General features: G+C 41.0%; 8 protein-coding genes across 8 annotated transcripts; 4 read left to right on the top strand and 4 right to left on the bottom strand.

Annotated features, from left to right (window-relative positions):
* Nucleotides 1-14,374: 14,374 nt before the first annotated feature.
* On the top strand, nt 14,375-127,429 carry LOC133024357 (alpha-1,6-mannosylglycoprotein 6-beta-N-acetylglucosaminyltransferase B-like). The gene is made up of 17 exons (XM_061091431.1): nt 14,375-14,442; nt 21,542-21,654; nt 59,366-59,516; nt 68,209-68,318; nt 71,266-71,342; nt 71,528-71,707; nt 73,903-74,067; nt 80,248-80,417; nt 102,743-102,874; nt 113,346-113,479; nt 114,497-114,627; nt 117,853-118,008; nt 118,230-118,376; nt 118,948-119,064; nt 122,273-122,347; nt 124,440-124,723; nt 126,362-127,429. The coding sequence occupies exons 1-17, from the start codon at nt 14,375-14,377 to the stop codon at nt 126,558-126,560; spliced, it is 2,409 nt and encodes an 802-aa protein (XP_060947414.1). The 3' UTR covers nt 126,561-127,429.
* Nucleotides 127,430-211,067: 83,638 nt separating this feature from the next.
* Nucleotides 211,068-217,562, top strand: LOC133017662 (CCN family member 1-like). The gene is made up of 6 exons (XM_061083806.1): nt 211,068-211,251; nt 212,137-212,350; nt 213,175-213,422; nt 214,508-214,619; nt 214,869-215,050; nt 216,015-217,562. Exons 1-6 carry the CDS (start codon nt 211,198-211,200, stop codon nt 216,318-216,320), a joined length of 1,116 nt encoding a protein of 371 aa, XP_060939789.1. The 5' UTR covers nt 211,068-211,197; the 3' UTR covers nt 216,321-217,562.
* Nucleotides 217,563-217,564: 2 nt separating this feature from the next.
* LOC133017651 (ATP-dependent RNA helicase DDX39A-like) lies at nt 217,565-222,860 on the bottom strand. The gene is made up of 10 exons (XM_061083795.1): nt 222,792-222,860; nt 221,568-221,775; nt 221,261-221,388; nt 220,739-221,015; nt 220,307-220,425; nt 219,409-219,540; nt 219,099-219,208; nt 218,598-218,742; nt 218,122-218,269; nt 217,565-217,822 (listed from the first exon to the last, which is right to left on the bottom strand). Exons 2-10 carry the CDS (start codon nt 221,773-221,775, stop codon nt 217,806-217,808), a joined length of 1,284 nt encoding a protein of 427 aa, XP_060939778.1. The 5' UTR covers nt 222,792-222,860; the 3' UTR covers nt 217,565-217,805.
* Nucleotides 222,861-235,066: 12,206 nt separating this feature from the next.
* On the top strand, nt 235,067-248,234 carry evi5l (ecotropic viral integration site 5 like). Its single transcript, XM_061093534.1, has 19 exons — nt 235,067-235,308; nt 237,204-237,393; nt 238,015-238,239; nt 238,754-238,828; nt 239,056-239,181; nt 239,350-239,493; nt 239,609-239,698; nt 240,144-240,241; nt 240,698-240,758; nt 240,889-240,942; nt 241,423-241,455; nt 242,507-242,647; nt 244,210-244,326; nt 244,494-244,634; nt 244,719-244,895; nt 245,390-245,536; nt 245,746-245,841; nt 245,931-246,026; nt 247,917-248,234. Exons 1-19 carry the CDS (start codon nt 235,067-235,069, stop codon nt 248,232-248,234), a joined length of 2,571 nt encoding a protein of 856 aa, XP_060949517.1.
* Nucleotides 248,235-255,547: 7,313 nt separating this feature from the next.
* Nucleotides 255,548-260,725, top strand: LOC133018575 (zinc finger protein Gfi-1b-like). The gene is made up of 5 exons (XM_061084974.1): nt 255,548-255,806; nt 256,608-256,840; nt 258,692-258,817; nt 259,234-259,399; nt 260,547-260,725. The coding sequence occupies exons 1-5, from the start codon at nt 255,548-255,550 to the stop codon at nt 260,723-260,725; spliced, it is 963 nt and encodes a 320-aa protein (XP_060940957.1).
* An 896-nt stretch (nt 260,726-261,621) lies between these two features.
* LOC133024375 (lysozyme g-like) lies at nt 261,622-265,112 on the bottom strand. The gene is made up of 6 exons (XM_061091455.1): nt 265,042-265,112; nt 262,877-262,962; nt 262,472-262,549; nt 262,157-262,353; nt 261,927-262,077; nt 261,622-261,850 (listed from the first exon to the last, which is right to left on the bottom strand). The coding sequence occupies exons 2-6, from the start codon at nt 262,878-262,880 to the stop codon at nt 261,720-261,722; spliced, it is 561 nt and encodes a 186-aa protein (XP_060947438.1). The 5' UTR covers nt 262,881-262,962; nt 265,042-265,112; the 3' UTR covers nt 261,622-261,719.
* Nucleotides 265,113-265,719: 607 nt separating this feature from the next.
* Nucleotides 265,720-266,886, bottom strand: LOC133018586 (N-acetylmuramoyl-L-alanine amidase-like). Its single transcript, XM_061084985.1, has 3 exons — nt 266,880-266,886; nt 266,610-266,820; nt 265,720-266,065 (listed from the first exon to the last, which is right to left on the bottom strand). The coding sequence occupies exons 1-3, from the start codon at nt 266,884-266,886 to the stop codon at nt 265,765-265,767; spliced, it is 519 nt and encodes a 172-aa protein (XP_060940968.1). The 3' UTR covers nt 265,720-265,764.
* An 816-nt stretch (nt 266,887-267,702) lies between these two features.
* LOC133024384 (lysozyme g-like) lies at nt 267,703-269,069 on the bottom strand. Its single transcript, XM_061091466.1, has 5 exons — nt 269,005-269,069; nt 268,600-268,677; nt 268,247-268,443; nt 268,017-268,167; nt 267,703-267,934 (listed from the first exon to the last, which is right to left on the bottom strand). Exons 1-5 carry the CDS (start codon nt 269,006-269,008, stop codon nt 267,801-267,803), a joined length of 564 nt encoding a protein of 187 aa, XP_060947449.1. The 5' UTR covers nt 269,009-269,069; the 3' UTR covers nt 267,703-267,800.
* Nucleotides 269,070-271,758: the final 2,689 nt, after the last annotated feature.

Here is a 271,758-nt window from a genome sequence, read left to right on the forward strand (position 1 = left end):
TCTCTCTCTCTCTCTCTCTCTCTCTCCTTCTAAACCGACCTATACACACTTCTGACCTGTATTTATAATACAGGTCATGTCACATAGTTAAATCTATGTTTAGAGAGGCTGAACACATCTGGAAACCATTCGGCCCCAAAGCCAAGCAGAGATAAGAATTCTCTTTGTCTAAAATTTCCTTTGTGTAATTCATGTGACGACCACCAGTGTGCGCTCCGGCCACATGGTGTCATTAACATAGACTCCATCTTGAATAACGCAAGTTAACCCACCATTTTGAGTCTATTATTGCCACGCCTCCGCTCTCTCTCTCCTCCCATCCTGGCTCTAAATTCATAACGGCTCCGCCATCTTGCTTTGTAGTCAATCCGCCATTTTGAGAGTTTTTAGGCCTTGATTCCACGAATCATGATCGGCCTCCATCTTAGATGTGATGTCACTACGCGTCATCGCCACCCCCCTTCTTTTTCTCTCTCTCGCACACACACACACACACACACACACACACACACACACACACACACACACACACACATTGATAGACACAGACACACACACACACAGAGACACATAGATGGACCAGAGGTTACATGCGTGTTCTAAATTGTGATAAGCTGCTGTTGTTATCTTTGAAATATGGGAGTTTGTTAAGATGATGAATCATTAAATAACACTAACTTTATTTCACACACACACACATAGACACACACACACAGAGAGACACTTTGACACAGACACACACACACACATAGAGACAGACATACATAGGTAGACCGCAGGTTGTCCATGTATTTTCTGAATTGTGATAAGTGCTGCTGCTGTGTTTACCTTTGAAATATTGGAGCTTGTTAAAATGATAAATCATTGAATAACATTATAACTTTATTTCCCCTTTTTAATAAATACTTTTGTAATTAAAGTATCTGTAGTCTGTGATTATTTGTGCATATGTATGTGATTGCAGCTGGATTATGATCGCCTGTGCTCGAACTTAGAAGCCTTCACTGTTTATTAAGTAATCGTTAATATTAAAATATTGACATTATTAATTTGACATTTATCATTATGAGACTGATAATTATAGCTTGACATCGTTGGTCCCTGGTAACCAGGGTGGTGCCCCCCCCTTTCTCAATTATTAATATAGATAGTATTATTCTTAAATTGATAATTTTATTGTTTTAGACTAATTATTTTCATTATTCTTGGTTGATAACCTTATCATTGTTAATTGACAGCTTGTACTTTCTAATTGATAATTCCTATTTTCTCATTAGTGGTTTTATTGTTATTTGATTACTGATCATCTTCAATTAATAATTTAATTATTTTTGATAGATAATTTTTATTATTTTAATAATCCTATTTCATGATTATTAATAATTAGCCAACGTCAAGTCTACTCCTATTGCACAACAGTACCAATGTGTCTACAAACAACCTCACAGAGCTGTTAGCTTTGGACTCTCAGGGTCTGTTCTGACACTTGGCACAAAGTGGCACCAAATGCAATTGCAATCCAAATGTGTGTACACTCTGCCTGTCGCACACAAATGTTCTACTCGCATGCTTTCAATTTCACAAGTGCACAGTTTCCTCTTCAGAGACGTGTTCTCTCCCACTACCTGTCAAATCCACCTTTTATAAAAGCAATCCACCAAGGTTTAAGTGCACCTGGCTTTAAAAGGGAACACCTCTGTCATTCACTCACTCAGTGCTCTGCTTCCAAGCTACACTCTGTCACCCAGTACTCAGGTGAGTCTGTAACACTTCTAACACTGTAATGCTTTTACTACTACGGCTTGCATGTAGTTTGGTACAATAGAAAAGCTGAGTAAGCAGAAAACTTTACTCTGTGTCTGATTGTTAAGTTCGTATATGGAAACTTCCTGGCTTAGAGTACCAGTAATAAAAAATCGTGTCCTTTATTTTTGGCCTGCACAAACAACATTTAGGTCACAACGTCTATAACTGGTGGTCTGTAAGATAAAAATATGTTTTAATGTGAAGTTATATAGCTGCGATATCTATGAATCTCAAATTTAATGATTCCTCCAAACAAATTGTTTTTAAATAAGCTGCATAGTTGTTGTGGATGCACCACATTATGCCAATGTACAAGACAACTATGTCGTGTGGTAATTATCTTAAATTAGGTTAAACTTTCAAGACATTAATTTGTTATACTTTACTCTTAATAAACAAAAAAACATTTACATTATAATTTACAATGATTTAATTTACTATTTGCTTTAGGTTCTGCAAAATTAAATAATTCTTTGTTGTCTTTCTGTCTTAAACACAGCGCAGAGACTCTCTCCAGATCACAGCCCACCTGCAGGTAACACCTGCTCTTATTTGCTTGGTGTTACAAAGTGGCCGTGTCCCTCCGCTCACATCTACTATCTAGATTTATGGGTCTTGTTTCAGGCCGGCGAAGAATGAGAATGAAATTGGACGCATTTATTCAGCGTTGTATAAACAACAGAGTGAAAAACAACGTGTCTATGCTGAAACATCTTGCTCTCTCTCTCTCGCTCTCTATCACACAGGCACACACGCACACACACACACACACACACACACACACACACACACACACACACACACACACACACACACACACACACACACACACACACACACACACACACACACACACACACCTTGTTCTCTAGTATTGGTGAAGAATTGTTGTCTGCGCCCTGAATTGCCATCTTGCGTGTTCGATGACGCCAGCAGCTGAGACCTCCCCACAAGTGATTCATTGCTTTAATCACTCTGGCTCTCCAACCTGTTACCCGCCTTGGCAGGCTTTGACACATCACTGCCTTCATGGAGCCTTTGTGCCATTCGTCCTATTTAGGAAACTGTCTCTACTCTTGACAATTAGATATTGGAGGTACAGTGTTGTGTAGAGCCTGTTAAACACAGCACAGGAGCATTTTCGTTTCGCTGAGAGACGTGGTATGTTGTCGTCCACTATTAAACTGAGGCAATGGTGGGTTTTCTTGCACATCCCTGAAGTCATGGATGCCATTTGACCTCATCGATGGAAAACTGCAGAACATGGTTAAAGAATATTTATCCCATATACTGACCAGAATTTTTGTTCTGATTATCTTGATTTCAATTCCACCTCATTGTGTTTAACTCGCAGTGGTCTTATACCCACAGTGCAGCAGCAACCTTTATAAACGTCCATTGATTTTGCCCTGGTGTGTCTTTTTATTGCTGCATAAGGTAGAAAGTGGATGGAATCAATCACTCCTCTTTTCTCCTTTCAACATCCAAAAGATACAGACCTGAGTAGCTCTGTAGACACCAGCGGATCAAGAAGTCCCATCATATCCCCAGTACGTTGCTTCTTCACTCTGAGGAGATTGATGAAGAGTTGTGAAAATCCTCTTTTGTTCTCTAAGGATTTTATATCACAAAGAAGCTATAGTTTAGTGTAGCAACGCCAGCTGCTGGGCCACTACAAAGGAAACTGTAAGAAACTAAAGGGAAAGAAGCCTTGCAGATGGCAGTGAGTTATTTTCAGAGTACATGAGGACACTGACACTGGCAAGTGGGATGGTTGTTGGCTGAGTCGGTCATCTTGCGACTCAACTCTCATGCAGGGATAAGAGGTTTAACAGAAGTCAGCTTCAAACGCTCCTGCTCCTGCACTGTCTCCTCCAACAAAATAATGTGAAGATGGGTTGTGGGAGGTTAAAGGTGAGAACAGGAACAAGCAGGGCGTGCAGCGGAGCTTTGGAGTTAGCATACTGTGGGAAACGACTATTGCAATCCCCGTGTATGAGAGAGGGAGACGAGGATTCTGCTCCAGTGAAGGAAAGCCAGGAGCTTCAGTCAGAGGTGTTTGAAGCTGGAGTTCACGCCTCATCTTTTTTCTTTAGACGCCAGACTTGTCACAGAGGGATGACTGTTTAAACTTTCTGCATCCAATTTAGCATTTCACACATCGTCTGTTTAATGAGTTTCTACCTAATTAATCCTGTCATTTGATATTAAACATGGTCACAAGTGGACAGCTGAACATAATGCATGAGCCCTCATATCCGAGGGCTTTGATATGTTGCTCTGACAGCATTCAATTCTGTTTTGAAATCCTACTGCTGGAGTTTAGACTCGCAGTGAGTTTTACAGTTAATTTCAGTGCTGGAGGGGGTTAAAGTAAGGTCTCTGTTAAGGCCACTTCCACATTATCATTGGAAGACATTAACTTAATAGACCTCACTTTGTTGTGAGAGTGAGGAGTTCTTAAAAACTGTGGCCTCCCTATTGGAAATGTGATTGTATGCTCTAGCAATAAGGTTTTTGCGCCTGTCTGTTGGTTGGTTGGTTGGTTGGTTGGGATGTCAACCGGATTATGCAAAAAACACAGATTTCCTTAAATGCCGCTGGAAGGACGGGACATGCAGCAAGAAAGTAACCATTCATTTTTGGCATAAATCTGGACCAAAGAGCATTTTTTATATTTTTCCAGATTTTCCAGGAATCATTCATGGATCTTGATAGAAAAAAATTGGCATATTTCCCACATAGCTAAATGGTTTGGGCCCAGATTTTGCCTCCATCTTACACCACCCACATCCCACAAGCCACAGCAATACAGCTGGTGGTGTAGCTTGATTGGATTTAAGGGGACTGTTGGGCCTTGGTGGAGGTATGTGCTCTACTGAGCTAGATGACATACAAATGAGAGGATCTACCTTGCATGTATGTCAACATATATGCAGTACTTGGAATGATATTTCAACATGTCATGTATTACCAACAGTTTCCTCTGTCAGGGGTGTTATTGCTCTTGCTGGCTGCCCAGGGTGTTAGACAGTCAGACAGAATAATTCAGTTTGGATCAAAATGTAGGGATCAGCTCGTTTCTGTCTCCCGGAGATTGCTGTGAGAAACTCGTCACCCCTGTGTACTCCATCCTTGCCCCGCTGCCACAGAATGGGATGGTATGTCTGTCAGTCACATTGTCAGCATTTGGGCTCTCAGCGGCCCCCGCAGGCCTTTCCCCTTTGGCGTTGCTCAGTGATGTCCCACTCTGACGACTGCTCCTTTCATTCCAAAGGCGGCTGTCAAAACAGGCTGCCTGACAAAAGTGTTCGTCTGAAGAAACTCTGTGTGTGTGTGTTTGTAAGTGTGTGTGTTTATAAATACCTTCATCACACTGCACAACTTTTCCAAGATTATAAATGCAGTCACATTAAACAATCAATATTGTATTTAAAGTGAGACGTCTGTGCATGCAGACAACCAGAAGCTTTGAGATGATGTAACAGCTGTCACAAGTGTTCACAATCCATACTACTCATGTCTCACATTTCCAATTCAATCAGCTCAACTAAAGATATGACATAAACGGTATATCTAGGTACAAGGTGAAAGTAATTAGAGACTAATTAAATGTGTGTTGACATACCAAGGGCTCCAGGGTGTTCCCAGTAAACTGTCATTATCTATTATAATATTAAATCAACTCTATCTAGAACTTTTTGTTTCAATTGCTATAAGCACAGTTTAATCATTTGTATTGCTCTCCCTACACACGTAGTACTGCTCATTACTACTCTTGCTGCTGTCGAGCTTCTGTAGATGCACATCTCGGTTTAAAAAATATTTTGTATATATTCTTGACCCTGTGTACTCAAAACTTAATCACCTCCTCAAGTTCTAATGGCTTCTGCATGGCGAATTCATGAGAACATTATTTTCCTCACTTTACCACAAAGCTTGACACATTATCTAATGTTGAAATAACACTTTCTTGTCAACATTAGGGTTCGTTCAGGGCAAATAATTTGGGCTCAGTTGCTCTATTTTGAGAGCAGTTCTTTTGGTTCTATTTCCAAATCCCACACAGACTCACAGGGAGCCACAGTGTGGCTGTCACTCACGCACTGCGGAGATACCGAGGCTCTGCACTGAGACGGCACCTTGATGTCTGCATGTTCATATGGCTGTGTGCGTGTGTGTGTGTGTGTGTGTGTGGTGGGTAAGTGCGTGTGAAACCACAAAGGCACAGCGAAGTCAATCTCAGATGCAATGAAAATGCAAATTGTCTTTCTCATGTCGACCTGCGCTGTCAATCAGCATCACGATACTCCATCGCCTTTCAACCGCCTCACAAAACGGCCACAATCAACCCGGACGTGACCGGGACAAATCACTCCTCCGAGCCATTTTCCTCATTCATTACAGATAAATCAATCTCCCTTATTGTTATGTTCTCTCCTCATGTCCATTCTCTATTCCTCCATCGATTTCTGTCATCCCTCCATTTGTCTGCTTTGTCTTCATCCCTGCTTTCAACAGTTTCCCATCCATCTGATCCAGAGGGAGGTTTGTAATTGGTATAAACAAAAGTCGTTGTGAAAAAACGATCAAGCCTACAGGTAGCTGGAGGTGAATGGGATGATTAACGATAAGTAATTAACTCTCGGCTCTGTTTTCAATTACAGTTCAGAGGTAATGGATTGTTTTTTGTTTGCTTTTTGTGACCGAGTCTAGACACCCAATTAGCCTGTCTTTGTTTGGGGGACCAGGGAGAGCAGGACGAAGGGACTGAGCATATGAGACAAAAAAAACTGGGAGTTCTAAATTAACGATAGAGGCTTATTTCATTGCCTCGGGAGCTTTTCTCTCTTTTGTTTCATCGATTGTAAATCTTTGTGCAGCAGAATCACAGAATCAGGCTCAAATCAATCCTGCAGCTGAAATGTAACTGTCAGTCAACAGCAGTTTTCAGTTGTGATTGAACAGCACCACAGGAGTTTATTCCTCTGAGATGTGATGGATTTGTGTTGTAGACCAGATGACCGACAAGAGAAGACTGTGCTGCTGCTACATAATAAATAACAGCAATATACACAAGTCCAGTGTAGTGTTGTTTCATCAACTGGTGAGAACTGGTCCATGTAGAAAACCTGGAATATCAAAAGCCAACACTTGCCCATTATTATCCAGTATCCATCCATCCATCCATCCATCCATCCATCCATCCATCCATCCATCCATCCATCCATCCATCCATCCATCCATCCATCCATCCATCCACCCATCCATCCATCTATCCATCCATCCGGCCATCATCTAGAGCTGGAGCCAAACCCGGCTGACACGCTGCATATAAATTGCTTTATTAAAAGGTAATAAAAAACCTATTGATTATTGCTGCCTTCATTTATATGCATACATCGTTTTAAAGGACCAGTTGGGTGTTTTTATGTCATTCTGTTCTAGGAGTGTGTGGTTCAAATGAAGTTTCAGCAGTCCGAGGTCCAAGCCAAATTGAATTGAGCTAAATTGAACTGTTCATCCTGCTAATTGTGTTGGTCTGTTGCCAGTGTTTTGTCCCAGCAACAAACCTACGGCCCAAACAGATACCAGGGTGTGTCCCTCCACCAAAGCCGTACAAGGAAACACACAGAGGGAATGTCCCACTGAGAGGACGAACTTTGGAGTGTAACCTTTCAGACTGCTGAAGCTGCAAATTATCTTTGGCTGCACTTTGGAATACGTTCTGCACCAAGAAAGGACTTGATTTTGTTAATGAAGGTATCACATCACTACCACTTGTAAAATCTGATCATATCCTTTAATTTGAACGGTAGGGATGGATAAATACAATATAATTTAAGTATACCATAAGAATAAAGCGTAAAGTGAATCACTGAGGGCTGATAACAGTGCTGCTTTTTAGGTATAAGGCTTGTTCTGCTTTACTGCAGTAAGATAGATAAAAACACCAAATATGAAATAGTTGATCTGGTTCTGCTCTGTAGTGCAATATAATTAGAAAAATGAACTCGGATTTTTATTTTAGTCAATACAGCAGATCTACTGTAGTTGTTCAGACACGGGGACAGGATTATATATCTGTTTGCTGAAATGCTTACAATGTTTACTTGTCTAATTCTTACTGAGGCCAGGGGGTGTTGTCTCGTTTTTGCCATCTGTTTCTTTTGGTCACATCTTGCGTATTGCGACAGTAACACAGGTTTTCCTCCTCTGCAGTTTCTCCTCTCTGCCAGAGAAAATTAAATTAGACCGGCTGCCACGGGTGCGTGACACTGATATGTCATTTGCGTACGTGATCAGAGTTTGGAGTTTGATCTCAGTCTGTTGTCCTCATCTCGACTCCTCCTGTGAGAGCGACGTACCCTCATCATGCATAAATCACTTGATTGGAATCACACTTTGTTTGGCTGACTCGTCCACGTCGTCCCAACAAGATGGATTTAGAAATGAGGAAGTGACTTTGACCTTTACCGGCTCCAGAAGGAGAAAATCAATTAATGCTGCTGTCCAGATAAACAACTTCTCCATCGACTCACAATGTTCGACCATTAGCCTTATCCATATGATGTCTGTTACACCACTATTAGAGGAAACCTATTGAGTAAAAGATACTTTTAGTTAGAGACTCTATTATTGGGACAATTTCAAACTCATCATTTAACAAGAAGGTAAAACAAGCAGAAGTGTAGTTTAACATCATATAGTCCCAGGTTTCTTGTAGATCTCTGTATATATAAATCCATAGGCTTATATGTATTTTGGTATCACCATTTATATAATTTTAATCTGAATAAAAAAAAGATATATTCTTCATGTTTCAATTTACATTTTTGTGTAAATTGTTGCAAGTGAGGCTGCAATAAATTTGGAAATATTTTATCATTAATAAGACTCTTGAGTATTGATTAGTTTTGTAATCTTGCATCACTTTTTTTGCTTCCCCTGTGAAATTTGCTTTAGATTATGTAACATGTAAAGATCAACATGCTGGAGTTAATCCCGTGTGCTGTTCATTGACATTTGGAAGGAAGACAAGTTACTTAACCCTCACACAGCCCAAGATTATCAGTACCAATCATCCACGTCTGCTCAGTCTTCAGTCCAGAGGAATCAGACTTCCAGCTGCTTAGTCCGCCTGTTGCATGAATCAGTCCATATGTGCATGGAAACAAAATCCTATAAGGAACACCACCTTGAATGCAATCAAAACATTTATTTTTATATTCAAATTATTATAATAGCTGCAACATTTTATTAAAAACTTTTCCTTGTGATAAATACACATATATGTATATATGTATTTTAGTTTAAATTTTATTTATATATTTTTTTTGTATTGTATGGATTTACCTTATGTTTCACATGCCATTGAACTGCACAGTCCAGACCACACATCACTCTAATCTTAGTCATTTTTGTACCATTTTAATAACTTATTTGTTTACATTTGTATTGTCCTTATCCCTGTAACTGTATGTCTATTTCTATCTAAATGTAGTTTGTGTACTTGCTGTACAGACTCAAATTCCTGACATGTGGACTCTTGGCCAGAAAATCTGATTGTTACTATACTCACACTACTTTGTCCATTCATTTGCTTCATCTTTCCCCTCACTTTCAACTTTTGATGTTTAGTGTTATGCAACAAAATTGTTTTCTTTATGAAAATCTACTCTAGCAATAAACTTGTTTTGATTCTAACATTTTATAGCTTTTATCTTCGTAATAAGATTGTGATGTACTTTTCCTTTGTATTACATAAGCTTGATTGCAGTTCTGCACATGACCAATGACTAACTCCCACCATGCATCTGTCTGAGGCTTGTTTGTGTTCCAGCGCTGTTATTCTCAAAGTAATTTCTCCCTGTTGGTGAGAGAGTTTGTTGCGACTGAAATCTGATAACAACTTTTGGGACCAGATAAAAGAAGCTCTCGTGAAACACTTAAAACAAACGTGCCTGTATGCTCTACTCTCTTTGTCCCTGTCCTTTGAAAGACAGATTGTTCCAGACTTCCTCTTGATCCATATTTCACTTGCTCAGTGTCTCTTTGTGTGTGTGTTTGTCTTAGTGTGTGATGGTGTTCAGGCTTTTTTTATACCACAGTGATGTCCTAGTGGTATACTGGCCAATGTTGAAAGTGGTTTATCTTTCAAAAAATAATATTCCTTCATTTAATTCCTTCATTTAATTTATCATATTTAAAAAAAATATTTTGTTGCCAATATTTCTTTCCTTGTGGATATCATGGAAACATGGTCACACATGCAGGGCAATATCAGAGGGGAAATACATTTATCATATTATTAACGGGTTTCCACCATCTTGTAAGGAGACAGTGGTCTTTTATGTTGGATTATCTCAGAAACCGTGTATTGATGCATTTTGGGCAGGAAAAGATATTGACCAGATATTGGTTAGCTCACAGATGAAAAAAAAAATCCACCTATATTTGATTAGTTTAGTTACAGTGATTCAACAAAGCTTAAGGTCCTGCAGGAAACTGTTAGTTTTGGTGCTTATCTGAAACAGCTTCTGTACCTACTGCTGTATTCTAATGTAAAGCTATATTATGCAAAGTATTATACTAAATAACAATATAACAATAAATAAATAGATAATTGTTTTCATGCTCTAACCCCCTTGCCCTGCAACTGCCTTTAAATCATCAAAGCAATAGGGTATCTATCATTTGCTCAGGCCACCAATAAGCCAGATGGGAGAGTTACTTATAAAGAAGAAGAAGACAAAGAATAAAGTAGCACAAAAAGAAAGTCAAACGGCACCAAATGTGCTGAAGATGATGTCATAATCGCAGTGAACATCAGGTCTGCCTTTTGTTTTTTATTACACATCGCCTCCTTCGTCTGTGCCTGTGGGTGGTTTTACAGATTGTGTTTAGCTCAGCCTCGGGCGAGATGCTGATTGAAGGTAGACAGCTCATTAGGAATAGTGACAAGCACTGCAGAGAGAACTACACCAGCTGAGGGGAAAGAAGACTAGACCAGCAAAACAAAAAGCCACATATAATATCTGTGACAGGACCTGGGACACTTCCTACGCTCTAGAGCTGCAGAACTGGACTTAATACCTCTTCCACTGAAATAATAGGCTACACTCCACTGCTGCAGTGGGTAGCTCTTGTCGTTTATGAAAATGCATCTATCCTGCAGACAGTATAACATTTTTTAAATGAGTCCATAGAATTTGGAGCTGAGTAATAACATCTATATTTGCTTTGTAAGAGTCTGAAGAGAGGTAAAGTATCCTGCCTGTGGGTATTCTCAGCCTCTGACAGAATGCTTTTCAGACTTCGCTGATTTCTACCACTGTGCAGAACTGTTCACACAGCCCATGGAGAGGGACAGCAGTCATGGACGTCGGGGCTGTCAGTCATATCCACATGTACCAGGGGTAAGTGATGCATGAAGGCAGTTTGAGATTTCACTGTCATCTTCGTTCTGGTTCCCTGTGGAACTCCCCCTTCTGCCTCCAGTTCTGCCCTAACGCTCTGCTGGCCACAAATATTGTATAATCTGTGCCACAACTTAAACTGACTGCTGATCATTAAACTCAACAAATAAGGTTGACTAGAGCTGTAGCTCAGTTTTATGGTGTCATTAATTGTATGTAATGGCTAAATAGAATTTTAGCCATAAAAGTGTATTTGTGTTTAAGCCCAATGTTGACACATAATAATCAGTGCTGCAATCTTCCCTGTATTCTTTTAAGGTTGTATACGACACAGTGTTAGTACTACTAATGATTTCTACCATGACCACTGCTGTTTCTGTGATTCTAGTACTCTAGTGGCTGCAGTAACATTGCCGACCGCTGGGAACCGCTGTTGCATCTTGTTCACATTCGCTGTCCGTGGTGCTGAAGTGCTCTGCTGCGATGCTCAACACCGTGACCATCACATAGACACACAATCCCAGTATAGATCCTCATGAGCAAAAAGAAGCATAGATAATCTCAAAAATAACCGCATGGGTTTATTATATTCAGGTGGAACTCTGTGGATTGAGAAATCTACTCTGTGTACAGAACAGTGTTCCACACCCATGTCAATCTGCAAAGTGAGATTAAACCAATCAAATCATTTTCTAGTTTTCTAATGACTGGGTAGCCCACCACCAATGTTCCTATATTTCAGGGCACGATAAATCAATGTTCCTTTTAAAGGCTGCGTAGAGGAAAAAGTAGGTCATAGTAAACTGGTCATTGTTTTATTCATAGTTCTGAGGCTGAACAATGAGGGTTGAGGTCCTGAGTGCTTTGGTGTCACAACAGTGAACTTAAAAAGCCGCAGATGGCGCCGTGCAGAGGCGACAGTCTGCAGAGGCTTCACACCATCACATCTCTTTATTATTGTACAGACCACAGTCAAGTCCGCCAGAGGAAGATGCAGCTGTGTAGGAAATGATGGGAATCTGCCTCCCAAGTAAAAGAACACAATGCTCCCACTCAGTAGTGGATAAAGTGCTCTAGTCTATAGGCTCTGTGGTTAATATCGATGACAAAACCTTTTCTTATTAAACCAATCGACTCATTTAGACACGCTTTGTACATTTTCCTCCCATGGTAAAGACAAAAGAGAAAACCCATGACATGTCACTACACCAGCTAATTGTGGACTTCAATTTTACGCTACTCAACAACAATAAAAAAAACATTATCTATCTCTATAATAACTTTAAAATGAAAATTAAAAACATTGGAGGCAAAATAGGAAATGATTTGAAATAATAAAAGGGGCAAACAATAGAACAAAACAAAAAACAATTTGACGATTTAACAGTATTATACGTCAAATACAAAAACACAAAAGATACAAATTATAAAAGAGGAAAGCCAAAATGAAATAAATCATAATAAAATGATTACAATAGTCGGTAAGATCAGAACTACATGAAAAATAAATACACATAATGAAAATAATAATCATTTGTATAGTATCTTTTATAAACAAAGACAATGATAAAAACTGAAACCTGGTTAAATGTTCCACAGTTTGTCACTTGCGACTTAAGTGTGACACTAAAAACGATGTTTGTCATGGGAGACAATAAACATATGTTTCATCAGAAGGACATTTATATTTATTTTCAGTCAAATGTCAATCCATCCATTTTTTTGGGACGTTTTTAATTGATTCAATTATTCCATCTCGATGATGGTGATGATAATAATAACTTGAATTTATATAGCGTCTTTCAAGAGACCCAAGGACGATTGAGATGTGTCGGTAGGAACAAAAAGGAAAAAGAAAGATGACGAGGATGATTATTAGGGCCCGAGCACTGACAGGCACTGACAGGTGAGGCCCTGTTGAAATTGTAAGGATTATTATTATTATTATTATTATTCAGGCAAATGAATTAGCTTTTGAGGGCTTTACCATGCTCAAATTCTTACAAAAATTTGCAGAAAGTTAGAAAGTGGTGAAAATGTACGTATTCTGGCGGAATTTTCAATGGGCATTGCAAAATGGCTAAACGGTGCCCCCCGAGACCCCCGGAACGTGTTCACATTGAGCGATCTGTACAAAAATCGATGCACAGGTGTATCATGACCAGACAAACAAAAAATTCTTAGGTGCAATTTGAAAAATGCCACAGGAAGCCTTCTATTTTGCATTTAGTGGCCATTTTGGCCATAGTCCACATTTTTACTTTGAGGTACTTGTCCATGGGCTTACATCGGATCAAATTCAAATTGAGATGAGTGTCATCACAACAAGACGGAGATTATATAGAAGTTATCCAAAAATTGATTTTTCGTCACACAGTATAACCGTGGCGTGACGTCAAAGTTTGATTACACGACATTAAAACACGATGTTCTGTATCGCGGACATACATGCATATGTCTTGCAAAGGTGACGTCTCTCTCTCTCTCTCAGAATTGGTACATTTCTCATTATTGTTGTTGTTGCTGTTGATGTTATTATTACACATATATGGGGAATTAAATACAGCCTACACGGTTTGACATGATTGCTGCCATTACTGTGAAGGGGTAGACAGGAAGTGGAAGACCCGACTGTTTCCACTTTCCCTCCGGAGAAGTGACGGGAACCCGCGGCTGAGTGGACTCACTCTCGCTGGCTTCACCGTGAAGTTGACGTGTCCGTGGATCCGGCTCCTGGCGCTCCGCTCCGCGCACACACAGGACGGACGAGGACTTTCCAACGACTCACACTTTCATCCACATCTTGACGCCATCTTTCAGTAAGCACCCCCCCCCGCGGGATGTGACTCCGTGACTCCAGGTACGAGCTGCTGCTGCGAGGCGTTCTCCCGGAACCAGGGGAATTACGCAGTAAAGGGACATTTCCACACGGAGCAGAGGAGACTTGCTGAATTAAACTTCCCTCCATTTGTCCCGGAGGCGTGAAGGAGCACCGGAGGGAGCCGGTTTGGTGTCGAACAGCCGCCTCACGCCGCCGCTGTGCACCGCTGGATGGGACGCGGGTAGAGGAGGAACAGGACAATGTTCGGACACCTGAAGTTGCAGGTCGGGAGGTCAACAGCCATGCCACGGGTCCGAGGTTTTGGGAAATGATTCCTGGCTGCACCGACGGCAAGATAATGGTCAGAAGATGCCTCGTGACGTTCAAGCCGTTCAGGTGAGAGACGAACACATTCCCCACCACGCGCTTCTCTCAGCATCCGGCTCTGTAAGCTGCATTTAAATACAGAGACATTCGAGCTGGGAATCACCGGTACGCAATGCATGGTCCACGATAAGGATAATATCACGATACATTGATTTTGCCATAATCCATATCGGGCAACACCGTCGTAAACCACATGGTGCCTCAATACAAAATGCCCCCTGAAGAGGTGAAGTGCAGGATTCGCGTATCTATCACTTGGTGTCACAATTTGGTGTCAGTTTCACAGAGTTTGACACAGACTTCAATGAAACAATGTACACATTTTTTTTTAAATCTTAGTGCCTCTGTATATTTAAACAAACACACAGTAACTTGTCACTGTCCCAATGTGCTGTCGTTTCAATGTAAAATATACATAAACTGGCAAAAGTCCTTACTATATATATATAAATAAACTAATGTCTAAATGACTAAATATCAATATTTGGTGGCAGCATATCAATAAGCGTGTCTCATGAGTCCGATCATTTGCCATATTAATATATATATATATATATATATATATATATATATATAATAAATGACTAAATATCTATATTTGGTGCCAGCATATCAATAAGCGTGTCTCATGGGTCATATCGTTTGCCACATATATTATATCACAAAGACGTTCCAAAGCTGAACAGAAACATGAGTTAAGAAATGACACTGTGTGGAGCCTTTGTGTGTGTGCGTGTGTGTGTGTCTGAGTGTGTACTTGTTTTTGTGCAGGGTCTGATATCGTCTGGGTTTTTCCCAATACCGTTGCCAAATAGATACTTTTAAAACCATACCGGTGCTTAAAAGGATTCAGAACTGAGGCTTTTTTCCCTATAAAACTCTTACAAAATGCACTTCACCAAATCACATAATAAACTAAACCTAACTCAACTACAATAATTTAACACAAAATAACAGTTTCAGTGCTTAAAACATGTCATCAAGTGTTAGAGACAGCCACAGTGTCGGCTGGTGAGCTTAGCATGGGATCACGTAAGAAGTCAAACACGGAGCATCCGTCTGCTTTTAAATACATGTCTCTGTCGCCGAGTGCTTCATGATGTCACGCCCCTCCCTTAAAACATAGTTGTTTTCAAGCATTTGCTACAGGTTCCAGTGTTGGAATCCTTTCTCTTGGAATAAAGCCACAATTTGACTTAGCTTAAGGGTACAGTCACACTTACATGAATGCAAAGCGAATATTACCAGCAAAGTGGAACTCTCTGTCCTACAGGAAGCAAATGTTTCACTCGCCTCCTGACTCCACAGATTGGAAGTGAACCGGAAGCCAAAGGTCCGGCGCTGATGTATTTGCATGTGTGACCAGGCCCTTGGGCATATGTTGTCATGTTGCCCAGAGTTTGAGCTCGCGATGAGCTAAATGTGGGCTAAATTTACGTGTTCCGAGAGCCATGCAGACAGTTTGTCGCCACCAGAGTTAAAAAACGTTAACTACACGTATGTGGTAATGTTCGTGTTGCCTGTAAGCAGGGAAACTATTGCATTACATTGCCCAGGCACCGAAAGGAGGCACATAAATCTTTGTTGTGATTTGGCCCAGTAGTTCCCATCAGTGGAGGATTTTGATTTCCAACCCTGCTTTGATGTTTTCCTTAGGGCCTTTTCTAGTACTGTAGAAACGCCGACCTTGTCAGGACCAGTCGAGCATATAGGGAGCAAAGCCCACATCCCGGTGAAGGGTAGGGGTAAGATGTGAATTGTGGTTAGGTTAATGTAACGGTTAGTCATGTACTGGTAATGTTGAAGTTATTGCAGTGCAGTGCCCTAGAGCTGCACAAACGTGTGTGTGTGTGTGTGTGTCAGCACTCACCCAAACACATGTCAGATGTTGAGCTCCAGCAGATGACTTAGATTTAGATTCACACATTAAAAGATAAAGGGACAACCCACAGTGATAAATCATGAAGGAGCACTTGTAAATATAAATAATGCTGTGGCCCCAGTCAGCCGAGCTCTAACTTAGGTCCTCACTGCATGGATAGCTCCATTATCACTGGGTGTGGCTTTGTTTGTGATGGTGTAGAGAGGGGACACACATATTAACCACTTAAACTGCTGATACTGTCACAGTCCATTGGGCCACGCTGTTCCGTTGAGAAATAATGGCGTCATTTTAAATCATTAAACAAATCATTTTTTTCTGAACAACTGGAGTTGGAGAGTAACAACTCATACAAATTCCAACTGCTAACACTGTTTTGGATTTTCAAAACTATTTCCTCTCTGTGCTGGAGTAACGGTGCAGCAGTTGTGCAGCTGCCGTCCTCAATGACATTTGAAAAACTATGATATTAGTAAAATGTGTGTCAGTGATGTTGCATTCATGCTGTAATGAATTGCTTTAACTCGGCAGCTCAAGCATTTATACATTTCCATTTAATTGAGCAGCTCTGTGACGAAACCACACTAGCCTTGTCAGGGCAGACAGACATGGAGAGCTCACTACAACAAATTTTTATTTAGAATGAAACTAGATCTGTAGCCCAGAGCTTAGATCTCCATCATTTTACTGTGAAAGGCAGGTGTGCTGTCATGTTAGCTGTGTTACGGAAAATGAATAAAACCTGGGGTGAAAATACATTTCCTGGCATGGGTTGAACAAATTGTAACTGGGAGATATAGTGAAAAATAATTTCTTTGAAGATTAAACACTGATTGTTGCTCCTCCTTGTGGAAGACACCAGTCAATTGTGGTTTTATACACATAATGGATGGAACATAACTTAATAATGTATTGTTATATCTCTCACTATGGTTCCACAATACATTAGCAGAGATAGATATTTATTGAACGTGTGTTTTATTTCTATTAAAGTAAATTATATAACAACAATTATTGAGACTGGTTTGCTGCACAGGACTGTTGTGAATATGAATTTCATATCACTGAAGCACCAGAACAGTAATTGGAGGCTTTTTCCGCCTGGCAACACAGACAGATCATTTTGGGCAACAGGATATTAACTGACAACTCTGATCTTTTGACAAGACCTGGAGCAGTAAGTGTTGCAGAAATATAAAAATCATCATCGACCCAAAATGAAGGCTGTGTGCAGTCACTTTAAATTGCCAAATATCTCCAAGACTTTTTAAGGATCCCAAGAAAAGTTTCTTCGAAAACACCACAAGTAACACCTACACCGCGACTCCTCCATGCCTGGTAGAACTCCTCGCTTTAAAATCATCTACCTAGAGGCATGTGCGAGGAAGCCAATTAGCTGATAGCAGATCTCTCCTTCTGATCCAATTATAGGGAGCAGAGCATTTATTTTAAGCCTGTTAATTAAAGACTCGTCAGGCAGGACCGGGGCCTAATCCTCTCATATCGCCCACCTAACGCCACTTTGTAAAATGGCTAAATGATAAGAGGGGAAACGATCGCCTTAGGACGGCATCAGACCAGTTTCTGCTCACTCGCATGAGCTGACACTCACTTTCACTTTCTTTTCCCCTGTCTTTCCATCAGTGTTGTGGCTGACAAGCACCACTGTTATTCCCCTGTCCTGCAAACCTACTTGCATCACAGAGACTGTTGATTAGTTAAATCAGCCCTTTTTGCTGCATGCCCTTTTTGCAACCCCTTTATCAAACTTGTCACTGGGACTCTTCAGTTTTCCTTTTCGTGAGATAACACAATGCACCGAGTGTGAGAGTGAAAAACAAATACTGGGTCTTTTGAAATGTGTTGTTCTAAATCAGTTCACTGGTTTTGTTTGTCGGCTTGCGCTCTCTTGGCTTGCTGACCAGATGGTTGTATAGGAAGTGCATAATCCATGCAGGTATAAGTATCTCACCCATGGCCTTATATTTATGACTAATAATCCTTTGAGCGTAATGATTGTATGGGATTGGATTCACATCAGTTACTGTTTGTGCTGCTCTGTGGTGCTTTGACAATGATTGAGCTATTCCAATTCATTCCTCAATATGCCTTGAACAGATGGGGGTAATATTTCATTATTTCATAATGCGGCAGCGTCTTAGGAGGGACAGTGTTCTGCTATATGAGAAAACAGAGTGAGGCTTAAACTTTTGTGAACAGTCCCCTTAATTTCGATCAAGACGCACCAAATGGCAGACACTCGTGGGCATCAGTTTCCTAAATATGCAATTTTTTCAAGATCCATGCATTAATCCCTGGGGAATCATTCAGATCACAAAAAAACTACTTCCCATCTGGTAATGTTAAAGAAAGAGATACAAACCCCACCCTGGATCAGTTCCTTTGTTCGTATCTGTGTCAACATTAAATGGGTTATTTCTTGGTGCATGGTTCCACCTTCCAACCAAGTTTTGTGGAAATCCATTAGGTAGATTTTGTGTAACCCTGCTGTAAAGGAAACAAACCAGCTGACAGAAGTGAGAATATGCCGTCTTTCATGGAGGTACATATTGATAAAGAAATGCTCCATGCAGGAGGAGCTGTTGACTTGCTGACTCTTTGCTTTGAAGCCTCTTGCTGTAATCCTGATGATCGCAGTGATCATCACATTAAAGTCTCCAATAATCAGCTTTCACCAGCACCGAATCGAGACGATAATCATAATTGAGAACTCTCTTTGTCTTGTTGCCAGTGTAATCAGCACTGTAATTCATCCGATCCAACTCCAGCTCAGAGTGGAGTCTGATTACTTTGCTTACAGAAGGTACGGAAGATGAAGATAAATGACCGGTTTAACTGTAATGACTGTACAACTGCTTTACCTTTAGGAATGATCAGATAGCTGTTATCACGCTTGCTGCAACCCATTAGACAAGAGCCTTGATGATGATGATACTTCGTTACCAATATTTCTTTTATGTTGTGCAGGGGAATAAAAGAAAGTTTCCTCTCCGAGAAGCTGCATCCCTCTGTCTGTCCTTGAAGTCATTTGAGTGCATTATAACCCAGGGCAAGACACATCAGCTCTGCCTTGGAATATAAAGTCACCCTGGGAGCTTGCCAAAACACAGAGCTCTATACTTAACAGATTATTCAACATCATCTTGATCCCGTTGGGTCAATCAGATCAATCTGGCAAATGTTCTTATAAGTGGTTATTCATGCGTTGGTGTTGATAGGAACTCATTTCTGACGGCCTTATCAATATTAAGAGGTTTTGCTCTGAACTTTGCGTGACTGGAGCTACTCAACATTCCAGGAAGTGCTGCCAGATTTCACACTGGGCCGCACATTCAAGCAAACAAGCCCTCGCTTGGCTTTGAAGAGAAAGCAATAGTTATGAATAATGCATTCATTTGTTAAGTTAAGATCACATTTTTCAACCTCGACTGCACAAGTTAAAAGTTTAAAGGTTTCCCTTGACAGGGTTGGCCTTAATCTATGAAGTGATTTGGGATATTTATATAACGTATAGCAGTGTTATTTTTTCTTCCTGCTGTTTTATTACAATCCAACCACTGCCTTAGATACCAAACAAATGATTAATGAAACCATAGACTTAATATAAAGATGGTCGACATGATGGATTAATCGTCCCCTGGTGGCTGGCTGCAGTAAAGGTCATAAACCCCATTGCTCCATTTTAGTGGATTAGAGTGTGGACAACTGACCCGAGAGCCTCTGGTCTGGGTTCAGTTGTAAATTCAAACATTTTTTAAAATTATATCTGTGGTTTGGTCGGTCACGTTGGCTGGCCGGATTTTTTTTGACATAGCACATGTCTCGAATCGGGGAAAACAAGCAATAACAATACGTTTGGACACAGGAAACAGAATGCAAAGTGGAGACGCATAGTCCATCTTTGTATAGAGTCTATGAATCAATCTTGGGGAAATTGCTTTAGCTTCTAAAAAATGTGGAGTAAGTGGCGGACTGTCAGCCATTCTCTGTTACATAAGAATCTTCTCTTGTGGGGTATTGGACTTATTAGTCACGGAGGCTGAGAGGTATTTTGTCCAGTGGTTACGAATCACCGACTGCTCTGCCTCTCTGGCTCCCTAAAGAGTCTCGGCGTAATAAGATAACCTTTGATCCATATACACTGAAGGGAGTAGCTTAACAAAGGCAGGATTTACGGATACAAAAGACCTGATTTTCAACTCTTTCAAGTCAACGATCTGATTCTCTCATGGCTCGCTAACAAGGGAGAACCCACACAAGTCTCTTTTTGTTTTCTCCCTCTGAGGAACGGTAGCTTTTCAAATATACGATCTCCGACACAGTGGAGTAAAGCAGAAGTTTATATGCTACAAAGCCAGGTCTGTAGTGTAGATGTGAGTCTCCACTCCTGAAGGATCTTTACAATTTGATGCTTCAGCACCCAGCAGGACACTTTATTAACAGCACAGTGAACTGTCCTCTGTATATATTTGATATCTCTAGATGCCAGTAGCTCGCACAGTGAAGGAACAATTGCATTGTATGTTGTTGCTGACCTACTTTTGTGTTGTACAGAGAAGTGAGACCATGTATTAAGAGACTTAACTTGGCATTTTCGCTATCTTTAGACTCATTATTCACCTTAAACGCCCTGATGTTTTGGGCTATCTTCGTGCGGCTCCTGATATTTCAGAAATATCATTCATTTTGCCTGTACTTTGGGACAATCTGCTTTTCCCTTCCTTTATCCCTTGTCCTAGCTTTAAGGCCAAGCCAAGCAAAGGCCAATGTAACATCAAAATGTTTCAAGTGCCTTTAAGCTTCAAGTTTTTACTTTTCTTCATGGTCTTCAGTTTTGCCTGCTGTCTCTTTATTTCTATCCTCCCCTCATTTTTTGCTTACTGCAACATTCTCCCTCATCTTTGCATCTCTATTTTCAGTTCCTCTTTTCTTTTTTTTTCTCGCCGTTGATCATTCTGTTCTGTAAAACATGTTTTCCATCATTGTCGGACAGCCTCAATTATTCCTTTTATTTTTCAACTCTCTCACCCTCAATCCACTCCTTTGTCTGCCACCAAATATCTCACCTTCCATATCTCTCCTCTTCTTCATATTTAAAAAAAATCTATTAACCTGCTCACTACATGAATATATATAACATTAATATGTTGGTTTATATGAACTCCCCTTTAATCCATCCCCCTCTGTCCTCCCCTTGTGTTGCAGGATATTCGTGGTGGGTATAGGCTTCTTCAGCCTGTGCTTTCTAATGACCTCTCTGGGGGGGCAGTTCTCAGCCAAGAGACTGGGGGACTCCCCCTTCACCATCCGCACAGAAGGTAATGACATGTGCTGTGTGTGTGTGTTTTCCTTTACGAATGAGCTGAAATGTTGTAATGTCACTGCACATTGAGAGGCTATAATTCTGTGAGGTGCTGCTGGTTTTTTCACTGCCAAGTGCCACCTGGTCGAAGCCCCTGTCACCGGACACCACTAATGAAATATTCTGGAATATCAAGATGTAGCAAAGAATTGATAAAGTAAACACAAATGCCTTTGGACAACCGGTGAATTTGTTAAACATTGCATTCATGTAACCTTCAGCAGAAAAGCAGTTTTTTTCCGGAGTTGCTGTGGAGTGGGAAGAGATAAATCAACGTGCTTATAAAATAAGATTTACTGTGTATGGCAAGTGGGACATAAACTAGAGAGGCCAGCCAGAAGCTCAGAAATTACAGTTCCAATTCCCCGCAGTGACGGCAGGGTGGGTGGCTAATATTATATCTGGGTTTCACCCTCCTTTCTCCAAGGATTCTGCACTGACGGCAGCCCTGGTCTCTCTTTCACACGGTGTGTGGGACTGAACTATTTGAAAAGGCATGTGAATATACTGTATATGTTTGGTGAGCAGCTCTTTACTCAGCTGACATCACTTCACACCCAGACCAAACACTAGAAACTATTTATTATTCACAACAGAATTATTTTACTTAATGGTCAAAACTCACTCCACTTTTATCTTGCTCTATCTTTGATGAGCTGTCCAGTCTAAAATACATTTTACAGATCCCATCACTCAGGATTTTCTTTGAGACTTGGCGTCACATGGGAGTCCATTAAATTGAGCCTATTAAGCCTTTGCTCTAGCCACAAGTGGAAATTATGGTATGACGACATTGGATTTCCCAGCATTTCCTGAGTGCCTGAGTTGAATACAGAAAAGTAATAGTTGCCTCTAGTTGAGCCTGATCTAATAAGGCTGTAGTAACCATTAGAATAAATAATGTGATATGAGCAAGCACAAACTTTGGCACTAATCATGTTACTAGTGTAAATATGGGAACATGCAGATTTGTAAAAGCAGGGACAGCTGTGGTCAGATGTCTGAATTTGCTCAGTTAAAGAAAACTGAGCGCATTGCAAAATACATTAGAAATGACCTGGGAGTAAAGCTCACCCTGTTAGAGACTCTAACACACTCTAAAGGCACTTTCACATCCACCTTGTTCGGTCTGGACCGTCTGACTTCTCAGCTCAGCCAGAACCAAAATAACAGGTGTGAAAAGTGCCTCTAGGACCTTGCTCCAGACCCATGGACCAATATTTAGTCTGACTAAAAAGAGATGGTCTCGGTTCAGATTAAACTAAACAATGGTTTGGTTTGTTCACAGTGTGAAAATACTTTTTGGGGAAAGTTTGGACTTTCTACTACTTGCAGGAAGACAGCTTCGAACAATTGAAGAAAAGAAACATATGCAGTGCACAGGATTGCTTACAGCCTCCAACAATATACATTTTGAACAATAATGACGTTCATTTGCCGCTTTAGAAGTAGAGTTGAAAACAGCACCGGAAGTCGGCGATGCTTGTAATTATACCATAAATATATATAACAGTGGCAATGAAATTCAAGAAATGACCTGGTTCATTGATTTTCCCACTGCACTAACAACACAGCAACATCAGGCGACGCCCCTTTACAATTTCATCTATGTGAAGTTTAGGTAGCAGCAGCCCACGTAGGTGATGAAGACAGGACGTAGGTATGTCAAACACAATCCCTCCGCCTAAACGGGAAACCAAAGCTAACAGGATCAAATGTAACAAAGAGATGAACCTTGGTTTGGACATACAGATGTGACAAGTAATCGTGACAGACACAGACCCAACTGTCAGATAAGTACAACCCTAATAACCATGGATCTTTCTATATAACTGCCCACGGCACAGTGGGTGTTGTGCTCATGTCGCGTGGACATTGAAGCCTGCTTCTGGCAAAGCCATATCTCACCAGTGAAACATCATTAACACATCGGCCAGCCAGCGATATCACATAACCTAGAGGGGAAGGCTGACTGTCACTGGCAAGACGGGGGGGGGACAAATGAGGCGCCATCGTAATCTCCTGCTGTACAAGGTGCAAAGACAGAAAGCCAGAGGTCGTTTTGTGGAGCCGACCAATTCTACTGAGTTAAAACTAGAAATCCTGTGTTCTGTGTGTAGCACGTGTGAAAGCTTTTTGTGGTCGAGGCATCTAACGCATCAGTTTGCATGCATGTGAGTGCGAGTACAAAAATAAAAGGAACGGAGCAAATGTTACTATGTGTGTGACTCAGTCAGGTGTTGGTGTGTGTGAGCATGTGGTGTGTGTTGCAATCAGTCACAGTGAAAGATGAGTCACTGGAAATGGAAACAGAACATAGCAGATGCAAAAACATCTTAAAAACCAGGTGCTTTGTGTGTGTGTGAGAGAGAGAGAGAAAGAAAGAGAGGGGGATAATGGCACAGAAGGGAGGGGGCATTTGGGATTACTCTGTTTGTGATAAATTGAGATTACTGTGTTGGTCTGATAAATTAGGATTAGTTTGTGTGTTGTGTCAGTGTTTCTTAGTCAAATGTACTTGATTAATCAACTACTCATGCGATGTAGCCTGGGAAGACATCTGGAGCAAGCTCATTAAAACTGTGTAGTGTCCAACTGTGCATCCCCCGAGGAGCTTAGTTGTGTGTGTGTGTGTGTGGGTGTGTGTCACTCTGCATGCGTTTGTGTGTCTCCATTTATGTATTTAAACACTTTTCTGCTTGTCTGCACACAAAAGATCTCCAGTATCCCTATCATCCACAGCGTGTGTGTGTGTGTGTGCTGTTTGTGTTTGTCACCCTCTTTCCTCCCTTTTATGCAGTGTCTCTGTGGTCTTCTACCACTCACTGTTGTCGCAGCTTCCTCCTTTAGTTTGTGTTTTTATGTATGTTTGTGATGAGGCGGCAGGAAATTGGCTGTTCAATGGGGCGACAGCAGCAATGTGGGACAAGATTGAGACCAGAGAGACTGAGAGACCGATCCATCTGCTCTCTGAAAATCAGACCCAAAAAAAACAACTGGCCCTTTCATTAAGCCTCCACTTGCCACCTGCAGACACACACACGCAAACACACGCAAACGCACACACACACACGCACACACGCACACATACACACACACACCGTTTTCCACCGTGTTTTATTAAGTACATGTAGCTTCTGGCAAATTTCTCATTGGGAAACATTCACCATCTTGCATTGCACAGTTTTCTATGAATCTTACAAAGCTGAGCAATTTAGTAATTTAGTGGTGAATTTATCAAGGGGGTAGTTTTCATTTGAACTGATTTCACTTTGCTATTCAACCTTTTTAGACATAATCGCGTTTGTGACCACCTGACAGATGCCAAGAGAAACCTGGTACCGAAAATAATAGTTCAAGTCAGCAAATTCTTTCACTTGCTGGAGTTTCCACTCTGCGTCCTTTTTGTTGTTTCTTTTTGGTGTTGTTAGACCAAAAGAAGATCAAAGTATTGGTTTCCCACCACTTTCAAAGCTGTAGCTATCACACGTATCATTTTATCCCAGTTCAACTTTTCAGCAAATCATTATCGTTTCTATCTTGTGATCTTAGAAACAAGATTGAATTCAGGCCTCCAACGTTGAGAGTTGTGAATCCGTCTAAACTGTGACGCTAACATTTCCATCGGCTCAGCAGCAGCCGTGCAGAGCTGTCAACACAACCATCAGTTGACCTGATGAAAATACTGACTTACTGTTGTGATCATTGTCATCATAATGCCACTTTTGAGTGTCATGAATTGTTTCCTAATCTAATTTTAGTATGAATGTCTGACAAATATACCACTAATGCATTAACCAGTCCAACTTTTACTTTAGATTTAGATTTTCAGTCATGTGCTTATTTCTAGAGCAAAAGTTTTCTTTTCCATCGAAAGGTTATTTTATCACGACACAACATTGAAGGCTGCTTTCTTTTGTACTCTGCCTTAGGCTCTCTCTCTCTCTCCCTCCCTCTTTCTCCCTCTCTCTCTCAAACATGACCTCTAAATGGAAACACTTCATTGCGACAATGGGGCGGGTGTGCTTCTTATAAAGGTCAGTGTTTCCTCAATGATGATGACGGAATTTGGGAACTTTTAGTCTTTTTATGCACAGAAGACATTGTGAACTCAAAAAGTCAACTACCTTGGTCTGCATCAGTTTGTTCCCTAAAAGCCATCAGCAATATTTTAATCATAAATGTCCATTTCTATAATTCCAAAAAATGACTGATTTCAAATGTCATTTTAAAAGAGTGGTTGTGCTTATGCTGCTCATCATCATCCGTGATGTGTTGACAATCAAGCCGTCAAGAACACAGTAATACACGAGTGCTGTGATGGAAATCTGGAGATACAAGAGGCTAAAAACAACAAAGTTATCTACGTGTATTTAATAAGGGGCTTTCTGCAGAAAGGATCAACACAGGGAGTCCCAAAGAACTCAGAGTGAAGATCCAGAACAGTCAGATACACAGATCTTATATACCAGGGGATAGGGCTGTCTCTCTGAGCCAATCCAGACAGGTTCCCATAGGTGGGGGAAGGACAGGAAACTAAACATAACAGCTGATTCACATGTGTTCCCTGAGGTGATAAGAATAGATACACTCCTTCCTTTGATGGGTAATTAAGTCGCACAAGGTCTTACTATATTGACGTCATAAACAGTTCCGACCATAAAACAGCTCAAGTCATCAATAATCTGTTGTATGTAAATACAAGTCATAAAAGTCTCTTGAGAAGTCTTTAAACACTTATACAAAATACTTTTTCAACCTTGCTGAGTTAATTTTCTACTACATTTCCCTCCTTTTTGTCATTTATTGACAACATAAGAGAGTTTACAACTACAGTAAAACATCAAATACATCAATTCACCAGGATTTCAAAATGCATCATCATCATCACTGTAGTGTAAAACAAACTGCCTTTGTTGTGGACGGTATGCGTCTTTAAATGGGAGAAAGCACTGATAAAAGTAGATTAAACAGACAACACAACAATATTACATTCTTCATCGATATTAAAGGGTACTGGGGAGGAAACCAGTCAGGGAGGGGAAACACATCTTACATTATCGTCACTGTAAATCTAATTGGCGCGTCATCTGGCGGAGCAAACCATCGGGACACAGCTGGCATCCCCCATAAACCCCAACAGTAACCAAACTGGGAATATAAAGGTGCAGTGTGGGGGAGACATACGTGCGAAAACAGGATGCTTGGAACCCAACAAATCAAACTGGCATGGGAGATTGGATTGAATGTTTCAAAAACGAAATTCGTATCAAGAGTTATCAGTCAGCGGGGGATTGATGTCATCAATATTGAGAGAACAGTTCCTCTACTGCCACTCCGACCCAGCTGACTGAAGTGATGCCACGGAGGTCGGTGTTTCATCGTCGCCTTCTCTGCTGTGTGTGTATTATGTGATTCTCCGAAGCAACGATTACCAACAGCTGTGCTGGTCAGCACTGCCCTCTCTTCACCGATCCTTTGTTATAATTATTAAGTGTGGGTGCAGCAGGTGGATGGTCAGGTTCTGGGACTCTCTTGCAGTGACTGGCATGAATCCACGTTGTCCTCTCAGCGACCTTCACAGCCGTGTAGGTCGTTAATAGGATCTGGTACGGTCCTGTCCAGCGTCTGTGTCGCCAACTTTTCCGCCTTAGGTCTTTCACTACCACCCATTCGCCGGGCTTCAGGTTATGAAGTGGTCCAGTCGCCGGGGTAGGGAGTGCGTCTTTAACCTGTTTGTGAATGGCAGATAAAGCAGAAGAGAGATTTGTACAATAAGACAACATTTCATTATCACAGAGAGTTGTTGAGGGCAATTGTCTTTTAACAGGTCCAATGCCCGTGTTTGCTGGACGTCCGAACAGAATCTCAAATGGGCTCAATCCATGTTTTGGTCTAATTCTCATTCTCATCTGCATGAGAACAAGTGGGAGAGCCTTAGTCCACGACAATCCAGTTTCCTCACAGCATTTAGCCAATTTGTTTTTCAGCGTGCCATTTTCTCTTTCCACCGCTCCCGCACTTGCTGGGTGATAGGCACAATGTTTTCTCAGATCAATGCCCAAATATTTACTCATTTGTTTTAGTGCCGCACTAACAAATGGAGTTCCGTTGTCACTGCTGATTTTGCTTGGGATTCCCCATCTGGGAATAAGTTCAGTAATCAACGCTTTAGCTACGGCACCTGTGTCTTGCTTTGATGTGGGGAAAACTTCGACCCATTTAGAAAACATATCAACTATAACCAAGCAATATTTTTTTCCCTCACTTGGTGTTAGCTCAATAAAATCCATCTGTAGATGGTCAAATGGTTTGTCAGGTGGAGGATGTGCAGCTTGTGGGGCCTGCATTCCTCTACCAATATTGTTAGTGGCACAAATTATGCATGCCTGACAAAACTTCTGAGCGTAGCTAGAAAACCCCTTTGTGAACCAATGTTGTGAAATAGCAGCCATCATCGGTCCTTTTGAAACATGATCCTTCCCATGCGTTAACTTTGCATAATGGGGAAACAGATATTTTGGCAAACAAGGTTTCTCATCAGGGCCCACCCACACCCCATGTGTGTGTGTGCAACCACTTCTCTTCCAAAGTCCACGCTCTTCCACTGTTGCTCTAAGTTGAAGTTCTTGTAGGTCAGCCGTGGGGGTGGTGGGGTCGACCTGTAACAGAATGTGTGAAGCAGATAGGGGCTGACGAGCAGCTGCTTTCGCTGCTGCATCTGCCCTGGCATTTCCTTGTGATACTGGGTCATTATTAGAAGTGTGAGCATCACATTTACATACAGCAACCTGTTTGGGGAGGAGGACAGCATCAAGCATCTGAGACACTAGAGCATGATGTGCAATTGGTTTGCCTGATGATGTAAGGAATTCTCTGTGCTTCCAAATCGTGCCAAAATCATGTACTACACCAAATGCATATCTACTGTCAGTGTAGATATTCACCCTTTTCCCCTTAGCCAATTTGCATGCTTCAATGAGAGCAGTGAGCTCTGCTGCCTGTGCTGACAGGGAAGCAGGGAGAGGTCGTGCAATCAATGTATCATGTGCTGTAACCACAGAGAAACCAACTTGATTCGCTCCTGTGTCTGAATTGCGAGACGCTGATCCATCCACAAACAGTTCATAGTCTGGATTCTGCAGTGGTGTTTCCTGTAAATCTGGTCTGGGGGAACAAACTTCAGTTATTGTTACTACACAGTTATGTTGTTCACCATCTCCTTCTGTTGGAAGAAGAGTTGCTGGGTTAAGAACATTACATCTTTTCACAGTGATGTTAGGCATTTCCAACAGAATAGCATGATAACGAAGCCAGCGTGCAGCAGACAAATGAGATGTCTTTTGTTCCAACAAAATCATAGACACAGCATGTGGAACCAACAGGGTGAGTGGGGAGTATCCTACTAAATCCCTGGATGCCAGTACAGCCTTCTCTGCAGCTGCTACAGCTCTGAGACAAGTAGGCAGGCCTGCAGCAACTGGATCAAGTTTTGCTGAGAAAAATGCAACAGGTCTCTGTTTACCCCCATGTTCTTGGAGCAGCACTGAAGTCATGTAGCCACCCTTCTCGTCAACTGCTTGTGTGAAAGGTCGGTCAGGGTTCGGTAGTCCTAAAGTCGGGGTCGTTTGTAAGGTCAGTTTCAAGTCAGTGAAAGCTTTCTCCGCGTCATCAGTCCATGTCACTTTGCTATATGCTTGCAAGCCTTGCCCGTGTGCGATTGCGCTAAGGGGCGCCTCGAGGACAGCATAGTTAGGAATAAATGATCTACAATAAGAGCACATTCCCAGGAATGACATCACTTGTTTCTTTGTGACAGGTTTTGGAATATTTTGAATTGCTAATGCTCTCTTAGGGGAGAGGGATTTGCCCTCTGCTGTGATCACATGCCCTAAAAATGAAACTCGTTCTTTTACAAACTGCAATTTTTTCAGGCTTGCTTTGTGGCCTTCTGCATCTAAATGTTTTAAGAGAGCCACAGTATCATTTTCACACTGTTCTTTAGTTGGAGCACAAATCATTAAATCGTCAACGTATTGTAACAGTGCACTTCCTGGTGTGATCTCTAATGAGCTCAAGCTGTCTTTTAATGCCTGGTTGTAAATGGTAGGTGATTCACAGCAGCCCTGACATAGGCGTGTGAAGGTGTAACTTTCTCTGTTGAACTCAAATGCAAACCAGTATTGGCTGTCTTTATCGATTTGAACGCTGAAAAATGCATTTGCCAGATCAACAACAGAGAACCATTTACTATCCGGCGGAACTTGGGAAAGGATTGTATAAGGATTTGGAACCAACGGAGCGCGCTGCTGTACTGCAGCATTGACAGCTTTCAAATCTTGAACAAATCGCCAATCGTCAGGTTGTAATTCATCGCGAACTTTCTTGACCGGAAAAATCGGAGTGCGCACCGGTGAATCCTTGCAAGGAACAATTACACCCGCCTTCAATAGAGAGTTGAAAACTGGCGTAATACCATCGATGGCTTCCTGTCTTAGTGGATATTGAGATTGATGTGGTCTATAGTCAGATTTTGGTTTGATGACTACAGGTTTCATGTTTCGAATTAAACCCACATCATGATTGCCTTGAGCCCAAAGTGTCTTAGGGACATCTTTTAGAGCTGGGTGTGTTTCTGAAATGATGTTTGTGTCATTTAAATATGCATGTGCATATTGGGTGTCTGTGTGTGTGTCTGGTACCAGTTGAACAGTTCTGAATGTGTGAACAACAGACGTAAATCGTTTTCTATACACTTTCAAAAATGGATTATACTGAACCACAGGATCTGATGTTTTTTCCCAAACGTCAGCATTGATACATGTTTTTATCCACGGTCCCAAGTCTTGCCATTCATCATTTTTGTGCTTCGACAGTGAGACATGTGGATAGGAATCAGGAACGTCAAAAAGGGAAGCAACCTCTGAATATCTGTGAAGGAACTTAGAGGGTGACTTATATTCTGCGTTAGGCAAAATTACAGAAACAGCACATCTATGTTCATTCCAGAACATGCAACTTAGCGTTAACTTCTCTCTCAAACAACTTTCTCGAAACCATCTTTTCTCAAATCCTGGATCTTTCCCTTCGTGTATGTGTGCCATGCAGTGTAAATCTTCTGGAAACATATATGTGGTGTCTGTTCCTAGTGTGACTGAATGTGCCTTATCCACTAGATCAGTGTTGATTGAGGTGACAACAGATGAGCAGAGCTTCCATTCATACGCATATAGCAGTGAATCAGCATTATACTTAATGCATGTGTAAATCTGTGGGGGATCCAGATCAGTCGTTCGGATCACTACTACTCCTGATGGGGTGGAAATTAGAGAAATGCCCATAAGACACATTACGTCTCTTCCCATCAAATTAATTGGACAACATGAGGATAGCAAAAATGAACACTTAAATTTTCCTGTGCTGCTATCACTACATATTAAGGGAGCAGTGAATTTTTCAACCACGGTGCTTCCTGAAGCGCCCACAGATCTAACAAATCGTCCACTCATTTTAGGAGGTGTTTCAAACATATTGCTCTTGATGACGGAATGTGTTGCTCCTGAATCTACAAGGAATGTAATGTCTTTCCCTAGCACTGTGAGTGTGTGCATTGGCATATGAGCATAAGCATCTGATTGATACTTAACATATGTTTCTATAAGTAATTTGTCTTTCTTTTCTAAAAAATCTTTTACTTCTGTGTTTAGTGTTTGTGTTGGTGTGGTGCATTCACCCTCTTGATGTGTGATGTGTTCCTCACGGCCTCGTTCTGTGTCCAAAGATGCTGGTTCCTCCCTCTCCTCCGTCCCCGCCTCGGTTCAATCAGCCTTGTAAGGTTGCTGTCTGTCTGGACAATCTTTTGCCCAATGTCCCTTCTCTCCACAGTAAAAACAAATGTCCGGATCATAATTCCACATTTGGTCTCCCCTCCTTCCTTGAAATCCTCCTCTTTTCCGTCCGCGCCCTCGGCCTCTGGAGTACCCGCGAGGTGTACCTGCGAACATGGTCAATGTGGCGTGATGCAGATCAGCCTCTTTTGTCCTTCTTCCTCTTGTCTCCATCTCTGATTAGCTTCTCAGCATGCACTGCATGTGATTCAATCAAGCTGAGTTTTCCAGAGTCCCACTGGATGCATGTGCGTTTTAACAGGCTGGCAACATCAAGTCTTAGGCCGTTGATGAAACTATTTCTCAGGTGGGCTTCCCATGGTGTTATTTCTGCTGCGTTTACATCAGGAGGTGGAGTCAACCCACTGTGAGTGTTGTGAGCTTCGGTTAAGCGAGTCAAGTAGTTGTGAACTGTCTCATCTTCTTCTTGCTTACACGCTGAAATCTTTGTCATGTCCATTCGCACTGGGAATGCGGCTTCAATTCGCCCATTCAGATTATTAATGGCATTCATATACACAGCATTTGCGGCATTATTCCAGTCTGGATGTGTCATCCTAAGGTCTTGTTGTGGGTACCCTGCTGCTATTTTTGCCCATCCATTACCCATTTTAGCCATGAGCAATCGTCTCAGTTCAAAGCTTGTGGGGCGGAATTCTCTGCAGAAGACAAGCAGCTCCTGTGCAAACTTCACTCCCCCTGCATTTGATGGGGAAGGGAGGTGACTCATTGCTGCTTGGATATCGCTGGTTGTCCATGGCCTGTGCACAAGTATGGCATTCCCATTTGCTCCTGCCACTTCAACCATCGGGAGGCACAAAACATTGTGGGCCGGATCCTGTCCCGGTCCGTATCGTCCGCCTCGTCGGGTGTGAGGTGGAGAAGGGGGTTGAGGGTCTGGAATGTTGTATGGTGGAGGAGATGGTGGAAGAGGTGGTAGAGGAGGTGGTGGAAGAGGTGGAAGAGGTGGTGGAGCTTGGGCTCCTGCTTGTGGAGCACCCGCTTGCGGTGCAGCTTGGAGCTGTGCAGGTTGTTGTCTTCTTGGCGGGGCAGAGTCGAGGTCGGAATCCTGCATTTTGAAACACTGAGACACTTGTGAGGGTTTATCTGTCTTTACAAATGTTTGTTTTTTGTCCCTACGTTGTGCTTCTTCTAACCACATTCCATATCCCTTCCATTCTGCCTGAAATGTACGTTTTACTCTTTCTTTCTCCTCTAGCTTTAGTTTCAGCTGTTTCAGCTGTCTCATGCTAAAACTCCCCCCCTCTGGAAACCCACATTCATTCATCCAAACTTTCACCTGGCTAAGTGCTGTGTCACCATAGTTCCTTCGCATGAAATTCATATTAGGACTACTCAGATCAGTTCCATCAAATTTTTCTTTACTGTTACTTTTACCCATATTTAAAAAAAAATTATTTTAAGTTTTAGTTATCTTCAATCAATCTCCAAAACACTTTCGTAAGGAGCAAAATAGGAAACGTAGTAATATTAATATCCTCAAAATACTGTCGTATCCCCTATATAATAATCAATAGTAATTTCCTTATAATTACTTGGTCAATGGTAATTTCTCAATTCGTCTCTTTTTTTTTTTTTTTTGCGGTTTAATACACTTTTAAAAATCCTGCCTAACCAACATAAAGCATAGTGCCCTAAAGAAGTTCTCTACATAGCGCGCTTTTTTTTGAGTTGCCTGACACAATGCAAATACACTCAGTATTATGTCCTCTCTGTGGTTGCAGTCGAAACAACTCCTTAAGGTACCTCGTCAGTCTACCTTCCAGGTTTCTTCTAAACCTTGGTTAAAAATTTACGGGGCTTTCACCCGTCTTGAGGATCCCGTTCCTCTTAGACCAACTTCTCTATAACACTATGTTCTGCTGGGATAAATTACACTTGAAATCTCAGATTCTCACCAGATAGATCGCAGCGCTGAGACGATCCGGCTCGGGTCTAGGTCCCTGCGTCTCACCCGTGGGGAGGTTAAGGTTGGAAACTTTTTTCCAAGATGATCAGTCAACCGTAGACACCGAGTCCAGATGCGTCCAGACGTGCGATCCCACTTCTGACACCAAATTTGTGATGGAAATCTGGAGATACAAGAGGCTAAAAACAACAAAGTTATCTACGTGTATTTAATAAGGGGCTTTCTGCAGAAAGGATCAACACAGGGAGTCCCAAAGAACTCAGAGTGAAGATCCAGAACAGTCAGATACACAGATCTTATATACCAGGGGATAGGGCTGTCTCTCTGAGCCAATCCAGACAGGTTCCCATAGGTGGGGGAAGGACAGGAAACTAAACATAACAGCTGATTCACATGTGTTCCCTGAGGTGATAAGAATAGATACACTCCTTCCTTTGATGGGTAATTAAGTCGCACAAGGTCTTACTATATTGACGTCATAAACAGTTCCGACCATAAAACAGCTCAAGTCATCAATAATCTGTTGTATGTAAATACAAGTCATAAAAGTCTCTTGAGAAGTCTTTAAACACTTATACAAAATACTTTTTCAACCTTGCTGAGTTAATTTTCTACTACAGTGCCTCTTCTGTAAATTAACAGCATTTCATCTCACATTATGCCACAGTCACTTTATCCAGATAAGAGCTTGTTGTTTGTAAACGGCAACAACCAAAAGTGTGTAGGGCTTTGTCACCTTAGCGGGAGTTGCACGGATAGCGATTGTTGTATGAGCTGAATTTCGCCTCCACCTCTCGCTTCTGTGGATTATCGGCTTCCACCGGCGGTCCAGAGTGCTGGGTTTCTCACTCAAATCCCCGTCTCTCCCCAGTCACTGAGAAACTCATCAACAGCTGCGAGCGGGAGACGGAGAGAGGGAGAGGCTCAATTGTGAAAATGAAGAAAAATGGACTAGGGAGAAGGAGGTGGACGCAGAACGTAGACTGTTTGTGTGTGTCTGTGATTTAACAAGAGATTTCTATATGAGACAGATGGAAAATATGGATGAAAGGTATAATGACTAGGATTTATTTCCCTAGATTAAAATAAATCAGACATAAGAGAGATGCTAACTTGATCGGGGACCTTCCCTGTGGAGCTTGTTCATACTGTGCAATTCATTACTTTAACAAGGACCCCTGACGGTCCCTTCACCCTAAGCATGTTACTCACTACACAGTTTGTTGAATCTGAAAGACTCTGAGCTTCCTGGGTGGGTCCCTGATGGGAGAGAGAATATAAATTTATATTTCTGGGTCAGTAATAAATTTTTCATTCCTCTCATCTGTGTGTTTATTGGCCAAATGCCTATGGAAACCCTCATCCACACTCTGTAATTTATAAGATGGAAGATTTATAATTGCCCCAAGGAGAGCACTGTTTACATCCAAGCGGGAGCCGAGACAAATCGTTGTTTGACTTGCATTAAACTCGGTTCGGTGATGTCCGTCTGAAGGTTTCCACGCCACCAGTCAGAAAAATACTGACTCCAATGTGTCACACTCCCAAACGACATTTCACTGGTGTCCTAAGAGGACCTCAGCTGAGTTTACGCTGACTAGGGTAAACGCAGCTTACGGGCAGATACATACGCATCATGCATATACATTAACACGTATGTACATCAGTATGTAGTAACTGTTCAGGTTGAGCACGGCATACAGCCCCTCCCTATGGTCCCCTTACATGTTTTTTTCACGCTGGATGTTCATCTCTATCACACATTCCCTGCAGTAATGTTTCCTTCCCATCACTTCATGTCGAAAAATCTGGCATGACAATCATTCGCGTGTGTGTGGCGCTAGGTGCAGAAGTGGAGCCACTTGGGGGGGGGGGGTACACTGTATAAGTGCACTCGTAGCCTTGGGAGTTTGAATGGACAGTGCATGTCTTCATGTTAACATCTGGGTTCATGAGTGTGTGATTGTCTCCTGGTAACATCATCAACTAAGTGCTAGAAATATAATCTGGCTTGGCAGTGAGTGACTGAATGCGTATGTGTGTCTGTCTGTTTCAGTAGGTGTGTATTCCTGACAAGTACAAATATCTAGAAGACAAGTTAAAATGTTATAATCCATATAACAAGAAATATTTCTACTAGATTCAACTTGATAAGATACCTTGATATGGTTTTACTTGTAAAATGAATGGGGTTTAAGATCAAGTTCAGATAAAAGACTCAGTGTGTAGGATTTGGTGACGTCTAGTTTTGAGGTTGTAGATCGCAACCAACTAAATACCCCTCCCCTCATCCCTGCCCATGCAAATGTCCTAGAGAACCTGTAGTGGACTTCAGGTAACATAAAAATGGGCTTCTCTCAAGCCAGTCTTTGGTTGTCCAAAAACAGCAGCCTAAACCTATTACCAAGGAAGAGGTTGGAGTGAAGGTAGCTCTAAAAGAAAAGCTGTTGATATGATTGTACTGTTCCAGCAGAATAAGAAATATCGTGGGCGTTGGAAGGCCCTAATTGCCACATGTGATTGAATACGATTGGACATGGTCAGCTGGTAAGCCGAGCAGCTGTTGAACGAGCCACTGATGGCAAAGCAAATGAAAAAAACTGCTGAACCAGCGTTAACAAGCAGAACTGCAGTGCTCCGACTGACCTAAGGCTACGCTATAGCTCCTCATTAGTGAGGGTAACACCAACAGTCCCTGTGCAGCTTGGACTAACAATCCCCAGCATCAGAGTTCAAGTCCTGCATCCTGACACAATGACACAATGACACAATCACATGTTATATGTATTGGTCGCTGCGTGTGTTGTTGAGATTTTGACAATCGGTGCAAACATTCTGTGTGACCTACACCATTACTGACATGTTCTGTCCAATGGAGGATGATTTATGGTTACACATTAGAACAAAGGTCATAGTCGGTGGACATTTACGTTCTCCATCATCTCCAAGGAATAACTCTGACCATCCAGAGTCCATTAAAAACCAGCAGCACACACATTATATCCACTACCCACAAGTGCTAGATTTTGGAATATGGGCTGCGACTGTTGAACACGCCTGGACTATTACACACTACAACTTTCCTTCCCCTCTTTGCAAACTTCAGGACATTCACCATCTTATTCCATCCTAAGGCAATTCCTAACACCAATACATATTAATGAAAAAGCCTATCCAATTTCCAAGTGGAGAGGGCCATTGTTCTGACCTGAGTGCTATTACCCGGCCGTGAATGAGAAATTTCTCCACAGCACATTATATGATGGTTATGTCTGTGGGAGGGATACTCTACGGCAATATGCTGTCTCAATTACCCAGCCAGCATCAAGTTGTGTCTACAGGTCGCTAGCTCATCATTTCCTGGGCCATAAGCTGGTTATTTTCCTCGGTCCTGATGGGTCATACTGAAGCGTGCATGTGCTTCCTCTCTGCAGATCTACTCTAATGGTGTTTACGAAGCCATGGCCTGTGTTGCCTAACTGTTTTGGGAAGCTAAGGCTACTGATTGTATTATGTCTCTGTTGACAATAAAGGCAGCTGTGTTTTTCTGGGTTCTTTCCTGGTTCGGCTGATAAAGTCGTAAAACACACCGAGCGTGACTTGAGATTATTCCTTTCCCTCAAGCGACCTCTTTTTCCCCCCGCCACTTTCTCCTTCCCTCCAGCTCCTCATTCGCACTCATTTCTTTCCCTCGGAGATGAATATATTCAGAATAATTGCCGGCTGTGGCTTTTTTCTGTGTTTCCTCTGGTCCTTTCTCTTTCTTGCTCTGTGTGTCGAATTCAGTTGGACAGTTCCTCCACAGTTGAAACAGACACTTCTGCTTTTGTCTGATACGTCTGACAGTGCTGATTACTGCAATGCAGGGTGATTGATTTATCAGATTCAAAGTGTGAAGCGGAACTGGGCGAGGAAACATTTTATTTGGAGACATTTAAGTGTCTTCTAAGTGACAGATTTGACTCAAATAAATCATGAAGCCGGGTTTCAGATGGTTACCAGACAACCATCAGCCAAATATAGAAAGCCAGCCTTCAGCCTTTTTGTTCATGTGCAGTTGATCCTGTGTCTTGTGTGGACTTTTCGTCTGTTGAGAAACATTATTGGTCTCGTGTTTAGAATATTATAAGGTAATGAGACCATCGTCATGATGCTGAAAAGCTTTTATGGCCTCTATATGCCAAACATACAGTCAGGAACGGCTGTGGCTCAGATAGAGTGGCTCATTGACGAATTACCCAGTAAGCGGTTTGATCCCAGTTTCCTCCCAGTTTCCTTCATTCCCTGTACTGAAGGGTACATGATCAAGATGCTGTACCCTGATGCCGCTGATGAGTGATGTTTGATAGAGGAAGTGCTGCTCATAGATGCACTGTATGAATGCTTGTGTGAATAGGTTGATGGTAAAACTGTACTGTAAGGTGGTTGTAGAGGTCCTCAAGGCTAGAAAAATTAGTCTTTTAACAGCGTTGCCCTGATGCAAAGAACGAGAAGATGCCAAGCTGCTCTTTCACCAATGAAGGCCTCCATAACAAAACTGTGGTGAAATTAATGGATTCAAAAACCTTTTTTTTACTATCTGAAGTATATTCACAATGAAAACTAAGCTGGAAAAATAGTGGGAACATTCAGTTTATCACATAAAATAGGGCAATTTAATTTTGCAGTTGCATTATTTATATATACCATTAACCACAGTTTAAGTCTCATGGCAATTTGCTCAAACAATTCAGTAATATCGGGCGATTTAAATACAAAAAAATATTTTTGAAATTAACTGGTGGGCTCATCACAAGGGGACATGAAAACAGTCTGACTGGGGATTTGTTAGCAGTAGCTATAAAATTGGCATACGAAATACTGCACTCCAATAATGTATGCAATCCAAAGATGACCCCTGATAGAAATGAATAAAAGTAGAACTAAGCCGACGTGAGAAAGGCATGCTTACGCTTCCGTAAATAGACTGGGTTCCTAGAGCTGATTTTAGATTAGGGGCACAGCATATCTTATATACTTTATGCACTGTATCTGAGCTGCTTTGTTAGATATGGTGCTTATGTAGCGGTACATCGCCTGTGAGGGCACTGGTGCTATTTCAGGAAACGCTGCGAGGAGGAAGTGACACGTCTCTAAGGGCAGTGGAGATGCAGTAGAGATGGATGAGGAGAAAACAACAGATGAGAGAGATAGCACTAATAAGACTCAACTCTACTCTGCCTGGCCTGTTTGTTGTGTTTGATTTACATTGTTTGCTGCGGCTCTCTTCTCATCTTTCTTTCTCTCCCTCTCTCTCTCTCTCTCCCTCTCTCTTGTCTAGTATTTTGCCTTGGCCTCTAGTTGGAGGGCAGTAAATATGATTGTTTGTCAGCAGGGCAAGTTGGTTGGGAAGTTTGATGTACAGGGGCATTAAAGGACTGAGATGTTGCTGTTAATTAAGAATGAGTAGCAGGATGGATCGTTGTTATTTAATATGATGCCACTAATGGTCTGATGGGTTATCTAAAGTAATGTATTGGGATTTCGCAACGTGCACACATTAATAATGAATACATCAAATCTAAAGTAATGCACACCCTCCCTCTATCTTTCTCTGAGTGAAACTTTCCATCCAACAGTACTTCGCCTTCTCCGTCGCTGCAGGATGAACACAGAAGAGAGATCATTTTGTCAGGTAGAGGCACAGATCGAGAGAAGCACCACAAAAATAAAGACCTGAAGGAGGCGAGATTTGAGCAGGAGCACTCTGAGTTTAAGAGCTAGATGGATTTAACCTGAGGTGTGTGTGGGTGTGGGTGTGTATATTGGGGTGGTGGTGTGGGGGTTATATTTTATATCCTGGTGTGGACTTCACTGGAATGCAATTATAATATGTCTATCATATTGATAAGGATGTTTATACGAGCTGCTAGAATATTCCATTCATATTCCTGTTGCAGAGCCTAATCTGATAGGCTCATGTCAACATCGTGTCCACTACGTCCTAGGTCTACTCCATTTGTCTTTATGCTTGTTCTGAGTAGAGATGAAATGGTGTTAAAATGATGTATCACGATAACATCAACCACAATTATCATGCTGACTGTTCAAAAATGATGGTACACAAACTATAGTAATTTATATAATCATTAAAAAAATACAAATATTTTCCTTATCTATCGAAAATCCGCAACTTGTTACCTGAAGTGCAGACGTCGACCCCAAATGTCAGAGTCGGGACAAAATATCAGTGTTGATTAGGTGCTCGAAATTTTGCGAAAGTGGAGGTTAGCATTTGTTAGCGATGGCCAGAGATTCCTGTCAGTTCTCCTGCTGTCACAGCCCCCACCTACCTGCCAATCCTTCCATTATGTTTCTAACACACACAACAAATGCTGCACTTGCTGTACCTGTACCTGCATCTTGGAGACTTGCTGACTTTGGTTGATGCTGGACAGTATCAACCAAATCATCATGGTTATAACGTTAATTAAAGATTAAACTCCTGCGTGCGTGCATGCGTGTGTGTTCTGTAAAGCTGACTGAAAGGAATGTATAGGGAAAGCTGGAAGCAACAGGAGAGAAGACAAAGTGTCAGGACACACATGGGCACAAAGCTAAATTAAGACGCCTGCCTGCTGAAAACATTACAACAGTGACTTTCGCACACTCATCGCACACAGTCAGTTGAATTTGCTCAACCAGTCTGGGCCTCTCCTATCTTATTCTCTTTCTCTCTTTAGCCTCCGTAGACCTCAAAGCACAAAAACTTGCACTTACATACGTGTCAAGTAATATTTTTTTCCTCGCCAGTAGCAGACACTTCTTAATCCACCATTATCCTGAGTGTGTGTGACACTTTAAAAACAACATTTTCATTTCTTAATTTTTACATTTGCAAAAAGCAGCATAAATAAATAGATGATGTGGATTCATCCATCATCACTCTCCTGCAGCTGCTGTGAATGGAGTAAAACAATAAAACAGACCAACATGTCTACACCTTGTTTACCATTAGTTACCTCTAGCAGCCTGCATAGTCTCATTTGTCTCGTCACCACAGTTTCATTATGGGAAGACATTTTTTTCCACCTCTATAACAATATCAAGTTGGATTTTAATAACTTCACTGCATTGTAAAGCTGTGTGTAAAACTCTTTGCTTGGCTGTCTTTTTCTCACACACAGACACACACAGACACACACAGACACACACAGACACACACACACACACACACACACACACACACACACACACACACACACACTGATCAATCAACCCCATACACAGGCCAGGTCCACCTCAGTTCTCAGCGCAGCAGACAGCTTATCTTCAGTTTTCTATCCACATGTCCACACTCTGGAGGTAAACTGGTGACAGTCTATTAACTGTGCGACCCGCGGTGAAGAATTCCCTCTCAGCTGGTCCCAGGATTTATTTTGAATGTTTTACTTGGAGTCATCATTTGTCAAACATTGTTGTCAGTTAATGGTTTAACAGTCAATGATGAACATCCCTGCGTTTGGAACCATGTGGCAGTAATAATCACACCTGCAGCATTGACATTAGACATTGATACACACATGCTGTGCCTGATAATATCATAAAGCTGTTAGCCGTCAGTCTTGTTACGCACACACTCACAGAAGCTCTCCCTAATGACCACCTTATCAGGATCAGTGTCCTTTAACTGATTTATCTATACCCCTGTGACATGTACTCAGACAATGATAAATGATGCAAACTGAAGAAGGAGAGAAGGTGAACAGATTGCATTTAAATTCTTAATTAAAACCTTTATACTCTTTTTGAAAATCTTACAGATATAGGAATATGATTAAATGTACCTGGCTCAAACTTATACTCAGTCGTTTAAATTATTTGCAGCACGTCTTCATAGTTGATAGTGTTGCTCATCTTGTGAACTCATGCATGATAAAGAAAGCATCACGCAGGATCTTACCATTTCTCAGTTAATGAATATTTCATGGACTGTTTTAATCTAATGGATGCTCAGTCTGAAAGACATATTATGGCTAATATGTGTATTAGCCTCCTGATAATAAGGCGCTGGTGTTAATTAATGCTTGTGTTTACTGTAATAATATTCTAAAACATGACAGGCCGCATGCTGATTGAAAACAAGCACTCTATTGTTCTACCTAGACGTGCATGCTGCCTGCTGACGCCTCTCCTCCACTCAAGCATCTATTCGGCAGCTTACTATGATCCGGTAGCCTGTGTGCTGCTGTACTGACGAGCCTTTGGCCCTTCTTCTCCCTGGGAAATTTTAAATGGCATTACCTGTCATCCCAGATGATAGGTCCCATCCGTTTTACAGTGAATAAAAAACACACAGAGGCCCAACAGAAAAAAACAATTTATGAAAGGTTTTCCCAAATCTCTCATTCACTGTTTTCTGTCGTGTAACATTCAGGTTCGTCTGCTGAGAAATGGATCACGTTTGAATGAGAACGGCTTTAACAAGCGCAACCATTTTTCCTTGTCAGTAATACTCCCCTTACAATACCTGTGGCAGCGAACAGTCACTTTCCTGGGATTTTCAACTGCGCGACTTGAATCATGTTCACTTGAAGCACAAGTTGAGCTGCTGTGACTCAAGCAAAGCATGAAACACCAGACTCTTATTATAGCTGTTGGCTCATAGCAAGTAACCGGAAAATAAATAAATCTTGGGCTATAAGTGCACTGTGCTTTTTGTATTTTTCTAAATGTATGTGGGGGGGTGTGCTTATGAGAGCATTCATGTCAAGGTATTGTGTCTCCTCCTGCGTGCATGTGATTTCATTGGTTTATTTTCTTCTAAATTTTGATGTAATTTGTTTTAATGCCCTCAGGTGATCAAGTTGGATTAATGCACTTTGACTGATCACGCTCATTTCCTTAATGGGTTCGCTCAAGGCGGCGTCAGTCTCCATGGATCACACCATAGGCCATCAGTCTGTGAAGAAATGCCTCCGACTCAGCATCTTGAGGACGAAGAATCTTGAAATATACACATGAACATGCAGTTCAGGCTGGAGATTATTTACACGTACACACCAGTGGTCTCATTGTTTCCAGACACACAGTATGTAGGACATCATATATACACATGCACCAACTCCAGCTCTCTCTCTCACACACACACGCACACACACACACACACACACACACACACACACAGAGCTAACTATACCCACAAGCTTTCGAAACAGCTGAGCTCACACAGTTTAGCAAGTCGATGGATAAAATTGCCTCAAGCCCCTCAGCACTGCTTTGTGCAAATAAAATCCATGCTACATTCATATCCAGTGAGCATTTTCTCAGCAATTAAATGTACATCACACTTAACACAATTAAATGTGCATAGTTGTTAGTGTATCTTTTTTTTTAATGCTCTGAGATGTTTTTTTTAACCTAAGAATATTATAGATCTGTTTCAGTGTGAAGGGTGGCCTTGTGGTGTGGTGGTTTGGTGAGGTAATTAAATATAGAATAAAATGTATCTAAGGAAAATATTGCTTCACAATGTATTTAAAGATTCGTTAAAATCAGACAGATCAGTCGTGTTTTACTTACCGGTCAGGACAAAGATTTCAAGTGTGTTCTCCCTTTTTACCAATCTCCGAGCCCATTGTCTATAGTCTGACAATAAATTAGCATCTGGGACCATGGCCAGTATTTTTGTGCTTCCGGTGAAGACAGTGAATATAAGGGCAAGATGTTTTCAATTTGCTGTAAACCATCAACTGACTGACGAGTTCACACAAATCAAGTGCTTCTCTTACTTTTAATGGGTGCTCCAGGGCTAGACGACATGTTGGCTACACTCTGTTAACAGCTATCTGCAAATGAATGCAGATGTATTAAAAACCTGAAAGCTGATGAGTTTCGGTGAAAAGTGTTCCTCCTCTTTTGCTCTTCACATGGACTGTTAACCTGCGGGCAAACAAGGCCTGTTTATCAAAAAGCAGAACGCTTTCAGCCCCACGCCGGTTTTGTTTAAATAGAAAAAGGTAAAAATATATTGCTATAGAAATGAAAATGTCCTTGAGCAGCCAGGTAATGGTTTTAATAATTTGCTATGATAACATTTTGATAATGATCTCTAAAAAAAAAAAAGAAAAAAGAGATTTTATGATATTACAGATAATAGTAATGTCACACTAACTTAACATTTATATTACTTAAAATAATACAATGACTGAGGTTGAGTTTTACAGTGTAATAACACTCAAGCTAACTGATGACCAAAAATAAGTTGTGTGTTTCAGGGCTAAGAGAAACACACCTTGCATTGGATACAACAGTTTCTCCTAATTTCTCTTATGGAGACGAAAAATGCACATAAGCGCACACACAGTCTCATTTAATATGCCACACATTAAGAGCTGGTAATGCAATTATATATTTATCGGCCCTGGTATTCACATACAAATGAACAACACAAACACACTTGGCAATGTCTAGTCGCCGTCGTCAATATTTCAAAAGAACATCCTCCTCAGCATAGGGGAATTAATGAATAATTGATTAGCCATCCTGTGGGATTTAATGTGTGTGTTCTTTGCATGCATGGTGTTGTGGTTTCTGTGCTGTTCCTCTGTGTGCATGTCAGAGAGTGGTGTGCGCATGTTTCTGCTGTGCCAGCTACAGTATAATCAAAGCGCACTTTCAACTTTAAGTGACCAGCACTGCTATCAGCACTCACTTAGTAGCAAATCCCCAGTAACCAACAACTCACTCAGCAAGGATACATACAGCTAAATCTTATTTGTGAGAATAAAGGGTCGGCATCAGCACAATAAAACACAGTAGTGTCTCAGGTAGCTGTAAAATAATCCAATCAGGCAGCGACCACAGAGTGCAGCTGCAGACGGAGGCTTAGTGAAGTCGACGTGTCTGTCAGATTCAGCTGAGACGGAGACAGATCAGAGGCGAAGCTGTAGAGTGTGTTCGGGTTGATTTAGGGAAATGTAGCGTTAATGAGAATTATCATGCGGAACCAGTTTAATTATTCGACCAGCGATAAGACCTCAGAGTCAGTGCGATAAAAGTAATAACCATTTCTCTTGGTGATCAGTCAAGAGTGTCTCTAAAGCACAAATTAAATTAAAGAAATAATTAACTTGAGCTTAATAAGGAAAACATAACTACATACACATATATAATGATGCAACACTGAAGGAATGGATGGAGGTTGTAAAAGAGTTTGGCTGTAACAGGTAAATAAACAAAAAGGGCTTTCACTGGAAGAGGCTGGTGGAAGTGGTTGTTATTTTAGACTCTGGATTGGTTTAAGCAGCCAATCTTTTCAATTTATAATTTACCTGGCCTTCCGGAAACATGTTAAGCCTCTGTGCTCTTGATGTTGGATTCACAATGTGTAGTGATTTGTATGATTTTTAAGTGGGTCACCTGTTCATACACATTAGAGGGCTCTTATTTTTGATCATAACCCTCACCAAGTAGCTCGGTTTTTTTTGCCCCTGGTTTGTTTGTTTGTGTGTTGGTTGCTTTCTCAGCAGGATTGCCAGTACCTACTGAATGTTCTAAAAAGTGGGATTTTTCTCACTGTCTTCGACACTGTATTTGTGTTATCTGTCCTTCTAGTTTTGTATTTGCTTTCACATGATCAAGATAAAAGCTTTAAAATAATTTGTGTTCCACAGCCAACTGCTTTTGAAAACAGTAAAGAACATACTGTATAAAACAAACCCCAATTTCCACTTTAAATTTATTCAATCAAAGTCAAGTCAGCAAAGACAAGCTTCCTAACCTTGAGTGGATGTAATGTTTTCTGTTGTACCGAGGTGGAAAACACAGATATGGTTTGTATGAGACATACATAAAATCATAATAGGTGTTTCATTATTTAATGCATGTTTGAGAGTAGCTACCTGCTGCGAGTTGTGCTCACTGAAAATGGTGGCCTCTGTTTTCTGCTTTACTATTATGTGAAAAAAGCCCTCAACAGTTGCTGCTTAAATATTCCATTAGCGAGATAAAGTTTGGGGGTAATTTCAACTTTAAAAAAAAACACTTATGGCTGTTACAGCAAAATGCTGGAGCATATATTTATCCCAAATTAGTGGAGCTTTGTAGAATATGCTTGCACCTTAACAAGATGTATGCTTGTAACAAAACATTTATTGGGCTTGAGTGAAATCTGTTTTTTGCAGTGTGTGAATAAATGGAACTTTATATAAATAGCAGGAAATTAATTGAAATGTGTGCAATAAACCAGTGTTTTCCAGATTAGTGGCAACAACTGTGTTGTATAAAGTGTGCCATTCATTTTCTATTCTGGCTCTGTAGCTATTGGCTAAAAGCCGTCAGATAAACACCTTTTCCACTTTACGCCTGAACTTCCCCAAACCCAGCTGTTCATTTCAACTGTAAACATTTGTATAGCCCCAGTTTGCAACACAGCCTCCCAGTATCACAGGGCCAGATGTCCATTCTGGCTCCAACAGTGGTATGTCTTTCCTCTCTTACACATGGTTTCACCAGTTGTCTGCTTCATTACCTGTGAGTCAGAGTAAATAACGGGATGAGTGAAGGTGCCAGGGCGCTGAAGTGTGCCATCGAGAAATGGCTCCTGCCAAAGCTCTCTGCACAGAGCGAAGCTTTGACAGATGCTAATTTATCTGCTGAGGGCTGAATTATAGAGAGAAACACTTACAGCTCCAGAGAGAGGGAGAGGTACAGACAGTTAGATGATATTTAAGGAGAATTGGGAGTAAGGGATGCCAGGAAGGAAAGTTTGAAGATGTTAGGAATAGCGGGGATAAAGAATTTGTGAGCACATGGAATTGAAGGAGGAAGAGAGAGAGAGATAATGGAGGAAACATAGAGAAAAATAAAGAGAGCACGGAACAGATTGATTTCAGGGGAACAAATCTATTCATAGTGAAAATATAAAGTATCCCTACAGGAGGAGAGCGGTACAGAGTGTTAGGAAAATTATTTTATTCCACATCGCATATAAACTACCCTTCTGGCATATAATGGCTTTTTATATAACTGTTTCCAAAACATGTTGTCTCAAATGGTTGCACAGAAGACACAAGATTATTTCAGAAAAAAAGGTCCGTCCTCTTAGGGCGTTTTCACACTGAGTGCGGTTGGGGTTTGTTTCCCGCTCATGGTGTGATTCATTAAGGCAGATGTGATCACAGTAATCACACCGGGCTGCAGACCAGAACAACTGCGCCGCTACGCTTTAGAGGAGGTGGTCTCAGTCCAGATCACAGCCTAACTAGTATAGGTATAACAACGCCATGTGTTATCACAAAGCCTTTCAGCTCCAACACAAATGAAAGGAAAATGAAGGATGGGTGAAAATGAAAGTTTTGTATCAGGAAAGTTTATTTTACATCTAATTTTACATTCCTGATGTTCAGTATCTACCAGTGCTCCCTCTGTATGACAGGAGTAAGTGAATTGTGAGCCTGGCCTCTGGCATGAATCTTGTTATTTCTGAAGAGCCGTGGGATGACCGCTGAAATCCACTTGTCTTGAACCAGCTTTACTGCCCCCCCTCTCTCCCTCTGTCTTATCCTTCCCTAAGGATTCTGATATAACCATGTTTCATCGTGATGTTGATTGATTGGAGGCTTTCAGGGGATGTGGTGGAGAGGCAGGGGAGATGCAGTGCATGCGATTTCTGCCTAAGGGGTGGACGTCATATGCCCGACAATCTAACCAAACTAATAATGAAACAGATTTTCAGAAACTTACGATAACAACTTCGCCAATGTGACTCTGGGTCGTGCTGACTTTATGCTTTAAGTATTTGTTGTAGAGATTAGGGCCGAGGTGATAATTATATATTAATACATAATTTGGAATGAATCAGAAAGTAGCCCCCTAAAAAGCCTGCTGAATGCACATGTTGATTAACTGACCTGGTGCCACATTCTTGTCATATCACAGATAGTTAATCTGAATTACAAATTCCCGGCTTGTAAATAATGTTCATGCCAATGTCCAAGTTCTTACTAGGATTGTGCCTGACGTGTTTTAGTAATAATGAAGTGCCTGAAAACCAACCTCATGTCATCAAATAAAATTCCTGACAATTACCAGGATAGTGTTAGTTATTAACATGGTAATTTTTTCCATCTCTGCCATACATGTGATATGAATGTAAACACATCCACCAGGAGGTGCAGGTACATCCTTCAGTTTTTTTTGTGTTTTTCTCCCACAGGTTTCCTGGATGTTTCTTTATGAGAATAATAATGTCTGTATTTACACCACACATGCACACCCATCACAGAACACTGTGAAGGTCATGTCATGTCATGCATGTATTTCCCCTCTAAATGCTTGTACACCCTCATCTGACAGGGGCAGATACACACTCGCACACTTTAAACCTCTACACATCACCAGTGTCAGAGTACAACACGACGCTCCATCACACTAACACACACTGACGCGGTCGTGGCAGAACAAGCCCAGCAGTTGTGCGTCTGTCTGCTATGAATAGTCATGTTGTGTTGAACTAGTAAAAGTCAGCAGAGAAATGATTTCTGAGATACAGCGACTTTTGCAGGTGGAGGAAATCAAAATGAGGGTCACTGCTTCCTTCCCACAAGGTTGTTAGAATGAGGCTACATCCCAACTAATATGTTTTAGTTTTAAAATCTGTTTTATTTTGTTAATGTCTGGCGTTACTCCTTAAACACTATTCCTTTTGAGCCCATAAGACTGAGACTTTTCTAAAGTCAAAAGTCCAGGGGTTGCATTTGAGTCTTGGTCACAAACAGAGAAATTTGGAAATGATGACTATGACGTTTACATCCACGTTCTAACATCATTTCCTGGAAGGCTACCCCAACAGACTACATTTGCTCAATGCAACATGGACAACGATACAATAATGACTCGCATACTTTACTGACCTTGTTTTCTTTGTTAGCCGCTATTTAATTCTCCATTTTATGAAGCTTCATGTGCCTATATTTTACAGTTAAGCTATTATTCCAGCATCTGTGACCATTCTCATGGGTAGATGCACGTCCAGTGTACGATAATGGTCGTTTGATATTTATTATTAAGTGTGGGCATAGTGTAACAGGAAGGCCACACTGGACCCGTGAGCGGCACATGTGCTTTTCATTTCGGCTCCCATGTGTGGTCTGTATTTATATAGACTGCACTCGTTTTCACACATTCATACAGTGAATCTATGAGGGGAAATCCGAGGTTCAGTATCTTGCCCAAGGAAAACCTTGGCACGCAGATGGAAAGACTGGGATCACTGAACTTCTGCTTAGAGGATGACCGCTCTACCCCCTGAGCCACAGCCATTCCAACCTGACAACATGGTTATCTTTTAGAATCTGTGTTTCGCCTTTTTCCTCTGAGTGCTATTTCGCTGTCAATCACAGTTGACAGCGAAATAGGTAAAAAGATTGATTTCACCTCAATTTAAATATCTTTATCTGTCAGGTGGCCACCACACGCTGCACTCACACCTGTTCTGGCCGGAGTGTGCTTGCTTCTATGTTCTCATGCGTATGGTGTGTGTTTGCAATCAAAACCCGACAAATAAACAATGCAACACTGGCATGTATTTCCGAGGAGCATAATCCTATCTGATGAAGAATTGGGTTGTTTTAGATTGTGTGGTTCAAGACAGCAATCGCTATCCCCCCATTTCATCACGGTTTCATCAAGACGCAAATACACCCACAGACGCCAGACACACTCTGCTTGTCAACAGATTAACCTTTCATGCTGCATATGTGTATGCAATTTAGTTTCTGTTCAAATATTGTTTTTCTATTTGTCCCTCTCAAGTGCTTTGTGTGGGTCTGTGTGTGTGTGCACGCTGAGTGATGCCGGCGTTTCATCCTCTGTCATCATCATGAGATAAAGCATGATGAATCAAGCCGACAGTGGAGTGAAGGAGTGAAAATTAAAGAGAGAGCAAGTGAAAGACAAGTGGAATTAGAAAAGAAGCAGATGGAAGAAGAGTGGAAATACGATGTGAGAAGGATCCTGTCCACTTGGAATGTGACACCTACAAAGCAAAAAAGTACAATTCAAATAAAATCCTGAGAACCGTGGGCAAAACACATCATGATGGAGGGAGAGGAGGAAGATAAGGAGGAAGAGGAGGGTTTGATTTGTTGAGAGACAAAGTGCTATATTACAGCGCTAACAGTCTTTCTTCATCCTTTTCTCTATCACTTCGAAACTGAGAAGCTCAGAGAAGAGAAGTGACAGAAGCCGTCAGCATTAATAGACATTGTTGCGGTCCCTTCTTTCTTTAAGTCTTTTAATATCCTCCCATCTCTCCTTATCTCTTCTCATCTCCCATCAGGAAATCTAATTTGCCTTGACGGCGCTGAATGAATTATGAGAAAATGTCAAAACCAAATGAACAATAAATATTTCAAAAGCCAAACCAAGAGGGGAAAATTAAGATGGAGACGAGTGTTTACATTTTACATCGTTGCCAGCTGGGCCTATTCTCTTCTTTAACGTGGGGTACAAATGAGCGTATTGATCATCCCATCATTTCTGGCTTTACATCTTACTAGATTGTCTTTTAGATCATTGGCATTCATTGTGTTTACTTTATTGCCAGCGCGATGTTTCTCTTCCTTCATGCTTCATTTGCTGCATTCTCATTTGCCTTCACACTGCTTTCACAGAATACTTTCATTCCCAGCGTGCGGCTAAAATAAACCCACCTCCATCCCTCTCTTCTCCGTCTGCACTCGGTCCTGCCGTTCCTCAGCTAATGAACAGTGGAGCTCCGACGCCATAATAATTAAACGGCATGTAATTTGTACTAATTGAACGTAGGTGTAGAAATGAGCAGAGAAGATGTACTGGAGAAGGGAGAGGTATAGAGCGGCATATAACCTCCACTCTGTCTGTCTGTCTGCTCCCCTGAGAGTGGAGTTTTACCGTTGATTGTGTTGTTCCCTTCACTGCAACGGAGAGGGAGGGTGGGAAGAGAATGACGAATCAGGTGAAAGTGTGAGAACAGGGCACGAGGGGGATGAGGATGAGAGAAAGAAGAGGGTAAGGGGAAAAGAAGGGAAAGGTTTAGGGAGCAGTAAAGAGGGAGGATGAAGAGGAAGTGGTTGGAGTGCACAGGTAAACATGCAACGTGTCTGAAGGATCCGTGTACGTGTGGATTGTGTAGAGCTCCGTTCTAGTTCACTGTATCAAACAAGTGCCTCCTTAACCTGAGGAGCCGGGGGGGGACATACTGCGGTGATGATGTCATCTCCAGACAAATCCCTGAGCCGATCGTGAACAATGAGAAACAACAGGCAGGAGGCCATGACAGCAGCCGCGGTGATTTTCCTGCTATGCTGCATTTTCTGGCTCACAGCTTGAAGCCCTGCATTCAATTTATGCTCGCCCGAGATTGGAATATCTCAATAAAGCAAAAACATTTATGAGCCCACAGAGTTATGACGCACTGGTGTACCATCCAATAATTGCTATATGTGTTCAGAGCATAATTTCCGGTCGCAACTGATTTTTAAAATTAGTTTTTGTTGAGACAGGTGTCTAGTTTTTAGGTGTGAATTAATATCACAGTTTTGTTTTAGGGTGGCGGTTGTTACCTGTTTAAGTAGCTGTGTGTGTGTGTGTGTGTGTGTGTGTGTGTGTGTGTGTGTGTGTGTGTGTGTGTGTGTGTGTGTGTGTGTGTGTGTGTGTGTGTGTGTGTGTGTGTGTGTGTGTGTGTGTGTGTGTGTGTGTGTGTGTGTGTGTGTGTGTGTGTGTGTGTGTGTGTTCCTGTGACAAAGTGACATCTGCCTTCAGTTCTGCAGTTAATTTAGCTGTGTCATCCTGTATCCAGCAGGCCCTTCTGTCAGCTTTCATCAGACCACAAATGGTTTTCTTCTCATAAATATTCAAATACCTCCTTCCCCTTCCCGCGACCCCCCCCAAACCAATCAAAACACCATCCTGTTCTGGCACAAATAATAACCTCATGCACGTAGACGTATGTGTGTGTTTCTGTGCAGTCACATAAGTCAGCCCTCATGTTCGTTTGGAGCAACTGCAAACAAATTCAGAGAGCCGATCATACAGACCCAATCGCAAAGAGTGCGCACACACAGACACACACACACACACTCACGCACAAGTGGCTGATTGAAGGTTTACAGTTCAGAGCTGTCTCAGAACCTCGGCACATATCAAATGATAGAGTTTGCTTTAAGATAGTTTGATTTGAAAACGGCTCTCGATTGCACTTTAGATGTAGAAATAACTGTTTGTATTAATATTTCACTAGACTTGGGTTTTTACTAATCTACATCTAAACACCTCTGTGAAATACCAATTTAAGAGAAAATCCTTGTTTATGATTCCTTTTTGTTTTGCTTTTAGAATTTGTGAAGTTCAATTTCAATGCGATTGAATCCACCTTTTTCACCCTGCTGCCTTGATGTCTTTCCTATTACACACACACAGACCAAACATGTGCATTCAGGCTGCTGAAGCACCTAAATCATGCACTTTTATTAGAAGAAACCCCACTGCTTTAAACCCTTCTTTTTCTGCTAAGCTTTCAACGGTAATAGGAATCCATTCTATTTCACCCCGCACACATTACATACTGCAGTCATAGAGATACTTGCATACTATTCAAACACACCCCTGCCCTCCCTATGTTCTTTTATGTGACACCCCGCTGTGCTGAGATATGAAAAGTCCTTCTCTTTTGATGGTGCCATTGACGCAGACAAATGTTGTTCCCAGCCTCGGTAAAATGTGAATTTTTGAACTCTGTGACATGAAAAGGATTTGATGGAGGGAAGTCGTAGCTGCTTTATATTGTGTAACCCCTTCTGCCATTTCCATTAGCACAAAGTCAAGCAGACGGTCACACTATTTAATGAACTCTTTTAACAAGTGCACACACACACACACACACACACTTTGGTAAATTTAATTTCGAGTCAGTAATGCTAATTGTTCCTACTGTCAAGATTTGGAGGCTCAGTAGCTCAAAATGGTCAATGGAAAACAGTCAATGAGTTGTGTAGGCTACAGCACACACACATACACACACACACACACACACACACACACACACACACACACACACACACACACACACACACACACACACACAGTGCACAAGCGCTGACATCAAATATTCAGTCCAGTATGGTGGCCAAAGCAGGCCATTGTCTGCTAATGTGTATTTGTGCTGATTTTATTCCACTTCATTACAGTGGGGGAAGACAAACCCAGCATGATAGATTAACAGCAGCTCGTTCCTATTAACTTTTACTCTCTTAGAGTCTTAAGACCGCTTTAATTGCAGTGAAAAACAAACAGGCAGCTAAACAACTCTGCTAAAATAATTACTGTAGGGCTGAAAATGACTTGTTTGATCTCTTGAGATAAGTTATTGAATCATGCATATCAATTAGTTGCAATGCATATCTAATTAAAGTAAATGATGTGGTTATTTGATGTCAGTTTAGGAGTCTACACATTTCTCAATCTTTTTTTTTACTTATTACCTCTACCAAGGCGGATTTGTTTTTTATCAGTGTTTGTTTGCCTGTTAGCAGTATTAAGCAAAACCTACTTGATAGATTACCTTGAAACCTGGTGGAAGGATGGATCAGGAGATATTTGTATTTTGGTGCAGACAGGGATGTGCGGTTGAATGCCGGATTTATTTTAATTTTTTCTTTAAAATTGCGAGATTTTTTAAAATGTCCTTGATTTCTCAGAGATTATTTCATGGCTATTGATAATATAATGAAATCTCTTTCTGGGTGTGTGCAATTTGTTGGAGATTTGAAATGAAAATCTGAATCTAGTGAATTTAATGTGTTTTCATAAGGGGCCTTGGAGGAGGTGTGTGCTCTGAGTGACCTTCTAGTCTAAATCATCGACCTTTAAGATGCCTTTCCAGTAAAATTAGAACTGCAAATTAACCAAATAAATGCATGCATTGATCGAGATTAACAAAGTAATCGACACACAATGCGTTATTATGAGAACAACTCAACAATACCATTGACTTCCTACAGCACACTGTGTCTTCCATCCTCGTGTTCCATGATGCATCTTGTTAAAAGTTTCTTACGTGGGTGTTCTTGTCCTTGAGCTAACCATCACTAATATAAGCTGCTCTGACTTCGAGTTTGAATAGCTGCTTCCCACAGGGACCTTAATATAATGCAGGTCTCAGTGTGTCACAGTGCAAGTGAAAGACCAACCAGCAATGGAAATGATTTCATTTGTGTGTATGATGGCAATAGATTCATAAGACGGAGTGGGACTTTTTTCAAACTGAATAAAAAAGAAAAAGCAATGAAAACACTGTCAGCTCACAATAGGTTTATCTAACATGTATAAGTCAAGCCATGAGAATTAAGAGTGATGGGAAACAGACTTTTTGTCATCAAAAATCTCTTTTATGGTCGGTTTTAACAAATGTGGTGTCAGTCATGGTCTCTTTTTTCATTAAAGTAAAATTACTCTAATACCACTTACGGCCTTTTTTCAACATTACAATAAGAACTGAAAGGCTTTTCACTCTTAAGTGATAAGTAGACCGTGCCGTGAAATCTGTGCATAAGCTCTACATCACAAATGCATTGAGACTAGTGCCTGTTTGGAATGGGCTATTTGCTTTACCTATGGTCATACTGGTTGCAGCTTTGTTTAGCAAAGCTGCAACCAGCCCCCCCCTACTGAACAAAGAGCTGTTTGCCCATTTGTTAAAAATTCTGTGACGCATGACTCAGTACCACATCTCTGGACTGGATAAACTGTTGTTGACGCCATTGTCAAGAATGCACCATTGTCGTCACTGATGACTTCTCTTACATTGCAGAGTCTCAACACCCCCTGCGACAGAACATGTTAATACAAATAATGAGCTTAGTTCTTCAACAGTGAGGGCTCTTCTGGAGCCCTTTTAATAATTCTTATTTAATATGTGATCAGTGATTGACATTGACAACAACTTATACAAACAATATCCTGAGGCTCAAGACAGATACCCGGAGGGGGATATCTAATGCTTTTTGGCTTTTTACATTTCTGCAAAGTGCTGTTGTGCTGTCAAAGTCACACACACACACACACACACACACACACACACACACACACACACACACACACACACACACACACACACACAAACACACACACAAACACACACACAACCATTTTTGACTCAATTGCCTTTTAGCTTGAGCAAGTTTATCTCTCTTCATCTCTGCAGTAATGTTATTGCTGCTGTTCATCATCTATCTATTCCATTTTGCACTACAGTGTCCTTACATTCTGAATGAGGTTTCATATGATGGGGGCCGTCATTTTCTATATCATTTAAGCAAGCATTTTGAATTTTAATGCTTCAGTTTCCTTATTATTATAAAGATTTCATAAAAGGTGAGGCTGAGGACCCACTCTTCAAAGGGAGACCTCATCTGTTACAGCCGGTCATTTGCCATCCAGGGGAGAGCAGCTTCTCTGACTAAGTTTTGACACAGAGATTCGTCAAGAGACAAAGACTCACAGAGAACAATTAGCCTCCTGACCCGAAATGATATTTGATACATGAGAACAAGTTGAAGATCTGTTCTCTTTTACCTGCAGTTTGTTCTGGTGCTGCACTGCTGATAGTCACAGATGTTATCTTGGCGAGTACTGATTTATTATACTGTGTTTACCAATCTTATATAGTCTCATCTGGTACTTTATTAACAGTCACCCAGACAGGGAGTCACACATTTTAACACTAATTCAAAGCAGCACAATTCTTTGTAAAAACAAACAAACTCTAAAACTACGTGTGGGTGAGGTCATTTGGATGCTTTGTCAGAGACTTTGCCAGGGAATTAAATCCTTGGGAAAAGCACTGAAGCTTAGACGAGCCTTTATTTGTTCAACGCTTAACATAAGCTATAATTTTCCCAGCTTGGCTGCTCCTTTTAATTTGCTTGACCAGTGACAGGGATGCTATCCATTATCAGCGCGTCACAAAGATCATCACGGGGCCCGTTGGCACGCCCCGACACAGCCATCCATCACACCAAAGGATATGACACTCTCAGACCCACACAAATGCATCTGTCGCAGTGGTGATAACTCACTGAACTTAGGTTTCCATCTGCCGCTGGAGGCGATGGAGGCAGACAATGACCTTGCATCAGCGCTGCTAGGCATGGAGCCCATTGGCTGTTATTGCCTGTCAAGCAGCAGACATGGGCTTTGATAGAGCGGTCGGACAGTGTAATCCAGGTGTTTGCTGTGTCAATGTGGGCTCTACCAAGAGCTCTGATGGGGGCTGGAAGGGTACACTCTGACCTTTGTGCCCCATCTGTCCAGAGCTGTATCATGTTAAGCTGTTTACTGTGTGTGTGGTTACTGAGGATTTAATGGCGGCCTCATATTCAAGTGGACAGATCTCCCTTGGCTCTCCTCACTCTGCTTTATCGTATGGGACAGTGAAGGTGTTTGGATTTTGATCACTTTAGGTAATAATTGCACCTGAAATTAAAATGCATCTCTAGCATACACAGTGAAATCAGTTTGTCGTTATTGAAAAGTAAAATCTACTAAAAAAAAATGCCATTTTTTTATGGACACCCCATTTGTCTTGATCATCATGTGCCAGCATCCTGACAGTCCATTTTTGACAAGTGTTGTGCTTTACACTTTTTTTGCCATCTGTCTTCTCTGTGTTTGTCTTATTGGATTTTTACACACAATGATAAATCTACTGATGGCAGTGATGACACCGATGTCTCCTGCTCCCAACCACAAAACAGATCAAGCGCATAACCTCCTTTAAAACACTCTGTAGGAATGAGTATAAGCAATATACATTTCCTCAAGTTCAATATAGCAAAACTATAAATCATATATAAATTGCTAATGCATTGTACAAGCATGGAGAGACGGTATATACAATAATAATACATAGTTGATCTATCGCCAATTTGTAAACGGTTCTCTGCCCATGAAGAGTAGTTTAAAACCATTATCATTGTCTTTAATATGAAAATATTAATAATGATGATGATAATAATAATACCATTGCAAGTTAGGAAGGAAATATTATAGGTAAACAATAGCCAACAATTAAAAGCAGTTTGAAGATCAGACATTAGGGCTGAAATATATAAATAAAAATGTTAAAGTTGAGAAGAGAGTAAAAACCAAATTAATTAATTCTTAATTAATTAGAGTAGTCTGCAAGATCAAACAAACCAAGATTTTTCTTTTTAATTTCTCTAAACCTGAAAGATATCAACTTTTCACCCAGTCCTATTATAGTGTGTTCATTAATTAGCCTAAGCTTGTTGAACTCTTCATTCAAGTTAAGTTGTTTCTTTTGATTTAGAATAATATATGTTATACCATCTGAAAAAATGAAGCGATGAAGAAGCTTTAAAAAAGTTAACATCTCTTCCAACCTCTGCTTCATCTCCTTAAAGGTACTAAATGTCTCCTGCTCTTCCTCATCTGTCAATATTCACCTATGACAGTTAATTTAAACCGGAAAATATATAGTTAACTGCATTTCTTTTATTACTTTCATGAGTCACTGTTCTTCTCTTGCTGATTCTCTTAAATGTGATGAGTTCAATAAGGAACCTTTCCATATGCGTCTCCACCTCTTTATGACCTTCCTCCTCGTTTTCGACCATTATGGCTGAACTCACAGACGCTGTGAACCTGTGAACCTGGCTGTGTCTGTAATCATTCTAATGAGGTCGGGTACATCTTTTATGCAGTTAAAGTATATTCTACCTTTCTCCATTACTGCATCTATGTGTGTGTATGCTCCTTTGTGCTGAGAATCTCTTTTCAGCCATGATGGCCACCTCAACTTATACACACACAAAGCAACACACACAGAACTCCTCCTCTCTGTTCTCAGAGAGATCACCCTGTTTTGTTAGGTGTAAGAAATAAATTGGCCACCACACAGACGGAGACATAGAAAGGAGCAAACAGCCTCTACGTAATTAGTTCCTGGCTTTTCATAACTCAGAGTTCTGGGGAACGTCTCATATGAAAAGGTTTCAGAGAATATAAAGTTAAGCCGATATTCAGACATCAGACTCTGGAGTGTCTGGCCTGAACAAAACCCTATTTATGATGAGAGATTAAAATAGAGCACTTGGTAACATACTGTGCTGAATGCTGAGGAAACAAGAATTAAAGCTGTACACATACCAAGACGTGGGATTACCAAAAGTGTTGGCTTTTAGACTTTAAGGATTTACACGCATGCTCAAGTTAAGAGAAGATACTCTTATTTGGTCCCACTGTAAAAGTGGGCTTTCTGTGGAATGACTCTCTGTGTCAGCATCCTGGCTGCTGCAAAAAATGACAATTGACAACTCAACTAAAAGCTGTGATTGAAATCTTGTGAGCTGATGGAAGAGGGTTGGGGAGGGGAGCCAAGATGGCTTAAGCAGAGGCATGTGTGTGGCAATAGGATCACAAGAGCCTTTTTCGGACATGAACTCCAGAGCATTTTCTGGAGTTTGCCTTTCACATATGAAGAACACAGCAGGAGATTGTCCAGGGCAGACGCAGCGTGGGCCAGGACATGACGCAACGCAACGCATACATAGCTCTCAAATCTTGTTGTCTTTCCAAGTTGACCTCTCTGTCGGCATCTTTCACATGTATGGCTCCCAATTTTGTTGTATATCTACGAATATATTTCACATCAGTTGCATGTAAGGAACATCATTAACACGCCTATCTGTGAATAGATTTTCCTGATATATTCTCACATGAGCTCACTCACTCTCCATCGATTGTAATCGAGGTAAAAGTTTGAAATATTTGTGATATTGATTTGAGGTCATATGGCCCAGCCCTAGGTTTCACTCAATCATGTTGTATCTCTGACTCGTGTAACTACTTGACCACTTCCACTTTGTTTGTGAAGGCTATCGTTTCCCTCAGCCAGAGACTTATCATATCTTCATCACAAGTGTAGGGACCTTGGTTGCCTTGGCAACCACCACTGGGGATTGTGTTACAGACCGCGTGTCACACGTTTATAGAAGGTGACCTGTTGGTGATTTGTGGACAAACTGCTGGATACTTTGAAAAGATCCCAAGGGCAGAAAGAAATCCTTCACAAAAGCAAACCTTGAAGGAAACATGGGAAGAGAGGAAAGAAAAAAGGTTTACACATCAATGGCGAAAAAAAGCTTGAGGAAGAATTTTGCAATGTCCAAACATTTATTGCATGACCGTTTGTGAGGGTTCATAAGGCTTCAGCTCGTAAAACAGTCATCTCTTTTCAGTCCGTTTAACATGTAGATTTAGGGTTCATTACATGTCAGCTGCCTCAAACAGTATTCATATTAACTGTACGTAAATTATTTTCTTCAGTAAAGTATACCGTATTCCAACAAACAGATGAGGGACAGAGGTAAAGGATCAAACTATGACAAAGTTTGGATTTCTGATTTCTGATGCTCCCTTCTGGAGCTTTGGCCTTGACATATGCCTTTATTTGAATGGATAAATAGGGTTAATCTATAGGTAATACTCTCCTATTGCAACATTGCTCTGGCCATTGATGTATTGGCAGCGACCTGTGAACTGGATTTAGGTCACAGTGACCTCACAAAACATGTGAATCTTATTGCACAGTACAGTTTTTTCCTTTTATCCTTTTTCCTTCAGTCTTCACTACTTATGAGTCTAAACAAACATGGGTTTAAATTAACTGGCTGCAGCATTCTGAGCCTGAAGAGCTTCAGGCTCTGTGGTTATTATACACGCTGTTCCACAAGGTTGTCATGCACTCCACTCTCCAGCTTTTCATTCACCTCTTGCCTCTTTCCTTCCATGTCTGTTTCTCCGCTCAGTGCTGGGGGGTGTGGAGTCACGTGGTGTGCTGAGGAAGATCAGTGACATGCTGGAGGTGATTCTGAAAAGAATGGACAGCCTGTCCAAACTCGACAACACCTCCACCACCGATGCACGGCGTCTGGATGAGCTCAGCTCTGCTATCAACAGGTAAGGCGAATATTCCTTTCATATTAGAGCTTACAATTGTAACAAGAAATCATCAACACTCCCCAGAGTTATGTTACAGTGCCTCCAGTCAAGAATAGACACATACTCCAATACAATAGTGCTAATTAGAAAAAATACAAAACAGTTTGTAAGAAAATAAATATCTGCAGTATGATAATGTGTGCAAAAACTTGTCAATAAGAATGTTGAAGACAGTTTAAACCATTATACTGTGTCCACAAACGTTAAAAGGATATCCTTTCCGAATAAAGTTCTAAATATTTTATACTAGTAGTGAAGATCCATCTTTATTCAGCTACCAATTAAAACAGGGGAAAACAAAATTCATTACAGAACAATTTAATTTAATGAGGAGTATTTTTGCTATCTAATCGACAACAGTGTTACGTCAGGATTCCTATTTTAAGATTTATTCCTCATTGTGATTCCTACTGAACATCCACTCTCTATCTCTACACCTCGATTGCTCCTGTACTTCGCTCTCATCTTGACTCTCGTTTTTTCTCCTCCTCATACTTGTGGAAATTGCTGCCTATTACCTAAGAATTGCTGCTGCAAACAGACAAGTCTTGTATGACCTTGCTGCTACTGCTTTTATCAACCTACTCCTCTCTTTGCCCCCTGAGCGCCAAAACATCCAATTTGTCTTTTCTGCCTGACATTCTCCTCATTCCGACTCCTTTCATTTTCACGCAGCCCCACTGAACTCGCTGCAGCGGGGGTGATGTGATTCGCCCTGACAGAAATCCCCTCACTTCCTCGAACTTTGCTAAATGATCCCGGATAAACGCTCAGGTTCAGATCTGCGTCGAGGCACCAGAGCAGAAGGATGGAACGATTAATATGCTCTGGCATCGGTGTTAACTGTAATCAATGTCTAGTAATGGGCTGTTTAATGTGGAGGAAGCGGCTCTACTCTTAGGCGCGAGGTGCAGTACTCTGCCTATTGTCAGGGACTCTAACAAGGATGGTACAAGGACGTGTAACTGTAACAGAAATCAATTTGCAGTTATCGCCTTGAAGGGGGCAGTTTGGCTGCATGGAGGGTTACGGTCAGGATGTAATTAGGGTCAAATACAAGTGCTGAAATCAATGGTGTGTGAACGTCCAGTTCTAAATAGGTTTGTGAACAGTTTGCCCGTTACCTCAAGACTTGTTGTCAGCCTGGGATTCAACAGATAAATTATACTTAGATGTATTGTGCGCCTCTCAGAATTTGTCAAAAATGATAGGATTGTATAGTGTGTGGCATATTTCAGATTTTCTTAAACCATGTTGGTGATTAGTATCTTTACATGACCACCAACTTTCCATGTTTAGGACTTTTAAGTGTAATGATGTCGGCTGACACAATAATTGAATACCCTTTCATGTTTCATTCATAGATGTGCTATTGTTTGGGTGAAATATAGTGAACTGGATCAGAGTAGCATCATGACCAGGTTTTGGTTGGGATGTCTGAGTGGCACAAGGGGAAAAGAGCTATCAGCCGCCACTGCAGAGAGCCAGGCTTAATCCCCAGTCACAGTGCCGTTGGCATGGCTAGACATCCAATTACACACAACTGGCATTACACCAATGAGCCGCATTTATAGTAGAGAACACAATTTATGATTTGCTGGTTTTCCCCCCACCCAAAATGAAACAATAAATGACTAGTTGATAATGAGAAACAAAGATTTGTGATATTTTATTACATTACATTATGTGATCATGGTGCTTAATGTAATCAGCTGCAGAAATGGGTTCTTCTGGGTCAGTGTCAGTGAGTAGAGAGAGTAGTAGTACATCACACCAACCAAACAAGTCGAGAATCCATATAAATGACAACAGCTCCATTTTACTTGTCTATTTTTTTAAAAAGTCTCAAATTCAATCAACTAAATTTTAGTCCCCAAAAGTCTTTAAATAGTATGTTCTAGGTCTTGATTCTATTTTTGTTTTGTTATTAAGAAAAACATTTTTTGCAGCATACAAAGTTTATGTGTCGTTCTTTCTCAACGATAGATAGATTAAGATACATTTATTTGTCCCAAACACATGCACAGACATGCACAAGCACACTCATGCAAGGAGGGAAATTTAACCTCTGCTTTTAACTAGGGCTGGGCAACGATTAAAAGTTTTAATCGAGTTAATCGCATGATTTCCCTGATTAATCACGATTAATCGCATATGTATACGCAAAATCCAATAATGAATTAAAAAGTAGTGTATAGCATACTTTTATTTTTAATGTTCTGCCATATGAACGAAAGTGCCATAACATTTGTTGTGCAAACACTTTTAACATCAGCATTTAATACAGTAGCAGTTAAATCAAATATTCAGTGTAAATCTCAACTTAACAATGTTATCAAAGCAAATACAAAGTTAAAGCTCAATGCCACTGCCAGGGCATTAATGTTATCCTCTTCGTTATGAAAAATGTATACTCCTCCCTGCGTCTAACGTAGTCTGCCGAAGCCTCGCTCCACTCGCTGTTTCGTTGAGTGATTTGCTGATATCAACTGTGTGTTTTGCATTCAGGTGATATTTTAGACTGGAAGTACTCCGGTGATAAGAAAATTCACTTTGGCAGTGGCTACAAATAACTTTGGTTCTGTCGACTCCGCCGTCTGGAAGGACTTTAAAATGAAAATGGCCATGTAAAAGCTCCGTAGCCTTATCCATGGTTGTTTATCCGCCAATTATTTTCTTTTTTCCGGTTCCGCAGCAGTCAGCAACAGACTTTCACAAAATAAAAGCCTGACTTTCACAATAAAACCATTAATAATCAAACCTGAGTTAATGCGAGATAAAATAATTAGTTGAGTTAAATAAGTGATGAGTTAACTCGTAATTAACTAGTTAACTTGCCCAGCCCTACTTTTAACCCATCTGGTGCAGGACACACAGAGCAGTGAGCAGCCATGTACAGCACCCGGGGAGCAGATGTTAGGGAAGTAAGGTGCCTTGGTCAGGGGCACTAGACAGGGTAGAGAGAATCCTCTTGGATTTTTGGACAGATCAATCCAGGTTCGTCTTTTTGTTGTTTCTCCGTGGAGTCGAACCAGAGACCTTTTCTGCCCATAGTCCAAGTTTCTGCCACTAGTCCAGATATAAGCAGGCTGTGATAAAACTGCAAACACGACCATCAAGGAACTGATAACTGAGTCTGCAAACACCCTGGTCAGAATTTATCTTTGTAAACTTGGCCGTAGGAAAGACTATCGATTCTCATTGTCTCTGCCTGTAGTTTGTGAGATAACGTGGGCTTTCGAAGGTTATTCTCTACTCTGCTACTTTGCCTTATCTTTAAAGATGGGGAAGTGTAAGTAATTCTGGGACTCTGATGATCCCTCATATTTACTTGTCATAGGTCTTCATTTTGTTTTTATCTTAAAACTCTTAGGTTTACCTCGTTGAAACCCACAGAAGCCCTGAGGATTATTTGAGCACTACATTGTAAAATAATATGTTATGAGCAGTAAACCTCAAACTCAGAAAAAGAAAACCAAGTTCAGTCATTGACATACAAACTTCTGCAACATGCTGCAAGTCTAACTTTCTTCTGAGAGGAAAAGTACTTTGTGAACAATATGTAATCATAACCAGGACTTGCTGTGTAAAAATCCATTTCATGTTTTTTTGAGTACAGAGTTGTTTTGTATGGGCTAAATGGATCCTTGGAATTCAGGAGCTATAATAGCCGGAGTGAAATTTCCAATGCAGAGAGCAAAATGAAAAAGATATTGACCAAGGAAATTGTAGTGGACACGTAGCATACACACACACATACACACACACACACATACACACACACAGACACACACACACATACACACACACACACATACACACACACAGACACACACACACACACACACACACACACACACACAGACAGACACTGAAAGTCACTGAAGTCTCTCTTCAGTCCAATGATTTTCATTTCTTTGTTCATCTCTCCTTTCTTCAAATGTTCTGTATTTTTTCTACCTCTCCTCTCTTTGCTCTCCTTTTATTGCTTTGTGTGTGTTTTTCCCACTATAGTCTTGATACTTTATACTCTACTTCATGCACTCACACTCCATCACAACAGTGGGAAAATGTGCTTGAAAGGTAGTTGGTTGGTGTGAGTGATGTGGTAAAATGTTTTTGGCCAGTGGGGAGAGGAGCAAATAGGAAGAGTGAGTTTAATAAAAATACATCTCAAATCCAGGCCAGTCAGGCACGCATTTGCAGAAAGACACACACACACACACACACTGGGCAGGAGTCTCATCATCGTGTGAGCTTCATTGGTGCTGACACACTCCCGTGTATTGGCAAACGGGACTTGATGTCTGAGGCCCCAGTCTGCGATTTGCCCATGGGGTAGCCGCTCGTTAGGGCAGAAAATGGAGAGAGACCAACAAGGGAGGGAGGGGGGAGAGAGAGAGAGAGAGCGAGAGAGCCGAACAATGCAGAGCCTGTAGAAAACAAGAGAAGGTAAGATAAAGAAGGATGGGAAAGGATGCAGAGTATATTCACGCAGCAGATGAGAGGAGAGATGGCTAAGTAAGTCTCCCCTTAGGCGTGCGCTCTCTGAAGATCACTGCTCTGGCTCGACTTTATCTCTTTCTCCCCCTTAAGTGGCCATCAAAGCTCCGTCAGCAACAACCTCTATCCCAGGAGGCCTCAAGCACTCAAGTCAGTGTCAAAGTGAAGATGTCCTGGCAGGAAATAAGCCACCCATATCCTTCTTTAATTTCTTGTATCCATGTTTCCCCTTCTGAGTTGCTCTGTGCATAGATGTGCAGGAAATAAACCATGGTGCAAATTCCGTTCTTTGTAACAGTGTTAGAAAAAATCTAGTTCATGCCCATTCATGCTTGTGTGTGTGGAATAAGGGCTGCGGAGTGATTCAGCATCATGACGTCAAGTGAAAAAAGTCACCCTGCACGCGAAAAAATGGACATCAGCCGAACACCAGAGCACACACGGCAGCACCTTGTCACACGGATCTGTGGGCCTGGACGCCGCTGGTTGATGGGACTCTGTCAGAGCCGTCCACTTGCCGTGAGAGGATGAGCTCATTCGATAAAGAGGGAGGCAAAGACAAATAAGGAGAACATGAGAGCACCTTATCTTATCCTGATAAAACCTCTCTGTAGTTCTCATTGATTTTCTCCCACCCCCTTTCTCTCCATGTTTCTCCTCCTGCTCGGCACACGCTGGTGGATTTCCTCCCGTTGTTTCTTCTCCCCCTTCTCTTTCCTCCCGTTTTGTCTCCTCTCTGCTCTCCCTCAACTCAGTTTTGTTTCCCCTCGTTTGTAAACGAGCCAACTGTCTACGATCATCAAAAGGGAGGAAGCTTCATTGCGAGTAGCGTGCAACAGCGGGCCATCAAATATGTATATCCTCGTAATCTTTGAACGCGATTATTGTTTAATGTTTCAGCCAAGCTGTTTTGTTGGCTTCCACATGAAGGCGCACAGGATACTTTTATTTTATCTCATTCTGTCTTGACAGAAGACTCCCCCCGGTACTCTCGGTCCGTTTGCAGTTGATGGTTGATTCCCTCTTTATTATCTGCCTGCTTTCATTTCAGTTTCTCCGCAGCTCTCCCACTGTATGTTTCTATATCTGCTGCTTTTTCTTCCTGCGCTCTTTGGATCTCCTTGTGCAAACCTCTCCAGTCTTCAGTCTTTCATCCACTTCTCTGCCTGAGTCTCTTTGACTCGCTCCCTTTCTCCTTTCCCTGTGTGTTCTTCTCTAGGGGATAGGTTCACATTGTAGCAGACGTTTGAGGTGAGATTAGAAGGTCCCATCTTTTGGAGGCCAACTTGAACAGTCACTGTCAAGCCCTTTCCAAAGAGAGAGAGAGGGCTTTATGGTAACACCGGTTTCTCGGATAATCAAGCAAAGGTGTTTTGTCTTTCAGGCCAAATACATTACAAACGATACATACATGCACGCACTGGCAGCTTTTGTAAGATGTAATAATATTATTGTCTTAAGATACATTTATAGCCTAAACTTATACTGGTTCTCATAAGATAATACAAAAGTCATAACTCTTACTAACACGTGCTGTATTTGCTTCACTTGCACTGAGTTGAGGAGTGAAATTATAATTACGTCTCTCGTATTGCTTTGAGATAATTTAAAAGCATGTTGGCTTTTTGTTAGCAGGTTACCAAAAAGTAATTTGCAGCTTCATAACCACACTGAATATATAGAAAATGAAGGTCTGTCGTCCAATAACCTATGTGGTGCAAGAATTGTCCGTAAAAAGATATGAAACTAAAATAAGAGGGGATACTTTCAACAAAGCCCAACAGTCCTTAGTTAATTTAAATCTTGATGCACCCAAATTCACACACTCAGAAATATGTCAAATTTTTCATCCAGATACATGTATTATTTGTTCAGAAATTGTAGAAAACATCAAAATCATCTTATCTTGCAATGTTTGAGAAAGTAAAACAAATAAATAGCTGTAAGGACTCCCTGATTTAGATCCACACCTACATGTATTGGTTTCTTCCCTGTTCAAATTCAAACAAATTCAGATGATAACATAACCTCCTCTACAGAGGTTATGATGCCACAACAAAAGTTTACAGATATTTCTGCTGTTTTAATGTCTGTTGCAGAAAACTCCAGGTGCAGTCTGGTTTAAAGAGACAGGTGTAAGTGTCAGTATCTCACAGTCTGAGACTTTGGCGCTCTGCCAGAAAATGGTGGATTGCTCGCTTCAGGCTGGGAGAGAGAGTCAAGTGGAGGAGTTTAAGTATCTTGGGGTCTTGTTCTCGACGCTGCTGGCTTCGCAGCAGCACTGAAGGAGACATTGTTGCAGAGAATGCTCAGCCTGATTGTGAGGTTCTCCCTGTAACATCTATTAACATCCCATTGTTTTCTGCCTGCACAGATGTCTTGTGCATTCATTCGTGCCTACTTGCTGGTTTAAACCGCCACTTACCGAGCTACTTGTCGCCATACGGGATTCTTTAAAGGTCATAGTCTTGTGGGAACAGAAATGATTTATTTGTGAAGTTTAAAAAGCAGCAGGAGAGATGCATAAAAAGTTAACTCAACCAACAAAGAGACATGCTGAAATATTATAATAACAGCATGATGATCATTAAAAAAACAATAAATATAAGTCTCAACCTGTTTTAAAAGCCAGGGAGTAAAAAATGTGTTTGGAGGCAAGTTTTAAGTGTCAAGTGTCCGGAGTTGGGGCCCGGTCTCCTTTATCTCCAGAAGCCTCTGATCAGTTTCAGTTGCGGTTTTGGTATTTGCAAAGGTAAAATATCAGAGAGGAGGCGCTTAACTCTTAAGACCTTTAGAAGCAAACACTAAATCTAGAAATCATTCCTAAAATGTACTGGGAGCCAAAGTGAGGAATCCAGAGCAGGTTAAATATGGTCCTTCTTGCAACTGCCCATTTAAAAACTGAGCCGCAGCATTTTGTACTCGCTGCGGTTGAGACATCAAAAACTGTCTGACACCGGAGCACCAACACAACACTGCAAATGCTCCATATTATCTTGATGAGTTGAAATTCACTTGAGGATTGAAACCCCCATACGTGCGGTCCGCTAAGGAACGCAAACAGCAGCCGTACTCGACTTAAAAGCAACAAAAGCACTCTACATGACTTCTTAATTTCACGTCAGCACAGTTTTACTTTTTGCAGACAGCTGTTGCCCCCGAACTACACTTGCACTGGGGAATAACATCTTGTCTGTTGCAGCAAATATATTAAAGAGCAGGCGGACACACTCTCAGCGATGCTTACGTGTGACACTTACAAAGCTGCTAATGGAGCATGGAGACTGCCTGTGACTGTGATGGCTGTCTCGCTTTTTGTTTACACTTTGTTAAGCAACAAATGCACTTTCATCGCATATTCCCTCGGTTCCATGATTTTTTTAGTGTGTTCGTTTTCCTGCAGCTGCTGTTGTTGGTTAGGTTAGTTAAACAGCCGTGCATTTCAGCCTGTAAACAGACACACACACACACACTTTGGACTCATTCAATAGACTTATGGGCTTACAGGCCTGGTTTTGCATGATGTGCAGCCATGCAGTCCATTGCTCACAAACCAGATGCAATCAAACACACAACATACACATTTCCCACACATCTTATTAAGTGAGTGGGAAGTCTCTCGCCCTACGAAGGCAAGTGGTATTAACAGCGCAGGTCTTTTTCTATTTCACGCTCCAACCAAGTGTCTTCCAATTTGCATCCTCGCCTAACACTTCTACATCTGTTGGGATGTAAAAAAAAAAATCAAGGGAGTGAGGAGACGCAGAGGAGAAATGCCAGGGGAGAAGAGAGAATAGAGTTAGGCAGAAACAACAATGAGACGGTCCTGAAAGGGTGGAATAAATGGAGAGGAGGGAGACTGGTCCTTGACTGAAGTGAGCAAGGGAAAATGTAAATTAAGGAAGGGACTGAAGGAGGAAATTAAACAACGGAGGTGATACCAGTGGGAGAGGAGAGAGGTTTCAAGTATCAGCTGTGTGTGTGAGAGAGTGTGTGATAGAGATGCTTAACTTCAAAGCAGAGCTGTCTGCTTCTTCTCCTCGCCCCTCTGTTTTGAGTTGGGCTCACATTGTGTCAGTAGTGTAAGTTTACCAGTCATTGTCACATGCCTTTATCTCTTCTTCATTGTGTTTGTGTGTGTGTACAGGTTTCAACCAGCCGGCCTGGTGGAGAGGATCCAAGCTATAGCCCAGAACGTCTCCAACATGGCCATCAGGGTGGAGCAAATACTGCAAAACAGCATGGTGCAAGGAAGAGGTACATTGTCATTATCATCACTGTGAAATACCCTCATATTTGACCCTCTTATTTTCGACACTCGGTATAAGAATAGAAAAAAATCAGGGCTCCCTTCACACAGGCTTGAGACCTCCTGCAGCGGCTGCGGGTTCAGTTCAAGCTCGGCCAAATGTCTTCCCTACTCTTTCCCCCCATGTCAGGCTTACACTCTCCTATCAATACAGGCAAAATGCCTAAAAGAGGTCAGGGATAAAATGAGTCTATGGCTCAGGATTAACTTACACATCATCTCTCATACTTTATTAAACCTGGGGGAAATAATCTAGGACTCCATGGTACTGCATGCAGACCCAAATAACAAAAAGCTAAATAAATAAATATAAACCACCACTATATTAAAAGAACTATAAATAAGCATATACGCCATATCTAACGCACACATCCAGAATTATTCAACCCACTTAGATACATTGTAAAAACCTTTAAAGCCAGCCATGGCACCAGCCAGTTGCAGTGAGTGCATGTGTGGCAGAATACAGGCAGACCACACAAGTAATAAGTACACAAAGAAAATTGATCTGACAGTTCATGGAGGGTTGAAAAAAATCACTTGGTCGAACTGATGTACAGAATGACTGCTGAAGATCATTCAAGTAAATCATAAATGTGTTGGAGTTCCAGTTTTCTAATTTGACATTTAAACTAAGAAATAGAAAAAGAAATGAATCATCCTACTCTCCTATGATGTTCTGCTTGAGTCGCAGCTTGGCTGGAGCAAAATTACATTACATTACATTTCATTTAGCTGACGCTTTTATCCAAAGCGTCTTACAATAAGTGCATTCAACCCCGAGGGTACAAACCAAGATCAACAGGAATCAAGAAAATACAATTTCTTCAAAAATAAAGCAAAACTACAAAATGCTATAAGTAAGTGCTACTTAAGTGCTACTAAATTGTTAGTTTAGAAAATGGTTAGTAATTTTTTGAAAAAAAAAAAGAATGGAAGACAAAACAAAATTGCAGATAGACAGATACACAGTAAGAGAAAGAGGCACTTGTTTCTTGCAGATTTTCCTATTTGCACAAAAATACACAACTACATTCTTTTACACAAAATCTAAATTGTATTGACACAATGCCTGATTATCCCACTGAAACATCAGTGCAAATCATAAAACTCTGTTTGCTGAAGTTTTACCATTATTAACTTGTATGAAAACCAGCCCAGGAAGAGTTGATAGTGAAATTGTTGGCTCTGTTGTGTGCTGATGTCTTTCTCTTAATCGTTTTTAATCAAATCAGTAATAATTTTAAGCTTGTGACACTTCTGTTCTCAAACGCACACACACACCATTCTTATCATTCTTTCTTTTCTATTTCCCTCTCTGTTTTTTCTTCTCTTAAGGGTAATTGCCCAACTCTTAACATGATAATAAATCAGCATAACATCTCCTTTTGTTTTCCCCGGCTGCATCTGCGGGGATGATGGCACACGCCAAAATGAAAGGGCTGCTGCTTTCTCTAATCACAGATGAATTGAAACAGCGCCGGAGGACTTTATTATCATACGGCTCAGTAGCGGTTTATTTATCTCATGGTCAGACGTGTGCGAGAGTCGGCGACAGCGGAAAAACGAGGCGCAGAGGACATGATTAGAATTTCCTGCCCCCTCAAGCACCGACAAGGCTTTTATGTTCCGTCTTGCAAGGACAGGAGTCAAGTTTTTATCTCGTTAGCTGACCGCATTTCCAATTGTCTCTGCAGTGGTTCCTATTGTAATCATATTTGTATGCTGTGTGTAAGTGTGTGCGCCTTTCCAGTCAATGGAGAGAAGCCCCAGGGAAGACTTATGTGGAGAAATGTGTCTTTTTCATTAGGCAAATGGAGACAGACGGAATCTGGAGAGAAGGCAAATTTGTTGCTCCAGAGAGAGGAGGAGGGAGTGAGGGAGGGGCTTGAAAGACACAATGAGAAAATGAAGCTGCATAGGTCCTTTCACGGACGATATATTTTCTGTTCTCTCTCTCTCTCTCTCTCTCTCTCTCTCTCTCTCTCTCTCTCTCTCTCTCTCTCTCTCTCTCTCTCTCTCTCTCTCTCTCTCTCTCTCTCTCTCTCTCTCTCTCTCTCTCTCTCTCTCTCTCTCTCTCTCTCTCTCTCTCTCTCTCTCTCTCAGTCTCTCTGTCACTCTGGCCCCTTCTTTACCTCACATCAGCAGCAGAGACAGTTAACTAAGTCAGTGAAGCAATTAATGCAGTTCAGTGCAGCCTAAGTGAGTAGACATATTTGCTAACGTAACCTTAGGACACTCGGCAGCGGTGGAAGACGAATGGCTGTGCTGCCTCGTCCATCCCTGTGAATAGCATGCACTGCAGTAGAGCAGATGTAGTGCAACACACAGTGATGTATGGGCACTGGCTAACACTGGAAATGATGACGTTAACCGAGAAGGTTAATCTCACAATAAAATTCCCACAAACGAGTAGAGAAGAGTTGTTAATGTGAGTGATTCCGTCCCGAAGGGGTGAGCCTGTTGGTCAAACGTTTGACGATGGTCATTATGTGAAAGTTAATTGATTCAAACTTCCACTTTAAAGGGGATTTGAAACGCACCATATGTTGGTCAATGAGCTGATTGATAATGTTACACTGGCTCATTGCTGTTGGAATCATTAGTCTCACTGGAGAATAAATATTCACATTAGAAGAGATTTCAGTGAGCTAAGCTTGTGAGCCTGTAGACTAATGAAGCAGCAGTAACTGTGGGTGGAGCAAACTGCGTTTTGTATTTCAATCACAAAAATATGCAAATATCGACTGATCCTTTCTAGTTGGATTTAATAAAAAGTGGATGTTGATCCTGGTGTTTTGCAAGCTGTCTTCTAGTAGATCTCCAGCTGACAAAAAAATAAATGAATGGTTTATAACTGAAGATTAAACAAAATCCCTCCCTGTGTATTTTCAGCAATCAGAGATGGGACGTCAAGCCAGTGTGACGTGCCAAGAGACCCACGCTTCCCAGAGTGTCCTGGGAAAGTAGATGTAAGTGTCAATCCATGTATTTTCATTCAAGTAAAGTTGGGCTGTGGATTCAAAAGTGTTTTGCACTGGAGCTTAAATGACCATTTTTGTCCATGAACTGGTAGCAAATGTGCCGGAACCACATTGATGGAGAACATCTGCTTGTTTGTTTTTTCATGTGTGTGTGGATGTGTATTTGTGAACAGTGGATGCGTGCCCGTTGGACGTCAGACCCTTGCTACGCCTTCTATGGCGTTGACGGTTCAGACTGCTCCTTCCTCATCTACCTGAGCGAGGTAGAGTGGTTCTGCCCCCCACTGGCCTGGAGGAACAACAGCAGCCCCCCAACACAACATGCACAGCTGCCAAAGGCTCCCAAGAGACAGGTGAGGAGACTACATACAAACATGCATCTACATGTCAATATCACCAGACAGCAAAAGACAACAGCTATGGACATGTGAGAACGCATGTAGATCTATTTAGAATCCCACCACGTGAGTGAAAGGTGTAAGATAGAGTAGAAAACTGTCTTCTGAGCAGTCAATCAATATCATTTTAATTCTCAATGTTAGTTACGGATATGGGACCTTCTGTACGTACTCTATATTCATTTGGTCAGTATTTGTGCACGTCTTCTGGAAGCTTATGGATACGACAAAAACAGACACAAGTGAGAAGTACCACCGGAAATTGTAGGGGGCAGTGGGATTTCAACGGTACCAATACAAACACATATGCAGTGTATGAGAGTATTTCTCTTTGTGTCTCAATTAAAGTAAAAAAAAAAAACAGTTTTCAGGCTTTCAAATTTGTTTTAGCTGTAAATCTCGAACTAGAACTCCGCCGAGTCTACAGCAAGAATTAAATCTGGGTTTGATCCCATCATTGCCAATCACTGAGCATATTTCTCTACAGCTGTGAGGATGTGCAGGATTGGGCCTGACAGTTGTCTTTGATTCACTCCAGACGGAGATTTGATGCTGCGCTGCCGTATGAAAACAGAACCTGTATTCAGTGGTAGCAGTTTCGGAAGGAGATATGACAGAGAATATTTGGCCCTGTTTAAATGTTAGTATCTTGCACCAGGACAGCTGGAGGCCAGATTGAGAGTATATTGATCTGTTATTGGCCTTTACTTCACCTAACCTGGATACAGATTTTACCAAGTTAATACTCATGAGAGCAAGTTCAATTTTCTTATGCGATACTTCACTCTTAAATTATTGTGAAGGTAGAAATTAGGGCAAACTAATTTATTTAAAAATTTCTAGAAACAATTACTGTGTTTTGTCCTGTTCTCATCTTTTTTCCATTTAGCTGTTGTATATTCAAGAAAGTCTGTAACTACTCTCTCTTTCTCTCTCTCTCCTATTTTTTTAAGCCCAATAAACTACATATAAGATCATCAATGTCTTTTCACTCTAGTATTTTACCTGAATTGTTGCATTTCTACCTTCCTCTTTAGACAGCCTTAAATGCTAGAACAAATTAATAAATAGTAGTCATCAAAATTTCAAAAGCGGGGGGACTTGGGTTGTTTTGCTCAGGAAATGCTGTTAAGTAATAGGAGTGTAAGCAGTTGGCCCTCGCGGCTTTAATAGTTAACCTTCATCTGACCTTGTTCGCTCTCAACCAATTAAAACAGGCCTGATCCCTCTCCTCATTATCTTCTACCCATGGAGGTCATGGATCAGTGCAAACCCTTAATTCCTTATACACAAACCAATACACACCAACGCAGTGTCTGTTGATAGTCTGTTTATAATTTAATAGAGTTAAGAAGCATATAAGTGTATTCTGAAGTTGTTGCCTCGATGTGGATACATTTAAAGTTCCTGCTGTGACTTTTCCCCAGTTGTCCATGCCTGGAACAAAAAACTTAAAGTCATCATACTTACTTTAACAGTCAATCACAGGAGAATTGTATGGCCTATTTTTTGATATTACCTTCTTTGTTCCTCACTGGATGACAGAGTACAACCAAAGCTGCACTCTGGGGCAGAGTCTTTGCATAATGAAGTGTTTTGAATTTGGATGGACGGAATAAGAAATGTCTCACACACAAACACACACACTCACTCACTCACTCACTCACTCACTCACTCACTCACTCACACACACACACACACACACACACATACACACACACAGAGTTTTAAATGGTTTGTATAATAGATTTCACAATACCAGAAATTTGAGATTTAAAGATGGACAACATGACTGCTCCACAAAAGTGGAGCCAAAACATCATGATTGTCCCCTGGTGGCTGGTTGCAGTACCGCCTCCTACATGTTAGTGGATGGGGCATGGACCAAACTAAACAGGGAAAATACTATACACGTCATATGAATATTCCTGTAAGGTTGTTTTGTAAAGCAAACCCAAAAGTAAGATAGATAAACTGAACCACAATACAACATGAGGACAATTTCATGGCAATCTGTTCAACCGCTGTTGACACACCTATTACAACCTTGTGCTGGCGTTAAGAGAAAAGTGAATGGATCAACAAAGTCAGGCCACTCCTCTTCTGGAAACCATAATAATCTGTTAAAATATCCTCCTTCTCCCAACCAGGCTGCTTTCCGTACAGACCTCTCTGTACTTCTGGACCAGGTTGGGACAGGAAAGGAGTCTCTCAGCTTCATGAGGCGCCGAATCCGCCGCCTCGCACAGCAGTGGGCGACGGCCGCCAACCGCCTGGATGCTAAGCTGGAGCAAAGATGGAGGGACCAGAAGAAGGTGAGAGAAACTGCAGAGAGATAAAGACTAAGCACTGATGGATAGATGATAGCGAATGCATGTTTTAGTCAGGGATCATAAGAACTTTTATGTCATGGCTAAATGCAAAGGGCAGCTTAGAAAAGCTGCAACTTGGAAAGAAAAAATAAATAATGGGACTCAAAATGATCTACAAATGTCTCACAGTGAAATGGGTGATTCCACGTTAGCAGAGAGCTTTTCCTTTCAAAGATAATAGTTATGGCAAAAACAGTTTTTCACCGAAGTAGTTAGGCACAAAAGCTTTACTCAAATGCTTCTTAAAGGTTTCAAACTTGAATGATAAGATCTATTAGGAGAAAAAAGATAGAAGAGGTAATGATAGGTTGTCATCCATCGCTGCAGTCTGAATTCTTCTGCTGTATATAATGTGCCTTTCAATCTGTCTAAAAATGCTTTCCAAAGCTGTGTACGGTAAATTCAAAATTGAATTCAACATCAACCATTTAGTAGACCTCATTTTAGTTGCCGTAAAAGCTGTGTGGCATTGTGGTTGTTACCACGTAAGTAAGGAAGGTAGGAAAGAAAGAAAGAAAGAAAGAAAGACAGGAGGACAAAAACAGATACATGAAAAAGCGGAAGAGGATGCCAAGCATGTGCCAGTGCCAGAGGGAGAAGAACAAGAGAAGTGGGGAAGGATACTGTAGAATATGGATTAGGAAAGGATTGATGGAGGGAGATAGGGGAGGCGTGGGGCACAGTGCAGATGAGTAAGCAACAAAGACCAGACTGGGCCAGTTTTCCTGTGGATATTTCTTTGGAATTTGGTTAAAAACAAAGCAAATTGTAAGGCTGTAATTTGAAGGCTTACTTTTCCAAATGCCAGCGAAAGCACGATGTGATTAAAACTTCTTAGAGTCTTACAAACTTTTTGCCTTACCTGTGAAATGTCGTTTCTGCAATGAGTAGACTCATAATCTTTTAGTTAAGAAACAATGATCAATACACCAGGTAATGCAAGAAGGCAGAGCAAGCACACATGCTGCCTCGTCGCTCTAAAATGTTTTCCTCTGCCTCCATCTATCTTTAAAATAAGTTAACAAGGGTGGAAATAGTCCTCCGTCACTATGATTGATGTTCTCCTTTCTTGCTGTGCACGGAGGGGATTTGTTATCCTCCATCACGGTTTGTGTGGCTGCTTGAACAGAATATATGCCACACATCAGACTGCTGCTATCTCAACAACAGATGTTCCTGGTGTTAGTAGGAGATGGCCTCGCCTGTCAAAAGCTGTTTATCGCAATAATTAGCAACGGAAGTAAAAATGTGTTCCTATGTCTGTCTTTTGGATTTTTTTCTGTGTGTGTGCTAATGCTGCTGCTACTAGGATATCACTGCAACAAAAGCTAAGGGCAGAGCCCCATTTTTTATTTCATTTGAAACTATTTCTGAGTTGAAAATTAAATCTCTGTCTCTTCCAGTCAAATTTACCTTCGTCCCTCAGAGGAGGATTTAATTTTAACTTTAAAATAAGCGCTGTTTGAATTTAATTTACTCTGACCTCCTGAGAAACAACGAAGCCGTCTGATGTGAATTGACTGTGGCCCTGTGCTTGTCTAACCGATGTCTTTGACCACATCCCGGCTTTCGATAGCAACTTCAGCATTCTGCCTCAGTGTGCAGTCTTTACAGTTCCAATAAGGCTCTGTTGATTCGGTTCTGTGTCCTTGTTTATCTTTTACTTTGATTGTAAGCAGAGTTAGATGTTTACTCACAGAACAAATAAATCATTCGAGCAGAGGCGTGAGTATGAAGAGAGAATAGATCGACAAGGAGAGGAAAATGAGAGAAATAGCAAGAGGATTCTTTTCAGCTGTCAGCGGCAGACTCAAGGACAGGCAACTCTGAAGCTTGAGTCGAAGCCGAAGATATTTTCTACCAATATATTCGAGACGTTTGACGGACGTCTGAGAGATTTCGCGTACTGAAGATGAACCCTATGTTAAATTGTGGAAATTCAGAGAGAACACAATCAACCCTTTGTGCACTTGACTTCAAAGCAGTTTCTGAAAACTCTTTTTTGCTCTTAATCAAAGAGCGTGGGTAAACCCGTTCAATTACTTTAACTTACCTATTGCTACTGTTCGCTCCTTTCCCCTTTATCAAGCAGACATATTCACCTAAGCTGTGGCATAATGAAAAGCTCTTTGAGAGACAGCAGTGCAGACTCAAAGACAGCGACCTTCACCCCCTGTTACATTACATTTCATTTAGCTGACGCTGGCAACCTGTGGCTGTGCCTGTGTGTACGTCTGTGCCTGCTTAGTGTGCACTGAGCTGTCAGTGTGTTTGTCAGCATGGGAGAGTTCACTGACCTCTGACTGATGAGATGCAGATAGCGGAGAAGACGAATGGAATCGAAGGTGAAGTGAGGAAGCGCGTGTGTGACAGAGAGAGAGAGAGAGAGAGTTTTTAGCTGTGTTCAGACGTGGACTTTACTCTTCATAATCTCCGGGCTTTCTCCGAAGGGGCTTTATGTAAGAATGAAAATGTCAGAGTGAGAGGTTGTGGATATTATCTGGAGTTTCTCCCGCCGGCCCCCTGGTAAAAGCTCCTGATAATGCCCTCTCACTGGAGAATTCACCACGGAGGAATGGACATCTTGATGGCGTTTCTAACACGCAAGGTAGAAGACACTGATGAAGATGTCAACAGAGAATTTGGTGATAAGGGCAGATGCGTGATCTCCACAGCAGTTATTAATAAGCCTCGTCCTTCATGCTGCGCCACCCCTCACCTGAACAGTCCAGAGATCTCTGTTATTTTGAAAGTGTCTGACCTGGAGCAACTCCTGTGTTGTGCATATGTAAAGGACAAACTTCAGAGAAAGTCAGAGCCCTACTGTGCGGATATCCTCCAGAGTTCATGTGAAAGTGACAAGGAAAGCGGTTGGAGGAATATGGCAATAAGGGTAGAAGGAAAGACCTGAGGGGAAAGAAAGAAGGGAGAGGACTCTGTAGAGGGGGATAAGAGAGAAGGTGAAATTAAGGGTAGAGTATTGATGGCTGGCAGTGCCAGCTTGTGTTACCACCCGTGGACTTCCATCAAACAGCTGCGACCTTCACAAGGGCCACAGTGCATGAGTAAACTGGGTCACGCACACACACACACATACACCCAAGCACATTCAAATCGCTTATGTGCTGGATGCTGAGACAGGCATTAGCATTCTTGTGTGGTTAGCCAGTTAGTGATGAGTGGAGCAGAGCATAAGTGGTACCACATCCTTAAGAGCCACTTCAACTCCACTGCTCTCGTATGTAAGGACTTTCCAAGGATTTTTTAGCTAAGACACACATCTGTGTTACAGTACATACTACATTTACATCATCAGCAGATGAAAGAGATGAAACCAGATTTACTTTTCGACAGCCTACAAATGTAATCAGGAAACATGTTTCAGAGCAGCGAGGGAAAAGACCTTGATTTGATTAAAGTTGAACACACAAGCAGGCAGATGGGACGTTGTGAAGGCGAGCGAGAGGTTTGAACGTGAGTGTGTTGTCGTCGTACTTCCCGGTCTGTCTCCATGGGTTTGGCAGGTCGTTCGATTCCCACGGGACATCGACAGTGGCGAGCAGCTCCAGATCCTGTTGAGAATCTCCCCCGAGCTCAGGGCGAGTGTGTGGGCATCCACGCTGAACACACGCAAACATCCCCAAACACACACAGGGGTCTGAATGGAGCTCACTGATGTGTGTCTGTGTTGCTCTGAAACAAATACAAATGAACAAAAAATTGAATCGGCACACGCGCACAAACACCATCTGGGAGTGGCATAAGTCCACGGCCTAAAGAGCTCCACTCTTGTGTGTGTGATCGGTTTCCTGGGGGAGGCAGCTGGCCGTCATACAGGAGTTCATGAGGAAGTACAGCTTAAGCTTCAGAGTTAGTCTCTCTGTTGCTCTCTTCCCTTTGTGTGGCTTTCGCAGGCGATTGTGTTCAAGGGAAAGCAAAGGCAAATATGTGAGATTGAGTTGGCGTTGAGAGTGTGTACCAGTGGCCTGCACGGGCAAACGCAGTGCGATCAGCCCACGCCACTCTCTCTCCCCTCTTCACACAAGCTATCGATCTCTACCCTGTGATATAAATGTTACTTCTCCAGCGTTGGACTGATGTGTTTTAAGTGAACTCCATTCTAATTGTATTACCAAATACAACAGATTTTAAATGAGCTAATTGAGATAAACACTCACTGCTGTAGAGAAAGTGAAATCTCTCCTTAGCCGTTTAGCTTATGGGTGCAAGTTACCACATTTTGCAAAGCGTTCATACCTCCCTGCCTTTAACTTTGCATTTGTGTGTGTGAATGCCAGTTTTATAGAATTAAGTCCACAGTTATTCAGCTCTGCTGTCATAATATAACATGAAATGTCTCATATCCATGTGTCGTTGTTGGCTCCCTCTGTCTCGACTTTTGCATGTGGGCCAGTGTTTATGCGATACACCCTCACCACTGCCATCACAGCTAAGTCAAGAGCGTCAGTAGTATTGGTTTCATGAATTCTCACTCTTGCCATCTGCCACCCAAACTGTAATTAAATTTCACTTATCTTTTTCATGAAGCAGAAGTTCATAGAGCAGGCTCATTAAATCAGTTTTTCTTTTTACGCCAGCTGGAGTCTCACTGGAGTTTCACTCTGCTTCACACACACCATTGTCCCACGTTTTACACACATATTAACCGTGGGACATCGGTGGAATGAGCATTTGTTACTGCATGTATAGGGCAGTATACACAACCTCTTAAAACAGTTGCAGCAAATGTAACAATATAAAACCCTGTTCCAGAGGGGCTACCGCTGTTCTGTCTCTGTTTCCCTCTGACTGGATTTCAGGATCATCAAATATGTGATATGTGGGGGCGCTGTTTGTTTTGTGTCCTGTGAGGGCTCATAAGAGGAGCACATTGCAGTAAAAGCTCTCGGAAGCTTCTCATCATTACCTCAGTTGTGCAGGTACAGACTCAGGAGACACATACACCGACCTACTCACAGATATAGAGAGAGAGAGGGAGAGAGAGAGAGAGAGAGCTACAAGGCGAGAAGCCGCCATCAAACCTTTATGGCCAATTCCACAGAGTTGACCCCAAGCTCATTAGGCATGTTGCATGATGGGAGTTGCGGGCTCCGGTTGCCAGCCAAAGCTGCGGGAGGTGTTCATGCTGCGTTAGCTAATCAGGATTACTCAGCAGAGCAAGGTTTGGACATGGCTCTGTCTAATCCGCTGTGAAAAGCAACGTGTTGCTCATTTCTCGGTGGGTTGCTCTAATTATGCAGTTGCCAGGCGCACGTGTGACAGGACTGTTTATCCTGTAAAATGCAGATTTGTAAAATAACGCAACACATTAACTGCGATCAATTCCTTCACATAATTAATATTTTTCTAGAACAGAAGGGATTTTCCCTTTGGTTGTCAGGGAACTACTAGCAGTTATCTTTATAGACATATGGTTCATAGGAGATGAGTTTTACAGTGCAGTCCATTATGATGGATTTCTACATGTGCATGCTATTCCATTGGGACACGGGGGGATGAGTCATTGAGGATTTCAAAGAATTAGTTTTCAGTTTTCATAATTTCTTTTTGGAAGAGTCTGAAATTCTAATGATTTTAATCCTCAAACTCATTAAAACAGTTTGAACGGCGGAAGCTTAACTTTCAAGGGGCTTAACTTTGCTCACACACACACACACCGGATATAAATAACATAACATGAATCAGATTGAATTAAACAGACTTACAAAAAAAGATGACGAGTATCAGCCAGACATGCCGATTGTAAATTGTGTAAATTTAATGGGAAAGACTATGGAAATCTACTGTCTTCTCTATAGTTTGCTTATCATCAATTATGGGGGAGTGCGAGTAATTACCAGACTCTGATATTCATGTGTCTTGGAATCTGTCTACATATCTGTTGAGACAAAACGTTTGTTTAAGTAAGCACAAGAAATCATCAACTAAAGGAAGAAGACAAAAGGATAACTACTATCTTTAAAGTATATTTAAGCTTTTTAAGGAGTAGATTATTTAGTTCACAGGAATGTTTTGTGCAGTCTGTATAGCTCTCATCTAGAGAATCCATAGACTTTTCATCTGCAACAGCCCACAGTACATTATGTCCCTGTCTTTCTCTAGATCCTGGTCCATGTCGGCTTCCTGACGGAGGAGTCTGGAGATGTTTTCAGCCCCAAGGTGCTGAAGGGCGGTCCGCTGGGAGAGATGGTCCAGTGGGCTGACATCCTCACAGCTCTCCACGTCCTGGGACATAACCTGAAGATCTCCATGTCTGTCAAGGAACTGCAGGGGTGAGTCTCTGTCTACTAAATGCACCTAACAGGTTTGACTGTTAGGTTATGGATGGATTCAATGATGTGAACGTTTAGCTGCTGATTTGACTTGTTTGTGTTAATGGGCTTTAATTAAGTGATATGAGATATGGTGTCTTTTTGCAGTCATCAAATTAACCCTTTACAACGAACCAGTCTTTGTTTTTCTGTCGAAAAGAGGAACTAATGAATGTCACTTGTTGTTGTAAAAGCTTTAAATACCAGGGCTGTGATAGTAACAGTTTCAAATTGTTGATGATAAAGGATTAACTGCTGAAAACCAGAATAAACCTCCATCAGAAATGAGCTTAAGATGAACCTTATCCCAATATGCGACAAAATTGTATGGGTGCTTCTTAGGGACATGCTCCACCCTTCTTTCAAAATGTCATGGTAATCGGTTGAGTAGCTTTTGCATAATCCTTCTAAATTTCAAAGAAATTCAGGCAAAATCTGATATATTCAGTTAAAGAAACCTGTTTGCCTTGAATAGTGTGTTTTATTGATTCACAGGACCAAGGCTACAAGTGTGGTTCCTTTCTAGCATCACCCTGTGTTATTTAAAGCCCCTGATGACAGCTTTGTCAACAAACCTGTGACCATTTGCAATCCTCCCATTATCACTGTGCTCTTGTGCTCCCACAGATTTCAGAATGTGTAAGAGAGCATTGTGATCTAATTTCACTTCATCCCCACTTACTGCAGAGATTAGGCAGGAGGCCCCGAGGTCCCGTTGATATATTTGTCGCCATATTGATCCCATATCGATGCACTCCACAGCATCTGTCAGTGTGTTGGTGTGTCTTTTCATCCCCTGCGTCAGCACCCGTACATGTTTCTGCTGACGGATACAGCTGTAGAGCCAACACACACACATGCACACCTCTCACACACACACACACACACACACACACACAGACACACACACATACTGAGGGGGGTGGATGGATGTAAATCTATCCTGTTGGGAAAGATCCCTCAGGCTTGTTCTGTCCAGGCTACGCAATATCTACTTCATGGCTTAGACTGAATAAATCACAGAGGCCGTCAGGCTAAAGATGGATGGCTCATGTTGAACAGAATTATGAATAGGTATGAGTGCGAGGGAATCATACGGTAGATATGCTACGTCTTTGTTCAGTCTTGATTGTGCCAATAGTCTTTGTCTTCCTGCCATCACTGATCACTGCCATGACACCACCATAGCGTATAGATCAATATAATGATGTCTGCAGAGACCCCACACTGTACGCTGCATTTTACGTCGAGCATTTCCTGAGACAACTCTCACAAATCATAGCAGCAGTACTGTATTGACTCGCAGCCTCTGGCAGTCATTTTGTAGACATATAACATGTCTGCAGAGACCAGGAGAGAGCGAGAAAATCTAGGGGAATTTTATACTTAAAGAATGAGTTTAGAGATGGCAGGGACTCGCACAAAGGCTTGAGTTCATGTGTCAGATTTGAAATGGATGGCAGGATCATTTTCACTGCGTTCTTGTCACCGTAGTATCTTGGGGCCCACATTTTAAAACCGGTCTCTCTCACAAACCCCGGCTGAGATGTTTTTTCCGGCGACTGTGCAGCAAAATCTAATGTACAATCATGAAGAATTATTTTTCTTCCCCTCACCAACATGGAATGGCTTCGAAAGTGTAAAAAGAGTGGAAAATGGCCTTGAGCTTTGGATTACTTGGTGAAGCAGTGCAATTTTCTTCAAAGTGCATTTGAATCATGACTCAGTCCTTTTAAAAACACTTGTGTGCCAAATAGCACAACAGCCTTTCCTCCTGATGTCATTCTTTCCCCATGGTTTCCTGCGGGAAATAGGAACAAAGACGGTTTATGCAGTGTGTCCAATCATTTCTGTTGATGTGTCACTTATATTCTTCTCACACATTTAATTTATTCTTGTTTCTATTATCAATAAGACAAAAAAGGCTCGAACTAGGTTTTCCTGTTACAAAGATGTACTAACCCTAACAAAAAATGGTGCGGGCTTCTTTCTCAACAAAACTGTATATGTGTTTATGATAAATAATATTAAAAACAACGTAAAGCTACGGTTAGGCTAGAACTGATGTTGAAAATGTAGCATGAACTCCTACAAAGGATCCATTCAGTTAAATCATCAATGGTAAAATCATTAGGCAAACATATTCCACTTACAGGTAGATACTTTCTTTGTAGTGCTCTCATGCTACAGAGTTTCATCCACATTTGGTGGTAATGATAATATAAAATTATTATTATTATTATTATTATTATTATTATTATTATTTCAATTTTATTGTGCTCCTGCTCCAGTAAAAATCGAAGCAACATTTATTCAAGGTCAAAGTTCAAAGTTATTGTGACTTCATCACTTCACTACACATATCACATGAGTCTGGACAGACAGGGATATAAAGTGTATCTATACTGGTTGGCTGATGACACTGCACGGTGGTAATTGTAGTTTATTGAGACTTCTCAAGCAAAAAGATCAAAATGCTTTCCAAAGGTGAGAACTTTGAAAATATAACCATCATTATAGGACAAAAAGAGAAAAATTATCAATAAAAGAAAAAGAGGTGATATAGGAGGCTTGAAAGCAAAACAAGCACAAATGCTTTCCAAGGGTGAGAACATTGAAAACACGATCAACAGAACTCACAATGAAAGAAAATAAAAGAGAAAAAGCTTGATAAAAATAAGAAGAAAGCCCAAGGCCACAGATCTCTGATAGCTGTTGAGAAAAGCCCTTTTATAAAAGTAAGTTTTGAGACAAGTTGCAAAGGCAGCAACAGAGTCAACACTTTGAATGTCTCACAATTATTTCTCACAAAGTCTCCCTCAAATCAATCACATTGTAGCTGCTGATGCTGGTGTATTGTGCATTGAGGTCAAGGTATTGTCTTTCGGTGTGATGGAAGTAAACAGGCGAAAATATGTTAAAGATCTTAAAGCTCATAATTGCTGTGAAATACATCAATTATTTGTACTTTTACACTGATGCTTTTATTTGTTTATCAGGCTCCATAGTTTATTTCTCTTCTTACTTTCTCTTGTGAAATTGTTCTTAATCTTATCCAACTCTCTAGACATAATGCTATTCATCCTTTGTTCCCATCCTTAAGAATGTGCAACAAGACAAGGACAGAGGAGATATGAATTATGTTTTACCCTAAAGACAGACAGGTGGAGAGACGGATAAAACAAGTCAGCTTCACAGTCCTCAGGGCAACATAAGAACACAACTGAACAAGAAGTGCAGAGAGTCCATCCACCCCCGCAACTCCTCAACTCCTCCACAGTGGTGTGTGTGTGTCTATGTGTGTGGGCGGAGGGGGTCATGTGTGTGTTGCAGACCACAATACAACACTCAGTTCATGGCCACAACTGAGAGTTGTGATTGGCCAGGGAGCTGATGGTAGCTGTAATTGGCCACTGAGGGTCTGATTCTTTGTGTGTGTAACGTACACCTCGGTTTCCATGGTTTCCAGTCAGCTGTGGTCAGGTGGTTGGACACTATTCAGTAGAGAAGCATAAACAGAGCACACAGAGACTCATTCATTTTCTGTTCATATAACTGTAACTTGGGATGCAACATAATGAAGTATAAAACAAAATTATCTGAATTCTACTGTTGGCGATAAAAATATATTTTTGTATAGAGATTTTATTTTTTGTGCATTTTCTAAACGAATGTGATGAATTGCTGCCTCGTGGTCTGCAGGACACTGGGAATCATGCACTTATATTCACCATTTTTCTGTGACAGCGTAGACATGTCTCACTCTCAGTGCCGTCACTGCGCAGGTGAAAGCGTGTGTGGTGAAGCCGACTGGGAAGAAAAGGGGAGAACAGGAAAGTGCTGAGTTGGCATATGTGTAGTTGGGGCAGGAGTCGTGTTATTCAAATATGCAAATAATGGCTCTATGCAGTGGATTCTTTTTTTGTGAAGGCTCATCTCTTTTTTCAAATTTTGGACTCATTCATTCCTTCATTTATTCACAAAGCGGAAATTTTACTCGCACCACTTACTTGCCCACACACACACACACACACACACACACACAGGCACACATACACACACACCAGTTAATTAAATCCGGATTTTTGCATCTCCCTGTCTTTGCTGAGTGTGCACTCCGCACAATGTGGGCTATCCGAGCGAGCTCGACGAGCTGAGTTCAGTGCCAATTAGATTGAAAAGGGCTCTGAGATTTATTAGTGTGAGAGGGAGAACAGACAGAGCTGAGGGGGCCATACGTCACAGGCTGCAGGGTCCAGATGACCGAGAGCTGCACCAGTCATTGTGAAGGTGGATGAGCAGCAGCTTTTTTTGTCCGATCCTGTTCAGACTGTAAGGAGACGTATAGAAAATTAAATTGAACAGTGACAGATCCTGGCACAGGATAAAAAATACTGCAGTGTATGGACCGGAGCAAACACAGCAATCACCATGAGGTCTGAAGAAGTAATTATCATACCCTAAATTGAACCTGGATCTAAAGATGCAGCCTATAAATGTGATCAATTGCTGCCTTGCTGCAGAAACGTGTGTTGTCGGCCTTCATAGAAAACTATAAGTGCAGATGTTGGATGTGCATCTTAAAACCTCAGTTGTTACTTTATAACCAAAGGCAGTAAATGAGACATAATGGGTCAGTAAACAGAAAAGCTATAAAACAAATCAGATACTGGACAAAATTACATCACAGTCTCTGTTGAAAACAATGTGAAATTAATCTGATTTATATCTAATCAGTGTGTTTCTCCACATTTGTCTTTGTCCACTTAAGGATGCAATAGTTCACTAAAAGCCCTGTGTCGTTGCTGTTCATGTTGCCATTCGTTTATTACAAGCCTGTTTTTTACTTGCTTTTATTTTAGTATATGACAGAGTTTATTGAAGTTTTTTCCATGGTGTTAATATACCTTTGAGCCACTTTGTTTTCCACTACCTTTTGCTATTAAGCTAAACCACCTATTTTCAAAAGTGACTTCTCGTGGGTTTTAAAAATGTTCGCTCCCTTCCTACACTCTCCCTTTCCATCACTTCCTCAAACTTGGTGTCAAGTTTCACAGTCTCATCCCGACTGTAAAGGTATAGTGTCAGTTGCCATGGAGATCAGAATCTGGGCTATAGTTGGGGTTAGAGGTGGAGTCACAGCCAATCAACGCTTCCAGTACAGTTGCTGTAGAGAATCTAAAAACTTCTATCCCTGATATCTGCCCACGATTGAAAATGGGTAGAGAGCAGAGATTCACACTCATTCAAACCTTCCTCTCACTTATGAGGCTTTATTATAATTACGATGGTGTTATGGGCACTAAAGAAATGTAAATTCCTGTTTTAGGTTTTACTTCAGGCTTTCTTACTGTTCCTTGAAGTGTAGCAACAACCTATCAGAGTGTTGAGCTCCAGCAGATTCAGATTTACTGTTGGACTCTTTAGAAGATCTTAGATTTACATTTACCTGCTGCAATAGTGTTGTCAATATAGTTTTCACAGTGCAGTCCGACCCATGAGTGCTGAGTACTGATGTGGTAATAAAGTAGTTATAATCCTTAATACTCATGGGTCGGAACATCAACCTGTTCCAGACAATGCACTTGCAGGCTGTCAGGAAACGTCTGTATTCGACTGTGTACATTACCAGCTACATTTCCTTTATATCTCAGTTTTGCTTCCACGGTGGTATTGCTCTCCCTTCTGTGCTGCCTCCTCCTTATATCAGTCAAACCACTGAACCATTCATATAATAAGCAAATATCAAAGAGCATTAGACTGTCTTTCCCAGAGTTAAATCCCTGCACTGCTTTAAGCTCTTTCTCACAGCAGTGGTAAGCGGGTGAATAGGCTTGGGTTTTATCTAGTGCAATGATTTCAGGTTTACTGTTGACACTGTAGCCTTTACACTGAACTGACAGACTGCATCTAGCTTCTATGTTCTGTGCAGAGAAGTTTGGCTTTTATTCCATTTGGATATGCAGTTGTATCAGAAGCCTGTACTGCCTCTAATGTCAAACCAGGTCTTCCCTTTGGGCATTTAGCAACATCAGAGAGAGTGGTCATGCTTATGTGTGGACTTAATCTACCTATTGGTCTGTATGACTTGTGTGAGAGAGAGAGAGAGAGTGTTTTACAGTAAAGAGAAAGCCTCCGTATGCTCCTGTGAATCCACGTATATGTGTGTATACTAGAGCGGCTGCAGCATCCTGCAAAATAACTAATGCTAGTTTCCATCATAAGCTCATTGCTATAAATCTGAGGCTTTGGCCCAGAGATGGCTTGCATAACCCTAGAGATTTATGCAAAAAGAGCTATCTACAGAGGTTACGTAACTCCCCATAAAATCGGATGTGTCTCTGGACGGGTCTTCAGACTCTCTCAGCGCCACACTTGTTTCTCCTCTATATTCTCCTCTCTGCCTTGTGGGTGCTGTAGTTTGACCATTGCTGCATCTCTTCACCTTCTTTTAATTAGTTTTTTCCTTCTCTTTTATGTTTTCTAATAGGGTCTCCAGGTAGTTGGATTTTCATCTCTCACTTTCATCTGTTTCTCAATATCAGTGGACCTTGTTACAGAACATCTGCCAATGATTTTCAATTTAGAGATGTGGACTCTGCACAAGTACCATGCAAATCAAGTGTGTGGATGTAATGGGTGGTAGTGATTATTATTTTTAATTTCCTTTAAGTTGTATTCTACTTTTTCCACTTTTTATTTCCGTGTGTTTCTGTTCAACATATATCATGTACTAGAGCCACTAGGGGTCTCTCAATCACACAACAAAAAAACAACAAAATACCTAGTTTAATGATGTTGTAAAGCAGCGTGGGATCATGGGAGTTGTTATATAATAAAGTTTTATTTACGTTACGCAGCAATGGGCAATGAATTGCTAACTGACTAGCTGTGTACTATTTAAGCGACCGAAAAGAAACATCTTCTTACCTTGAATAAAACTGGTATCTCTCCGGGTTTGAAAATTGTTGGAAACCTTTATATAAAATGTAAGTAAGCAAGTCAACAAAACATATAGCAAAGGTGTAGTTGTTTTTTGACATTTCAATGTAGAATTGTAACATATCTTTAAGTCCATGAAAAGTCTAGCTCTTTGTCTCTCTGTGCTCAGGTATCTCTCTCTCATTGTCTCCTTATGTCTCTTCTCAATCCATCGCCCACCATCAACTTCACTCCCTCATCTTCCACCATCATTGAAGTGAAGCTTGTAGGGAGACTGGAGTCAGTGACCTCAGTTCACCTCCGGCTCTCCGACAGCCTGGTTTCAAGCCACCTTATTATACCTTACCCAAGCAGACAGTAGCGCACACACATGCACACAAATCCTCTTTAAAACCCCAATCATGCCTCCCTTGCCTGTCCCACACAATTAGGCGTTTCTCACTTTCCTGACACAGCTGGTTTTCTCCTACAGTTTTCAAAAGTTAAAGGCCTTTTTGTTCCTTCTGGCTTTGTTGTGTAAGTGAGGAGGGAAACAATTTGCAAAGAAGCTGACGAAACATTATCACACACGTGGCCGTAAATGCAGCGGAGAAGCTTCTCCTATTAAAAATATCGAACCTTTGGGTTATGTAAGGAGTGTGTATCCGATCCCTTTATTTAAGAGAACGTGCTGAGGTGTGTGAAACTCTTTTAGGAGACTGGAGGGGTAGCTCCCTATTGTAGGCAAAACTGTAGTGCATTAACATTTATCAGCTCTGTGTGTGTTGGTAAGTGGGAAGGAGTGTCAGCGTGTCTCTTTGTTAAAAACTAGAGCTCGCAAATGAGTAGTATGCTCGGCTTGCATCATTTTCTCTGCTTAAAGTGTGTGAGATGGCAGAAACAAACTGAAAGCAACCTCCCCTCCTCTCTTACCTTGTGTCTCTTCACCTTTATTTCTTTCTATCTCGATTCATTCATCCGACTCATTTCTCAATCTCTTTATTTTCTGTTACCCCCAAGCTTATTGTGCTTGTTATGAACTTCCATGATTTTTACAGCGTTTCATCACCCCTGACTCCAAACTCCACACGCACACACCAGAGTGCACACTTTGTAATGAAGTGCTTTTTTCCTTGTCTCAGATTTGAAGCACTGAGGGGGAAAAAACACTAGTGGCCCAGAGGGTGACTATCTTTTGTTACTGGTGTTGCTTTGACTCATTTCTCTGCATTGGCATTACCTCTAATTGGTCTGCATGACACAACTGGGACTTGGAAACATAAATAGGACAAACGGCTGCTTGTGCTTCTTTCGCTGATTTAGCACATTGTTCTGGGGTAGTATTATAACATAAAGAAGAGCTGGGTCATAGTTTGAAACAGGGTCTATATAAAGATGGACAACATGACAGAACCCTAAAAGTGAAGTCAAAGATTGTCAATGTCTATACCTGGTGATACCTTGTGGTTGGCTGTAGTATAGGTCGTATTCCCACCGAGGGGGTATTGTTGGTTGATGGAACATGGACCAAACTAAAAAGTCAAAGTAAACGTCAAATACATTTTTCTCAAGAAGGGTTCCTGTCATTTTAGATAATTCTTATTACATTGGTATATGTTTCAGTAGTCATTTTACTTGTAAGTGTGGTTTTAATTGGTTAATTGATGTTGTAAAAATGATGATTGACAGCTGATTAAGGAGGAACATCGCTACAGGGGCTCCATCCCCTAATCACTGCTGTGCAGAGTTTGGCTCTAAATGCACAAGATGGCTACGCTCATATCTGGAACATTTTGCCATAATTTCTAGATTGTGGAAGGAAGCTGAGAGAAGCGGTCCATCTCTATATAGTATGATATTTTCACTACCCACAACAGGAAGAAGCACAGGTCTAACACATAATATTAAGTCCTTTCTATTTAGCATTTGATAAAATCAGTTGTTAAAAATATGTAAATGTATCCATCACATATGCAATCATTACTGCTCCCATGTTTAACTGTATCAGGGATACATCTGGGGCTGTAGACTGGTCTGTCACCTGTGATAATGGCACCTAGAGTTTCTCTGAAATTAGCTGTCATTCCTCCTGTCACCTGAGACAGAAAGAAAAGTGGTTCAGGCAATTTCTACACACGGTCACAACGTTTATCTGATCCCAGCTTGCTGTCACTGCCAACCTTTAATGGTCCCTTTTCTCAGCAGCCATTTTGCCATAGTAGGTAAACACAGGTCATACTCATCACATTCATTCCATTTCTGTTCTGTTCAGGAATCTTAATCACTGATGGTAACAAAATGCTTGTTATTATTTCTTGTCAAAATGCCGACTGTGACAAAAGGTTGATTTTTTTTTTTTTTTTTACTAAACTTGTAAAATGTGGCATTGTGGTAGGTTTCTAACATCTTGCTGAGTGTGTGCTAATCCTGACTTACAATTACAAGTAGACTATGCACACAATGATTTGTGTAACCAACACTCATTTACTTGAGTGCGTGTGCGTCTCAAATGTGTACTCAAAGAATTATGGGAGCATTCACACCTGAACTTGAACCTGATTGGATCGCCGGAGGCAGATGTTGATACTGAACTGGGCCTAAGTATAATCGGTCACGTCTCGTTATCAGGTTTACGAGACATGTGAAATTGTGAAAAAGTGGAGTCTATGTCTCTTCGGAGAAACAAGTCTCTTTGTAATTTTGGCCCATTAAATCAATTTGTCTAGAGTGACTGAGAGAGAAGCGGAGGGTTTCCATCTTCTGTTGTCGGACTAGAAAAAGGAGCTGAGGAATGTCAGCCTCTACCTGCTGCAGGGTCCAAACTGTTGCCTCTGGGTGAACAAAGATACAAAAAAGTGAAGAAAAGCTTGACGGACAGGTACAGAAAGGGGATGTGTCTGAGATGAAGTGTGTGTGTGTGTGTGTGTTGCATGGGAGTGTGCGGGTTTCCTCATTCCAGATCCAGGCGCTGAGGGCTTTTCAATCTCCTCTTACTGTGCATGGGATGGAAGCAGGGGAGGAGAGTTCCAGCTCTGAATAGGTGTCAAGGCCCAGGGACACGATGAGCCGAGCTCCTGTAAAATCGACAATATCAGCCATTCATCATCCTCCATTCCTTCACCAAGCTTTATTTTTCAGGAGGATGTGCCTGAGGCGGGCGGAGAAGGGAATAAAGAAAAGGGCAGAGAGGAGAAGATGCATTAAATGTAATATCATGTAGAATCACATCTGGTTTTACACGACAGACACCAGCATTATTCAATGTGATCTGTCCGTCTATCTGTTGGCCCCATTACAGCCTGGTCCCAATCTATAAACCAGGATAATATTGGCTTGCAAAAAGTGAAAGGACTGGCAAAATTGACTGATTAAGCGATAATGATATTAAACTATCTAATAAGATATAGTCTTATCTTATCTACTCTAATCTTGGACATTTTTGGCAATTTTGATTTCCACAACTGATACCAATATCGTTTTTACTGTATTAGATCAACATATTATACCTTTCTGGACAGAAATAATGTGGATATCAAACTCGGAGGAGACATGACACAGCTTTTAGTGTTCTTTGTGCCAAAAAAGAAAACACTTAACACAATAAGACATAATTGTTCAACGGGAGATTAGTAAAATATTTAGCTATTTAACAACTGTTTGTCATTCTTTACCAATTAAGAAGGGTTCAAAAGCACAACCTTCGCACACAACCAGTAAATACTGTCCAGCATCAACCAAAGTTAGCAACAGTCTCCTAGACAAGCAGATGCAGCTTAATGTAAATGAGGCTTGTTGTTTTTTGCATCAATGGAAACATGATTGAAAATGGTGACAACTCTATTTTTCAGCCCAGTACTGTCTGTTGGTGTGATGCGATGTTTTCATTGTCATCAAGTTTTACAGGAGTTCTCAGTAAAACTTGATCCAACTTGTCTGCAAAACTTGCATAAAGAAAATCGTGTTAACAAAGGGCAAGATAAAGTTTTATCCCAATGCATGATGTGGCGACTTCAGATTGAAGGAAAATGGCATGATTATTCTGACTAATGGTTTTTCTCTACAACAATTTTCAGCACATTTATCAAAACCAAGATAATACTGATAACCATGGAAAGTTTAGCTCGCTGCAACTCTGTTAAATCTCTACAATTCAGAGCAGTGTGTTGGCTGGGTTGTGCTGTAACTGCATTCACCTTATTTTGGATACTCTCCCATTAAATTGATCCCAAATGTACATACCCATCTTACTAGGGCGAGTATTTCTTATACAATATGGCACATTTGTTATACAGGCAAGTAAGATACAAATAAAAGTGGAGTAACTGACATCATAGATACTGTGGTTGAAGCTGAAAGAATGAATTACATTCTTGGTTTAGGACAAACGGGTGGCTTGAAAGACCATGAACCACATAATGGTTCTTAATTGGTTCTCAGCGCAGTGTTGGCTGACCACTACAGATAAATCAGTGGGCAGCACCTGCAGAGCAAGCACATAGTCATCACTTTTGATGTTGGGAAAGTTAGTAGTCAAACATTAAAAGAACCAGTAGTCAGGAGGAGTAGTTACATCATCGTAAAACTTTGAAGTTAGGCGATCAAATCCAAGGGATGGTGTTCTCACATTCTGGCCTGCTTTTCACAAACTCTCTTTTTGACTTCTATTAGTGATTCGCTATGAGCATTACAGCTTAGTGTTTGTACCCAGTCATTGTCAACTCTTTGTTCTTTATCTGCCCATTAGAGGATTTATCTTTATCTGGAGAGCGTCAGTGAGTTAAATGACATTTAAACCAGAGAAACCAATTAATCAGCAGTCTGTGCCAAGCACTGCTTAAAAATGGGGTCAGAAAGCTCTTATTATCCACATTTCCCTGTAGCAAGCTTGGCTTTGCTTGTTAGATATGTATCAGAGCCTTTGTTATCTCCACTGTCATTGAAAAGAGCTGCGAGCCAAGTCGAGCGATAATTGGGTTTGATGTCTCCACCTCACAAGGCGTCTTTGGCGTTGTTAATAGTTAACGAGAGAACCCAAAACATTTGGCTCCATAACACTGTCACCGTCTCCTTCACCTAATGGCTTAGAAAGCAACGTGCTGTCAAAGCCTGGCTCAAACTGATGTCAGTACACCTGACATCTCTGCGCCTTCTCCGGGAGAAAATTGGGCCATCGTAGAGCAGTCAGCCTTGAAATTAGGTTGAGCAAAGAAAGGTGTTGGTTTCACTAAATCTAAATAGATTGCTGTCTTTTCGTTGCCTTTTACGCTTTTTCTGCGTCTTTGTGTTACTGTAGCCTTTTCCGTTATGCATGGTCTCTCTTAACCCTCTCACTCTATCGCCTGTTTGTGCACAAAATGTGGAAAATAACTGAACTTAAGAAAAGGCAGTTATAAAAGCTCTTACTCACAGTTATAGGATGCCTACAGTATCAGTGCCGACATTGTGTATCTGCTCCATTTTTGTGAAGGACAGATTCTGACAATATTTCCGTCTTTGCTAAGTTAATGAGAGAGAGACCAGGACCAGTTGTGTAACAATCAAAGCACAGCTCCACTAAATCCGCTTACAGTGACCATTTGGGGTCTTCTCATTCATGTTTGGATGGTAAAAACATTTTTACCAGCTCTGTTCGTAATTTACGTGTAAATGTCTGTTGATACCTTCCGACGAGGTGAATTCAGATACTGTCTGAAATGCTAACGTCCGCTAGCTAAGCCACTTCTGGTGGACTTTCAGATTTAAAACTTGGTGTAAATGACCTCGTCTAGAGACAAATATGCCGGGGCTTCTTTTTTTTTTTCGGTTATTTTTTAATGTCTGAAGATAGGTCACTAATCAGCACACTGTTTACCCCTGAAACTCCAAAAGTGTTTTATGGACTCAAACACTTCACCCGCCCACCCACCCACCCATCGGCATAGGGATGAGTAGATAATGAGTGAATTTTCATTTCTGGGTGAACTATCCCTTTAAATATGTTGTTTGTGTGTATGTGTGTATGTGTGCACTGGGACGATGAGATGGCACTTCCACCCATACACTCGACTCCAGATGATTTACCAGTGTAAGTGTTTGTTCCTACACATACATCGACATGCATGTGTTCGCTCCACAGGCGTCTGCCCGCTGTGTCACTTGACTGGCACTCTGCCTCCTTTTGGTTCCTGCCTGAGTGAGTGCCAGTGGCAGGTTGCAGAGTGGATTTATCTGATCTGCACCGTGCGTGAGAGCATAATGATCATCCCCCACAGTTTCTGTTTCCACACCCAAATCCAACCACATGCATTTTCGTGTTCGTGCATGTTGTCTCAAGTGTGTTTCCATTGGTGTGTGTGTGCGTGCGTGTGTGCGGTTTTTAGTTCCCTGGACTTCGCCCTTCACAACCAATGCCGATTCTTATTGCTCTTGATTTAGTGCAATGAGATCAAGAGTTGCTGACGAAGGGGGAAAAAGGCAGACCACCTGATGCCTGGGGAGCAAGCAGGAGCAGGCTTTATTAGCACAGGATGTGTGTGTGTGTTTGTTTGAAATTGCTCATCTGTGAATTCATTTTTCATCTGGAAGAACTGTATTTTCTGTTCTTATTATCCATAGTATAGTTGCCCCTCTTAGACTTAGTTCTCCTTTCACCTTGCCTCCGCATCTCCCTATCTCTATCTGTCTCTCTCCCCATGCATATCTAATGCTCCCTCTCTCCAATGTGGCTCTTCATCTGAGGATTTTATTATCTCTGACAGGGGTGTTGAATTTTTTCCTCTTCCTTCTTTAATCTCTGAGTCATCCACCTCTCTCTCTCTCTCTCTCTCTCTCTCTCTCTCTCTCTCTCTCTCTCTCTCCCCCCCCCTCTCTCTCTCTCTCCATGAACCATGATACCTTGCGGCTCCCTTTTGGTGCACCCTGCCTTGGATGATAACTGCGGCCTGTCAGCTGCTTCAAGCTTTGCTGTGTATGTTCGTGTGTTTCGGTGCATATGAGTGCTTGTGTGTAAAAGATTGTGTTGAGCGGTGTGTGTGCGTGTGTAGAAGAAACGTTGCTAATACAGATTGCCATCCCCTTGCTGCAATCAAACGCTGATGTGGAAGCAGGTGATTACACGGGTCTATGATTACGTTCCTTGTGTGTGTGTGTGTGTGTGTGTGTGTGTGTTTGTGTGTCACAAACCAATCATTTGGTGATGTATCACTGCAGGTGAAGATGTGTTTTCAGTAGACAACACTAAGAATTCATATGATCGTATGTGATGGTAGTTTGTGAGTGATTGCATTTAGTTTGTGTGGGGGTTGTGGGTGTGTGTGCCCGACACAAAAGTTGAAGGGCAATTCAATCAGCGCTGTCAGATGAAGTCCCCCCCTGCCCTGACTGACTGACAGAGGGCGAGACGGGTTCAGCAGCCCGTCTGTCAGATAAGCAGTAAGGAGGGGGGGCAGCAGGCAGCAGCTGAGACAGTGAGTGTGTATCCTGTGAGTGTGTAAACTTATCAAAACACACTGATGCTCGTGTTTGGCATCAGATCCACATAAAGTCTAGATTTTGCTGAGGCCTGTTTCACTTCATATTTGCTGTTTACTGGTTATCGCTCTATCTAAAAAGCAAATGCTCATAAATACCTTCTTGTTGAGATCTTTAAAAGAACAAAATCTCTTTTACACATCAACATTATGCAAATATTTTGACATTCAATGTTTGGCACTGTATTTCAATCTCATATTTGTTTCTTCATTTTTCTTTAATCATTTCAAACAAGTCACAACAAATATAAACCATCTACTGGACATTCACATGTCTTATTCTATTCTTATTTCAAAACCAAAGCAACAATTTTGATCAACATTATAACCTCCTAACAACAATATCTTTGTTTTGACGTCGTGCTACCTGAACGGCAGAGATTTATCTGCACATGCATTATACATGAACGGTTCTAAATCCTCACTCTGCCAGAAAAGAAAACCAATATAGAGAACAATATAGTAATCACTTGTAATTCCATCCAGGAGAGTGGTCCAGCCAGGAAAGCACCTTCAGAGATTAAAGACGGTGTGAAATAGAGCTGCGTGTTACTTTCATCACACCTGGTTTTCAAGATTTTAGCATAAAGCTTTGAGGAAAAAGTTTAGGTGCCTACATGCCTTACGATTTCAAAGAAGGTTCATGCAAAAATGTAATTGTTAAACCGGAAAAAACTGTCTTGAAAATGTTGCCTTGGTGTTGCATAAGGTAACATCAAAAATGTGTCTGCCTTTTAAAGTCGCTGAGTTGAATTTGGATAAAGTTTATCAGCGTGACATGATGGCAAAGTTGTGCAACAGCAGCTTGATCCGCTAATGTGTGAATCCTGGAGGCAGCTGCAGGCGGTATACTACTCCCATTTTAGGAGGTGAAGTCTGCGTTCGAGCAGTTTGTAGATTTTTGCAGGAAAATCTGCAAAACTTGGTTCTAAGGGCTAGGCAGGGTTAGATTAAGGGGCTAGTGAATGATAGACTTATAACATGAGCTGTATGCATAAACTAACTAAGAGTTTAATTTTAATTATGTCATTGTAATCATACAAACATGCATTGTTATGTTTAATGAATGGTTAAATAACATTACTGGTGTAATGAATTCCGATAGCCTCTGTCAAAGCAACATGGTTACAACTAATGAAATGAATAATGCATGTGTTAACTACACTGTATAATGTACAACAGTCAAACATCAATAATATTATATGTGGTGCCTAAAGCATTGTTAGGACCACAACAAGATTTGGGCAGGCCCTGGTACCAGAGTATTTACTTTTTGAATTTCCATTTTTTAAATATTAAGGTATGAAACACACACACACACACACACGATAGGAATAGTAAGATAGTTTTTATGGCATCAACTTACAGTGACTGCAGACCAAGGAGCAGGAATAAGAGACTTTACCTCACAATCCATATGGGCAAGACGACTGTCATTAGTTCTCCTCAAGTAACACATTGTGTGTTATTTCACACTGGGCTTTTGTGCGACCGCTAAATTGCTTCTCAGGTAATCAATTCAATCAGATGGTATTGAATGGAATAGCTACCGTTTATAGCATAACCAGCGACAATTACTCACACATGCACACAATTGCAAACACACACATGTAGCATTTCTCTTGATAACATAATGTTGGTACACTAAGCTTGAACAAAGTTGTAAGGATTTGCTAAAACCAGGATGCATGGAGAAAACTGTTGAAAGGGTTTAATAGAACATTTCTTAACGATGCTATTAAATTTGCAAGAGCAAATTTCCTTTTTACAAGACGGGGGTCCAATCAGAAATCCAGATTTCAGAGCCCAACTGGCAGACAGATCACCATCTAATGTTCAAATAAAAATAGCAGAAACAGAGCAGCAGTGGTGATGTTGCAGATATGGTTTGTTGATCCTGAGCAGAGACTAAAAAGCAAATAAGCAAGGCAGGCTAAAGGAAGTAGCAACAGGTTCACAGGTAGTTTGACGCTTACATTTCTAAGAGTTCATTGTTTTTAAAGCTATTTGTTAAATCTGAGGATGTTAATAATATCATACATAAAGGGAGGTAATGTCAACTCTGAGGTTTAAACTGTATCCTGTTTTCCCATTCTCATATAGCTTATTATAATATAAATATAAATACCTTCTTTATTATCACTCTGTGGCAAATATAAAGCAGAAATCACTCATAAAATCAAAGTGTACAAAGCTGTAAAAGTCTAAAAGCTTCATCTTTTTGTTTTCTAATAATTATGAATTGATTTGCACAGCAATATAATCATAGATCCTATTTAAATAACTATAACGTAGCATGTAATAAACAAATGTTATATTCAGGATATGTCTGAGGAAGCAGGTCAGCACAGACAGAGCATCACGGTTGTAAATGACCTCCTCCCATCCGTTGTCTTCTTGTACAACCACCAAAACACTTCAGTGTGATTAATGAGTGCAGTGGAAGAACTGCTTTTTTCCACATCCTTCACATGTCCTTGTATTTTCCTGTTGGGCCAGGTTTTGTTCTGTCAAGAGTGGACGTTGCCCTGCACAACGGTTTTGTGATCACTGGACCGTGCCACATCACTTTCAGACTGTGTGACACCGTCAACAAACACACAAGCAGCAATGTTTTTCTACAAGACTGTGTGTGTGGGTGTGTGTTTTAGTACTTATATCTTTGTGAGGACAATTTTAAACAGCCCCTTCAGAGTGAGGACATTTTGACTAGTCCTCACTTTTTCAATGGGCTTGTTTTTGTATTGTTAGGGCTAGAGTTAGGTTAGTGTTGGCGTTAGACATTTAGTTTGGATGGTTAAGGTTAGGGTAAGGAGCTAGGGAATGTATTATGTCAATGAGTGTCCTCTAAGATAGAAGTACAAATGTGTGTGTGTGTGTGTATGTGTGTGTGTGTGGATGCCAGCCAGGAGTCAAGGGAGCCTTGGGTAATTGGACTCCTGTGTGGCATTGCATGGCACTTGGATTGCGACTGGGACGGCTGCCATACTGTGTGTGTATGGGCCACTGAGGGACACACACATCCACCTCTGACTTCACCCAGGGGATGAAAATCTGGCAAACTTTCAATTACACACGTGCACAAACACATGGCCTCGCATTAACAGACAGCACACACACACGCACATATGCAAAATGCAGCAACACACATAAAGATATAAATACTTAAATGCTGTAGCTGGATATCAACATGCATAGTTAGCTCGAATAGATTTATCTGTGAAAGTTCCCGTATTGATTTCATTCCCTGAACACTAGCCCTTAACTTCCACAAACATTTTATTCTTAGTGGCTAAGTAATTCAGCAAAGACTGCAATATTCTTCTTCGCCTCTTAAAACACCAAACCTGCTGCTTATTAGGTGTGAAATGTATAATTGAATTCTATAATATCACAGTCATTATTATTGATTGACCAGTAATCTTCTTTATTGATCATGTTTTCTCCATAACTCCCTGTCATCCATTTTATCGCATCAATATTTGTGCTGACAGAAGTCGCTAACCTGCTGAGTTGCTTTAACCCCTGGACAGAAAAAAGGTAAACCTGGTGAGATTAATTCATCTGTCCAGGTTGTACCCATCATCTCGCCCAATGTCTACTGGGATTTGTTCCAAACTCAACAACTCTTTACTTGTCCAGCAGTGGAAAGCAAATCCAATGTTTTCCATCACTTTTTAGCTTACACGAAAGTTAACATGCTAACCAGCTAGCTCATCCTATCACTTTCCAATACAAGTCACTAGTGTTCAGTAGCGCTGCTCACAGGGTCACAGGGCGTACTATAAACTTTTGCCTCAGCAGGTGACCATCAACACCACGTGCTCCCAAAAATGAACCACGTTCAGCAACAGAGAAAATTTACATCTTACATTTACATCACATATGGAACACACAACATTCTATACCTTCCTTTGGAATATTACAATAGTTTTTCTCTGTTTGAGTTTTCCCATGCAAGGTGTTCTTTCTGTACCAACCTCTCTCCATGGGCACCTTGTCGAGTTTGGCTTTGTTGAAAAAAGTCTACCTTTGAGAGATTGAGCATTCAATATATCATTCAGAAATGACCTTCGGTATTCCTTTACAAATGGAAAAGTACATTAGACTATTTCAGGACCAACAAATCTTTTTCTCTCAAGGCTGCTGGTCGGCTGAATAGCCATTGCTGATGAAAAGCCTGAACCTGAGCATCTAATTCTATTCTGCCATACTGCTGTTTTCTAAGCTGTTGGTACATCACAATCTGCCTTTTTATTTATTTGTTTTTCTTTCTCTTGTTCTTTTAAATCTCAGTTAGCAATACTACAATAAGCCAAACCCTTTCTCACTGGCCTCATTGTCCCCCTTCTCTCTGCTATGACAGAGAGACAGACAGACGGGACGACTGATGCAGGAAAACAGGACTGACCAAGCTCCAACACAGTTTCTAAAATGGATTATACATGTTGTGTTATCGCTGGCCTTCCTCTTAGAATACCCAGAGATGGTACAGCGATCATGGATAATGGTGTTATGTGCTTTTGATGGAACACAAACAGTGTGTTTATGTGAATGCCTGACTGGGATTGTTATTCGAAATGTTGAGGACAGTAAATGTCCAGCTGTCTGACTATAAAGAGACTCATAAAGACACACATAATTTAACAACATGTGTAACCTTGTCAATAATATCTATCTACTATACACAGTAATGTGCCAACTGTAAACATAGCGTCCACATAATCAAACTGGCATGGATGTAAGATCGTAAAACATCCAAAAAATAGTGAAAATGTTTACTTTTTCCACAGTACTTACCTCCATTGGGACAGTTTGATTTGTATCTTCACTGCTATTGTGCTACTTTACTTTAGGGTCTGGCTTCATTGTGATACAAGATTTCATGGAAATGGGTCGAGTAGTTTTTGAGGTAATCTTGCTAAAAACAAACAGAAGAAAGTATAACCTTCTTTAGGGAGGTAATAAGAAAACTGCTTAAAATCCATTGCTTAAAGATTCCCCTATGTAGAAGCCTCATGCTGCATTAGCTGGTTTTACACTATAGCACCTTTTACATTTTTCACTTTTATCACCAAACTCTTTCATGTGTGTGTGTTTCCACTGTTGAGTGATGGTTGTTAGCAGCTGCCAGTAGAGCTGCTTCACAACAATATCTAATGACCCCTTGGATAAGCAGTGCAGCCAAAAAGACTCCATTGTAAATCTAGCAAAGCAAAATAAAATTCACTGGGGGTACGAATTGCATTACAGTCTCCATTAGCCTTTGGCCTCATCTCTCACAGGAATAAGAGCTAGCAGACCACTCACAGGTCAGATATCCAATAGCAGGTCTGTCAGCATGGCAGCAGAATAGCCCTCAGTCAGTCAATACATTGAAGTTGAAACTGATTCAAACAAGTGTGGCCAGGCACAGTACACCACACACTTACAAATATTATTTGTGTGTGTCTGTGGCAAATTTCACAACACAGCAGGTATAGATCACACAAACACATACACACCCTTGTCTTACACACACACACACACACACACACTCACTCAGCACATTGGATATAACTCTATCTCTCTATTTTCTCTCATCTCATCCATCGACCATCTGTTGTTGCTGCTGGAAGTTACGATGCAGACAGGTCTTTTCAAATTCAGCTCTTTTCATCCTGTTTGTTTGAATTATTTTTCTGCCACAGGCCTCCTCACTGCCCCCTGGCTTGACTTTGATTGAACTTAGCATTACCCACGCGATGCAATCTGATCAACAAACACACTTTTTAATATAACCTTCAGTCAAAAACACCTTTTAAGTGTTTGACTCTCCAGGGAAATAGATTTTTAACTTTGATATGAAAAGCTCAAGGCAAGCAAGACCGCAAACATCAATGGCCATTTGTTTATTTCAACTTGCTCAGTTACTTTTTCATTGCAGTCATGCAATTTTTTTGAGGGACATACTGGCTGTCGTTTATAATCACTTCGACAAGGGAAGTTGTCAGTAGGATTTTCAATAAACTACTGGCATGATTCCCTCAACACTTGGTGGAAGCATGGGACATTGGCCGAGAAATGACCCCTTGCAATTCGGTGCAGATCCAGACAAAGGTTTGGTTGTTTTCATATTCATTATAATCAATTTAATGACATTTTCACCAATTTCTCATGGGTCTTGATGAAAAATCTCCGATAGGGTGCTGCTAGCTCACCTGGCAGCACAGTTCACCAACATATGGAGGCTTTAGTCCTCCTGAGGGATCAGTTCCAACCCGGCACTTTGCTGCATGTCTTCCCCCATTCTCTACTTAGGGGACTGACATTTATGAGTGCAATTTTGTGTGGTGCAATTACATTTAAGGGGAATGTTAGACCTTTGTGGAGGTATCCGCTCCATTACTTTCTAGTTTTGAATGTGCCTACTATGGTTAATTTTCATTCAAACCACTTGCCTTATATTGTTGTGTGGCTCAGCAGGTTGAGTGTTTCAGCTCGAGGTTCAGGGGTTTTAATTTCTTCAAGGGGAATTTAAAAACAAGCATAGTTTGTTCTCATCAGTTTCTATCTTTAGTGCGAGGATCTTTCAGCTGTGTTGTCTTTTCCAAAGATGCACCTCTCACAGATCGGGTGTCAGTCAAACCTGGTTTTCTGCTGATGAAGTTCAGTCTCTGTAGCTGCGGCTCTTTGTCAGCCATCACTGCTGATGCTAACCAAGCAGTTCTTCTGCTGATGCAATTCTGCAGTTAATGTTTTTCACATAACTGGAACATTTACTAAGGATCATTTCATTCATCATTTATAAAGTACTCTCAAATCAGCTCTGTAAGGCTGGTCTTAGTAGAGCAGAATTCTTGTCAGACATTACACTGCTAACATTAGGATGTTAAGCAGGTAGATGTGTGTTTTCTGAACTTGTGCATGAGCAGTGATTGGTGGTTTAAAAACAGTAGCATTTCCTCCTTCCAAATTTCATTACAAGTGCAGCCAGAGGGGCAAGAATTTTCCTAATATTGCCGTGCGTACTGCTGTCTGATCATAGTGAAGGTTTTAGAAAATGTGACAACAATAATTCTTGTCAATGTTTACCTTCTACACCTTTAAAAAATATTAAATAAAATTTGATCTCCTCTTGAAAAGTGAGATCATTAACTCAAGTCATGAGGATCTATCCTCTGATTACCATGAATCTTTGTATCAAATGTCATGACCACCCATCTACATCTGGATCAAAGGGATGTACCAACCAATGCTGATAATTGCAGCAGAACAGAAGAGAGAATAGTGTCAGGGAATTACAGTCCATAAAGTGCAGTCCAATTAGACAGTGTCAAACCTGAGGTCTGTATTTTAATAAATAAGCTTAATCACACTGCCACGTGTAAATCAAATATAGTGTAAAACCTCTTGTACATAGTTTTTGCTCAGCAGGAGGAGTGAAAGAAAATGTGGACCGTAGACTCTGAACTCTGCATCAATAGGACTCAGGATCACAGGTATCAACCATAAACTTGTCTCCTTTTTCATTTCTTTGATTCTGGGACATTTGAGAAAAATGGGAAAAAAAACAGCACTTGCTCTTCACATATTGATATACATGACCTCTATTGGGGTCAGCTCAACCTCTGAAAGATCAATGTTGTGAAACTTGTTTGGACCGAGGTCAGCTAACACTGCTGTTTGTTAACCCTCTCATTCTCATGAAACCAAAATGTTTTTGTGTGAGTGAATAATGAACTCTCGGATGCTCTGGAAGCTCAGCAGGCTGAGGCGCAGCTTGTGAGCTCACAGTTGTTTTTAGAGTGAACCTTCGCTCTTCCCTGTCATGCTCCTCTGCTTGTCTAAACTGATTTACTTGTGTGTGTGTTGCAGGTTCCTCGGAGTGCCTCCAGGCAGAGGCAGTTGCCCACTCACTGGCCCGTTGCCCTTTGACCTCATCTACACGGACTACCACGGCCTGCAGCAGATGAGGCAACACATGGGGCTCTCGCTCAGGAAACACAAGTGAGTGTGTGTGTTTGTGCGTGTGTGTGAGAGAAAGAATGAGTGTGTATCCATGTTCTCACTGTGTTGCTTTTGCAGCATATAGTTGTCTCTGTGTGGTGTGTGTGTGTGTGTTGTGAAAAAAAATAGGTGTTTGTGTATCTGTTGTGTGTGTTTACACGAAGCTTCAGTTGTGCTTCACTGCAGTTCTACTAAGCATTTACCTGTCAAACCTCCCACGCTGTACTTTGTAGACAAAGCTGTTGGTTGCTGTTTTTCTTCTTTGGCCTCTTCTCCATTGTGAGAACCTCATTTTTTGACAGATCTTCACATATGTTCTATTATTTGTGCTCGTAGTTGGTTTCTGTCATGAAGACTTCTTTCTTAGGCTAAAACCCAATGATTAAACCACGAAGGGCCACGTCTGCTGACATGAATGTGCAAGACAAGTTGGTGCTGCACAACTTGTGCTCACAACTGATTACACAGCACCACCCAGTGCGTGTGCCTCTTTAGTCAAGTATATTTACGATAACCAAGGGATGGTTCAGGAGGACTCACCTCATCCAGCACTAACTTTAGGGCTTTATTGAAAAGGAAGATTTTCTTTTTAACCTTAAATGTAGAGATGGATTCTTCCTCCAGAACCCAGAGTGGGATCTGGTTCCACAGGAGAGAAGAGCCTGGTGGCTGAAGGCTCCACCTCCTGTTCTACTGTTACAGATTCTTGGAACCACAAGAGAGCCTGGGGTTTGGGAGCAGAGTGATCTATTTGGATAATATGTTGTCATGAGCCCTTTGATATATGAAGGGGCTTGATTGTTAAGAGCTTTATATGTGAGGAGCAGGAGCTTGAATTATATTCTGAATTTTACAGGGAGCCAATGCAGGGAAGCTAAGACAGGAGTGATTTAATCTCTCTTTCTAGTTCCTGTCAGCACTCTTTCACATACTTACTGTGACATCCTGATAATATAGAATTACAGTAATCCAGGATGATAGAGCTAACACATTTCTCAGCATCCTTCTGAGAGGATGTTTGCTAATTTTCATAATATTGCGCAGGTGGAAGCGAGCTGTCCTTGAGACTTGTTTTATATGTGGGTCAAATTACATCATAACATCAAACAAAACATAACTCCAAGGTCCCTCACAGTGGAGTGGGGGGCCAAAAATAATACCATCCAAATTGACTGGTCAGACAATGTTTGTCTAAGATGGTAAGGGCCAATTACAATGGCCTCAGTTTTGTTGGAATTTAGAAGTAAGGAAGTTTTAGGGTCATCCAGGCCTTAATGCTGTTGAGACAATCCTGAAGTTGAACTAAGTGACTAGATCCATCAGGTTTCATAGATATACAGTTGGGTGTTGTTTGCGTAACAATGGAAGTGTATTTGGTGCTTTCCCTTAAGGGAGCTTATATAAGGTGAAGAATATAGGTCCAAGGACAGAACCTTGTGGAACATTATGACTAGCTTGTGTGTTCACATTAACAAATTCAAATCTATCTGATAAATATGATTTAAACCAGCCTATTGCCGTTCTTTTAATTCCTACATGTTGTTCCAGTCTGTAACAGAATCTTAAGATCTATGGTGTCAAATGCTTCAGTAAGATCCAACAGGACGAATATAGAGACATTAATAGACACTATTAATAGTGCTGTTTCTGTGCTCTGATGGATTCTTAATCCTGACTGAAAGTCTACCCTACTATTTAAGTAATTACATTGATGGTTAGCAACAGCTTTTTTAAGGATTTTGGAAATGAAGGGCAGGTTTGATATGGGTTTAAAATTACCTTAAACCTCTGGATCAAGAGTGGGCTTTTTAAACAAGGGTTTAATTGCTGCTACCTTAAAAGCTTGTGGTACGTAGCCGGTGGACAAAAACGTATTAATCCGATTTAATATGGAACTGTTAATTAGGGGGAAAACTTCGTTAAAATGTCTAGCTTGGACAGAGTCTAATAGATAGATCTAAGTTGTTGGTCATGCATCATTACTCCTCACAGTAAGAATAAGATAAGTGTTACATGTAGTGCAAGATTAGAAGCATATAAGACATTGACAGCTTGAGGTCTCTGAACATTATCACACATGTACCAATCACCTCTACTTCTACACACACAAACACACACACACACACACACACACACACACACACACACACACACACACACACACACACACACACTAGCTTATTATAGCTGTTGTTTGGATGCACTCAAATTCTCAACAGGAGGGAGGTAGTTAAACACAGAAAGCAGAGGAATCAGGTAAATTGTTTAAAAAAGAAACAGGCTTGGAAATAAAAAAAATGTTTCCTTGCTGTTACAAAAGTGTGCTTAATGGCTTTTGGCATTGCTACAAAGATGGAAGAACTAGGCCATGACAGTCATGAGACTTCAGCAACTACACAAAATATTCCAATTAAATATCCAAAACAAGAATTTAAAACTGTGCTCCAGTGTATTTGAAAAGAAAACTGCGAAGCACTGGAGCATGTTTTCCTCAGAGGTCCTCCATGCTGTTACTGTAAAAACAAATAAAGGAGCTTTCTCCCCTGGAACCTGAGTACACTTGATGTCATTACCTAGTTCCTTTGATTAGTGGGATCAAAAAACCGCACCCTGCTTTGCTTGCGGAGTTGGTCTTAGGTATGGTTCTTGAGTTTTGCAGTATGGTTCACATCAGCCATGAAGATTACTACATGGTATGATGTGATAACTATTCAGCTGTCCTGTTCTGACATGGCCATGACAGAACCTCTGGTCTATTGAAGGAATTCAAGTATCCGTATTTACGTGACTAATTACATACAAACACAACTACAGTGTACACACTAAAATCAATAGTATTTACCATAGACAATAAAAATAGGAAGGGTCCCCAAATGTGAAGCCAAGTCATCTTGATTGCTCCCTGGTGGCTGATAGCAGTACAGTTCTTATCACGCTTATGTTTGTTCAATGCAATTTTTTTGAGATTGATTTTAAATTATATTTAAAGTAACGTAAACGGACAGTCTATGGTATTTACATGTGGGAGTGTACATCCAATTCTGCTTTTCTATCCAAGAGTCACAACCTAAACAAATGTTGCATAGTTAATGAGACTTGACAGGTTACAAACCAACCAGGTGCAAACCACTATCTATTGTATCGGAGTGTGTAGATAGAGCAACCTTACTAATGATGAGTTAAGGTGCGTGTTGTACTCTGGGTTCGAAGCAATCGTACTAAATATGAAAACGCCCTGAGATTGAATGTCCAGCATGAGCCTTGTTTGCTCCAACTACCTAAAAACAGCATGTTGCCACCTCCTCTGTCCAACTCTCTTGTCTTGGTACAATAAAATTACATCTTCATCTACCCCCTGTGTGTGGTGGCAGCAATCGACATTTTGCTTTCCTTGTTCTGTCTTTCCAAGCTAAAAGCCACAATAAAAGATAAAAGAGAAGAGGGCATGTCCAAGTAGGAGGCCGAATGAAAGTGAAACAGCGAGAGGAAAGACTGAGGGGGGGGTGATACAGTGAGTGTGTGGAGAGATGGCATCACAGGAGAATAAAGAGCTCCAGAGAAAGAGAGACACCACAAGACAGAGGGAGTGGAAGGCATCAGGAGTCAACCTGACACCACATAAAAAAGGGCTCCTCCATGTATTTTTAAAATCCAATTATGAGCAAGAGAAATGCATTACGAGTCGGTCGGGAGCTATTTTCCCAGCACACAACCTGTTTTGCTGTCTCCCTCTTTCTCACAAGTTCTCGCCCTCTCTCCCACACACACAAACACACACAAATCCCACAATTCCCCGAGACGAGATGCCAGTCAGCCTGCAGTCTGCATCTAATTGCATGCTGAGGTCAGCAGCTCCCAGCACCGTCATTACTGCGTGGAGTCTTGATTTCTGCTTTCCCTAACAGGATGTGACTTCTGGTGTTTGTAAGAGACGGTCTCTTTCTGTTTGCCCAGGAGTTTGCAGTGAGGGTATTATCTGGGTTTTTCAGCAACACAGGTGGAACATGGAACATCTATTCTCACTTTCACGAGAGGATGCACCTCAGTGATTTTCAAACCTAGGGAGAGGAATGCTCAGGATATTCTTTTATATGTGTACTGGAGAGCTCAGGGGAAGATTTGTTAACACACTGAGAGCTCAAATATACACTCAGATGTTTGATTTGTAGCATACACCATTCATTTGTACTGTAGAGTGTAAAACCTACTATCTCTCCAGTTTTTCTCTATACCACGTATTCATGCCTTTTCATTCATGCTAACTCAGCCGTTCTACACTGTTTATAGTCATCGTCACCTTTTTGTTATCTTAGAAGATTCTAACTTTATCCTTCAATGTCCTTTTAGTCATCAAACGTCTCCATCTGACTATAATAGAAACTAGCGGCACAAAAAGCCCCTCTATACGTCCTGTTTGTGCCACGTAGACTCTTTATAAAGATGGGAAACGGAGATCTAACCACTTCCTCCTATATTACATGAATACCGGTGCCACCATATTGCACTGTCTACGTAATTTGGTTTGCACAGTAGTGATCATGGTGTGGAGCCACGGTACCAAGGTCTCGCTGATACACACTCGGCAAGTCAGTAGCAACTTTAAACAGGTCACCCTATTTTTATAGCATCAAATAATTCATTGAAAATACATTTATGGGAATAGACAAGTGAGATAAGAGCTACCTAAATGACTGAAACACTGTCATTGAGTAAAATTAATTTGTACTTTGACTTTTAAATGTTTTTCTTTCATAACTGAGGCGATCAAGATGATTGAGCTTCACTTTACGGGAGATGTCAGGTCATCCATTTTTATACATCATCCGTGTTTAACCTGTTTAGTTGAAGAGAATGAGAGCCTTGCAGAAAAATAAATCTTCTTGTAAAAACCTCCCGCATTATGAACACTGAGGGAACTTAAATATAAAATGGCAATGAGTTGGTAAACAGTGAACACAACATTTCCTATGTTGATGAGAAAGTAAAAAAATACAAGTGCAGGAAATTTACATTTAAGTTAGCAGCGTGTGAATGTGTTACCTAATGATACAGCTGCAAAAGTGTGTGATTGACAGACAAGCTCTTGAGCTCCCGTTGTTAACTAGAAGCACGACACTCACACCCCCCGCCCCTTCCCAGCTGGAGACAGTTTTCATCCAGGTGGACATTGTCGGCACTAGTGGAGGTGGACAGGTCAGTGACATACCTATTCACCCCCTCCTCTCCCTCTCTCTCGCTCTGTGTCTCATCTCGTTAGGATTCACCAGTGTAGTTGAGCCCTCTGCACTGAAAGGAATCATTAATCAACTGCTCTGAGCTTTGGGAGCTTCAGCTCCCGTTAATTACTTTTGTTTTATGTTCCCCACTAACATCCACATTCATTTATTATGCCTGGACAACATGGTGTTGTCCTGTTTGGTGTGTTGTCGTTGGCGTGTGTATCTGTGTATGTGTGTGTGAGTGTGTGCGCGTTTAGCCGTGCTGCCGTTAAAGATGCTGATAGCCGATAAGAGGCAGTCTTAAATCACACCCACTCATCTTATAATAGGACTAGCATATTGATTTTCTGTGCATGGTAAATTTACTGCTCTGCTCGAGGCAGATTGAAGAGGATATCAGGGGAATCTTTAAAAACAAATAAAAACCCCTTCTCACTGAGACAGAGGATGATGTAGGGCGCCTGTACTTCCCTGGAGCCTGCTGACTCTTTGGGGACATATTGCTAACTTTCATCAATTTAGCTTAATCCAAAGAGCGAGTTTCATGGGAGGTAATAGTTGCTGCTTGTTGCTTTTGATTATGTTGGATCTGTCTTCTTGCTCAATCTCCCATTCACTGCTCTACGTGAAATAATGATTCCCTACAACCTCGTTGCTGCAATAAATTGGTGTCTCTCCTCTCCATGGGGAGTTGTTTTGAAAATCCATTTTTATTCTAAAGAATGATCTCGCTTCGACTATCAACTATTATTCGACTTTATCCAGTTTGAAGGGCCTAAATGCAGCTGTAGAATAAAGGCATCTAGTTTCAGCAAGGAGTATTTAATTTGTTTGACAGGCCTACAGACTCTGGTTGGCAGGTTGGAGGGCAAGCAGGCAAACAAAGTCCAATACTCAAATGATCAGAAAGGAAAACACAAGGGAATCCCTGGGGGAGTAGAATTGAATCACTAGACTGGGTAGACGAACAGAAGTGAACAGATTACTTCAGAGGAGCAGTACAAGGCTAGACAGACTGAGACAAACTGGAACACAAGAAAAATAGAGAAGACAAACAGACGAGGACTCGAAGCACAGCGACCCGAATACACAAGGGAGGTACGGATAATTGGACACAAGTGAAACAAGGCAGTGCAGACGAGTACAAAAGAGGGAAACAAGAAGAAAATGGAAAGTAAAACAGGCAAAGGTCACAAGGTAAGCATCTACATAGGTCCAAAGTGTAAACACAGAGCTCAAAAAGTCCATAAGAGAAATTTTATAGTCCCTAATAAGCCGTTTTCAGATCCGAACTCTGGAGAATGTCCACAGAATTGAGTCCAGACTTTCTCCAGAGTTTGCCTGCGTGTCGGTGTCTTTTATTCAGAGACTCTCACATGGACATGTGCGTTCTATACAGCCCGGTCTCTGGAGTACAGTTCATGTTGGTAAGCAGATATAGTTGGAGATCATGACAGACATAAGAAAGCATACTCTAACTCCAACAGCTTGTTTGATATCTTTCTGATTTGAAAATTGAGTTTGAAGGGGTTTCATATGTCCAAGGTGTTTGAAAAGTTTCTCAACACATACTTCAGACGAGCGTTGATTGTCTCTTAACCAGTGGCTCAACTTTAAGGCCCCTGGACAACACTTTACCAGCTACTCTGACCTAAGCTCTATAATTGCTTGCATGTTCTCGGGCCTCTTACCAGCTCTGTACCCCTGTAATATTCAGAGTTTACCCAAACTAACAGTGCACCAGCTTTGAAACGGACGTGGACACAGAGGGGGAGACAGAGGTTTGGCAATAAACTAACACAATCAACTGATAACTCGTCAGCTCAATGCTTTATCTCAGGCAGTAAATGAATATCTTGTGTATCACTTTACTGCTGTGTCTCCTGTGGTGTATTGATGTGGCTGTGATTTTCCTATGCACCACTGACAGCAACCTGCATGGGCCACCTCTGGACCTGAAGTACAGAGTTATCAAAACAAAAGGCTTGAAAAATGGAAGTGTGCGATTTAATCAGGCAATGAGCCACATCAAAATGATTGAAAAACATAGTGTTTGTATCTGAGCCTTTGTGTGTGAATGTGTGTGTGGCAGCAAGTGAAGCTGTCAACAAACGCAAAGAGAAATCAGCTCAAGAGGAAGGAAGATCAGACGCATGTCCTCACCAAGGCTTATTAAGAGCAGGTCAGGTTCAACAACCAGCATCACTGTTCCAAACAGGCAGGTTTAGAATGAATAAATGTATCTAAATAAGATAAATTAGAGGAATAGTTCTAGAACAAAGGATAAAATCCAGGTTCTTCTTACTCCCCCACCAAGGCGAAAGCTGTTAGTGACAAAGCACCACCCTGTCATATCCCCCTCTCCTCGGTGGACTGTTGGGCCTCAAGCAGCCGTTTAACCCAGATTAGCCCCGTACTCTGATCTCCCGATAGATGTTCAGCTCAGCTACTCCTCCGCTTATCCCCTCTTCTTCCACTTTTTCTTTCCCCCTCCTCCCTGTGGGACCTCTTATCTGTGGGCAGAAACATGTTCACCGCTTCAAAGCCGGTGAGAGGTGAGAGGAAGAGGGGGAGACAGTAGATCAGGGCCACTAACATTTGTTTTTAATAATGGCCTTTACAAACAGACACACAACATTTACAGTACAATTTTATCCTCAGTGCCTCTAAACAAGGCTACAGAGATAAGTGCATGTTTTTCCGAGTCCCTCTTGCAGATAAACCTGTTTTTATAGCCAAGCTCTATCTCTGTCAATTTAAAAGCTCGTCTCTTGCAAGCTGCACTCAATGACAGAAATATCACCAGCAGTTTAAAACCATGGTCACCCTGTCTTGAATAAACCTTGAATGCTCGCAGAGGATTTTTTTCTGTATTAAAACTCCTGAAAATATACAAACATGAAAACGAGCACTGGAAGTCTGTGTTTCTATTTGCGTCAGTTGTTTGCAGCTAAATAAAACACTTGAGTACAGTTAAGATTACCTTGTTCATTCAAGGGGACAAGTGCCTGGCTGTAGAAAACATGGAATCTCATCCGAGCTTGTCCAGCTCAGCTACAATGAAGGGAAGGAATGGAGGACGTTTTCTTATAGCTGTCATCTTATCAGAATCAAAGGGTGTTTACACTAGTGTTCGACAAAAACAGGGAAGAAATCCATCAAAGATTTCCCACAATTTCTCCAGCGAGCTGCTTCAAGAGACCATTAAGCAGAATAGAATTTGAAAATACAAACCGATACAAATTGTTTGAAATATGAGACTTTAGACTTAACCTTTGTATATTTTGAAATATACTAGGGCTGGGCAACGATTAAAAGTTTTAATCGTGATTAATCGCATGATTTCCCTGATTAATCACGATAAATCGCATTTGTATACGCAAAATCCAATAATGAATTAAAAAGTAGTGTATAGCGCAATTTTATTTTCAATGTTCTGCCATATGAACGAAAGTGCCATAACATTTGTTGTGCAAACACTTTTAACATCAGCATTTAATACAGTATCAGTTAAATAAAATATTCAGTGTAAATCTCAACTTAACAATGTTATCAAAGCAAATACAAAATGAAAGCTCAATGCCACTGCCAGGGCATTAATGTTATCCTCTTCGTTATGAAAAATGTATACTCCTCCCTGCGTCTAACGTAGTCTGCCGAAGCCTCGCTCTGCTCGCTGTTTCGTTGAGTGATTTGCTGATATCAACTGTGTGTTTTGCATATAGGTGATATTTTAGACTGGAAGTACTCCAGTGATAAGAAAATTCACCTTGGCAGTGGCTACAAATAACTTTGGTTCTGTCGACTCTGCCGTCTGGAAGAACTTTAAAATGAAAATGGCCATGTAAAAGCTCCGTACCCTTATCCATGGTTGTTATCCGCCAATTATTTTCTTTTTTCCGGTTCCACAGCAGTCAGCAACAGACTTTCACAAAATAAAAGCCTGACTTTCACAATAAAACAATAAATAATCAACCTGAGTTAATGCGAGATAAAATAATTGTCTGAGTTAAATAAGTGATGAGTTAACTCGATTATAACGAGTTAACTTGCCCAGCCCTAAAATATACAAATATAAACAAAGACACACCCCATCCCCCAGATTCAGGCCACCAACTCCTACAGCATATTATTGTATAAAGGTCCTCAGTGTTAAATAGTTCAGGGTTAGGGTCAGGGTAAGAGGTTAGCCTTAACAATTGACTCTTTCACTCCATGGAATCAAGCAGTCAACAACTCCAAGTGTACAATGTCCAGGAATGTCTGAATTCAAACGAGAATTCAAAAGAGAGGGACTTGGGAGCTTTCCAACACTTGGCAACCAAAGTTTTTCTTGTGTAACATTAAATAGAAAAGCACAAATTCCTCAAGTCCTTCAGAATGAATGTAACAGGTTGAGCAAGCAGCTTGATTTGACCTTGTAGAGGTTAGAGGCGACCGACTTCCAAAATCCAACACTCCCAGAACATTTGAAAATACTACTAATTACATACAAGGGACGAATAGAGTCAGCTTGCTTTTACTGTTCTGTTCCACAGATAATTCCCTCAAATGATTTAATGTGTGGATCGGCCAGCATTTCAAACTTACACTAACTCAGTTCGGATGTATCTGATAGTGAATGTTCAGTTGCACTTCTACTCATCATTCGGCTGTGAAACCTATCAGGACTCTATCGCTCCCTCAGCCTGGGAACCTCAATGAGTCTTGTCATCTTCATATCAAAACTCCCACACTGCTCTTTGTAGACAATGCTGTTTATGTGTGTCGTTATTTTTTTGGGCTTCTTCTCCATGTTAGCTTTTGTTTTTCACTTTTTGACAACCCTTCATGTATGTAATATTATCTGTGGTATTGTGCTGCTGAACGTTGTTATTATTTTTTGTTTCCTGTCATCCATCACTGGATATGAAATATTATAAACCATGTTTTACATTATTAAGCATTTCTTTTCTGTTTCGGAACATGAACTAGTCTCTCATTTGAGAAAAATGCTCATCAATGCATTTCATATTTATGAGGACATGACATTGTAAATTTTAACGTTTCGACAAAGATATAGTTGTTCACAACATTGTTTGGGTCACATTCACTCTGTAGATTTACATAAGATGTTTCTCTATAAATCATGTTTAGGTGTTATATACTTTGAATGTTGATTATGGTTTGAGACTAATTGGTCCTGATATTTTTTGCACATCGTTTTCAACAGAAGCATTCAGCTTTAAAGAGGTTGTCCTGTGTCTTTACAGATGTCACATCCGAGTGATTGACACCTTTGGGACGGAGCCAGCGTACAATCATGAGGAGTATGCAACCCTGCACGGCTACAGGACCAACTGGGGTTACTGGAACCTAAACGCCAGGCAGTATATGACCATGTTCCGTAAGAAAACATTTACATCCTTAAATTGAATTCCTGGATTTTAGTTTTTATCTTAATTTAATGGGTTTTCATCCTTATATCCTACTTGTAAGCTTATTATGTTATATTCACATGTGTAAATCATAAAATATATTTGGTTTTGTATGTTTCAACCTTGAACTGGAAAATTCTCAGCACCAGCATTTTCTCTACACTGCTTCAAAACGAGTGAACACTCTGAACTGTCACCCACACACAACATCTGTTATCAGTGTTGACAGTCCCTCTGACTATGATAAAAAACATGACTCCAGTTTATTGTTTTTATGCGACTTTCTCTGACAGGTCTGGCTGCGTGTTTAGTTTGACGTAATGTGTTTAATGCAGCTATTTGCAGCAACACCCCAGCTTACCGTGCCCCTCCAAGCTGAATCTGTTCTCTTTCTTTTTTGCTTTTCTTTTTCTGTTTCACTCCGCTGTGCCACTTAACCCTCCGCTGCTCTCACGTTCGGCTCTCAGCAGTGTCATGTCCACTCAGCTATCGCTGGCTCTCAGCAGCAGGATCATTATAACATAAATGTGTGGCTAACTGTTTCACACCGTCCTAAGCTGGAGTGACTGACACAGCCTTTATCAGCTTCGTATGTGTGCGAGCGAGCAGCCTCCGTCATGAGAATGTACTCTGATGACCAATTATAATGGCTGTGACTGTGATGGTACAGTGAATAGATGGTTTAAAAAAGTCGTTTTCCATGAGTGAACAGCAGAAGTAGAAACATGTCGCAAAAAGAAATCATGAATATATCCACTTTTGTTTTTTATTAAGTAAACACTGCATCCCGACAGCAGCTGGCTTTATGACATAAATACTTAGGGAGGCAGTAATCACAGAGGCAAACAAGGATCTATGTGCTCTTTTTCTGTCTTTCTTCTCTGTGTCTCCCTCACTGTGCCCCCTCCCCTTATCCCTCTTTCTTTAATGCTCCTTTTACTACTATCCTGTCTTTCCCTTTTACTCTCACACACACACACATTCAGCCCACACACCAGACAACTCTTTCATGGGCTTCGTTTCCGAGGAGCTGAATGATACAGAGAAGAGGAGCATCCAGCAGAACAAAGTCAACAACATGGCCGTTGTGTATGGAAAAGAGGCCAGCATGTGGAAGGTACGGACAACAAATAGCACACACCCAAAATGTACCAATGTTTTTGTTGCTGCCTTAGATCCTGAAGTTGTATGAAGTTGTTTTTTAGCAAAGGCTGTTAGTTCCCATAAAGACAAAAACAAACTGAATATATGCAGTATATTTATATTCTCAAACATGTATGTTCACAATGCATATATGACTGTATACAGTGCAGAACCCTGATACTTACCTTCGCATGTTTTATGCACACACAGAGTCATACATACATAACATGTATGTATGACATGTATGTATGATTACACATATACATGATTGGTTTCACTTTATGCTGCACTGTTATAATCAAACGGGATGAGTCCTCTGCGAGTGCTGACGCACACAGATTCCCAATCACCTGCACACTCACGCACTGCAAGTCCAGCCATGTACTGTAGTGTTAACAGAAAAATCCATCATTTTGCACAGCGTGCTGTGTGTACCATTAAATTTCAGCTTTATGTGGCTTCATATACACAATTTACACACTTTTGATTTACAGGCAATGTTCATGTGGAAGCGTTGCCTGCTTCCCTCAGCATGGTGTAGAAGGGCACAGTGGTGACTCCATTGTTAAAACGGTTACAAAGAAGTTGTCTGCCTGTACAATTACCTGCATTTCTTTATATGTGTGCCTTGTGGAAAAATGTAGATGAGCGAGAGTGTGAAAGCAACGTAATCTGCAAACGGCTGGTGAAACGGCAGAACAAGTAGAATGCGTTTCCTCATCAATTGTATTGTTGTCGTACCAGACAATGCACATTTATATCTGATTATGTTTTCTTCTTTCGCTCTCTCTTTCTGTTGTGCACCATTGTATCTGGCTGAATGCTCATTAGCTTCAGGTAAGAGCCTTTTAATTTCTATAAAAAAAACTGTTACTATATGTCCATGTCACAGCCAATGCTATTGCAAAAAAAGGCACAACATACTGCTAAGATGTTCATAAATACACAAGACATCTACACAATTCCTATTACGTCTCATTTGAGTAAAGTGATTTATGAGAAACTACTTGTGACAGTGTACATTCAGCTGCAGCACTGTCATCAGTCTTCAGAGCTCGATGCATAACAGTGATTATCTTTTTATCCTCCCACATGTCGGAGAGCACAAAGACTGGTCAGGCAGCCAGTCATTTGAAGAATGTGTGTTTTGTCTGGTAAACCGAAGATTTTTGGTCTTTAAAAATTAAACTTTTGACATCATGACGTGGTTAACGTGGCCAACGCAGTTAATGGAAGCTGCTGGTCTTCTAAAGTGACTCCCTCCTCATTCACAGCAGTAATTTCATCATCAACGATGAGTTGTAAATTGAGGCTGAACCGTATAAGCATCTTGAATGAGTGTTAACTTTATTGGATTCAGGAAAGTTTATACTTCAGCTAGCACAGCCAATGTTACCTATGACATTTTAACATTTGTTAAACTCTGTGTTAAATGCCGTCTTTTCCTTGTTGTGAATTAAAAACACAACACAAAGATACAAAAAAGTTTTAGTAAGCATCTGTAATAATAATGCAGCATAACATGCCTACTACATGGATAATACACTGGTAAAGATGCCGATTACCTTTATATTAAATCAAGCTTCAGCCTTTAACGTGATATCTTGACTGCATCCGTCAAATGCATATTCAAGACTTTTAAGAGAGTTCTTTCGTAATAGAATTGCTTAGAAATATAAAAAAGCCATTCAGCCAGTTTGCCCAGGTTTAGTAGTTAAAATGCAGTTTGGTTAGCAGGGATTTGCAGGCATCAAAATGATCATCTCAAAATTAGACTCCTGTCTTTGCTGATCACAGACCTGCCTCTGTTTTTCATTGTAATCAATGTCGGTGATATGTGATGACAGGAAACTTGGAGGATGAGGCTTAGTGTTTAATTCTCCCTTTATGTTGATTGGAATCTTCTAACATACAAAGCAAACTGGACTGCACTTGTTAATGCCCTGAAATCCCATTTTCTTAAATCCAAATAAAATGAGGTTAGCTATAAAAACCAGCAGAGCAGCACATACTCATTACCATTCCTAATCCGGTGCGTGCTGGGAGAGTTGGACACACACACACACACACACACACACACACACACACACACACACACACACACACACACAACAGCTGCGAGAGCCGGCTATAGAATCTACACACTTCCAAGCATGTTTCCCCGTCTGCTAATTCATGTTGTCTGCTGCACTTAGCGCTTGAGCTAATCTCCTAATTGGCTGGGAAAATCCTCACAGAGGAAGCTATCGATCGCCACAGCCTCCTATTATGGCTGCGGGGGTTCCACCACTGAGCAGGGATACAGTAAGCTGCTTAACACCGGACAGCCAGTCAATAGTCTGGCCCAGGGTTATGCTCCATTCACATGATTCAATTTTGCTTCTTAGCTCGTGCAGGTGGTTGTTTTTTTCGTTCTCCCAAAGCCGTAAGCTTGACCTTGACTTTTCAAAGTGTGGCTTTCTCACACATAAATATATAATGCTAATATTGTTTGGAAAAATAAGCAGAGACAATTCGGTAAAAGAGATTTAGCTACATGGTGAATGATGCACAATAATAATGACTACTTACATCTTTCCCTTTTAACTAGTTTAAATTGCATTATGTATTGTTTTTTTCTTTCGGTAAACACTAACTGATTTAATCGTGTTATTCTTTTGCCAACCTACTTTTAAATGGGATTCTGCATCTCGGGGCTGTTTTTCATCCTTCAGGGCAAAGAAGTCTCCCGTTAGGTAGCAATGTAAGGTGTACAAGTATCCAATCGAAACCAAAAGGTGTCTTATGAATAAAATAAACGGTGAGAAAACAGGGTTGTGTATGCAGAGTGGTTCACATGCCAGTTTCTCCTTTTTATAATAAACTAAGCCGGATCTACACACTTATCACAGGTTCGTCCTTGTTTTTATATTGCAAATTACAGAATAACAGACATGTTCATACCAGTGACATCCTCTTAGATGTGACACACACACACACAAACACACACACACACTGACACCAGAAGCTGACAGCCGCACATTCAGACAGCTGACAGCTCAGATCAGAGACAAAACAAACAGAGAAACACTGTTTGTACTCTGGAGTCTTTAAACATATTCCTCTCTCTGCTGTTCTTTCTCCATGAACAATGAACACTCCTCTTCACCTCTTAACCGTCGTCTCACCAACCCATCGTTTTCTCCTCCCCTCTCAGCAGGGCAAGGAGGGTTTCCTGCAGATTCTCCACATGTACATGGAGGTCCACGGCACAGTGTACTATGAGACTCAGAGACCTCCGGAGGTTCCAGCCTTTGTGAAGAACCACGGCCTGCTGCCCCAGCATGAACTGCAGCAACTACTGCGCAAGGCCAAGGCAAGAGGCTTTTTGAAAATATTACCTGCACACATACTTTAACTGTTGCTGTGTGAGTGCAAACAGACACTTCATCTGCAGTTTCTACTCTGTCTTTGTCACAGGCCTGCACTCTTATATTTCAAACCTGGATTTATAGGTTTATCATTACAATAATTTCTATAAAACATGTTATATATGTTATAAAATTATAAAATTGCATTTCTGATTTTGTTTTCTAGCTCTTTATTGGCTTTGGTTTCCCCTACGAAGGTCCCGCCCCTCTTGAAGCAATAGCCAATGGCTGTATTTTCCTCCAACCCAAGTTCCACCCGCCTCACAGCTCGCTCAATCACGAGTTTTTCAGAGGCAAACCCACTTCAAGAGAGGTAAGATCACCATCAGTCGCAGATTAGAATATTTAAGCCATGCTGCCAGGTAACTATATTCATTGGGAGATCCTTTAAAAAAAACTATTATGAATTCTCTCTAATGTAATATGTAATAACTGTATAATGTTAGAAATGGACGTCCATTTTAAAAGTGTTCAAAATTTCAAATATTGCGGTTAACATATTCAAAAGTTTTCCATGGGAGGGTGCACTGACCCTGAGAAGGCGCCTTAACTAACGTTAGCATACACTGTAGGTGCACCTTGTATTTGAAAAGAAGCTGCAACATGGTGTCCTTCATACATCACCACTTATGTTCCTTCTAATGATTGTGAACACAACTTTGGTTAATTTCCAGTAAGACATTATTTTGGGTGGGTTCATTGTTAACATCCCTGACATCCTTTGAAATCCTAGAAATTGTAGATATCTGAGCTCTGTGCCAAACTTATCACATTTAAGAAATGTGGAAGTTATAACTGTGAAATGTTTTTGTGAGATGTCAAATGAGCATGGTGTGTGTCTGTAACAATCAAACTGACTGTAGCCTGGCATGTCTGTTCTGAAGGTGTCGTCCCAACACCCCTATGCAGAGCAGTACATTGGCAAACCTCATGTCATGACAGTGGACTACAACAACTCCCTGGAGTTTGACTCGGCCATCAGGGAAATCATGAGGACCAAGGTACTGTCACCCTCTAAGCACTGTAACTTCCACAGATACAGGGACTTGTAAATTGAATAATTAATTGTGTTAAAGTATGGAAAGTGTTTCAGTTTAAATATTGATTCAGTTTAAATTATTTATCAGCAAGAAATGTGTTTAATGTATAAACATAATTGTTTTAATGTTCAGTGCCACTGTACATTCAACGATCTAGTATGTTAATATGAGGGAACAAATATAACAAGTCACTTGGCTCAGGTCTGTAAAAGAAAGTCATTATAACTTATATTAATAATAGTTTTGTATGGCTTGTGATTATAAATGTCTCTATACTTTTACTCAGTGAGGTTAGTTTTATACATGACCTTTTCCATTAAGAAGCTGTGATGAAGATTAAAGAGCTTAAACTGCTGCAGCTTTGCCACCGTGGAGTTTTCCAGAGAAGGTTTTCCAGCATGTAGGAAGCAGCCTGATATCACAGAGTGCTGAACTGTTCCACACAGGAAATGTGGACAATTGAATAATTTGAGGATGCTTGGAACTGTCATGAGTGGGAGAGAGGCTAATTGTGAAGTCAACCACACAGATTGGATATTTATGGAAAGAACAAAAGAGTCACACATGTACATTAACCTTTCACATGTCTTCATATGTGCATGTTTACGTACATGTATGTAGCACAAATAAGTGCATGAAACTGACACTTTCTATTAATGGTTAATAAGCAGTATATTACTCTTGTGCACATGCATTAAATGTCTGGAGAACATGAGCAGGAGGTACGTGGGAGTCCAGCAGATAATTATTTTCATATTTCACAAAGTTACAGTACAGCTGAAGAAACTGTGATGTTGTTGCCAAATGTCGTCACAGGAGTTTCGGCTCTGGCATTATTTATTTCCACTTCTGCCATAGAGCCAATTCCAGGTTGTATCACAGATCCAACAGAGAACTGATTTCAAATGCATAAAGGGCACTGAGGGATCATTTACAGCAGGTGGACAGGAATGCATGTGTGTGTGCGATCGTGCGTACATGTGTGTGCGTGTGTGCACGTCGTCATCTCCTCGTCTTGTCTGTGTTGTCAGAGAAGCTGCAGCTCAGCAGCACCGGCTGACTGCTCTGTCTCCGTCTGCACTGTCAGACCACTGAGAGCCAGCTGATAGACCACTTCACCCTTCGCTGGAGGCACAATGCCCCAGCGCAAACACACACACACACACAAAAACACACACACACAGAGTCAGATAAAATTCTACTGCTGGTACCTTTTCAAACCCAAACACACAAACACCTAACCACAATTGGATCATAGAGTCAGCAACACTGAAATTGCAGAGGTCAGGTGGATCAGCGCTGAGAGCCTTACCTGCACATTACAGCCATTAACTACAACACAAACACACACACACACACACACACACACACACACACACACACACACAGACACAGACACACACACACACACGCACACACACACACACACAAACACACTTTGTGTGAGGCTCATGTTCATTCTTGCAGGACGAAGCAATCGCTGGCAGACAAGCTCATGTTCCAATAAATCCTTTCTCCATAGCTTTCTTTCTTTTTTCTTTCTTTATGACTCATCCTTTGTTTTGTTATTCCCCTAACGTCCTCTGCTCCCCCTTTTTATATCTGTAGCTTTCAGTGTCTTTCCTTTCTGACCTGGTGCTTGCAGGTAACGACCTCTGTGCAGATTATGTTTACATTTATTTATGCTTTTTGCTTTAAAAAAAAAGAATTAGCAACATGTGAAAAAGTTGTATACCTAAATGTGAGGTCAATTCTTGTGGTTTCAACTACATACACATTATTAAAAAGCTGTTCATCATCTGCTGATCATCATTGATGATGACGGACAGGTGTGAGATCAATGAGACAATGAGAGAGGTGAGGAGTGGCTGAGTGAATCAATGTGTTGCACATAGCTCTACAATGAAGTACGATTTTATCTATTTGAAAAATTTAAAACAAATTGAAAATTATGTGGTGGGGCAATATTGTTGATAATGAGGTGGTGGCCACAAATTGAGCTCAGCATACGTGGAGTCAGTATGACGATTTCTATGTCCCATTCAATCTCAATTCTCTCCCACTCTCCCTGCCTTCTTATAAGCTGCCTGTTGGATCACCCTTCTCCTGCCCAGTCACACCCAGTCTCCATTTCCAGGGTTCACTCATTCATTCAGATTCACAATTCTCTAGATAGCATCAACCACCTCTAGTGTGTTTGCCCCTTTCAAACCTTTCAAACACGGCGTCTAAATGGACTCTGGCGTTCTTCTCTTATTGTGCAAGGCAATGAATTGTGTCCATTTTTCAACCGGGTCTGAACCGGATCTATGTCGATAAAAGTGAAGAACAGAAAGAAAGGGGAAGAAAACCCCCGTTCCTTCCTGTGGATTGTTATTGCAGGGAGCTTGTTTGTGTGTCACTCCTGTTCACATGTTTACTTTCTGCTCCACTTTACAAAGTAGATTAACATAAGGCTTTGATCAGATTTGCAGTGTGCAGAACTTTTTAAATTGCATCATCCCTGCACACTTGCTTCCCAGTGGTTTTTCGTTTGAAATGGGCCAAGTCTGATTTCACATGTGGGTGAACATTAGACTGCTTTGATTTCAGATTGCGAGTGCAATTTACCGAGTTGTGTATCACTTACAAAGGCAGCCTGCCTGTAGAAAGAAGTTGCAGAGGGCCCCTACGCCTTTTGTCACTTCAAACCCTGCTCATTCAAAACCCAAAATATAAAGCCATTTATTAAATCAGCTTATCAATTTACATCAAGTTCTACTATGCAATCATTTTACATTCATCCAGTTATGTCGCAGTTCGTTGGCACATATTGAGCACATCAGTATTAGCTAGAAACGCAAGAGAATATTATAATGTTTCCAGCTCGTCTCTAATTAGGGCCAATCAAAAGTGTGCTTTACTCACAAGAGCTGCACATCACAGCAGGGTATGATCTATTGGTATGCAAATAAAGTCTAATGAGTTTCCAACCAGTGACATGCAGTGATTAGGCCGCGTGGAAATCTGACAATAGAAACCTTTCCTCTGCTAAAATTAACGGGGAGGAGAGACAGTTTATTGCAATTAGGGTGAACAATGGAGGAGAGCAAAACCGCACGCAGCAGTACACTCCAAATATGGAAGCAATAACAAGGACTGTGTGTGTCTGTGTGTGTGTCGTTTTCAGGTCGAGCCGTATCTGCCTTATGAGTACACCTGCGAGGGGATGCTGGAGAGAGTACATGCCTACATACAGCATCAGGTGAGGTCCAGTCCATGTCCACACTAAAGTGATTGCAGTGAACGCTATTGAATGAATGTGCTGGTGTATGTCGATGTGGACTCGTAGAATTGTCTGTTTAACTGGTTGTGTGATAGAGACGTTGATGGTGTTGTGTGTAAATGAATGTTTTTGAATTTGGTTGCGATTAAGTGTGTACCTGCCCATGGACTTCAGATGGAAATAGTCTCTTCTCCTTTTGAGATGAATGTTCTCGTGCATTGCCCTTGTTTAATACAATTTAATACAATATAAAAACTCACCCGCATGCACGGATTTGCTCCTATAGTCACCACACTTCCTCCTCAATCATACATAAACTCTTTCTGCAGCCGTCAAACTCCCCACTCTGCTCAATATTTCATCACTGTGTGCATTCAACAGCCTGTGTGCGTGTGCGTGTGTACTCCATGTATGTAGACTTGTGATTAATCTACACGCTAACTCTCATTACGAACCACATCTCTGCCCTGCGGCTCTAAAGCAGACGGCCTTCTGACACTAATGAGGAGGGATGAAGAAGGACAGAGTGTGAGGATGATAGCGATGGAGGGGTTGCATGAAAGAAAGACTGTTTTTTTTAAAAGCTAGATGTCAGACAAACTGCACAGCGTCTTTCAGCAACCTTTGTCGGCTCCATGGCCGCCAGCTGGTTTGGACACAGACACAAACAAACGGTCCTGTTAACCAAGACTTTACATAGAAACAGGTGCTTGCTGCCGAGGTTGAGACGCCTCACACAAGTGTGTTCATGGAAAAATCAAAAGCCACACAACAGAAATACAAGCACAAGGGAAATGAAAAACAGATGCTGAAAATGAAACATGCAGAATTATTTTGTGAAAAACTGGTGAAGCCCCATTTAAAATGTGATTCTTGTGTAATGGAGGTGTTATATGGTACAGGTGATTTGAGCAGCCAAAGGTTAAGAACGCACCAAATCCCATCCTATTTTATGTGGAGACTGGTTTGTCCAGGTTTACATAAATTACAGCTCAGCCTACATCCTTGACTTGACCACAATAAGTAACTGCTGTTGTTGTCATCATCTGTTGTGGTTATGTTCCTGTTCATTGGTATGTTTGGGCATTTGCATTCATGTTTTCCATTAATTCCCTTCTGTGAGACGTCTCAGCATCAGTATCTTAGGCCTGGTGAACCTTTTCGTTTCACTGTGTCAGCGCATATGCATTAGTAATACTAATGATAGTGACAGTTGGCTGAGATATCGGCTTGTTTTTGTCTTACACCTGTATTTGAATTGGATTAAAATACGTTTGTATTTTTTGCATTCAGTCCTGTATAACAGATTAGACACGTAGGCAGCAGCAGCACAGAGCGGAAGGGCAGCGATATCGACTTTAGAGTTAATAAAGGTTGAACTATTTTCAATTTGCCACCATGGCACGCTGCCATGTTACCCTGGCAAACGCAGGAATCAAACCAAGTGAAGGACAAAGTGTTAATGTTGTCTACACCAGTCATTCAGATCATCATCAGTCTGGGTTTTTTTACTCAGGAGTCAGGCTGAGCTGTCAATCATGAGATTACACCTGGTTTAAACACCATCCAATAACTACTTCAAACCAAAGCTACTGGGAAAAATAGATTTATTTTCGGGGTCTTTCCACTTTCCACACGCAAATATCTGTACTTTCTAATCCACTACTGTGTTGTGTAACATATTCATATTGTTATTCTATATTCTTAATAGTAATCAGTAACGAGAGGGGGTAGTTATTTTTTGGAATATTTAAAAGCAAAGACTGTCATACCTTTTCTTTTGTACATTTTCATCTATTTATTTCTACTCTTACTTAAGTAAAATGTTTGAGTACTTCCTCCACCGCGGGGTACACACTGTTAGTGGTGTTGGATATGACCAGGACTGCATGTCACTGGGCAGCAGACACAGGGGTGAAGCTTGCTCTTTGAAAGAAGCAACAGTTGATATGCTGTCCACTGAGCTGCATCATCATTCTGCCTAAAAACACAGTCAAATCAGCCTTAGTCCAACAGTAGCAGCACTAAACCATAACTGCTCAAACTAATTCTTCTAATCTGTCCCCTGCAGGACTTCTGTGCCCCAGAGCCTCCTTTCACTCCAGCCAACCTCTCCAAACAGGGGTCTGCAGGTGGCAGCAGGACAGCAGGACCTCTGTTCGTGCCCGTGCCCAATTCCACCGCCCTCGGCTGGTCATCCGGTGTGACGGCTCCGCCTGCCTGGCCTCCTCTCAGGTCCCTCAGGCTGCTCGCATCTCAAGAGGGCCAGTCCTGCGTGGAGGCATGCCAGTCAGCTGGGTTCATCTGTGAGCCCGCTCACTTCCGCTTCATCAACAACAAGGAGGCGCTGCATGGGTACGTCCAGAAGGAACTCACCGTCTGACAACCAAACCGAAACATATCGATCCAAACTGAAAAACAACAATGGTGACGTCTACCTGTTGATACTTTTCTTGACGCCATTTGAATTTTGTCTTTCCCACAACAATTATAGTTATAGTGTGATATCTCATCATACATTCTCAACTTTGACTGCATTAAATAGAAAGAGAATCTTCAGCAAATAAATAATAAGCTCTATAAATTCATATAAAATTGTCTTGTAATATCATCTGAACCTACAGTGTCCAGATACAGGGGCTTCTGAGGCGAAATGAGACGCTCTGGTCTACGAACCATTTACTACTTGCGTCACCAGCGTGTTCTGCCCTTTCTCTTGCATCACTTTGAGTAGCTGCACTCACTCCACTGCCATCAAGGCTAGCTTGAATTACCTTCATCACCTGCACACAATGAATCATGGGATAGATTGGCTCACCCGTTGGATTAAAGGAGCTATGGAAGAGAGACAGCCGGGTCTGTGGAACACAGTCGCTTTACAAATTCATCCTCTGAGGGAGCCGGGCCCTGAATTGAAGATGAAACAAAACAATGTGCTACCTATTAAGCAGCATGATTACAAGGCGTGTAAAATGGCCGTGTGTAAAAACTGATTGAAAAGGGCTGAACAATTAGATCCTACATATGAACTCTAGATGAATACGGATGAGGCAGATTCTGACCATGTATTGATCAGAATCAGAATTCTTTTAATTGCCAAGTATATTTGCACATACAGGAAATTGCCTTGGTGTGGTTGGTGCACATAAATAAAAATCAGACATTAAACAACAATATATATATATATATATATATAAAACAATATAAAACAAAACAATATATACAGTGAGAGAGTTATGGGCAGGTACAGTGCTAAGGTGCAGAGATTTTCTGGAATAGGCGGTGACCGTTAATATTCATTAACAAAGAAAACAGCTGTGTGTGTGTGTTGTTGTGTGTAAAAGTAACTCTGGTGACTTGTCAACTGAGGTTAAACTAAGTTAACCTCTTAGTAAACTGAACAGTTGCATATATTGGAAATATTTGAAATTGCCACTGTACATAAAAACAAAACAACAACATATACAGTAATAACAACAATATATACAGTAAGAATTGAGTCACCTGCCCCCAGTTGCAGGCAGGTGAACCAGAAACTTAAGTATCTGACATTAAACTTTTCAGAATTCTTAAGCAGAGAGCGTGCTGGTGTATGAGTCGCTTCCTCCTGACTGTTTTCAGCTCCTGCTCTTCTTCCTGTCTGGTTTACAGTGTCTCTCTCCTTTTCACCTCTGTTTCTCCTCCTTGTAGCTCACGTCTGTTCTCTGACACCAGTTCTCTTGCCAACAATCACATCTCATTCCTGCATTTTTTCCAACTTTTCTTGTCACTTCTCCACTAAATTCCTTTCCTCTCTTTTAAATTTGGCATCTGTCGTGCGTTGTAAGCAATGAAACCTCTCTCTTCCCGCGTCTCTCTACTCTGTTTATTTTTAGCTTATGCAAAATAAAGATGACTTTCATTACTTTTTGCTTTCTAAACACGATGAAGACATTTTCTCTGTGATTAAACCTAGTGAATTGTTTGTATTCATACCTCTGCCTCTCTGCTCAGGTTGGAGGTGCAGTGCGATGTGGTCGACACGGAGATCAACCACATCCTTCCCGCCTTCTCCGTGATGCGGAAGGAGTGTGGCCTCCAGCGGGATCCCCTCCTCTTCAGCTGTGCAGGTCACTCCCCCAAATACAAACGACTTTGCCCCTGCAGAGACTTCCGCCATGGGCAGGTGGCGCTGTGCAGAGACTGTCTCTAATGACAGGGCATGTGAGGGGCAGACATAAGAATCAGACAGATAGGCGGGGCACAGGACACTGCCAGGCAGCCACAGCCAGAGCAGGTGAGAGACGTGAGCTGATGGTGCAGTGACGCAGCATCCCCACTGAAACTGTAGGAGGACGAGGAACAGGCATGCAATGTTTTACAGTCGGCCTGGATAGGTGCCGGTTTGATTGTAGTTGTTAAAGCAGTTGTTCTACTGTAACAGGCTGGAGACGTATAGAAGCGAGGCTTCTTAGGACAGGGTAGCATGATACCAGGTGTCAGTACAACAGGGAAGTTTACTTCACTGGAGAGTGAAGGCTGGGTTAAATGTCTCCAAGCCAACCAACGTTTACAACCACCTTCCGACTGCAGAATAACAGTTCCTTCAAGATGTGAGACACAACTTTTCATTTTCTGAACTGAAATAAGGGGTTTAAGTTGGAAAATGTACAACTTACATGACTGCAGAGAAACTCGGTATCAGTACCGCAGTTTCAAATCCATGACAGAGTCCTCAAATATCGCAACTCGGAGAAGGCAACCTCGGGTCAATATCCAATCTCCTCTCGGCACTCGGACAAAGGATGATGGACAGCTGGTTATCTCCCTGACTCTTCCCTCCCTCCTCCATTGACGGATGGAGTCGTTTATCAGACTGAACCGCAAGACTGAGGCAACGTTGGTCAATGCAATCATCTCTGGTCACAAAAACAGAGAGACGCAAGACAGAGGACAAAGATAAAGGGTACAAGATTATTTTTCAATAAATAAGCCTTCAGAGCTCTCCGATGGATTTTTGAAGACTCCTGCCGGGCTTCATGTTGGAAAACAAAAATCATAAAATAAAAAAATCTGAACAGATGACAAGTGTTGAGGTGGGTTTTATATTGTATCTGCTCTGCACTGTGTTCTTTCCGTTGGAAAGTTACCAGCTACTCTATCAATCACATTTCTATTAATTGAATCCGCGTGCAGGAGGCAACGTCTGATCTTTTTCACATTAAGTTTTCAGCCAGCACAGGTCAAAGCTGTCAATTTGAAAGTGACAGAGAGAGGAGGAAGAAATCAGATTTTGGAAACTGAGCGTCCCAGTATTTTGCTCATAGTGAACAATTTGCTTTTTCATTCCGAAAGAAGAAAAATTCACGTCCTTGTTCTCGAGGTCGTCAACACTGGAAATCAGTGAAGCTGGAAAGTTTCACCACACATTCACATAGCAACTGTTGGAATAATGCAATAATGTGAACATTTTTACTTATTTAGCTGCTGTATTGTTGAAAAAAAATCATTGCAAGTCATTTGCATGGGAGTCAAGGTTTTAAATATCATTTGGTATTATTTATTATCTGAAAAACTTTGAGTTAAAAGTTAAAATCCTTGGCTGGAATCCAGATAACCATGGTAACAGCAGTTTATGTCTCGTTGAGTAGCGTTCTGTCTGAAATAATAAAACCATCAGTTTGATGTGCAGCCAAACATATTTGCAATGTTTAATAACTGACCTTTATTCATTAGGTCATGAACAACAATGTGATCTTATTTCCTGCTGCACACGTCGTGAGCAGGGCCGGGTCTAGACAGGCATGTATGCGGGGGCAGCCACAAATCTTGAGGGGGCATTGTGCTTTATTATATTATTATTATTATAAATTGGGATTCAGTTTGAGGGGGCACAACATTTATTTGAGGGGGCCAGGCCCCCTCTTGCCCCTGCCTAGACCCGGCCCTGGTCGTGAGTAGTTTTGCGCTCATCAGCGGAGCATCTACATCTTGTGCCATTGCTCCATGTTATGGAACTGACCTGCTGTCAAAACTGCAGAAGTTCTGTACACTTGTTTTTAAGAATTGGCACTTCCTGTTACTGCTTCACAATAAAAGCTACTTTCTGTTTTACCCTTTGAATGCTTTTACAGTGAAGTGGCAGTTGCTGCTCATATCAGCTGATAGGATGACATATATCTACTGATTTCCATGAAACTTAGTAGGAGCATGGGACATGGGCCAAGAAGATCCCATCAACTTTTGGCGTAGAATCAGACAAAGGGGCGGATCCATGAATTATATTATTCAACATTGCAAAATAGGGTGTTGGCCTTCATGTAAGTATGTGCACTCTTTGCTAATAGCCCCATAGCTACTTCCATTAAAAGCATCAAAACGGGTTTGATTTCATGAAAATATTGACGATTATACATTTATTGTACTCCTTAACTATTTATGGCTTTGAAATCCCGTCATATACATACATGGATACCATTGATATATTAAACTGAGAGTGCTCTTATCCTGAAATTCCTAATCTATGTCACAGACATCTGGTAGCTTGTCAGGCAGGTTAACAGTGGTCCTTCTACATCATATTTTCACACTGGCCTCAGAACTCAAGCCTCTCTGATACATTCAGTGGGTCTCTGGTGACCGGACGTCCTGGTTTGACCGGGTCAGTGTCAAGATGTGGCTCCATGAGCAGATGTTCCAAATCTGTCCTGCTTTTCATGAAAACAGGTGGTATTCTTATTTATATGTACTCTTTGTGTTTGTGTGTGTGTGTGTGTGACACAGATGCTCTTGGTCTGAATCCCAGCGACTATAAAGCAGAAGTGTGAATACCAAAGTAGATTCATCAAATCCTCATTGACCTGCTCGAGCATAGGGAGAAAAATGTCACCCCCATTAATCAGCTCACTGCGATCGCAATTTAACACCAGAGGCCACTCTGGATGCGATGAGCACTTTTCATCCCCACAATTCATCCGGAAATATTTACAATGATAATAAAAAAGGTTCTTAGTACTCGTACAGAAAATCAGTCCTTCCTCTGCTACATCAGTCGGCTGCAGCTAATGGAAAGGTTGCACTGTGATGATCATTCATATGAATTAAAAGTCATTACATGGATTTATACCTAGTAAATTATATTTTGAATAAAACACACAGCCTAAAATTACGGTTATTAGATTTAAAAGGTCAACATTTAGCTGCACTTAGAGTTGGATGAGAAAATTGTTGCCTCTCACATTAGAATGTTCAACAAAAAGCTGGAGCCAGTTCTGAAGAAAGACTGAAAAACAGGAGGAATCAGGAGAGGGGTCAGTTCATCATTTATCAATCTGCCCTTTTCTCATATTTTTGAATATATTTTTCACTAATTAACTCCTTATATCTCAATCTTATCTTTTACAAAAATGCCAATGCTTCCTTAATGAACAGATGTAAGAGGGGTGTCAATCTTCATCTAAATCTCATGCAAATACATATACACAGTGTCTAAAAATATTATACATTTCCCCTAAAGGTAAAAATGTTCCTCTCGGTTTAGGGAGAGACTGGCATTGGTTAAACTAAGATATCAACACCAGCTTTCAGCACAATACAGGAATTTGAACACAGGCGTACAGTGAAGATATGAAACACTTGCTATGCTGTCCTATCTCCCTAACCTTCACACCTTTGTGTTTCACTACACTGCATGAACCTCACTCTTTCCTGTTTGGCAATGAATATAAATATCTGATGCAAATGAGCCCAAACACGAACATAACTCCTGGGAGACGAGGTTCTTTCTCGTAGTTTGGTATAATATGGAGTTACATTGTGGAAGAACGCCCGTGAAACTGAAGCACTGAAGCTTTTTGTCCTTCTCCTGGAGTTTGATCTGCTCTCAGGGTGACTTTCGAACTTAATGCACACAGCTACCTGGAAGCCAGATGGGGAATTATTCCTACAGCTGCATTATTTTGTAAGACCCCCATCAAACTATCTTTTGAAATAACTCTGAAGGACAGTGTGTGTGTGTGTGTGTGTGTGTGTGTGTGTGTGTGTGTGTGTGTGTGTGTGTGTGTGTGTGTGTGTGTGTGTGTGTGTGTGTGTGTGTGTGTGTGTGTGTGTGTGTGTGTGTGTGTGTGTGTGTGTGTGTGTGTGTGTGTGTGTGTGTGTGTGTGTGTGGCACAGCTTGAATCTAAGTAGTTGTCTGAATACCTTCAGGCTACGATCCCTGCTGAATTCTTTCTTTTTCCAGTTTAAACAATTCATTTTGACTGAAGGCTCCGTCCCAACAGAGTACCATGATCCAAACACAAAATCAAAGCCATAGAAACAATTAATGCACAAACAACTTGTCATATCTGGATGTAAATATCTGCCTGTGTTCTTTGCCTTTGATTTTTTTTTTTCACAGTGGAGTTAAAAGTTAGTGAGCTTGGTCAGGCTCAAGCTGCACTGCTTGAATCCCTTGGCGTGCCCCTGGCTCCACAATCCTCGATCACACAATTTCCCCCAGTAATATCATCGAAACTTACCTGACTAGTCCTGCACACTACAGCAGGCCTCAATAGCCCTGCTGTAGTGTGCAGGATGCTGGGAGTTATCTGTGCATGTGATGGAAGAATGCACAGTGTAGGGTTGAAATCCAACGTGCAGCGTGTGCTGCATTCCATACATCTTTAAAATAGAGTTTTGAATGATGTTTTTATTGCTCAGCATTTAATTTACATAGTTTTGTTTTTTTTCAAAATTCCCAAAATTCCCGAGCTTAATATTCCTGTGGAAAGTTTCTGGAAAGTTTCCGGACATTTACCGGAAACTTTCCGCCCCTTTGTTACCCTAGTTGCTGCCCATTAATTCAGCCCCCCCACTAGCCCAGCATCCACCTGTAAACTCCGAAAGGGAGGGGTTCAAGATATTGAGGCCCAATCCCATTTCACCCCTTGGCAGTTGCCCTTAGCTCTTCCCCTTTGTTTTGCCGTTCATGTGTAGGGGTAGGATGTCCCAATACCCAGAATGCCTTGCGAAATCAACGGCAAGCTGGGAGAGAGACCCGCAGATGTATGCTTTTCTCCATTAATAAGGATTTAAAAATTACGATAATTGTAATATTTCAGTTTAATGATGTTGAATGATCACTTATTTCACAACAACCTTATAATAACGTTAGCTTTAGCATCCTATCGATCTTCAGCATGCTATCGATCTTTTCCATTTTCTTTCTTGCATTATAGTCCTGTATTTTCACATATTTTCATATCGCATTTAAGATCTCAACAATGTTATTACAATGACATCCCTGGGAAAACTGTCTCGTCTGTGTTCAAGACGGCTTCTGACGATGTGTCGGGTTTTCGCCATGACTACTGATGATTTAACATCTTCTTAAAGGGCTGTCCCAATTCGTTGGGGAAGATTTACATCGCTACACCTTTTGACTCCTGTCAAGATAACCCTTGAAAACAAGGGTTGGGTAGGGGTAAGGCTAAGATTTAAATGGGATTACGGGTACCAGGTTGTATCCAGAATCGGGCAGATGCAGGTTTTCAAAAAATGTCATGTGCAGGACTCTACTTCCTATTATATCTACATGTACATACTGTAATTAACATTTTAAAAGGTGGGTGGTCTGACTGAAAACCTGTTTTTTGCACCTACACCAAGGAGAATCATTAATGTGCCGTCAAGACTTTAAATCCTTAAAGAATATCCAGCCGCAGCCTGCATCAGTTTTATCATTATTCTCAGCTACGTATGAAAACTGGTAAGAAGTATTTTCAGTGAATCCACAGTGGGAAACATTAATACAGAGAATAGCTGATCCCTGATGTCCAATCAAGCCTCCTTCACTGAAATCTGCCTTCTGTTTAAAGAACGTTCATGTGTGACGGAGACTCTCACTAAACAATTACTCTGATGCTGCTTCTTGTTCCCCAGGAAACAAACACAACAGAAACCGGAATATATTTAATCACATTAGACTGTTGTTGTAGGGTTTGTCTGCGTTTGAACTTTGAACTTTGTTGGAGACATTTCGGATATTAGAAGTAATATATGTCCAGTCGTTTTTAGACACTTTAATGAAGAACTATTACATATCATATCTTTAAAACCGTAAACTGCAAAATGCAAAATAAAATATTCAAGTCAATTACAAGTATCTGAAGTTATCTGAGGTCCAGAGGTAAATAATGAAATGTACCTGTGTGGGTATTCTGTTTTCCTGTCTCCACATGCATGTCTCAGTCTTATTAGAGTCGGTGTGTGTGTTGAGCGTTTCCAGACTGCGTGGGCAACTGTATTTACAAAGCAACATTAATGAGCTTATTATCAGACTGATATTGGCTGTCGGCTATTAAAGGAATTGAATTAGAACCACATCCAAGCACATTATTTATGGTGTTTAAACAATAATTAATCAGCACAGGAACAGATTGGTGTACACAGCTCAATACCGATTCAGACAAAGTTCTTGGAATTGTGCAGAGCAACTGACAGACTCTTGAGTTCTCACAAACAGCCCCTCCCCGAAGAGAATGTCTTACAGACTTATGTCACAGACATATCTCTGAGAAACGCGTCTGTCCTTTAAAAATTCACTACGTGCAATCACACACATTCTCATTCACCTTCCATTAAAATCCAGATTAAAATTTCCCACCAGTGTTGCCAGATGTACGATAAGTATCGTCAGTGTATGATAATTTCCTTTCTGTACGATGAATGATCAATAACGGCAAAATGTCTATGTTGTACGATAACTTGTGACACTTTGTATCAGTTGTAATCTGGATGGTAAAATATGGATCACGTCTGTGTTTACACATCTTCTCACATGAGGTCTTTTCAGCAAATCAGGCATGTTGTGATGATGAACATGAATATTGGCCCCTACGTTTGTATTTGAGCATCTCTTCTCACGTGACATCTTCCCAGCCAGTCAAATGTGATGAAGAATGTGACTCACGAGCATGTTGAAAGCGCATCCAGTAGACTACAATTCAAAACATTATTGTTTTACTGACTAGACTGTCTCCAGCATCTACTTAATCAAATGAAACCTATTACACTTCGCTTTAAAATTGTATGCGTTGATTTGCTGACTTGCAAGATGCGTTCTACATCTCACTTCTGAATTCCAAGATTCATACCCATAGCTCGTACTTACATTAGGATGTACCGAAACATCACTTATATGCATGCTCACGTGACAGGACTGTATTGAACCACATTTCAGATCAGTGTTTCAAAATAACTGCGCTTCGGAATCTCAACCCAGCTTTGATGCGTCTGCATTGAGCGTCCCATCTCTTCTCTGGTCGCGTTTACTAGTTTTCCTCAAAACACAAACAACAACCCTGTTTTCCACCCTTCCTCTCCCTCCCTCTTGTTTCTTTTCGTGTTTTGTGTGTTGTTTCTTTGAGGGTTCTCAAGAGTCCAATTCACCTGCCAAACATTTGACACAGCAGACTTACTGACACACACTTTGTTTGTTTGTGTGTGCACACTGTCGCAGCTACAGTATGTGTGGCCCTAATTACCACTTCCCTTGTGCTTTTTTGTTTTTTTTGTACCCCAGCACACACAGCGCTGTCCCCGTTCAGCCTTGGATTATACAAGAGTGCACGTGTTTGCATTTGTGTGCGTTTTCATTCCTACTATTGTGTGTGCGCTGCTGGGTCGTAGCCTGTAAGTAAATGAAAGCTGTTTTCATGAACGTGTGTGATTGTGAATGCAGGCTTGCCTCCGGATTTGAGGACAAACACTTATCTCTTTGTAGCGCTTTCTCATGTTTCCTGGCACTTCTCCTTAATGAAGCTGATGTTCTTTTGAAGTGAAGGAGGAGGAGGAGGAGGAGGATGCATCCAGTGCCTTAAGTCATGTGGTCAAATCCCGCTGGGCTTTTTCACATCAAGGTGGAGTGGGCCTGTTTCCTGTTTGCCTTCAGATGTTCTGCTATATCTCTGGAAATAATTCTCCCCCCCGCTGTGCCAACACTGTAGATTAGCAGGGTTCAAACTTGGGAGAACATAGTGATCAAGCAGCAGCGTGAATTTTTATACAGATGTATACAGCGTGCTGTCATGACGACAGTTGAGAACAATAGAGAGCTCGAGATGTGTAGTGTGTCTGAATGAATCACTGTTGTTTTCCTCCGAATAAGCAGACGGAGCTGTGATTCACCGTGGTTCAGCTCTAAAATACCTCCTGACCAACCTGAGTCGGAGACAAAGAGAGAGAAAAAAAAGGAAATGGAAGAGTGGAAATAAGGAGGGAGAAAAGAAAGAGGAAATAATAAAAGAATGAAGATTTGATGAGGTACAAACGCAATTAGAGGGGGAGAGATGGATAGTTGGAAAAAGGAGGAAATGTAATCAAAAGGAGAGGTGAAGAAGGGGAAGATGTGAGGGGACAGAAAGAGGGAAGGAGAAGAAGAAGAAGGGAGAGAGGAAGAAAAAGGGGAGATTGGAGCCATGAGAGGTCGACAGCATCCTCGTCAATAATGCATCGCTAGCTGGCTGTCTTCGACTGAGAATTGACGGAAGCCTGAATAAATAAAGTTTTGCGTAAATAAAAGGGGACGTGCAAACATTTAAAGAGCAGCAAATCAATGACAGATTCCCCAGATAGAAAATAATCCACCTCCCATCCTCTCCTCTCTTTCTTTCTCTCCCTCAGTTTCAAATACGGCACAGGCTCACAGGGCAGTGTAACAATAAGCTGCATTAATTTCTGCTCCTCTCTGACCACCTCACCTGCACTAAGCCTTTCGTTTCTGCACCCTCCTTTCATCATCCCTCCATCTCTGCATCCCAGCATCCGTCCTCCTTCCCTCCTACCTCTTTCAAAGCTGGAGTAAAGGTGAGACAGGCTAAAACTGATAAGGATCCCCTCAGGGAGCTGCAGTAATGAGGTGGAGAACTGTATGTGAGAGAGAGTGTGTGTGGTGCCTCAGCAGCGGTTGTCATGGCACAGTCCAACTGCTTTCAGACTTGCACTGAAGTCTGGACGTTTTTCTGAAATTTGTTCATGTCAGTTGAGCCCGACATTTTCCAGAACTTTCCTGCCAGGGCCCTAAGAGAGGGGGGGGGGGTAGCCCATATGAGAAACAAACTGCTGAAGGTTCCTAACATTCGACAGACGCCAAATAAGAAGAATGCAGGATCTCACCGGATTAAAGAGAGTTTTTGCTCATTGTCAAGATTTTCTTTTTAATCCACAAGGTTCAGATTTAGAAATGTTTCATAATCATTTATTAATAATAATAATGACAATTATAATAACTTGAATTTATGTAGCGCCTTTTAAGAGAGCCAAGATTTTTAGAAAAGCCATAAAGAAATCGGGTATAAATATCTAGCTGGTATATAAATACTATTTCTACACAATTAAAAGGATTACATTTCAATGTGTTGTTAAAACTGGCTGCATATTAAGTCACCATCAAATCCATACTATTGATGGACTGCACCAAATGTAAATCCAGTAGACCATACCACTTAAAATGTTTTGAAAACTGAGCTAAGGTAGATTTATCCTTTTTTTGTGTCACTATGATGAAAACATAATCAACCACTTCAAATGTACAAAAAACTAAACTTCTTTTTGTAGAAACAATTTATGTAGCTAATGACACTAATGCGTCACTGAATCAGTTTGTCACAGTCTGAGGGAGCTAAAAATGGAAGTTCAATTCAGTCACCACATGGATTCAGGAAGAATCATTTGTTCCTAGTGTCTTTCCACCGATGTTTTAAGAATGAAATGATTCGTTTCACAGATAAAAAGACAGAGAGAGTGGACGATGCTGAAAGATGGTGGAGGTTTGAATGGTTGTTAGGGAGGCTGGCCTTGGGTTTCCCTCTGCCCAGTGAGGGTGCTCAGCAGGTGGGCTGAGGGGATGAAGAGGCCCCTGTGGGAAAGGATGGGAGAGAGTGCTTCTCCTCCAGTTCATCCTCTCTGACGTGTGAGTCAACCCTGAACACCCATCACTTCGCACGTTGACCAGACCAAACGAAACAGGAGGAAACAAACAAGCGAGACAGCGAGCAGGTGATGGAGGGAGACACACAGACAGAAAGGGAGTGATGCGGTGGAAAACTGTAAGTTTAAGTGTTCACAGAGGATCACGAAACATGACAGTCAGCAAGAACATATGTTCTGTTGTACTGATCAAACTTTAGCCTGCAGTGCTGAATATACGCCGTTTTTTTATTTCATCTCACTCACTTAACCTGCAGGCCTCACACACCACATGTATCATCCTGTTCTATCTCAGGTGTGTGGACTCACTGGGACTATATATAAATAAACCAATATTTCACCCAAACGCATGGATAGGTTTACGTGTGTCATTAATATATCAATGGTGTCAGCAGACAAACTTTTCATTAGCATTTTTTTATCCTATTAATGATTATTAGTGTAAATGGTAAATCTTAGTACCTTAAACAATTTGGTTAACAGAAAAAAGAAACACCTGCAAATAGGCAGTTCTTTCAGTTAATCCTGCTTTTCTTTTGGCTGTTCTTGAGTTTGTCCCTTTTGCTTTTCCACTGCCTTAAAGGGACTCTTACCTTTGTTGCATTTTTACACTTTTTTTGGATAAGGTTAAATTGGTATTAATAAGGTAATGACACTCTAAAATGCAAGACAGACCCACCAGGAGTAAAAACAAACAATTATTTCACTCTCATAATATTTAGTGAAAACTACAACCAATAAAATTCTTCGGACCGAAGGACCTTATTGGCCGACAGACCTGTCTGTTTGCTGCATGGACATGCAGGTTTTCCGTCTGCTTCTTGTGGCGCATTCGGGCCCGGTGCAAATAACCATTGAACTGAAAAATATATATGTGAATGTAAATGTATATAACTTACCGGTGCTTCTGAATCCGAATCCATTGCTTTGGTAAACAAAAACTCACGTGCGTGCGCGGAGGCAGTAGATTGTAAGTCTGCTTGTAAATAAAGTTTCTTCAAAAAAACACCGCGGATGGGAACGAGGGGGTGGGGCATTGGAGGAAGGCGGGATGATTTGAATGTGCTGTAATTCTCAAATGCAACAAAGATAAGAGTCCCTTTAATGTTTCCGTCAATACAAATTAAAGGTTCTTGAAAACCTATGCTGCACTAAATCTACACAAGTAATTTTAACTGTTTTAATGTGGCAGTAGACAACTTTTCTCTGTAGAGTATTAAAGTGGTAGAAATATGGACACTGCTGTTGTAATGAGCCACTTCCCTCTTTGTTTTAACAACACTTTAGTCATTACAGAATATCGTCATTTTCACCTCTACTTGTTTAAGAAATGTCACCACCACGTGTTCTTTGTTTGGATTGGTCAAATGAACACTGCTTGTTTCTAGCTGCTAGCACAGAAAGATAGACGACCTGACTGCTCCCCAGCAGTGAAGCCAAAGCGTCTTATTTGCCCCCTGGTGACTGGCTGCAGTATATGTCATAAATCCTGCCTCCCCCAGTTTATTGGATGGAACAAGGACAAAAATAGAGTTAAACTACACATCAAATAAACTTTTCTAAAAAGTTATTTATTAGTTCTTACGCTGATGTTTTGAGGGGTCCTGTTTCTTTCAAGTTGATTCTATAAAAACAGGGTGTTACGATCGACAAATGAGACTGACTTGGTCGAGCACGTGTATCAGTGGAATTTCTACACTTTGGCTCCATCCCCCGATCCCTACTGAGAAGACTCTGGCTTTGGTGAGAGTGTGTCAGCATGCACAATTATAGGACCCTGGAAATTAAGCAGCTAAATTAAATTCAGCTAGCATTAAATGAGCTGTGTGTTAATTACATTACTTTATCGTTCTTGTTTGTACGTTGAGTTTTTAACCAGACCAAGTGAAAATGTCTGTAGGTGAGTTCAGGGCAGCTGAAGCCTGGGATGGTTTAACAGAACATTGTGTATTCATCGTATTTCACCTTTAAAGCTGCTACACACCAACAAGTGTTTCCACTGCATCTGCCTGATTTGATCTCTTCTCAGGACTGTATGAATTCTTGATTGACACCTCCCTGACTGATATATATATTATTAATTTCTTTTGATAAATGTTGTCTGATGGTTTGTGATGATAATTGCAAACAAAGGCCTAACATCTGCTCTCAATGTGTGTACTATAAAGCTAAATACACTCACCATAAAGAGTGAGGATAGTAGTTGGCCTATTCACTTTTACTAGGGGCAGTTGTGAAACTGTGAAAAAGTACTGGACAGTATGTTCAATGAGTGTGGTAACAAAAAACAGTTGGGTTATAGGTTTACCCGAACCTAACCGTGAAACCGAACCTTACATCAAAAACGTGAAAACCTAGGTAGGGAAAAACACTTTCACATCAACCTCTGAGGTTTAAGTCCGAATTGGAAACATCAGGAATTTGAAACTGACAATATTTCCCACCTGGTAAAACAAACAATTGGCAGAATGGCTACAAATGCACCATCACTGTTAATGAAATATAAATCAAATATAATGATAACATAGAAACTGAGTTAATTAGGACTTTTTATTTAGATTCATGTTGTAACAAACTACCTTGAATATGTAACTGAACCAAAAGAAGCTAATTTAGTAAAATACTACCACCATTATGATCAACTGTTAGTAGAGATAATGAAAAACCTTCATATCAAAAGCTTTCAGATGAGATACGATGGAGTTCATCACACCACTGCTCTGTTTGCAGGGTTTTTTGAAAAGCTTAACCTTTCACTGCTTTCAGAGGCAGATAAGACTACTGGACGGGAAGGAAATCATAAATGAAATTCAATTTACATGGAGTTGAAAATTGAAGATTAACTTTGATAAACCAATAATTATGTTCTAATGGATTACCTTAACTCCAAATATTACACATTTATTCAGACTACATTTCCACAAAGTACATAACTGCATTGATATTAATTTACCAGATGGACAGGTTTTCCAATTTCATGTATGATGTAATGATTTGAATAAATATTTGTGTGTTACACCTGCTACCCCCCACTTCCCTGGGACTTCCCACTTTGTAACATTTATACAGTATTTTGTTACTGATATGGAGAAGGAAGGCGATAGGAGACTTGTTTAATGTGTGATACACAGGAGCCTTCTTTACTGTAGTTATGCACTGACAGATAGGATCCGATCTCAGGAACATTTCTAACCTCAGTGTGTTTGTTAAGTGAGCTTTTGTGTCTAAACATGTCTATTAGATGGAAGATGATGGTGACATAATCCCAAGGCTCATTTATGCTGCGTAGAGATATGTCTGTTTGAAACTATACAGCGATCACTCCACACGAGTCCTTCGTGTTGGCATGGTTGTTAAGCAATACATCCACCAGAGACAAGGGTTGCTTACAGCCAATTCTGTGATCATTTACCGTGTGTGCCGTCCCAGCTCGGGCAAAGTAGACTCTGATTATACCGTGAGTTTCTTCCAAGTCCAGTATAGATGTTTCTAGAGCAGCAAGAAACAATGTTGGGCTAATCTCTATGAATCACATAGGAAGACATGACAGGAATGTAGACAGCATCAAGTCAATCAGTGGAATGTAAGAACCTTCATGTATGAGGTTTTACAAGATCAGTTTTTTACAGTTATGGAATTTCCATTTCAAAACACGAGGCAAAAAACCCTTATTATTTTTCCATTTCTTTTCAAACTCGGGGCAGAGTTTGTTCGACATTTCTCTTCTCAATGAAATTCTATGTGCAAGCTCCACAATTCTGAGTGCTGACCTCTCGTTAACAAAACACTGCAGCAAGACATGTGTGTACTGCTCAGAAATGAGACATGGGTGTGTGTGTGTGTGTGTGTGTGTGTTATTCCCACATGGACTCTGGGGACTCTTCTACAACTGAAAGGAGCTTTGATCAGCCCAAGGCGACAGGGAAAGAGAAACAGTGGATTACAGATACAGTCTCACCGGAGAAATACCAACACAAGACACTTCCTGAAGCTCGCCATGATCTACCAGAGAAAAAAGGCTTTGAATGCTGCTCTCTGTCTAATGATCTCATAATGTGCACACCCCCTTACACACACTGTAAATTCACCATACAAGCGCTGTCTTGTAAACCTCAGGAGGAGTGTGATGGACTTTCAACATCGTGGTGACGGGATGGGCCACAAATAGCCGAGCTATACATCTCGACATGACAGTACAGATGGATATGAGGAGATTGCTTGGAGGCAACAAACTGTCACTGGGGACACAAATCCAATATGAATGATAACCAAATATATTTACCCACTGTAGAGCATTATAGTCCCTAGGGAATTTAGTATAAGTATATACTGGAGAATAATAACAGGTTTTTTCAAAGAGTGGCTTAGAGCACCGGAATATAAACAATAATTGGGGTACTACGGGCAGCTGCGGCAGAGGGGTAGAGCAGCCATCCTCCAACCTGAAGGTCGGCAGTTCGATCCCCAGTCTTCCCCATCTGCATTCCAAAGTGTCTTTGGGCAAGATGCTGAATTCCACCCTCATAGAACATCAAAGTGCTGCTAATAGATGCACTGTATGAATGTGTGTGAATGGGTGAATGTAAAACTGTAATTAAATAGCTTTGAGTGGTCATCAACAATAGAAAAGCACTATATAAATATAAAAACCAAACCAACCATCACCATTCTCTTGCTTTAGTTTGTTATGTGAAACCTTACAAGTAAAAGGTTCAGTCACACATTTTTCATTTGTTTCTGTTTTTTTGCACAAGGCTCTAACACAAAAAGGGACAACTAGTTCTTTAACAGACTTGTAAATACAGTCACACTACACTGACAGTTTATTAATTACACTGTGCAGCCTACTACACCACCTTGCTACCAACTGACCCCCCTTGTATCAGTGAGGGTTGGCTGCACAACACAAACACCTCACTGTATTATTATAAACTACATCCTCTCAAATTAGGCTGAAACTGTTAATAAAAACTGAACATTAGACGCTTCATGGAGATGGATTTTACTGTATTAAACTCCATTAGTTTTTACTAACTAGATGCCAACTGAGTGCATAAAGATGTGCTATAGAAACACACTAAATACTCCAGAAAGGCATAGCAATGTACATGTGTGATAAAAATTGATTTGCAGGTATAATCAGCTTCAAACAACAGAAGGTGAAACTGATAAAAGTATAATGAAGTGTGATTTGAGCCTCTATATTGTGGCACAATTCTCCACCATGTGTGTGTTGTGCCATTGGAAAGACAGTACAGTTATACTTTATTGTTGATGTTGATCACAGGCTGCTTCAATGAAGAAATGTTAATTCACAGCGACCAGCTGCTGTCCTGCTTTGAACCGAGGCAGAGGAAATACATAACTATATACTGTAGGAATAAGTAGCCTGAGGCTCTGATACATAAACAAGCTAATCACTCGTGTTATTATCACCAAGAGTTTCGCTCATGTTTATATCAATTATAGTGATTCTGAGCCTGGAGCGTGTGTGTGGCAGGGTCACCTCAACAGAATGGGAAATGTCATCTTTCAATAAAGTAAATTAACTGTAGTGATTTGCCCAGAGCCCACATTTAGACCCTAGAAAGCAGGAACTCAAATCTATAAAAAGCGACCTTGAAAACAACAGTGCCAAGGTTGCAGTGAGTTTTTAATGAGACGCAAACACTGGCCGTGGTTATGAGAATAGAGAATGTGTTTATTAATCATTGTCACTGTGTAGCAAAGCCTTGGGTAGACACACAGGAGGATATCATTTAGAAAGGTCATGATAAATGAAGAAAAGCAAATTTAGTCTGTATGTGGGATTACATGGACAAGGATTTCAGAGAAGTCTCTCTCTCTCTCTCTGTCTCTCTCTGTCTCTCTCTGCCATCTGAGTGTCAGACGCCTGTGTCATCGTGGCACAGTGTGTATTGTTTGTGTACTTTTTGTTGGGGGTCTGGGAGTCCTCTTTTTGGTTTTTATTTTTTTTTATCTGTGATAAGGTAGATTGTGTGTGGGGGGGGGGGGGTATCTGAATCGAACAGCGTTGTTCAGACCTCCACACATTTGTTCAGTCTTTGTTTCGTTAATAGACTTTGTTTTAAACGTGACTCAGGCATGTAAAAAGTAGTGCTCATGGTAAGTTTATAGTTTTTTTTCTGACAAAAAGCCAGACTACATAAAAATGTTTATCTATTGAAAAAAGACAGAACGCTACTGTTACATTACTGCAATTACATTAGATAAAATGTTTCACAAAATAAAACTTATTACTAAGAAATTATTCACTTGTTTTCACAAATGGAAAAACAAACTGATCCTGATCTTCTCAGTGAATAGATGAATATGTTTCACTGAGCTCTCTCAGGGCTTATGTGACTCAGCACATTAAGATTAACCATGGTAGACGAAGCAATAAAGAAGATATGAGAACATTCATATTTCAAGTGTCCCTCTCGTAACCCTTCAGTCATCCTTCTCGTGAACCATAAAATAACAGCAGCTTGTTCCCAGCATGAAATATGTTCAGTTTTGACATGGTGCACGTCTGATGCAGGGTTTCATGCGTGACAAGCTTGTCTGATGGTTTATTTTCTCTCTTCTATTTTATAAAAAATGCAGCGTGTAAACTCCAGGTGTTGGTCTGACGGTGCAACATATGATTTTACCTGAAAGCAGATTCACTCCATGTGAAGGAATTTTCCATCAATTTTCCACCCAGGTCTCTCACATGTCACTTTCTATAAACCATAGTTCACTGTTTATCTCAAGCGTAGCCGTGAAGACACAGCTTCCCGATCCCTGTTGGCAGTTGCCATAGCAACCGAGGTCATAGAAAAGACCCTCAGAAATAGAAGAAACAAAGAGTGAAGGTCAATAGATTACACTAGAACTCTATACATCTGTGGTTCAGCACAAGGGATTCGATTCATACATGTTTCACACATGGAGGAATGTGATGTGGTTCCATTTTGTCTGGACATGAAGTATAAGGTTAAACAAATCTTCTACCAATATGTAAAAAGTATTTAGGTGGCATTACACAATGTTGAAGCAACACTATGCCACTTTCTTAACTTCAAATGGCAGCTGCTTTCATGCTGTCCTGGCTCTGCGTAAATTTGGTGAGCGGTTACGATTTCCTGTGAGAGGAAACTGACTGAAAGTCACAGCTTAAATTTGTCAGAATCCGGTCCAGCAAGGTGATGATCATTTAAAAATACTTAAATTCATTAAAAAACAGCATTTAGACCACACTGTAAAACCTAACAGTACATCTTACTTAATGAAGTAAGTTACAATAACTTAATTCTCAAAAAAAGTTGAGACCACTAATTATCAATAATGTAACAGAACTCAGAAGTAAATTATTGAAGTAATAACTTAGTTATTTTGAGTTCGCTTAAATTCGAGAGCATTTTGAGTACTGCTGAGCAGTGGCGTCACTAGGCTGTTTTATTCGGGGCTAAAGCCCCGGATCTAATTTGATTAGCCCCGAATCTAATTTTTTGGTAAAAAAAAAAAAAAAAAAAAAAATCGAAAAAAAAATCGACTTTCCGACGGTCCTTGAACGCCCCTCATTTACGGCACGAGAACAGAGCAACAAGTGCGTCAGTACACTTCAGCAGCCAGTCTCTCACTGTTTACAACAGGTGAGTAGTGAGCACAAGCCCTAGATTTCACAATGTCTTTATTATATGTCAGTAATTAAAATGTTTGTAAACGTTTTGAAAACCTTACTTATGGTAAATGTATATAATGTTATATAATAGCGTAATAAGGCCAAGGAAAAAGCACAGAATAGTGGTTGTACTAAGGACAGAGAAAACTACTGTAAACTGAGAAATCAAGTTACAAAACTCAATCAAAGGAAAAAGAAACAATATTATGCTCTGCAATTAATCAAGACAAAGAATGACCCCAAAAAGCTTTGGAGTGTGCTTAATGGTATAATGGGAAGAAACACCTCTCCACAACCTACATTCATTGAAAGTGGGGGTACCTTTATCACAAAACCCAAAGAAATTGCAGATCACTTGAATAATTTTTTCAGAACCAAGGTAAATACATTAAGGAAAGAATCATCACAGAGGGTTGACAACAGTTCAACCATTATCAACATCCAAGACTATATGAAGGACAAACTTTGCCAGTTTGAGTTTAGTGAACTAACAGCGGAAACAGTGACTCGGCTGGTGAAAGTGGCATGTGGTGACAAACAACCAGGGATGGATGGGATAGATGGTAAACTGATTGGAATAGCTGTAGATTATGTTGCACAGCCAATCTGTCATATACTAAACACCAGTCTGAAACTATCAATCTTTCCTTCAGCCTGGAAAGAAGCTAAAATTATTCCCCTGCCCAAAGATAAGAAAACATCATTTAGTGGCCCGAATTGTCGTCCAATAAGCCTGTTACCAGCACTGAGTAAGATTCTTGAGAAGGCTGTATTTGATCAAATACAGGAATACTTCTCAGTAAATAATCTGTTAACAAAGTACCAGCATGCTTACAGAAAGGGACACTCCACATGCACAGCACTGACGCAAATGTCAGATGACTGGTACAGAGATCTAGACAACAAAATGCTATGTGGAGCAGTCCTTCTGGATTTTACAGCAGCATTTGATCTCCTTGAACATAACCTTCTTCTGGAAAAACTGGTGTGCTATGGCTTTAAACCATCTGCAGCTACCTGGATGGGAAGTTATCTATTAAATAGATCTCAGAGAGTTTTCTTTAATGGAAGTCACTCGGACAGTGTGCTGGTGGAAAGTGGAATTCCGCAGGGAAGCTGTCTAGGACCACTAATGTACTCTATCTTCACTAATGATCTACCTCAAGTTTTAGGAAGTGCAAATCTAAGTATGTACGCAGACGACACTACTGTATATGCATCAGCAAAAACAGCAGAAGAACTGACACTCATCCTAAACAGGGAGCTAAGTTACATTGGAAAGTGGGTCCTTCAAAACAAGATGGTTCTCAACTTAACTAAAACAAAAAGTATCATCTTCGGGTCAAATCATTCACTTAGAGCAGAGCCAGAGCTTAAACTGTGCATAGATGGAACATCCATCAATCAAGTAAAGGTATCCAAGCTACTGGGAGTCACCCTAGATAACAAACTGTCCTGGTCAAAGCATATTGACACTATTGTCAATAAAATGGGCAAAGCACTGGCTGTAGTCAGACGATGCAGAAACCATCTGACACCTGATCTAAGAACACTGGTAGTAAGATCCCTCGTTCTGTCACAGCTGGATTATTGCCAAATAGTATGGGCAAATGCCACCATGAAAGACCTGAATAGATTACAGCTAGTACAGAACAAGGCTGCACGCTTTGCTCTACAGTGTCCTTACAGAACCAGCATACAGAGCATGCATGCCAGTCTCCAGTGGCTAAAAGTTGAAGACAGGATGGCTGCTGCACTTCTCTTATCAACATGGCGCCTCTTGCAGTCTAAAACACCAGCAGATCAGTATAGGCAACTAAATAAAAATTTAGCCTCTCATAACTATGGCACTAGACGAGCAATAGAGGGAAGGTTTTCTCTCCCCAGAGCTAATACAAATTTTCTTAAACGTACTGTGGGTTACAGAGCCATGAAGTCATGGAACCTACTACCAACAGAAATTATAAACGTGACACGTAAATGTATGTTCAAAAAGCAAATAATGAAACACTTGGGTACAACATACTTGTGACACTAGATGGTGCTGGACTGTACATAAATGTGTAGGACTCCATTACATGGTTTGACGTTTTCACTTCTATGGAATTACCTATCAGTATTTTATATCATGACAAAGGTAAAACTGCATATAACCACTAACTTATTTTTGATATTTGTAACATATAATTGTATGATCATTATTCAATGTATTTTAACTTTTGATATTTGTAATTTAACGTATGTTTTAAATATTTGATATAGGTATTGTAATGTATGTTTTAAATGTTTGATATCTGTATGTATGTCTTCTATGTGGACCCCACTAAAAGTAGCTCTGTCTTAGGGTAGAGCTAATGGGGATCCTTCTAAATAAACAAATAAACAAATAAACAAAATAATGTTATAATTGAATGCAAATGTATATCATGTACTTTGTCTGCAGCTAGAATGCTCTAGCTAGCTAACGTTAATGACTAGTAGTGTGATGGACCAGAGGCATTAAGCCTGCTACTATATCTATTATTTTCGTCTGTAGTCTAAATGACCGCTTTGTACATGAAAGTTGATGACAATAATATGAAGATATGATATGAAATTAAAAGAATAACAGTTAGAAATATTTATGTTAATACATGATTCTCATGGCAACAGGGAATGAGACCGGCTGCATAAGTGTACTGACTCATTTATGTTTGTTAACAGAGAATTATAACGACATCTGCTGTAGACTCCCAACCCCCTGGGACCTGCAAACAAACCGAGGAGATACCCACTTGTGCTCAAAGGACAAAGGTCCAAAGAAAGGAGCAAGAAACAGTGAAACGAGTGAAAATAAAAAGTTCACTACAAACAAGAAATGAACAAAGAAAGACAATACATGTAGAGTAACAGTTAATAATACACAGTAAAATGTACAAGTATACACAATATGGAAAGTGTAAAGTAAAGACAGATATACTGTAGAAGAAAAGAAATGAACAAAGACAAACGCATGACTACAGAAAGATAAGATGTTTAAAAGGCTCTTGCCTTTTAAACATCTTATCTTTCTGCATTTCTGCATTGTATACTTTTTCAGACATTGTTTACTATTGTGAAACTAATACAAATATGTGAAGAATACATATATGACTATGTGACTCATTTATTATCGAAATGTTTAATGTTGGTGCTTATGAATGAGGCACTTTTTTGTTAAGACAAAGGGAAGTTTGTGAAAATCTATATTTTTACCATTGGTATTAATAAACTGCATACATTGTTTATTTTGTTATTTGTTATTATTTTCAAAAATTGCATGCGCAGTTACGTTTTGGCCCTGGGCTAAGCCCCGGATCTTTCAGAAACCTAGAAACGCCCCTGCTGCTGACATGAATAAATTTTTTTCAATGACTCAATTTCTTTAAGTTGATTTTATACTATTACAAAAAATGCAATTCCCATGGGCTGCTTCCTATTTTATAGGATTTTAAATTGTATTTTTGTTTTTGTTTATAAATCATCATATTTTGGATAAGTATGCATCCAGATCATCTTTAATAATCCTCCAAAGTGGAACCTAAGTGAGGATGTTAATTACATAACGTACAAGCAGGTATTTTTAACAACTTGATTGACAGAAAATTAATTGCCAACTAATATTATACGTGATTCATTGTGTAGCATATGTACATGTGAAAGTTATATATATATATAAATATATATATATATATTTATATAATATTGTTTTAATTTCCTTGTCTTATACATCTTTTAATATTTTGGAGTGTTGAAGGATTTGTGATTTCTAAACGTTTTTCCAGCCCAAATCATTATCGTATTTTATAGTCCGGAAATAAAAACACAGCTCTTATATATACATTCTATGCTCTATACGCAAGTAAACGTCAAGACTCTAAGTTATTAGTCCGTTCATCTTCCGCTCCTGCAACAATAAAACCTTGTTAAAATAAATGAATCGACTCAGTCAACAGAAACGCGAGTGTAATTTTACTCTGAAACGGGCACAGGAAGAGGTGAGTGGTTTAAGCTGATGACCTCAGGTGAGCTGACCCGCTGAGGTGAAGCGGATCCACGGCTTCACAAATGAACCAGAGACAGCGAGGCCCGGGAGGAAACTGTGTCAGATGTTTGGAGAAGCCATTTGAGTGTTTACAGACTCATTCAACTTTCTCCGTCACCTTCCTGTGAGTCTGCTCACTTCCGGTAACCTGCCGTTCACCTGATGTCACACACGGTACCGACGGGGACGGGGGGGCGTGGCCGGTTCGAGCCGGTCAGAACCATAGATATATATAAAGACTAGATATCTCGCTCGACGGAGCCGGACGTCACCACATGGCGGCCATCTTGTTGCGGGAGGCTCTCTCACCCATAACATTGTGTTGGTAGTGGTAAATAACCATAACTTATTCAATTTTCAACCGATTTTTAAACGGTCTGGTTTGTTATAAACGTCAGAGATGTAGTTATGACACTGCATAAATTTTTAATTTTTTAAAGAAAATAACATAATTATTCATAAGTACAGAGTGTCATATCTACATCTCTGACGTTTATAACAAACCAGACCGTTTCAAAATCGGTTGAAAATTGAGCAAGTTATGGTTATTTACCACTACCAACAAAATGTTATGGGTGAGAGAGCCTCCCGCAACAAGATGGCTGCCATGTGGTGACGTCCGGCTCCGTTGGCCGGCAACGCGGCCGAGATATCTAGTGTTCATATCTGTGGTCAGAACGAGGTTTGCACCTGGCACCGGCGTGATGGAGAAGATCTGCACGAAGAGCTTTCTGCTGGACAGACTTCACTACTGACGGAGAACCCCGTGACGATACGTCCTCCACGCAAGGTAACGTGGTTCTTTCATTGCTGCTCTTCATGTCTTGGATGCGTTAGCATCACTACTTCCGGAAGCTGACATTTAGGCTACAAAACAAGGTGAACATGACGCCGTCTCGACTTTAATTTGAATGTACGGGCTGATGGACACTTAGATGACTATGATTAGATAACACCACAGGAGCATTATGGAGGCATTTTCTGTTTTGTTTTTTCTGTTTCAGTTACTCCAGTTGTATTGGATTTGGCTGAAACGCTGTTTACCCCTAAAACATCAGCATAGTGGTGAGTAGATAATGAGTGCATTTTAACTTAATTCAATCTATTTCCAAAGATGTTTTTGTATTTGTTCAGTCATAACATATGCCCGAACCAGGCAGTGCAGTATGCAGGAGGAATGATTACATACACCAACTTTTAAAAGTAACATAATATGTTGTATCTGTAACTAATGTCTTAATCAGCTATTTTGAGCAGTATATAAGCAACAAAAATATACCCAATCCAGAACTCTGCCCTCACTATATGAACAACTCAAAGGTAATGGTCCACACAGCAATCATATTATATGGTTTGTAAAAGTACACTCAACTACACTGGACATGTATTCCCTTTTCAGGATGAGATGGAGGCAACCCAGGAGGGAGCAGAGGCTCTGGTTGCAGTGGTGGATGAAGCGGAGGTGTCTGCAGGAGTTCCCTTTGAAACTCATCATGTGTCGATCGTTCTCAAATCAAGTTGTAATGTCTCACAGATCTTGAACTGATTCACTGGTAATTTTGTGTGGACTGATCTATGCTCTACATTTGAGCTACCCTGAGAAGCTGAGTGGCTTCTTTGAGTTCATCCAGGTTGTCCTGTTAAATCTTGATGATGGGAGAAAGCAGCTCAAAGCTAAGTTGCAGTCCTTGAGAAAGAGCTGGAGTAGGTTGTCAGTAGCTTAAAATGTTGAATGTCAGCATTGTTTTTTGCTTGCATGCCAAATACTGGTAGCTAATGACATGTATATAGAGTAAACTATGGCACCTCAGATTTTTGTGTTAAAATAGATCCTAATCTTGGATTGCTTCTGTGGTGTTCTCACTTCTCTTCTTTACCACATGGAAATATTTGTAATTTATATTTATATTATTTTTGTATGAGCCTCATTTCATTGTCATTTCCAGCATATAAATGTTAATGTATACAACATTTAATTCAACAGCTTCATTGTAAAACAATATTGGCACGGAATCCAAGGGTATCCAAATGTTGACGTTAAAATGTTTTATTTTGTCAGTTACTGACACTTTGGATGAACTATACCTTTAAACTGTTTACTTAAAATGTGCCCTGCTTTATGTTATACAGTTCATCTTTATGGGCATAATAATGTGCTTAGTCTGCTGTAGCCTTTAAGATTGCATATGTGAAAAATCTGAGAGATATTCCTTTGAATTTCAGTAGCTGGTTGCATTGAAATGTGAACAACAAAATAAATTGCTCAAACTGACTCGTGGGTGTTTTTATTTTGAGTTAGTAGAGTTTAAAATGTTTAAGGCAATCAGTTTCATCAAATGAACTGAGTAGCCATAATAAAGTTTTAAGTTACCACAACTTAAATGTAATCATTTTCTTAAATGGAAGACAACTAAGTAAATTGAACTTAAGTGGTAACATTTGTATAAAGAAGGTTCATTTAAGTTAGTCTTACTTAATTCACTTACATTCTGTCAACACATTGTAAATAAGTGTGTGTAAATACTGCATATGAGTATAGAATACTAAATAGATTTAAGGTCAGGTAACTTATAGGGATCGGCAATATTAACTTTAGTAACTCAAGTTGCTTCATCAATAAATATTTAAGTTACTTTTGCTTAAATCAAATAATTTGTAAACCTTAAATTGTTTGAGTTAATAAACTTAAATGGTTCAAGGCAATCAGTTTCAGCAAACGGTTTGAGTTGACCTAACTTGTCAGGTTTTACAGTGCAACATTCAGTGAGGAAACCTTTAAAATATCAAGAATTCTATGCAGATTTTGTTGCGCTTGTTACAGCTTCTGGGGATAATACCCATCAATGATTTGTGTTTCAGTCAGAGCTCCATATTGATAGGCTTTGTTTTATCCCCGGACATGGAGTGCAACAGAATCAATCTCCACCTGTTACTGCAGAGGACACTGTTGCTTAGTAAAAGTTACATAGTGTTGCTTTAACTTAGCTGCTCTTCTTGCCTCGATCGATTCGAAGCTTCAATAGATTCTTCTGCTTCAGACATCTGTCTCTGCTGAAACTTCTTCAGCCCACAAGGTTTCCATCACACTACAGTCCCAGTAGCAGCGTATTTACTGGTGGCTCCCATAACAAGTCTCTATGGTCGAGGAAGAAGCATTAATATATGTGTGGACTGTGGCAGGCACAGATTGGATTATTGTTTAACAATGACAGTGAAAACTCAGGGTTTGGCTGCTGCATATCTCATCAATGACTATGTACACGGTGACTTTCTGACTCTATCCTCAGTGGAGACACTCGTGCTGACAGCCGCTCGGATGAAAGTTTTAATAAGATTCAGAATAGAAAACTTCTTTCACCTGCAGTGAATGTGAGAGAACTGTACTCCGATCTACAATATTTTCCCTCCAGGCGTTATCAAGCCTCACAGAGTGAAGGGACGTCACAGGGGAGTTTGCTAACAGCCGCCTGACCTGCAGGTTCACATCCTCTGCTTCGCCATTCTTTACTTCACCCTCTAGCAGCAAACATCCAACTTCACTGTCTGTGCAGCGTCTTTTCCTCAGTAAGTTTTGGTGGGTGTGGAAGCCTTTGCTTGAAGGTGAAGGGAGCAGGATGTGTGAGGGCGGGGAAAGGCTCCGTTCTGTGACACTTCCCCATATCTCGCTTGTATCTCTGTCTCTCTACTGCTGCAGATAATCCCTCATTCCTTTTAAAATCCCTCCTCAAAGTTTCAGTTGACGACCTCTGGGCTCTGCAGGCTTTGGTCACAGTGCTGATTTGGGATTAACGATATCAAACGGTGACAGAGAAGGTCATGCTTCCCTTTCCAGGCAGATGCTCCGAATTAACCCCGTGCTTTGTAGCGTGCTCCCGACAAGCACACAAAGCCTCCGTCTGAAAGAAGGGCTTTGAGATTGTCAACGCTGAATCACCATGTTGGAGAAAAGGCCATTCACTGTCAGATTCCTGCCCTGGATGGTATGTACAGGTTCTGTTCAAACCCATGAAAGCTGACAAATTCCACAGAGGGCACAGTGACAGACTGAAGAGCATAAACAGACATGTCATTCAACTACAGTCAGTTTTCTCAAGAACAGCATTCATGTGATGCAGTTTTGCAAAAAAATACCCACTTTTGATTGACAGCCACCTGCCTGACAGACGTTAATGAGGGTGTAAAAAGCCCAAATTTGAATCTGCTTGTTAAATATAAGAAACTATTATTGGAATATTGAACAATAGAGTCAAATTAGCATCACAGTAATTTACAGTTTCTTTATTTTAGTTTTTGGGTAAAAAAAAAAAAAAAAAAAGGAAAAGGAAAATCTCATTTACACAAAATAGATTTGTGACATTGATATGGTACAAGATTTAGAGAAAAGCCAACTTCTGTTTGCAGAGTTTGGCATTTTGACCGGTGTTGTGTTGAGACAATATTGGGATGCCATTCCTCCCTGAGAGTCAGAGCCAACCACCCGCGACAATTCATTCTGTCTCACGTTATCCTTCACATTCACTACGCTCCGCTCCCGGGCCTCTGCTGTCTCTGGAGGTTCCCAGGACGGAGACGAGGAATGATCAGAAGCCTGCAGAGCTGATGCCACACAAGAAACTTCGAACTGCCGCTTCCCTTCACACCCACCTAGCTGATCTTCTCAGAGCGCTGGCTGTAATCCCAATGAGTATTTCCTCTCTGCCTGTGGAACATCTCTGACTGACAACACAGTCCTTGACATGCCTGGCCCTGTCTCCTTGTTGTCTCATTTGCCTGAGGACTTTCATTCCCTCTGGACATGTACACAGACAAAATCTCACTTCTTTAAGTTCTTCTTTTGTCATTTGGTGCTGCACTCTGAATATATATTTTACTTCCCTTTTATTTTATAACATTTCCCTATTTTGTTTGACTAGATAACTTCCCCCGCAGAAGTTTCCTTATTTAAACAGGAACTGAATATTGATTTCTTCCTTAGCAGCAGATGAGTCTTGATCATTTCGTCTGTCAAACAAAATTGAAGCTGCAGTTTGGTTTCTTATTTAAAGCTTTGCATATTATGTGATTTAATTACTGAAATTTAATTGGCTTTGCTCAGATTCAAGTGGTGTCACAGAGGAAAATATCTGCTGGTGGTCGATGGGATCTACAGAATGTTGAGGATCTGAATGAAACGAGTGGACACTGGGTATGGAGACTGGGGTGATTGGGTAGGAGAAGGGTTGGTGGTTCGAATCCCACTTCAGGGTTTTTCTGTGTAAATGAAAGACAGCTTGGGATTAGGTTGATTTATGATTTTAGTTTAATTTCTGGATAGTGGGGATAGGTCCTTCATCTTCAGTCTATGATTCTCATTTAAAGATACAGGGGTACGGGGTATCAAATGTAATGCTTGCACAAAAATAAGCAGGATGAGATAACTGTAATAAAAGAATACAATTGTTAATCACAAAGTACGCCAGTACAATATACTGTATCATGTTTCGAGTAAGTCCAGGCAAGGGATGGAGCTAATAAATAATTCAACCTGCCTGGCAGATGATTTTCTCTGAGTGACACAGGAATCAGACCAGGGCCGGGTCTAGACAGGCATGTATGAGGGGGCAGCCACAAATCTTGAGGGGGCATTGTGCTTTATTATATTATTATTATTATAAATTGGGATTTAGTTTGAGGGGGCACAACATTTATTTGAGGGGGCCAGGCCCCCTCTTGCCCCTGCCTAGACCCGGCCCTGAATCAGACTGTCATGCGTCTTGAGAGATGGCTACAGAGTCCCGGTCTCCTGTATCTTCTCAGTTACTCCCAGTAAGGCGAGAATGTTGGTCACAAGCAATTTACTCCAAAAGGTTTCACTGCTCAAACATCTTTGGAAACAGAAGAATCATTGAGATCCAGGTAATCATGTTGCCTTTCAGTGAACCTCCCTGTGGAACAGCAGCACAGTGCAGCTAACAGATATGATACAGGCGGAGCTACGTAAGCAGGGTAGCATTGTGGCTGTCCTTGTGTGTGTTTTTTTTGTGTGTGCAATAACTTTACTGCACAAATTAACGGATTCTCTCCAAACTCAGTGGGAACATTATTTTGAAGGGGTTTATCCAGATGATTAACTTGTGGAGCTGATTGGTCAAAGGTCAATATCAGCTAAATCTCTGCAAATAATACGGCTAAAGTGACAATCTAAATATTGATCACTACATTATCCCACATCGTATGATATCATTAGACAACTAACATCATGCAGAAGTTAGAGTGATGTCAGAATGTCAAATTACTTTGTGCATAGTTTTCTCGAAATGCAACAAAAACAATAGAACACGATCTTTATCCAAACAAAACAACTGAAAGATTTTGGCACACACGATGTTATCATTGCATGATTTGATCACACAAATCTTCATATGAAGTTCCTTCACCAATGGCAGCCTTTATTCAAAAGATTTGACACTTATTTTGGGATGTTGTGTTTTCAATTGTGTGTGGAATCACTTTGTTCGGTTACTGTGCAGGTGTGTTGGAAATGAAGAAAAGTCAGCAGAAATATTTATAGCTCCTCTTTTAATGAGTTTTTATATGAAGAAATGGTCTAATGACTACATTTAATATGAAAGTGGTTTCTAGGGGTGATAAGCCCACAGAGAGTTATTATTATTTAGCACCTTTTCATTGAATTGATAACATAATAATAACATGAATCAAGTCTCTCTCCAGTCAAATTAAGCAAAGAGCTACCATTATCATAATCCTAAAGAAGATAATGTAACGTGTGTACACAAATACTGAGTAGGATTAGAAAATGGGACGAACGTGCCTATTTGCATTTAATGGACTTTCAATGATTCTAGATGTGTTGTGACATTGTGTTTTGATTTTGTACAAATTAAAACAGTGTTTAGTTTCCATAAGTATAAGGGACATACTGTATACTTTATTCATCAGAGGATCATAGTGTTAATATCCATTCAAAGTCGATTTTTATATTAGTAATAAACTACAGCTTGAATATCATCCTTATGAAGTCAAACTGAATGACAGCCACAAAGGGATCATGAAGGGTTTAAATTGTGAGGGTCACACACTGTACCTCTCCCTTTATAAACCACCCTCTCTTATCTCCTACATTACAACACTACAATTTATACAATGGTTCAATAACATAACAATAACCAACAAAAATAAGGATTTTCTTCCGTGTGACTCCATTGCAGATCAGAGATCTGTCCTGGTACGAGCCCTCAGCTGCTGGTGATGATGCTCCTGGGTCTGAGAGCTGCCAGTGCTCCTCTGATGCTTTTTGTCTCAGGCTGGAATAACAATGTCACAGTGGGACAGATATGAAAGTTTAACAGGAATAATAAAAGATAGGTGAGGGATTTAGGAAATCACTGCTGCAAGATTTTTCCTCAGCACAACGGGTCGAGGTTTGTGATGAAAAATTATATCTCGTTTTTGTGTAGATTGAAGCACTATTTTCATTCAGTTTGGTGTCCCCTGCTCATGTTTTGATTGATGTAGTCATAAATGCATTTGGAATTATTGATTGATAGTTAGTTTTTGTATTCTGTATTATCAAACACTGATAACAGAAATGCTGTAACGACATATAACACATGAAAGCAATGTAAAACACAGGAAATATAATGAGGTGAAAGACATAGAGGCACAGACTCCCTGGTGACTATAAAGTCCCAGTGTGACACAGATTAGCTCACATTGTTAAGCGAGAGAGCAGATGATGAAGCCAGAGCAGAGACCCAACTGAAGCATTAAGATGTAACACATCATATTTCAAAGGAAATCTCACCGTATGACTTCAGAAGCTCTCTCGCTCGCTCACAGGTAGATCTGTCCTCCTATAGAGATCCACAGCGTCTTGCTATTAAATGAATCTCGTCACCCTGTTCACGGTGTGGATGTGACTGATCGAACCCAGCAACCCGGATCAACCTCCTGCAGAGTATCTTCAACATTTTAACATTTCAGGTCGTGTACAACAGAGCAAAACCTTCCCAAAGGCCATGGGAACATTGCTCCAATCATGTCATCACTCCACAGTCACACACACACAGTCACACACACACACACACACACACACACACACACACACACACACACACACACACACACACACACACACACACACACACACACACACAAACAGACACACACACGGAGGATTTGGCCCCCTGCTGCTTCATCAGACCATGAGCTGTGGGCTTCGTAGTGGTTACACTCACCTCCTGTGATGAGACCTTTCGGTGCAGGAGGAGAGCGACAGATCTGTCCGCGTTTTGAGCAGCGAGTTAAACACGGATGTTACAAAGGATGAATGTCCACTCAGAGCAAATCAACCAGACAGTCACGCTGATGTAGATGAAACCTGCTGCTGACTGAGCGAGGAGAAGAGCGAACAAGTTGTGTGTGTGTTTGCTTGTTTTTGTTGCCTCTTTAGGACGATTTCCATTACAAACACTGACCTTGTCAGGAGCGGTAGACCTCATGGGGACCAAAGACTGGTCCTAATGAGGCAAAGCTTAATTTCAGAGCTCCTGGTTAATAAGGTTTTGGTGAGAGTTCCCTTAATGAATGGTAGTACTTAATCAATGCAAAGTCCTAATAGAATGGCTGCACTAATGTGTGTGGGTGTGTGTGTTGTGAGATTGTGCAATGCTGTCTATGTACCGGTGGATACACACTGATATATTTACAGGAGATTCGGAATGGTTCTGCAACTTCTTTTTCCTCTGACACACACACAAACACACACAAACACATTTTCACATTTAGCCATGCTGCAAAAAAAGCTTTTCAAACGCAGTGAAGCCAGATGAGAGGAAGGACAAAAACCACTGAGGTGTGAAAAATCATTTGAGATGAGAATTGTCCTCCATCTATCCTCGAGGCCCTTCACCTCCTCCTCTGTTCCTCCTGCTTCTGTCTATTTGAGGGCTCCTGGATCTTGCAGGTGCAGCAACACTATACAATACACTTTCTATAAAAATACAGAAAACTAAGACATCCACTGGAACTGGGTCACCTCTCTACCTCTCGGCAGCAGAATCTTTGTCCTACAGAGTAAAGTACAGCAGATGTTTGTTTTTTTCTTTCACCATTCACTAGTTTATTCTCTGAACTTCTCCCTTTCCTCACGTGATACAGAGTAGCATGAAGTGGCAGTGAAATAGAGGGAGTGAAAGAAAAGCAGAGAAGTTTGCACTAACTTATGCATGAAAGCAAACAGATTCCCATGACATCCTACTAATGGGTTCATTTTGATCCACCAAGAGTTGGTGGAGTTCAAATAAATGAATGGATGGGTGTGAAATTGTTGCTTATTTTCATACAGAAGGAAATACTCTCAAATTTGACTGAGCATATACATGGAAAGAGGAGATACACTGGATGTGAACATCAATTTTGTTTAGAGAAAACTCCACAGAGCACCTTCAGGGTTCAAAGTGACAGAAGGTGCAGGTCTCCTTGAAGTCATGAAAAAACAGTCAATCTATTGCATCTTCTTCTTGACGTAGATTTTGCAGAGAGTTACTGTTTTACTCTTCTCTTTTCAGCAAAGAGTTGTCGTTTGGTACCACGAAATCTTTGTGCCCTTTATCATAATTGTGTTATCATTCATCCACAAAATAAATCACTTGAGGAACGGGTCATTGGAGGGACACTTCACCACGCTTGCACTTGCGCTCCTCTCCCTTTTACTCTTCTCCTCCACCAGATTAATCTCTCCGAGCAGCTTTGCTCAAACGTGTCCCACATTGGGTGACGCACGGCCCGGGGTGCTATAAATGACTACGATCCCGCACCATAAACTGTGTAGCCGCCACATCGAGAACAATACGGGTATTAGAAGGATTCATTTAGAGAGAGGCTGGTGGGAAGACGGATGAGCAGAAGGAGACAAAGGACAGACAGAGAGCAGAGTTGGTCTGTGCTGTGTGGAGAGACGTCTGTGAAGCCTTTGTTGCTTAATGGTGTATCACGAGCAGCACAGACCAACGTGTCACTCTCACTTCTAAAGCCGGCTACACAACCAGGCAATTGTCATGCTGCAGCAGTTCCTGTCTCATGTGGTGTGAGTGAAACATGACGTGTTAGTGTCTCCTAAGTGGGCTTGATGAGGTGTCCCAATGCAGGGCCCTAAGGTAACGGAAGGGAGGTTATATATTGTTTTCTAGTGCCTCTGTTTCATATCATACTATTCTTTGAAACTTTTCCCCATCCATCATTGTCCTTTTACATTAACTTCATTACAATAAGAACTTACACACAAAAACAAAGCCAAACATAACTAAATTAAAATAGCACTAAATAGCAGAAAAAATAGAGATAGCCTCTTATTTTCAAGCCTCCCGGTGACAGACGGTATTATGTATTTTGGCTGTGCATCTGTCCGTCCCATTCTTGAGATATCTTGTTTTGTTTTGATCAACTGGGTTGTTTGTGATCATTCTTTTGGACTAATAATTTCCTTTGGTGCAGATGAGTGTCATTTTGCTGGGAGGCCGTTCACTAAGATGTATTGGCCACTCCTTGTGGTCTCCTTCTGACATTTTAAGGGTTTTAGGTTTTTCAGGCACAATTTTAAGGTTTGGTACAACTATATAAAACATAGCCCTGTGATCTTTATTTGGTTTCTTATGTTCCTCCATTCAGCTCGAGTCCCTGCTTTTTGATCTTGTTGTATTTCACCCTATAGCATTTGAGTCATCTAGAAACCATGTATGACTTGTTAACGATTTGTGCCTTTGTCTTCGGTTGTTGAGGCAGTGAGTGTTTAATTCTCTTAGTGCTGGTGTTTCTCTATTCTCCTATTATTGCCCTCTCCACACAAACATAAAAGGTTTTAAAAGACAGTAAATGGTAAAACGTAGAATCTCCAATGATCCATAAACTTCACCTCAGGATGGTTATCCTGAGTAGACCTTGCTAATGACCCACATAGTAAGCATGTGTTTTGCCTACAGTGGCCTGGTTTGGACCGTGGATCAGTTTAAAGACTCCCATGTCAGACCTTAGGGGGATGGCAGTGGCACTTTCCATCATGTGCGTGTGTGTGAGAAATAAAAGTAAACTGAAAAACACTTTGAATACTAGAGGGGCGATCTGAGAGGATACTTCTCCAAAAAAAATCTCCTAAAGAAATGTATTATATCTCCCCTTATTCACCCACGGCCATGTTTTTCATAATTTTATAATGAGTGGAATTATTCTTTAGGAAACAGTAAATCATCCCCTTGTGTTATTAGTGGTGGGGTGGAGACCTTGACACCAATGTAACCTCAGTAAACACTTCACGTTTTACTCAAAAAACACCAAAGGCCACATTCAAATGCTGCAGCAGATGAATTGTCTTTGAAATTGAATTGTGTCTTTTTATATCCGCATTGTGTTTTTCCTTTTCGCTGGCTCATGGATCCATTTCCTGCCTTTTTTTAACTGCAATCAACACGTTCTTGTGTTAGCTACAGCTGGTTGACGATTTACAGAGGCTGTGTAATGAAAACCATTGTGTGCGAGCTATTGTTGTCGGTCCTCATGTAGCTGCTGCTGATCCTGCTCTGATAGAGAAGTATGTTAATGAGAGTGAAAACATGCAGCAACTCTTGGCGCACGCATTATCACACATTTACATATCCACACAAACACACAACTATACTCCCACACTGAAAACACCCGTACAGACGTTCTTATCAGCACCAGGCACGTTCACGCACATTAATTCTGTGGACTCCGAAAACACCAGACACAAACAATACCCCCACCCTCCATCTGAGTCACAGGATTTTTTATTAATAAGCATAGGTGTTTGTGTTTCTGTGTGGGGTATAGCTGTGCAATTCTGCATCGTCGCACCGATGGTAATGCAACACCGTCAGTTCCATTGTCACTCAGGTGGTGTTATGAACTCAGTTGCCTTCCCCAATGGAAATTTGCGTTTAATTAGAACAGCAACACATCGGCACAGCAGTCAGGTCGCAGGAGTGTGTGTGTGCGCGTGTGTGTGCGTGTGTACGTGTGTGTGTGTGCGTGTGCGTGTGCGTGTGTGTGTGTGGATAAAGTTTTACAAGCAGAGCTGATGACAAAGCAAATAAGTTGAATGGCAGAAGAGCATTTCCAAACACACTGTGGAGAAGAAAACAAATGCCATGTGCGATGTCGACCTCTAGAAACATGATGCTTATTTTCAGTGGCTATATTTTACAGAGCACAGTGATCCATTCTGTCACAAGGTCAGTGTCTGGTGTCCCGACAGTTTTATGTCTTTATTTTTGTGTTTTGTGGAGATGCGGAGACTGTTTTCTCCTCCGCTGGCTCGGATCGTCCTTGACTTTCATGCAACTCTGTAATGGATTTGGAAATTATGACCCCTGCTCTGCTCTCTGCTAACAAAGTCTTTGTTCCCTGTGCTCAATGCAAACTTCCCTGCTGAATCATCTGCTTATCCTTAGTTATCTTATTACTAAACTCTTGCAGTCCTTCTGCACTTCCCAGAGGTCACTTGTCAACCAAGCAGGCAGTGTTTTATTTTTTTGTTCAGTCATGGTTAGTTACATATCGATGCTCATACTATCTACCGAGTCTTTAACTTCCCACTTCCAATTTTTGCAATCTAGCCTGCAATGCTTCTGTGTCAGTGGTGGCGGAGTAATGCACATTTATATGGATATAATCTTATTACCTCAGCCTCATATGTTGTAGGGAAGAGACAAACACAAAATTACAACCACACTTTAACCAATAAACTGCAAAAGGTCAAACTGACTTCAAGCTCGCAGAAAAACATTTGAGTTGCTATTTTGTTCCAAATCCCCAAAGCCGTTCCCCTGAGTTTAGAATTGCAGTAATGGTTTCTCAAAAAAGACTAAAAAAAAAAACTGAAGCCAATAGACAATCACAGTGGATAAACAGTGGTGCTTTAAAAGGGAATTCACGGGTTGAAAAATACCAGAAAGTCCAATCTTTTTTTTTACCCTGGTAAAAAGCTTTCAAACACAGAATCATGGTTTTGCAAGTAACAAACCGGAGGTTGCTGATCTCTGAAGGAAAATCGAAACCAGTATATCAGAGTATCAAGTATAAAGGAATAGTAGATACCACTGTCATGAATTGAAGTGTATCTGCAGGGGCTCCATATTAGGGAGGTCAACAGTCGAGTGTAGAAACTGCGAGAGAATAAGAAAAGACAGTAACATCTGGAAAAACACCACAGTTAAGGCTGAACAAACAGGAAAAACTAATCAAAACAGGCAGATAACTTTTTGCAAATGAGGAGCAATTTGATTGTGTTTTACTTGAAATGTAGTAAAAGTACTTGACCGATGATATATAACATCATCAGCTCATCATCAGTGTAAGCCGTGAGTTACTGTTTTAGCAGCTAATTCGAACTACTATTAGATTTAAATGCAGGGACACCAGATATATTCTGAATGCTTCTTTCTCTGATCTTTGATTTGTGGTGTGACGTCTGTTATGGCCACAGAGATCATATTGAGATCAGGAAGGTAGGTCATGGGTTCCCCAGCTCTTCAGGAGCAATGGGATGCACCTGGGATGTTTCTCAACTGGTGGCAATCAGCTGAGGCTGGGAGGGTTTATAAGGGGCTTTGGTTTCCTGGTTCAGTTGGTCGTTTGCTGACTGAGGCTCGACACCCTCAGTTGCTTCTCTGAGTTTGTGTTGTCGGTTTTGCTTATCATAAGGATTTGTCATGTGCCCGTCACTATTATTTTGTTATTTTATATTTTTCATAGATTTAATAAGAGACTGTTGGGAACTATATTCCAACCATTATCTTTTAGAACCCAAGGACTATTTTTGTTGCAGCGTTTAGTGATTAGTTAGTTTCCCAACAGCGGACCCTGTGTACCAGGTTTTGTTTTTCTTGAGGGGGCCTAACACATAGGATCATCAGGACATCCACTGAATTGAAAGCATGTGTTGCATTTTAAAAGCTTGTTTTATTATCAATTGTGTAAAATTTTAATTTATCGTAATTAAACCTGAGTAGAAAATACAATAATTCAATCTTAAGTATTGGAGTGGAAATTTGAAGTAGCATAACATGGAATTACCCTATAAAGTACAAGTACCTGTATGTCGGGAAAAGAAAATAAAGATTTGTATTTGTGACAGTGTTGTGGAAACTGTCCAGCCTGCAGAAGTTGGGTTTTTATATGAGATTTGCCGTAAATCAGCAACTGTAAATTTGAGCAAGTTTAAATGTTGTAAATTAAAAATGGCAGTGCAGTGCACCATGAGACAGAGTTGGGTTGGAGTCGGGTCACACCAGATGGCAAAGTGTCTTTATGAAATTCGTTCGGCCATGAAGCAAACTCACTAATAAAATCCTTCTTAATGCTGTGAATACAACATTAAACATCTATAACAGTAATGCAGTCACATTAACACAGTGCACGAGGGTGTGAGTGGACAATGAGTATATGCTACGTGTTTGGGTAGCAAAACAACTGTGTGTGTGTGTGTGTGTGTGTGTGTGTGTGTGTGTGTGTGTGTGTGTGTGTGTGTGTGTGTGTGTGTGTGTGTGTGTGTGTGTGTGTGTGTGTGTGTGTGTGTGTGTGTGTGTGTGACTCATCAGCAGTAGACAATATATTAAGTATATTGAATTCTCCGTCTCTACCTTTCTGCGTCTCTTGGGGTTTATACAGTGTGAGAGGGACGTCCCTGCAGGCAGATGAAAGCAGAGGAACAGCTTTGTAAATGAATAACCTCTGCGCCCCTGACTTAAGCCATTATTCATTAGAATGCGTACGTGTGTGTGTGATCGACATGGAGAGAAAAAGAAATGGAAAGTTGATGCATGTTTGGGAGTAAAGAAACAGGAAAGCTGCAGGAAAACAAAAAGTGAGAAAGGGTTAAAAAATTAGGGAATAACAAATGTAAAACCTTAAAAGAACAAAGGGGAAAGCTTCTCTGCATTGCAGGTTTCTATTAAAGTGTGTCGACATGAGGGCTGACATTCCCTCAGTGTCTGCATTAGACCCAGGCAATCACACACCATCAGGCTTCTCCCCATTAACTGCCTGAATCCTAATTAGATCTGTGTCTATGCACACACACACACACACACACCGTGCATAAACGATTCCCTGTGCGATCAAATCGTTGCGTTAATCAGCTCATACGTTTGACTGCTGGAACACACGCTACATTTAGAGGGAATCATGTCTTGAGTCATGTACGAGATTCGTTGCTTGTGAGCTGGGATTTACATGACACTTTCTGTTGTGCAGTTGACACGCTGCCAAATACACAGTTTCCTTTAGGACAGTAAGCGTTGAGACATTGGTGTTGCCTAATGAAGCAGAAAAAATTATACCACGTACTGTACTTATTAGATTTGTTCATTCTCCAGGTTTGTGCTCAGATTTCTAATCAAATATAATCTGGATGAGCCGTCAGTTCACTTCCACATTTTATTGCATGTGGATGAGAAGATTGCTCCTCTGTGGTCATGACACAACTCATCATACTTCAAACAGCTCCTTGTCTTTTTAATTAATCTCATTGCCCTCCATGTTTCATACCACATAGGACAACAGTTGTTAAAAGCGAGTTGTTTCTACATCGCCAATCAACAAATCTAAAACAGTTTCTTCCTCAGGCTTTTTTTTGTAAGTCAAGCGAATGAAGATTATTTTAACGTTTGCTGTAGTCACCAAGTCATTTATTTGTGTTCAGCCAAAGTACAATGGGCCATCAATGTGCTTAAAGCACCAATTGTCTGGAATTTTTGCCTTTTACATACAAAGAACACAGCTGGACATTTTCTGAATCCGACGCATTCACAGCAAAGGGACAATCTCTGCAACATGTAGACAAGGGGTGGGAGGCAGGACATAATGAATCCATTCAAGGGTTTATGTTTCCAGCACATCGACACTGGCACAAAAAGCTCTTGAATCTTGTCTCTCGATAAAGAAGATTTTCATCTTCTTCATGTATAGAACCTCTTTTTCATCCTGAAATACGGGTTCTTTTTTCTTTTTTTTTTCCACAGCCCCTCTGGACGATTTCCGGGGAGCAGCATCTGTGGTTTATCTGGGTAATTAAATACCCGGCTGATTTAGACACTCACTGACTTATATGACTTGAGATAACATATATTAAAGGGACAGATAGAGGAGATATAAATTGTGTAACAAAATCTGAAAAGACCGATTTGTATCATCATTAAAACATCAAAAACATATTGAACTGTTGTCGAGTGCCATATTGCTTCAAAAAAAATGCAGTGCTAAAAAAAATTGGGGTGACTGTGACAGAATGTGTAATTTGTATAGAAAGCGTGAGGGTGTGTTCTCATATATTTGTGGGTTGCTGTGCATGGATGCAGAGAGTGAATAGCAAAATGATGCACTCTGTCTCACTGAGTCTGAGCTGCGGCCACGTGGCGGCTGAGCCCGGCAGTGGCCATCTGGACTGGCTGGTGACGGTGCGGGCTAATGGAGCGCTGAAGTTTTGGCTGACAGAGAGAGTCTTCAGTTTAGATAATGATTATTATTTTGAGGCGCGGGCTGTAGATTTTGAATTTGGCTGCGAGAACATCACGCTGGAAGTATCCATCACTGGTTGCGTAACATGTTGGACGGCAGAGCCCTGGGTGTGGATGTGATCCTGGAGGATAATGTTGATGGAGTTCATAATTAAATCACATCTGCTGCCTTAATCTAGTCCTGTTGTGATGCAATGGTCCAGTTTGTCTAATGGAGAAGCTCAGTGTAAGAGCCTGAAAGCAAATATTTCCATTCAATGGATAATTAACTCCAGTGAGATCTTTGCTAGCAGCAAAGTTGAATTGGGGGGGGGGGGGGGGATCTTCCCATGTTAATCAGGGTCATTCATTTGATTATTGATCGGGAAATAACAGTGTCCTGAGAAGCTATTACAACTGTTTGCTTATCTTAAACTCTGATTTAATCCTTGAAGTGATGGACTTTGCCATCGGGGAGTTGGCACACACTTTTAACGACTCACAAGAAGGCTGAAGAAAAGATGTTATTAAATAGAATGTCAGTGTGAAAGACCAGTTCAACGGAAACAAGGTTCTGTTCCCCTCTGGCACTGCAGAGGTCACTGTAGGAGACTCTCCTATCTTCAACCTTCTCTACTAATGTCTCCGCGTGTGCTTCTTTCATTTACCAGCAGGTGGTTTGTGGTTTGTGGCCTCCAGATACATTTTTCTGGTCGAACTTGCATACCAATACACACACTCCCTTATGTGTAGGTGCCCACATCAGAACTGAACAGAGATAGACATGTACCTCAGTTCAGAAACACACAAATACTCTGTTTTGGCAAATGTCATTAGAGACCAATATTAGCTGATCACAGATGCTGTGTGATAACAGGTAATAAATGCAAAGATGTTTTGTAGTAGTTTAGCAATAGTGTGGCCAATTTTGGGGATAATTTGTCAAGCCGACTGTACAAGTGTGACAGTTTGAAGAGGGGTTATGAATAGGGCTCAGTATGGTTTTAGTTTTTTTTCTCATACTGGTTCTTAATTGATACTTTTTAAGGTCTGACATTTTTTTCTTAATGCACAACGATTGGTAAACAATAAGAACAGCTTTTTTATAAAATAGGAACTTGAGATTTGCCAAATGAACTTGAAGTTTAGTTTGAAGTATAGTTAACTTAAATATACAACTATAAATAAGCTGCATAATAAAATCGGTTAATGAATAAGACCTACCCCGGCCACAATTATTTAACACTTGATAACAGTGTTGTGTGTGCAAAGTAGCACCCACAGGTTACAAAATATTTCCAATAAGATGTTTTTAAAAGCCATCACAAGACACATCTGCAATTCAAAATTTCCTGGGCAACAACTACTGTTAAGAAATTTCCAATCACATGCTCTTACAAGTAGAGCTTGAGGATAAACACTTGAAGTATCTGAATCCTTCCTGGCATCGTTTCTGTGACTCGTCTGCGGCTCCTCTCCCTGTATACCCCTCCACTATGCAAATAGCTACTGAGCCGATGACCTTTTATAACTGGAAATTACAGGCATGAATATGGAAATATGTATCTGGTGGCTTTGACCAACAAGCCGGGGTGCATATTTGTACTATCATCCACCCACATAGCCTGAAACTTTGAGCGTGACCTCCACTGTGCTCGTTCCGCCTAATGAGAGATACTTGCAGCCTGTGATGGTGGTCGTGGACTGTGGAGGATACTGATCAAAGCTCGGGGCAACAGGGAGAGACTTAAGAGGATTGTTATGCGATGCCCTTGTGTGTGTGTCTTTGTACCAATGTGCTTGTGTGTGTGTGTGCACAAAGTATGTGTATGTATTTCTGCTGACACACAGGGATGCACTCTTGTGACGGTTAATCTGTATATGAATATGCATCTGGGTCCTTGTGCATCTGTGTGTCAGTTCACCATTAATGCACCTCTGCCTCCATATGTTCTTGACATATGTTTTCCCTGCATGTCCTCGTATGACTTTGTACGTCTTTATTTTGGGATCAGTGCTCACCATAACAACATCCACAGTGTGATTGGAATTTGGCTAAAATAGAATAAAATAAATAATGCAAGAATCTTTACAATGAAATGTAGAGGAGAGATGTCGTTGGGGACGTATTGAAAATACATGCAGGTAGCATAAGTAATAAAAAAACAACAATGTATGAGTGTCTTATAGAACAAGTGCAGAGTATAGAAACACTGTATAAATATGTGTTGGGTGAATGCCATTCTGTAAAGTGTGAATATGTATACTTGTGTTCGTATAAGTGTGTTTGCCAAACATGAAAACAAATATGAAATTGTTTGGGCATAAATATGAATATAAACATGAAATTATTCGGAAAAACATAGTTGAATATGTTGGAAACCAGAGGCCTGTACTGGTGGAGTAGATCCACTCTTTCAGAGCTAAATCGCCATGGCAACTTATCCTGAACACTTAACCTGCTCCAGAGTACGTTATGTTTGAGATGACAAATCAACACGTACAAAAGCACCACCCACTGACCAATCAGTTGGAAAATGCCGTCACCTGTTGACCCATAGATCTGGTGGAGCTCGGTTGGCAAATCATGAGTGGTCCTCAAAAGAGGGCACAAGTCTTCAGAGACCAGAGAGCTCCCTCAAGTGCCATCTCCTCGGCTGGAGTGTACTCCTCAGTAGAAGGGCCCCTCCTGTCTTCTTCATTGCATTTTGTTAATTGGCAGCAATGTCAAAGCCTTTTCATTGTGCTTTTTATAATACAACAGAGACTGATAAAAGCACTAAACCTAAAAGTAAGCCGACTTACCTCTATTGAATTATGTTTTGATATTTTCAGCTAAATCTGTTTGACGCTGCCGGGTTTGCAGCTGAAAGAATAAGGCTAACCTCGGCATCAACACCATAATAACAAGCAATACATTAATTCAATGGAATACACAAACGTGACTATAGTCATTCTTCTGTTGAAATTGCTCTGTCCATCAGATCCACCATCTTACCTGCTCAGATGTTCACCATTTCTTAAATTTTGTTTTTCTCCATCCGCCCACCTGATTCCCTCAGATGTTACTCACTGTCCCAGTCACCACTCACCTGTGTCCTACTCCCAGTCAGCTGAGCTTCCCTGCTCACTTAAACATCTGTTCCCATTTCCCTCCTCCTCTCAACCAGAACTTAAACATGTCCAGCTCCTTGTACACATCGTTTGCTTGTGCTTCAGTGTTTTCCTGTGTGGCTGCTACCTGTGTGTAGTAACGTCTGTGCTCTGAAAAAGCATGACCAGCCTTGGCCCTCCATCCGATCCTCACAAGCGAAGCCAACGCTGAGAGCTGCATACAGATGGTAATTAAGAATGAAGCAGCACAGAGAAGACGGACGGACAGATGGAAGTCAGATAGGGTGGGGGGGTGTCGAGCCAGAGACCGAGCAAAGTTTAATCACATTCTCCTGTTGGAGGATTCATGCAAAAGATTTTGAATTCTCAACTAGGTGACCACCGGTGGAGTGTGTGTGTGTTTGTGTGAGCGGAGGTGCTGTGGGTGAAATTTGCATCGAGAGGAAAAGGCAGAGGAATATTTCATTGGGTCACTTCACAGAACAAACAAATACACACATTTGCAGTAGACCGTTTCCTCTCACTGACATGCAACCATCCGCCCTCACGTGTCCCTTCTCTCATCAGCCACTGCAAACCTTCACAGCGTCGGCTTTTTAAAATCAAATGCTACCATGGATCTATCAAGGATAATTGGATCATGCAGTCGATGACGTTGTCGCTGTCCTTCAAAGTTAAGACTCCAAAACATGTCTCAAATATTTTCTGCCAGCAAATAAAATAATCATATGTAGGGCTGCCCTTTGAAACTCAATATTCATATCATCAGTGAGAGTTTGGTACCAGACCAAAGCCCATCACTGGGTTTGAACATTCTGGATTTTTTTTTTTATGCTGCAAGTGCCTGTAATCGTGGGTTCACTTTCGGACACAAAGAAATGTTATTCGGTTTTGGGTCGGGCTGGGACATGTTTGGACAGAAAATTGTGTCCCTAGCCACACTCGAGTCAAAGACAACTCACTTCACCCATATTCTTCAAGTCAGACTTGTTAAACAGTGTGCAGGTTACTTCCACAGATGTATCTGCAGAGTGAGTGCTCTTCTTTAGTCTCTGCTCTGATAATACAAATATTAGTAGTATTTGGAGAGTTTTAACACTGTATAAATGTATCGCTTGTTTTCCCCAAACTCAATCTGTATCGTTTCACACCTGCCATTCCTGAGCTAGGCTCCAGCCCCTTATGGTGACCTGACGGGTTGCAGTTGCTATGCTTATCTAGCTGGCAATTCTCTGACAGCATGTATGCATACGCATGTGTGATTTTCAATGATAGCTGTTGTAAGCTGATTTCATTACCTTTTTATTTATGCAGCTAATATTGTTTGCTCAATGGCTCCTCACAAAGTGTAAAGTCCTTGTATCATAAGAATAAATACTAGATCAAACTGTTACTTCATTCTAATATAGTCCTGTTTAGCTATTTAGTACAGAACAGGATAATATAAAAATACATAAATAGCTGTTTATGCCTGTTCTCTCCACCTTGTCATCAACAGAATGGGTCATCCTTGTAGCCAGGGCCCTGTCATAGTGCACACTCAGGTGTTAACAAAGTTTCACAAAACAGCTGCACATGCATATATGTATACACATAAACTTTTATATATGCACAAAAGAATACACAAGTAAAAACAAAACATAAATACGCACACATACTCGCTCGCAGACCTAGAAAGCTATTAGCCTTCCCCTGCCTGTCGTTCTGGAAATGTCAAGACACCATTATGTGGAGCTTTATTCTGGTCTTTGCTCAGCTCACCTTTGGTATTTCCTTTTTTTTTTCATAGATGCCAATGGTCCAGTGTTATGGAAATGTTCATTTTGATAAGCCGCCACTGTGGCTTGATAGACAGGGCCTGGAACAAAAGCAGCTCTGGCCCAATCGCTCTTGGCAGGAGGGCACGGACACAAAGAAGACATAATGAGCAAAGATAGCATTGTGATGGGAGGCTGCAGATGAGAGAGACTGAAGGTATTGTGTTGTGTGTGTGTGTGTGTGTGTGTGTTTATATGCGGGGAGACAGGGTGTTGGTGTGGGAGGAATGTTGTACGCCAGCCCTTGTGTGTTTCTGCGTGTGGGCATCCGTGTGTGTCAGAGTGACAGAGAAGGGAGATGAGAGTCTGCCGATCAATCATTGCGGTGACAGGCTATTGTCAGCACAGTGTGTGTGTATGTTAGAGAAATACACAAAGCTTCATAACAGGCTGATCAATAGTCCATTCAAGGGTAATGAAACACCAGTCAATATCACCACCCAATGATGTCTCTCTCTCTCTCTCTCTCTCTACTTGAATTTCTGATCCAGCTGTTTATGAACTGCAAACAGGATACAGCATTTCATTGTGGAAGCATTACCACAAACATATCCTGTTTGCTGGGATTCCAAAAACATCTATGTATATTTGCCTAGCAACGTTTTAATATTAGGTGGGTTTTAACCCACTTTGTCCACTTGATGCTATATATTTGAGCCACATTTCAACAATTTCAGTTTCCACTTTATCAAAAGGTCCCAATAAATTGGCCTCTTCTCTCATCCAAGCAATGCAAAGTAGAAAGTGGCTCATGAGACTCCAGTCCCAGGTCTTTTCTGAAAGGTCCAGGTTTTACATTTCTTTTAAAAACCTGAGCTTGTTGTAATGTCCCCTCAGTCTATTTAGACCGGACTAGCAAATTAATGAAGCTCTTGGGACGTTTCACAATCTGTAAATTCAGAGCCGAGTCATTGGGTTTGCTTAAAGCAACAGACATGATGGTGTCTTTTTTGGTGTCCGCACCATTGAATCAGGGACAAAGGAAGAAAAGGAGGACAGAAAGTGACAGAAATAGATCATATAAAGTAGAGGACTTAAAGATTATATATTTGTTGCCTGTCCTACCAAGGTATAACATAAATGAAGTTCACTATAACTTAAGTATTCGTTTCCATTTCAGAGTTGCATAGACCACATTTACTTTAATTAGAGCTGCCCAGATTATAATGTTGAAATAATGCTTTTAAAAGATGATGAACATTTTATTAACTTTGTTTAATTCCCCTCTAATGGAGGGGTGATATTAATGATGCCTAGGATTATATGTAAAACATTACAGTACATCAGCTTTAGTCCAGGAACTTGGTTAGAAGAGGTGGTGAGCTCTGCTCTTCTCTGTAGAATAAGAAGCCTCCCTGAAGGTAAATGTTATAGTTCATAAAAGTGTAATAATGTCTCCTGACCTCATTGAGAGCTGTCTTTATTTCTGATAAGGTGATGAAAATCTGCTGTAATATACTGTGGGATACAGTAACCATAGAAGCATTTAATGAGCTCTGTGCAGGTTTATCTCTTTCAATGAAAGTGAAAGAGAAATTATTAAAATAATGCACTGTTTGCCTAGTTTGGCAGATAAATGGACCAAATTCCAGCCATGTGTAACAAAGTAATTCTTAACTCAACAACATACCTCCTCCACTGCTCATCTCCTCATGCTGCAGCAATCTAGACCTTGTTACACTGTAGGGCTGCGGCTGTTTATGAAGTTCAAAGTTGTTACCACACTGTTGCAACTGCGGATCAATTCAGTAAAAACCAGTTTGAATCACAGGTGAATTTGTGACTATTTTGAATACCTTTTAATATTGTGTATGACTAATGACACCATTGATCATAACAGATTAACACAGTGTGTCGGTATATCCAGAGTTGTCTTTAGACAGACAAATATCTGTTCCCATTGGAAGTAATGTCTATCCTTGGCTCCTCTGATGTGCGGGGTGCCACAAGGTTCTATTCTTGGTCCCATCTTATTTTCCCTGTAAATGCTGCCACTAGGAAACATCAGCCATTTTAATGGGATATCCTCTCATTGTTATGCTGATGACTCCCTGGCAACCATTATTTATACAACAGCTAAAAATGTAGGTGTCATATTCGATTCCCAACTGAATTTTAATACACACGTTAGAGAGATCATTAAATCCTGCTACTTCCACCTTTAAAATATATCTACAATTAAATCAGATTTATCTCTCCCTAACCTAGAAAAGCTCAAAGTCTGTCTTTTCCCATCTGGACTATGCACTTTATACGTGCCTTTTAATTAAACCTCATTAACTCGTCTCCAGCTAATGTGATTTATAAAATCCAAGTTTGTATAGAACTTTTCCCCACTTGTTAGCAGATTTTCACACTGGAGCAGAAGGTTCCTAACAAACTGGCCATCCACATGATGTCACATAAAAACAATTTTCTCTTCTATTCAGGGAATGGACACTGAGCTTCTTTGTGTCTTTTCAGACTCAGTATAAATTTGGCTCAATAAATCTGATTAAACAAAGGCGCAGTGGTTGTCTTGGCAACCACAGGGAGCAGGTCGCTGTGGTAAAAATAGATCCTCCTGTCTGTGCGGCGGCAGCTAGCTTCCCTTTCTCATTTAATTTGCACCTCTCTGTTGTCAAATCATTATCCAGCCACATGAGGGGAGGGACTGTGAACAGGTGTTAAAAGATATCTGAGGTGTGTGTTTAACACTTGGCAAGGTGAGGCGATTAGTGGCGTGATTTGGATTACACTCTTACTCTGAGCGAACAAAGACATGACACCTGATGTAATGTAGTTTAGCAGCATTGCTGTATTACTTTATTAAAATGTTCAGTTTGTTAAAGGTTCTGCTGTGTTAGGTTTTTAGCGAGTGCTTTAATGCAGGCTGTACCTCTCGCATAACGTATTTGCGATCAATTGTCCTTTTTCTCCAGCATCTTAGAGACCCCCGATCCCTGAAGATAGACCAGTATGTCTCCTCACACATGTACCCACTCATATTTCTGGAGATCATTGAGATACAAAAACTACAAAAAAGTCCCTCCTCAGAGTAGGAGCTCAGGACCATCATCAACAATCTGCTAACAGGAATAACTTCACAAGCTGCACAGGTGTCTATCTGCACAAAGTTGCATGTTGCAGCTGAATACCCCTCCCCTCACCCTCCCCTTCCAAATATGAAAGAGAACCTGTGTAAATCTTCAGTTGTCATAAAACTCAAAAGGTGTTTAATTTGTCCAGTCTGGGCTACTGTAAAAAACAAGGCGGCCTCCACAGAGAGGACCCGCTCCCGATGTTAATATAAAGTATTTAAATATAAAGGGCCCATTCTAGGGTAAAAAAAACAATTCATACAATTTAAATGAAACACAATATTGAAAACATCACTAGGATTATTTTCTATTCAATTTCTGACAATAGATCCCTTTCAGCTAAATCGTACACACTGGACCTTTAAACCTCTCCTGATTGACAACTTTACCACTCTGATTTTAGCTTAACTGCACTTATTTGGCAAATTTAAGATATATTTTATTGGATCTTTCAGGTAAATGGAGATTAGTTACCTCAGAAATCCCCCACTGTGCCTCCACAAAGCTTCAAACTGAGGAGAGGCGCAATGAGCCAGTATAACAGAAGACTCCTGTGTGACTGCAGGGGGTTTTAAGTCATCACAAATAGATGTTGTACAGCACCATTTATCCTCAACTGTCCCAGTCCAAAAAGTATTTTTTAATTATAGCCTTGATGCTTTAACAGACAATGTCCCAGTCTCACATAGGTTACCTTTAAGGAAAACTGGCAGCTCTACAAAGGCAGAGGAGCAGCACCAACATTTATTTCCCAGTCATTGATCAGACACACAGTGGTATCCAGTACTTATGCTTCAACTTCAATTATAGGATGAACATAAACTATATCATAATGACTTAATGTAACAGCTCTATAGTGCACAGATGTGATAGAATGTTCTGTCTTTACCGCTCCGACAGATAAACAGTGTGATAATTTTCAACCTCATCTTGGTTTGCTGATTAAAATATTCTTGTCCTGTGACTTTGTCTCCCTAACTCCCTGTAATCGCTTGGATTGAGGCAGCGAGACCCTCTGAGAGCCAAGTGGCACGCTGCCCATGAGGTAGAAACTAATCAGGTAAATAGGGGTTGACTTGTAATTTGTCCTGTCAAAACCTGCTTGACCTGCAATCAAGGTAATGAAAGGTGACAGAGAGGTCAGGACCAAAGTCAGACATCGGCCTGTTATGCAGCAGTATCGATTGAAGACATTTACTTAGAGTAATGAGTTGAGGCGTCCATTTCTGCTTATGCTAAAACAGCATGCAGTTACTAGTATAAATATATAATAGTATTATACACAACGTTTGTACGAGCCTTCAATCTGTGTGCCTCAGCAGAAATCCTCTTTCATCTTTTTGTTTTTCAGTCTTCCATTGTCCAGTGTTGTTTAGGTTGTTCCCTCTGCAGCCTCAGAGCTCTATTCTTGGCTGACAGGAGAGGAACCTGAAATAGTCTTCTATTTTTTTCAAGATTCATTCTTCATTCAAAATGTGATCCCATAAAAAAAATACTTTTACCTGCTCAGATCTTACAGATGTGCAAACTGGGATGACAGATGTAAGGGGGCAGTACTGCATGTTATTAATGTGTGTAAAAAATGGTGGCAATTGTAGTGTATATTATATATAGTGTATAGTGTAATATATGTAGCTTTTGAAGTTTCATTTTGGTCTCAATTATGTTATTCTAAAACCTTAATTTTTCATATTTTCATCAGAAGCACTGTACACATATCTAGCAACAATCAACATTATTGCATACTTTAAATATTATAGAAACCTACTTTTTTAAACTAAGGTTAATAGAGAAAAATATGAAGAATATCAGTTATTTTTGTTTGAACCTTGATTCAAGAAGTTTTTAAGGTGTGATTTGTTTTTCATATCAAACCTGAAACGTAATAGGCTAGTGGTGGTGGTAAACTATGTATGTATGTATGTATGTATGTATGCATGTATGTATAAATGTTGTATGTATGTATGCAAGTAAGCATGTGTGTGCATCATGGAGAAGATGGGAACCAAAGTACTTGACGCTTTTGTGCTGTGCTTATTATATTTACAGTTTATATACACACACACCTGCAGACGCATCTAGCTGCACATCCATCAACAAAGGCCAGACCGAGCTAAAGTATTCATATGGCAGCGAAATGTGTTTCTCGTCTTTATTAGCGGCTTCAGCACCCAATCTGTGCACCTTGTGACAGTGATGGAGCAGTCCATCTTAGCCGGACCGTATAGAGAGGGGGTTAGCGGGGAAGGACTGACCCATATCCTGAAAAGAGAAATTCATTTCATTACAGAACTCCAGAGAATGAAAAAGAGAGAGACCAAGAATCACAGAAGGGCAAAGAGGGGGGGGGGGGGGGCAGCAGAGGTGGAGATTCATTACAGAACCCCACAGCACAAACCTGTCCCCATGGTGACACATCACCACAGCAACTGCCTCAGATGTTCAGTGAGACTCACCGCGGGACACAGCCCACTGATTAAGTCAGTAGCATATCCAGATGCAGTGCTCTGCATCCACACTCTGATCACACGCACACACTCACACACACACACACACACACACACACACATACAGTCCCAAGCACCCTCACATTCCACAAGCAAAACTATGACTTTGTCAACATTTCCATATGGAATCTAAAGGGTTTCCCTATGATTGCATTTTAAAGTTTGGTAAAGATTGGTAATTTGTTTTTGTGACTTTTTTTTATCTTATTTGTTGAAATCCTCTTCACGTCCTGATAGCCATCATCAAATAAGGTTGGCATTCTGTAGTTTTTAATTTTCTTAATTGAATTGAAGATCACAATCTTTTCCCAACTTCAAGTGCAGTGAGGATTTTAGTAGATTTGTGATTTAATTATATTTTATACTATGAAAATAGAAAAAAAACACTATCATATATACATTTATGATGACTTGTTTATCTCAGGGAAATCTGTCTTCAAGATCATTTTGATCATAAAGCATTAACTGATTCAAAGCAAGATGACAGTTATCCTGTGCTCAGCTGGGATTTGGTGCAATGAGGAAAACAGACGTGGTAATTATCTCTCCTCGTCTTTTCATTTTTCCTCTTTGGCACCGATAAAGCTAACATGGCCACCTGCTTCTCCAGTGTGAATTTCTTTTTCCTCATTTATTCCTTTTTATTTCATGTCTGGGGAGAACAGGAGTACTCAACGATTCACTAATGAGGGAGACGGACCTATTCAGTAAAACTAGATAGAGATAGAGATCTAGGGCATCTCTGGTGGGCTACTTCATGATTATCCCCTTCTCTGTTCTTCTCGTTTTCGGTACAGTTGGGCCAACAGGAACATCCGCTGGCTCAGCAAGTGTTAGATGATGTTTTTTTGTAAAGGCAAATGAATTATCAGGCTGGTGGACTTCTGACAAAATTAAAGCTCTTTCAGGAGGGATAAAAATAGTCCTGTGGGTAGCCAGATAAATAAAGCTAAAGAGATTTCTTTATTTTGAGCTAAATGAAATAGAAAAAGTAAGGATCATCATATTAAGAATCAAATTAAATAGTACGTTTTGGGCCTGGTTGTGGTTGGTGGTCTGAGGCTACATCTGACATATTGTGCATTGTATTATTAATATATTTAGTCACTTTTAAAGCTCTTCCCGCCGTTTCTTGCTAGGATTAGTGTCCTCATGTCTACTTATGTCGCACCAAATAATAAGAAGAATAGCAAAACTATACATACTCCTCGAATGTATTCATTGTATTGCACTGTAGCCCACAGCCCCAGTATTTCCCCCATTTCTAGGCAGTTACTGTAAGCATTACTGGGGACTAGACATTAGTCATTGTTTGACTTCAAATTCCCAAGTATGACATTTTTAAGATGAGTGTTTTGCAAGAAAGATGACACTCTCTTCCTTCACTATCAGCTTTGCCATTGGAGCTAAGAGATGTGTTGTGATGTAATTCAAGGACGACAGAGGTCAGAACAGCCGGCGGCAACGTGTCATCTGAGGCTATTCGGAGAAAAGCCACAACAGGAAATTACATGAAAGTAGGAGTTTAGTGTGGGTGCCTTATTTGAAGGTTTATATTACATTCTTTTTCTCTAAATAAAGGACACAATAGCACTCAACAAACTGTGAGGTGGAAAACTAACATGGACTCTGATTAAGGTTTTACAGCACAGTGATACTGTGTCCTATAAAATATCTACTTTACATCGGGCAACATTTCTTGTAAATCCAACTTGATAGTTTTTTTAGCAAATGGAACCTCAGTTTATGTATACTGTTTTTACAGTACAGTACATTGGTTTGTGTGTGAAGTGTGTGAACGCACACTCAGATAAAGCATTTTACTATGTCTGCACAGACAAACACACACACACACCTACAAACACACAGCAATATGAACCCATCTGCTCCTTCTTGGTCATCCTCAGAGGACAAACCCATTAAAGTTTATTCCTCCATGAAACATGTCGTTTCAGTGAAGCCTCTGTATGACCCGCCCTCGCCACAATAAATACTCAATACCTGTAATAACCTCTTTCCAATTTAGACGGTAGATCAAGCGTTCAGTACCGGCCCAGCTATATAAACAGATACACTCTGAGTACTTTATTAGGAACACCATACTCACACTGGGTAGAGCCTCCCATTGCTACCAATCAGCCTCAATTTTTAAGACATCTTAATTTTAACATTAGAACATCATGTCAATCCTGCATTTTTCCCTTTATTGATAGGACAGTGTAAGTGTGAAATGGGTCTCTGTGGCCTACCAAAGCCCCTTTGTTGCCTTTTGAACACGATATATTTGGATAACCATGAGTGAATTCCTTTAAACGTGGTACAATCCTTCACTTGGACTCAAAGATGAACTGATTCGATTTTGGTGGTTGAAGGTCTAAAGGTCGAGGTCATAGTGGACTCATGTTCTTGTGACTGATTAGGAATACCCATTGAGTCTTTCATCACATCTAGAACAAACCTTAACTTGGAGTCAGGGATGATTTGACTTTGTAGGGATTTTGAAGACTCTGGATATCTCAAGTCTCCCACCGATGAATTTTTTCAAATTTTTTCTCGATATATTCTCAATTCAAAGATTGATGAATTAAATTTCAGTGGTCATAGGTCATGGGGACCTCCTCTGATTCTTTCAAAAATGTGTATGTACAAAAGCACAGGGCAGTAAATGTGTTTGTTTTTGGCTTTGTGCTGAATAAACCTTAGAGACTGTTGTGTGGGAAGTTCCCAGGAGACAAACTGTTTTAGAAAAAACAGCTTGTTGTAATTATGATGTCTGATGAGAAGCTCCTGACCCGAATTTACATAATAGTATGGTACATCTACCACAGGACAGACTGAGATTTGAATGATTGCAAATATGCAGCTTTGCATTGCTCACAGAGGGTATCCTCCCCTGGATACTAAACTTATTCTTTTTGAATGTGACCAAACACAAAGTGGAAGAAAGAAGTGAAACTTTAAAGTGATGGACATATATTGGTTTAGTAAGAGACGGTGGCTATCAAGGGAAATTTATTTAGGTTTAAGGCCAGAGCTGTTCTGGGCACACAGGCTTTATTGGTGTTTGGTGCATACTGAGAAACAAAGTTTGTCTTTGGGTAGAGAATCATGCAATGAATAAGCAATTTTCTATGCTCAGAAGATTAAGTTTGCCAGGTGTATTGGATGACATTAATTTCCTCTTTCTTCTTTTAATTTGGGATTGAGCAAAAATGTAGCAAGGATAGAAAAAGCAGCACATCTACTCTGGCTGCATTTGAAATAGAGTCAGCGATTCATTTTGGCACAGGCTATTTGTACCAGTCTACAAGTTCAGAGCTGAAGATACACACACATTTTTTTATCATTAGTTACTTATATTGCTGAATTTATTGATGCATTTTTAAAGGTGGAGACTGGAGGCGACGGAAGATTATTTCTCCACATTAGTGCTAAAGTCGTCATAAATATGAGTACAGACATTGGGCAGGAAATGTCCGAGGCATGAGTCGTGTACCCCAGTAAAACAACTCAAACAAACAACACCATAAATAGAATCTATAAAACTATAAGGTTATAAAGCAAAAGGTTTTGTTTGCGCTTGAACAAAATTAACCTGTTAAAAAAGCTGTGTGGGGCTGCACTGTATATACCTATATATGAGGTAGATATGACAGAGGGATATACAGTAATGTATCTATCTATCTATATCTATCTATCTATATCATACTTTGTATCCAACAGTGCTTCAGGGTTTGAACAGAATGACAGAAATAAACAGCACAAAAAAACAAATAATTCCGAGGCAAATGTCATTATACCTGACTCTTACAATTAAGCATTGCACAATTTAACTAATATGTGATGAGAGTGAAAATATTGGGCCTCAGGAAAAGAAAGATGGGTTCAACATCAAACTACTACAATGACACTAGAGTGCATACCTCCACCAAGGTCAGTCCCCTTATGACTTGTGAAAAATTTGCAAAACACTTCTCTCTCACAGAGTGAAAAGAATTCTGCTCCCTGATCCTTTGTCGGCAACAAAATTGAACAGGATCATCCTTGGGTCTTTCCCACCTCTCCACAAAATATCATGGAAATTAGTTTCTTGCGTAATCCTGTTATCTAACTCACAAAGAAACAAACACAGATGGAAGCATAACCTCCTTGTCAGAGGTAATGAAGATTTGGTCCTTTTACTTAATGATTAGAAATAAAGGATGACGAGGGGAGATCTTAGTTAGTTTGATTAGTTTCATGTGAAAGACTTGATCCTGGTTTGAAAAATGTTAATTACATGCGCATTATTCACATGACAGGGTTTAGTTGTTGTAAATATAAGTGTTTTAAGTCTGTCCATGCAGTGTCTAACCTCGGTCCTCCTGTTGAAAGTTCTTCAGCCTTGTTGTCAGTGGTGGAGTTGAACCATCATCAGAGGAGATAAGGAGAAAGAATTGTTTGCAGGAAGGAGTCATTGAGATGCCTGATCGATCCTATGATATCATCCTTCTTGAACGCAGCTCAAACACACCCCGATGCTTTTTAAATCACCTCTTCTTCTCTTGTCATCATTGTAAACACAGTGTTGTCTGCTTTCCATCATCCACCTCTTTCTCATTCTTCTCTGAGCTTTTTAATTAGACTGTTGTTTGGTTTTCATCCCATCACTGTCCCTGCCTCTGTTTTCTCTATTTACTCTCCATCTCTCACCACAAATACACAATAGGGCAGACACACAACCGGGAGGGGGACACTTCTTGACACTCTTCATACTTACTTTTTGTGCCCACACACAGAGAGGATGCACAGAGACACTCATCACTCTCCTCTCCTGTTCAGTCTGAACAGTCGGGCTCCAGGAAGCCGACCGGCCTGCTCCAGCCAAGGTTGCCGTGGTGACATGATGGAGAGTCCTGCTGAAAACAGTTAGCCAGCTTCATTACTCCCCTTCATTGTGTGTGTGTGTGTGTGTGTGTGTGTGTGTGTGTGTGTGTGTGTGTGTGTGTGTGTGTGTGTGTGTGTGTGTGTGTGTGTGTGTGTGTGTGTGTGTGTGTGTGTGTGTGTGTGTGTGTGTGTGTGTGTGTGTGTGTGTGTGTGTGTGTGTGTGTGTGTGTGTGTGTGTGTGTGTGTGTGTGTGTGTGTGTGTGTGTGTGTGTGTGTGTGTGCGCGCGCGCGGACCAGGACTATCAGGGAGTAGCAGAGTGGGGGAAAGAGAGGTTAGGTCTGTGTCTTTACTATCTTTTGCGCAAACACTGTGACCTACATCGGCACCTATGGGGTGCCGTTTGTCAAGCAGCTCACGCTGAAAATAACAGCAACATTTTGTCACATTTAGCTTCAAACCATGTTTAAAAAACTGGTGTGAATTTTTGAGAGTCACTTTTTTGCACATTTACAACAATATTTGTCAACTTGGAGATATTTTAAATATTTAAATCCAAATGTTAAATGTAACACTTAAATGTTAAATCTAAATACTAAATCTAAATCTAAATGTTAAATTTAAATCTAAATGTTAAATTTAAATATAAATGTTAAATTTAAATATAAATGTTAAATTTAAATATAAATGTTAAATATAAATGTTAAATTTAAATCTAATTGTTAAATTTAAATCTAAATGTTAAATCTGAATCTAAATATAAATGTTAAATATAAATGTTAAATCTAAATTTAAATCTAAATGTTTAATCTAAATGTTAAATTTAAATGTAAATGTTAAATCTAAATGTTAAATCTAAATATAAATGTTAAATCTAAATGTTTCGGGTGAAACTAAATATTTAGCTAATATGCAAATTCAAATGCCGGTTACAGGAAGTAGTAACAAAATAAAAGCTCGAGGAAGTCAGAGTGTGTTTATTACGGAGCCCCCCAGGGGACACGGGGGGAAATGAGGACAGCAAAATGACTTTTGCGAGATCCCGAGAAAGTTTAGGACAATGTACATCCGGGTATCTCATAATAATGACATATTAAGTCATTATTATGAGATACGGGTTGTGGGCAGGGCGCCACAGAGCAGGGAAGTCGAGGCTGAGCTGCTGCGGGGACAGCCATCCTACTCGCGGAAGTGGGCGACTGTGCATCGATACAGAGGCATAACAGGATCGATCCATGTTTTCTGCTCCGTTCATTGTCTTAGCGATGTGCTGCCGCTGAATAATTATAACCAGCGCTGCTCCAGCATCAGAACAGACGCTCATTAAAAGTCCGGTCGCCCTGTGTGTGTCGGAGTCTGCTTCCGCCTCACTTCCCTCTGTCCCGCGCTCGCTTTACACTTTAACAATAAACACCAGCGCTGATCACAAGTTATTAGGACACGTACAGGACTGATGTTTACTTTGTGTTTGTTTGAGCTCATGAAACACATGTTTAAACACCGTGTGCACGTAGTCCCCGCTCCACACAACACGAGCAGAACGTGACGCGCACAGTCAGGACTGACAGCGTTAAAGTGACGGAGCAATCCGAAGTCATGATCGGTCATCATCGGATAATAATTAAAAAATACATGTGATTATCAGTTTTAGTGAAGAGGAACAGAGACAAGCATACACCCCCCCAACACACACACACACACACACGCACACAGCCCCCCCCCCCACACACACACACACACACACACAGTCTCCCACGACAGACCCTGCAGTCAGTATCTCATTATTATGAGATAGTATGAGATCATAACATCAGTCCTGCAGGTGTCCTAATAACTTGTGATCAGCGCTGGTGTTTATTGTTAAAGTGTAAAGTGAGCGGGGGACAGAGGGACGTGAGGCGGAAGCAGACACAGACACACACAGGACTTCGCTAAGACAATGAACGGAGCAGAAAACATGGATCGATCCTGTTATGTCTCTGTATCGATGCACAGTCGCCCACTTCCGCGAGTATGGCGACTGTCCCCGCAGCCGCTCAGCCTCCGCTTCCCTGCTCTGTGGCGCCCTGCCCACAACCCGTATCTCATAATAATGACTTAATATGTCATTATTATGAGATACCCGGATGTACATTGTCCTAAACTTTCTCGGGATCTCACAAAAGTCATTTTGCTGTCCTCATTCCCCCGTGTCCCCTGGGGGGCTCCGTAATAAACACACTCTGACTTCCTCGAGCTTTTATTTTGTTCCTACTTCCTGTAACCGGCATTTGAATTTGCATATTAGCTAAATATTTAGTTTCACCTGAAACATTTAGATTTAACATTTATATTTATATTTATATTTAGATTTAACATTTAGATTTAAATATAACATTTAGATTTAAATTTAACATTTAGATTAAACATTTAGATTTAAATTTAGATTTAACATTTATATTTAGATTTAACATTTAGATTTAACATTTAGATTTAGATTCAGATTTAACATTTAGATTTAAATTTAACAATTAGATTTAAATTTAACATTTATATTTAACATTTAGATTTAAATTTAAATTTAACATTTAAATTTAGATTTAACATTTAGATTTAAATTTAACATTTAGATTTAAATTTAACATTTAGATTTAGATTTAGCATTTAGATTTAACATTTAACATTTAAGTGTAACATTTAACATATGGATTTAAATATTTAAAATATCTCTAAGTTGACAAATATTGTTGTAAATGTGCAAAAAAGTGACTCTCAAAAATTCACACCAGTTTTTTAAACATGGTTTGAAGCTAAATGTGACAAAATGTTGCTGTTATTTTCAGCGTGAGCTGCTTGACAAACGGCACCCCATAGGCACCTACCACAAATTAATTTTCTAAATGTTGGAGTTTGGCATCGGATTTGTCCCCAGCATCGACACAGTGTGTTTCAGTCATTTAACCCTGTTTTACGGTGTATATTGAGGATTACAACTTTCAATAATGGGTTAGGTTACCATCTACCTTTTTTTTGTTAAACAGTTGGAAAAAAAGCAGTTGCAAAGAACATAAATAAGTTCACAGAAAGGCTTAGATGCATATATAACTTCTTAAAACGCCGCTCTTCCTGCAGTACAATAAACTTTAGTGTTAGTTAACCTGAATTTGGCCCTATAGGGTAAAGATAAACAGTATAAGGTACCATTTACTGCACCCATGTTGCTTGAGGCTTGAATTACAGACTGAAGGTTTAGTCTTTAAATGAAGTCTCAAGCAATGTGCATGTTATGAATAACAGATTATCAGTTGAGCTTGTCTGCAGGTTTTGTGTATAACACGTCTGGACAGGCGATCTGTCTCAGTCAAGGCTGGAGAAGCAACAACGCTACCAGCACTGTGTGTGTGTGTGTGTGTGTGTGCACACGCTTGTGTGTGTGTGCTTTGTTCTAGACATCACGAGCCAATGCTTTACATAAGTTTGGTGCAAACAAAGTATGAATATCCCTGTGACGCTACAGTCGTGTGAGAGCTGAAGCACATGGTGATTACTGGAAGAATAAAAGGGAGAAAGTGACAGTGTGACTGTTTTTTTTAGATCACTCACATCTTCTCACATATTTAATCTGTCATCTCATACAAAGATAATGTTTTTCTTCTCACTTTTTCTGTCTCTGACATTTTTGGGGTGGTTGTGATGTTCAGCTGATTCGTTTCCTGTCTGGTTTCCTCAAAATATGAAACCTTCTTTATCTTATTACACATATGATCATTTCTCATTGGGTCAGGAACTGTATCTATTGACCTTAATGCTTAATGCTTGATAGATAGATAGATAGATAGATAGATAGATAGATAGATAGATAGATAGATAGATAGATAGATAGATAGATAGATAGATAGATAGATAGATAGATAGATAGATAGATAGATAGATAGATAGATAGAGAGAGCGGGAGATGCCCTGTGACCTTGCAAATTAATTTTTCAAAGGTAATTACCCACAATCCCTCAAAGTGTGATTAATCATTACAAATGAGCCAAGGGTAAGTACTGATATGAGCCCTGTATTGGACATTTATATATTTATATATAAAATGTACGCATATTTATTTCAATCCTGAGCAGAGCTTACATGTATTTTAATCATGAAGTCATCAATTATTTCTGTGCGACTGAACACATTAGCTCAGAGTTTGGAGAGCAGGGATTTCAGCCCGTTGTCTTTAACGTGCTCTGTGTCATTGAGGAGTCCCACCTTACTCAGGTTAATCCCCAGCTTCATGTGACACAGTGCAGGACACAATATGTTAATGAAGTCATTTCCATGGGATAACTGCGTCTTATAGAGAGAGGGCAAGGTGGTCACCTTCTGTGAGCTCTTCATATGTAACCGGGTGTATTTGCTCAGTCATCCTCCTTTGTTCCTGTCATAATAACTACAGCCACTAAAGATTGGCTAACATGTTAAATTCAACTTTAATTCAATCTAAAAATAAGATACATTTACAATCAAGTTTTCAAATATACAAATAATTAACAGTACCATTCTCTGGCATACTATGAACCTTTTTGTTAATCTCACAATATTGTGAAAGACATCTGTGACTATAAAGCTGGAGGTGTGAAAGAGATTCAACCATGTATCCAGTGTTTACTATTGTTGTGCTCATTAGTATGTTTCATGTACAAGTCGTTTTCTGTCTCACTCTGGCTCCAGACCGACACTGATTGGGACCAGATTAGGACTAATGATGCTCATCAGGGCTGCTTATAAAGGTTTACCCCCTTTTGTGTGTGTGTGCGTGCGTGTGTGCATGCCTGTTTGTGCGTGTGTGTGCCACTGAACAGGGTGAGGCTTAACTGACCTTTTTAGAGCCTCTGGGACAGAGAAGCCACTTGACCTTCTACTGGGCCTTCAATTACACAAACTCCACCCTGTGGTAAGAACCACTGTAACCCCGTGGTCGATGCCCAACTAAAGATGCTTTTTGTAGAGTTGTTTTTATTCTCCTTTGTCCACAAATACTGATTTGATAATGCACTATTATCTAAAAAATTGTCCAGTATGAATCCATATAAATGCTCTCTTATCTCGCGGTCTAAGCTCCGGTGGTGTTTCTAAATGTGTTAAAAATATATAAACTCAGAATGAATCACAGCCCAATACTCCCAAGCAGAAATGCACTCAGGGCAGAAGTCCTCTCGAGAAGATGGTTTTCCACTTGCGGATACTGTTCTGTGCACTCATACCACAGGCATGCACGTGGTTTGGGGGATTAATTTAACTCTAGTTTTTGCAGTTCTATGGATGAATCTCCCACATGCTGTTGGATAATCCTTTATAAAGTGTGGACATCTTGTCCTAATGTTAGTGTAATGGTAATGTGTTGGCCACTAAAGTCTGAGTGTCGGGATATAAAAGTGAACTTCACTGCAGAACTGACAATTAACTGTAGCCTGTGTCTTTCATCCATCTGTGTTTTCGTGTTTCTCTTTTTATTCCTCTACGCTGATAATGTTTTCGGGTAGTCGGTCCATCCGACTCCCTCTTGTGATCATGATATCTCAAGAACGTCTTGAGGGAATTTCTTCACATTGAGTACAAATGTTTATGACCTGATTAACTTCAAGGTTATGTTTTGCTTCGTGAAGGCATTGTCACATAAGCCTTTGAGAGAATCCTTTCAAATTTGGCGCAATTGTTCACTGAGACTCACGGATAAACTGATCAGATTTGGTGCTCAAAGGTCAAGGTCACAGTGACCTCACAAAACATGATTTGTCAAGTCTGCTTTTAGGGAGTTTCTTTCATATATGTAGAAAGAAAGAAAAAATTGGTCAAAAGAAAAAAAGGTGTAAGGCTAATATTGCACTGCTGTACAATTAACTGTAAAGCAGTGACTGTTTATCTGCATAGTTAAGTGACAAAAAAACAGGCAGAGGTTGTGACCATCAATGTTGTAACCAGAGGACCAGTCCTGTACAGCGTGAAAATCACAGTTGGGCGTTTTGGTTGTGCAGATTGTATAGTAACACAATGAGGAACTGCAATGCACAAGCTTGATAAAAACATACCATATTACCCACTTACACTGAGAGTCTTCCTTAACCCCTAACCCTTACCTAAAACCCTTTCAGTGTGTTTCCTGTAAAATATTATTTGGCTTGCCATTCGTGATTATGGGAATATAGATGAGCTTTAAGAGGAAAGCATCCAGAGTCTGAATCCCTGTGGGCTCCTCTGTCCTTCATGCAATGTGTTCTTCCTTTCAAGGTTATTCAGTCAACTATCAGATGGCCACAGTGGAGTGTGTGTGGGTGTGTGTGTGTGTGTGTGTGTGTGTGTGTGTGTGTGCGTGTGCGTGCGTGTGAGCATGCTGAGGATAAGCAGTATCAGAAAGGTTTAGTGTGGAGCCTCTTATCTCTGTACTGAATAATGCAGTTGGCCAAGGGGCCACAGAGCAGTCAGCCACCCTCACGTTTTAAATACTCTCTCTTTCTTTCTTTCTCCCTCTCTCTCTCATTCTCTTTCTTTCTCCCTCTCTCTCTCATTCTCATAAACACAGTGATGTACACACTCACCTGCCTCACAACTCATTTTCTTTACTGAGCCTGCATGTGGAGGAAGAGGGGGGAAAAAACAGACTGAATATTCATGTCACACTTAGTTAATTTGCTTTCTTTATTTTTTTTTTCAATTGACCGTTTCACCTGAGGCGTAACACAATTCCTATCTGAGCAGGAGACAGAAGTTGTGTTCAATACAACCTACAAAACACAATTAGGATCATTAAATTGTCAGGGCGCTGGGCACTGAGGCAGAATGAAGGGAAAACATGTGCTTATGAGTCAGCCTTCACTTCCATGAGCGCAGAACATCTAATTTGCTCACAATTTACACAACAAGCTTTCAACTCATCTGACCTTCCCGGCTCATGTTTAAACAAATCAATTGCACACGGAGCAAAGCAAATTCAGTGGCATTAATTTGATTATGGTGTCTGGTAATTTGTATCTTTGTACCTTTCACACTTTATACATGTGAAGATTTACAACCTGTTCGCTCTTTTATATAAAATAAACTGACAGGGATAATTGCATATTTATTACTATTATACAAGCAAGATATTTCTTAACACTGTCAGTCTACGTTTCATCACTCTTGATGTATTTTGTGTCTGTAGAAGGGTTTTGTATCTGTCTGTTTGCAATTATTCATGTTACATTTTCTCCATTATTTACAACTTCACTTCATTTTTTATGGGGAGATATAAGGGTCATTAATATTTTCAGTTTATGAAATGATGTTCACTCGATGAAACGATGTTCAACTTCAAAACCTGCAGCTGCATGAAAAAAATGTAATTCGCATATATCTGAATGTGAAGATTTATGACGAATTCTAGTTTGTAAAAGTGTGTTCGTTTTTCAGCCGCTGAGATATGTTGTACATGTCATTCATCTAAAGTTTTTGTGCATTTATGCCAGCTCACATCTAAGTACATGGTTTAAATGCACACAAAAATGTGATTTACAATTAAAGCCTTGGAAAATACAAATAAACATAATTTCATAGATTCAAAATGATTAACGACACTTAATACAATATGTTATCGTCTGTGTTTTTTGTCTTTTAGATTCCTCAAGATGGGCCCTTATTCAAAACTATTTTAAGAGAGTAGGAGATCGTCAATTTCTTGTCAACCATCCTAGTTGGCCTCTAAATCCAGAGCAAAGCACGAGTCTCTTAAGTGCTGGTGTGATTTACTTGTCATATTAATAGAGCGAGACTGTGAGACCTGAAGCAGCGGTTCCTTCATCCTGTACATGTATATTTATGGCACTGGTGCTGGTGCACACTTAAAAGTAATGGGGTAAACTCAGAGATAATGTAATAGCAGATTTAAAAAATAATTAAGTGTTTGGGTTCTTTTCAGCGCAGTGTAGGCTAATTATGTTGTGGTGATAACTTTACAACCAACGTTTATTTATGGTCTCACAGTCATTGTAAATGAATCAGCACAGAGGCCAAAGCTAAATGGTGGACTGTTTATTTATTTTTGTATGCAACAAGTTCTACTGTAAATTTACCACAACACAGGAGCTGAAAGTGTTTCTCAAATTAGCTAAAGTTATACTGTGAGTTCCCTGTGGGGCTCTCACATAAACAAGTCAAATAAAGTTTTAATAGTGTTTTATATCCTGCATATTATCCAGGCTGTTCATTTTGACAAATACGTTGCAAGCATAGGTTGCAAGTGCTGCAAGGGGCTCAATGACAGAAATCGAGCTATATAGCATTACTAGTGGTCATAAATGCCATAGTGTACCCAACGGCAAATAAACTTGGGCCCTCACCGTCGTCTGTTTCTGCACTCCTCACACAGGGCTGTGGATTGATTGGTGACCATAACTCTAAAAGACAACATACCATTAACAACAACATTTGATACATTCATTCATATGAAGCAAACAGTGTAAGGTCTGATCTCCTGCGTTGCATTTCCAAAATGACTATCGGTCCTGGTGCAGGAGTTCACAGCTGCAGCGGAGGCAGCGTTGAATCCTACTACTCCTGGGTTCTGACACTCGACTACTCTCTGACTCACATCCATGAGCACAGAGAGGCTCGCTCTCTAGAGCCACTTGTGTTCATTTTGTAGAGATGGCATGAGTTGACTGAATGACCTCAATCATATCAGCATGAGTTATTTTGTTCCTATGTGCACGTGAGAGTGTGGGAATTGATGCGCGCCAAACAAGTGACACTAATCTAATGGCTCACACCCACTCACTGATCTGGTATCTGCCCAATTGAAGCTGCAGAGTGACTCAGACCCCTTGTCTGGCAGGAACAATGCAAATCTTTTTTAGGGATAATCACAAATGTGTATTTCATAATAATACATTTTTTTTTTATTTCACAGCGCCTTTCATGTCACTCAAGGACGCTTTACAATTTAAAACAGGAGCAAACAAATAACAAAACAATTAAAATTAAAAGTGCAAGTAAAAACAGCATGGCAACTACAGTGAGAATGCAATCCTGAAAAGGTGGGTTTTGAGAGAGGATTTGAACTGAGGGAAGGAGTCAATGTTTCGGATGTCAGGTGGGAGTGAGTTCCAGAGTTTGGGAGCAGAGCGGCTGAAAGCTCTGCTCCCCATGGTGGTAAGCCGGGCAGAGGGGACAGTTAGATGGATGGAAGAGGAGGATCTGAGGGAGCGGGTGGAGGTGGCAGTGTGAAGGAGGTCAGACAGGTAGGGAGGGGCAAGGTTGTGGATGGCTTTAAAGGTATGAAGAAGAATTTTAAAGTTGATACGGAAGTGAATTGGAAGCCAGTGGAGTTGCTGTAGGATGGGGGTGATGTGGTGGAACGAGGGGGTGAGGGAGATGATAAGGGCAGCTGAGTTCTGGACCAGTTGGAGTTTATGGAGGGATTTCTGGGGGAGACCAAAGAGGAGAGAATTACAATAGTCGATACGGGAGGTGACAAGGCTATGTACAAGAATAGAGGTGGTATGGGGGGTGAGGGAGGGACGGAGGCGATTTATGTTACGGAGATGGAAGTAGGCGGTGCGGGTGGTGATGTTGATATGAGATTTGAAGGAGAGTGAGCCATCGACGATGACACCCAGACTCTTTACCTGGGGGGAGGGAAAAACTGTCAACTTTGAGTAGAGTGGATTTAGTACCGACTAGAAGGATTTCGGTTTTATCACTGTTATGTTTGAGGAAGTTTGAGGTGAACCAGGTATGAAGTGCAGAAAGGCAATCTGTCAAGGATGAGGGAGGAAGAATGGAGTTGGGTTTGGTGGAGAGTTAGAGCTGGGTGTCATCCGCGTAGCAGTGAAAAAGAATATTGAATTTACGGAAAATAAGGCCAAGGGGAAGGAGGTAAGTAATGAAAAGGAGGGGACCCAGGACAGAGCCCTGGGGGACACCAGAGGAGACAGGGGACGGTTGGGAACGGAAGGATTTGAGTTGGATGAACTGAGTGCGGTCTGAGAGATAGGAGTGGAACCAGTCAAGGGGGATGCCAGTGATGCCGATGGAGGATAATCTGTTGAGGAGGATGGTGTGGGAGATTGTGTCGAAGGCCGCACTCAGGTCAAGGAGGATGAGGATGGATAGTAAACCGGAATCAGCTGCAATAAGGAGGTCGTTGGTGATTTTCAGAAGGGCCGTTTCAGTGCTATGGCGGGGACGGAAACCAGATTGGAACTGTTCATATAAACTGTTTTGAGATAGATGGGAATGGAGTTGAGAAGCAACGATTTTCTCAAGTATTTTGGAGATGAAAGATAGGTTGGAGATGGGGCGGAGGTTATTAAAGTTGTTGGGATCTGAACCAGGTTTTTTGAGGATTGGGGAGACAGCAGCCGTTTTGAGGGGTGCGGGAAATGAACCAGTAGTGAGAGAGGAGTGGATGATAGCAGCAATAAGAGGGAGCAGTGAGGGGAGGCAGGATATGACCAGGGCAGTAGGTAGGGGATCTAACTGGCATGTGGATGGTTTTGATTTACAGATGAGATCAGAGATAGCAGAGGGATCAGGGAGATAGAAAGAGGAAAATGGCAGACTGTAGGGGAGAGGTTCAGAGGAGGGGGCAAGTGAGGGAGTGGGGCTCAAGTGCTGGTGAATTTTTTTAACTTTCTGATTAAAAAACTGAAGAAGGGAGTCACACGTGTCCGAAGAGTACAGGTGGGGGGGTAGGAGATCTGGGGGTTGAAGGATTTTGTTGAGGAGTGAAAAGAGTGCCTTGGAGTTGCCATGGTTGGAACAAATAAGACTGGAATAATAAGTGGATTGGGCAGAAGCGATAGAGTCCTTATACTGTAAGATAGGATTTTTGTACATGTCATGGTGGACAGTGAGACCAGTCTTTTTGTGGAGACGCTCAAGTTGACGTCCTTTGGACTTGATGGAACGGAGTTCAGGGGTGAACCAAGGGGCAGAATGGGAGAATGAGACAGACCGAGTTTTAACAGGAGCGAGGGAGTTGTAGTGGAGAACCAGTTCATCAGGGGAGGAGGAGTAGTCCGGGTCCGGTATAGAAGCGATGGTGGAGGATAGGGTGTGAAGATTTATGGCCTTGATATTACGGAATGAGATGAGACGTGGTGGCTTGGTCATGGAGAGGCGGAGTGTGACATTGAATGAAAGGAGGAAGTGGTCAGTGATGGGGAGTGGATCAGCTGTGCAGTTGGAGGGAGTGAGACCAGAGCAACATATTAAGTCCAGTGTGTGACCTTTGATGTGGGTAGGGAAATCAGTGAAAATGCGGTAACCAGAGCTCTCAAGGCAGGATGAGAAGTCACAGGTGAGGGGGAGAGTGGTGTTGTCCAGGTGGATGTTGAAATCGCCCAGCATAATCACATTAGGGGAGAGAGTGGAGAGATGGGCGAGTAGAGCAGCAATGTCATTTAAAAACTCAGAGTGGGGCCGAGGTGGACGGTAAACGGTGGCCACAATGGTGGGAGTAGGGCCAGGTAGTTTACAGGCAATGCACTCAAATGAGCTGGATGCAGGGACAGAGACGGGAATCACTTTCCAAATCTCGCGGTGAATTATCGCGAGACCTCCGCCGCGACCTGAGCCACGGGGTTGCGAGATGTAAACAAACCCAGGAGGGGTAGCGTCGTTGAGTTGCGAAAAGTCATTTGGCTGCTGCCACGTCTCTGTCAAACAGAAAAAGTCATACTTGCGGTCGGTGAAGTAGTCCTGGACAATATGGCCTTTGCTCGTGAGTGAGCGGATGTTCAGAAGCCCGAAGTTGATGGTGGAGTTGTCATTATGGACAGTAGTGCTAGCCGACCTGGGTAGGCTGGCTAGCAAGCTGGGATCAACCCGGTGGCAGCTGGTGTTTCTCGGAGGGCGACGAGTGGAGGACCAGAAGGATTTTATTGGTTTGGAGTTGTCCGTATGGAAGTTCCGGCGGGAGCCACGGTGAATGTATTTTTGGCGGTGCAGGAGAATGACATCCCGAGGGCGCAGCACCGCAGGCGGAGGCTCAAACAGGTGGGAACGGAGCCGGAGGAGCTCGGCAGCCGAGTACTGGAGAAGACCAGCCACGGGTCGGTGGAATATCGACAATGTATTCCAGGCGAGTGCCGACGAAAGTATAAACTTGGCGGACAACATTTTTAACCGAGAAGCCAGATGAGCTTACTAAACACAATAAAACAATAAGAACAGCCGGTGAGTAGCGGCAGCAAGACGCGCCAGCGTGCACACACCGGAAGTGAGAGCCTTCATAGCCTGTCCTCGCTACAGGATTGTGAACCACATTACAAATTGATGCATGTCAACAAGAACCCAAACCTGCAGAGGAGAGCGTGAGCAGGTAGAGCCGAAACAACAGCCAGTGTAGTATGAGAACTGTTGCAGGAAACTGGGTGATGTGCTTGAGAGCTTATCAGCAAACTATTAGGAATCCCAGACTGTATATAAAGATTGACGAAATGGCATCTCCGCAATAGTCCAGCCAATTAGTCCCGATCGCCTCCTGGTGGCTGTCTGCAAGTATAGATAAATCCTGCCTTCTCTATGTTCGTGGATGGGTCCCAAATTAAAGGTAATATTTGTTTCTCAAAGATGGTCTTTGTCATTTCAGGTAGTTCTTATCACACTGATATATGTTCAAGTGTTTATTTTTCTGTTTGGTTTTGATTAGTTAACAAATTGAAACATCATAACGGACAGCTGAGCTCATGATTGGTCAAGCGCTTGAATTGGAAGGACCTTGCTACCATAACGATCAAATCTGCGCCAACTCTCCGAATGCACCAGACGGCAAAGTTCATATCCAGGATATTTTTGCTTCATATATGGATAGAGGGAGGGAGTGGAGACATGCATTTTTCTTGTTACAGTCTACGATAGGAATTCAGACAAACAAACAGGGCAGAAGTGGGGTCCGTGGACAACACAAGCTACGCAAACCAAGGCATGAAGATCAAATCAAGGAGATTATCTTATCATCAGCTTTTCTTTGCTTGTTAGTTTGCACCATAACACAGAAACAACTGGGCGAATACCACAGAAGTTAGGAAAGGATGCTGTATGGGTCAGGAAACAACTCCTGGAATTTTGGTGCAGATCCGGATGAGGGGGAAGATCCAGGTTTTGTTATCCTTTTCACAGGGATTCGAATGTGGATCTTGGTGAAAAAAGATCTTGTTGTGCCATGATACAACTCCTCCCATTGTCAACAACTGATGAGCACATGTTCAATGTTTGGTTTCACAACCAAACAATGTTTTTGTCTAAGTGATTTGGTTTTCTCTTTAGCTGTTAAGTCTACCATGAACATGTTTTGCTTGACTGGACAAACCAAAGCACATGCAAAGACATTTCCTACTTAACACTGATACTGAGGTGATACCATCTCAGAGAAGGAACAGAACTATCAGCTTGTGCCACAGAGCGATGACCATGGATAGAACCATCCTCATTCTTTTTCTTTGTATTGCTGTTGAGGCTGAAATAGGAAAACACACATATGTAAAGAAGAATAAGAAATGGACACAAGCTCAAGATCATTGTAGAGATCATTACACTGAACTTTCCTTTGTTGGCAGCCAGATGGATCAAGACGAGCTCAAACAAGCTGCAGGTTCAAACCCCGGTGCCGGATGGATCGGTCTCCACCGAGAGCTCGACAACATCACCGGCTGGAAGTGGTCCGGAGGGGGACGCCTCACATACGAAAACTGGCTTAGTGGTCGACCAGATAATTATAATGGAGTAGAGAACGCTGTAATGATCATGGATGATGGGAAATGGAATGACGATTGCATGCACAATTCCAGGCATTTTTACTGCATCAAAATTACCGTGGTGAAAATAAAGAAGTCCTGGGAGGAAGCTTTGGAGCACTGCCGAGAGACAGATACCGACCTTCCCAGCCTGAACTCGGAATTGGAGCGTGTTCAGGCCCAGAGTGCGATCCAGCATGATGACATCACTGACCCTGTGTGGATCGGCCTACGTTACCTGATTGACCGCTGGCTATGGATTAACAATGACTCTCTGACATTTGAGGATTGGCCCCAAGGAGAAGCTCAAGACCACCAGTGTCCAATGCAAAAACGCTGTGGCGCTTTAACCAAGACGGCCGTGTGGGAGAAGTGGGACTGTCAGGAGAAACTGCACTTCATCTGTGTTTGAGAAATTCACAATATTGTAACTGGTAAATAAGCCTAAAGTTAAATAAAACCTTCAATATTCTTGTCATTCAGAAAATGCAACATATAAAATATAGGCCAGTAGCTGTCAACAGACACAAAATGTAGTTAATACAAATACAGATAATATTTAAATGTCTAAAGATGTTATATTAAAGACATCAAATAATTTGTCATTGCTCATGTGTTGTGCTGCTTTTATTTTGTTTTCTGGTGACTGCACCTGGACACTTGTAATTTAGGGAATAGAGAATAAAAAAAGAAGAAGTAAAAGTTGTGTATGTATATGTAGCGTTGGGTTGTTTCTAAAGATCAAATGCAAACACTAAGGTGTGCTCCTGTGTAATGACGTTAAAAATCAACTCCAGTGTTTGGTGAATCTTTGGTGCCCCGTGTTTTGACACTTAAAAATAATTTCATTGCTCAGTGAGCAGAATTCATCATGAACAGATAATTATTAGGAATCCAAATCAGAAATGTCATCATGTCATGTCATCTTTGCTTCTTGCTGATGTTGGTGTACACGCTAACAACACGCCAACATCCCACCGCTGCCAGTGCACGTTCCTGCCAGGCATTTGACTCACCTCTCATCTGCAGTTGATGTCAATCCCATCCATAATTTCACATGCAACAAAGAGGTAGATTCCTCCGTTTCCATCCCATGATAATCTGTAAACTGGCACTATATATAACTGCGTGGCTACATTTACCATCTCATACTCCCACTACTCCCTTTCCCCCAATTACCCCTCGTCTTTTTTTGTTTGTCCTGCACACGAGGACAAATGCCCCTTGTTGTTGACTGGCTGGAAAAGTGCTAAATAGCTTGGTCCCAGCTACTTTTTTGTGGAGGAACACTGGATGTTTTTTCACACACACTCAAAACCGACAGCTGTAGCTCAGGAGGGGGAGAGCGGGTCATCCACCAACCAGCAGGTCAGTGGTTTGATCACCGGCTCCTCCAGTCTGCAGGCCGAAGTGTCCTTGGGCCAGACACTGAACCCTAAACTGTCAGAGTGTGAATGTTGTGTGTGAATGCAACTTGCAGAGAAAAGCACTTTAAGGGGTCGTTAAGACCAGACATGCATTATAAATGAAGTCCATTACCATTAACAGCCAGCAGAGATATTCACTATATTTGATTCGGAGGCCCTGTCCAGAGATCTGATGACAAGTGGACAGCGTTAAGTTCGTCTGTTTACTAGAAGCATTAAAATGTGTCCTGATTGTGTCTCCCTTGATTGCTTGTGATTGGGTCACAGTTATCCTCTTTATATGCAAATAAACACAAACGTCATTTTGTCTGTGCGCAGACCAAATGTTTTTCAGAGACAGATGTGTGCGATGCCACTTGTGAGACAGAAATCAAGTAGATTCAAGAGTGACTGAATGAATGAATGTGCGCAGCTGCAAAGACAGACTATGTGAGAGCGTTGTGTGGACCCTGAGAAGTGTAAAAAGATGTTATAACTTTAGGGGGACCGAGGACGTTGAGTCTGCGGTCCTTCATATGAGGCCAAGGATGCATTTGGGTTCACACCATGTGGCCACATCCATCGCAGACCCCCTCCTAATGGGGTTTGAGTGATCAGATCAGGAGACGCAATGAGGACGCATTTGGGTGCGTTCACAGCTTAGCGTTGACCACTTGTGATCACATCACTCAGGACGAATTTTAATTCCAGGTCTGAATAAAGTCAAGCTTTATTTGACCTGAATCACTTACTTTACTTTTCAAAAAATGATTCATACATTATCTACTCAACGCACCTCGTTTTTGTCATTTGTTTTTCCTTCTTACAATATTAAATTGAATAAATCGCTTGTCTATTGTTGCCACTAAACGAGAGGAAAGGTAACATCAAGGGGAAAGGTTCCTTTGACAGACCAACAGATGTATCTTCATTGATTTCAGAAATGTGTAATCAGATGGAACAGAAAACTCCCTGGCAGCTGCTGAGGCTGGAAATCCCTGCTCTCACTGCTCTTCATCACCCAACTATTAGGTTAGTTTTTTTTGTGCTTTCACCTGTGGTCCGCCTCCTACAGCTCTTCGGTTCTCAGAGCAAAAGGAGGAGAAGAGCTGCCAAGAATCCTTCAGCACTGTATATCTCTCTTCTCTCTCTCTGTCTGGCAAAGAAGGCCTTGACACAGAGATCAAATACTGCAGAGCTGCTATTTAAGTCTCCTATTGTTTGCTTTGTGCACGCTCAAAATAAATACTGTATGAAACACGCCTCTCAGTCATCACACAGCGTTACATTTCATTAAACCTCTACTTATACCCACAGACACTCAAACCCTAAAACCTTTTTTGTAAAAAGCACAAAAGTATTCAAGTACATTCAACACTTAACTACAATGGCCAATCATTATGTTAATGACTACTTCTAGCTCTTCAATTCATTAATTCCTTCTAATTTTTATGTATGTTCCCTATGATTCCATTTCTGCAAAGAGAAAATTCAATATATTGGACATCTCAAGGTGTTCATCGATTGGTGTAACTAACCAATGCCTTCCCTCCAACTAATCCACTTCTGCACTAATCACTGGTGCAAGGCCTCAACCAATATGAAAGCAATTTCTGCTTCCCAAGGCAGTTTGCAGCTCTTTAAGATGCTCCCCATACTTATTTTATTTACTCACTCATTCATTAGTATATATAGAAAATGTAAAAGTTTAACAACCCAAAGTCACTCTTTGTTTTTCCCTGAGCTCATTTTCCCTCTACTGTTGAAAGTTAATGAGGAGGACAATTAAGATCAACTCCAGACTAATGATCTCAATGTGGTTCAACCCCTGTGAGTTTTCCATCCATCCGTCATCTTTGCTGCGCTTCCTCTAAGGGTAGCAGGGTGAGCAGGAGACACTTAGCTGACATTGAGCGAATTAAGTCATAATTACCTCCACCAAGGAGGTTCACTTTTCATAGGCATGTGTTTGTGTCACTTAGTTAGAAGGATTGTGCATTAAAAGAAAACAATCAGGATCTGGGGATGGATACATTTTTCAGATTTCTCAGGTAATAATTCATGGATTTTTATGAAAAATATTCATTCATACAATTTCCTTTAATGTTATGTACGGAGGAAAAATGTACCACAAAAGCAAACAAATCAATTGAAAGCATTTCCCAAAGAATGACATATGAAGAATTATACAAAAATGGGGGTAAAGCAATTAAAGGTTTAAAGTCAAACACAAATGACAATAGGGTTTGATACCACATGAACCACATGAGTCGATATGGCCTTGAAACAGTGTCCTCGCTCGAAATGTGATGTGTAGGTATAAAAATCTTAACGGAGTCAATAATATTTAGTGTCCTTGGGAATCAGAAATCCTCGTTCAGACTCAGCACATGAATCGAGGGATGTGGTTGGTTACTACTTTCAGACATGCACTGAAGTCCATGCATTAAATTGTGGAGCTTCTGTTTGTAAAACAAACTAATATCCGTTAAGTTTAAGTTTTAAGTTTTCCAATCTAGTGAAATGTCTGAAAAAAAAGAATGCAAACATCTCAGGGTGAAAAAGAGTAGACATTACAGTTTTTTCCTATCGTTTTAGGCAATTTACCTAAACCATGTTCACATTCCCTAAACACTTCACACAGTGAGCATACCAGTAGACCATGTGAACCAAACTGTGGTTACTTGCCCCTATGCTAAGATACAAATGCTGGCAATGACGCCTTCTTCCAAATTTCATGGATACCTGCCCCAGTCAATGTTCACTACCGGCAAAACGCTGTGGAACTACAGCATATTTTACCAATGTTTAGATACTCTGTTCAAAACCGTGAACTTTCTGTTCAAAACCTAACTTATCAGTAATTTAGATCACTGTAGATGGAAAGATGCTGCATTTGGACAGACAAATGAAGTTACATGTTTGAATAAGAAAAAATATTTAGTTTATAGTTTATTTATTTTATTTTACAGTAATTTAGATTTTTTTTCCCCTGTGCACTAGCCTGACGTTGTCATACTCATTATTCTAGTCAGAATATGAGTCTGAGACCGCTCCATTGGGCTGTGATTATGGGGCGTGTTTCAACAGAACCAGGAAACAAAATGCCTCTTCGCTCAATTGGATAGACCTACAACCAATCAGAGCAACGTAGTATGTGACGTATGTCAAGCGACGCATAGTTGTTGTGAGTTGTCTGTTTCACGAGTTTATTTACTCTCTAAATAAATCAATGGAAATGCTGCTAATGCCGCTCGTATATCCACCGGAGGCAAAGCCCCCAGGAAGCAGCTGGTGACCAGGGCTGCTTGTGAGAGCCCCGGCCGGCGGCGGCGTGAAGAAGCCCGCTACGGATCTCTCTCAGAGCCTCGCGACCGGACCGGGACCGCGACCGGCCCGGGACCGGGACCGCGACCGGCCCGGGACCAGGGCTCTGAGAGAGATCCGTCTGTCATGGTTCTGCAGGAGCCAGCGAGGAGGAGAAACGGCAGCTAATCGTTTTACACTTCCTTGTTGCTCCAACATTAACTACAACAGTGTCCCAACTTGTGTCTTTTTTGTCTCATATGTGCTGAGGAGCGTAGCGCCCCCCCCCCACTCTCTTTTTATTTATATGACTGCTTGTGTGGCTGCAGCATCGGGGCCAGCTGATAAATTAAACTTTTTATGAATCCCGTAGGAGGACGGCAAAAACATCTGTTCGATCCTCTTTCAAAATGAATGCGCTGTCGATGTCTGCTGGAACAGACTCGATGGCAGCATCGACACATCTCAGCTCTGCAGGCAGCGCTCTCTGGTGACGTGGTTGATTACGTCACTGTAGATCATCTGTCAATCATCGTATAAAGCCCGCCCTGACGATCTGATTGGTCCGTACAGCTTCTGTACGAGCATAGTTTCTCCCCAACGGAGCGATGCCAGACCGAACTTCCCGAACAACAAATGTTGTGGGCGGGGCTAAGTTCGTCTGGCACCCAGGCTACCTGTGCACCATAGTTCTTGGTGAATTGGCATGGAATTACTTTTTTTACGTAAAAGCAACACTACATACAATGATCTGTACAAAACACAGAGGATAAGTTTTGCAATGCAAAACACCTGGTGGTCATTTCAGCTAATGACCTACTCAGCTAAAGACCTATTCAGGTGTTTTACATGTAATTTGAAAAAGGGCCTTCTTTGGCATTTGCTTTGGACTTCTTTACGTAGTTGGTATAGGAAAATGGATGCAGCAAGAGCAAGAGCAAGAGCAAGAGGCAGAGGCAGAGGAAGAGGCAGAGGAAGAGGAAGAGGTGGAGGTGAAGGTGGAGGTGGAGGTGAAGGTGAAGGTGGAGGTGAAGGTGGAGGTGGAGGTGAAGGTGGAGTAGGAGGAAGAGGAAGAGGTAGAGGAAGAGGAAGAGGAAGAGGTGAAGGTGAAGGTGGAGGTGAAGGTGGAGGTGGAGGTGAAGGTGGAGTAGGAGGAAGAGGAAGAGGTAGAGGAAGAGGAAGAGGAAGAGGAAGAGGTGAAGGTGAAGGTGGAGGTGAAGGTGGAGTAGGAGGAAGAGGAAGAGGTAGAGGAAGAGGAAGAGGAAGAGGTGGAGGTGAAGGTGAAGGTGGAGGTGGAGGTGGAGGTGGAGGTGAAGGTGGAGTAGGAGGAAGAGGAAGAGGTAGAGGAAGAGGAAGAGGTAGAGGAAGAGGGAGAGGTAGAGGAAGAGGGAGAGGGAGAGGAGCAGCAGCAGCAAGGACAGTTGTATCTGATGAAATCAGAGCAACTGTCATCGACCATGTAATCAATCATGATCTGTCCATGAGGGAAGCTGGTCTGAGGGTTCAGCCGAACTTGCCAAGATCAACGGTGGCATCAATCGTGAGGGTTTTCACACAAACTAACAGGTACTATACAGTATTTACAGCATTCTGACTGATGTGTTTGTAACAGTAGTAATGTGATGTGAGAAGTCTCCAAAACTCTCCTGACGTATCAGTGCATTTGTGTCTGACTCACTATTGTAGGACCCAACGGTTGCCCCACTCAGGTGGAAGGGGAAGAAAATTCACTTTGCCACAAGAAAATGCAATAGTGCAAATGGTTATTGCTAACAATAGTTTAAGGCTAAGAGAAATTTGTGCAAACATCATCGCAGACATTGGTGTATTTGCCAACATTGAGAATGTTGGCACCACGACCATCGCCAGAGTGCTGAAAAAGCACCAAATTCGAATGAAGCAGCCTTACACTGTCCCCTTCGAGAGGAACTCTGAGCGGATAAAGGAACTCCGGTACCAATACGTCCAGGTAAGACTGAACACAGGACACACTGTCATGTTGATTGTGATTTTGCACAAAACTGTAAGCTATGCCAATTTTGTCTTATGGTATCTTGTGTATTCTCTAATTTCCTGAAGAGAGCCATGGAACTTGAAGCCAGTGAGAATGAACATGCGTTCATCTTTGTGGATGAGGCTGGCTTCAACCTGGCAAAAACACGTCGCCGTGGAAGGAACCTGATTGGGAAAAGGGCCACGATAGATGTTCCAGGCCAGAGGGGTGCGAACATCACCATGTGCGCAGCAATTTCGAACGATGGACTGCAGCTGCAGAAGGCCGGCATAGGCCCATACAACACCGAACGCCTAATTGCCTTCATAGATGAGCTTTACGAAAGGCTCACAGCAAGAGAGGTAGACAGGCAGAATCTACCAACGTATGTAATTGTATGGGACAATGTGGCCTTTCACCACTCCCGGCAAGTCACAGGGTGGTTTGCGGCGCATCCTAGGATGATGTCACTTTTCCTTCCGCCTTACTCTCCTTTCCTCAACCCCATCGAGGAATTCTTTTCGGCGTGGAGATGGAAGGTCTATGACCACCGCCCTCAGGACCAGATGTCCCTATTACAGGCAATGGCTGCTGGGTGTATGGACATAGCCCCAGAAGATATCCAGGCCTGGATAAGGCATTCCAAAAGATTTTATCCACGTTGTATGGCAAGAGAAACCATACGTTGCGACGTAGATGAAAATTTGTGGCCAAATGCGGAGGATAGGAGGGATTAGCCCAATTCTGCGCCACTGTTGGGCTACTGTAATATACAGTATGTGCAGGTTTTGTGCATTGCATTTTTTGTTAGAACACATTTTTTGACTTTGTAATGTATTTTCTGTTTTGTGTAACACTTGCACTGTGACAAAATCTCCAAAAAGTAAAGCACAGTGAAAAAAACTGTTGTGTTTGTGATTTGTTTCTGGATCATATATTACGTACTTACTGTATGTAATTTGCATTACAAAAACTGAAAATTGTTATTCTCAGTTTCTCATAAAACACTTACAGTATTTACTGTATTTACAATTACAGTACATTTACCACACTCAATTGTGACATCTTTTGTGGGAGGTAAACCGACATATGAACACTGTCAGCAGATACTTGGCTTGGATTGTCATACTGTAATATTACAAACTTTATTACTGTAGTCCAAAGAAGTGTTTGTCTGTGTTTTTTCTCTTTTTTTCAATGCAACACTACAGGAAATCTATGCCAAACTGGAGGACACAGCAACATTTTATATATGCAATTGGCAATGCTTCAAGATGTTAGTGTTTTTTAGGTCATAGTGTTCTGAGAGGAAACATGTGTTAAGTTATGGCAGCATTGTTTGTGGTGTGGTTGTTGTAGTGCATTTTGCACCAAAGGTTAACAGATATGCAGAGGTGTGTGTCTCTAAAGCCCACTGTGTTAAGTGATAGGGAAAAGTGACCATAGTATGGGTACATGACCGAAAACGATAGGAAAAAACTGTAATAACAAAGATGAATAACTCTCAACTTGGAGAGACAACAAGGTCTGAGAGCTTTTAATGACGCCATTGTCCATGTGCTCTGAAAAAAAACAGGTTATTTCCACTGCAGAATTTATCGGCATGTCGTGCCTCCTACCCAGACGCCACCCCTCGCCTGAATGTTCTGGAAATTCTTTTGTGAACTCGTCTTACCCAAACAATCTCCTTCTGCGTTCTTCATATATGAAAGGTGAAGTCATTCATGAAAACGGCTAATGAAACTGAGAGATGGCGTTCTGTTTCTGTATCCTACTGATACACCATTGCAAAAATCCAATCTTTATCAATCTATGACACAGAAAAGCTTTGTAATCATCATGCCAGTTAACCCTTTACATTCACGGATCACACCGGTTCATATACATGCTTGCGAACCTGTGACAAAGTGGTGTGCTTGTATCATAATTTTTTATAAAAGACTGCTGCATTGTCCTTGATACATTTCTGGCCTCTCAGGGTTGCTGCTTCTGCAAGTAGCTCAAGGTGTCAGGGTGAGTGGAATAGCCTGTTTTTCTCAGAGGCGGTTCTCTGTCTTCATTTTAAATTAAACAGCCCCTCTCCAGCTCATAAATTTGCTTACATGCCCCTCACATGCACACCAGCCCCGGTGTCTCGTAAGAAGTTTGTTCGTTGACTGATTTATTCATGCCCTTCTGCTCAAAATTTTTGTCTCAGCGCTTCGCTCAGATATTAAATTCACAGTGCAACTCAATACAGGTACAGTACATACTGAAGGTATAATGTGAAATACATAAACAAGCAATTGCCTCAAATCCAAAAATGTTTCCCCTGCTGAGGGATAAGTCCTGTAAGGTGTTGTAGGAATCTTAGCGGTAGCAAAGGAGGAAGTGAAGTGATGCACAAGGAGGATGGATGGGTCAAACAAATGTCAAACTTTAACACTGCAGACTGTTGTTTTCTGTTTTCAGCATGACCACAATCACTTTTTAACCTCAGATTTTGGAAATTGTGTTTATCATTGCATCCATGATAAAGAAGCCCCTCTACCACAGCACTTCAATTAACCCAGTGTGTGTGTGTGTGTGTGTGTGTGTGTGTGTGTGTGTGTGTGTGTGTGTGTGTGTGTGTGTGTGTGTGTGTGTGTGTGTGTACACAATCTCACAATCACACACACATTGTTCTCTACAATGATCTTGAGCTTTTGTCCATTTCTTCTTCTGCTTTATATATGTGTGTTTTCCTATTTCAGCCTCAACAGCAATACAAAGAAAAATAATGAGGATGGTTTTATCCATGGTCATTACTCTGTGGCCCAAGCTGATCAAATCATCTTCTACAAATTTCTTTCACTTCATTTAACATTTTGTGTTTGGGCAGTTTAAAAAATTTCAAGGTACATTTTTGAAACTGATATCTATGAGTGTGTAAATGGACCAGCTTGATGAATTTAAGGACAGTGTCCGACGTTGGCCGAGATATCCTACTTTATTGGGTGATCGGTAGCTGGCACTCAATGATAGACTTGTGAAATCTAGCTCATAAAAAACATTAAGGGGATGGAGAAGATGGATAAATGAGAAGATTAATACCTTTCTCATAGCATAAAGACCAGAGAGATTTAGTGTTGCTGGCTAGGCTAGTTGTTTCCCGGCTTGTGCTAAGGTAAATAAAGCAGCAGCTTACGCTAAATTTAAATTCACCATATAGGGCCAAACTGTTCTTTATGTGTCCCCTCGAATACCAAAGGTGAATTTGAACTGCATTGTCCCTCCATGTGCAAAGTCGTATCAGACGTGTAGTGCCCAAAAAAATAAAGCATTCAGCAACCTAGATGATCAAATAGCCTCTTTAGATTTTCACTTCATTTCCTCCGTAATTGAAATTTGATGAGCTTCAAGCCTCTGAGTCGCTATCACGGCAGCCTAATGTGTTCAGCTACTCCAGCCAACCATGTGTGGGCCTTTTCTCTGCTCCACGTCGACAAAAAAATGATGCTGTGAACCTGTCAGCCAAGACACTCGGCAGAATGAGAGCATTCCAAGGGAATTCCTCCACCACAACAGCGAAGGAAGCAGATGGGAGTAGGAAGCTGAGAGGCTACATTTATCTTCATAAGACCCTCATTCCGCCAGGGTAGAGGGTGCAGGGAAGAGGAAACAGACGAGAGGGAAATCAAGGATGGAGGGAGAGGAGGGAAACAGGATGATGTGGGTTATCTGTAAATGTTTCAGACTGAGATATTTGTGCTAGTCTGCCACTGCTGAAGGAAGGTTGGGTTTGTTGTCAGTTTGCAGAGCATCTCCATGACGCTTGAGGAGTAAAGGATGTGGGAATGTGAGAAATTAAAAGATTTGATAGATGAGGAAGGGGAAAAGGAGAGACGTAGCAAGAGAGGGTTAGATGCACAGCTGGGACGATAGAGGGAGAGAGAGGAGGGGGCTTAGGAATAACAAAGGGGGACGGCTAAGGAGTGGATGAAAAGTAAATCAGCACCGCATTGTTGTCATTACATTAGCAGACAATTAAGATAATGTAAATCTAAGAATACACTGAAAGACGAGTATAAAATATGGAAACAATTATTTTGACAAGGCAAAATTATTTGAGTGCCGTAATGTTTACACTTAACAAAATATGTACCTATTACGTGTGTAACAACAGCATCGTAGTGACTGTCTGAGGCTGGGCACAGGTGTAATTTTAGCTAAAAGCTAATGTGAGCAAGCTAACATGTTCATAATAATGCTAAAATGCTGATAAGCTGATATTTCTTTAAGCAGGGATAATATTTACCCTTGAAATGTAAACACACAAGTTTAAGTTAGGCTGGGTCCACGGCAGTGTCATCCATGTGAGTAGGTGTGTGTCTGCAGCTTTAAGACTTCCTGAAATGTCTTTGGTCTCACTGGCATCGAGGCTGTTCTAAGGCTCATCCCATCAGCCCTGTGGTGTCATCTGAAACATAATGATGGCTAGTTTTGGAAACTAGCACACAGTCATACCAAAGCAAAATAAGAAAAGAAGGGGGCCCCAGCACACGCCAATGAGGAGCTCCTGCCTGTGCTCAAGGTTAAGATGGGGGGGGGAGGTTAATAAGCAAAGAGTGCTATACAACATTTATTTTACGCTGACCATCAGCTTAGAAGAAATGTTGTATGTAAAGGTTTTTGGTGCAAGAGGTGAGATTTCCTGAAGGAGTCATCCATCAAAAGTAATTTGTTCTTGTTGCACTGTGCTCCAGCACAACACTATGGTGAATATTTGAGGCAGGTAAATGCATGGCTAATCACTGCTTTAAGGGAACTGAGAAACTATGAACAGATTTTTGTGCATGGTCTGAGCAGCACATTTGCCAGCAGGCCAGTATATGTCTCCAGCCGACATTAGATCATTTGTTTTTCAGTGTAAATTTGAATGTAGCTAGATATTTATTACTTAGGGCTAAAATAAACATAATACAAACATACACTATACATCCTCCCCACACGGCGGTACTTGTGATGCAAGCTTCCATATTTATGCTCTTAAAATCCAATATTCCCTTGTGGGAAACGAAGGATCAAGCAGCTGGCCAAAGGGTAATCCCCCACCTCCCAGAGGAGCAGGATAATTTAGGTTTACAAGTCTTCCAGCATGCTGCTCCTCTACCTGGGAAAAGCTTTTTCCTTCGCTGTCAGTCGGCTGCTGTGAGCTCCAGTAAACTGCTGGGGTGGTGGGGTTGGGGGTGCAGTCTAATCAGGAGACCATGGGTGATGGGAGAGAAGAGCCTGCAGCGAATAAAACCGGGTTCACAAATGCCACAACTCTGTTGCAGTACAGACAAGTGAGAGGGGGGAAGAGGTGAAGAATATAGGTAAGGTGAGTCTGAGAGGTTTAGTATAGGAAATGAAGTGGGGGGGGGGCAAATAGGGTTGGCGGAGAGGACCAGGTGGATGTGGAGAGATGAGTATCCCTCATTAGCTATGCCGCCTACTCACAGTCTGTTGATAAGAGTTTAATTAAAGATCAGGCATGCTGAGCGAGTGAAGGAGGGAGGATGAAGCAACAAAAATTTGGACAGTGATGTAGCCGTGGGTGCTCACATGAGATTATCTGAAATAGATATGATCGTGCAGACCTGTAACCCAAGAACAGGTGGGAATGATATCCTTTGGGTTCATGGGTTTCACGGTCTGTTGGGCTTTCCTGTGTCTGCACCTCTTGCCAAGGATTTAATCAAATATAAATCTTTTTTGTACCCTGTGGTGTTTGGCTCCATCTTGTGGAGATTTGAGGAAAATCATTCAGGTTAATGGGGAGGAATTATTTTGAAAAGTGGATAGACACAAGATGTTGAAAACTATTAAAACCCAGAGCTAGAATGACACTCAGCACTAAGGCTCAACAGCTCCCTTATGAAACCACCTTTAGATTCACATAGATCCAGATTTTATTGGATCTGCACCAAATTGCACACACTCATAAATATCTAACCCCTAAACATGCTTGATTTTTTCAACAAGATTCACTGAGTAATCAATGAAGATATTGAAAAATATATATCTCACAATGTTAAAAAAAGTTAACAAAAAACTGTCTTGGATCCAACCTCTGATCTGGATCTGCACCTAAATTTGGTGATTTTGCTCCTCCATCCACCAGGTTTTGTCGTAATCTGTCCCGCAGTTTTTGCAAAACCATGCTAAATGAGAGACAAATGCAGAAGAAAAAATTACTTTAACTGGCGTATAGGTAATTAGAGGGTTAATCAAAGACAGTTACGTTCTTAGAAACCATTCTCGTAGGAGAATATAAGTATGTCATTCATTATTTTTGTTCCACAACTTCCACCAGGGGGAGAAATTCCTCTCAAGAATTTGTTTTTGACTCAGCCAGGCCTTTTCTACTGCCAGTCCTGCTCTCCTCTCTTACATAACTTTATGATACTTTGTGAATTTGAACTTCACAGTTCATTAACACAGGAACCACATGTTGTTGCCAGATTTAGCCCATATCCCATTACACATTATGATATTATAGAAGGAGTGTGGCGTGTGGCTTATGCACACAAACCCAGTCTCACCCGTAGCTTTCCCAGGCCTTTATGTGTCTGAAAGGGAAAACCATAATACATAATTGCGCTATTGTTTGCCTGTTTAAAATGACACACAAACACACTCATTTGTGTCACCCCTTAAAACTCACACATGAATGAGGTTCCCATATGCTTAACTTTCTTTCCACTGCAGGATAACCCGTGCCGTTAAAGGACCCTGTCACCACCACTCGCACTCTTTCTTCCTCCCTTTTCTCTCTCCCTTTCTCCACAAGGCTCAATTTCATGCTACCATTTGGATAATTGCATTGGAATTATATTATGTAACGTGTATTTCTATATGTCTGTCTGAGCGTACTTATGTATTTTTTCTAAATATATGACCTTAGTATCTTGTAATTTGGTTCATGTGACCTTAAAAGTGGTGCGGGTTGAAATACCAGCAGTGTGTTTTTGTGTGAAATACCATACAGCCAGACTGCCAGACCCCATCAGGGCAGACCAGACCAGGCAGCGGGAAACTTGTGCACTCCTCCCCTTGAAACAACAAACTCTCTTACCATGAAACACCTGTCACCCCCTCCTTCTCCACACTTCTACTCCCCCTTTGCCTTCGCTTCTTTCTTCTTTCTCTCTCTCACACCACCCTCTTACCTTCTTTTATTCACTGTTCATTCCTTAGACCTGAAAGATATATAGAAGACTTCTTCATTAAAATGTCTTAAAACAATTAGACCTATGTTGTAGGCTATGTTGACTTGTTTAAAATTACTTTATCCTAAATGTTGATGCTCAAACCCAAAGAAATCCACAATGTAATTCCAGGTAACAGGTTCATTCAATGTTTCCTTTCGTCATATCTCCTGTACTTGTGGTTTTGCCTCTCTAACTTTCAGGACAAACATAGATGGCAAAGGAAAAACAGACTAGTAGCCAGTTTGACAGTTGGCCAGTCAATATGTGTGTCTCAATCCAGAGGCTTTATCTTTCGGAGGCTGCATTTGAAGACTGACATGACTATTCCGTCCTATGTCAGAGGCTTCTTCAAATGCTCACACAATTGCTTCCCATCATCCCAGAGAAACAAAAGTTCCAAAGGGCCCATTCTTTCTGTCCCAACCAAACCTAAGACTTATTGGTGTTAATCAGTTTATCAAAGACGTCGTGCGGCCGGAAAGTGACAAGCCGCCTCAACTCAATCGAACAGCCAACGGCAAACATGTTAATTAAAAGGTATTTATATCCGGTGAAGTTAACAGCTCCGTACGTTTAAGAATACCCAACTACAATTTAGACATAGTTTTTCTTTCTCTTCAGAAATGTTTCCCTAAAAAGCCTGGGCTGTGCAAGAGCATTTGTAGATGTCTGTTACTAAAACGATGAAGACTCAAGAGAAATAACCATACAAATTCTCGCAGACAAGTGCTTGCCTACAGTAAATCGTTCCCCTATCTTAAAGTGACAGGTCTACTTCATCACAGAAGACTAGTTTTACATCTCCGTCAAACCGGGGCTCCTGCGATGCTTCCTCTTTTGTTCAGCATCAGTGAAGAAGCTGAAAACAGAAGCAGACACAGGACTTTTCAGAACGCGGCCTGCACCCAGACCACCAGTGGATTAAAATAGATGGGCCGTGACTTTGTCTGTAAGGTCACACCATTAGAGTGGTGACTGACAGCTTCCTGAGGTGGTTTCCTTTTTTACATTGAGAGTCATGACTCCAGGCCACAACCTCTGCTGTGTTTTTCAGTGAAACCACAGCCTGGTTCTGTCCAAAGGTGATACCACCTGTCAACCAGCACCTGTAAAGCTCACTTATTAGCACATTATATCTTATCATTACCAAACAAAGTGTAAAATATATAGATTTTCAGAATCATATGCTTTCATTTTTCTTTGTCTGGGGCATCGACTGTTATGAATGGCTGCCTTTCAACTGCTGTGAAGACATGCTGTCCAAAAGGTGGCTAGCCAGCTAATAATTAACTCCAGGTAGCACTTGTCAGTCACTCTAGCGCCATCTCTGTCCTTCTTTATCCATGATAGAGATTGATTTTGAAATCACTGTAACTGCCAAGCTATTTAATCTGGTAAGGGACACATGGTTTTACAAGGATTTAAATCAGCTGGCGACACAAAATTCTCAAATCTGCCAAAAGCTGGTAAAGATTATTTCAGGAGAGGAACAGAAAAGATGAACATCTGTGGATGTTCGCTGCGTAATTAACTCATAGTCCTCTGTCTCTCCCTTGTTGGGAGCTAGTCATGTTGTAGCAGCTGCAGGAGGACAAAGATAAGACCTGTCAAATCACCATCAAACTGCAAGAGCATCACTTGGCAACAACCATTTAAACACCCATCATCTGTCACATGGCACAGTCTAAAGGGTCTTAGGTGAAGAAGAGGGTCATCCATCTGTAGCAAACCTTATTCCTGTCACACAGTTTGCAGTACATTGTAAACTACAACAGCACTTTTGGTTGAGCGTATACCTCCACTAAGGCCGAGCATTCCCCTCATGAAACAGCATTAGATTTCACTAGATCAGGACTTTTATTTGGATATGCACCAAATGCACATACTCATAAATATCAGTCCTGCTTTACTCCTTGAGAAATCAACATTAATGAAAACATCAAACAATGTTAAAGAAAATGAAAATAATAAACTTATCTGGATCTACCCACTAACATGGATTAACTCAAAAATTTAATGGGCTCTTCTTTGGATCATGCTCCACTCCTCAGTTTTTCTGGGTATTCCTGTTTAATAACAACAGATGCAGACTGAAACATAAACTCCTTGGTGGAGTTAAATACAGTGTATGCCCTCTCAAAAGACATCAACAGAAAGGTAAATACATTTTAAATAGGAACATTATAAAAAGCACATTCAGACCAAAAAAAATATGATTTGAGCGAAAGTAACGTACAGTGTAGAAAGAGGTAGAATACGGGTTAAATGTGAATCTGGACACGGCATAAATATTGAGAAATATTTGTTTATTTACCAGGCAAAGTGCATAATACTGTGTACTTTTGCTCAAGCTATCAAGAAGCTAGTATTTATCTGACACAACTTGCTGAGAGCCAACAGTGATGCATGTTTACCTTTTTAAGCCCGAAACTGAATATGGGGTGTTGATCATTACCTCCTGGCTGAGAATTAGGTTTAACTATTCACCGGAGCAGAGAGTTCCCAGCAGCTCACATAATCACAGCCCATGTGAGAAACCATGTTAGATGTTTGGCCTTTTTAAGTCCAAGCCAGAAATGTGCAAGTATGGACATTCATAGCAGGAAGCTGACTTCCAACCCTCTGCATATCGCATTTCTTTCATCAAAGGAGTTCTCTGTGTTGGGGCAGGTGTGGCTGAAAACCATAAACCTGTGGTTGAGGAGGAAGACAGCGAGGAGGTGGAGGTGGAGGAGGAGGAGGAGGCCAGCCCTCATGCGAGCTGCCCTTAAAACAATAATCCTTCTTTCACCCTCGACTCCACCGACCGTTCTTTTCCGAGTGATCGTATCCTCATCATTCCCATGTCAGCACCATGTGGTTAGAAATAATAGTCAGAAAGCAAAACAATCAATACCTACATATAGAAAGTATGGAAAACACATTTTCTCAGTCTGTGATGGAAACCGACAAAGTTCTCTCTGTCTCTGACAACGGCTATTATCTTACTATTTTCTTAATGCACTCCACTTTAATTTTCTGCCCTGGCACCTACATTAGTCTGGAAAAACAGAAGGACTTCCTCCCCCCTTCTCTGTCTTTCCTTCTTTCTTTCTTTCTCTCCTTTTTTCACCCCATAGGTGGAGGTCTTAACCCCAGCTGAATATATTTACTTAGTGTTTGGAGAGTGGAGGCCACAAAAGCAGGAATGTGCCTAAGTGTGACTTGAAAGCGGCTGCTACATTTTAATTTTCAACCCATAAAATAAATACAGAGCGGGTCCTGCAGATTTTTATGAATGGCTGCATTCACATCCAAAAAAACACGCCCACCAATCAGAAAGCGACCCTGGCGATAGGGACCCGCCCACGTGTAGACGGTCCCGGGCTGTTTTCCTGCGCGCTGATTGGTCAGAATTGTAGTTGTGGGCGTGGTGTCACCGAGGCTCACAGTGGGTATAAAGAGTTTAAGAGAGTTTATTCCGGTAGAAGGACAAGGACCAAGGTCCGAATAGAGACAGATAGTTAGACAACAACTACCTGAGACTGACATTAAGACGACAGTAGTTTAATCTACAGGTTTTATATTTATTTATAATTTTTGATGAACATCTTCATAGGATAATTATGGCATCACTGATCTACCTGACTGTACTGACAACAGCCGTCATCATCACACAGGTAAGATTGTCATGTCATGTTGTTATTTTTGTTGTTAAAAATGTTTAAAATATTCTTTGACCTCCAGCACAAACATCTCCTTATGAAAAGTATTTATATCAAAGGTTTCAGCCTTGTATCGTCTCTTAATGGCATCTTCCTCATAAGAACTGCTGAAGATCTTAGTCTTAGATCTTAGACTTATTGGTGTTAACCCGTTTTTCAAAGAGGCTTAGTCTTAAAACAAATAAAAAGTCTTGGGTGGGGTTGTATCCTTTATCCTCATCTGTGTTTTGTAATAATAACGAACCCAGTTCCTCTGAAGTTGCCTGTCCTTCCTGGTAATAAGCGTGTCTACTCATGTCTTACTTTTGCAGCCACAGTGACATGTTGATTCCTACGGAGTGGAACAAGTTGGCTCTAGTGCCGCTGCGATGACTCAAATCGTGAGGCAGCAGTCGACTGGGTACAAACCCTGCAGCTGTCTAGACACTCAGGGACGAGTGGCCAGCAGTAACTTAACTTTTACTGCACCGCACTGCTTTGTCTGTGGACGGATTCAAAATGAGAAAACCCTGAGGAGGCTAAATGGGCCAGAGCTCCGCCAAACACTTTGATGTTGGAAGAAAAGCTCAAAGTGGTGCACTGAACACCCCTGCTGAGGATTAAAACTCTCCAGTTATTGTGTGTGGTTTTTCTTTAATCAAGTGGGTGTTGGCGTTGCAAGACGTTCAAAATTTTGGCAAAGAACTACAGGTGTTGGATGAGCATGTATGTGCTTCACTGTGCAGTCTTTTTCTCTCCATATTAGTTGAAACATAACATGACCTTGACACTGAATCATGTGGGTCTTTCTCTGATGACGTGACCTCCCTCTCTGCTTCCTCTCCCCCCTCATCGCTCCAGGTGACTGCTACCTGCCCTGCAGTGTGTGACTGCCCTGCAGAGCCTCTGGTTTGCCCTCCCGGGGTAAGCGCTGTGCCCGATGGATGTGGGTGCTGCAAGGTGTGTGCCGCACAGCTCAACCAGGACTGCAGCCCCATAAGGCCTTGTGACCATCACAAAGGGCTGGAGTGTAATTACGGCAATGATGTTGCCATGGACTGGGGCATCTGTCGAGGTGAGGGAGGAAGGAACAATGTAAAGTTGGCACGGGAGGAATTTCACTGAGATCATACCTGACTTCATAGTTGCCTAGTATGGGGAAATATTGTATTTGGTGTAAGGTGTACTATATTTAAAATGAATATGGTGAAAGTGATACTTTATATAAAAGTTAAAAGGCCATGAAACTTGTCTAGCAACATAGAAAAGACGTCAAGAATAAGGATATTAATTTAGCCTCCTTTCCATTAAGTCAAAGGCATCGCAATTTGGGGATCAAGGAAGGTGTCACGCTACACATCCTGGAACAGGACATGGGATATTTTAATGAGTAGTAGATGTTTTATGACGATGTCAGGGGGGTTTCAGAGATAAAAATACACCCCCCCCCCCCATCTGTACCATGCCTGTGCTGCCCCACAAACTATGAATAGCTGGTTCTTCCAATGCTAAGGAGACAAGGAGTCTCACACTTCCTGTCCTTATTTCAACTGACCTTTCCATCTTAGCCCTCGTCTGTTTGACTTTGTGTGTGTTGTGTTTGTTTTGGCAAAGGGAAGCTTTGCCCAACAGGGTTAATTCAAGGTGTTGCAATAAGATAATACTTCTAAACATACCTGATGCAGGCTGAGGCTCTTTCATTGGTCCCTTAAAAGCATGTCCTGTCCTGCACAAAGAGATGCATCTCTGAAATACCTAACCTGTGGTTTGTGCCTAGAATAACTTTGTTGCTTTATGGTTTGTGCAAAACTACAGCCAGTTTGTGCACATCTTACCAAGGCTGATTTGCATGTCATTGAATGTTTGGTGTCAGCTGAGTAATAATGTGTGTGTTTCCAGCTAAATCTGAGGGACGGTCATGCGAGTACAACAGCAGGATCTACCAGAACGGCGAGGGTTTCCGTGCCGGCTGTAAACACCAGTGTACCTGCATCGATGGCGCCGTTGGCTGCGCTCCTCTCTGCAACAACAAACTGCCACCGGCTTCGCCATCCTGCCCCTACCCACGGCTGGTCAGGATTCCCGGGCAGTGCTGCTTCAGCGTGGACTGCCACAAGGGCACCTGGCGCCTGCCACCTAAGCATCAGGTGTGTGTTTGAATTAATCACAATTCATCAGCTGCCACTGTTATAACCTCTGGATAGTAAACAAGGGAGGTGAGGATGAAAGACACATTTTGACAAAATAAATCTGGCAGTAATTTATTGATTAAACCTTTTGCATTCATAATTAGAATTGCACTCAGTATGGAGCCCATACCTCTGCCAAGTGCAGTCATACCGGTCCCCTGAACATGCCTGATCTTTTTCATCATGAATTATTCTCTGCGAAATCCATAGAAATGTAAAACAAAAAGAATACATCGCAATGCAACCAACCCAGACCTCATCCTTTCAACAAGTAGTTTTTATATAATCCTGCTAATTAATGAACAAATGCAGATGAAAACAAAACCTCCTTGTCTTCCATAATATTATTCTGTTTATCTATTCTTAAATTCTGTGTTAAGGGGCTTGGGATGCAGTTAATAGCAGTTCATGCAGTGCTCAACATGTAGAAACAGAGAGCAAGGAAATGAGAGGAGCTCAGCTGTGGTTGTAGACGTAATGTTTTCATGTTGATCTACCATCCAACCATCTGTCGAGAACATGATGGCTCAGGAACGCTGAGTCTTCAAATGTGGTTCAAAGGTTCCCTTTGGACTCAAGGATGAACTGATTAGATTTTGGTGCTTAAGGTTCAAAGGTCAAGTTCACTGTGACCTTAAAAATCTAACTTTTGTCCTTGTGAACGCAATAACTCAGGAACACCTTCCGGCAATTGCATCATATGTGGCGGAACTGCTTTCCTGGACACATGGAAAAAGTGGTTAGATGTTAAAAGGTCAAGTTCAATGGGACATCACATTATTTCCACACAATGTGTTCATTTTTTTAAATCCTCCTCTTTCCTATAGACCAAACTGATTCCCGTCACAAACTGTTTACAGATACTGTCGCTGGTAGATACTTCCTCCTGTTACAGAGTGAAGTTTCTCTTTCGCCGAAAGTAACCCCTTGGTATCAGGTCATTGTGGTGACAACATTGTGAAGAGTAAACAAAAGACAGACGTGGCTGCGGCCCAGATGAATCCCCAACAAACATCATAGTCTTGTGTTATCTCTTATCACAGGTGCCTCCACCACAACACCACCTGCCCAGACCGGATCAGGCTCTGGCCAACGAGCTCACAGATGTGAAGTCCAGCGGTTGGCAGAGTGAACATGGCTACAAACACCTGCCCGGTGAGAGAACAGGAAAAGCTTTAGAATGTATCATAACAGTTTGTTCTGTTAGTGTCTGAGTTTTTGTTGATGGAAATATTTGATTTTGTGATGCAATTAAAACAACAGTAATTACAAGAAACTATGGAATACAGTTTTTCTGTTGACCCTATTGATGGGGTTCTGACCCCCAGGTTGGGAACCACTGTTCTAACCTTTGTGTATTGTTTCTCTTTTTCTCCCTGCCTGCCACCTTTTCACACTCCTCAGTGTGGAACCATCTGAAGGAAAAGAAGTGTCCAGTGCAGACCACAGACTGGTCCCAGTGCTCTCGCAGCTGCGGGATGGGCGTCTCATCCCGAATCACCAACAAGAACCCTGAGTGTAAGCTGGAGCGGGAGACGAGGATCTGCACCGTACGGCCGTGCCAGGGCCTGCGCGTCGCAGCCAAGGTGAAGTAGACTGAACTAAAGGAGAGGGAGAGCAAAGGTCAAATATCCACATTACTGCAAAGATAACTTCTTATCACAACAACTTGTCTCTGCTGGTAAAACCTGGACGCCTTGTGATAACACTTATCAAGAGTGGAATTATTTCACCTTTTATCGAGCCACTGCTGAAAATGGAGAGAAACTATACCTGCTCATTTTTGCTTTGCCTTCTTGTTTCCCTCTCTCAACTAAAAAAAAGAGCTGAGACTGAAAAAAATCTAATCTGCGCAGTAAAAAATGAAAAAAATTAGATGTTGTGTCCTTGAGTAAATACGCTTTGAGTGCTAAAACCATCTTTATCCCAAGCTTAAGAACAGAGATTATCGTAGCGGTACTTTCTGGAAGCTCCACATCCAGTGGGAACTGGGCAGTGCTGATTTACTCAGCTGTGTTTTGGTGACAGGCAGGCGCCTTTTTAAATATAGTCCCCCACCCCCGGCATTCCTGCCAAGCAACTGTCCACAGCTAGGCCCCATCTGTGTACTCAGAGTCCAGGGAAGTGGTGTGTCTATATTAATCCTCCATGTTGGACACACACCGACAGCTCTTTTGATGCTCTGCTGAGTAAAAGCTCTGGTGGCCAGACAGGTGTCCGTGTGTTTAACAGAGAAAGACACTAAAATGGTAAATCCAGGTTTAATCTTAAAATTAATCACTTAAATGTAAATATAATCCCTCGCTCAATCCCCGTTTTGGCACAACAAGATGAAGTCTGGTTCTCGTAATGTGAAACTAATGAGTTTGAGTGCAAAGCCGCTTAAATCTGCTTCTGTGTAAAAGGACAGGGCAGATAAGAGGCAAAGCTTTTAGAGTTTCTAAAATAAAAATATTCACATAACTCGTTTTGGTCAATTTCTCTTGATATACACTCAATATAATCCGCACTGTATCACTCATCTGTTCGATTTTTATCATCCAAACACAGAAAGGGAAGAAGTGCTCCCCAACCCAGAAAGCCCCCGAGCCTGTCCGGCTGTCCTATGGAGAATGTGTGAGTGTCCGACTGTACCGACCCAACTACTGTGGTACGTGCACGAACGGAAGGTGCTGCTCCCCACGCCAAACGCGCACTGTACCTGTGACCTTTGTCTGCCCGGACGGAGAGCGTTTCCGGAGGTCGGCCATGTTCATCCAGTCATGTAAATGCAGCGATGACTGTAGCCACCTCAACGAAGTGGCCCTTCCTCCACAGCACTGGATGTACGGAGACACACATAAGTTCATAGACTAGTACTGAGGAGGACTTTTGTTTTTTTTGAATGTGACCAGGTCGACCTTCTTGATAAAGGAAGACGCTTCAAGACGAGGGGTCATTTTTCTAATCTGGCTCCAAGTGAGTGAATACCACAGGATCCTGACGACAGAGACTGCAGGCGGGAAGAGCCGCCCCGGTTTAATTCACAATCATGAAGGCAACCTTTAATGTAATGTGTGTGTGACCAGAGTGGATTGTACACTTACCCACTTCAGTTCCAACAGACGAGGGACCTAAACTAGAGCCCTGAAGCGCCCCTCGACCTTCTCCACTCTGGTCCGATTGCTGGTTCAGATGTTGGGGATATTTTATTACGACTCAGATCAGCCTGAGAAGTGAAACACTACCAGAGCAACAGCGCACTTTGTTTAGCACTGAAACTTACTGAACTATAACGTTTGACGGCAGGGGTAAAAGGATCCCTTCACCTGCATCGATAACCTCAAATACTGAGATGGTAATGTCTTCATATCCCAAGACGCGTTGCTCAGTACAAGCAACAAAAGAATAACTTCTGCAGTTTCTCCTGTAGAAAACTCTTGAGTATAATGCAAAAGGTGGACTAGGCATATTATGAACATTAAGACAGGCTGCATCAACTGTGCTGTTTTTGACATGCTGGCACATTAAGCCATCTAGAACTTTATTTACACACAGCAAGCTATGACGCTGATTCCTCGTGACGCTGCCTTATCAAAGATAAGGAACATTACCTGGAACTGAAACAAATGTCAGCAGGGACTGGAACAATGCCAACACTTTTCCTAGACATTGGATTTCTTGTTTGTGCATTAAATGCATATCATGCATATTTTTTTTTAATTATTGCATTTTGGATCACAATGACTGTTAATGCATTTTCTTTATTTTGTGCAAAGGTTTTATAAGGGTCATTAAGACAACTGTGTAGCCGTCACAAAATTGTGTTGGTCCATCCATAGGATAAAAATGGCTGCTGGACTCAGGTTTCATGAGGTTTTATTTAACTCAACTTGTTCAGTTTCAAATGATCCTACCTGGCAGTCACTTCAGAGTCAAGTGTTGGGGAAACAGTGACTGTGTATTTAAAACTGCTACAACAGCACCCTCTGCTTATGAGAAGAATTACCTACATTCAAAAGTGACGACACAGATTGTGTTTGATGATTTTGTTTGTGTCTTTTTCTTTAATGCAACATCTGGCATACTTACAAGCGCAAATTAAATCTAACAACATCACACGAGGTATAAAAACTTTATTTCTTTAACCAAAACAATATATCCATGGTAGAACAAGAAAAAAACACTAAAACAAGTACCCCGTAAACACATAAAATAAAAAGAAATGGTTTACCTTCATGAACTTGCAAACAAATATGGAGGGAGGGGGGACTTTAAAATTAAACATTGAGCTTATTTGTCTCCATCAAAATACAGCAATACCAAGGTTCAAACACAATCTTCATTGGAACGACTTCAGGCTCATCTGGACTGTTCAACTGAAAAGAGGAAAAAGGAAAAAAATAAGTTATTATTACACAAGGCCAAGAAACCAAATGTTCAGCAAATTCATAATTAAGAGTTTTTTAATATCTAGCAACGTGCTTGTTTGACTTTTTTGGCTGCAAGACCACTTCTTTATTTCCCTACATTTTCTCTCCAGTGACACGAGCAAAAAGCCTTGAAGAATAGTGAGATGATGTAGAAAAAAAATAGGTTCTGTATACCTGTTGCTTATAAAATACTTGTTTACTGAAAGGACAATTGTAAGACGGCTGTAAAAGACAAGAGAACTTACTGTAAGAGGAAATATCAATCTCCTCTGGTAGCTCTGCCACATTGACCTCAAAGCGGTCTTGGACCTCATTCAGGGTCTTGGCGTCTGTCTCATCTGACACAAAAGTGACGGCAAGACCTTTTGTCCCAAACCTGCCAGCGCGGGCCACCTGAGGGGCAGAGAAAAAAGGTTGAGCTTACAAGAGGCTCAGCTGAAAGGAAACAAAAATGCCACAAGTTTCCATACGAAAGGAAGCAGGACAAAAGTTTGGATTTCATTCCGACTCCATATTTCAAACCAAAATGTTCTGATTGTGTAGCATTAAATACAGCCTTCAAATTAACACAGGTTGCTGGTTCTTTTTACAGTGTTATTTCTAACCAAATCAGGATTTTTATCGTAAATTTGGTGCAAACTTCAGTCCTCGGTTTGTATGCTTTGGAAATTAAAATGTTAACATTTCTCAAATACATGACAAATTATATAATAGTACTGACTCTGTGAAGGTAAGTGTCAGAATCTTCTGGCATGTCGTAGTTGAAGACGATGTTGACTCGCTCAATGTCCATGCCTCGGCCGAACAAGTTGGTTGCAACCAAGATCCGCCGCTGGAAGTCTTTAAACTGCTGATACCGGGATAACCTGGGGGAGGAATGGGCAACAACAGGAAAAGTATTAGCAAGATATTATTCCAGTTCAAGCGAAGGTGACTAAGAACATTTACTGCAAACCTGTAATACAATCTAATCTTCCACATAAAACTGCTTGTAAATTCAACTTTAGAGTTCATACTGCCCAGCGGACCAGTTTAACTACAATGCTGTTGTTGTCAAGCAAAGTTAATTATTAAAACGTTTTAGCTGACCAGGGACAAATTACAGCACAGTCATATTTTGTTTCCCTACATTTTGGCATTCGGAAGATAGTGAAATCAGCAAAGTGCCCGTCCAATACAGATTAAGCAAAAAGACAATCATTGCAAAAAAAGATAAATCTACCTCTCCTCCTGTGCCATGCCCCTGTGGATGGCAATAGCCGGGAAGTTCTGCTCCACCAGCAGCTGAGACAGAGCCACGCAGCGATGAACTGACTTCACAAAGATCACCACCTAGCAGGAGCCAAAACAAGACACTTGCCTGTTTTACTGGGAAAGGCATAAACAACAAAATAGGCTGGAATTACAGGACAAGGGATACAAGTTTAACCAAAAATAAAAATCAATGTGCATTTTTTGCAGAAAGATTAAAAATGTTTTAATGTGTACATGACTAATTCTGAGTCATCATCTGAAATGATTACAAACTGTACCTGGTTGAACTCCAGCACATCGAGCAGGTCAAACAGCTTTCGGTTCTTCTCACTGTCCTTCAACTTGCAGTAATACTGCTGTAAGCCATGCAGTGTCAGCTTGGTCTCATCATCCACAAACACTTCCATGGGCTACACAACAAAAACAGGAGGAAAATGTTGGGTGTCTCTCTCACAAACCAATTAACACACATAAACCATCTCTACAGACCACATCAGAAATGTCATAATACAGAGGAGGCCTTGAAGCATGCATGAAGAAAGTAAGGAGGATTACATGAGGGGAAAACTTTATTATAAATAAGTCTGAAAACTTTTTTCTGTAGTTCCCCTTGGTTCATGTTTTTCTGAGCTCTACGTATGACCACTCCATAATGAGCTTGCACCAAGTTTTTATGGAACTTGTTCTCCTTGCAGCAGAGCCAGAAGGGGTGGATGTCCTGACCGAGTCAAATCTGTTAAGGAGGATCACTTTCCCCCTCTCATATGGCCACTTATGACACTGACAGCTACAAGTGGGCAAAGCAATGAGGGGTTTCGATACAAACACAAAACTGGAATAGCCCTGAGATGACATGGATGTAATAATGTATATAAAAAAAGGAAAGCTCACTTCTAACTTTCATGCCACTGAAGCAATGTTTGTAGTAACGTCTATTTGCATAAAAAGGAGGGAAGGTTATGCAACAGAGCAAGAATACAAATTGAAAGAAGCTCCAGCACACCTGAGCTACTTGGAAATTATTTACACCTCTTTGATCGATCAGATTGAATAAAAGTAGAAAGACTAAGAAAACCGGCGAAAAAATATATATACATCTTATGAAATTCAATGTATACTTTCTCAGCTTGGAGCAGCAGCAAGTTCAATTCGAGACAAAGGTCAATGATAACTCACATCCTGCATGAACTTGCGGCAAACGGGGCGGATCTCCTTGCTCAATGTTGCACTGAACATCATAACTTGCTTCTCATGGGGTGTCAGCCTGAAGATTTCCTGGACATCACGCCTCATGTCTGCAGCAAAAAAACAAATAGCACACATCTATTATTGAAAAATAGAAACTACTATTAACATGCTCTTTATCTTCTACCAGATTTAAGGCAGCACTTTCACTAGCTAACGTTTAATTTGAAAACTGTATATTACAATATACAAGTACTAATAGAAGACTGTGCGATAATTTCATCGACAAAACATTTTCACAATAAATGCCCCATGATAGGTGGGTAATGTCCCAAAGAAGCAGATGACATGCAACCAAAAGGCAGATTTGGAATCAAGTTTCTCACCCATCTTCTGTAAGACATATTTGTTCCTCTCACTCACCGAGCTGCTCCAGCATCTTATCACACTCGTCGAGCACAAAGTGTTTGATGTTCTTCACACTGAGGGTCTTGTTGCGGATGAGGGCCAGGGTACGTCCTGGAGTTCCCACGACAATGTGAGGACAATTTTTCTTCAGGACATCCTCGTCCTTCTTGATGGCCATGCCGCCAAAGAACACCGAGACCTTGACAGTGGGCATGTACTTGGAGAAGCGCTCGTACTCTTTGCTGATCTGGAAGGCCAACTCTCGCGTGTGGCACATCACAAGGACAGACACCTGGAGTGCAGGGAATAAGGACATTAGTTTTACTTCTGGGCTGTACTTGTCCTCAAGTCCAACTCTCCCATTTTGTTTTCCAACATACTAATTTTTGAGCAGGAACACGGCAAACATATTTGTTTAACTTATTTAACAGAAGAGGTCACAAGACTGAGAACAGCCCAACATCTGAAATCTAATCAGCTTGAAACACAAAGTATGAAAACATATGGAGGATGTATTAGCTTGTTCAAACAACTCACCTGCCCATCCACAGGCTCGATCTGCTGCAGGGTGGCAAGTACAAACACAGCTGTCTTTCCCATACCAGACTTTGCCTGACACAGGATGTCCATGCCCAGGATTGCTTGAGGAATACACTCATGTTGGACTGTAAATAGAACAAATGGCAATTGTCAACAAGTGAAAATGTCAAAAACACTATTAATTTAATTTAATATGATATTGTTTCTGTGGAGGAGCAAGTCCCGATTTAAAGTGTCAAACTGTTGTTTTAAAATGAGAATTGTATCCAAGCCATTTTGATCTTTTGAACAACTCAACACTCACCTTCTGAGGGATGCTCAAAACCACAGTCAACAATGGCACGGAGAAGCTCTGGTTTGAGGAGGAAGTCTCTGAAGCCGGAGCTGTGGATGGAGACGTAGGACCCCTTCACCTCCTTCTTGTTGGCTGGGGTGCCACTCTCGGGGACTCCCTGCGGCTCCTCATCCTCCTCATAGTCCAGAAGTTCATTATCAACGTCGTTCTCAGCCATCTGTTTGTATTACATGTAAATTGGGAGGATCTCATAAATTTACTCAGAATGTGCCAAAAATAGGCTGATTTATATGTACAAGAAATATAAGAATATTATGAATGACTCTTTATTGATTGCAAAAAGTATATTCTCACACTGCACATATCGTCCCTGTTTATACACTGTATATATTTGTTAGATTCCATTTATACTTTTCTATTTTTGATATTCCTTACACTTAAGTATTATTATCATACCAGTTCCGTGTTGCATGGTACTTATTACTTAGCGATGCCATATTTATCTTACGTTATCTCTTCATGCGATGTTATTGTTCACACTTCCCCCAGCACTTACGTGATACTGTACAACCGTTAATTTAAGGGCTGTGTTAGTGATTCACTGTTTAAAGAACGAACAGAACAAAGTTTAGGCACTAGCTTCACTTTACAATGAGCAGGAACCTGAGTCTGCCTGTTGGCTGCAAGGTCCAAAATACTAGAAGGCCGCAGCGGTGGTTCACATCAAAATGAATTAATTATTATAACAATTTGATCTTTAATTAAACTGAATTATATGGGGACGTTGAGCGATTTAAACTGCGCTGACTCATGCCCAGCGGGCCGGTGGGGGACCCGGCGGAGGCAGCGCACTCATCGACAATAGATTTCTCCGGGTTCTCCTTCATTCAAACCGGCTAGTAAGCAAGCTAATGGCTAACCGCTGACCGGGACTCACACGCTACTTTCCAACATCGCACCGCTGCATTCGGTATCTTCGGTGAAAAGGAGAAGGTGGTTAATGACCACTGGTGAGCAGCTGGAGCTACCTGACCAACTCAAATGAAAAACGGGCTTTTTTAAAAATTAAGCTAGCGATGTTGCGGCTAGCGTGTTAGCTACCAAAGCGAATTTCCAATCGCACAACTTTGGCTCCAGCGACAGAGCATTCAAACCGTTTCATCGCTGATAACAACGAAGCGCTTAGTGGGAAGTGGGTTTGCTGTGAAAAGCACAAATGCGTCAAAACGTTACCTTGATGTGACGTATTTTTTTTCCTGTCGACGTCTGTGTGCGCAGCAGCAGAGAACTAGCAAGAACTGGCGAGTGTCCACAGCGAAGGAGCACACATGGATGCTGCCTTCATGGACACTTTGGACCAATCACCAGCGTTCACTGCGCGGTGGACTAGTGGTTTTAAAACCAGGACGTTTTTTGCACAATAATAACAAAATTAACCACGCAGAAAAATATCAGGGTGCTGCTGTTTTAGTTTTTTACAGCATGTCAAGAAATTAGGGAGGTATGAGCTGTAATTCGTTTTACAAATGATTAAATGTAGTCATACATGGTTAATTCGTTTTTTTAAGATAAGGGCTTCCGATGTTTTCCATTTCAAATGTACCCATGAGTGAGACTCTGATAAATTACCTTTAATTTCCTAAAACCTATTCCTACAGGTGTCTAAATAGTCCGGTCCAAATTCTGTGTATTCTAATTACAACATGGGGAAATGGTACGTGAATGCATCAGTCGCAGCACAGCAGAGCCTGAAACCACAGCGTCCTGTGTTCTGCAGCTGTGATTGGACAGTCGCCGAGGTTAAGTGCGATATTCAATGAAAATTAATTATACCCTATTACCCTTTTATGTCTATTAATGTGAAAACGTTCACAGTGATATGATTGTTTCTGCTGTTTTAAAGAGAGACAACATGACGACCATATTATTGTATGCATGTATGTATGTATGTATGTATGTATGTATGTATGTCCCTGTGTGCTCTGTCAAGAACAAGTGCTGGGAGCTGAGGTTGGCAGATTTAAGTTTTTCCTAAAGAGCAGTATCTAAGTGTTTTATTGACTTTCCTGCTGTTGAAAATGTTGTGTCCCGTAGTCCTGAAGTGACCATCTGTTCAAGATATTTTTTTTTAAATTCAGTCGAGGAGAAGACATTTAAAGAAGTCTGATTTGTTTTGTTTTTTTAGTTGAGGTAATATGAAGAGTCAATTACCAAAATTGTTTCCAAATAAACCTGCAGTGTGGAACTTTTGTCTCCCCCTTCCGGCAGCGAGAGCAATCACACAAACGGTCCTCTCCAACAACGAAAAGTCAAACTCTAATCCTTCCTATGAATACTAAATTGATTTTTTTATCTGAAGCATAACACGCTTTTCCTGGACACTTTCTGTTTTTTCCTCACCACAGGCTTCCCCTCACTTGTTGTTATAGCCAACTGTGTCTCAGTCACCATGGCTGCTCCCCTCTTCAGCTCTGGCACGCTTGCTGGTTGATATTAAACATGTTGCTACCAGTGGGCCAGAGGCAGGAATGTTGCCACAGATATCAGATTTAAAACTATGATATAATGTGAAATACGAACACATTGACCTGGAACTGATAGGCCAATTTAATACCACAAACTCATCAAAACTACAGCTGTCAGGGTATAATCGGTCTCTCTCAATATATATTGTATATATGATATGTATTTTTGTATACATATGATATGTATCATAACAATTACAAACAATTATTTGCTTTGTTAATGAATATCTTGTGAAAGAGGAGCAAATTATATAAAATTATTATTTATTCTGCTCCTTTTCATTCAAGATATGACATTTGTGTTTGCATTTAAATTATTTGTTTGGTCGATGAAGGAAATAAACGTATGAATAAAAAAATTGATAGACACAATTTTATGTTATATTTAATATATGTCAAATAATACCTATTTATATACAATATATATTATATATACGTTAACTATATGTAAAATAAAAATTAAATGACAACATAAAAAAAGGAGAATATATATAGAACCTTTTTTATCAAACTATTAATAATTTAGTTGTCATTAATAGACAAATCCGTTTTAGCCTACGCCGCTGTATCACACCTGCAGGTCCCGCCTCCTCACAGAATAAAGCTCTAAGATAATTGGCTGTCCCTGCTGTCCTTCCATAGAAATCCCGTAGTCCTGGCAGGCCATTGGTCGACGACGTGCCAATCACCTCTCATCCCGCAACATGATTGGCTCGTCCAGCCTCGTCCAGCCTAGTGCACGGAACGCCAGCCATTCTGTGTGATGCCCTCCTAGTGATTGATGCAGCCGTCTCCAGCCGTGTACCGGTCGAACCGCAGGCTGCCTCTCCCGGTGCTGTCATGGTTACTCTGACGGTCATCTCCACCGACGTTCCCCCGCTCCGGTAACTCCCGGTTCAGGCGCTCTCGCCTCCGCCGGGGCCCGCCAGCAGCAGTGCGGTGCTCCGCGGCGGCAGGAGGAGGCAGGAGGATGGCTCTGCGCCGGACCGTGTCTCCGTGCTCCTCCGCGGGGCTCCGGTAACGGTTCTTTTTAGAATTAGCTGCTAGCTCGAAGCTAACGACGGAGACTGCGGCGCTCGGGCTACGGGACCGGAGGTAAGTGTCCCGGGCTTCATGTGTGTGTTGTCAAATGGAACCTCGGTGCATGGAGGGAGTGTGTATTCTAACAGGCCCTCGCGGTGAAGCCCCATCAACAGCAGCCTCCTCCGCCTGCTCCGTTCACCTCAGTGTAAAATTCCACTGTGCAGCATACCAGCGGAGACACGGCCCATTCATTAGCCTGGAAACAGTCTCGCTGTGGAATAGCGTGCTGCTGCCGCTTTGCCCCCTTTTTTTAATGTCCTTACACAACCGCTGGAAGCCGGGACAGACAGGGATGATGTGTCACTGTTTTATGGCCACAGATGTTGAGCCAGCCGAGCCATGAGTCGACTGCAGAGCATGTAGGCCTGTTGTTCAGGCATCCCTCTCCTCCTCCTCCTCCTCCCTCTCCTCCTCCTCCTCCTCCTGCTGCTGTTGCTGCTGTTGGAGGAGGATGTCTGACCGAGATAATGAGCTGTCATGTCCAAACAACACAGTCAATAGGATTAAAGCCGTCGTAAGTAATGGGAGTAAAGGACAGAGGATTACTGGACTCACTCATCTTTCGTAAATAGCTCGTATTTTTCGGAAACAACGGTGGATGGACGGTAGAGTGGCTGCTATGTTCTGTGGACCTGTTTGTGTGTGTGTGTGTGTGTGTGTCCTGCATATCCATTAGTCACCTTAGTTTAAAATTGTGTGTCTGTGCTCGTTTTTGTTGGACGATTCCCATTATAAATCCTGACCTTGTCAACATCAATAGACCTCATGGGGACCAAATCATGATTTCTGAGGCCCAGGTCCAATAAATGTAAGTCAATGCAGTTCCCTTGTTTGTTTGTTTGTGTGTGTGTGTGTGCTCCGTCAGGTTTCTGAGGTCCTGGTTAAGGATAGGCATAAGATATAAATTGTGTTGAAATTAAGGTAAATGATGTGGTATAAATTGGTCATGGTTAAGGTTTTGGTTAGGCTGTCAATCATACAAAGTCCTAAAAGGTTAGCTGTGCCAACTGGAACAACAGTGGATGGACAGTAGAGTGGGTTCTATCGTTTGTGTGTCCAAATGTTTGCCCATCCATTAGTCACCTCAGTTTAAAACTGTAATTTAAGTTAAGGTCCGTTTTGTATAGAGCCAATATCCAACTGTTTTTGTTGTATAGGCTACCATCCATCCAATGAGAGAGCGATTTGCAGGTGAATCCTTTTTGAACATGCGTGACTAGCTTTTAAGACAGAAAACGATTATACTCTAAACCCCAGAGGACCAGGACTGAAAACCACTGAGTGAAATGACTCTGTGCTTTAAATCTGGGCCAGGCATGTATCATTTCTACCTCCCAGGTCAGATAAAAAGTAGAGGACTGTCATAGTTTTTGGACTATGATGAAAAAGGATGAGGGATACCGCTGACTAGTAACAAAATAAAAGCCAAAAGCCAAAATAAAAGCCCCCCCAACCTTTTCTCCAGGTTGGGGGGGGGGGGGGGGGGGTAAACAAAGATTTAATTATCTCACTGTGTTGATTGTAATTAGGGCTTAAATACCACATGACTAAAGACATGTACCCATGAGTAATTGGTTCATCAAATCCCCCTATGAGACACACAAGCTTATCTATGAAAACCACTCACCATGCAAAACACTTCTCGCAGATTTCACCATCAAGGAAGCAGGTATCTGATTCTCACATCCTGGTGACCTTGTTTTAAGGTGGCTTAGCTTCAAAAACTGTTTAATCTGATCCCATTATCACACACACACACACACACACACACAGTACGGCACACTGTGACGTGCGTAAACACCTCACCTTTTCCCAGCTCACCTTTTGTAACGCACTCACCTACTGCTGCTGCCACCACTTTATTCATCTGTGTGAGACATTGTAATCTAATGGGCTCCGGACAATGTCGTCAAGATTAACGGTCTCTGAGTAGCTGGTAAGCTTGTGTGTGTAAGTTTCGACCATTTGAATATGCATGCATGTGTGCAGCCTTCAGCAAGACCATGAGGAGGGATATTATCTCGCAGGCTTCTTCCTATTCTGTTCGGTTGTAATGTCTGCTGTCCAGGTTCATTTTATACACATTGTTGGCTGTAATGGTGTAACTAATGATTATTTTCATTGTAGATTAATATCTTGATTATTTTCTCAATTAATTCTAGTTAAAAAAGTATATTGTAAAGTGTAATTCCCTTTAATCCAATGTGTGATCTTTTATATTATTATTTAGCACAAAGAAAAAGCAAATATACATAGTTGAGGAGCTGGAAGAGAATTGATAATGATTAGCAGCTATCAAAATTGTTGTCAGTTTATTTTCTGTCAATTAACTAGTCTATTAATCGACTAAGTCCTCAGATGCTTTTCTTCTTCCAGTGTCTGACAGTCTCAGGTTTAACTTTGCCTTGTAATGTTACTCTAAGCTTTATTAAGTGATGAGGTTGATGTCGTGGTGTCTCACTGTTTGACTCAGGTCTATGAAAGACACATAGGTCCCCTTGACGAAGTCCAAAATTATGAAAAATAACAAAGACCTACAACTGCCATCAGTGATTGATCTGCAGATTACAATATTACTAATTCTATACATTATTTGTCAACAAAAATTACAATAAATGTATCTGCTAAAAAATAGTAAATGTTAATTTGTTTTTTTCTTTCCCATTTTATCTTCATCATCCACACAAGAGTTGGTTATTTTTAAAACAAAATCTTAAATGGATATTATGGCCTAAATATCCTCAGCCCCAGCCTGTGTTCGTCCCCCAGACTGGCTTTGCTGGTGGACTGTTTTGGTGCTGGCCTGGCCCGTGCACGGCACTGCACTTCGTCTTCTTTGCTGACACATGGAAACAGGGAGCAGCTTGATAACTTAACCACTACGGTTCAAGCTCCTCCACAGCTCTCCTCTCTCTACCTAACTGGATCTGCAGATCTTACACTGACATAATTATGATATCATTATCAGACTGCTGCATGTTGGATTTTTATACATAACATGCAAATTATGTTCAAATAATGAGCCAGAAATATACATTATACAATCATAAATGTTTCAAAGGAACTCGTTTGAATCCATTTTGAAATCACATGAGCTCTACTCAGAATATTCCCTTCCTATCCATTTATTCACCTGTTTGAAAGGTAATTGAATAATTCTCTGCGCCTGACATTCTTACCGTAGGCAAACTGACTATACTCACCATCCAGGATGAATATTTCATCATATGATGAAATGCAGGAGTCATAATTAGGATTTCTGTGTTTTCTGCCACATGCTCCTCTCGGTACTGTGAAGATCATTTCATCAACGCAGTCAGGTTGTCGTCGTTGTTTACAATGTGAAAGTGAGTGAATGATTTACTCCAGGGAGAATCTATGGACGGATGATTGACAACACAGACGTTTCACTTTGTGAGAGGCTGTGTCATCACACAGGGTGTTGATGACGATTCCTTTAGACGATGAACCTGTGATACGATTTATCCTCTGAGCTAACGGCCCATTAGCCTCTGCTCAGTGGTGAATAATCTAGACATTGAAAAGTTTCTGTAGGTCAGATTATGTAGAATTTAAATATAGTACGTCTGGTTTATATACAAATAAGCCATACTTTCTTCTCCATAGATGCCTGAAGAAAGGAACGCAGCAAATCATGTTTTAGAACTTTTGATTTTCCTCGATTCAAATTGAAGCTGTTCTAAGCCACTGGAGTTATAGAAAATCCCGAACACCTGCCTAGATCATCTTACTATCATAACAGTTTGAATGTTTTACCCATTTTTTCCAGCAGGCTTGAAGAAGTTATGAAATACAAGAAACTAAGCCTGTAAAAGATAAAAATAAAATAGAAATCATTTCTTTTTTGAGATGTTCGTGGAATAGCTGTTCCCTCTGAGCTATTAAGGCGAACAACAGATGTTTACAATCAGAGCAAGTGATTAGACAGCAGCTCAGCTACTGATTGCAGTTTGTGACGGTGCTGCTGTGAACCTATGAAATTAAAACGTGATATAATGAATGCAGCAGAAAAACTAATGCTTTAGCATCACATTCAACCATGGCTGTGTGCCTGTGGCAGCACTCAGATTTGTTTCAGTTGCAAGATATTAAGTAATCTAACCAGAACTGGTTGAAATGCACAGACTATTTAGTGATAGAGAACAGAGCGACATCGTTGCATGCTCTGGAAAATAATTGATGGGTTGTGGTGATGGCTATTTCAAGACAATTTCCTTTCACAGTGACACTCAACTGGAGAGGAATACTAACTAAATTTAGAGCAGGAAAGCATTAGTCACACAAAGGGGCCAGTAGGTTTAAGGGAAAATATTTATCAGCAGTGTCGATTCACTTGCTCCGAATGTGTCTCTTCCTCATTCAGGCTCAATGTCACACTAAATTCTTATTTGACAAATCCCAGAAAACATCTGCTGCAGGGCAAAAATTTTGGTAATTACATCTCAATAATTTAAGCAGTGCAGCCTGTGCATGTGGCTCGTTTGTAGAACAGACTGTCGTTACTGTAATGAAGATGCTGAAACGTTGTTGTCCAGGTTGATAAGTAACCATTCCTGGTACACAGAGACTAGATCATAATCCATGGTGCTGTCAGTGCGCACTGAAGAATAACCTGAGCAGCAGTGGTAAACTACACAAATAATTTACTTAAGCGTACGATCCAATGCCACAACATAAAAATACCACATTACAAATAAAAGTGCTACCACAATAGTAATTGGATTAAAATGCAAAAGTATGAAAAGTAAAGTTACAGTACTCATCATTATGCTGACTGATCCCTTTTAATATCGGGTTATAATCTCATTGGATTACCATTGTTAATGATGCATCAAAATTTAAGTAGTGTTTGTTACTACTCTGCTTAAAACAAATTAAGGGAACACTTAATCGTCAAGTCAGTTAAACTTCAGGTATATCAATCTGTCTATGTAGGAAGCACAAGTGATTATGAATCAATTATTGAGGTGACTCCTTTGGTGCAAATGAAAGGGACAACAGGTGCAATAGAGAAGCAAAGTGGAGAAGCATGTCCTTGTCACTACTGGTAGCAAGAGGTTGTACCTGCAGCCCAATCAGGTTGCACAGGTAGTCCAGCTCCTCCAGGATGACACATCCATACGTGTGGTCGCAAGAGTGCTGTGTCTCCCTACACCGTCTCAAGAGAGATACCAGGAGACTCCCTGTTACACGAGGAGAGCTGGACAGGGCCATAGAAGGGATCAACCCAGCAGCAGCACTGGTATCTGCTCCTTTGTGTGAGGAGGACCACAAAAGAACCTCCAGCAGGCTAATGGTGTGCGTGCTTCTGACCAAATGGTCAGAAACAGACTCTGTGAGAGTGGCATGAGGGCCCTACTTCCTCTTGGACCCGTGCATACATCCCAGAACTAAGCAGCTCAATTGGCAATCACCAGAGAACAGAAGAATTGGCAGGCCCGCCACTGGCGCCCTGTTCTCTTCACAGATGAGAGCAGGTTCTTATTGAGCACATGTGACAGGCGTGAAAGAGTCTGGAGATGCCGTGTTGAACATTATGCAGCCTGTAACATCATCCAGCATGACCAGTTTGGCGGTGTGTCAGTGATGGTCTTTAGAGGGTAGCACAGACCTCCATGTCATTGCTAGCTGTACCCTGACGGCTGTTAGGTACGGGGATGAAATCCTCAGAGCATTTGTCAGAACTTTCGCTGTTGCAGTGGGCTTTGGGTTCTTCCCGGTGCAGGACAATGCTTGGCCTCATGTGGACGAAGTGTGTAAGCAGTTCCTATATAGCAAAGGTATTGATGCCATTGACAGCCCCTCATGTTCCCCTGACCTAAATCCAGTTGAACATCTATGGGACGTTATCTATCGTGTGCCCATCGCTGCCTAGTACCGCCACAGACTGTCCAGGAACTTACTGATACCCAGATCCTGGTTTAGGAGGAGATCCCCAGGACACCATCGTCCGACTCATCAGCAGCATGCCCAGCTGTTGTCGGGAGTGCATGCAGGCACGTGGAGGCCATAAACACTACTGAGTCACATTATGAGTTGCCGTGATGAAATTCACGCAAGTTGGATCAGCCTGTGTATTCAATTTTTTACTTCGGTGTGGTTTTGAATCCAGCCGTAAATGCGTTGATGATTTTTGTTTCCATTGACCGTTGTTACATCAGCTTGTTCTCAACTTATCATACAATGTATATCAGTAAAGATTTTCAACTTGTATCATTTTTTCATTAAGATCTGATGTGTGATTTAAGTGTACCATACTTTATATGTAAAATGTTATTCTGGTGTGCAAATATTAAGTAGCATAAAATGGAAATATTCAACTAAACTCAAGGCATTAAGACCCATCTCTAAGCACAATACATGAGTAAATGTATTATAAGTACTGTCAGACAGACATACACATATTGATTGGTCTACTTAACAATCCATTGCCCCTCTTCTCTTAATGTGGAGTGTGTTTCAGATGTCAATATGTGAGCATCAGTGCATTGGTTTTAGCTAATAGAGTCATTCTCACTTCAGTTATGGTTTTTACAAACAGTGAGGGAGCTTTGAGCAGCAATATCATGAAAAAAATAAATTCCTTCATTACAATGGGATTCATTGAGCAGTGTGGAGTCCTGCAGACGTCACATGGACAGTGGGTACAGGAGACGAATGAAGTCCACGTGTCAATGACTGAACATGAGAGCACAAGCTACTAGAACAACAGGGAGGTTAGCAGCTACAGATTAACGGAGTAGTTGGCCTTGATGTTTGGGCTGAAAGGCCCCCGGGGGCAAGATGCACACACACACACAGACACACACAGATGGAGGAGGAGAAGAGGGAGGGTGTGACACATCAGCGAGATCAGGAGGGGGATGTGTGATAAAACAAGCTAATTTTATTTCATAAAATGCTGGTCAGGTTTATTTTGTGTGACAGTTTTTTTCTTTGGTAAGGGGAAACAATTTACAACGCAGAATGTCTGTGAAAGCATGTAATCTTACTGTTTCGTTGCTTATTTGCTAAAGGGAAAATATGAATGGATCCCACTTTTAGTTGGTCTACATAAAGCAATATATATATATATATATATATTTTTTTAATCCTCATTTCTGTTGCCCCAGGCCTGCTCACTCTTTCCTCACGAAACCCAGATGGGGGCCCTAAAAAGGATCTTTAAACCAAGTGTTTTGTTAATCAGCTATATTGTGTGCAAACTGTGGATACAACATTCAGTGTGTGTGTATGTGTCAGAAGAGGAATACAAGAGCATTGTTTGTTTATTGTAGGCAGTGACAGCTCAGAGAGGATGCGTTCAGGCATAGATTGTGCACAGTACCATAGTTGTGCGAGGTGCTATCAGTCACAGAGAGACTAAACATAAACACAAATTGTGTATCCATCTATCTATGCGCCTTCACAGCAGATATGTAGCCAGTAATAGGCCAGAGCTGCACCGACCCACCCACATTACTCACTGGCCCACCCTGCTAACTTTGAACAAATAACTTATTTGAGTTACTAGGGATATGTATTATAATAAATGAATGATAAAATTAATAATAAATAAACATTCCCATAGACACTCTGTTTGCGCATGAATGACTGAACTAGGGATACCGGGTGTGTGAGATTTGGTTCTATGCGTAATAGGTTGTCACTTTGCAATTTCTGAAGCATCAATGCTTATTTTGCATCTCTGTGCAGCTGTCCCTCTCTCACGCACACAAACACATTGACCCGTCTGTCTACTGGCAGAAAGCCTGCCCACGTCAGCTGCCATTAAAACGTCAGTAAGGTTTTTAATGTCCTGGCAATGCGATTGTACACAGTAAAATGATTAATCAACAGTAGGAGTAGTGCCTTGCACTGTATAGCCGATGCACAGTTGGTTCTGTCGGCCTGGATTTAATGTCTATACCACTGTGTACAGCCTTAATAGACTGAGGACTGTTTTGCTGTTGTAGCATTATTGCCTTTGTAATGCAGATTGTTGCACATTCAACTTTTCACAGTTTCTCTTAAGTTTGTTTATGTTTCACTTTTATGTACTTAGTATAGTGCATGTCAGTGAATTTGCTTAATAGTAACCTTTCTTGTAGTCTGCACTCACGCCTAAACATGCTGGATTACAATGAACCCCCCTCACCCCTTCTCCTCTCAGTCCTCTGCAGTTTCTTCCAAGTACACAATGACATCAGAGCCTGATGTCATATAACAGCCAGGTAATCTGGCTTGTTATGCTTTGTCAGAGACCTTCACAGTGTCCTTTCATTAACGTGTGTGTGCGCCTGAGTGAGTGCGTGCGCGTGAGTGCGTGTGTGCGTGCGTGTCTGTGTGTCCGTCCTTTAATGGACAGTTTGACTTCGTCTTGTCCTGCATGACTCACACCTTTTACTGACCACAGTGACACAGCTGAATAGCAGCCCATATGAATAAAGATTGAATTAAATTGGCCAATATGAGCCTTCTCAGACATTATAGTGTTTATGTTTGCCGATCTGAGCCAAATTGAAAACTTTTATTTTACAGAATGAATAATGCTGAAAATATTTATTTAAAATTAGAATCAATATTGGTCGGACTCAACAAATTATCCTGAGTAACTACTGTAATGTTAAAGATCTGTTCTATCATTAATCAATTTTAATTTGAAAGGGTTATTTTATCTTCTGACCAGGCTCTTTACAAATGCGATTGGTCCCATTGGCCTGTTAATGGCTCTTTTGATTGGACTGGTTTCTGTGCATGAATGTGCTCCTTGTCTTTTCCCCATGCAGCGTGTTCCCTGCTCCTTTCCTCTGCTGCAGGCAATGTTTCTTTTTGTGTTTGATTGCATGTTTTGGTTGTGTTTTTCATATTGCACTGACTAGTGACAGGTCCTCTAAGCTTTTGTTATGGAATACATGGCACTAATGTGAAAAGGCTCTCTCTAGGTCATATTAGCAGTGTTGTTTCTGTGTGAGGGGTCACTGGGCAGCTGTCTGTCTCAGAACAAACCCACCTCCCTGATAGCAGCTTCTGTCGAAATTGTTTGACCACGATGCCATTCAGAATGATGTCATTACTGTGACTAAGGGCCACTCCTTCAAAGCAGTTACTTGATCCAGGGTGTGGAGCAACATTATTTACATCTTAATGTAGTTTGGAGCAGTATGAATGTTTCTATCCTCATAGCCAAGTGTGGCAGCTTACATTGTTTGTCGTCCCGAGGTCCATCCTCTTACCCCCAACAAGGAGGTTATGTTTTCACCCCTGTCTGTTTGTTTGGATTGTCTGTTTGTAAGCAAGATTACAAAAAACAACTAAGTGGGTTTCTGCTGAACTTGGTGGAAGGATGTGTTACTGGTGATGAAAAAACCTGTCAAATTTTGGTGTGGATCACAAGCAGGGGTCAGATCCAGGAATTTGTGTTCACTTTTTGTAACATTGCGAGATATGGAATTTTACAATGACAATAAGTCATGGAGTTGATGAAAAAACCTTGAGGCATGTTTAAAAGACTATAACTTATAAGTGTGTGTAATTTGGTGCCGATCCAGATAAGAATCTGGATCTGGTGAAATTAAATATGGTTTCTTAAGGGGACTGTTTGGCCTTGGGGAAGGTATGCTCTCTACGTAGTGCCATTCTTGTTAAAAGCATTATTTTAACATTGTAGGGATTTTGGAAGCTGTAGAAGTTTGACTGGTGCATGTGAATTGTCTTATGTTATCTTGAGGTATATCTGGAAAAATTATTCTGAATGACATATTGCTTTATCTGCGTCCACCACAGGTTTGAAGAGCTCTGATCATCATTACGTGACAGCAAGGTTTGCTGAGGAGGGAGACCAACAGTGAGACCCTTTTACCACATCCGCTTCACCCGTTCCACTCCATCCTCACTGCCATGTCCTTACCTAGTGGCAGCCCAGAACGAGAAGGCCCTGTTGGGGCTCTCCCTCAGCTAGAGTGCCCTTCTTCCCCTCCGGGCATGGACCCAGACCCTTTATCCACAGGCAGCCCGGTGCTCAGCCCAGACTCCTCTTCCCACGATGCAGCACTGTCAGCGCCAGCAGCCTCTCCAGCGGACTCGGAGAACCTGAGTCCTGATGAACTGGAGCTGCTGGCCAAACTGGAGGAACAGAACAGGTGAGACAGTAGCTGCTCTCATTGTGTGAAAACAAAACAGTTGCAACATTTTCACTACGACTGATTCGGGTCCAGAGTTCACTCAGTTAGTTGACACATTTTCGATAAAGTGAAATAATGGGCTGGTGTACCTTAACCAACCTGCCTTCCTGTGCACATGAATGGACTCTTAACAAGCTGGAGAGACACACAACTGAAGCAGAGACAATACATTAGCGAGCCAGTCAGAGAAAAGTGGGCTTCTAGCAGTTGTCAGGCAGTTTGCGTTTATGTGTTTTTTTAGATCAATTGGAGGCTTTGTGATGTATCAGTAGCAAGTATTTAAACTATTGCGGGCTCTAGCTAGCTCTTCCATCATTACCAACCTTAGTTTTAAAGTGGCTTGATTGGCTAGTGACTGTGCTTGGGTATTTTTATAAACACATTTTGATTGACTGGTGCTTCCTTAATCCAAAGAAAAGACATCTGTTCTTCGACTCCAAACTGATGCACAACCATCCTGGCAAATACCTACATCATGCATGATATATTTTAACAATAACAAAGTAATCAGTATGTCAACTCAGCACAGTTTAAGCCTGTTCAGTAGGATAAATAAAACACCACAACCTTAAAATTTTGAAATAATTTGGGAACCACAGACTCATACAATGAACATTCAAAGTCTTTATATCATAGCTACCTGATACCTCAAGTAAAACTCTCCAAATCAAACAAGAGTGTCAACTCAAGACTACGGATGAACAAACGGACAAATAGGGCAAGTTAAAAGTTTCCTTGAAAGTTTCAGCTGCAGAAGCTCAAGATGAAAAAAAATGAGTTGAAGGTAGCATGAAAACAGCAGCTAATTAATGAGATGGTCTAATGACAGATAATTAGAGCTTCATAATAAAGGACACAAAAATATGGTTTCTAGGGACTATTTTTGAAATAGCAATAATGGCTATTATATAATTTTATCATAAAACATTTGTCATCCTGAAAGTTTCATCCGGGAACATAACATTTTATGTGATGTTATCACAGAACGTAATCTGCAATAAAAACAAAATATTAACTTGTTCATAGAACAAAGCAAGAACAATAGGACCAGAAAGATGACACAAGATTAGTGTGATTGTTTTTTTTAAGGAGCCACATGCTATAAAATTCTTCATCTACAAATCACATGTTTGAGCTGAAGGGTCAGACTGTGGGACGTAGGAGTCAAGTGACTTTTGACATTTGAGGTCAAAGTGTGACTGAGCCCTGGGGCATGAAGAGCTTTCTCTTTAATCACATCATCTCTGCCTCCAACTGTCCTGCTGCCTTAGACTCCAAGGAATACAAGGATGAAAAAATAAATATTTACACATGCGGTAAAATTCAGCATTTAGCTTATCTGATCTTGTAATGGCTTAGTTATTGAGCAAGTAATAGCTAACTGCCCATAGATAAAAAAAATCCAACTAGTAGTTATCAGATTAGCACATTTCCCTTGTATTTATTAATCTGTACAATAGCAAGTAATAGCTAACTGCCCATAGATACAAAAAAATCCAACTAGTAGTTCTCAGATTAGCACATTTCCCTTGTATTTATTAATCTGTACAATAACTTTGGCGTAAAAATGAAACATGTCGACACAACCTCCGTTTACTGTGGACTTTGGGATTTTTAACTTAGCAGACCTTTTACATACACAAACCGTATATAACACACCACAGGGAAATACAAACTTAAAAAGCATAGTATGTTAATGCTTACTTCAGCTTTCCTTTCACACTCCAGTGTGTGTAACATTTTCTGTAAGATATCATGCTATTCTATGTTTCCTGTTTACATGCATCTATTCCATCTGAAATGATTCATTCTAGTATGAGCTTCTTATCCCTATAAACTGTCTCATAATGCAGGTTACTGGAAGCCGATTCCAAGTCCATGCGGTCTATGAGCGGCTCCCGGCGCAACAGTGGCTCCTCACTGGTATCCAGCTCCTCAGCCTCCTCCAACCTGTCACACTTGGAGGAGGATACCTGGATCCTGTGGGGTCGCATTGTCAACGAGTGGGAGGAGTGGAGACGCAAGAAGGACAAACTATTGAAGGTGTGAAAAATGTTGCTAGCTGCCTACAAACTCTACGGACAGAGTTAAATGATTAGATTTTGAAAAACATTAGGTTAAGAATTAATGTAAAGAGTGATGTGGTTGTTGGGCAATACACCCACTATAGGGCAGCACTGAGGTTAGAGTCTTTGACAACAACAAACGACGGTGGCGACTGTGAAGGAGGTTGTGAGGATGTACCTTTTTGTCACTTTGGTCAGGTGAAGTACTTGTAGTTTCTCATAAACTCCCAAAGTCTTTTCTCAAAAAGTTTCAATTCAGAAGACGTGTACAATTTCAGACAAAACTAGATTGGCACTCAGCAGAGCACATATTGCCAACGCTCAACATTCCACTTAAATGCAATCAAGCGGCACCACATTTCACACAGTCAGAGATATCAGTTCCTTATATGTGCCTGAATATTTCCATCAAGTCTTGTGAATTATTTCTTGAGAAAAATATTAAAATGTAGAAAATGCCCAATCTTGCAATCGTAAAATTACTGGACCAGCCCCCAGAAGCAGATCCGCACCAAAATTAATATGAGTTCTTCCCTGAACCTTATGCATCTCTGCTCTGAAACCTCTCTCTGTCTTTCTCCCTCTCTCCCTACATCAGGAGTTAATCAGGAAGGGCATCCCTCATCATTTCCGGGCCATCGTCTGGCAGCTGCTAGGCAACGCCACTGACATGCCGGTGAAGAACCAGTACTCTGAACTGCTAAAGATGTCCTCCCCCTGCGAGAAGCTCATCCGTAGGGACATTGCCCGCACCTACCCCGAGCATGAGTTCTTCAAAGGCCAGGACAGCCTGGGGCAGGAAGTCCTCTTCAATGTCATGAAGGTGAGCACTTCCACATCACCCCAGCTTCTGAGCTTCTCTGTCTAATATGAAAAGGCGGGACTTGTGTCTTTTGGAATAATTCAGTGTTTTTTTCCTCCAATGATCCAGATGAATGATAGCTCGGTGTAATAAATATACAAACAAGACCAATATGGAAGTAATAACAAGTCTACAAACACTGTGGTCAGAGTTTACTGCAGTATGCTTGGCTTGTCGTTTCAAGGGTTACTCTCTAGTCAGGGGTTTGACCTTAACTTCAATTATGGGAAAGAGAAGATAGTTAGAGACTCTGAAATTCCTTCAAATCTTTTGTAGTTGACACAGGTATTTCTGATTCATACTTTCCTAATATGATTTTGTTCCTGAAATGTCTATATGGACATTGAAATGTGGAAGATGGTTATTGATCACTTTTTGAACAAGCTTGTTAACCGTCTACACAACAGCAATATTAGAAGCTGTTTCCTGTAGAAATAAAACCACAGCTGATGACTTTTCTTTTTTTTTTATCCAGGCATATTCTCTGGTGGATCGAGAGGTGGGCTACTGCCAAGGCAGTGCATTCATCGTAGGCTTGCTCCTAATGCAGGTAATGATCAAATGATCCGTAATTAGTTAATTTTTCATAAAAAGCTCTTTACAGTACTTCACCTTGAGAATTATGAGTTTCATTATGATCTGTCCCACTAGATTTATCTGATTATTACAACTAAAACCATTGTTTATTTTTGAAAAATTGGAATGCAATTAAGTCGTCTCTGGAGGTGCATTCAGTGATTAGTTAGAACTTTGCTAACCCATGTCATTTCCTCCCAGATGCCTGAGGAGGAGGCCTTTTGTGTGTTTGTGCGTCTGATGCAAGAGTACCGTCTGAGGGAACTGTTTAAGCCCAGCATGGCGGAGCTCGGCCTCTGCATCTACCAGTTTGAATATCTGCTGCAGGTAAAAAGGAAGCACGTGTCAACCTACATGAGGGGTGCAATGTGAAACTTGTCCATAGAGGGGCAGTAAATTACTTTTTTTTATATCTCCAGCAACAACCTTCTTTGGTGACTTAAACTTTGGAGTTTATTTTAGTTATGTCAACTTTAAAATAATTTGTTACAACAGGAGCAACTTCCAGAGCTGAACGTCCATTTCCGGTCCCAGAGTTTCCATACATCCATGTACGCATCGTCCTGGTTCCTCACCCTTTTCCTCACCTTCCTCCCTCTGCCTGTCGCCACTCGCATCTTTGATATTTTCATGTATGAGGTAGGAAACAAAAGTATCCGAAGATGTGTTTTTTGTGTAACAGTGTATATGTTAGGTTTACTAATCCATATTATTTCAGTTTGCCAAACTCTATAATAAAATCTATGACCTGCAGGGTCTAGAGATTATCTTCCGCGTGGGCTTGGCCATCCTGCAGTACAACCAGACTGACCTCATTCAGCTGGACATGGAGGGCATGTCGCAGGTAAACAGACACTTTCGGGGAGAAATTCGTTTCCGGTTCAGATTCACTCATGAGTCACTGGCTCCACATTTCCGTTTGCATGCAAACTTTATGAAGTATGGATGTCCTCTAAAAAGGAGGCTTCGATTACCTCTGGTAATCTTAAACATAAACAGCATTTAATGATACCATGATTTTTAATTATATGCAGTAAAGCACTGGCATGAAGTTGATCATAATTAAACTTTAGTGGAACAAATTATACAATGACACCTGCCACAGGTAAGGTAATACATGGGAAACTCAGCAATACATTTTAATATAATGTATTGTCTGTCAGCTGCTGGCTCTCAGCAAAACCCTCATACACCTACAGGGCTCTTGTTCTACCGTCATTAAATATGAATGAGCGTCTTTGTCAATCTCAAGCTCTAATCTTCTGTCTGTCGCCCTCTCGCCCTGCCAGCATTTCCAGAAGGTGATCCCCCACCAGTTTGACAGCTGCACCGACAAACTGATCCTCAGGGCCTACCAGGTCAAATATAACCCCAAGAGGATGAAGAAGTAAGAGCCATTAATACTGGCCACCTTTTGATTAGAAGGTGTTTACTTCAAATGTCATGACTTAGAAACGGTGGACATGTCCTTATGCATGGACCCTGCAAGGTCCAAGATGGTTTGAAACATTGGGGTATGAGCCATGTCAACCCATGAATGTTTTTGATGATGTCATGATTTTTTCTATTTAATTAATTTTGTAATAAATATGATATTAAATATATATTAAAGGAAGCTTTATTGTTTTTCATTAGAGAACAATCATATCATTTTACAGAGGGTAGTATCTCTTAACTGTTGTGATGAGTGGATGAAACACCAGGAAGAGGCCTTTTCCTGCTTTGTTATTCAAGCATTATAAGTCAGATGTTGCAGAAATTATTGCGTCACCTTTTTTAATATTTTTTTTATTTATCATATGATTGTTGTGAAAGTTAACATTGCGTAACCTGTTTCCACTAGACTTGAGAAAGAATACACCACAATCAAGAACAAAGAGATGGAGGAACAGATTGAGATCAAGGTGTGTTTACACTCAGCAGTGTGTTGTATTTTATGCATTTGTGCACAATAGGGATATTCCATTAAAGACTTTTAGTATGTATGCAACAACAAAATGACTCCTCAGTACTTCTCCCCTCCTCTCTGCACAGAGATTACGCACAGAAAACCGGCTGCTGAAGCAGAGGATTGAGACGCTGGAGAAGGTAAGAGGTGGATTCCAGCTCATCTAAATGCTAATATGAATCCGTTTTATACTGAATCAACCAACCCGATCACTCAGCAGAGGACTCTTCACACTATGATCTGATGAAGTTAAACACTGTGACAGAATCATTCTGCAGGTTGTTCAAATGTTTTCCTGTGTGTGTGAGTGTGTGTGTGTGAGTGTGCGAGTGCCCCTTGTGATTGGTGTTTTTTTCCCTCTGCTTGAGCACTCCAGAGAGACTGACTGTCATTTTAAAGCTTTAAAACACTTTTTTTCTGAGTGATCTCACTGCTACTTATTTTTCTACACTCCTGTTTTTGTTTCAAATGTCCGCTTCCTCAATCTGTGATCCTTTCTTTTCCTTGACTTTCCTCCTCCGGATTTGTTGTGGTTCATCCTCCCCGGTGTCCCACTCTCTTTCACTTTCTTCATTTCTCTTTTTTTCAAACTCTTGTTCCTCTCCTTTAATACGCTGTAGGAGAGCGCTGCTCTGGCAGACAGACTGATTCAGGTAGAGTACTGTCAACCACTTTCCTCCTGAGCTTGCTGTCCTCCTCTTTCTGCTCTCCTGCAGTGCTTCTCTCCCTCTTCTTAACAATCCCCAGGCAAACGTGCATGAAAAGAATATTGTCTATGTAGTTAATTAGTTCACGTCCTGTCATCCCTGAATGCATGTACAGTTATTTATCCATGATGACAATTTAAATGAGGCAGAACTATCCCTGCATGTGGCATGTAAAAGTGTATTATTACTCATGTTTCTATTACCAATTCATTTATTATAAATGCCTATAATTCAACAAAATGTGAATAAAATACAATATACATTGGACATTTTGAGGAATATAAGTATTTACTTTCTTGCAGAGTTTTTACATAAGAAGAAATGCATTTTGTCTGTTAAAAATAAAGCTGCTGCCAGCAGACTATTGTCTTCGCTCAGCATAAAAACAGGAAACAACCTGTCTATTTTCTTGCTGTAGGCTTGTTTTTTACCACGTAATTTAGAATAATTCAATAAAATAGATAAAGCATGTTAATATGTGACCTTTAGAGGTGCTTTTAGATGGATTTTTTCGACCTTCAAACGGACCGAGGCTGTCAGGTAGGTTGTCTCGGTTAACTCTCAGCAAGAAAGCAAATTAATCTATTTTATGAAATGTTGAACTTTTGCTTTAAGGCCATGTAAGGGGATATATAGCTCACCTGGTAGAGCTGGCGCCCCATACCAAGCCTTCAAGCCTCTGCAGTGGCCCAGGTTTGATTCTGGCTTGGGCTTGCGGGTCTTTGCTGCATGTCCCCCCCCCCCCCCCCCGTTTGCTCTCTGACCCCTTTCACATTTAACTCTCTGTCCCGTCAAATGAAGGCCAGAAATCTCCGAAAATATGCCTTTAGAAAATCAGCCATGTACCATGTTGCACAGTTCCCCTCAAGCAAAATAACATTGCATTCGCTGGATGCCCGCAGTTACCCTTTCCCTACATGGATATGAACTCTGCATTATAAAGTTTGCACTTCACAGCCGATCGTGACCCCTCTCCCGCTCCGACCTGCTGTTCCAGGGTCAGGTGACAAGGGCACAGGAAGCAGAGGAGAACTACGTGATCAAGCGTGAGCTGGCAGTGGTGAGGCAGCAGTGCAACACGGCCAACGAGAGCCTGGAGAAAGCGCAGGACACCATCAGAGAGCTTCAGCAACAGAAGGTAAAACCTCAACCCAGAGTCTGCTCACGCTAATCCAGTGACTTTTCCTCTCATGGTAGAAGCAGTTAATCTGCTAATCTCTGTGCAATCTATTAAGTGATTTAAATAGCTGGGTCTGAGTTTGTGTGAAAAATCACACTCGCCCTGTTTCACTTAATCCCAGTTTGTAAAAAGGACAAAAGTACAGATCATGTCAAGTGTTTGTAAAAACAAAGATAATATGACAACATAGTTTTAGTCTTAATTAATTCAAGTACAATTTTTCATAAATATTTTTACTCTCTCCTGAGCTGCTTTCAGGATTGCAATGAACTCAGGATAAGCCCCTGAAATTATCACGACGGGCTGTATGTAATGATGCAAATGTCTGAGTCAGACGTTTCTGAGTTTCTCCAGAGTTTCTCCTGCCAGCTCCAAAGTAAAAACTCAGGAGAAAGCCTGTTCGTTTCCCTAGAAAGAACAAATCCTGGTGGCCAGGACTAGTCGTCTTTATAAAGGGATATACAATAAAATTTCACCTCAGCAAATCACTCTTGTCTTTAAATAGGATGTATTACAAAATTCATACATTGTCCTTTAGTACTTTTTTTTTAAAGCTATATACATCACACACAATTTAGAGCAGGAAAAACTAAAATTAAAAATGAATTAGTTGTCATTAAATTATTCCCATTGTGAAAGGTCATGTTGTTACACCGCAGATTGCCGGGATCTATCACCCACCAGGTTTCACACAGCTCCACACACACTCACAGTTTGCATCGAATAACAGAGACCGTGATGCTCTAAATGACGAATCAAGACTCTTTCAGTCACGCTATGTACTTGCCCAATTTCAAGTGTTTCTTATTTTGCCTCGTAGGAGAGTATTTTTCCTTTCAGCCTACTCTGTTTTCCCACCCTTCTCACGTTTATGGCTTTGCAGTTTCACCTTGATGCGGGGACATGAAAATGTACAGTGGCGTTTTCTGTTTCTTGAGTGTTGCTTGATATGACTTTCCTTTTGTTGATCAGCCGTTTTTGAAGTTGGGCTGCTTTAAAGACAGTGTGCTAACAGATGAGATTAGTCACAGGGCCAACAAATCAGCTGACATATTTTTTTAAACAGTTTTCTTATCATGTTTCTCAAGTGGCATGTCCATGCTCTCGCTTTTTTATACAAATGACAAATACTGCAGTAACTTGTGTTGCTGCAAATTTCCTGCTGTCTTCCCCAAATGTAGCTTGTATGCAGAAAACTTGATGATGACAGTGTCGCCTTTCAGAAATAAAGAAAAAAGGATTCAGGAGCCGATGTCAGTATAGTGAACAGTTAATATATTTGATTTGTCAGCAGAAAAAACAGGAAGGAAGCAGCAGGTGTCATAATTCGCACCCATTAAAGCACTGTGTTACTCCTAGCTCGGCTGAGCCCCTCGTAATGACAAAATCTACATAGAACTATGAAATAAACATTCTTATTAGTACATTAGCAACTCAGAGGACAGCTGATTAACAAAATGATCCAAGTTTTCACAGACCTGAGATCCAGTGATCCTGCTTACCAGCGATGTTTGTCTCAGTACACAGAGCAGTTCGTGAGCAGCTTGCAGACCCAGCTGGAGCAGTCCAGACTACGAGAGGCCGAACTGCTCGGAGCGATGAAGGAGATGCAAGACAAGGTGCTGGACCTGGAGAAGGTGGGCTCAACAGACAACTGTTATTATACGGAATAAACAATCCAGAAAAGATGTTTTTTATGTTAATATTTACAGAGACAATAAAATCTAAATTCAAGTTCTATATATTTGATTGTATTTGGCTGCCAACTCGTTTCACTGTAATTAAGTAACGCATGTCCATCCAGAGGAGCAGTTGCCTGCCTGATGAGAACAACGTGGCAGCTCTGCAGGAGGAGGTGAAACAGCTGAAGCTGAGGGAGCTGGAGACGCTGCGCTCCTTCAAAGACATGCAGGACAACGTCACTGAGCTGAACCAGCGCTGGCAGGTAACAAACACACAGACTGGCGCTGATTCTCTATAAACCATGTGTGTGTCGGTGTCTGTTCACTGTTGACTCCTGTTTCCGCAGCATCACATGTCCCGTGGCAGCAGCACAGGTGGCGGTGGTGGCCACTGGAAGGAATCCCCAAAGAAGAACGCCATGAACGAACTGCAGGACAAACTGATGACGGTTAGACTGAGGGAGGCGCAGGCCCAGGCTGAGCTCCGAGAGGTCAAACTAAAATCCCTGCAGCAAGAGAGCCAGGTTAGAAACACAGCACGACTATAGACTGTCAATATCAGAGTTTCATTTTCTCCTCTGTGGTGCCAAAGTGACTAGTCAGATAATCATTAATCAATCAAATAACTTCAGAAATCTGTCCGTTTGTCTATGGAACGCTTATCTTGAGTATTGTTAAGGTTAAAAATGCACTGCGATTTAGACATGCACTACTTTCAATATTAATAAAAACAACGACAACGACAACCACTGATTCTCCAGTTCGGGGTTCTGCATACTAAGTGGAGTATGAATAATCAGGCCAACAGTTCTTTGTGCAGCAGGTGGTGCAGCTTCAGGTTTGTGTGGAGTCCAACAGCAGGTCTACTTGCCATAGCTCAATAACTGCAGGTCATGTTTAAAGGTTCCGAAAGAAAGGGCTCTACATTTCATAAACTAGATGATCATTTGATTGATCGCAAAAATATTTGTTGGATCTGCACTCACACCTTCGCCTTTTGACTTTTTTGTTACTCCAGAACCAAATCCACGGCAAGCTGATTGGTCGCAATGAGCAGGAACGCTCCGCACTGCAGGACCGGCTCCAGATGCTAGCCAATCAGAACAAAGCTCTCCAGGCCCAACTCAACGAGATGAAAAGGAAGCAGGCCGAGTTCGACTGCAAGGTCTGAGTGGGGAGCGGAGGGAGGGATGAGGAAAAGCAAGGGTCCCGGGTCCAGTTTAGTAAAATATAAAAGACGTGAACATGTAGTAGTGATAAGACACTAATAACTAGATGGGAAAACAGCAATAAGACAAAATAATAAAAAGAAATGTTGCTTTCTTGTTGTCTGTCTTTCTGTTGACTCCCTTCCCTCTGCCCTCGTACATGCAGAGTAAAGAGGAGGTGATGGCGGTGCGACTGAGGGAAGCAGACAGTATGGCTGCCATTGCTGAACTCCGGCAAAAAATCGCTGAGCTTGAGATACAGGTGAATGTTAATGTGCCTAACATTAATATAGAGTATATGACTCTAGAGAGACTTTGACCTGCAACATGTCTGTGTCGAATGTTTTTCAGAAGGAGGAAGGGCTGATCCAGGGCCAGCTGAACCACTCCGACTCTAGACAGTACATCACCCAGCTCCGGGACCAGATTGCTGAGCTCAAGAACGAGGTTCACGAATGCACAAGCACATTCACACACATACGCACACCATACTGCAGCCTTGGAAACCACCACAAAATTATCTTCTCTGTGCAGTGTCACAGCAGACACCACTTCCACCTTGACGCATTCACAGTAGTGTCAATGTCTTTCTTGAAAGAAGAGACCACCGCTCCTTTCAGACATGTGTGCTCTCATCATTTGGTTCTCTTGGTTCATTTGGTGAAAGATGAGGGAGTTTCAAAAGACTTGGCGTGTATCAGTTTTATCTGTCACAAGTAATAACCCAGCTCTGTGGCATCTACACACAGTCAATGTGGGGGAAGTGGGATTAAAAGATGATCTGAATCTCTCCAACTCTCTTTGAGAGACGCAAAGTTCTCACCGAACACAAGCTCAGGGTTTGTTCATTCAGAGAGTAGCAGTGCGTGACTGAGAGAATTGGCTTTTAAATGAGGTGTGTGATGACACTGGCCTTCCCTTTTCGTCTCCCTCTCCCCACCTCCTTTGCTTTTCATCAACGCTGTGGTTTTATGAAATGAGAGTGAAACTTGCGTGCGTACAGGTGCAGACGAGGAAACATTGACCTTTATTCGAAAAATCTCAGCGGCGATCACTTTATGATTATGAGACGTACTGAAAGTCCTGATACACAACTTATTCTACATAATGCAGCTTTTACGCAAATATTTATAATGCACATTATTTATTGTGATTCATTTTAGGGATTAATTTAGATGTTTCCATTTAGCATTTTGAAATGCTTTTATCATCAAAAGAAAAGCAGTACGGTTGGTATTTTTACACTATTATATAAATAGAAAAAACTATGTTTTTTGCTGTAGCGTGAAGAGCAGTCAGACTCACTCAAAACATTTCCATTGGTTAACCACTGGTTTCCCCCTCCCCCCACCCTGCTGATGAGTGTCAGATTTGGGGGAAACAAAAACCTCATTTGTCATGAGTCACTGTGGTACATGAAGGTTAGCATGGGAGAAGCATGTGTTAGCAGATGAACTGTTATGTCAGTTGAGAGCGGCTGCACCGTAATCTAAAAGCTCAACGAAATGAAACGATGAATAATGGAAGAGGAACTTACTCAAATATCTCCTATTTATTTTTTTATTTATTTACTTCCTCTATCTGACATCACAGTCAGGTGAAAAAACTCCTGTGCTCTGATTTATGTGTAAAGACCCCATTGACCTATTTGCAAAACCTCTATGGTGAGCAGGATATAGATCTGTGGGTTTCACAGTTATTTCCCCCCCAGCAACAATGTTTTAGCAAAAGCAGATGTAAAACAGTTTACACCCTATTGCCTCTTACTCTGTCTTCGATTTAATACTGAAAATATTAACTGTGCTACTGAATCCCCATATGCTCTCAGAACAGTTGATATTTGAAACTCCTTTGTGAACTTTGTTGAAATTTAACTCATGACAAGACAGATGGTCAAAGGTCAAGGTGACCGTTCTTTTGCATATGTTTCAAAAATCTACCACCAAGCCTAGAGGCAGATGTAGTGAGAAAAAATTGAACAGAGGAAATCAGTGTCTTTCACGTGTATTGTTCATCCTGAGATATATGTATTCTTTTTTCTTTTTTTTTCACTTATGCACCTGTTGCATGTTAGAAACGTTCTCAAGTGCCCACTCACTTGTAGAATCCTGCGGAGGATCTCCTGCTGTGTTCTCACATGGGCTCTTTCAGGTTTTGCTAGGGGGCTGGCAGGGAAACGCTGGAGGAAGTCTGGAGGCTCTCACATACAGCCCTCCAGAGAATGTCAGGAGGTTTTCAGTGCAAGTCTGAAAGCTGCTCCTGATCTCAGCTGTTTGAAATATAGAATCAATCCACCTGTAGGACCCAACAAATGAAAACCTTCTCCTCTGTACTCAGATCAGACAACTGCGAGGGCAAAGGTTGGCACCCAGCTCTGGCATCAGTAGCGGAGGCCTAGGCACCAACTACCAGGATCTCTGCCTGGCCAGCCCCGCCTCTGCCGAGGGGGACTACCTGAGCTCAGACGACGACCTCCTGCCCAGCCCGCTGCCTCCCAATGCACTCTACCCCACCCTGTCTGGTCCGTGTCACCCATCGGACCGCCTCGACAGCGAGGGCAGCACGGACAGCGAGGCGGAGGAGCGCATGCGGACACACCCGGACCCACAGCAGCTGTACGGCAGCATGGTGTGCGCAGAGGGGCTGGATAATTGAACATCTGGAGGGGGTGCAAAGATTCCTATGGGATTTCTTTGACCCAAAGTGACGCTGGGGCTCTACAGGACAGGACTGCCTCTGTACACCAGAACTGTTCTATCCAATCCAGTCCTCCTCCGCAGCTTTTCCAGTGTTTATCTTTTACTTTATGCAGACATAATGGCATTGATCAGACCTCGGTTGGTGGTCACTACCTGTAGTCTCCGTTACTGTGACTGCCTCCTCCCCCCTGTTCCCCCCCACTGGAACTAACCCTGTCCAACGAGGCCGTATATAGCCTCTCTCCTTGTTCTTATGTGTAACTGTTATCTTGCCATATCCATCCAAACACAAATGTACACAAAAAAAACTCTGGACTAACAAGACTGATGCTGCTCGCTGCTTGAGATCAACACCGGGACCTGATCCTGTGACCATGACGAGGAATGAATCATGGGTAGACAGATAGAACTTGTCTCTTTCCCTGTAAACTGAATAACAGACACTGTATCCTCTGTCTACCCTTATATAACTCTCTGTCCTGATTGGTTCAGTATTACATCCATCTTAATTGTTTCCCCATATTGTGGCTTTCTTTAGAAAGACACACATCCATCTTCACTGCCTTAAAAAAAAAAAACAATCTGCCATCAATTCACAAAAGAAAAATGGCGACGAGAAGTGAAGGTACAGTGTGGGGTTATCGAACTGTGGGGTTATCACAAGGTGGCATTTACAACATATATGTCTGTGGCAACAAGAAGGCAAGCGAATTCATACGAAAAATCATATTCATCATAAACCACAAAAAAGGAAGGAAGATACCCAATGTTGCCAAATCTTTTGTTTTTGAATTATTTATATGTTGTAATTTATTTTAATATTTTTTTATTTTTTTATATATCTAAATGAATCTAGGAGCGTAGAGATAACCTAAAGAGGCCAAACTTTCTACAGCATCCTTTGTGCCAACTACTACAGTTCTACTGTGACACCGAGTGTTTCTGAGATGGGAAAAGTGCTGCTATGATTTTACATTTAGCTTTTTCCATTTTCTTTTTATTACTTCATCTTAATCTTTGTGAGCAGTCTAACGTGTTATCTCCCTGGAGCTTCAGTATTTATCCAACAAAACCAATGACTCTTGTTGCATCTGTGTGAGCTAGAGTTGAACATTTTGGGAAATAAGTTAAATCACTGTCTGAAAGATAAAAGGGCTGCAGGGATAGACGGTTATTTCTATAACTTACACTCAGTAAGCTGTAAGTAAGTAAGTAGTCCAGCAAACCACCACCACTACCACACCCTTCATTACACCCCAGTGTGTTTGTAAACCTCAATTTGCCATCGTATTTGAATCTACTAATCACTGAATAACTATTGAGCAATAGTTAACTGCCCCCCCCCCTTTTCCGGGATTTTTAAGAATAAAGTCAGAATATTATGATAATTTAATAAGGATGAAGGTGTATTTCTTTTTCAAACCCTACAAAAGTATTACTTAAGAAGATGCTCTACTTTCCTCATTTTCAGACAGATGACAGATTGATCCCTTTGAATGGTACATAGCCTAAAATTATGAGTTTTTTCTCATAATATTTCAATCTATTCTCTTAACATTGCGATTTTATTCTCATAATATTATGACCTTATTCTTGAAATCTCTTTAAGTGGCTCTAATTCTCGTCGTAATAGACAGAAACAACAAGAATAATCCAGGTATCTGTGCTGATGTGGAATCACCAGCTCATGCGCTCATATCACTTTGGAACAGCAAACTGAAAACTGCAGCATGTGCACCAATGAAAGCGGAGGGAGTCGATCATATTGTAACGGTGCCAAACAAAAAGGCTGACATGACTGGAGTGTATGGGTGGAAAATATTTTACATATCAAACGATAATATATTCTGTGTAGGGGGAAAAGAGTGTCAAATGTATGGAGAAATATCAGATAAGCGGTGTGACAGGAAGAAAAGTATATATATGATATTTAAAGCTGTATCACTGTCAGTCAAGTCAGATTGTGAGGAGAAGGGTCTGACAGGATGTTGTATTAAGAACAACGATCTCTGCTCTTTGCACAACAGTGAGAGAAACTCTGCTCTGGACATTCAGCAGTAAGATGTGCTGCGGACTCGTGGTTGGATAATTTCTTTACTTTACGGACAGACCTTAACGTTTGCTTCATTCCGAGATGAACCATCCTGACTTCGTACTGTGTTTTCTTCGGACCAACGATTTTCCCTAGATTCTCTTCAGGTCCACTTCATGCTTCGCTGTTCTGGCATTTTTGTGCAGCAGTAATGAACGAACAGTAAAGCAGAGGATTAATGCAATCCTCTCTGAAACAAGGAAATAGGATCCTCCCGTAATGGCCATTTAAAAAGTAAAGAGGATGTCCGTTTGCCCACCATTATGTTGCAAATAACAGCCTTTTAGTGGTCATTGGTGGGTGTAGCAGCTGAAATCTCTACACTGGAATCAGTGTTTGGGTATCATCAGACCATATCATTATATGTGTTGTATTCATCATTTCACTTCAGTTCCTCAGAGTTGTTGGTATGTACAGAACAAGATGTAGGCCGTTAAATCGTTTACTTTGGCTGAAAAAGTTGTAATCCTGCACATTTTTACCCATTTGTGATTATATCTTTTCCCCAGCAACATCTATCCAGTGTAGTTACATTTTGTCTACTACTCGCACTAGCAAGATTCAAAAGGTTAACAGAAAATATACTGGGTCCGATGTGGGGGACACAAGTCAGGCATGTTTTTCACTTCATTTTCTTGCAAAACAGTACCGGTAGGTGGGTTTGCATCCACGTGTTTGAACATGAGCAAGTTCAAAATCAAAACACCTTCAGAGAAAAGGTATCTCAAATTCATTTTCGACTGAGTCTGGAATGTTTGCGTGTAGATTAACACAAAGTGTGACCAAGTGTGATGGAAACAGTGAATAAATCATGATATACGTATTCCCTGTGTTGATACATGAAACTAACATAATTACTGTATCTCCATGTTTTCTAAATAGTTTTTCACAGACTGAGGTTTGACTGGTGCTCTTTCAACAACATCATTTCATTGCACCAACCTTTCTTCTCAAGTTTGATTTACTGGCTTTTAACTGGACAATTACACCTTTTTCTGTATAAATTTCATACATTCATAATTATCAGTCCTTTTAACATGTCTGATTCTTTTCATCAAGATCCATAAATTGTTAAAAGAGGAATCAACTAAAGTGAAAAGGGAAAAATGTTCCTGGATCTGGCATCTGATCGGGATCCACAAAAATTGGGCTATAGCACATCCTCCCACCAAGTTGCATGGTAATCCATTCAGTAGTCTCTGCCTCATCCTGCTTAAAAAGAGATATAGAGGTAATAATTTGATATTTGTATTTGGATATCAGTGATAAACTACACGGTGACTTTTACAAAATTATTATATATAACTAATCTGGACCAGATCAGTGCTTAAACAACTCATCTGTACACTGCTGATCAGTGATGGTGCTCTGTTCTCACCACTGTCTAAATACAACTGTCTCTCGACTGTGACGTGACCTTTTGTGTTTGTGAATTACCTTTGATGAGCTCGCAACCTTTTCTATTGTTTTTACATCACCACTGGTACTTTGTTTTTCTTCTGCTAAGATGACGAGGATCGAAACTTTACAAGCATAATGTGCCATAAAAGTAGATAGATTTACACTCTATGCTAAAGACTTGATGTAATAAAGGTTTTGTCAACAAGTCAGCCCCTCCAGCCGTTCATTAAAAAGCGTTGTAATATAAGGTTAATTTAGCGTGGATTGAAATATGATCGCCCTCCACATATTCAATGTGGGAAATGCGACGCAGCACCAAACGACACAAGCATTTTCCTCACAGGCCTTTCTCCTGGTTAGTCTGGTGTAGGATTTGTTCTTTTGTGCTGCGTGCGACATCCACGGCATCATACCCGACCTTGTACACCCTCTCTCTCCAGCAGTTCAGCTGATGTTGTTGTCAAATATATAAAATGACAGTAAAGATTATATAAATTCCTGTATGATGGGGGGGAAATACATTTCAGTGTTCTGTATCCTGCGAATGATACAAAATAAACTTTGACATTGCACCTTTGCAAAGGCCCTGACTGTGTTGTTGTTTGATACTCAGTCGATATTTTTCTTTCAGCTCCACGTTTAGCTCAAACTTGAAGTTGGTCTTCAATTAATCCAGATTTAAATATTCCTGGTTTGTTTCATCAATATCCATTAATTATATTCTGGGAAATCTGTGAATAGGTAAAACTAATATGCCCTCGCTCTCTTTTTTTCTGCGCCCTGATCTGGTTCCACGACAAGATGTTATAAAAATTCTTCCATGACCCATGCCGTATTCTTCCACAAATTTTCATAGTCATCCGATTTTGCGTAACCCTTCAAACCAACAAACAGAGGGGAAAACATAACCTCCTTGGTGTAGGTAACCATGTGTAGATTATGTTTTGTGTGTATTGTAGATTTTTTTGCAGAGTAATATTAAAATCTGAGAATATAAACATTGAAGATGGACTAGATCAAATAATAGCAATGAAAAAAAGACTGAAACATCTCAGTTTTCTCACAGTTATTTTACAAACATACTAAACGTATTCACATGTTCTTTTGCTCTGACTCTTTCTCATCAATACTTCCATCCAATAGTGTGGGAGGAAATCTGCTGTTGCACCAGACAGCTTCTTTTAAACCTGACCTTAGTGGTCTTGGTTTTGAAACACAACCATGTCAGCATAGTGTGTCAACACTTTCTGAGTAATTTTCAGCACAGTCGCCTCTTCCTCTTACGTCTGCCTTACCTTGGTCAGCCTGATGATCAGCTGTGGCCTTTCTGCAGCAGCTCCACAGCGTGCAGCAGGAGCAGGACGGAGACTGTGTTCCTATACCAGTGTGAAGTGTTTGTATACTTTGTACGTAAGGAGAAGGCAGCACGGTTAAAGTGTTTCGGCTCGGATGTGTCAGAGCTGAAACACTTCCTCATCCTGCTTCACTCTCATTACTCTCAACATCAACGACTGACGGCCCCGAACAGACTGGCTTCATATTGAATGTGTCCCACTGGTTCCATATCATCTTATTTAAGTTGAAAAAGTCTCGTACCTTTGTCAAACTACCAGCGTAAAGGTTGTGTGTGACTTTAGGAAGCACCGGAGGAATGTGAGAACTGGTAAGTTTTACACTTATTTTTCTGAAAACTATCTTCATTAACTTACAGTGCTTCTTCACTTTATGTATATGCACATACATTTATTATTATTATTATTTTTATTAATTGAAAAACAGTGAAATTTGTTAACCCTGATTAAATAATTTTTCTTTCCATTTTCGCTTTTTGTTGAGGTTTTGTTAAAAAACAAGTTGTGTGAGATTATTTCTGAACTTGCTCAGTAAATTATCATAATGACTTCTATCGATCTACAGTATCTTTACATTTCCACAGTGCAGCTTTGGTTTATTTATTCTTATTATCATTAACATTATTATTATCATCATCTTTACCATTATTATTATCAAACCACTTTAGTTTGGTAACCCTGAGTAACCAATACTTTTTCCATGTTCATATACTGTTCTTCCTGTATATAACTGTTTAGATACTGTTAGATAAACAATTTAATTTACACAGTTGTTTGTACTAAAGCTGCTACTAAAGTCACTTTTATTACAACTCCTTTTCTCTTTGTTAACATACTGACACATACGCATTTTTAAAAGTGTTGAGAACATTTTAAAGTTTGACAGACTTAAAGTAAACTTGCATTTTTGCCATCTGTACACAAAAACCAACAAATCAAACATTCTTTTAAAAAAGTTGTGAAGTGACGCCTTGGGTCACATTCTAACTGGTATGGATGGTTATGGTTTAGGTCTATTTGGTTAATTCGGCTTCACTCCCTTTCCCTTGTGTGCATTGTGTTATTGTTGAGCCTCACTAACCAGGATCAGGAAAGTTAGAGAAAGATTATCTACATTTACCATGTTTCTGTGTTATTATGCAGAAACCCATTTTCTCTATGTACTGTCTTCCTGGGTTAGGGAGGCTCAAAAATAACACAAAGTGGGCACATACCTCGGCCAAGGCCCAAGAGTTTCCTTCAATTTAAACAGGCCTAAGGCCACATTACGTTTCCCAGCTTCACATTGGTGGTAGTTACACGCAAGACTATTTGCTACTATAAAGCAGCTGAAAAACGCCTAGAACCGCACATTTAAAATTCACTACATCCAGATTTTAATTTGGATCCTTAACTGCTCACTTTCAATGATACCAAACCCCTTAAACTTTTCAACAAGATTCACTCACTCTGTGAAATCCACTAAAATGTTGTAAAATACCCTCAAACCTCACAATGTTAAAGAAAGTGGAGATAGGTCTGCCCCATGATCCGGATCCACACCAAGAACATTCTTCCATGACCCATGCCGTATTCTTCCACAAAATGTCAATGTAATCAGTTTTTGTGTAACCCTGCAAACCAACAAACAGAGGTGAAAACATAATCTCCTTCACCAAATTTCATGGAAATCTTTCAAGTATTTTTGATGTAATCCTGCAAACTAACAACGACTGCAGAAAAAGGACCTTCTTGGTGGAGGAAATTAACAAAAAGTTTAAGTTTTTCTCAAGTAACAGTTTGGTAAGTTGTAAATGTCAGTTTCACTCAGACTCCATCTGCCAGAAGTTCTGCAGCCTTTAATCCGAAATAGGCCAGAGTTAACAGATCATGTTTGTTAAACCAGTATTTACATTCAAGCAGGAAACCAATTATCAAATGTACAGTTCTGCTGCCCTCATCTGGGCAACTCAAGCATCATGTGCAACACTTTGGTTCAACATTGCACTGCCTGCCTTCAGCTACAGCACATCAGAGCACATATATATATATATATATATACTAATATTAGGAGAAAAAAACTATTTTGCTTTTATGATAATAATAATTATATAATTATAAAAGTTTATTTATATAGCACCTTTAATATATATAACATAAAATGCTTTTAAAAAGGTATTTATAATGCAAATGTATATAAAAGAGGTGAATGCATACAATGAACATAAAACAGTTGTAGAAATTTGTAGAACATATGATGGAAATAAAACCCAGTAATTAAACCATGAGGTTTAATCAAAAAATAGACCACATATGATAATAAAAGTAATAAGATTCAGAACAATTTGAATTTCTTCAGCTTTCCTTCTATAACAACTATTTTTTTTAACCATCTATATAACTTTTCCCATTTGGTCTAGAGCACGTCCTGCTTCCCTCTGAACGATGCCTCGTTCCTTCTTGGTGAAGCGAGGAGGGCTGCTCCACCCTCGGCCCGCAGCAGGAAGACCCAGATCGACCCCAGCGACATTCAACCAGTTAGAAAAGAATTTGGCGTCCTCCTGGGAGACGAGACTGAAAGATTCCACAACAGAGACCCCCAATGATAACATAGAGTCCATCACATTACTGCAGCCAGACCTTCCTGCTGCTGCTCACTCACATGAGAGAGGACACCTTCAGCCACTGAGTCCCACATCTTATAGTGGGTGACAGAGATACTTCATTTTTGTTTTTGAATCATAAACCCTGGCTCCTCCACATTAGTGGAAGGGACATGAATTGAACTAAAAAGTAAAAGTACCAGTCAAATATATTTTTGTCAAAGGTTCAGTGTGTTGAATTAAGTGACACCTAGTGGTGAATTTGCATGTTGCAGCTGAATACCCCTCACCTTACCAAACATGAAAGAGAACCTGTGGTGGCCTTCAGTTGTCATAACAACTAAAAAGGTGTTTAGTTTGTCCAGTATGAACTACTGTAAAAAACATGGTGGTAGAGAGGACCCGCTTCCGATGTAAATATAAAGTATTTTAATATAAAGGGCCCATTCTAGGGTTAAGAAAACAACTATTTGTATAGTTTAGACGAAACACACTAGTGAAAACATCACCAGGGTTATTTTATACTTAATTTCTGCCGATCAATCCCTTTCACCTCAACCTTAACCACTGAACCTTTAAAGATGGTGTCTGTCATTTTTGGTTGCACTTATCACACTGATATGAAAGTTTCTGTTTCCATTAGTTATTTGATGCTATAAAAAGAGGTGAAACACTATAAGTGCATTAAAATGTATTTGGATCACATAATTCTAGTTTATAATAATAAATAATTTGGGACTTTTTTCTGAAGAATGTCTCAAAGGATTTTCAGAGACAGAAACAAGTATATATACAGTACATGCAGAGATGGCGTGAAAGCAGAAAAGAGGAAAGAGATTGTGAAAATTATTAAAATGTGTATGATTCCACATTTTGAGAATCTTCTCTGTCTTTCCTCTCAGACTGTGGACCTGCTGAGCCTTTTAGCCCAGATACTTGTATCCCCGTGGAGAGAGCGGACTCGGAAACTCTGATACCCGCCTCTTGGTCCAAACCTCATGTGAGCTCAGGTTATCCTGACAAATCTTCAGCAGTTCTAGGAAACCTGATTCAGCCTCTGATCCTGAGGGAGACCAGGAGCAGAGGCTGCTCCAAGACCAGTGCTCCGAGGCAAGAGTGTCCACTCTGTAGCAAGGTATGATCAAACCCTCATTGCTGTATATTGATTTGTTTTAGGGAGAAATTAAAACTGAAGAATTAAGAAACTGCTTCATGATTTATATAGAAACGTTTTAAGTTATTATTGCTAATTTTCTTCCAAATATAAAGTACAGCTGCAGCTGATGGGAAGTGATGGGAGTTATTTTTGCAGGTTATGTGGTCATCAACCAGTGTTGGACAAATTTAACGTTTGACCTGAGGGTGGTGCTAGAGGGAAACATAAGGGACTGATTGCTCTAAAGGAGACATGAGTGTGGGCAACACATTTCATGGCAATCCATCCAATAGTAGTTGATCCAAAATGAAAAAGAAATGTAACACTTTCCAAAGCAAAAACTTTCAAAACATGATGTCTTTTTTGGAGTGTCATCATTAAATGTCAGATAAAACCTTAAGGCTCCTTAAACATTGCTGTCCACACTCGCACAAATTTTTTTGGGATTTACCAGCTGGGCGGAACACAACAACGAACATAGAGTGCCGAACCAATTTTTTCCCACAAATTTAAATGTCTTTAAATACACATTAACATGCATCCAACATATTGTGAGGCTGATTTCACCCTCTGCCTGACAACCTCCATCCGTCCAAGATTGGATAAGTTGTGTGCTACTCATCAGGGTCCGACATCTCACTAATGTGGGAGTATTTGTGCCAGGATTCACTGTCTCTTCTACATGCATGTTTAAAGTAAAAACATGAATCTGTGAATTACTTTAATAGTTCAGTGTTGTATGCAAGATGTATGTTTATAAATGGCAGTGGCATGGCCACCCTGTACCTTGCACATGTTTAAATTAAAAACATGAATATATGAACCTGTTTAATATTTGAATAGCTTAGTATTGAATGCACAATAACAGGATAGCTATGCTTCTACATGGCACTAGGCCCAGTTTAATATAAAACACAATTGTATACAATATATATACTAGGGGGTCCCTGCTCCATCTGTCCACCAGTTTGGGGGTCCTTGGCCTGAAAAACATTGAAGACCCCTGCACTGAAGGACAGATGTATGTGAGCAACACATTTCATGGCAATGCATCCAATAGTTGTTGATCCAAAATGAAAAAGAAATGTAGCACTTTCCAAAAAAAAAAAAAACATGATGTATTTTTTGGAGTGTCATCATTTAATGTCAGATAAAACCTTAAGGCTCTTTAAACATTGCAGTCCACAATCGCACAAATTGTTTGGGGATTTACCAACTGGTCAGAAAACAACAACAAACAGAGTGTTTAATACAAGAGATGAGTGCTGTACAGAAACTAGTGCAAGGGGTTATAAACAAAGAAAGCCAGTAAAGCAAACTGGTGGCAAAGGGCAAGAACAGATGTGTTCCGGAAATGGTTCATAGGGTTTCTGGAATAAATCCAGGTGCAAAGAGGGGAATCCAGGGAGTAGTGTGGCTGAGAGGAGGCTAAGGGCTGCAGATGATCCTGAGGCAGAGGTCAAACCAAGCAGGTAAAACCAAAGGACAGTATCTCAAACTAACAGTAGGAGAAGCAGAGGTTGGCTGTGTGAAAACCACTAAGGAAGATGACGTTCTGGCAGAGTAGTAGTTTTCAACCTGGTCCTTACATACTGCAGCAGCTCAGTGAGTATAGTCTGATGTGTGGTCACGGTGGTGCGGGGGGAAGAGGCTGAACCAATCACATCTCGCCACACGAACAGGAAGGAAACACAGGAAGGAGACAAGGCACAACATGCAGAGCGGCCCAAAACAGAAAGCATCTAAAAAGATTGTAGTGCAAAGACATGTAATCTCTCTTTTCCCTCCTCATCCTCTCTAACCATTAAACCTGTGTTAACCTCCCTGCAGATATTTCCCTGTGTGTCCAGTCTGAAGACTCACGAATGCAGGAGTCATGGAAGCAGAGCACATCTGTCCCCAGCACACATCACGTCCAGCAGGACAAATACTGTGCGGTCAACATGCAGGGGCAAGGTCAGCATCATCATATTTTCCTGTTTCATCTTTGGGCAATTTAATGCATGAATCAGTGGCAGATCTAGGATATTTCTAAGTCAGGGGCCATAAAGGGGCCACAATTTACACAGAGGGGACAGTTATTAGTCTGACGTCCATGCACAGCTCCTGATTCAGTAAGGTGAACGTTTAAGTTTTTCCTTGTTTACTGTTAGCTCTATAGCTTTGAGCAAAACCACACATCAGTGAATATATTTCGAAAATTGTTCCTTTTACAAGCACATTCTGCACTTTTGGAAATAAACTCCAAACAAAGTGTGATATTTTTTGTTAAAATTGTTTGTAAGTGAACGGTCACCCACCCAACCCCCCCGGATCATCCCCTGGCAAGTAAAATGTGCTACATTCGTAAATCCATTACCACGTTGTTCTAGGAGCGGACGTTTGGCTGTGCCGTGTGTGGGAAAGTGTTCAAGCGCTCCTCCACCCTCTCCACTCATCTGCTCATACACTCAGACACACGGCCGTATCCCTGCCAGTACTGTGGCAAGAGGTTCCACCAGAAGTCTGACTTGAAGAAACACACCTTCATTCACACCGGTGGGTTTATGTTTAATATGTCAGAGTCCACAGCTGACATCATTCATATGAAAGGATTCAAGAGATGTGCAGCTTCATTCTCTATACAGCACCTGTGATTCCAGAGCATACACATAGCCCGGCCCTGCATGTAAACTCAAATTAGCAGCATTATCTGTGACCCAAACAAATTGTGTTACATATAAGAGATTTTTCTCAGCATATATGTGTATTTCCTAAAATGTTGGAATCACTTAAAGTAATTTCTAAGCAAAAAAGTCAAACACCTATTGATATGAGCCTCTCAAATCAAAGATTTCCTCATGTCAATGTAGATTACATTTATTTGTGTTTAAAAATGTGTCATTTGGACAAAACAAGTAATATCAAGATGTAATGCATGTACAATATAAGTATGATGTAAGTAACTACCGGTAAAAAAGGTGTCATGTACCCAGCAAACAGATATTCATGAGATTTCTCAGAGGTAGATTGTTAAGTAGAGACTCCTTCACTCGCACAGGAACATCTAGGTCTCTTCAGTGATACTCTCATAGCATCATTAAGAAACTCCAACTTGCTTTAAGCTTGCTTTTTGTAGTTTGACCACAAGGATGCAGTATAGAGAGGTGTGCTCTGAACAGAGACTTCTTTACACTTACTAATCCTGCACAGAAGAATATTTGCTTGTGCATGGATCCTCATCTGTCATTTGATCTGTAATGATGTTTTACCGTATTACCGTTTTACATATCAACACAGCACTATAACACTGCCGTAAATATCACATTCCCCATCATACACATAACTATGTTGTCGGAAGCTCCTGGGAACTTGCGCAACTTTGACTTAAGACCACAAGATAATCAGCATACATGCTTACAAGAGTTTTTCCAAACATTCCATTGACGTTGTACTTTGTACTCTGCACAATGACAATAAAGTTGAATCTAATCTAATTCAGTGTTGCTGGTTTTCAGTAACTTGGACTGATCTGAGGTTCTATCGATTCATGAATTTAAAACAACTGGGTTCAGAATTCCTTCTCGTCTAACACCATTGATAGAGGCTGAAATACTAAGCTGCATTTTACTGGAGGCCATACATAATGTTGTATCCTTTCATCAAGTGCTCTGCAGTTTAAATATCCTGTGCATTCTTGTCCCAGGAGAGAAGCCCCACGTGTGTGAGATATGTGGGAAGGCATTCAGCCAGAGCTCCAACCTCATCACCCACAGCCGCAAGCACAGGGAGGACCGTCCCTACCGCTGCACCCGCTGCCCTTACAGCTTCCAGCACAGAGTGGAGCTGCGGCAGCACCAGGAGCTCCACTGCACCTTCCACTGACTCGGCCTCCAGCCTCCTCCTACAAGCAGGGGGAGCGCCTTCGGGACAGGAAGCCACTGACTGTGTTGTATTTGTGAAGTCAAATCTGTCATCCAAAAGCGATAGTAGTTTATATTTTAGATTTATTTTAGGTCACTAAGGAAAGAACAATGCTGTTCTTGCCCTGCTCACATTATCCAGCACAGTGGTGGGAGATTATTTCGAACAAAGCTTGATTAATTTACTCGTTCACTTGTAAAAAATGTAGCTGTGCCACTGTTCTCTGTTTCTGTTTTCTATTTATATACAAGGATGTTGGTGATTTTGTTTATTTAGCAGCACGTCAAGAGCTGAGAAATGGTGAATGTCAGCCACTGAATTTGAAGGCTCGAAGATTGGAAGGGAAAAGTATCACATTCATTATTACAGGAATTTCACTGTTTTTAATGAGTCAGACATTAATAAATGACTTTGGACAGACCTTTTCTATGTATTTGGTATCATATGAAGTCATGGAAGATTAACAATATGAGGCTCTCTTGGCTCTGTTGTTGAGTGTCTGGGATCAAATAGCACAATCATGATACAATAGGGGTCCAGCAATTGAGCCGAACTCAGCATCAGAATGGTGTAAATTATCTAAATCAGCCATTCCAAACCACAGCACCCTTAGGGAGCGACTCACAGAGGAGGGGTCAAGAAAAAATTTCCATAACATATTCAAACCAATGAAAAATGGCATATTTTATAGTGTCAGGTGCCGCGTCAACTTTAAGTTGATTCATAGCATCATAAATGTTCACAGAGATACCAGATACCAGCTCTGGTCAATATTGTCTGCAATAACCAGGTTAATTAAATTCTAAATTCTGAATCTCAATTACTGCTCCACAAATGATCACATTGAGACACAGGCATTGTAGTTTCACTTTGCATCACGTTTATTCATCATAGGTTTTGACACAGTACACACAATATGATGTTTCATTGATGACTTTCAGGAGACTGCTCAGCTTCAGTACCCATTGTTTTTGTACCACTGAGCTCTGGCTATGACGTCATCAGAGTAGTCTCCACCGGTTGTGTTTTCATCCACTGTCTCTGAATGCACACTCCCATCCCCCATGTTGTAGGCTGCTATCCCTCCTGCAGACACATATGAAAACAAAGTTAAACCAAGAGCGAAGTCAAAGTACAATTCAACAAATTCTGTGAAACGAACCTTTCAGCTGCAGCTCTTCGCTCCAGTGAGGAAACTTATTCTTGATTCGGCTAATAAAATAAACCAAGATCCCAGTGGCTTGGTTGAGGTGTTCCTCACTGTCCCAGCCACCTATAGCAGTGTGTCCACCTCCATTGGGATTAACATCAACCTAGAAAAAACACGTTATTGTATTGTAATAAGAAGCTCTCCTCTGCGGATTTGTGAAAAAGCGTAGTAGCTGTTATAACCTGCATCAGTCCCCAGGCGTTCCCAAAGTCTCCCCAGCCGTTTTGCAGTGCGTTTCCGGCCCTGGACTCTCTGGAGATGATGGCAGCAATGAGAGCCGGGTCGACTCCATTTCTCTGTCCCACGCTCATGATTTTGGACTTGTACTGACTCATTCTGCCCATATCCGTCTGTGCCATGTCGTGTGATGCAGCTACACCTTGTAGAGAGAAATAGAGACACTTGATTATTGCATCCAAGACACAAAGACACCTGTTGGCCTGTCAGTGCAATGGTTTAGATAGTTTTGGGTGTGTTTCTCCACTGCAGTGATTTACCTAATAATCCCCGGTTGTCCTGCTGAGCAGTTTGGTTTTTAGCTCCTCTGGTCCCAAACGAACGGATGTTTCCATAACCTGCACATGTTCAGTTTTTATTAGTTTATATTTAACTTGTGAATACACACCTGCACACTGACATGAGAACAAAGCATGAAGTCCTCACGGGATTGAACAGTCACATATCCAACACAATGTCAAAAAAGGAGAGCCACAACAATCGCAAAGCTACAACACCAGAAATAAAAGAGGCTTGTTTAATAATATTAAATTAAAAACAGGAAATAATATATATAAAATATATACAATACACCTTTATTTATATAGAGTTTTAGGTAAGCTTTAGCAAAGTGTAGTATAAATATTTAAATCTAAAAAGGTTAAATGAGCAGTAAAACAACTCACCCATTGTTCTTGTTACTCCTCTGATGGTCCTGTTGATGCTGGAATGTGGGAGGTTTGGTACAGTCTGTTCTGTCTGTGGTGTTGAACTAAGCAGAGAGGCTCTATATATATGAATCCGTATACTTTCAGTTTCACTGGATAGCATGTGATTTCTTGGAACTTCAGACCTCAGACGAGAAGCCCCCGAACTTTCATTTTCTGTATCGTTATGAGTTAACTTTTAATGACATTGATAACATAGTTGAACTGTGACACCCAGACCTCATATTGCACAGCGACGTCTCCTCTGAGGTCTGAAGTTCCTATTAATCCTATGTTTACCACATATGAAATTACAGTCAGACAGAAAGTGAAGGGGATGGCTTCAGATAGTGTTGATGAAAAAATACTGAAAATGCTTGCTGCAGTTTTGAGTATATATATATATCCTCCATTATTTCTATTTTGTCTTCAGCACTTTAGAAAGCAACATTTCCGACATGCAGGTAACAAGAACAGAATAAACAAACAGAACCAGAGGGGACACAAGACAGTACAGGGTGAGTCTATGGGTGTGACCCGGTACAAAGTACAAGAGGTTTGAAAGGGAACAAATAAAACACACAACCATATGCCCTCACATATCCCGCTCAGTCATCTGATTCTAAAGTTTCCTGGATGTGAAACATGTCTAGCAAAATTCTAAATGAAGCCCATTAGAATATCTCTATCAGACAGAACAGTACATCCCTCCTAAAAAACCTGGAGAAAGAAAACATGGAGCATGTGTATTTTGTTTTGGAAAGGCCAAGGCGAGTCAGACGTAGAGTCTCGCTGAATCAAAGGAACAGAACCTCATCATAAAATTGTCCAGTGTCCATACTTTAATGATTTTCATAATTTCTATGTTTTATTATTCTTTTTAAAATAACTAAAAGTGTAAGGCAGATTTTTTTAGGCCTACATTTGATTATACAGTATCATACATCATACTGGATGTGAGAGTTTAATTTTTTTGCATATATATATATAACAATTATTGCAGTAAAAAAATCACTTAGCTCCCACTTTCTTTCTTATGCAGCATGTTGACAAATACAATCAAACACGTCATATGAAGTTCTTTGTCTTGAGCTGGAGCCACAGGCTGAGTCATGAAGCTGGCCTCTCTTGTTGAACTAGAGGCTACCCCAGGACTTAATCTGCTGCATCCACCCATGTTACAGTGAACTCTGCAGAGTAAACAGGTTCTTTCAGGGTCACGTGTGTAAGGTCACGTGGGTCAGCTATAGGCTAAAATATTGGGCAACATTTAGGTGTGTTTGCGTTTCGATTGGTTGTTGTAACCCAGATGCTGATTCAGTGGAACGCACCCATAGAAATGATCCAGCACTGAAGGACCCTCAGTAGGTTTATTGCTTAAGGGCAGTAAAGCAACAGAATTTATTTCACTATGTACTTACACTGACAGCTGGCCCTTTTTGATGGAAGGTGCACATGACAAAAACAATCTCCTTTATAAGATGTGGCAGACTTTTATTGGAGGAGAAAAAAGATGATTTTACATGAATATGTTACGGGTCCCAAGAGTGGTAACACTGTAGCAAAGTATACCTGTAGAAAACAGGTTGAATGCAGCAGCAATGAAGACACGGAGTACCATTCAGTTCCTCATCCAGACTGCTTCTTATTCAAATTAAGTACAATTTCAAGTACAAACATTTCTCTGAGTGTAACAGCATTTTAAAGTGCATAAACCATACATTCACTTATTATGGTGTTTCTTTACTTTAAACCTCTTAATAGACATTATTACTCATGAAGAAATATAAACATTTACAATAAAGACCTATTTGAACATGAGCTTATAAGGCACAATAACAATACACAACTTAATTACAGAGTCTATGTGTGTTGGAGCTGAACTACACACTGTGTTAAGCAAACACCTGCCTGCAAGACGACGCGCAGGTTTAAATCAATACCTATACAGGAGCATTAAGCCCCGCCCACCTAGTGGCACGAGTGTCTCCCGCCTCACTGCACAGCGGAGTTTCTAAGTTTTAACCATGGTTTTAACTAGTCTCAGTGGACAATCAAAACAACATCTACATGTCTCAATGACACCCGTGGTGATCATAGGAAGCTTTATGAGGTAACGTAGGTGACTCTCACCCACTACTCACCTGTAGAGAACAGGTTGAATGCAGCAGCAATGAAGACACGGACAACTCAGTTCCTCATCCAGACTGCATCCGCCATGTGGGCGGACGTTACCCCCATATAAACAGTCCGGGGTGCAACTGCTTCCGTGCCAAAGGTTCCACCTGAGTGCCGCTGTCATTTCTTACATTACTATTAAAGTAATTAAATAAAATATTTTGGGGCATACCACAAATACATCCCTGATGATTTGTGACATTGATCAACTGAGAGGTTCTTAAAACCTGCAGTTAGCAGTAAAACAGAAATCAAGCTATTTATGATTTGTTTGCCTCAGGGGAAAAACAACATTTATGTCTCTTGCTGCTCACAATGATTCAAAAACTAAAAGCTTAAAATAGTGACAGCTATTGAATCAAGAGGTTCACCTCAGCTTACATCCTGAGGATCTCTGTACATTAGATGTGTGTTGGATGTAAATTCATCTTAGTCCTAAGGTCAGTGCCTTAGAATCACTATTATATCATTAGTGCCCCACATGTGAGTATGAGCAGGGAGATCTGTTTGATTTTAATTAATCCTGCACTGAAATACATGGATCTGATCGCATCTTCATTAAAATGATGGAGGATTCAATTTCCATTTCAGGTAGTAAATTATTTCAAAAGTTAACATAATCAAACAGTTAACAAAGCGTTGATAATGCGATGATGTGTAAGATGAATAAAGTGGCAGTGGGCCTCCTGTCAGACCCTGAAGTGTTCCCAGCTTCTTATTTCAGAGAAGAAGGCATCTCCAGGACAGGCGGTGTTTACCACCTGCCTATGGCCATGGATGGTGAAGTTGGCAGACAGTCCTCCTCCATTTACTGCACAACGGACCAGACGATGGCGCAACAGGTCCATGGCGTGACGAGAGGGAAGGGTGGCAGTGTAGTTACCAATGATTGACACCCCATACCCGAGGCTATTGTGGCCCCTGGTGTGAGTACCAAGGTATGTCCAGCCTCTGCCTTCATAGACGTAGCCGTCAGAGCCCACCACAAAGCTGAGGGCACAGAGACAGTGCAGCTCAATGCAAATACAAAACACAATACAAAAGTAAGCTCAACAACAAATATGGAAAAATAATGAGAATGTGATGTTTAGAGACAAATGTTACAAATATTCAGTCATGCAAATTAATTTGAATGTACAATACTTGCAACAACATGCATTGGTGCATGAATGTAAGTTAATCAGCCGCATTTGAGTTACATCAGAGCCAGGCTAGTTCCCTCTCTTTCTAGTTTTAATGGTAAACTGGAGTTATTCTCTTTCTTTCTCCAGGTGAATCAACCAGCCTACGTACCAACTTATTTACTTACTTACACACACACCTACCTACCAACCAACCTACCTACCTACCGACCGACCGACCGACCTACCTACCTACCTACCGACCTACCGACCTACCTACCTACCTACCTACCTACCTACCTACCTACCTACCTACCTACCTACCTACCTACCTACCTACCTACCTACCTATACCTACCAACCACCCAAACTACATACCAATCAATCAATCAGCTATGTATTTTTTAGGTTACTTGTATCCTATGTCGCTCCAGCCGCGGTCCTCCTGGTGGAACCTCTGCATGGCTCTCATGTTAAGAGAGCATTGTGGGAAGGTCAGACAGGGTGAGGATGGCTCGTAGGTGTGGTGCACATACAGGAAGTGGAGGGGCAAAGACAGTGGGATGGGGGTATCCTGGTAAGAGTTTGCCCCCCACTGACAACGGGAGATGATTTGAGGGCAGTCTGAGGACAGGAGGAGAGAGGATGATGGTTAAGACACTGCTGACCTCTGGTGGTTTAACTCGGCATCTTGCCACAGATAGAAGTGTTCTGGATGTCTTACTACAAGATGTTGTTCCCTGTAAAGGGGATGATAATCCAAAAGTTTTATAACATATATATGTCAAAATATATTTTTTAACTGATTTATCGTTATCTTTTCAGTTTGAAATTGTAGCAGGCTAAAAAATCAAGTCACCATAGACAATGACAATACAGTTTTGTATAATAACAAAGGCTATTTTACATTTGGTTATTTAATCATTCTATGGACTTATGTGCTCCAGCTGCATCAATATAAGTTTATGTAATCGATTAGTTTAATGACAAAATAATTTTGACTATTAAATAAATATACTGGCTCCACCTTCTCAAATGTGGACATTTTTCATAATTTGCTACCATTTTATAGACCTCAGGTTCAGCCCTACACTGCAGTCAAGTACACTTTTGAGGCTATCTCGGCTTCGTTGTTGAGTGTGTGGGATCAAATAGCACAATCATATACAATAGGGGTCCAGCAACTGAGCCGAACTCAGCATCAGAATGGTGTAAATGATCAAAATCAGCCATTCCAAACCACAGCACCCTTAGGGAGTGACCCACAGAGGAGGGGTCAGGAAAAGATTTCCATGACATATTAAAACCATTAAAATTGAATATTTTATAGTGTCAGGTGCAGCAGGTTGATTCATAGCATCATACATATGCACAGACATTTTTTACTATGCTGCTAACCAGCTCTGGTCATATTTTGCGGGGGGGGGGTTGAAATATTGGGAACCCCTGATCTAAATCCTGAATCTCAATTACTGCTCCACAAATTATCACATTGAGACACAGGCATTGTAGTTTCACTTTGCATCACGTTTATTTAGCCCAGGTTTTGACACAGTACACACAATATGATGTTTCATTGATGACTTTCAGGAGACTGCACAGCTTCAGTACCCATTGTTTTTGTACCACTGAGCTCTGGCTGTGACGTCATTGGAGTAGTCTCCACCGGTTGTGTTTTCATCCACTCCACTATAGGAATGCACATTCCCATCCCCCATGTTGTAGGCGGCTATCCCTCCTGCAGACACAAACATACATGAAAACAAAGTTAAACCAAGAGCGAAGTCAAAGTACAATTCAACAAATTCTGTGAAACTAACCTTTCAGCTGCTGCTCTCTGCTGCAGTCAGGAAACTTATTCCTGATTCGGTTAATAAAATCAACTAAGATCCCAGTGGCTTGGTTGAGGTGTTCCTCACTGTCCCATCCACCTATAGCAGTGTGTCCACCTCCATTGGGATTAACATCAACCTAGAAAAAACACGTTATTGTATTGTAATAAGAAGCTCTACTCTGCGGATTTGTGAAAAAGCGTAGTAGCTGTTATAACCTGCATCAGTCCCCAGGCGTTCCCAAAGTCTCCCCAGCCGTCTGTCAGTGTGTTTCCGGCCCTGGACTCTCTGGAGATGATGGCAGCAATGAGAGCCGGGTCGACTCCATTTCTCTGTCCCACTCTCATGATTTTGGACTTGTACTGACTCATTCTGCCCATATCCGTCTGTGCCATTGTGTGTGATGCACGTTCACCTTGTAGAAAGAAATAAAGACACTTGATTATTGCATCCGAGACACAAAGACACCTGTTGGCCTGTCAGTGCAATGGTTTAGATTCGGTCCTGTTTTCCTTTTTCTTCAATTGTTGATCGAATCAGCAGGTTGTGTTTCTCCACTGCAGTGATTTACCTGAGTATCCCAGCTTGTCCTGCTGAGCAGTTTGCCCTGAAGCTCCACTGGTCTCAACCGATCGGATGTTTCCATAACCTGCACATGGTCAGTTTTAATTAGGTTATATTTAACTTGTGAATACACACCTGCACACTGACATGAGAACAAAGCATGAACTCCTCACAGGATTGAGCAGTCACAAATCGAACACAATGTCAAAAAAGAGAGCCACAACAATGGCAAAGCTACAACACCAGAAATAAAAGAGGCTTGTTTAATAATATTCAATTATAAACAGGAAATAATGTATATAAAATATATACAATACACTTTAGTTTATATAGAGTTTTAGGTAAGCTTTAGCAATTTGTGTGGTATAAATATTTCTATTAAAAAGGTTAAATGAGCAGTAAAACAACTCACCCATTGTTCTTGTTACTTCTCTGATGGTCCTGTTGATGCTGGAATATGGGAGGTTTGGTACAGTCTGTTCTGTCTGTGGTGTTGAACTAAGCAGAGAGGCTCTATATATATGAATCCGTATACTTTCAGTTTCACTGCTTAACATGTGATTTTTTGGAACTTCAGACCTCAGAGGAGAAGCCCCGATCTTTCATTTTCAGTAACGTTATGAGTTCACTTTTAATGACATTGATAACATAGTTGAACTGTGACACCCAGATCTCATATTGCACAGCGACGTCTCCTCTGAGGACTGAAGTTCCTATTAATCATGTTTACCACCAATGAAATTAAACTCAGACAGAAAGTGAAGGTGATGGCTTCAGATAGTGCTGATGCAAAAATACTGAACATGCTTGCTGCAGTTTTGAGTATATATATATATATCCTCCATTATTTCTATTTTGTCTTCAGCACTTTAGAAATCAACATTTCTGACATGCAGGTAACAGAACAGAATAAACAAACAGAACCAGAGGGGACACAAGATAGTACAGCCCCTAACCCCACCCCCCCCCCCCACACACACACACACACCTTCTCCACTGACATTACTTCCCCCCTCCACCCTGGCTTGGACTGCCACACACCCTCCTCCAACAACTGAACATTTGAACATTTTTTTTTTTTTTTGTATTTAGTATTTATATTGTTTGTTTTGTTTTGTTTTGTTTTTTAATAACATATATACATTTATTATACTGTACAATAAGAACTGTAATTTCAGATCCTCATAAAAAAAATAGAAATAACAAACCATTATTTGAAATTCAATTCTCTGAAAATGCTCTTACACAATAATCTGTAAGTAACCTACATCTATAACTCTAATTAGGTCCAGTGTCTTCAATTACCTTTTACAACATTGACTTTTTCCCACTTCAGGATGAACGACGCTTCATTTTACAGTTATAAACTCTTTTGCAAATCATCGAAAAAAGACTTGAAAGTAATAATAACATTTTTAAGGAAAAAAACAAAAACAAAAAAAAGAAAGATTTGTGGTTTCAAAACAATTATACCAGCAGCATTCTTTGGAGCTGTACTAAAGCTGGCTAACATCAGTGTTGGACACACATCATCTGCTCCATTAAAGGGACTCTTACCTTTGTTGCATTTTTACACTTTTTTTGGATAAGGTTAAATTGGTATTAATAAGGTAATGACACTCTAAAATGCAAGACAGACCCACCAGGAGTAAAATCAAACAATTATTTCACTCTCATAATATTTAGTGAAAACTTCAACCAATAAAATTCTTCGGACCGAAGGACTTTATTGGCCGACAGACCTGTCTGTTTGCTGCATGGACATGCAGGTTTTCCGTCTGCTTCTTGTGGCGCATTCGGGCCCGTCATCATATGTGAATGTAAATGTATATAACTTACCGGTGCTTCTGAATCCGAATTCATTGCTTTGGTAAACAAAAACTCACGTGCGTGCGCGGAGGCAGTAGGTTGTAAGTCTGCTTGTAAATAAAGTTTCTTCAAAAAAACACCGCGGATGGGAACGAGGGGGTGGGGCATTGGAGGAAGGCGGGATGATTTGAATGTGCTGTAATTCTCAAATGCAACAAAGGAAAGAGTCCCTTTAAACAAAGTCATCAGTACATTAGTTTCAGCTTTTTTTTTGTTTTTCCCCCCGTCCCATTTGCCCTCCCCCCACCTCCCACCCCAACCCAGCGCTCCCTTGACAACAACAATAAATAAATAAAAATGTAATGTACACTCTGCACTGTGCTATACTAAAGATATTATGAATCGATCCAGTCTGTTATTTGGGTTAAATTGTTATAATATGTAAGAAAAGGCCTCCATACCTTTTCAAATGTGTCTGTGACTCCCCTCAGTGTGTATTTAATATTTTCAAGCTTCAAATAGAACATGATCTCCTCGAGCCATCTTGTATGAGATGGTGGCACCGGCCTCTTCCAGTTAAGGAGGATAAGGCGCCGGGCTAGCAGGGTGGTAAAGGCGATCACAACATGCATGCCAACCGGCCCTACTGTGCCTTCAGGCATCACCCCAAAGAGTGCAATGACAGGTTGCGGTTCAATCGTCATGTGATAGATGTCACTAAGCGATGCAAAGATTTTCTCCCAGTATGTTTGGAGGCTCGAACATAGCCAAAACATGTGTAGCCAGGTTGCAGTGGCTAGTTTGCATCGGTCACATGTGGGATCAGTATTAGGGTATATTCTTGCTAATTTCTCTTTGGTGTAATGGAGACGATGAACTATCTTGAACTGTATTAGACTGTGCCTAGCACAGGGGGAAGAGGAGTGAACCCGGCCAAGGGCTGAAGCCCACTGACCATCAGCAAATGAAAGGCCTAGGTCTTGTTCCCAAATTGTCCTTAGGTTTTTTAGAGACTGTGGGTTTATCGCGTCAATCTCCCCATAAATCCTAGAGATGGTGCCCTTGAGACCAGCCTTAAGTCCTAGGAGATTATCTAAGGGCGTGCTTGGTGGTTGCTCAGGGAAAGGGAGGTAACCCCTTTGTACAAAGTGCCTAATCTGTATATATATCGAAAGAAATGGGAACGGGGCAACGTGTATTTCTCTGACAATTGATCTATTGAAGCAAACACCTTGTTAACATAAAGATCTTTAACAAGTCTAATCCCATTACCATGCCAGGCCCGAAAGGCCAGGTCTGACTTGGAAGGGGTGAAAAGATGATTCGCAAGAATAGGAGCCTGTATTGATGCACTCTG

Source organism: Limanda limanda, chromosome 2, assembly GCF_963576545.1.
Source record: "Limanda limanda chromosome 2, fLimLim1.1, whole genome shotgun sequence".
NCBI lineage: Eukaryota > Metazoa > Chordata > Actinopteri > Pleuronectiformes > Pleuronectidae > Limanda > Limanda limanda.

Bases quoted from the DNA above. Each gene is read 5' to 3' on its own strand.
- LOC133024357 (XM_061091431.1), top strand. From the start codon at position 14,375: ATGATTCCTGGCTGCACCGACGGCAAGATAATGGTCAGAAGATGCCTC. The intron at 68,319-71,265 runs GTACATTGTCAT...GTGTATTTTCAG, and splicing joins CAGCATGGTGCAAGGAAGAG to CAATCAGAGATGGGACGTCA. The intron at 118,377-118,947 runs GTAAGATCACCA...TCTGTTCTGAAG, and splicing joins GCAAACCCACTTCAAGAGAG to GTGTCGTCCCAACACCCCTA.
- LOC133017662 (XM_061083806.1), top strand. From the start codon at position 211,198: ATGGCATCACTGATCTACCTGACTGTACTGACAACAGCCGTCATCATC. The intron at 211,252-212,136 runs GTAAGATTGTCA...TCATCGCTCCAG, and splicing joins CAGCCGTCATCATCACACAG to GTGACTGCTACCTGCCCTGC. The intron at 212,351-213,174 runs GTGAGGGAGGAA...GTGTGTTTCCAG, and splicing joins GGACTGGGGCATCTGTCGAG to CTAAATCTGAGGGACGGTCA.
- LOC133017651 (XM_061083795.1), bottom strand. From the start codon at position 221,775: ATGGCTGAGAACGACGTTGATAATGAACTTCTGGACTATGAGGAGGAT. The intron at 221,016-221,260 runs GTGAGTTGTTTG...CCTGCACTCCAG, and splicing joins TCGAGCCTGTGGATGGGCAG to GTGTCTGTCCTTGTGATGTG. The intron at 219,209-219,408 runs GTACAGTTTGTA...GGCTCCTGCTAG, and splicing joins ATGTGCTGGAGTTCAACCAG to GTGGTGATCTTTGTGAAGTC.
- evi5l (XM_061093534.1), top strand. From the start codon at position 235,067: ATGTCCTTACCTAGTGGCAGCCCAGAACGAGAAGGCCCTGTTGGGGCT. The intron at 240,759-240,888 runs GTGTGTTTACAC...CTCTCTGCACAG, and splicing joins AGGAACAGATTGAGATCAAG to AGATTACGCACAGAAAACCG. The intron at 240,943-241,422 runs GTAAGAGGTGGA...AATACGCTGTAG, and splicing joins GGATTGAGACGCTGGAGAAG to GAGAGCGCTGCTCTGGCAGA.
- LOC133018575 (XM_061084974.1), top strand. From the start codon at position 255,548: ATGCCTCGTTCCTTCTTGGTGAAGCGAGGAGGGCTGCTCCACCCTCGG. The intron at 256,841-258,691 runs GTATGATCAAAC...ACCTCCCTGCAG, and splicing joins AGTGTCCACTCTGTAGCAAG to ATATTTCCCTGTGTGTCCAG. The intron at 258,818-259,233 runs GTCAGCATCATC...ACGTTGTTCTAG, and splicing joins GGTCAACATGCAGGGGCAAG to GAGCGGACGTTTGGCTGTGC.
- LOC133024375 (XM_061091455.1), bottom strand. The intron at 262,354-262,471 runs GTAAATCACTGC...TCTCTCTACAAG, and splicing joins GGACAACCGGGGATTATTAG to GTGTAGCTGCATCACACGAC. The intron at 261,851-261,926 runs GTTCGTTTCACA...ATGTGTCTGCAG, and splicing joins CGAAGAGCTGCAGCTGAAAG to GAGGGATAGCAGCCTACAAC.
- LOC133018586 (XM_061084985.1), bottom strand. The intron at 266,066-266,609 runs GTAACCTAAAAA...CTGTGCCCTCAG, and splicing joins TGGAGCGACATAGGATACAA to CTTTGTGGTGGGCTCTGACG.
- LOC133024384 (XM_061091466.1), bottom strand. The intron at 268,168-268,246 runs GTTATAACAGCT...TGTTTTTTCTAG, and splicing joins ACGCCTGGGGACTGATGCAG to GTTGATGTTAATCCCAATGG. The intron at 267,935-268,016 runs GTTAGTTTCACA...TTGTGTCTGCAG, and splicing joins CAGAGAGCAGCAGCTGAAAG to GAGGGATAGCCGCCTACAAC.